The following is a 288,358-nucleotide window of genomic DNA, read 5'->3' on the forward strand; positions in this document are numbered from 1 at the left end:
TCTTGGCTGGGATGTTATTTTATCGACTTCTCTGCTTTTCCTCCACCAATACTCCAGCCGCTGCTTAGTAATACCTACTGCTGACCAGTTAATGCTTCCATCAACCGCGAAGCCCAGCGCCTCAGGAAGTGTGACCTTCCCCCCATTTCTATCCGGCTGAATCTTTTGGCATTCCATGACTATGTGGTCGATTGTTTCTTTATTTATGCCACATCCAACACATGTCTCATCCTGTGACGAATATTTGCTCCTGCAAGTTAGAGTTCTCAAGCAGCCAGCCCGCGCCTCAAAGAGCAACGCACTACCTTTATTGTTGTCATAAAAGTTCTCTTTCCGGATCTCTTGTTTGCTTGCCTTGTAGATTCCCAGCGATCCCTTCTTTTCCATCTTCTCTTTCCACATGAGCGTCTCTGTTTCCCTCACTTGCTTTTTAACTGGCCCCCTTTGCTTATCTGCCGCGGTCAAGTTATATTTAGTCGCCAGCTTTCGCGTCTTGGATGGATGGATGGATGGATATGGCTGTACCCTTTAGATCGGGCGGTGGCTAGCGCCACCAAGCCTTAACATCTAATGAACCAAAAACTATATTTATTTTTTTTTCCTTAAAAAGTGAGTTTGAGGATTCGTACTTTGCAGTGAAGAGTTTCATTTTCACTCGTGTCTTGACTTTAGCCACCAATCAGATAACCTCCTTCTGGTTAAGTCTACCCGCTTAAAGTTTATTTTGCCCTCCCGGTCCCTAAACCCCAGTGCTTTGAAAAACTCTGCGCCATCATCCTGAACTATAGGGTGAAGCCCTTTACAGAACATTATCAAGTGTTCGGCAGTTTCTTCTTCCTCTCCACACGCACTGCATACTGTGTCTACCCCTTCGTATTTGGCCCGATATGTCTTGGTTCGCAGTACTCCCGTCCTGGCCTCAAACAGTAGAGAACTACCCCGAGTATTATCATAGATCCTTTCCTTAGCAATTTCCTGCTTAAAAGTTCGATAGATCTCTAGTGCGGACTTCTTAATCATGCCCATTCTCCACATGTCAGTCTCCGTTTCCTTCACTTTCTTCTTAACCGATAGTTCTTTTTGGTTTGGCCACCTGCTGTTTTCTAAGTATTTACCAGTCAACTTCCTGGTTCGCTTCCTCCATTTTGTATCGACATTCTTCATGTACAAGTAGCTGAAAACCTTCCTAGCCCAACGCTCTTCCCCCATTTCTCTCGATCGTTTCTCAAATTTTATCTTGCTGCTAGCTTCCCTGCCCTCAAATGATGTCCATCCCATATCACCTTGTACTCCCTGATTTGGTGTATTCCCGTGAGCTCCTAAAGCAAGCCTACCTATTCCACGTTGCTTAATTTCTAATCTTGCTTGAACTTCTGATCTCATGCACAAGACCGCATTGCCGAACGTCAGCCCAGGAACCATGACCCCTTTCCATATTCCTCTCACAACATCATACCTATTGTAATTCCACAGTGCCCTATTTTTCATGACTGCTGCATTCCTATTACCTTTAGTCGTCATGTATATTTCGTGTTCCCTCAGATACTCGGTCCCATTGCTTATCCATACGCCCAGATATTTGTATTTATCTGTTATCTCTAGCGTGACCTCCTGTATTCTAAGCTCACTACCTTCGTTGTCATTGAAAATCATGACTGCTCATTTTTCCTTACTGAATCTAAAATCTAACCTATCTCCCTCATTACCGCAGATGTCCATCAATCTCTGCAAATCTTCCTTGTTGTTGGCCATTAGCACTATATCATCTGCGTACATTAATGCTGGTAGTGCCTGATCAATAAGTTTTCCTTGTTTGACTAAAGAGAGGTTGAAGCCCAGTCCACTTCCCTCTAATTTTGCCTCTAATCCTTGTAGGTACATCATGAATAATAAGGGTGACAGGGGGCACCCCTGCCTAAGCCCCCGTTTTACCTCTGCAGGCTTGGATACCTGTTTTTCCCACTTTGTAACTACCTTGTTACCTTTATAGGTACCCTTTAAAAGATTAGTGACTACATGTTCCACGCCTAGTGTGTCCAGTATTCCCTACAATTCCTTTTGAACCACGCTATCGTACGCTCCCTTGATATCCAAAAATGCTATCCACAGGGACCTGTGTTCCTTTTCTGCTATTTCGATGCACTGCGTCAGTGAGAACAGATTGTCTTCCAACCTCCTGTGTTTCCGAAACCCATTTTGCAGTTCCCCCAGCACCCCCTCATCCTCTATCCACGCCTGCAGTCTTTCTTTTATAATTTGCATCGCCAGCCTGTAGACCACTGATGTCACTGTTATAGGACGGTAGTTGTTTATGTCAGCTTTTTCCCCCTTTCCTTTATAGATCATGCTCATCCTGCTAAGTTTCCATCCATTGGGAACTTCACCATCGATTATTATTTTGCTCACTGCCTCTCTCAAAGCCTGCTTAGACTTCGGACCTAATGTCTTTATCAGCCTAATTGGAATGCCATCTGGGCCTGTTGATGTACTCCCAGGAACCCTTTTCTCAGCCCTTTCCCACTCTTGTTGTGAAAATGGAGCCATTGCACCACTTGATTCGTCCTTGTCTATTGTGGTGCATAAAGTACTTCTTTGTTGAAATTTTTCTGTCACCCTTGTTCTTATATATTCAATAGCTTCGTCCCCTTCTAGCCTAGCACCTTGGGCTGTAGTTATAAAACTCTGCTCTAGGCTCGTCTCATTTCTTAGGGAGTTTAGATGGTTCCAAAATTTCGCAGCTGCCTTTCTATCTTTTTTATGTACTTCTGCCAGCCACTGAGCTCCCTTCCTTCTAATCTTTTCATTGATCAGAAGGGATGCATCCCTTCTACAGCTTAGAAAGGTTGCCCATTTTCTTTCAACATCATCTGTCGGTTCACCCCGCTGCTTAGCATGTCTGTGTTCCCTAGAGGCTTCCTGACGTTTTGCTATGGCTCTCTTGACTTCCTCATCCCACCAATTTTTGGGTTTGTGTCTTCTTTTCCGGGGTGATTTGTCACGCGTCTTAGCAAGCTCTAGCTCAAAGAGTCTAATTAGATTCGTGTGTGTCCACACTGTCTTGTTATCCTCCGTGATTACTTTCTCAATTTGTTTAGTGGCTATTTCAATTTGCCTTTCTGGATAAAAATTTTTCTGTAGTTGCTCATCTTGTCTCCTTCCCACTTTCACTGCTCTTCCAAAACTTAGCTTGATACGTTTGTGATCGCTACCCAGACTTTTGGAGCCACCTTCATCTATGTGCATTCCCCTGAGCTTATCATACATCCTATGTGACATCAGTGCATAATCTATCGTCGACTGCAGCCTTCCTACCTCCCATGTTATTTGCCCTTCACATTTCTCGGTACTGTTGCAAATGATCAAATCAAGCCTTTCACACATATCCATGATCATTTTGCCTGTCGGGTCGGTATACCCATCTATATCTTTTATGTGCGCATTCATGTCTCCTAGTATAATTATCTCGCACTCTCTTCCTAACTCCTGAATGTCCTTTGATATACACTCTACCATTGCCTGGTTTTCCTCTCTGGCCTTTGCTCCCGTCCACAAGTACACGAAACCAAGGAGTGTCATTTGACCTGCCACTTTCCCTTTTAGCCATAAATGTTCCTTGCACTCCTGCTTGACCCTTTGCCAGTCTGTACTTTTATGAATGAATGCCCCAATACCACCACCCTTTCTGCTGCCTTCTGTTCTGTTACAATATTCCCACGCGTAGTCCGGATTGTTCGGAGGTTGTTCCGTGTCCCTGAGATGTGTTTCTACAAAACCGTATACCATCGGCCTCTCTTCCCTTAGCTGTTCTTCTATCTCTTCCCACTTCAGCCTGTTCGTACCAGCCTGCATGTTAATATACCCTAGCTATGTCTGAATTGGCTCGGCGCTCGTGGCTACGTCTATTTATGCCCCGGACTCTACCTATCTTAGATATTGGTGCCACTTTGGAATCGTGTCTGTCCATACCAGCTGTCGAAGAGTCTCCCTGGTTGTTTTCCTCGTTACTAGCTATCCTGCACCCCGAAGGGCTCGCTTGCCCCCCAAAAAAGCTACTGCGCGTCCTGCAAGTCGCCAACCCACCTCATGACCTAGCCGCCCATCGAAGTGAATTCTGTCTTGTTGAAACCCCCCCCCCCCCCATGCACCTCTCTGTTTATTTCCACCACCTCAAAGCCTTTCTCTCGACTCATCCGCCATATCTCTTGGTTTGCGTTGACCACCGCTCTTTGCAGGTTGCTATCACGCACCGGTACCTCCGGTATCGTGCATATAACTACCTGTACCTTAGGAGAAGTGGCGCGCATGTCATCGACGCCTTTCGCCAGTGTGGCTGCTAGTCCTTCTGCATCTTCATTGAGGACATCGTTTAAACCGCCTGAAATTATCACGAGGTTTCGTCTATCAGCTGTCGTTTTGAGCTTTGCGCTCGCTTGCCTCATGACTGCTTCCAGCTTGCGTCCTGGGAACGCCCCTACCGCAACCCTCTTGTCACCTCTTACCCTCTCTTTGATGGCTTCTGTGCATCGATTTAAATTCGAGTCCCCGGCTATTATCACATGCTGTGACTTTTCAGCTGGAGCGTTCTGCACCTGGGGGCTACTTGCACCTGTGACGCCGGCTGCTTTGTTCCCTTCCTGCCCCACCACTACCTCGCTGAAGCTGGGCCTTGCGACAGTTGAACCGGCTAAACCTGTTTTAGATGCGGAGCATCTTATACTCGCGCCTTGTAGTGCGCCGTCCGCGCCGTGCGCACCGCTTCTCGAACATTCGACAGCTGACGCGCGCGCATGCGCCGTCGCGCCGTCGCCCACTCTTCCACTATCTGTGCATCCCTTCCTCCTCTACACACCGCGCGCGCTTCACTCCTCCACCATCTGTGCACCCTTCCTCCTCTACACACCGCGTTCGACATCTACAATTCTCCTGATTCTCCAGTGGACGCGCATGTGGCGTCGCGCTTCGAGAACATTCAACAGCTGACAGTGCATGCGCCGTCGTGCTGTATATATACTCAAGGTCGGCGCTCGCTCGCTCAGTTGCCGCTCGTCGGTTGGTTTGTACGGCGCGTCGACGTCCAAGGTCGCGGTGAAATGAATTCCAACGAATCCACAAACACAATGATCGACGTCCCTTCGACCAGAGCCGCCCTTTCGCATACGTGTGTACGTGTTCACTCATTTAACACCCCCTCCTACAACCACGTTAACCAATTTAGCCATCGACCCAAGTAAGTCGCAATTTAACACCCCATTTCACAACCACGTTAACCAATTCAGCCATCGACCCAAGTAAGTCGCACTTTAACACCCCGTTAACCAATTATATGGTCCGCATCCTCCTCAGTGTTCCCCCGAGGGAAGCTGCGGGCAATTTTTTTTCCAAGCTTGCTTGCTTTTCCTTCTCCACCGTTCTCGTTGCCGGTTCCTTACTGTTCTCTCGGTAGGTCGCTTCTTTGTTCAGCTTCGCTAGCGCTTCCTCGGCGGACTTCAGTCTTTCTCCCATTGCCCTCGTTTTTTCTTGCTCTGTCGCCACCGCAGTCTCGAGCTCGGCGATTCTCCTGAGCAGTTCACTCTGGGCAACCATCATTTTCTCCATTTTTTCCTCGACCTCACATTGCCTACACTTCGCGCCAGCCTCTTCTCCATCCGCTTCTACGCTTGGGTCCACTTTCAAACCCACTCCACATCCTGAACACTTTACGGTCTTTTTAACCATACCTTTCTGACACCAATTGTCCCTATACTCAATAATTACTAAACTCAAGCCCTGCACTTCGAAGAAAAAAAAAGGAAAGTCTAAGCTCTACTACAAAAATTTGCGTGTTCAATGTACGCGCACCTCCCCCACGGGGTGGCAAAAAAAAAAACAAAAAAATTTCAAACACACACACCCGCACTAACTAATAAATACCTGGTGTCTGGCCCCCGAAAAAGCCGTACCATAAAATAAGTACTACGAAGATTTCAACCGCTGCCTTATAATTATAAAGACTAGCTCAAAACATGCAAAAACACTTATCTGCGCAGTCGATCCGGAGCGCTCAAAAAACACGTCCATCCACCTTGACAGCCTGAACTGAACTCTCTTGTTCAGTTCAGGAACGTCTGGATGGATGGATGGATGCTATGAGCGTCCCCTTTATAACGGGGTGGTGACAAGTATGCCACCAGGCTCGACAAAAAAAAAAAAACCTTTTTTCCCTTTTTTTTATGTTGGCCTAATGCCTCTACTTCGATAAATTCTATCTTAATGGAAAAAAGGTAAATTTTCAGCTTAAGTTCTCTGCCATTTACGGCACACTGTCCATATTTTATTTTTCCAATATTTATTTTTGTCCTTTCTCTCTAATTTTCTGCCACCAATACTCTAACCGTCTCTTACTTATTTCAATCGCGGGTGTGTTCAGCTTTCCATTGTTGTCCCTAAAACCCAAGGCTTCCTGTAGGCTCGTGCCCAAACGTACACCTGGGTGGATATCTCCACATTCAATCAGAACTTGCTCCGCCGTTTCCTTATCTTTCCCGCAGCATGTGCATTGTTCTTCTTCTTTACTGAATCTTGCTTTATAACTACGCGTTCTAAGGCAACCCGATCTCGCTTCAAACAGTAAAGCGCTTCCCCTTGAATTATCGTAAAATGCCTCCCTCCTTATTTCATTTTTGCCCTTTCGGTAGTTACTCAGAGCCGGTTTTTTCTCCATAGCTGCCATCCAGTAAATCCTCTCCGCCTCCCTGACTTTTCCCTTAACGCTCTTTGTTGACATATGGCTCACAATACCAGCCGTATATTTACTAGTGAGTCTTCTAGTTCTTTTTCTCCACTGTGTGTCCACGCTCTTCCTATACAAATAACGGAACACCTTCTCTGCCCATCTACTCTCCTTCATATTTCTTAGCCTTTCTTCGAACCTTATTTTGCTCTGCGCTTCCCTCGCCTCAAAACCTGCCCACCCCATATCGCCCTTTACAGCCTCGTTTGTCGTCTTCCCGTGAGCACCCAACGCGAGGCGTCCCACAGTCCTTTGATTTACATCCATTCCCGATTGCACCTCTGCCCTCATGCACACCACTGAGTTCCCAAAAGTAAGCCCTGGAACCATTACACCCTTCCACAGACCTCGAAGCACCTCATACCTATTGTATCCCCACAACGCTCTGTGCTTCATTATTGCCGCATTCCTCTTTCCTTTTGCTGCCGAGGCTTTTTCCTGTACCTCCATGTATCTATCACTCTCATTTACCCATACTCCAAGGTACTTGTATTCACTTACCCTCGGTATTTCTTGGCCTTGTATGGACACCGTCTGATCACAGGGATCATTAAATACCATCAAACCACACTTCGTTACACTGAATCCTAGTCCAAGAGCTTCACCTTCCCTGGTGTTTGGTCGCGAGCGCCACCGCGCGGCGTTTGCTCAAAACTGAAGGCAGGCCAACTCCGCTGGGAGTGCGAGCCATTCCCCAGGCATTGTTTAGAGGAGGCGTTGACACTGCAAACATCACGTCAGGTGGTCTCTGGTGACGTCATTAGCAAACGGAAGCTGTTGGTTTTGTTTTGCAGTCGCTGCAGCACGCAGTGGCCCGCCAAGCGCTTCTCAGCTGTTCAATTTGAGGCTGTTGTGCCCATGGAGTTTCGTATGGTTGTGCCATCAAATTGTGCAACAGTGGTAGGTGTTCTGTGGTGGTACCGCGAATGAGGGCCCTCGTTCCTGCACTGGTGGGTATCCCTGTTCACGTTGTGCAGTTGAGGCCGAGCGCCTGACTTCGCGTGAGCTCAGACTTCGGTTTTTCATACACCGGACGCGATTGTTTTGTAATCGATGCATAAGACATGTTGCCGTTCGTGGCTTGCTGCTCCGCAGTGGAGCCGTACAAGCGTGCACATCAACTGCTTCGTAGAGTTTGGTTGTATGAAAGTCTATGAACGAACTGCTTGTTCCGTATAATAAGAATAGATGTATCAGACATGGGATACAAAAGCAGTTGAGATGTGACGTTTTTTCCGAGTGGTGTGAAAGTTTTGAGGCTGCATGCCTTTGCTTCTCCACGGGAGCGTGTGGCAGCTTGGGCTAGTTGATATGGCATGACGATAGTTATAGCGCGAGAACAAAACGACGACACAGAGACTTCTTTCGTGTCCTTCTTGTCTCTGTGTCGTCGTTTTGTTCTCGCGCTATAACTATCGTCATCGCTATGGGAGCGTTCGTTCGCAAGAAGTTTCACGAGTGCACGCTACCGCTTAACTCCACCGACGCAAAATTTTGAACACAAAATGCGTGAGTAATACCAAAATTACGTAATAAGCTCCCTAGGTGAAACAAGGTAGCGTCACTCATTGTTCTCGAGCCGTCCTCCTCACTCTCTCGATTACTCCTCTTTTTCTCTGATATCCGCGTCTGTAATTGGTGCATTACTTGCACGTGATCTTGCAAATGGCTGGTGGTGTTATTTATTATTATGCAAAAGGTTCAAAACGAGTACGCATGCGCATATGGCTCCAGCCGGATTCTCGCCGTGACCAAAGACAAAATCGTAGCCAGAACATAAACTGAAGAGGAGGAGGGTTTCGGTGTGCGCCAAGTCGACCGAGATGGTTTCGCCATGCTCGTTCAATGCAACATCTGGGTTTTTCAGCAATGCTGCGTTGCCGTAAACAACAGAAAATGGTTTCGCTCTCTTCAACTTACCTCGTGCTTTCCGAGATGAAGCGCGCCATGAAGTGCAACTATGAACCATTTCACGCGAATGCTTTCGTGAAACTCCGTCAACGTATGTCGACGCGGATCTGCGAAGCGAGTTCACTTGTCGGTTTTTATTGAAACGCCAGGCGCGCGTCTAATGCGTGTCTAGTGCATGCCAGTTGGTACAAATACATGTGGGTATGCACGTATACAGAACAGCTGTAGGTTGTAACCAACGCACCTTCAGAAACATTTCACTCTTGACCAATTCCCGCTTGAGCCGAAACGCGCCTTGAGTCGAGACACCTCACCAGTCGAACTCTCACTTTTCAGGAAGTTCCCAGCACCGCAACAGAATCACTTGGCATCACGATTGTCCAAATGGGCACATTTAAACAAAAACGTCATCGCAGTGTTGCTGGACGAGTGTTCGTACCAGTCTGGTCGTAGTTTTTGTTTTCTTGCGTGTGCACAAGCCAGTTGTAATCAATCGTCACAACGTCACGCCCTGTGGCCACTTACAGGATCCAGCAAGAAGCACGTTCACTGTGTCACAGCACGAACAAAACACAATCGGAGAAGTGGACTAGTTAGAACTGGACGAAATACCGCGGCCATGGAACTAAAATGTACTACGCGAGACGCCATGGCTAGTGGTGTAAAGTATAGAACTGCCCAACGTTGCCGGTTGAGTAACGCACATCCCGCTTGCTCTTGTGTTGTGCCGTTTATGTTCATAAAGGTAACTGTTTATTCTACGTCTTATTTCCTTCCATTTTGTTTCATTTACATCTATTCACCGTAGCAACAGAACCCAAACATTCGCTTCTGGATGAAAGTTTTAAACCTTCTAGGGGGCGCTTCAGGCAAATAAGTGAGGAGGAAAAGGGAGGGTGTCGCTACCTTGGAAACATGTTTCATCTAGGGACCTTATTACATAAGACACAAAGGCAGAACCTCGCAGTGTTTCAATGACGTAGACAAATTGTACTGGCATTAATCAGTTTTAGATTTGTAACATCACACTTTTGTAACGCCATCTACACAATGCGTATTTTCGCGCATGCGTCTTATGTCCACCTTTTGCGGGCTCCCGTAGAGGGACGAACGCCCGTAGAACGCGTAGCGGTAGCTTTCCCAAAAAAACACAAGAAAAGTTGGAAAACTTCTAGTATACGTCCAAAGGATAGTCCAAAGGTATATTATAAGTTTTGGTGAGATGTTATTTAGACCTAAGCAAGTTGAAAACCTCCTGTAGCTGTGCTAACGCCACGTTATTAGACGTCTAGAGAACTGCTAGCGAGAACTCTAAAAATACTTCTTGCTAACTTTTTAAAATAACTTTTGCTAACGTTAATTTTAATTTTATTATTAGAAGCCTAGTAAACTTCTTGCCAGAATTCTGAAAAACTTTTTGATAGATATTTGTAATATCATTTCTAGACATTTATTTTTTCATGCAAACCAGTTTGTTGAGCCTGTTCCTTATTCAATTCGTTGCGTCATGCCAGGGTTTTGCAGTCAGTGCATTTAGCTGTTCACTGTCGATAGTGACAAATAGGAAGAACATCATGGTATCAAATTGATTGGTGGAGCTTTTCTAACTAGCAAAATTGGTGCCTTATTTGTTGAAAGAATGACCTAGTGACTGCCGTTTATCATTATGATAATCCATTTTGCTTGGAGACAAGATAGGCTTTTAAACGTCAACTCATTTTCGTTTCTGGTGTTGTCTGCAATGAATTATACCGCTCATCCAAAAGTAAATGCAAAATTTCAACAAATATTATGTTGTTGAACATTCGTAACCTTTATTATATTAGCGATAATTCCGATCGTGTGCTGACCACTTGGCACATAGAAAACAGAAAATAATGACATACTTTGTTCCAAACCCTGCATGCTTTATTGTAACTTTCATTATACAAAGCAATCACTGAGATGCTGGTCAGATGCTTTGTCCAGGATCCTGCACACATCCAAAAGGCACAGTTAAGTACAGACTGTTCTCTTAAAGTAGACATCTATTAGTGCAACAAAAATTAGCAGGCTAGCTTAGCAAACACATTATTGGCCCAGTAGCAAATATATGAAGGTAGAAAATTTGTTACAGCCGAAACGCAGCACTCGAACTATTGATTCTTTTCTCACCCGGTGTGCTGAAATTTAAGTAAGTTAAAACCTTGAGTAGTCAAAATTGATAGGTTTCACCACAAAGCCGTGTTTAACAAATTGTGGTTTTGGCAACACCCCAAATTCTAATTCCTTCCCCGTATACTAGCCCAAAAGACACAGTGAAGTGAAAAACGTTATCTCTCATGCACCAGCTTACCAAAATGATTTTGAGCTAGGTCAGTTATCCCCAGGAACTCTAGAGAAAACAATATGTTGAGCCATTTTATTCGCAAACACCACTAAGTTTTAGGATAGGTGATCCAAAGAAGGAAATGAAAAAAAAAACAACTAAGCCCACAGCATTACAAATTATTCGTAGCTTATGTTATGAGCATCTTATAATTGTTTTTTCACATTTCACATGGCTGTACTCTTATTGCTCTTATTAGCATTTGAGCGTAGCTTAAGGCGTCAATTTGATAGCTGGAACGTGTAGAAATTTCTCATCTTGGCAGATGAACTATATGCTTTATCAGCATTCATTGGCCAAAGGTACTATATTAAAATATATCATGTGTCACAAAGTTTAATAAAATTAATTACCCTTGAGATTGCCTATGCTTTGAACAGACAAGTTTTGTTCTGTAAGGCTGCCTTCCAACGCGGTCTGGCTTTGAAAAAGCGGCTTAACCACAGCCCTGCCTCGGTCATGTTTTTGTGGACGAGATAGGGAGTTTATATATCGTTTTATTTTTCTATTCATAAGAGACTCGAGCAGAGAACAAAAGATGACACTACTTGCATCTGTTGGGTACCACAGTTCTCACAGGTAAAAGCATATCCCTAGCGAAATCCCAAAACACACAAAGATATCCAAGATGAAACTACGCAGCGAGCGCAAAAGGTTACTGCCACGAGCTAACTGGGAGAATCTTGGCAGCTTCGCGGTGGAGAGTGAGTCAAAGCAGTGTCACGGTCAGCAAATGAGACGGTAAAACACGATGTAGTAAAATAACGAAGCGCTCACTACTGGTTGCGACGATGTCTTGGTGCCGGGAGGAGAGGCGAGGTAGAAGAGAGAAAGGGTGCTTTTCTGCCGCCCTCGCTAGGAGCACAGCTCAGCCCTCGTCTGCAGGGGAATTCGACGGAAAGGGAAAAGATGCATGCATGGCCAGGCAGGAAGCATGGTGCGGGGAACTGCGCATGGCTTTGTGCGTAGCTTGTCCCAGCTTGCCGAACGCTGAAAACAGAGCAGCGTATCTCTGCGTAGCCAAATGCTATCACGGCGGTCGTCTTCGTGCTTAAAGATCCGATCAGACTTGCCAAATGTAGGATATCGTATCTCGAAGCTGCCAACCACTGTTAGGAATTTGCTGTGTCGCGATGGTAGAGGTGGCAAAGAGCGGCGAGCAGTCGAGCGGACTTCGCTGAAGCCTTTGCCCGAAGGCGAAACAGGGAAGCAATCTGTTTTGAAAACAGCAACAAGAAGGAGCGCTTACTGTAGCAGGTTGTCATTGTACAGAGCCGGCCAGCACAACAACGTCGGCTGGGGCGAAATCCTCTAAACATGGGGCCGGTACGGCCTTAAATAACCTCTTTGGTCCCTTCTCTCAGACCAGTTCCTGGGGCTCGGCAGAGGAGATGCAGGCATACCTGGAACTGCAAGGTGGCTCAGAGAAAGAGGAGACGTTATCCCTGGAACAGCATGGTGCCGCCTTCTGCATGTAAGGTGGCGTTGGGAGGGGGGAGACAGTTCGCCGACACAGCGCTCTATCTTGTGAGAAGAATTGCTCCTGAACGAGGACCATGTCTGTGGCATAACAGCACCCCCGCCGCCAGACAATGCATCCGGAGTTTTGAGCCATCAGCGCGGCTCGGAAGGAGGGATGCTGGTTGACCGTCCGTAGCCGTTCCTCCGCCCGTGGAGACTTTCATAGGCCTGCAGAGGTTCACCGGAACGATAGAGTCGAACACAAAGCCGGACCACTCTGGCCAAAACAAGCACCCTCCAAATGCTGATCAAACCGCCAGACCAGCAGAAACCAAATGTTTCCTCGTGATTACGCTGAGCTAAGAAATAGCATCACGAGCAACGAATCTCTGGAGGAATACACAATGCCGACACTCCTTTACAGTGCATGACGCTGCTAAACCAAACAGAATTTTTTTTTTCGTGAGCGATTCTCGATTGCGACCGGGGCAGATTGGGGACGATCGAAGCTGCTGACGTTAACTCAATTTGGCCCCGAATCTACAATTTAGAATACCAAGAACTCCCAAATCACGCACATTTGCGTGACCTGCAAGCATGAGATTGTCAAACTTGACAAAGTTGGTCCTCCTACAAGCTCTCAATTCAATGAGCTCAGCCAATGATCATCAAAACAAGAGTAAACACGCTTGAAAAGTAAGAAACTAAGGATGAAAATCAAACTTGCGTGCGTTATACAAAACAAAGTTAAAAGTTAACCTACACTGACGTGCATAATAACACATAATGCTAAACACAGAAGGTATCTTAAACAGGGGCTTTTACTATGCCTTCTCTGTTAAAATAAAACACACTATCTGTTACCTTTCAAAATATTGTGAAAACAAAATTAATCAAACAAACAAATCAATGTCAGCTTCTTTGATGCAAAGGAAAGTAAAGCTTCCAAAAATTAAGACGCATTCCTTACTTAACGGCTTATGAGAAAACTAGAAAAACAATTTCCAAGGCTGATTACAATGTCGATTCATAGTAATGGCAAAACCCTCTCAGACGAACTCTGGGGAGTCGCGCACTCCATAGCTTTCGAGTAATACGGTCTTGACAAAGGCACAACGAACAAAGCTGTTTGCCGAACGCGGTAGCAGCAACTTTTGACCTGCAGCCGCTTAACTCGAACAAGGGGGCGTCTGTACTGCACCGTTTACGCCGCCCATTTGACCAACGAGCCTTTCGCCACAGTGGGGAACAAACGCTTGTGTTACAGCTCAAGCGCTCCCAACGTTTTCCACTTGCTTGCATCTACGCGGCGTCAAAATTGATGAGGCCAGGAGAAGATCTCGGCGTCCGAATTTCCCCGAAAGTCTGTTTTTCTCAACGCGCTTCCCGCCTAATCTTGAACTCGGTGACAGTCTGAGCTTCAAACGTTTCTCAGGGGGCCCTTTCGCAATCCTACGCCTAGCCCTCAAACTGGCGTCTCGACTGATGACGTCATGGCCCTTAATGGCTTAGCGTACTTGGCGCCTTTCCTCTTTTCCGTGTTACGCTTTCGCCGATGCCTCCTTTTGACGGAATGGCTAGGAATGCCGGCTGCTTTGACACACCTAATATCAAGTACGCTGCCTTTGATAGACACTGCTAAAACTCTAGACTGACTAGCCAGCCTTTCTTCGGGCCTATTGCTAGCTGTCTCTGCTTGCGACAGAATGAGATTCCCGATGCCTTCAAAGCCAACAAACACGCCTAGAGAGCTTTCGATCTGTGAGGCTCTATCACTGTCGGAGATAGCCCTGATTCTCTGGCCTTCGAAGTCTGCTTCATGCTCTCTGATGCGATTCATCCTTATCATTTGCGCTGCGAAGCGGCTTCATCTCCAGTACATTATGATGCACCTCGGCATCCTTAGCTATGCGATGGGCCTCGGCCTTTAACTCCTCGCGATGCACCTCAGCGTCACGCTCTCTCTGGCGCACTCCGGCGGCTTGTGCTTTGCGACAGGCCTCAGTCTCCATAGCTTTTCGGCATGCCTTACCTTTACGCGCTTTTCGGCGCGCCTCTACTTCTAGCGCTCTTCGGCGAGCCTCATTTTTACACTCTTCCACTTTTATCGCCTTACGCCGCGCCTCGTTTCGCCCTCTCTGACCCACGTTGGCGTTCTGCGCTTTGCAATGGGCCTCAATTTTGAGCACTTTGCTGCGCGCTTCAGTGCTGTACTTGTATTCTCGACTTTCGCATTCGGCAGGACTCAGGGCAGCAAAGTGGTGGAACAAAGCGTGTTTAACCCTATCAAAGTCATGCGCTTCCTCGGCAGATAAGCGCTCCAAAATGCTTGCGACTTTGCAGGGAAGTAACGTGGCAAGCTTCTCCGACCATAAGTCTCGTCCAACGCCAACATCGTCACAGACGTTTTCAAAATTAACGAGAAAAGACACGATGTTGTCCATTCCAAAGATTTCGAGTCAGTATTGGGCTCGCTGCCACTTAATGGCTTCAATTTTACGATCAAGCTCTTTCTTTCTGAGAGCCTGCTCTCGCCTTTTTCGGCACGCCTCGGCCTTCCATTGTTCGCGTCTTTGAGCTTCGAGCTCTTGATGGCTTTTTTAGGCCTTCTGCTTTTGCTCACAAATGAGCTCCCAAAACTCATCAGCCTCATCGGCAGTCACATTTTCTGCCCGCATCACCTCGAGAATCGCTTCCTTTGTTTTAGCGGACCCGGCGGTAATCCCCATGACTCCACAAATTTTGAGGTGGTCCTCCACAAGGTACTGCTCCATCGCGATCTTGTCCCTCATGATGCTCTGCTACTGATATTCACCGTACTCGGAAACTAATCTCATGGTTTAGAGCACATGAATACTAAATTATAATCAACAAAACAAAACACTCTCCTAACATCTGCTTGTGCTAGAGAGGTCTGGCAAAATGAACAGTAAACGCTGGGCACTCGCCTAATCAAAGTAGCCGATGATAGTCCAACTCGTGGCTGCCGTCGAACAGTGTCGTGGGTGTCCTCGGGCCGTCAGAGATCCGGTCCAACTTGCCAATGTTGAGATCCAGGGTAGCTTGTCCCAGCTTGACGAACGATGAAAACAGGGTAGCGTATCTCAGCGTAGCCAAATGCTATCACGACGGTCGTCTTCGTGCTTAGAGATCCGATCAGACTTGCCAAGCGTAGGATATCGTATCCCGAAGCTGCCAACCACTGTTAGGAATTTGCTGTGTCGCGATGGTAGAGGTGGTGAAGAGTGGTGAGCAGTCGAGCGGACTTCGCTGAAGCCTTTGCCGGAAGGCGAAACAGGGAAGCAATCCGTTTTGAAAACAGAAACAAGAAGGAGCGCTTACTGTAGCAGGTTCATTCATCACGCACAACCACAACTCAGTGTAACTCACCACATTTATCTGGGGGCGAGGAAAATTTTGCTCCGATATCCAGCAAGAAAGGAATCGCTTGCAGTGGGCTGCCATCTATCAACGAATGTAAAAAAAAACAAGCATAGCAGCGTAGACCAAGGTTTAGAAACACAAATTGTGCACCTGCGCTACTTTTTGTGACAATGAATGTTGTGGGGTTTATGTACTAAAAAAGCACTGACGAATGCTACACGCACGTAAAACAAGGTGAGTTTTGATTGGAAGTGTCAGACGATAATATTTAACTATCCAAAGTGGCTGCAGGAAATCTTGCAAAGCTGATATGTGTACTCTGCGGGTTATAATCCCAAAGCGGGCGTTGCCACGTAGTTATACGAAAACGTCACGTCTTGAAAGAACGAATCAGATTTATCGTGTCACAGACGGTCCGGTATATTCACTGATGCACGAAACATACGAAGTAGTTTGTGTTCGTTTCTTGGTAACGCGTTAGTACTCCGGCTAGCACCGCTTAACAACAGAGCATTTGGAGCGTTTGCCTACTGATCATCTTTGAGAGGACGCTCCTGAATTCCACTAGGTGGCGCGACATTCTATGAACATTGGAAATAGTGCTCTCGATAGTTCCGCATCACTACTAACCAGCCATTTGGGCGTACTGGCATGGATTTCTACGGGCCACATCCTGTGACATTGGTTGTTATCTTGTGAGCCATTATCGCTGTTGACTATCTCACGTGGTACATGGAAACTGCTGCACTCCCACCGGCTACAGCATGTGACATTGTGTCCTTCCTGCTCCATCAGTGCATGCAGAATCGTGGTCCACCCCAGGACCTGCTAAGTGATCAAGGTGGTGTCTTCTGTTTGGAAGTTATCAAGGAGTGTTTCAAGGAGTGCCACGCTGTTTTCTGCAAAAATACTTTTCGCCACCTGCAGCCGAATGGCCTCACCAAACGCTTCAACCATAAGCTCGATGACGTGCTCTCAATGTAAGTCGCCACCGATCACACTGCCATTCTGGCCTTCGCCACCTACTCCTACAAAAGTGTCCCTTAGAGCATTACTGGTTTTTGCCCTTCCTTTGTACAATGGTCAAAGCTAATTTCACTCCCAGGCACCCATACTACACAATCAACACGATCCTTCCATCTAGATCAATAGGATGTGGCAGCCGGATCGATTTGAGTGTGCGTCTATTTCTGCCACAGCCAGACTTGCCAAAGCGTGTTGCGAGCATGCCATAACCTTTACCGCGCATGAAAAAGAAGGGCAGAAGAACATTCAAGATGACACCACCAGTTCTCCACGCACGTTCCTTCATGAAACACTCGGTCCCCATCTCTGCTACTGTCTTCTATTTCAAACTCCAGCGCAAAATATAAACACCTCTGTTCGCTTCGATGACTCAGTAACTATAGTGCTCTGTTGCTGACACCAAGGTCATGGGCCGCGGGGGTCGCCTTTCAGTTTAAGTGAAACGCTATAGAGGCTCGCGCACTGTTTGATGTCAGTGCACGTTAAAGAACACCACATGGTCGAATTTTCCAGAGTCCTCCACTACAGCGCCTCTCATCATATCGTGGTTTTGGAACGTAAAAGCTCGCTTATTATCATTATAAACACCTGGATCTTGTTGTTGAATGCACATCCACTGTTAACTACCTGATCGAACACATTGAATAACTTCGGACATGCCCCATTGAAGATTCAACATTGTTAAGGTAGAGCACCTCAATACCTACGATGACATGCTCATTGTGGAAAGCTGTTAAATCACTAGGCAGCTCCCTTTTCATATCTGGGATAGTTGTAATAATACGATGGAACTCTGTGATGGGCCGTTCTTTCTAGCGACTTCTAGTCGAACGTCCTCTTCAACACCTATTTAAAATAATGCTGCTTGTGCTAAGAGACTGTTCTTCACTATGAGGAAGATCATCAAATAAACACTTTTACAGTACTATGAAATTATGCACATATCTAATGGGGCTCATGGTTTGAGTTCTTTGTAAATTCTGCTGGAGGATTCCGTATCGCAGAACAGGTTGAAAAAAATGATAGCAGGGGACGGGGGGGGGGGGGGGGGGGGGGCAGAGGACTTGTGCGATCATTGGTGCATGTTTCAAATCTTCCAAAAAAGGAAAGCGGGTGCTTGCTCAAGAATTCACAGTTATTTTTCATTTTGACTCTGTAGTTGTAACATTTTTTAGCATCTTGTAAGAAGTGTTAAGTAAAAGCTCGTTAACTCGAATCTCACGGGACCGGAGAAAATGTCTGAGTTAACTGAATTCCGTATTATTAAATAGACCATGAAAACAAAAAAAACAACATACACGGCACAGACAACCCTTTATTTCTTAAAAAAGTGCGTTATTTTTGCCTGCCTCACCGTCGGAATTTCTGACAGAACGATCTTATTTAATCCCATCACGTGGTGGTGCGCACGTTCACTGTCGCGAGAACAAATGCCGAACTCCTTGAGGAGAGCGAGGGCTTCGGCGGCCTCCTGCACGGTGCGGCGACGTAGCGTCAGCTCATCCTGGCCGTCATCATCGGAACAGTGATTTTGGTCCTCCTCAAGCACTTCCGATAATATATCATCGTCAGTCAGCGGACCAACAATGGCAACATGATAGTCTATAGCGACGTAGTAAAAAATCTGGACGCCACAGGAAGGAGAGAGTCAAAACACGTGTCATTCACCTTGTCCATATTTCCAGTGGACTCGCGGGTGTCCTCTGAAGTAGCCTCTGGAGGAATATCCGAGTCGTCAGGGCGGACAAAGCCGCTGTGCCGGAAAGAATTTGCAATGACCGCGGGTGGCATTTTGCTCCAGACATGAGCCAAAATGTGAATTGCTGTCAGGAGAGTCACGTCATATTCTCGCCCTGCTTCCTTGCACAGCAGGATCCATTCCAGCACATGCTTTCTGTACCTGCTTTTTACATGCTGAATTATCCCTTGATCCAGCGGTTGCAGAGCAGCCGTCGTGTTTGCAGGTAGGAATACAAGTTCGATGCACTCCAGCCCTGTCACTCTGGTATGACTACTGCAGTTGTCAACTAGAAGTAAAACCTTGCGCTTGTTAGCAGAGAAGCGGTGGTCGAGTTGGTGCTGCCAAGCTTGGAAAATATCTGAAGTCATCCAGGCCTTTCTGTTGGCGCTATATTGCACAGGAAAGGGGTGAATGTTCTTGAAACATTTTAGGTTACGTGCCTTCCCGATGACTAGCAATGGCAGGCGCTCTGTGCCCGATATATGCGAAGCGAAAAGTACAGTGATCCTTTCTTTGCTCCTTTTCCCTCCAACGTACGGGTCGCCCTTGAACATGATCGTTTTTTCCGGCAAGGCTTTAAAAAAGAGCCGCTTCATTCGCATTGAAAACGTTGGCAGGCTCATAACGAGCCAGGTACTGGGGAAGCTCAGTTGTCTTCCGGTCAGCAATACGCTGTTCATCCACTGCTGCTTTTTCCCCGCACACGTTTTGAAAGACCAACCCGTGCTTTTCTCTAAAGCGAGCAAATCAGCCTTCAGACGCACTGAAAGATCCGATCTTCATTCTCAGTGCATACCTTTCAGTTTGCTGACAGATCAACAGTCCACTCAAGGGAAGCTGGCTGTTCCACATGTCTGTTATCCACCGCAGCAATGCGTCTTCCAGCTTCGGGTGTGCTGCTGTTCTTAGTCGTTTTCGTTTTCCGGTGAATTCGCCACTGTCAAACGCCTCGAAAATTTTTTATTTGTTTTTCACGTAGTTGCTTAAGGGGCTTCTTTTAACATTGTGCTTTTTCATTATCTCCTGTCGAGAAACACCTGCGTTCACTTCTTTCAATATCATAACCTTTCGTTCAAGATCATTTGCTGGCTGCTGTGGCCGCTTAGCTCCTGTGACGGTCACCATGAAGCGCGACGGCGGCGGCAACACGCACAAACACAGCCGCAACACGCTAAGTCACAACACAAAGAACCAAGACACGAAGTACACCAGTAGGCGTAGCATGGGCGTAGCGAGCAGCTGTTAGTAGACACTGGATGCGCCAGTGGCCCAAGCGCTTCCGCCGAGTGGTGACTAACGCCACCTAGCCACTTCCCCCTCATTCACTATCATCATGGTCATATTCTGCTGCAGTTCGCTCGGTTTCGGTTTCTCCAAAACTCCGGTTCTGCCATTGGTTACGGCAAGCGTTGCTTGAGCCTCCTAGCCGCCGAGATCGCGCGACTCTGGAGTCCCGATAGCCCTCTCCGGAGCTGTGCGCGGCTAAATCTCTCTGAATTAATGAGCATTTGACCTCATTGAAATATACACACTTTTGCCAGAACCACGCCGCGAGTCCGAGTTAACCGAATTTCCGAATTAACGATGTCTGGATAAACGAGCTTTTACATAGATTTTTAATGAGTATATACTAAGCAGCAGATGCTTGCTTTCAAAAAATGAAATGTTGTGTAAGGTAGTCACTGTTTCCTCGAGCATTGTCCTTTCAATGGAGCAGCCAAAGCGGCAGCAGTTTTGTTGGCCCCTGCTGTACGCTAAAACATGACATGATTTTCAAATGTGCTCTGCGCTGCAGCAGTGACAATGGATCTGCTGCAACTGAGTGCTCCCCGTGAGTTCCCTGTGCCCAGCTCGTCGTCTGAGAGCAGCCGCAGCTCTAATGGTGCATCCATGGCCTGCCGAGTTTGCCTACAGCAGCGTTCAAACTTCTTCTGTGACGAGTGCATTCGCAATGGTGACTTCACCCGCAGCCAGGAACGCTGTCCTGAAAGGTTAGACACCAAATGAATTATTTTGCGCAGACATAAATTTTCACTGTAGAATGTACGCTTTAGTGTACTCAAACTTCAATAGCACTGCCACGGTGGTCTAGTGACTAAGGTACTCGGCTGCTAACCTGCAGGTCACGGGTTCAAATCCCGGCTGCAGCGGCTGCATTTCCGATAGAGGCAGAAATGTTGTAGGCCCGTGTGCTCAGATTTGGGTGCACGTTGAAGAACTCCAGGTGGTCGAAATCTCCAGAGCCCTCCACTAGGGCGTCTCTCGTAATCATATGGTGGCTTTGGGACGTTAAACCCCACAAATCAATCAACTCAAACCTCAATATAACGAACCAAGGTATAATGAAATGTTGGTTATGACGAAGTAAATGAAAAACAGTCTTGTAATAGTCTTGGCAATCTAGCTTTATAACAAATTTTCGAATATGACAAACTTAATTTCTCTAAGATGCAATTTTATTATAATGAAGTTAGAGAGTATTTCTTCATTTTTCACTAGGAGTGAAGTGTTCCTGTAATGTGCGTAGTTAAGTTCTTAGCTTTTGCAAACTGCGTTACAGTCTGTCCTTTAGTGCAAAAAGATTAGTTGGACATAAGTGCAGTACTTACGAAATGAAGCGTAAGAATTTAGAGCTTAATAGTGTACATGCTCTCATTACCACGGTCTCCAGCTTGTGGTTTATCGGCGTAATATTAACTCGTAGACTTGGGGTTCTCTATCAACGTTACTTTAGCTGCCAGTCTTGTAACAGCATAGTACGTTTGTGTCGCACAATTGCTCATAGCAGTCATTGCACTAAAGAAATCGATGTCACGTATCAGTCTGTGAGGACTGTACTCAACACAGAAAATCCACAAAATTGCCGCCAAGTCTCTCAAGAACTTCAACACGGCATCTCTTTCATTTTTGCACATTCTCTTTTTTAGCCTCTTCTCTTGGTTCATTGGGGAAGCATAAGTTTCTCCGTAACTTGTTCCTCGAACAAGTATGCTATGGAGAAGAAAGCCCTGTGTAAGATAAGAATGTTGATCAGAATCGTGTGCATAATAAATGAAGTGAGGCTTTGATATGTGGGGTTTAATGTCCCAAAACTACCATATGATTATGAGAGACGCCGTAGTGGAGGGCTAAAAAAATTTCGACCACCAGGAGTTCTTTAACGTGCACTAGAATCCGAGCACACGGGCCTACAACATTTCCGCCTCCATCGGAAATGCAGCGGCCGCAGCCAGAATTCGATCCCGCGACCTGCGGGTCAGCAGCCGAGTACCTTAAGCACTAGACCACCGCGCGGGGCAAATGAACTGAGGCTCTGCTTCATGAAATAAATAAAAATTAAATACTCGGTGCTCCTAATTCTGTTTAGGAAACCTTCCTGGACACATCACAAAGACCACAATGCATATGCACGCGACAGCGGGAAAGCGCTACCACTGAACCAGAGCATATTGCCATTCTGCATAAAATACTTCAGTAACTCAACCTAATGTTTAGAGCACTCGTCAGCAGGTCGGAACTTGTCGACATTTCCTGCACCTTTAGGCTGTGACTTTGTAACTATGTTTATCCTAAAAAGAAGTTACTTACTGATCTTGGTGGCTGGCTTTGTCGTTAGCAGCCTCCAGTAGCCACTAAGTAGTGCTGATTCACACACACAAATAAAGTGCGTAAGTTGGAAAGATGCAATAATTCATAAACAAGTTTGACATCCCTGAAATAATATTCAAAATTTGCAAAGTTGATGCTTGCGAAGCATTCTTTGATAACAGTAAAAAAAATTGTTGGTATTATTTTCTCACACATTCCTGTAAGGTGAAGCACAGGTGTTCTTAAAGCGAACTTATTGAACCTGAGTGTGTTGTGAATCTCTAAATTCACAGTATGCAAGTGTGACCCCAAGTGTTTCCCAACAGGTTTGCAGAAAAGAAGCTGCGTCTTCTTAGGCTCCAGCGGCATAAAGCCTCTCTCGAAAACAGGTGAGACAGCTGCCTTTGTTCTTATATTGCATAAAACCTTTACAAGCACTTCGAATAACGCTTGTGTAGGATGCTTATGCTTGGGGGAAGTATTATCCACAATTATTTGATCATGTGTGATGCTCATTGAAAGTAGAATGAACATGATGAGATCAGAGTCTTCAGTTAGTGCTGTTGCATATTACAGACACAAAAGCATGTATCAGGATTACCGTATTTACTCGATTCTACTGGGCCCTCGATTGTAACGCGCACCCGATTTCCACCGCGAAAAAAAAAAAAGTAAGACATCGATTGCAACGCGCACCCATCTTTCTTGCTGGCCTGCACGATCACACCACTCGGGAAAATGACTCCTTTTGCGAGCGTCTTCCATTTAAATGTGAGGTACGGGAGAAACTTGGGCCTATCTGACGTGCAACGGAGCATTGCCATCACTCTAGTTTTACCGTGGCCGATGTCAGCACGCGAACTTGCTTCGCCCCCTTCTTCTCGACGGTTCTGGTGCTAGGCATGTCGAAGTAAAGAGGCGTCTGATCGGCATTCCCGATTTGCCCAAGCAGGTGGCCGTTGCGCCGCTAGTTTAGGACGAACCTCTGAAAACTGTGAAGCTTTTCTTCGTACTCCTCCGACAACTTTTGGCATATGCCTGTTCGCCTTCGGAGGGAAAAGCCTTTCCTCTTCATAAAGTTAGTTAGCCAGCACCTGCTCACTTTAAACTGGCTCCGCATTAGCCCTTTTTCTAAGGCTAACTGTATAGCCTGCTCTTGGAGCAGTTCTGTCGTCACGGGCCGCTCACTGCTCAATCATATACTCGCCGAGCAGCTCTTCGATTTGCGGAGACCGACCCTGCTGTGGTCCACTGAAGCCTTTGCGTGAATGTTTGCTGTCGACAATATTCTGCTTTTGTTTCCGCTAGTCCAGCACGCACGTTTCGGGAACTCCGTACGACCGCGATGCGGCCCGATTTCCGCCTATTTCGGCACACGCGATGACATTTCTTTTAAAAGCGGCATCGTGGCGCACTCGTCGAGCTTTTGGAGTCGGCCCTGCCATGCCGTCGATGCTAATGCACTACAAGATGACGAACTCCTCAGAACACGTACAAAGTGCCGCACATGAGAAACACATAGGCAGAAATGGCCGACGCGCCATGCCGACGCACGTAGGGGGCGGCCATTTTGGAAATGTTGATGGCAATAGAATGACTGTATTCATTTTTTTTTCGTACTCGATTCTAACGCGCATGCGATTTATGAACTCGCTTAACCGGAAAAAAGGGGCGCGTTAGATTCGAGTAATTACGGTATATACTTATGGAAGTACATAGTTGCGTGCGCTTGGTGACCTGGTCAAAAAACCAAACAGCTTACAAGAAGCCGCATAGAAACTTACGCTCACTATCAAATGAGGAAATTGACGTGTCGCTAACACAAGCAAGGCCTTTTACAGAAATATAAAAGGCTTTGAACAGTTCGCGTACTGTTGTATTGCTACTCCTACCCAAAATCTTAATCTCTCTAAAAATCGGTGAGCACATGCAAGCTTGGCAAATGCGCGTTCCCATTATTTCTTAGTGAAAGCTCATGTTCCCGTGCACGGTCGTTGGCACAACCCCCCCGTATGGCCTACATAAGGATGCCCATAAGGCAGCGGTATTTCATAGACGATGCCAGTGGCACATTTAACATATGCAAAAGCGTGCTCCTTTCTGCAACCGCTGGATTTCTTCTCATGAGAGGAGATTCTAGGACAAAGCCCAGCCAGCTTATGCGGGGCGAAAAACACCATCAGCACATTATGCTTACTCACTATCTTTTTCAAGTTGCGGGAAGTTTGATACATATAAGGCATCACCTCTGGGCTGTACCTGCAATGCAGGCCAGGGTCCACGCCGAAATGGGCTGCTTTGGCATCAAGCAGAACCTCTGTGAATGTCGTCACGACTGCACAAAAATACCTAGCAGCAAATACACGCCAGACCTGATCATTAACGCTATCTTGCATGGCATGTGGACATGATTTCCTGAGAGCAGAATGTAGGCACAGTGTGGCAATCCTCCTCTTCACAAGCTTAGACTGTGCAGAATCATAAAGCAAAAGGGCCTTCTGCCCCCATGGACTGTAACGCCAACAAATATGATCAGCTAAAATGAGTGGTAGATCTAAAAACTGCAGCGAGTTATCAGTGGTAAATCCATAGGTATAGGTCAAGCCCTTTCCGTCCTGTTTAAAAACGTTTAAAATAGCCCTAACGGAGTTGTCTTAAAGTTATAAAACAGGGTCTTTTTAAGAGCGGGAACATGAGCATGTGCTAGGAAACAAGAGCTTTCTCTTAGAAATAACGGGAAGGCGTGTTTGCCTAGCTTGCAGGTTTTTAGAGAGATTAGGATTTTGGGTATGAGCAGTGATACAACAGCACTCGAACTGTTCGAAGCCTTTTATGTTTCTGCAAGAGGCATTGCTTGTGTTAGCGATACGCCAATTTCCTTGTTTGATAGCGAGCGTAAGTTTCTATGCAGCTTCTTGTAAGCTGTTTGGCTTTCTGACCATGTGACCATGCACACGTGACTATGTACTTCCGTAAGTATATATTTGAAGGTTAACGAACAATAAAATTCAGTTGAAAGTTCACGCTTGCCCTGTCTCATATTTTCTGTGTCCTTGTCTTCAATATTCGCACACTTGTTTTTCTTTGAACTAATGCACTCTTTCCTCGCCACGAGTGAACTTCAACCGCTGGGTGGTTTAGGGGCTGTTTGAGGCTAAAGCCTTAGATGCCTCATCAAATGCGAATGCGAAATCTATCATCGATGCAAGATACCGTCGTTGAGGGTGTTGACACGAGAGGTGCGAAAAACCATCACATAATGACATCACCATATGATGACATCACATAACCTATTGCGGGGCATGTAATAGAAGGTCACACAATGGGGTCATTGTGTGACACCATGATTTTGCTTTGCCCTCGTGATCATTGGGATGACCACAGATGTCAAGGTGCAGAAAACTTCCAATGAATCCAATCCTGGACATATTGTGAAACCAGCTGAGGTACAGACAGTTTTCGCAGGGTGCAGGGAAGCATCAGTACCCAAACTGAAACAACAACAGCGAAAAAAAAAAAAAACGTTTGCATTTGAGTTGTTTTAGGCAATTGCATAAGGGAGCCTGACAGTTGATTTTGCTTTTCAGTTGCAACTTTCTCTAAACGACTTTTCATTATTCCGAATCTTACCTAGATTTTGATCCGATGATACGATCTGCACTTATTGTGTTGGGAATTGATTTTTGCACAAGTGAATTCATACCCTATGAGACCGCAAGTTCTGGCAATTGATTTTATTTGGTTGATATGCTTGCACTTGTACACATGCACAGCACATACCTTGCGAGTACATTTTAAGTTCGCACTGTGTAGGCGGGTGAGCTTGTTGTTCTTGAAGTGGTTCATTCTTTGCATGACTGGTGCAGAAGCCTAGCTGCGATTCCAGCTGCACACAGTCAGGGCGTGCATGTTTAACGTCCTCTTCCCTTAACTCGAGTCATTCTAGCTACAACGTATTCGGGCAAATAAGGCAACAGGCTAGGTCAACAAACACCATTTGACAAGACTGTATTCAGCTGGCTTCCCAAGCTCCATCGTAGTGGCCATCTCAAGCCTTCTTCAGAAGGTGAAGAATGTTAAAAGGATGCATCCAGCCTGGTCCAAAAAGGAGGCAAGCCCGTCATGGTGCCCTACGTCCACCAGCTTCCCCACATCCTCAAGAAGGTTGCCAATGACTACGGTGTGCACGTTGTCTTCTTGACACCACGCAAGTTCGCCGGACTGTGTCCGTGAGTCAGCTGCATAGATAAAACGCTCAAATGCCAGTAGAAGCACACGAGACCTTGTGTGCAATGCCCGACAGGTGTCGTATATGAAATACCGCTGTCGTGTGGAAAGACGTACGTGGGTGAAGTGGAATGCTGTCTCCATGGACTGAGCTTGGGAGCATGAATTATCGTTGAAGAATAAAAGAAATGAGCACTTACCTGTGCACTGTATAGTCTGCAGATTTGAGCCTCAGCTTCATGAGATCAAGATAATAGGCACAAGCAACGATACATTAGCGCTAGAGGCATTGGAGGCAGTTCATATTTAGAAAAGAGGCACGGGTCGCATCAGTGATACGTCTGTTTAATTTTACCACAATGACCTTCAGCTTCTTGATAAGCAAGTGTGACTAGTGTTCACTGATATTGATGCATGCATTTGCAGAGACTTGTAATCTGGGGGCTTTTTCTTTTTAATAAACAGCTGAAATTCATCGCCTGACCTTTCTGTTCCCCCGTACTTCTTTCCTTGAATTTATCGGCGCTTTTATGTACCCCATCCCGCAAAGAACACTTTTTTGCTATATTAGCAATAAATGCATAAATGTTGCGTGGATGAATTGTTCGCACACGAAGAAACTCGACGCGCTGCGAACCACGGCATTACCAGTGACAACGTTGTCATAGCAACAGCACATGCGATACGTATCGGGTGCTGCAGCCAGGCCAATGGGCGCGTGCCTCTGATAATTTATCTAGTCAAATGCGCCTTGCAAGTGAGCCGAGAAATTGTGCCCTAAACATAACATCGTGAAAAAAAGGGGGGGGGGGGGGAGAGTGTAACTGTTCGAAAATTTCTTGGCCTTGCGAAATCCCGCTCAAGCCACAGTCACTGCAGTACACCGATAGCCTGTGAAAAAAAGAGTTTTGAGATTTGGAAGGGGTCGTGAGCACTAGTCATAGGACACGGCATAGTTTGTTCATACTCATGCATGTATGCGCTGCATAATTGTGAGTTTCTTCCCACAGAGAAGCCGCGTTGCACTGCTCGCGTGTAGTGGTCAATTGCACATTTATATCATTTGCAGTGACCGGGGAAACTATTCGTATACACACTGAATGGCTACGTATTTTGTAATATGCAGTAGTCTATCCAAAATAAACCTAAAATTTGTTTCACCACAAAATTCGCATCAACCCTAATCGTGTGATTGATATTCACCTGTACTGATATGATCGTTGATGTCCAAAAAGGTTACTGGCAATCATTTGGAGCACTCTAGGACGAGTCTGAAACCATAAAGTAAAATCAAACAAAACTGGGAAAATCTTTTTTTCACTCCCGCTACTCCTCAGTTTTACGAATCTCCTGAATTTCAATGTCACAGATGTGGCTCAATTTTACATGTATCAGTTTCATGCCTAGTCACCATAGGTTTTTCACGATGCTTGTTGCTAGAATGCTCAGTGTTGTTTGTGAAAATTACCTGTTGTCCCCTGGCTTCAGGGGCCTCCATGAGAAGAACTAAATGGAGTCACTTGTTTTGGGTTCCAGAAGCAAGAGACGTCTATTCATCATATAGTAAACTTGAAGCATTCTTTTAAACATTTAGCAGTGGATGATTCCACAATCATGAAATCAACCAGTCTTCATGTCGTTTCCTTCAATTGTGCAGTTTTCTAAGAGGAAAACAGGGGATTTCCAGCTTTCTGTGAAATGAAATTGAAATTTCCTGTTGTGTACAGTGCTCGATATTTGGCTAACATGTTATCAGACGCCTTGACAGCTTGTCGGCAGTGTTTTTCAAGTACATTCCAGTGCTATCGGGCCCCTTTGACTCGTTGAGGTTTTTCGCTATTGGGTACATTTTCAACCCATCGTTGGAAGCTTTGCTCCGTAGTGACCTTGCATGCTCACTGAGAGGTGCTGCCACCACTGGACTTTTACGAGTCCTAGGTAGTCCTGAGCGTTTGAAATTTCATTGTGCTCTCTTTTCGAGGAGATAGACATAACCTATTTCTAAATTGAGTGTTGCAGGATTTCCAACTTATTGCCCCAAGAGAGCAGACACCCGTTTTATGCATGCATGCAGACAATGATGAGGCATTGCATGTCGATCCATGATTCAAGAAACACGACTTTCTGAAATCTGTTGAGCAATTAACATATTTAAGGGATGCTAACACCAAAAGCTGTTCCTGATTTTGTTTTTACAATTCTTTACTGACTTTACAGATTTTTTAAATTGAAAATTTGCAGTTAAGTAATTTAACCTTCATAAAAATGGAAGCTTGAGCTAGTTGATATGCATTTATTTTGGTTGAACAGCGCAACTTTGTCGTCGTCTCATGTGCACTGTTCAACCAAGATAATTTACCTTCAGGGAAAGCTTAAAGAAAAACAAATTGACCCTTGAAAGGTTAATATGAATATTTAAAAAAAATTAAAGAAAAAAAACTATTTTGCCCCCAAAAAACTATTTTGCCCCACAGAAGAAACATAATTACATTCAGTGGCAAGTAATTGACAGTTGTCCTGTAATGTGCTTTCAAGCTGCTGTAGAAAGTTCTACTTGGACAAGGTCTTTTTATTGGAGCGCCCAATTTAGTAATCTTCTGAGTACGTGAAGAACGTCTCAGGCAATGAAACGGTGAATTGCTGTGCTGTTTGTCCCAAAATGTTCTCTGGGAACATTTCACGAATTTCCGATGTAATATCTTCTGTTTTCCATAACACAGCATCCTGGAAAAGTCTGGACCCATGCTTGAAAAGGAGGCACTGGTAAGCGGTTTTGATCATTAGCATATAATTTGATTTTGCTCTCTGCTGCACGAGTAGAACAGACAGGCTCTGGAAAGTTCTAATTATTGGAAAGAAGTTTTGGAAAGTATGAACTTAAAGGCCGTAGCGAAGCCTCGGAACATAGCAATAGGTTTCACTCTCGAGTGCTTTCTAGTAGGTTATCTTCAAAAAGGACGCCGCTCGCGCTTTGTTGCTGAGTGCCGCCTAGTAAACACCTTAACAGTGCTATTGTTCAGTTGAACTGCTTAAGTATTTTTATTTTCACAAGATCGGCTTAATTAACCTTGGTTGTTACGATTGTAAATTCAAGGTGATTATCTGGTCATCAACAATGTGCTATTACATGAAGTGGCAGTGAAGCCATTGCATGCCCACTTTTTTCCTCTTTTTCCTTATGTATCACTTTAATTCAGTTGATCTCTTCTGTGAAATGTCTTTGCTTTGTCCTGTCTAATCCTCTCTCCATGGCGCCTCGATAGTGCACAGCTGCATTAACTTTCGAACGCTAGTAGTATGCCCACTCACACGTTCTTGCAAGTTGCTCTTCAAGAAAAGCTTATTTCAATTTAGGGTCAACATCTAGTTCATTATGCAAAAGAAATTAAAAAAAGATGTCACGGCAGTTATAACGGTAGAAATTTCGCATGACAGTATTAAGAAACTCGTTGTCCAACCGATGCTGGCCTTCAATTCAGTGGCAGCCATATAGAGCCCCTATTTGAGAACTTTGCTCTCCACAAGAAAAGACTGTCCTTGTTTTAACTCACAGAATGTGTGAAGAACCTTTTTAGTAACCCGAAGCTGTTTTCTCCCTCAACAAGCACGCACGGATCGATGCCAAAGTGGCGTCCAGCCACTCGGTTCCCATGCTCCAGTGCATATTTGACCAACTTTAAGTTTAAAACTGGCTGATCGTGCCCTGCGCAACAGGTGTCCAACGGAGTTCACTACGACAAACACGACATAAAAAAAAAAAAACAGGCCTATGCGTTAGGCGCAGCACAGTCACAGTAAAAGCTAGAAAAGTGGCCTTTCAGAGCCTTTTCTAAACACTCATTCGGTAACTACTGCAAGCACACTTGCTTGATACCCACTGCAGCATTATTAACAAAATTTTTTGATAGAAGGCCGGCATTAGCGATGCTATTTTTTGTCATTCTTCTGAAAAGTGTGGTATCCGCTTAACACTTGCAAGGAATATTGTGCCAATTGTTCATGCAATGGCTAACGACGATGAGAAATCATGCCTGAAATGGATATGCACCACAGGTAATAGGTGAACAAGAACAAGCTTTTGTAATCAGTTGCAGCGTTGGACGACCCGCTCGTTACGCTATTCGCATTGTGCGATGACAGTGTGTTTTTTGGCTGTTTTAAAACACTTTATAAGTCGTATTAACGCGATTGCTTTTCTGACATCAAGCCTGCCTAAGGCAATGTTTGCCAATGAGTCCGAAGAACCAGCGTAGCTCAGTGGTAGAATACTAGGCTGGCACCCAGCGGAGCCTGGTTCAAGCCCCACTGTGTCATTGGTGCTAGGTTTTTTTTTCTAATTTTGTGCGACGTGGCTACAGACACCGGCAGTGGCGGTGGCAGACAATTACGGTGGTGCGTGACCCTAGTTGCGATCTCATAACAGCTTTCTATGTAAAACCTAGCATCGGATGTTGCTGCATGCATGCTGTGGTCTTGCAGGTGAACCGGATTGTTGCAACTGGTTGCGCATTGTTTCTCGATTGGTTTTCATGCCACTGTGCTTGCGTGGTGCTATAAGCTAAGAGGTTTCTTCTGCACTCAACAGATGGGGCTTTGCCGCAAATGGTGTGACTTTTAAACTTTTTTTTTATGTCGTGCACGCTTGTGCTGCTCGAAACTGTTTAGCATGGTTGTTCAACTATGTTTTTACCTTTATTGCATTAATAATTTATGATATAATGGCGTGGCTTATTGTTTCGATCATCAACAGCACCGGCTCTCTCACCGAAATAAAATGAACAGACACATGAAAAAGTAAATTTTTTTTTTTAAGACCAAGATGAGGGTTGGGTTCATTATGTGGAAGTTTTCATTACGCAAGTAAATACGGTACTCAACATACGATTCTGATTAAAGTTGTTTAGAATATTTGTATAATTGTTAATGATTTCAGAGAAGCAATTGTTTTTCTAGTACAATACACTACAGACCTTCCTGTTTGTAACTGATTTTGGTAAGTGTAGCAGCTTGTGATGAGGAAAGGGGCGTGAGACGTGTTTCATACGGCAATGGCATGCGAGCAGTGGGAAATTTCTTTACAGCATACACCTTTACACTTCCCTCCCCTTCTGCAATGAACCTTTTTGAGATCAACTTACCACATTTACTTGTGTAATGAACGCACTTTTTTCTTGGTAAATCGAAGCAAATATGGGGGGGTGCATTTATTGCGTCGAGGCTTAAGCTCCAAGATAGGAGAAATTAAAACCAAGCTTGAATACAACAAACTACATGTATGGGCACAACTTATTCATGAACGTAATAAGCTGTGCTCTCTGTATAACTTTAATGGGTATGATAACCTGTCCATTACATATAGGCGTGCTACGACTATGGGTTCAACTCCGGGAAAAGCCGCAGCGTATGTGTCATTGCGTATTCCTCATACAATGATTACTATGGAACCATGGTGCAGTGGAAATCAAGAAGTTGTCGCTGTTCTGACATGACCCTTGAAGACTCATGTCATACTAGTGTCTTTTAATGCCAGACCACAGCAAACACATCTTAACTTGGGATGGATAGCACGTCTGCGTTCTACGTATCCGGGGATTTCCATCCTCATAAGTGGAGATTTCAAAGCACCACACACAGATTGGGGATACAAGCACAACTCCCAACGAGGATGCCAGGTTAAAAACATCATGACTGATGCTACATTTACTCTGTTGAACCATCACGCCGTGTCTACCTGCTCTGTACGTACAACATCGGAAACGCACGCTCCAGATCTGACATGATGATTGGGTCCTGAGACGCTGCAATGGCGAGAGGAGTTGGATACCTGGGGTAGTGATCATATGCCAATAATTATTGGTTTACAAAGAAGATGCATAAGGAAAATTCGATGATGCGTAGCGATCACGCATTGGGATAACTTTCGGGAATCGTCAATTGATAAAGTTCCCACAGAAATTCTTCCCGCTTTGCAAGAGCTGCTCCACAGTAACACAGTCGTGACCACCATTGACAAAGAACAACCACAACCGGACCTCGCTCTTTTGAGACTCTGGGTGAAGCGACGTCAGGCGGAGCTGTATGCTTCGAAGAATCCAGATGCACCAGGTAGCCTTGCACATGCCAACCATATAGCACCAAAGGCGCGTTGGCTTGAAAAGCAGCTTTCTCGACAGGGGCTGCATGAGTGGTGTGGAAAACTTGGATCTGGCATGGGAAACAGAGCCCATTGGCGTACGTTTCGGTCGATGGAAGGCCGTTACAAGCAATCTGACCCTGCAGCGAACGTTAGGGTATCGATGCAAAGTACACCGTAAAAATTTGCAGAGCAGGCTGCAAGAGCATTTTTCCCGAAGTATGATAGCGCATCTTCTATAACCTGCCCCGAAATCGACGAGCTTGAGCCAAGTGCCAAATCCGATATATCTGGTCCTTTCGGCATGGCCGAACTAATAGTGGCGATTGAAACTTCTCACCAAGGAACAACACCTGGTCCAGGTGGTATTCCATATGTAGTTTTCAAGAACATGGAAGGTGAAGCTCTTGATGCACTTCTGTAGACTATTAATAAAGTTTGGAAAACTGGGGACCTCCCATCTGATTGGAAACACTCAGTTGTCGTCCCAATTCCAAAACCCAGAAATTCTCCAAATAGCCTGCAATTCTTACGCCCAATTTCATTGACTGCTACTGTCTGCAAACTTGCTGAAAAAATGCTGGCCACATGTTTTTCCTGGTGGCTTGAACGACACAAAAGTACCATCCCGCTCAAATCGGGTTCCGTTCTCATTTGGGGACTGAAGATGGCCTTTCTATCTTGTCGTATGACATTTTACAAGTTTCTCCACACAGCCATGCAGTACACACTGTAATAGCAATGGATGTAACGAAAGCTTACGACAACATAAACCATGACATTATTTTATCCAATCTCATTGAGCTCTGATTTTCACTGTGTGTAGTAAAATTTATTTACTCTTTTCTTCACTACCGCACATTTGCGATAAGAGTAGATGGAAAGCCTGAAGGTTGCTTCATGTCCAACAGAGGTGTCCCGCAAGGATTCGTTTTGGCTCCTCTCCTGTTCAACATTGCTCTAACAGCTCTAGCATGGCAACTACACCGAATTCCAGACGTGAGATTTCTAATATACACTGATAATGTCACTATGGTCTGCGCATAAAGACGTCTCAAGACAAGCACAACAGCTTCAGAAAGCCCTTGATGTTCTTCAGAGCTACACTCCGAACACAGGGTTAGACATGTCCGCCCAAAAATCATGCTATGTTCAGGTAGCTAACAAAGCAGGATGCCGAAAAATCAAGCAGTGCCCCTTTACATTTACACTAGGGGCAGTGACCATTCCTGAAGCTTCGGAGGTCCACATACTAGGTCTTGATATTCACCAGTCCGGCAATGGAGTGCACTGGCTTCGAAAAGTCAGACAGAGTTTCACAAAAACACTTCATCTGATTCGCCGCATTGCATGGAAACCAGCTGGAGCTCGTACACATGTAGCTCGACAGCTCATCTGCACAGTTCTGCAGCCAAGAATTTTATACCAGGCGCAATATCAACGGTTAACTTTGGCACAGTTGGAGACTATTAACCGTGATGCTATGCGCACAATAACAGCATTACCTCGCATCACTACCATACCAACTTTACAGGAGCTTTATCAGCTTAACACAATTGCAGAGCACGTTTCGCAAAGAGAAAAAGCTCGTGAAATCAAAAGGCAACTTGTACCGGTTGTTGCTGCGTTGCATGCTCACTTTCAATGTGGCTCTCACGTTGGCAACCGGCCCGAGTCTATGCCTCCCTCTAAATTCACCACCATCACATCCAATAGAACAGCAAAGTTACAACGCTCCGATACATCATCTACAATTGACGAACGCTCCATCATCGAGGTCCCATGCGCTAATACCTGCAAACTATATATAGATGCTGCTATCCTACAAGACGGCGGAAGGACATCATTCCTGAGTACTTCGCATAATTTCGTCAGAGGCCACCAGCGTTATCTATCTATCGAAGCCACTCCTCTTGTGATGGAGCTTCAGGCCATCTACGACGCAATCCAGGATGCTACTTCTAAGCTGCCCACAATTAAGCAGATTGACGTGTACACTGATTCCTTAGGAGCCATCAAGGAGCTCAAGAAAGTACGCGAGGCGATCGAGATCTGCGAGGCAATTCATAAGCTGAACCATAATACGGCTACTTGTGTAAAAGTTCATTGGATTCAAGGCCATGCTGCGAACCCACACAACATTGCTGCTGACCAGCAAGTGCACTGCCCGCCGCCAGATATAAACCTTCCAGCCATTCCCCTTCCACCTCAGCCCCTAAACTTACTCCATACCCGTAAAAAAGTTCTCCGGCAAGATCCACGTGCTCTCATTCCACTGTGTGTCTGCTCTCTCCCCCCTCACCTTACTAGGGTGGAAGAAGTTGTGCTTAGGAGGTATCGGGCAGGGGTAGCTTTTACACCGGCCGTTATATCATCATCGAACTGGTCGCATTTACAAGTTGGTGATACGTGTCTGTATTGTCCCACTCCTGCGATGCAAGCAGATACCTACCACCTTTTACGGACATGTAAAGGGTGGCAGCAAGAACACTCCCGTCACTTGCTCAAACCGGCCTTCGCTACAGCGACACAGCCAGTTACAACCGCTGGATACATAAAAACAGATTCCACAATACACAACACTGGCCTAACAGCACACATTTAACAAAAATATTATGCCTTAAAGGCAAGTCTTTGTCGCAAGGAAAAAAAAGTTATTTATACGTGGGGTAAATTTTATGAAAACTTTTTTGGGAGAACGAAAAAAATGCTGTAATGTAAAAAAAGTTGCTTCGCTTAGCCTTTTGTACTTTACATATGTGTACACTGTTTGAAAACAGCTTCTTTGATGCACTTTATTAATCTTCGGTGGTTGATGGCCCTATCTTCTTCTGCAAGCTGTCCCCAGGTCTCCCAGGCATGCCATAAAAACGTTTTGCCACTTTCTTTTCTGTTATTGGTTGAATTAAACAGTGGTATCTGCTTGTGATCTCGAGGGGTGCCCGTCCTAAAGTGTGCACTCAAGGGGGAATGAGGGAACCACGAATGAAGGGACAGTTGAAGTGAAGAAAAAAGAAACTAGGCTAAAAAAAGAAAAGTGGGGGAGGGGGGTTTCGCAGGAAGCCACCCGAGGCGGGCTGGCGGGAATAGTTTGGTGACTTTCGCTTGCTATGTGCTTATCAGCTGTGATGTCTCTACACTCCCACCCTCTCATGAACCCCCTTGTGGCACACAGAAAAGAAGGGGGGACGTGCCAGGCACAGATGGAGTGGGCAAAGAAATAAAAAACGGGAGAGAGCCAACGGGTGAGGAGGCACCAAGTGTGGGTTAGAGGTTCTGCAGCATATGTATGTAGGGGATGCGTTTATTACGCAAGGAAATAAAAAATCCAAATTTTGATGACTGAAGTTGGGGGTGAATGAAACTACATTCAGTACTATAATTTGAACACAAGTTAGGCTACAATGAACATTCAGATGTGGAATCCCATCTTGACATTGATTTACTTGCTACATTGCATATATTCATTCATCACCTCGCCTGTATTCTTTGTTGCGTATGTTCCGAAAATAGCATTCTCCCATGGTCAGTTTCATAGATGCCATTAAGAACAAGGACCCGTGGTCAGAGAACTAGAACACAATGTTTACTTCACCAGGGCTAGCTCCTTATTCCCTACCTTGTTCTTCTCTTTCTCTACACCTGGTAAATGGCCACCCAGTAAATGTAGGCACTGGATCCCGCATTCAGAATTGAGTCAAGGGCGTGTTTACTTGGCTTTCACTTGAGGGGAGATGCTGGTCTTAAAATTGAAATTTTTATTATTAGATATATTTTAATGAAATTAGGTGTGTATAAGTGTTTCTTTCTCTTGTTTTCAAAAATGTAATTAGTTTTATTATACTTTATGTAGTTCTCAGATAATGATAAAATAAGTGAAGTCTAATAGCATGATTCCTGACGAGTTAGTAAGACACTTTCCCTCAATATTTTTTGTTCAGTTTAAGTTGCAGCTGTAGCCAAGATCTGCCATGTAGAGCTATGCTATATATATTGATGCTGATATCCTTTATCATATAAAAATTTTCAATTGTATTGATGCTCCATAATTCCAAAGTGTCATTCGCTCATAATATTATTCAAAAAATGTTATATGTTCAACTTAGTTGTAAACAAATAGCATAGCTACACAGTTTGATTCTTTATGAGTTCAAGAGTATAACATTTATTAAAATTGGCTTACAAAAACATAAGGAAAAGTTTCGTAAGGCTAGTCAGGCTGGCAAAAAATGTGAAGCTGAGAAAAATTGCATTTGAAGTTGTGACACTAGCAGCCGAAGCTTCTAAGAAGAATCTTAAACAATAATTTTTACTTCAATGTTCCGCATCTGTTTTTCTAAACAAAACAAATAGTGTCTTATTTAATCCGAGCAATCATTTATAAAAATAAAAGCTTCCAATGTAGAGAGCAAGATCTGAGCCCCATCATGGCAGGTCGTTGAAGGGGAGGGGGCTCCTGAAAAGACCATGGGGTATGAAAATAAAGCCCCTGCTTTTTCGTAGATGAATGTGAACTCGATTTGCATCAATTAACAGCTTGCACATTACTCATTAATTAACTGCATGGATGTTAGGCAGCATGCTGACCTGTGTAATAGGCCGCTGTGAGCTGAGTGTCACTTATGCTTTGCTACGCGCAAATGTGGCATCCCAAAACAGTGCAGGTCGCGCAGTGATTTGCATAGATTTTGTGTTTCTGACAAGCGCATTTGCAAATTGGCAGCGAAGCCAAGCAAATGCACCTTCACCCTTCGCTCAATCGCCTCCTGCGAAGCGTGACATGTGCTCTTTGTTCCGCTGCTCGCGCGATCATTCTGCACACGCAGGGGATCGTAAACATAAAGGTGCCTAATGGGCACCAACTCCGCCAAACTCTCGCCCCGGCGGTGTACTTGTAGCTGGAGCCTTCCTGTTGTAAGTCCATTTTTGACCGCTTCCAAAAGCTTATAGCAAGGGCGGTTTCTCTCCGGACACATCGATTGCGGAAATAAAGTACCAGCGCAAAGCACAAACACTAAGCATCGAAAAACATCTGAACGCCCAAGGAAAAAAAAAATGTGTTTGTCACGCCAGTCAACGGGAAACTTGGAACGGCACTCTTGAAAACCGCACTGGTCACGTCAGCCAATGGGAGCCTCAATACTGCGACTCAAAATGCACGCCGAGTGAGAGCCAATCAGCGACCCGGGAACGACCTTCGGAAAACCCGCGACGGCACCAATTCCACTTGGATGATGCCATTTTGAGATGGCGCACATTACGCACTAAGGAAATAGCTTCAAATCTAGCTCAAGATAGCGGCGCTCAGCCCGCTGCAACGCTCAGGGTGAGCACGCGAAGTTCGAACAAATTTTGTTCGTGTGGGCGCGTTCTACTGTTGCTTTTTAAGCCCATTTTATCGCATTTTAGACCGAATTCAGTGTTAGTAATTTGAGAGTAGGTGCTAAGAGATACAAACGTCCCGAAAATAAGCTTTGCATAAAATCCTTTTTTCGGCTATTTTTGGTCGTTCAAAGACCCGCGTCGCCTCTTGATGAGCATCAGCGTCAACGTCGCCGCCAGTGTAAGCCTTAGTGCCCACTGCTTGCCTTCTACACATGGTCCCCTTTAGCGGGTGATGGTCCAATTTTGTGCTGAGCCGGAATATTTGTAGTATTTCTACAGCTTTCAGGAAGCTTAGAGTGCAGACAGCCTGTGTAAGATGAGCGTATGGCAAATGTCTCAGTGGTTCAAACTTTCTTTGTAGCTGCCATTTTTAATGACTTCGTTTTATCAATTCTGAAAACACGCAGTTCACTACCATGAGAAACTGGCTTTTTTTATATGTCTCGGGCAGAAAGCTATTGCCAGTTTGAAATATACTCCTGCACTCATTGCAGAATACGAAATTATGTATAATGAAATGCTTTTTTTTTAAATATAAGTTGTAAAGTAAAAACAACTTGTGGAATGGAAAAAATTTTGAAAAGTGTGCAATTTTTGTTTGCCAGCTGATAAACAGAGCTATAAAAAACTTTATAGTTCAAAAACTAAAAACAAAGAAAATTCAAAATATGCATTTTAGAGTCAAATGGCCCAGGAATAGCATAGAAAAAATGGTTGTTCTATACAACCTTTTTTTATATACCAATTTTTCTATTAACCTAGACAAAAGAAATTTGAACCAAGGTACTGCTTCATTGCTCGTGCCATTCGGTGAAGCATTTCCTGGTTTTTCCTGAGACACTCGTGCACTGTTCACTCAAGTTTTTCTTTGTTTCTTTCAATGACAAGAGCCTGCTGGTGTTCCAATATGGATGAATGCCTGCAATGTGAACAGTGCCTACATAAATCAAATTTCCAATGAACTTCACCAGTTCATCTGGCGTCACCTCTTTCCATTAAGCACTTCTCTGCATTTTGGTTGGTGTTTCAAAATATGCATTGAAGCACATTTATTTGTATTTTTACGGATCCTATGAAAAAATAAATAGTAGTTGGACACAGTCCAAAAACGTCTCGTGTCGCTTCGTAGTATGGGGCCGAGATATGCTATGAGCGGCTTTGTCGTGAGGAGAAGCTCGGCACCAGAGCATCACACCCCAGCGACATGTGGACCTCGCATATTACCAGAGTAACTTTAAGGTATCACACAAGGGCTAGCAGCTATGCATCAGGATGGGAGGAGACCACCTCATACCTGCCAAGTCTCCCGCATTTCGACCATTTCCTATGTTTGTATGGTTAGCAGGAAAATCTCCTAAAAAAGAAAATTTCTCTGTGTGGCCTGGCCATATTGACAAAAATTAAACTCTGATTCATCCGGGCTTTTTGCAAAACTATGAACACTGTCGCATTTGGAAAAGTTAATATAAACGTACACTAGAATCTTGGTGATACAGTTGAGCCCTCATATAACGGCCCCACTTAAGGGGAGATGCGGGTCGAAAAACGCGAGTTTTTTGCAAAATTACCAATTTTTTATTTTCAACTGTTTTGATAAGATTAGTACGTATTGTTATGAAAAAAAAAATACAGATCTAGACTTAAGTGGAAATGCTTTGAAATTTCATCTAAGGAGCACAAGGTGCCTGTTAAAAGGTCCAAAGTGTGCAGTCTTCGAGCACCTTGCCGCCGATAATGAGCCACCGCTCGCGACTGTTGATCGCATGAGTCAAAGAGTCTAGCCTCACTCTTCAAATAACAGCGGTTGCTCTCGCTGATGCAGCGCAAGAAATAATAAAAAGAAGCACGCTTCTGCGTGTTTTTCGAGCGCCGCGACTGGCTTATCACGTGGTACGAATCGGGGGACCGCCATTAGCTGCTGCGCGCCTGTATGTGTTGTGAAACGCATTTGCGGGGTCCATGTCTTGTTGAGCAGCGCAGCTGTACAATACTTTTCTCGTGTAATTATCTCCGTTATGGATGAAAAAAAAAAAAGAATCACTCCCCGCCCTTGTGCGGCGTGCTCTGTGCTACGAGCAGCTGGTCCGTTTGTGGCAGTCCATATGTTGCTTGCAAAAGCCAATGCGTCAAAAGTTATTCACACCCGTCAGCCGGAAAGTTCGTGATGCAGCAATAGATGACGTCAGCGCCAATCTTACGAGGTCGAAAAAGCTCGCAGTGAGAGAATTTCGCAGGGACGACATTGCCATTATGTACGATGTATGTGGCACAAACATGGCCGCAAAATGGCATGACACTGAACTTAGTTTGGATTTCGCTGTCCTGTCGAACTTCTTCCTAGCTTGCAGTTGGCACAAGGCTCTGCCAGATGGAGCAGAAGTTTGGCGTTTCATGGCCCTGTCTGTGAGCGAAATGTTTGTGAGGAGTCGGCTCGAGGAAGACGAGAGGGACAAACTCATGGTGCTTGCGTATTTTAGTCGCAATGGCCACTACAAGAAGGATTGTGCTTTTTGGCATGCAAATTTCATCAGATTTAATGATATCTTTCATGAATAAAAGCTCAATTTTAACTTTAAAACTCGTTTTTCTCAAAACATAAATTTTGCTATTTCTTCAATGTGCCCCACCTTTTTCGGGCACTTCTGGGGATTGAATCTGCATGAAATTTTGCTCAAATTTTTTCCAAAGTATGACAAATGCAATTATCTAGTTTAAATTCCAATATTTTATTGTATAATAAAAAATTGTATGTTAAACCTTTACTAGGGTAGTTGAAATGTGGACTTTTTAAGTCTATTGTTTTCACGCGTATTATATATTTTGTATGTGCTTCCTAATGAGTTATTTGCACTCTACACTTTATTTGAAACATTATCAACTATGAATAGTAAAAAATTACAGAAGTTTAAGGATGAAAAGAGGGGGGGCAAAAGGGTTAAAATTCTCACTTTGTCATGTTGCAGAGCTAAAAGTGTGCAGCTTGCAAGAAAACTAATTATATATTTGAAATCATAATAAAAAGTTCCATAAACAGCTCAAGTTTCATTGCTCTAGGGTGAATATTTAAAAAAAAGTGTCTTCGAGTAGCATCTTCCCTTAAAACGAACTTTCGCTTAAAACAAGCGATACCCGCATTACCATGGAAATATGCATTATCTCTATGGCATAAAATCACACTTACAACGAACATCTCTGAGCCCTCCTGATCGATTACAGCGAACAGAGTCGGTGCTCCGGCGACTTTCCGGGACACCACTCTCGACCACGGATAAGCCATTGGCGAGGTGCCCATAGATTCCTAATGTTAAACGCCAACCCTGTCTCGTAACCGTCTAGTTGTCGCTCTCTCCGACTGCTGTTTTGTAATGCACCCTTCCGTCCTTTGTCCCGCATCCCCACTCACTTCGATAATTAGCGATTCGTTGCATGTGCATGTTGACTGAGCTGACAGCCAGCACAGCCTACTCTCTCAAGCAAGCTACCCGAGCTTCCCACGCTCGCAGCTCCTTTGCCAGCCTCCACTGCGCCACTCTAGCTCATTCTTAACCCTCTTTCTCCCCAAGAATCTATTTCGCGACGCTGCCGCGTTCGTTCTTTTTTTTTTTTTGGCTAGAAACGAGCTCAGAGAAGTTACACGCGTGCTTGTTTGTCTTGTCACACGTGCGCTATGCACGCCATGCGTGCACTTCTTGCCCACTAGCTGTTAGTGTTCAGGTGTTCTGTGGTGGCGTGCGGTCACGATGGCAGACGGTGGCACGAAGCAAAAAGTGCTACACATTGCCACCAAGCGAGCCATTTTAACAGAGCTCTCTCAAGGTGTGAAAAACTGTGAGTTAGTTAAAAAGTACGACTTGAGCATGTCAACCATGTTCACGATTCTGAAAAATAAGGAAAAGATCATCAGTGCTGATGACAACACGACAGAGAGGAAGCACTTGCGGAGGGCTACCTACGCAGACGCGGAGGATGCGCTGCTGAAATGGTTCATTGACGCGCAGGCTCCGAACATTCCGGTAAGCGGTCCTATGATGCTGGCGAAAGCGAAAGACTTTGTATACCTTTCGAGCTTTCCCGACTTCTGCCCCAGAAATGGCTGGCTACATCGGTTTAAAGTGCGCCGTGGCATTGTGTTCAAATCAATAGTTGGTGAGGCGGCATGGGCAAGCGACCAAGACGTTGCCTCCTGGCTGGAAGCAAATTGATACACCATTTACAGCTATGGGAAGCGAGACGTTTATAACACAGATGAAACTGCGCTATTTTATCAGATGCTACTGGAGAAAACTCGTGCCATGAAAGGCAACACGTGCGCTGGCGGCAAACATAGCAAAGTGCGCGTCACAGCACTTTTGTGCACTAATATGAATGGCAGTGACCGGTGCGTGCCCTTTGTCATCGATAAATCGAAGAAGCCGCGCTGCTTTCGGGGATATGTGCCTGTCCGTTACATATATAATGCCAAAGTGTGGATGGCGCGGGATTTATTTGTAGAATTGATGCGCGAATTTGACCAAGACATGCTCAAGCAAGGCGGGCACGTACTGCTCGTGGTCGATAAGCGCTCCGCCTCACTGACGGCAGTAACCCTGCTTTTCCCTGCTTGAAACACATCATCTAAGGTGCAACCGCAGGACTTGGGCATCATTTGCGCATTCAAGAGTTATAGGCGCTGCGCTGTGGAGCGCTTGCTCATAGCTGTTGACCGCCCAGCAGCCAACCTGCCCCTTCGGGTGACCTTGTACTCAGCTTTGTAGGTGCCGAAGGCTTCGTAGACTGAGGTGATGGCTACATGCGTGCAAAACTGTTTCGGCAAGGTGGCTTCATCCACGCCGGACCCAATGCTTAGCCTGAAGCCCTCGAAGAGGGCCGATCCGCCGGTTTGGGGCAGCGCGTCACCGACTCCGACTTGCGAGAGCAGGGCATCTGCTGGGATGACTTCATTACAGCCGATGATGATGCTGACACTGCGGAGCCATGCACAGATGATGGCATAGTGAATGAAGTGCGCGGCAAGAGCGATGCGGAGGAATCAGATGACGACGACGAAACTTTGGAGTCAACGTCCACTAGCGTGCCTGTAGCGATTGGCTTCATGGAGAGCCTCAGGCAGCTTGTATATTTGGCCAAGGGCCTCAGCGAAGAACACGCTGCCACATTAAGTAAACTCGAGATGGTACTTATCACATCTGCGCTGTCGAAACAGATGTGCATTACAAACTTTTTTACACAAAAAAATAAATTTTTGGTTTTCACTTGCAACTTTTTAAAAGCGGTGTTTCATTTACAATGTACTTCAGGATATAGCGAACTGATGCCGCGTCACGCTCAGGTTCGTTATAAGCGGGCTCGACTGTATTCGAACTCACGTAATTCCACAGCCAAATTGCGTCGTGTGTGCTGAAACTAAGTCGTTCAACTAAACTCTCGAGCCATGATTGAGAGCAATGTGGTGAAAGCTTCGGAAGGACATGTGCAGCCATCCAAACCACCGTCACTTTTGACACGATCATGTATGGCAACGACGAAACTGACAGAACCCATTGCTTTGACGCTCACCCAGTCAAAGCGACGCTTATTTTTGCAAATGCTGCAGACAAAATCGCAACAGAAGCAATTGTACATAGCAACGAACGACTTAGTGTTGAAGGCACGTGCGCGGCCAGCGCAAGCGAAATTAGAATGAGACTATCACTTACTGCAAGCACTGTGAAGGAAACTGCGGTCACTGTGGCTTGATCATTGATAGTGACTACGATCTCCAAAGGTACGCAGCTAATGCAGCCCTAAATTAAAGGCTATAAAGGCATAAAAAGAAAAGGCACGTCGTGTTTCGGTGTTCATGTCGATCTTCGTTTATGACAACGGTGAAGCGAATTGAGCACTTTCCCGTTGGCCCCAAGGGAAACTGGGACGCTCAGTTTCATGGCAGCCAGCTGCGCAGTCGGTTAGTGTGTGTCTCACAAGAACGTACGCGAGTTCTTTTGACAGAACGAAACGTTTTGTGCATATAACGTGGTTTGAAAACCGCTTTCGCTAGTTTCTTAGGACCTTGCTTGGCAAGCTTTTTATGCTCGCGCTTTGTCCAGTGACAGCAGCAAACACAAGGGTGCAACAGCTGCGCCATTTGCGCTATTGTGCACTTGCTCATCTGTGCCATCTTGCGCCGAACCACCCCTGCTGTGCCAAGTTCGCCTATCAGCACCGTACTGCGCCGCAGCACCAGAATGTAGCTACAAAGCGCGAAAGCCATCAAGCGCCGTGCTTGGAAATATGGCTGAAACATCGCCTTGTTGGTTTCACTGACACCACTCGCCGAAATGTCTGTAGTTTTGGTTTCGTGAAGGCTGTGATCGCTTCACGAGCAGCCGTGAACATTTATCGTAAGGGTGTGGTCGTGATGGCTATGCGTTCGCTATCACACCAGGCATCACCGTAAATAGCTTATGAACTCTTCTACGTGCTGCGCTCTCAATGCGAAGGGACTGCGAGAAGAGCATCTCTCTTTGGCAAGGCTGTATTCTCTTAAATCAGCGTTTTGTAGAATTACGTGATATCGGATATAAAAGAGTTGGCTGCCAGCCTTACAATTTGTTGCTATCACGTGCATTGCTTCACCATACAGTGAAGCTGCTTTTATATCATGATGGCACCGTTTCGAAAAGGAATAAAGGATGGCAGTAACAGTGCTCAGAAAAAAGGGGGGGGGGGTCCGGTTCCCAGAACAGCACAGCAGAGACAGGTACAGATGATTGCTTATCGAGTGTATGTGCGTATTGTCGTTCATTTGGCTGTTGTGCTTGGACTCTGTGGTTGACGCTCACACGTTTAGGGAAAAAAACGTCAGCAGATCTAGATAACTAATCAAAAGTCACTGCTGCACCGCAAGGGTGAAACAATAAATGCAATAGCAGCAAATTGTAATGTTATATGAAGTTAGGCTGGCAGCTAACTCTTTCAGATCTCATCTCGCGTAACTGTATAAGAATAGGGTCACTTTAAGAAGAGCAACACTTTTCGCGCAGTCTCTTCGCGATGAGAGTGTAGCACGTAGAAGTGTATGAAAGTTGCCCGCTGATGGTCAACGAGCTAGCGTGCACACCAGGGATCGCGACCAGGCCATTAGAAGCAAAGTTCATAGTTGTTGCTCGAGCGACTCCTGCCCCCGCTCCCTCATTTTCTTCGTGACTTTACAAGACAGGCAGGCTTACTGGAATCAGGAAGGGGGAGTATTGGCTGTTATTACGTGCGCTCTGAGCGGCGGAGATGGGTCAGATCGTTTGAACCCTGCTTGAAATGTTTTTTTCACACCCGCTCCGGCACTTCTATTCGCGGATATAGAACATACAATGTGCGGAGGTATGTTATTAATACGGAATTTAAACAACACACGTCAGCGACGGCAACAGCCCGTCGGTAGTGTCCATATCATTCCTTTCACAATAATGGGGCTATTGCAAACTTTAGCTGAGTGTTTGAAAAATGCAGCATTAAACAAATGTTGCTTCACAATTGCTTTGAAAGTGGCTAAATTTGTTCTGAATATTTTTGCTGCTCTAAATTTGCTTGAAAGGGCCCTTTTGACTGCTTCAAACCTGCTCCAAAATGTCTTTCTGGCTGCTCCAAGCCTGGTACAAAAGCACTTTTGTCTGCTCCAAGGACTGTTCCCAAACCCATGTACCCTGTACGACCCCCGCGTATGGCATCTACACCAGTTTTGCCAATGTACGTTTCTCTGATCGCCGCTCAAGGCGCCCTCTTTGGTGATTCCAGCGCACTGCAGCCCAAGGCGTCGTCGGTTTTTATTGGCCCGTGCGCTCGCCTTCTTGTGACTATGACTACGTCTACTTCATTCTCGTCACTTTGTAGGCATGGCAGCACGTGACAAGTTCCTACGATGAGGGTTATGCATGGGTACTGGCATCCTCCCAGGCCCCCTCACCTGCCTGCTCTCAACCCCGTTGAAGTACGCCCGGTAGCTCACCTCTGCCATTCATGACCGTTCGGCATTTCACTCACGGCAGCGGCCAGTATGGCATAAAGGGGCAGGTGTTTAGCACGCCTGGCAATGCTCTCTTTTACGTACACATCATGCACCAGCTCGTTAACTAGCTTTCCCACAGAAATGGTCTCGCAAAGAAACACTACATAGTGTTGACTTTATAATTTACGGAACTTCGGGCGATAAGGATATTTTCCAATCCCGCCTGAAATTTGTACACATTGCCAAGATTCTACTGTTGTTTGGACACTCCGCCTGCATTGTTTATAAGTCATGATGAGACAGTAACGCCATTGTTTACGCTTATGGGGCTATTCAGAATCCCCCCCTCCCCTTTCCGCGATATGTGTGTGCATGCTTGTGTGGAAAAAGGTGCTGAGGGCGGCAAGACATGACCACCATCACCCACCCCTGGTTGCTAAATTTCCCGGATTCTGAATTCTTGAACTTGACAGGTATGCCATTTGAGGATGTAAAGGATGCCAACTCCTGAACAGCTGCATATGTCACAGACCGATGCAAAGCATTGTTGCAATCAGAGCTTTAAGTGAAGACCCTGTCATTTTTGGACTCGAAAGCTTGTCGTCACTCAATTCAGGGGTGGTATTTCGAATGGTATTTCGAATGGCATGCGTTGCTCCCAGCCCAGATGCTCATTCATGGGCACATGACGACAACACTGTAGATGCGACATTAGGCGCGGCCCTGTGTCTTATATGTCAATAAAAGAGAACCCAAAATTTTGGAAACTGGCTGAAAAGGCCTGTTCCCACACATTGTACATGTGGCAAAGCTTCAGGAATTATTTTTAATAAAATTAATCTTAAATAACAGACATTAATTTCAGGCAATTATTACTGCTCAACACTGTCAGATTGTGAAGTTGATATTATACTTTGATATTTGATTTTAAAAAGTTTTTTTAATTACAGAACTTTGATGTTACTGAAGCATAGCAATGAGTGGCACGCATTTCTCCCAAGTGCATCAGCCAAGTGCATTTTTTCTACAAAACATGCAGATTGGTTCGCGAAAAGGTCTGCCAAAATCACTCTGTTGCCGAAACTCCCAAATTCAAACCGATTCTGAATGTTCAATGGCTGGACTAACTGCTAGGAAGTTCTTAGTGCACGAGGAACAAAGAAAACATGCCAGACACGTCGATACAAAGCATCAATCACCGGTGGTCGATTTGAATAGGCATAGCAATCAGTGGTGTTACACTGGTTCCTCAAGCTCTACTTTTGGGTAATGAACAATGCTTTGCATCAGATGAACAAGCCAAACAGTAACCTTAGGTGACTGTAAATAAATTGCTCCTCTGTCATTTTAGGCTTATTTGTGAAGACTAAAACTGCTAGTTTTACAAGCTTCAAATCTAGATTTGCTCAGTTTGGAATGATTTAAAATGTTTGATTTTTGACAGTGGAGTCATAGCTAATACTGAACCAGAGGAATAGTTGCACAGCAAGCCTCGAGATTAATATGCCATTGGTGAAGAGGTTGACCGTGTCTTTGTAGGGGGACACCATGCAACGCACAAGGGACCAGATAACTTACCTCTGCATCGTCCTTGAGGACCTCAAGAGGAGGAAAGAAAAGGGTGAGTTTCTCCTTGGCAATTGTCGACAAAACGATTGCTGATGTTACCAAGAAGGTAGTATACAAATGCTGACTCATTGGGAGAAAAATAACTGCAGAAACATGTGACATACGCCACTGGATAGTGAACGCCACAGGAACCATGCCATGCCTCAGTCACTCTTTCTCATTTATTCTCTTATCCATTGCCTTGGTTATCTGTATGAGACAGAAAATGTTAACAAACATTGAGTTAAGCTCAGATTGATTGATATGTGGGGTTTAACATCCCAAAACCACCATATGATTATGAGAGATGTCGTAGTGAAGAACTACGGAAATTTCGACCTCCTGGGGTTCTTTAATGTGCACCCAAATCTGAGCACACTGGCCTACAGCATTTTCGCCTCCATCGAAAATGCAGCGGCTCCAGCCGGGATTCGATCCCACGACCTGCGGGTCAGCAGCCAAGTACCTTAGCCACTAGACCACCATCGCGGGGCGTAGGTTAAGCTCAGAAAAGAGGTCATGTACTTACACTGGTGCTACTTACAGTAGTGAATTCTTTCCCTTCACACAGCCAACTACTACAGAGGAACCTGTTACAGAGGAACCTACAGAGGAACTACTGCAGAGGAACCTACAGAGTGCCGAGATTATACGCCAGTCACACTGGAGGTGTTAATGTCGTTAGGTTCAAATGTAATTTAAAACAAGGAATGTCATTTAGTCCATGAAGGTGCTACTCAATAAAAAGTTATATCAGTCGTTCATGATATCGCTGTTGATAATTCAGAAAAAAAATGGCCAAAAAGTTGAGCAAGGTACATACAGAGTGATAAAAAAGTGAATTCATATTGAAATACATCTGGGAAGCTGCATAACTAAATAAATACGCATAGATATTGTATATCACAGAACATGTGGCCACCATAAGCCAAAACGATCCTCTTAGCCAGTAGCCACAGTCGACAAAATGAACACAAGCACCACGACATGCACGGTGTGACGAGAGAGAGAGAGAGAAAGAAAAATGCGTTAAAGAAATGTACCAGTTTGCCTACAGTAAAATATGAGTTGATGAGAAAATACATATGTTGTACCCTGCTTATAAGAGACAAATATATAAAAGACAAGAATTGCTGCCTGGAGCCTGCCTGTAATCAATCTGAAAAAGCTGTGTGCTGAACTGTTGCCTTTTTTATACTGTTCTTGGAGCAAGAACAAGCGTGCAAAAGCGGCCACGTAGCTTTCCTAAATAAACTTATCAACTGTGCTATATTCATTTCATGGAGAACTGATTAAGAAACAAATCTGTATGTAATTTTGCTGTTAGTTCAGCCCACTGCTCGAAAATGTGGTATTTCTTCTTTTTTTTTAGTATTCAAGGCCAGCATGCTTGAAGCAAATAGTGAAATCAGTTGCTCTAAAGCAGTGCGGGACACAAAGTGGGACACAAGCTCAACACTTGCAAATAAAAAAACAAGAAACGTGGCGTAGAGCGAAAACTGAGACAGTTGCCAAACATAAACATCTTTTTCACCAGCAGACAGTGTTTTCATCATAAGTAATTGCCATGTTTGGTCAGCTTGGCGCATCTATTTTGTAATAGACAACATACATATTACGAGTACGCTGCAGTTGACGCATTTTATTCGCCGAGAATTGGACTGCATGGCTCACAAAAAAATTTTCGCTGCATACATGTGTATGCACGCTGCTGGCCACCTATCCTCACTAGCGCAATCATGGTGCTGCCCCCTGTAGCCCGATCTCGGAGGGGGAATAGTGCCGTTTCTATAACTATTTTGCATTATGGCTTTGTTGGTGACCGGCAGGCGACCATTTTGTACGTTTTAGGGACGCAAAAATGGCCCTCTTGGAAGTTTTGGAAGTATAATTTGTACTGTAGCTTGACGTCAAGCTGATGTCAATGTTGCTAGGTGCATCACGGAAAAAATGACTTTAATATCAAAATAAAATATGAGCGTTTGCTGAGCTTCCCACTTGCCCGGAGCTGCCTCTTTATATGTGCAGGAGATATGTATGGCAGTCTGAGCTCACCTTTGAATAAATGTTTCAGCATCTCTTTAGAGGTCAATTGCCAGCGATTTTTTGAGATCAATGGATCTCAATGAAATTTGCTTGCTACGTTCTTTCGCGCCTTTCCACCATTTGTTCCCAGTTAGAGGCTGGAGAAATGCACTGAGTGTGATTCGGTAGAATGCAGGGGGTATCTGGTAAAATAAGTTACATTTTAAAGCTCACTATATCACAACATATAAGTCAGTAAACAAGTGTTCTAACTTGAACATTTATGAATTGATATGAGGGTAACATTGTGACTGGGTCACGATGTCGATGAAGGAAGCACGCTTGATGTTCAGATCAAACTGTTTATTTTGCCGAACTTGTGGCCAGGAAAGCGAAGGTCAGATTACAGCAACGCACGGTCACTGATAGCGGCGAACAGAGCGTCGGTCGGCTATCAACTGCCAAGCTGCGAAATGTGGCAGCATTTAGTATACATGTGTCGCCGAATATTCCAGCCTTACCACTGGTCTTCGCGCAAGCTCTGGAATAGTGGCGAGTGCTCGCGTCTAGCAGGCATTCTTAAAAGAACGATATACAACGACTGCGAACTTTCTCGAACAATGATGCACAGTTTGCGCTGAGCATTCCTGACCCAGAATTTGTGAGCGAAAACCGAATCAAATAAAAATAAAAATAATAATAAATGCACGTGGCATTTCATCCTCTCGAAAAAGCATCGCCCAGATCGATGGTTTTTCGAGAGAAATTGAGATGCTTTCGAGGTGCTTTTTCGAGAGACACAGAACATGGGCGAAAAATACATGAACACAAATAATAACAACAATGAAGAAAGCGCAATAACAAGCAGCAAAATATAGAGAAACAACAAATAGTACAGTTTGTAGGTTCGTTGAAATGGCTTGAAGCGCATGGCGTGAACAGTTTCAGGTCTTGCATGGTGCTGTTGAGAGTTTGTGATGCTGTCGGGGACGGTTTCGTAGTTGAGTAGACTGAGACGTTGACCTACCCTGTACAATCTGAAGTATAGTGGAAGAAGTCCACGTCGCCGCATCAATGTCCACACGAAAACACGGTCATGCGGTTGGTATTTCGGGAGGTGTCCTCGAAGATTGTGATGGCAGCTGTCGACTGTCTGTTGGTTCTCAATGCGAAGGTGGGCGAGTTGTCGTGTTTCTTGGAAGCGCTGACGGTAGACAGTCACGTCGAGGTTTTGCTCGTCAGTGACGTTGGGCAGCATGGTGTCGAGCGTCGGGGACAGGTCCCTTCCGTAGAGCAACTTATATGGCGACATTTGCATCGTTTGTTGCGTCGCTGTGTTGTATGCGAAGGTCACGTAGGGGGAGATGGTGTCCCTCATCTTGTGTTCGACGTCAACGTACATGGCCAGCTTGTCGGCAATTGTCTTGTTTAGCCGGTTGGTGAGACCCTTGGTCTGTGGGTGGTATGCTGTCACCGGCTGTGACTTGTCTGGCTGTGTGCCGAAATGGCCTGAGTTAATTTCATAGTGAAGGCCGCACCTCTGTTGGTAATGGTGACCTGTGGAGCTCCTTGATGCAGGATGATGTTCTCGACAAATAATTTTGCTACCTTGGCGGCACTTTTGTCTCTGTATAGTGGGTGATGTAGTCAGTAGCTATGACAATCCATTTGTTTCCGGAATTCAACGTCAGCAATGGTCCCAGTAGGTCCATTCCAATTTGCTGGAATGGCCGGTGAGGTGGTTCAATGGGCTGCAGAAGTCCAGCTGGCCTAGCTGGCGGTGCCTTCCATTGCTGACACTCTCGGTAGGTTTTCATGTAGTGCGTGACATCGGCAGTGAGGTGGGGCTAGTAATACTTTTCGTGTATCCTTTCTTGCACGCGGGAAAATCTAAGGTGTCCAGCCATGGGGTCGTCATGCGAAGAATCCAGACTTTCTGGACGTAACACTCAAAGTATTACGATGAGCTAGTTGGTCTGATGTGCGGAGAAGTTTTTCTTGATGAGGATGCCGTAACCCTAGAAAAACAATGCCAGTCCTTGCTTGAATACCGTTGGAAACACGGCAGCCTTGCCCTTGAGGTATTCCACAAGGTCCTTGATTTCAGGGTCGGCTCGCTGTCGCTCTGTAAAGTCATCGATGCTTAAGCTTCCCAAGAAGCAGTCGTCGTCCTCATTGACTTGCGGCAGTGGGTCAACGGGGGTGCAGGATAGGCAGTCTTTGTCAGAGTGCCTTCGCCCGAACTTGTAAATGATGGTGATGTTGAATTCTTGAAGTTGGAGACTCCACTGTGCAAGACAACCTGAAGGGTCCTTCAAGTTAGCTAGCCAACAGAGGGTGTGTTGGTCACTCACACCTTTGAAATGTCTGCTGAAGATGAAAGGGCAAAACTTGTAGGTAGCCCAGATGATGGCAAGACACTCCTTTTCTGTTGTGGAATAGTTGACTTCCGCCTTAGATAGCAACCGGCTGATGACCCTTTCAAGTCCGTCAATCTTCTGCTCCTGGACTGCTCCGAGCACTACACTGCTTTGCGGATGGCACAATGAGCATGCGTGTCCACATTGCCACGATGCAGCGGCACGGGCTCTTATCTCCCACGCGTACTTTGCCCCGCTGAGAGGAGGGAAGGGTCGCGCACCATGGGGAGGGTCATACGTCTTGGCTGGCTTTTGGGTTTCGTCAGAATGATTCTGTTGTAGTTACCGAACGCACAAAGGTCACTGCAATCATTACACAGTCTCCGTTTGTGAAAAGAGCACACTTTTCAGACACAGTGAAGTAACAACTGAGACCCTTATTCGCGTTCACCTGTACCTGTGAGTACATTTTTGTGTTATTTGTGCGTGAGAAACGCGGAGATTGTTTTGATCTGCTTGTCATTGTGCGCGTGATCTTCCAATTTGTTGCCATTGCATTCTTGCTTCGCCTTTGCGGCAAAGATGTGACGTTTTCTATAGTTGCGGCCTCGGTGAGAAATTCATTGACAGTCTTTAGCGGGTCTCGAAGAAGTCCCGCAAACACCTCTTGCTTGACCCCTCTCATCAGGAACCGGAGCTTCTTCTCCTCAGCCATGACGGAATCGGCGTGACGAAAGAGCTGGGTCATCTCTTCCACGAAGATAGTCACAATTTTGTTAGAGAGTGGCACCTGTGTTTCCAGTGAGGTGGCGGCTTTTTTCTTGTCTAGGAAGCTTGTGAAGGTGCTCAAGAACGTCATCTGAAAGAGATCCCAGGTTTGTAGTGTACATTCCTGGTTCTCTAACAACGTCTTCGCAGCATCTTCTAGGTAAAAGTAGACACAGCGTCTAGTTTTTCTTCGGGGTCCCTGCTGTTCAAGGCGGCGACTCGGTCATATATCTCGATCCAGCTTTTTGGGCACTCAAATAACGATCCACGAAACGTCGGAGGCTCCTTGGGCTGCCGGAGAACGATTGGGGCAGGCTGCACGGGGGCCGTCATCGTTGCTGCTGTCGATGTCTGGATCCGGGGCTGTGTAATAGTTTCAGAAAGGAGCCCGTACTCTTGTTGCAGTCCCCTCTGCCTGCGACTTGTTCAGTGTTTGTAGTTGGCTTCGGTGTCTTCTTTGTCACTTGGGCTGGGTTCATGGCTTGAAGGAGCTGTCCGGAACATGAAAGAAGCAGCACCTCCACCAGGTGTCGCAGGGTCCTGACGAGGACAAAGAGAACACACTCGATGTTCAGATGAAACTTTATTCAGTCAAACTTGTGGCCAGGAAACTGGAAATCAGATTACAGCAATGCGCAGGCACGGATAGCTGTGAGCACAGCGTCGGTCGGCGATCAACTGACAACCAGCGAAGCACATCGGGGATATTCTAACCTTATCACTGGTCTTCGTGCAACCTCCGGAATAATCTAGAGTGTTTGCATCTAGCGTGCAATCTTTAACGGAACGATCTACAATGATCGCGAATGTGGGAGCGGCGGCACTACAGCAGCAATGTCGCTGAAACATGCGTGGCTTATCTTGCAGATGGTGCCGCTCGTGCTGAGTGCTCCAACATCGACCGACAAAGTCCCGGCCCTGCCCAGATTATCCCCGACAGCATCCCGTGACGTCATCGGGGCCAACCTATGGAACTGGAAGACTTCGGTGACGCCACCACGCGAAGAAGACATAAAACCTCGTCCGCTTCAGCAGCACCTCAGTGGGAGCGGCGGCACTACAGCTGCAATGTCGCTGAAACATGCGTGGCTTATCTTGCAGATGGTGCCGCTCATGCTCAGTGCTCCAACATCGACCGACAAAGTCCCGGCCCTGCCCAGATTATCCCCGACAGCATCCCGTGACGTCATTGGGGCCAACCTATGGAACTGGAAGACTTCGGTGACGTCACCACGCGAAGAAGACATAAAACCTCGTCCGCTTCAGCGGCACCTCAGTGGGAGCGGCGGCACTACAGCAGCAATGTCGCTGAAACATGCGTGGCTTATCTTGCAGGTTGGTTATTATGCTCCTGCATCTTAGGTACTATCGCCTGCAATCTTTTTTTGATTGTGCTGCCGCTCCCAGCGAATTGTTTTGACATTTTGTTCAAGTTGTGGTCAGAATTGGTGCTAATGCTTTCCGGGGACATTGAACTCAATCCCGGACCAACTGTTGAGGAAATGCTAGATACAATCTTAAAGACACAAACTCAAATACAAGCTAGGCCAACTCAGATAGAAGAAAAATTGGAACCTTTGTCTGAATATGCTGCTAAGATAAATAACCTTGACATTGCTGTTGAAAGCCTCCAGCGCACGATTGAACAACAGCAAGAAAGGTTAAACGAATTGGAAGACAGGGCTAGAAGAAATAATCTTCTTGTTTTTGGTGTCACTGAAACTGATAAGGAAACACGACAGGACATTGAAGAGAAAGTAATAAAAAACATATTCTCAACGCGCCTTGGTGTTACAGTGTCCTCAGTAGAAAGAATTCACCGCATTGATCAGAAGAAAAGCAAACAGGACAGACCAGTAATTGTAAGATTTTATGACTACAATGAAAAGATGGCCATATTTAGGAGCTGCAAAAAATTGAGAGGTACTAATATTGGAGTCTCTGACGACTACTCAAAAGAAACATTAGAAAAAAGGAAGTCCCTTTGGCGCTCTGCTCTTGATGATAGGCGCAATGGTGCGAAGGTGAAGCTTGTCCGAGATAAGCTTTACATCGACAACGCTGCTTATACATGGGATTCCCGTTCCCATACACGTGTGAAAGTTAAGAACGCTCAAAGCGAAGCACGCAGCCCGGTCTGACAAAAGAAGCAGTGCGACATAAAGCTGATAAACGTGAACGCACGAAGCATTTTGAACAAAACAGAAGAACTAGAATCGTTGACACTAATTTATGACCCTGACTTCGTGGCTGTAACAGAAACTTGGCTAACAGAGGATGTTGCAGATACGGATGTTTTTCCCATTTCATTTCATGTACTGCGTAATGACGGACTAACCCGAGGCGGAGGCGTTGCTTTACTGATTAAGAAAACTCTTCGGTACGAATTATTGTCGCCCATTAAAGACTGTGAGAACGTGTGGTGCAAATTATTTATGGGAGATATCACGTTACTTATAGGGGTTCTCTATAGGCCCCCCGGAACTTCAGTTGATATTTTTGAGAAATTGGATGACTACTTGCTAACAATGACAAACAAACGAAGCAGAGTAATAATCACAGGCGATTTTAATTTACCAGGTGTTGACTAGAATGCACGAGTTGCTGGGCCGCTTAACAGGCCTCTTGCAGAAAATCTGCTTGACATCATGATCAAGTACGATTTGGTTCAGGTAGTTGATAAGCCCACTCGAGTTGAAGGACAAACCGAGACATTGTTGGACTTACTATTTTTGTCACAGGAAGTGTTTGATTATGAAATAAGTATTGAGGATGGAATCTCGGATCATAAGGTGGTTGCAGCAACTCTTAAACCAAATAAAAAATTAGAAAAAAATAACCAGAGTAAAGGTGTACAATTTTCAGGCCGCCGATGATACCTCAATTCTTGATTACTTAGAAATGGCTTTTGACGCTATCCCGCCTACAGATGATGTAAATGACCTCTGGGAATACTTTAAGAAGGTAGTAAACGACTGTTTGTCACGTTTTGTTCCCCAAAGAGAAAAGAGAACTGCAAAAGCTAACCCATGGATTACCAGAAGTATCATTCACCTAAAACGACGACTATGTCGCGCCCGTCAGAAAATACCAAGAAACTCGTCTGTTATTGCTCACATTAGTGCTCAGGTACGAAGAGAAGTCAAGCAATCTAAAAGTAATTTTCTAACTAATATATTGTCTGAATACATATCCAACTCTCCCCAGAAATTTTGGCGGTACCTGTCTAGTTCGCAGTCTGAAATAACTGGGCTTTCTATAGACGGGACCTCCTATAGCGAACCGATTCAGATTGCCGAAGCACTCAATCATTACTTCAGTACTGTTTTTTCTCCAAGTATTGATCATTCAAAAAAAGGCTGTACGTTCGATGATACTAGTTCCAATCTTCTTACCGTATCTAAAGAGGGTGTAATGGCATTACTGCTTGAATTGGATCATGAAAAATCACCTGGTCCGGATATGATTCCCAACGAATTTTCGAGGCGCTACTCTGATTGGGTTTCTAGTTTCTTAGTTAAAATTTTTAATTTATCTTTGTGTACTGCCGCTGTTCCGATTGATTGGTTATTAGCAAGAGTTGCGCCCATTTTCAAAGCTGGTGACCGCCTTAATGTTTGTAATTACCGTCCAATTTCTATCACATGCACGGCGTGCAAAGTAATAGAACATATAATTTCAAAATATATATTTCAATATATAGAAAACAATAATCTGTTTTATAATAAGCAACACGGTTTTAGAAAAGGCCTTTCAACCGTCACTCAGCTTTTTGAATCTGTTCATGCTTTCGCTACAGCGATAAACTCAAAAGAACAAGTCGATGTCATAGCAATTGATTTCTCTAAGGCCTTTGATAGAGTATGTCACCAGAAACTTATTAAAAAAATGTTAATACTTGGTATTGATCCCGCAATTGTAAGATGGGTTGAAGCGTACTTGCGCAATAGGTTGCAGTTTGTTGAAATAAGTGGCGCACATTCTTCTCTTTTACGCGTATCCTCAGGTGTGCCACAAGGCTCCGTGTTGGGACCTCTACTCTTTTTAATTTATGTGAATGATATTGCAACGGTTGTGCCTTCTTTTGTTGATGTAAGGTTATATGCAGATGATTGTTTCTTGTTTTGTCATGTGAAAAGTGTTTCTGATCAAATGCTCCTCAATGATGCTCTTCGATGTATTGACAACTGGTGTGAAAAATGGGACATGAAAATTAATTTTGATAAAACTGTTTGCATGACAATTTCAAACAAAAAATCCCCCCTTAACTATAAATACACAATAAACAATAGAGAAATTAAGAGTTCTAATGAGTTTAAATACTTAGGTGTTACTATATCCAGCAGTTTAAAGTGGGACGAGCATATTGACAATATTACAGGACTGGCGAAGCGAAAACTGGGTTTTCTGAGAAGGAAACTCCGTAATGCAGCGCCCTCTGTTAAATTGTTGGCGTATAAGACTATTGTTAGACCAACGCTGGAGTACGCAGCTATCATCTGGGATCCGCATACTAAAACTGAATTTAACAAACTTGAACGAGTACAAAGATTGGCCACGAGGTTTATTTATTCAAATTACATGAGAACACAGTCTGTATCACTTTTGCTTGCTAGGGCTGACTTTCAATCGTTAGCTACACGTAGAAAAATAGCTCGCTTAAAATTTATTTATGACCTGTATCATAAGAACTACAAGCTGGATCCCAGTGTATACCTGGGCCCCCCAGGACGAGTGTCCGCTTGTACCAATCACTCATTTTCTGTCCAAGCTTATGTACTGCGGGTGGATGTATTTAAGTTTTCGTTTCTGGTGCGATCTATTGTTGACTGGAATGCGCTTCCTCCCGAGGCACTTACAGGATGTAGATCCTCACAGGATTTTCAACGACGGCTGGACTTGTTTTTTGCCTAACATTGTTTGTGTATTGTTCACCTGTTCACCTCCCACCCCTGCTACAGCCCGCAAGGGCTAGCAGTATTGTAAATAAAGTAAATAAATGAATGATCTCGAACAGTGATGCACAATTTCTTCTGAGCATTCCTGACCCAGGCTTTGTCGGCGAAAACCGAATCAAACAAAAGTAAAAATAATAACTGCGCTTGGCAATACAGTCAAACCCTTTTATAAGAGACTGATATAAGAGACAAATGCTTATAAGAGACACCGGTGTGCCAACAGTAAAATACAGGTGTATAAGAAAATGCATACGAAGTACCGTGCTTATAAGACACATCTTATATAAAAGACAAGAATTGCTGCTTGGAGCATGCCTATTATAAAGGGGTTCAACTGTACGATATTTTAACGTGAAAGTGCAGCTTCACGGCTGTGGGGATTTTTAATGTATAGGTGCGAATTGAAGCGTATTTTAATACTGTAGTATTTGTTCGAGTATTCAAAGTGCTCGAATATTTGCACCTAGAAAAATTCAAAACATTAATGCAACTGGTTTTTATCTAAGCAGTATAATTCTGAGCTAGGACTAGGACAAAACAAGTGCCAGGAACAAAGGAATGGTATTCAACTTCTGTACCACAAACTATTTTGTGTGCTACAAGGGAATGAAATTGACATAGAAAGAATGACATTGAATAATGCAGGACAACCAACTGGCCCATACCCTGGCTCTTCTACCACTTTTGTAGGCATAGCTGTCTTCCTCACTGAATGTGCCATCCTAACATTCTGCTCACTCAGCATTTGTATCTATAACTTCAGGAGGTTATGTGAAAAAGTAAGAGCTCAAAGGGTAATATTACGCCACTTTCTTTATTAGCTGTCCAAAAAATGTTCTTTTTTATTCAATAATCTGATCTAAATTTGCCATGTTGCCCCGCCGCGGTTGTCTAGTGGATAAAGCTGACCCCGCAGGGCGCGGGATCGAACTCCGGCTGTGGCGGCTGCATTTTCGATGGAGGCCAAAATGCTGTAGGCCTATGTGCTCAGAATTGGGTGCACGTTAAAGAACCCCATGTGGTCGAAATTTCTGGAATCCTCCATTATGGCATCTCTCATAATCATAAGGTAGTTTTGGGGCATTAAACCCAACATATCGAACTGGTCACGTTCTTCCAAACCCCCGGCTAGAGCCGGGCACCTTTTCTGTCTGAGCAGAAGAGTTGGAGCTGCAGCAAGAGCGGGCCCAGTGTTGGATGGCCGACCGGGAGGTGCTGCATGTGCGGGAGCAGCTGCATCTACGGTCACAGCAGCTGGACAGTCTGCGGCAATCCTTGGAGGAGAAGCGCCAGCGGCTTGCAGGCTGCCAGCTACAGCGCCAGAAACTAGTGCGAGCTTACGTGGGCGACCTCGCTCGTGACATCTTCCCCATACACGAGGAAGAGCGCCCACTCGAAGCCAGGTCAGTGGTAGCACACTGCGTTAGCTGCTGATCTGGGGTTCTCTGTCCCATAAGCATGACATGATTGTGAGGCACACCCTAGTGGAAAGCTCCAGAGGTTTCGACCATCTTTAACAAGCACCGATATCGCGTAGCTCGCGAGCCTCTGGCATTTTGATACGGCGCATACACCGAGTAAGTCCAGCAAAGTTATGCACTGTCACTATCGCCAGCAGTTTGTGCTCAGGAACCAGGGGGGTTGCCTACACAACATGCAAGGCGGCTGACACAGCAGCATTTTTTTAAACGCAACCACCATGTTTGGGACCGAACCAGCAACCTTCAGACCAGTAGCTGGGCACCATAACCGCTACACCACCGTGGCAGACTAGATTAGCAACCTTCAGACCAGCAGCCGTGCACCAGAACGGCTACACCACCGTGGCAGAATTAGCTGCTTTGCACGTGGAAAGCCTGTGTTCAAAATAAGAAAACTTGACTCTTGCTATAGCATCTTCATTGCATATTTTACAGCATTCTAGATGTTTTTCTTTAACGCAGACCCCTTCTCTTACAATCCTCTTTTTTCATTGTTTATACCATTTCTACAAAGCTTCCTCAAACACAGTGTGGTGGTCCACTTTCCTGAATCTACTTTATGATTTGGGAATGGCATCTTTTCAAAGTTGTTTTAAGTTTGTGAAGAAGGAAAATGCTCTACAATCACCGACAGATTTTTGGTACTCTGAAAATTCAGACTTCACAAATGCACCGTCAAGGTTCCCATTGCACTAATGCATTTTCGCAACCGATTTTTTGGCGCGATTTATGTTCCAAAGTTCGATTTTCCGGACTGAATTGTTTGTTTTGAGCTATGCAGCTTGATTTTGAAAGCCGCCTTGTTGAATTTTTTTTTGTTAGCTTGGCCAAGCTTGGCTTGCAGTGGTGGCCTCCAAGATTGGCAGTGCACATAATCTTCCAGTTTTTAAGGCCATGTCTGATGTTCTTTAGCAAAATAGCAAAATAGCAAAACTTTTTTTTTTAAGTCAGCCTTCTCATCATCATTAGTATTCCAGTAGGTTGTTTTTATTTTCTGGGTGTTTGTTTTCTGGTCTTCATTGCATACATAATCGTGTTAACGGTGTGCAAAGTGTGTTTGAGTTATCGTGCGCATCACATGTGCGCTGCTGTTCGTGAGTGCTCAGTAGCGCTCCAGGGGGTAGGTGTCACGTTGCGTGGCTACTGACCTGGAACGTGCGGGTTTGATCGTGGCCACGACAATATCGTTTTGATGGTGGCGAAATGCTGAAGGCTCACGTACTGTGTGGTGTCGGTGCAAATAAAAGAAGCCCATACCGTGTTGGTAAATCCCACCAAACAGGCAAGCTGTTGCATGCATTTTTTTGCGACCGGCATCAAGTTTTGTTTGCTTGATTGTAAGGAGCCACCATCTTTGCCGCCCACAGCAGTCGGCAGCAGCGATTGCCAACATGCTTGCCAACAGTGTTGCCACAGCCTACATACCAAGTCTCCCGGATTGGCCGGGAGGCTCCCGTATATCGACCGTTTCTTCCGTTTGTACGGTTGTCATGAAAATCTCCCTGCTATCGAAATTTCTGTGCGTCATCTGGCCGCATTGACAAAAAAGCAGCTCAATCAGCTCTAGGCTTTTCGAACCTAGCTCATTTTATTATAAATGAGTTTGAAAGACGTTCATCTACACGTACAGTAGAATCTCAAGTGATGCAAAACTGCGGCAGATACGAATTTGTGAAAATACTCGGCCAAATTCCACTATCTCCATTGGGCTTAAATTCGAATGTTCCGAACACATTTCCTAATCGCTACGGGTGATACGGAACCGTCAAACAAAGACCGAGAGCAGCGTACTCGAAGCTTTGGAAGTACATGTGTGACTGGTGCACAAACTGTCTTCTACAGTGTGTGTGATTGTCGTTGCCACAATCCCTGTGGACCAAACCGTGGTCGCTTTTGACACGATCATGTATAGGCAGTGTTCACTCGAGTTTGACTGCAGCGCCAGAATACATAGCCTAGCGGATAAAAAAAGCAACCACGATATGGCTTCAATGAAAATGTGAAGTGACGCGCGCGTCTCGAGCCCTGCATTATTTATTGGCGAATTGTGACCGGGATCCATGGGAGACGCGTGCACGCATCTATTTTCTGCGTACCCCTAATGGTGAATGTCAAAGACTTTGAGACAAGGCAGTGTGAGCAACGCAGCTCCCTCTGATCAGTGTGCGATGCCTATGGTGATTATGTAACTGACAGAACCCCGAAAGTGTTTGCTGAACCAGTCAAAGCAACTCTGCTTTCCGCCAACTCTGCGGACAAAACTGCGGCAGATGCAATTGTAGATAGCATAATTCGATTTAATTTGAAGGCGCGTGCACAGCCAAGCCCGCGGGGATTGTAAAAGGAAATACTGTTGGCCACAAGTTCGCAACGGACGTGCTCAGAACTGCGGTCGTATCGACACGATAGGGATTACAAGCTCCGAGGGTACGCAGCGGTAGATGAAAGGCCGAAATACACACGCAAAAAAGTCACAGTTTCGCCGTAAGGGTGCAGTAATGAATGCGACAGCAACAAATTGGAGTGTCACGGTGACATTGGCAAGCAGATCTACATATGCAGCGCGCTGCTCACCCACAAATGATGCACGAAAACCGAACACACAGGACAAGAGCCACTTAACAACGTTTACCGCTCGACACGTAATTCACTGTTTAAACAAAAACTATGCTCGATACGTAATAACAGGTACAGATGAGTACAAACTAACAAGTGTCCCAGTTGTTAAACCTCGCTGTGTATGAAAAGCGCGCTCTTTTTGCAAATGGGGCCTGTGCAGAGACCAAAGTGACCTTTGTGGGCCCGGCAACTAACCCAATCATTCCAAAGGCACACGATTCTCCGCATGAAACGATAAACATGTGCACAAGCATTTTAGCTCCCCCCCCCCTCACCCGTAGAGCAAAATACGTGCGAGAGATAAGCGGGTGTCGGCGCATCGTGACAAGCTGGGCGCCAAGCGCGGGCTGCTGCTTTTCTTTCTTGGGTGTTTGTATATATATAGATAGGTATACATATATGGTGAATGACGGCTGCAAAGGCAAAAAACCAGCCTAGACTGTCCATATAATTTAGATACCCCCACCCCCTCTTGTTCTTCGCAATTTTTTTTGTTCTTGGTTTTTTTTTTTACCGAGATAAAAAAACTAGAGGCCAATAATTTAACGCTCCCCCCCCCCCCCCTTCTTCATTGTAGAAATCTCCCGGATTCAATATTCTTGAACTTGGCAGGTATGCCATAGCTCAAATAGAATGGAATTCGCTTGTCCCCAAGAACCTAATGAAACATGGCATTATTGGGGTTGGTATGTTAAACTTTTCTAATCCAAATAAATTTCATTTTCACGGCTTGATCATTTTTTTAGACCATTTCGTGGTCCTCGCCAGGCCCGGAAAATCGGTTGGTAACTGTATAAGGCCGGAGCATGCGTAACCATGCGGCAGGCTTAGTGGCGTGACACGTAGACCAAGCTTCGGCGAGAATGACAACAGACTCTCTTTCCACGTTTGTTGCACGTGTTTTTATGGAGGGGGAAAAGGGGTGATTGGCTGTTGTGACACATTTCACATGACGCGCATAGCCACACTGGGTCAGCTACAGAAAAACACACATGGTGGAGGCCTACTAGCTCCAGCCAGCAGCATGTACAGGAAACGTTACGAAACTGGTGTGTTTACATGACACCAGGGATCACATGACACAGCATTGTCTCCCCCTGGGAGGAATCGCATCCTGATACATTTGTAAATGGGACCTGAAAATGAAACCATGTGTCCTATAACATCAGAGAGAAATTCAGTCCTCCTGAATCACACAAGCGGGGGTGCAACAGCTGCACCGTTTGCACCAATTCGATACCATTTTCCATTTTTGTGCCGAGCAGCACCGAAACCAGGAAATTTGTCGAAATAGCGCCACACTGTGCCAAAGTGCCCGACATGCCTCAAAATTTTTTCACTTGCCCGAATTTCCATGTAAAATGGACACCACATTGGCCACCTGTAGTTCGCATCATCAATCAATCTAGGGATTCAGGCACCCAGACTAACCCCTAACTACGGTGTAACATGTATACTAATTATGCCAGGGCACTCTGGAAGGGCAATACCCCAGATAAAGTAACAATTCCATGTGGTCATCGGTCTGCTGACCGCGGCTTGTATGTGTGGGCAGGACGGCGCAAGTCAAGACGAAAATGCTTTGTCGTAGCCAGTGACACTACACGGGAAATATGAATTTCCTAGTCAGCAAACGTGGCTGTGGCGTGTTGGGAAGTAAAGCTAGAAGTGTGTGCCGCTGTTAATAGGCACGAACTCGATACCTGTGAACGCCGGCGTTGCCGACGACCACGTTATTTGCCATAAATATGTCATATCATAAATATATGGTGCCGTCGCTTGGCCAGCGGGCCCGAAAAGGGCACCGCGTTTTATCTAGTCAAAGGTGCCTGCCGAGCTAGCGAGAAGTTTTGCACTAAACCTTATTTTATCATAAAAAACAGAGGGGAGGAGGTCGCTATAGTGGTAGGAACATTTCTTGGCCTTGTTCAAACCCGTGTAGAATGCTGCTTAAGCTACCTTCACCGCAATGCATCAGTGGCCTGCGGAAAGTGTTTTAAAATATGGAATGGACTGTTAGCCCTAGTCACAGAATACAACACAGTTTGTTCAGTTACCGATGCATGTGTACGCCGCGTAATTGTTAGCACAGTATTATTGCTGACGTCTTACTGGCAATCATTTGGACTACTGTGTAACATTCGTGCAGCCCTATATAAAATCAAACAAAACTGTGTGTCATTTTTTTTTCGCCACCCCTACTTTCCTGTTTTACGAATCTCTCGAGTCTCAAGATCCCCAGCTTGGCAGATCCACACTTGAATCTTCAGAGTCTGTAAAACGATTTCACAGGCTTGGCAAATGCTAATGTGGACTTTATCACTGTTTGTCTCATGGAGTATTTCAAAATACTACTTGTAGTGAACGTATCCCGAAGGAGTACGGCCACTAGCGTGGGTCCAGTCTTAGCGAGCCGCAGGGCACGCGTTAACGGTCGCCGTGGCGAGAACACGATACTGCTCAAAGTCGCAACACTTTATTGTCTGTGGCAACACCAAACGTAGTACAGCCCGTTGCAAAGGCGCGGCGGGAAAGCAAATAGGCTTATCCACGCCTTGGGCATAAAAGTACTACACAGGGTGCCACGAGCACATCTACGCGGTAAAGGTGATCCACGAAGACACAGGGACCAAGGCCCGGTTGCTCGAGCGAGGGCAAAGGCGCTCGCGTTGGCTTCGGAGAGAGACGGGTCGGCGTAGCTAGGCCACACACTAGGACACCGTACCGCCCTTCGGCCGAGCGTACGCAGTGGGGGCAACAAAAGGTGAGCGTTCGCCTCGGGCGCGAGGCGTCGTCAGAGAAGTCCGACGAGCCCCGAGGAACGGGAGTCAACGGACGGAAAAGATTGCGTAGCTCACCGTCGGCAGTCCCGGAGAGTATCTATCCGCTTCCGATGCAGCGTGCGAAAACCTCTCGGGAGACTCCGCGCACGGCGCCACAGTCAACGTCCACTACCCGGTGAGGGGGTTAAACGTCACTCCGCTCTCCCAGCGCGGCAGACAGCAAAGGAGGGGATACATGTCGGAACATGAGAACGGCAAAAAAGGCGGAAAAAGCCCCCGCAAAGGCAGCGGGCTAGCCTCAATTCCCACATACTTTTATTGAAATAGCAGTGCTGTTGAATGGTGTGTACATAATTTATTTTCTAAACATAAGCCTTTTTTTCATACTGGTGCAAATTCAATCTTTTGTGACAAAAAATGAATGTTTTTATCCCCTCAAGCTGCTCCCAATTTGGATTTAATTGCTTTGAAAGTAACATTTTGCTGCTCCAAATATTTCTCCAAATTCTGTTTCGTCTGTTGCACCCCTGCACAAGTGTCGGTCGGCTTGCACTGTTCACACAAAACATGCATGTGCACAAACAGAGTTCTCTGAGGCTACACTTCCGGACCATTACCGCAGTACAGCACCAGAACACACATGCACCTTTTCAATCTGTAGCAAAGTCGGGCAGGGGTTTACGCGCCTTTTGTGGACGGTTCGACTGAAGCTGGGCAGAAAATCTTTGGGGAATGTGCTGTTGGTGCTGAACTTGAAGTCCTATCCCCAGCACTTCCCTCCCCCCGCGTTAGTAGATTTTTACTGGAATAGCAGTTATATGGACTCTTTTGGCTGATTTTAGCCCTCATTGGTATCATCATGTCCAGGATGTGCATGTGTGTGTGTGTGTGTGTGTGTATACATATATGTACATAACAATATACACACACACACACACATACACACATACATACATACATACATACATATAAGGGAAAGAAGTGTATACCTAAGGGCTAGTTTTCCCGTATTTTGACACAATATCAATGAGATCTAACATACATTTATGCCAAGGAATGTATATGGGAAGTTAATAGAACCAATGTAATGTAAATAATAAGAAAGAAAAGTGGGTGAAAAAATAACTGCCGTGAGCAGGAAGAGCACCAGAACACACGGCAAAGTTATTTTTTCACCCACTTTTCTTTCTTCCTATTTTCATTGCATTGGTTCTAATAACTTCCACTATACATTCCTTGGCATTATTGTCTGTTAGATCTCATATATATATATATATATATATATATATATATATATATATATATACATATATATATATACACATACATACAGTCGAGCCCGCTTATAACGAACCTGAGCGTGACGCGGCATCTGTTCGCTGTATCCCGAAGTTCGTAGTAAATGAAACACAGCTTTTAAAAAAGTTTTTTTTGCCCGAAAAAGTCGGTGATGCACGTGTTGTCAAAGAGCAGAAGCGATGAGGGCGGTCTGAAGTTGTTTCAAACGGCAGCATGCTCTTGGCCAAGGCCCGTGGCATAAGGTGCATGAGGCACTGGCTCCAAAGTTTCGTCGTTCTCGCAATCGGATTCCTTCAAATGGCTCTTGCCGCGCATTTCATTCACAATCCCCTAATCCGTGCACGGTTTTTTGGTGTCGGCATCATCATCGGCCGTAATGAAACCATCGCAACAGATCTCCCACCCGCTCTCCCATGTCAGAGTCGACGACTCGCTGCCACAAATCGCCGCCGCAGTGGTCCTGTTCAGAAGCGTCTGGCTCGACAAAGTCTGCCTCGCGAAAGCAGCTTTACGGGCATGTAGCCGTCACTGCCGCCCACAAAATATTCACCATCTCCACAGCTGAATACAGGGACGTTCGAAGAGGCAAGTTGGCTGCCATGTGGTCAACAGCTATGATCAAGCGCTCCGCAATGCGGCACCTAACGTGCGAATTACGACCAAGCCAAATGGTCACACTTTCGATGTTTTGTTGAGCGGCAGGAAAAAGCGTGCAAGGCTTCCCGTCCGCCATGCTGATCACACACTCGCACACCAAGAGCGAGCAAGACGCGCACATGCAACACAGATGCCAAAACATGTGGTACAGCTCTTGGCCTGTTTCTAGTCAGAAAATGAAACTTCTGAATTCGAGCCACCATGGCTGGCATCTCGGAGCTTTGGAAACGGAGGAAAGAGTTATCAAGAGAGGAGAGCAGATTTGCAAGAGAAGGGCAAGGACTTTTGATAGGGTGAAAAGAGGGCAGGAAGGCGACCTTGAACACCGGGGAAGGAGGCAGGTTGGGTAGCTCGCTTGAAAGGTTCGCGAAACGCGCACATAAAAAAACTTGAAAGAGTGCCTGTGCGCGCAAAGCACGGCCGCCTGGATTGACATGCGCGGTGGTGTGCAATGCATTGGCGGCCGTGGTCAGAGAATCACTCTGTTGCACCAGCGGCTTTGCGTGGCCTCACCGACTTCGATATTTGGTGATTTGTTTCGCGCAAACTAACAGCTGTTTTAACGCTTCCGCATGCGTACGAAGGACATGCTGAGCCTAGTGCTAAGTGAGTGAGAACAGGTCTTAAACACGAAACGAATCGCGAATTATCAGATTCGTTGGGGTAGTGCACGCGCGTGCACTAGGATGATACAATTAGACAAGAGGCAGACGATCGGATATAGTCGGTGGCCGACGATGTGGGCAAATGGTCTGGTCACTTCAGGCCGGCGACGCCAACGACAGTACCAGCGATCAAAAACAGGGGAGATGGCTGACCGGTTTTCAAAAGATCGGTGGCAGTGTGAAAACACGGGCCTCGTCTGGCAATGTGGGGTGCTCAGAGTAGCGGGGGGACAAAAGGCGGAGGGGTGCATAACAAACAGCGGTCGGAGAGAGCGGCAACTAGAGGGGCGCAGAAGCAGGGTCGGCGTTCAACAATAAGCGTCTATGGGCCCCTTGCTGATGCCTGATTGGTGGTTGAAAGTGGTTTCCCGGGAAGTCGGCAGAGCGCCGACTCCGTTCGTTGTAACGATCGGCGGCGCTCGAAGATGTTCGTTGTAAATGGGATTTTGTGCTATTGAAACAATGTATATTTTCACGGTCACGTGGATATTGTTCGTTTGAAGCGAAAGTTTGTTTTAAGTGGGGCCGTTATATGTAGGCTCGACTGTATATGTGTGTGTGTGTGTATATATATATATATATATATATATATATATATATATATATATATATATATATATATATATATGCATATACATACGCACACACATACACGCAGTCAACCCAGGATATATCAAACTCAGATATATCGGATTATTGGCTATATCGAACAGTTGCGAAATCCTCTTGAATTTTTCATGCAAAAGTATGGGGCCAGTGCACCCGTATATCGAACTCCCGCACAGGGGTACATCCACTATATCGAACGCTGCATCGCGCCGAATCCCAGAAAGTGCATTTTTTTAGCAAATATTGATCAATCTTAGGCTGCGTTTTAACAAGATTCTTTTCCGCGCGACGCGATCAAAAAATGGTGTTGTTTTATCGCACTGATCTGGTTCGTTGTGCAGCACTTGCGAGTACGTTTGTACATTGATACGCGATCTGCAGGTCTTAGCGCACAGGCAAAGTGTTTTCCAAAAGACCAATTGATGAGGGCAGTGATATGAAAAAAACGAAGTGGCTCGGCGATCTCAGTGCAATGTTCACATTCCCTTCCTTGTTTGTTGGTGCACAATAGCTTGCAAGCCTGAAAAGCATGGCCTTTGAGAAATGCAACCTTGTGACATTTTTTTACTTTTTTTAGTTTCAGAACGCGTGTCTCGGAGGTTGTGTTTTTTTTTTTTTCGCATCAAAGTTGCTAAAAGCAGCGGCTGCGAGCTACAAAGCCACAGTGACATTGATATTGTCACGGGGTTGTGACGTGGCCGAAGACAGGAGACTTCGTGTTGGGATTTAACTGTTTATTTGGGCGAACCTGTGCCCGGTAAACGGAAAGTCCAATTACAGCAGCACTCTTGCACAGATAGCAGTCTCGGACTGATAGCGGCGAACGGAGCGTCGGCTTTCGATCAACAACTGACAAGCGGCGAAGCGCGTCAGCATTTATACTCTTGCCGTCAAATGTTGTAGCGTTATCGCTGGCGATGGTGTAGGTTCCAGAACAATCTGTACCGTTCGCACAGTGGGCGTGATCTTATCGAAATGATCTACTACAGTCCGAAACCTTCTCGAAAACTGCAGGCGCGGTTTGCGCTGAGAATCGTGTGGTGTTTTGGGACGATAACAAAAACTTGGGAAATGGAACGTGGCATTGCCCCCCTCTGAAAAAAGGCATCGTCCCGATGCTTTAACTAAAGATGAAGGTACAACAATAATGCAAGAAAGTACAATGAATAAATTACGATACAACAATAATTTCAGTTTGTTAACGCGCATGAAACGGCTTGAGGCGCGCGACACGGACGACTTCAGGCCGCGATCAGCGTCGCTGAGAGTTCGTGATGCCGTCGGGGACAACCTCGTAATCAAGTGGGCCGAGACGTCGAACCACCCTGTACGGTCCGAAGTACCGTCGCAGAAGCTTTTCACTTAGTCCACGTCCGCGTATCGGAGTCCACACCCAAACACGTTCACCGGGCTGGTATTCCACGAAGCGTCGTCGAAGATTGTAACGGTGGCTGTCGGTCGTCTGTTGATTCTTGTTATGGAGACGTGCAAGTTGTCGGGCTTTTTGGGCGCGTTGAAGGTACTCGCTCACACCGAGGTTGTCTTCGTCGGTGACATTGGGTAACATGGCATCGAGCGTAGTTGCCGGGCTCCTTCCGTAGACCAATTTGTATGGAGATATCTGCGTCGTCTCCTGCACCGCCGTGTTCTATGCGAAGGTCACATACAAAAGAATGGCGTCCCACGTCTTGTGTTCGGCATCGACGTACATTGACAGCATGTCGGCGATCGTCTTGTTAAGCCGCTCGGTGAGGCCGTTGGTCTGTGGGTGGTACACTGTCGTCCAGCGGTGGTTTGTTTGGCTGTATGCCAAGATCGCTTGAGTTAAGTTGGCAGTGAATTCCGTTCCTCTGTCGGTGATAAGGACCTCCGGGGCGCCGTGACATAGGACGATATTTTGGACGAAGAACTTAGCTACCTCGGATGCACTGCCTTTTGGCAGGGCTTTTGTCTCGCCGTAGCGGGTGAGGTAGTCGGTAGCTACCACGATGCACTTGTTTCCGAAAGCCGACGTCGGGAACGGCCCCAGTAGGTCCATACCAATCTGCTGGAAAGGTCGACAAGGTGGATCAATTGGCTGCAGAAGTCCCGCTGGCCTTGTCCGCGGTGTCTTGCGTCGCTGACAGTCCCGGCATGTCCTCACATAACGAGTGACGTCGGTGGTAAGACGTGGCCAGTAGTACCTTTCTTGTATCCTCGCGAGCGTGCGAGAAACACCGAGGTGCCCTGCCGCCGGATCGTCGTGCAGCGCCTGCAGGAGTTCTGGTCGCAGAGCTGAAGGCACCACAAGGACGTACTTAGCTCGAAGCGGTGAAAAGTTTTTCTTTTGTAGAAGACCGTTTCGTAGAAAGAACGACGCAAGTGCGCGCTTGAATACCTTCGGGACTTCGGCGGTCCTGCCTTCGAGGTATTCTATTAGGGCCTTAAGTTCCGGGTCGGCCCGCTGTCGTTCAGCGAAGTCGTCGGTAGTTATCGTTCCTAAGAAGTAGTCGTCATCCGGGTCATCGGGTAGCGGTTGGTCGACAGGCGCACGAGAGAGACAGTCGGCGTCGGAGTGTTTTTTGTCGGATTTGTAAATGACAGTAATGTCATATTCTTGAAGTCTCAGGCTCCATCGTGCAAGGCGACCTGAAGGGTCCTTCAAGGTGGCTAGCCAACACAAGGTGTGGTGGTTGCTCACAACATTGAAGGGCCTGCCGTAGAGGTAGGGGTGAAATTTCGACGTAGCCCAGATGATGGCGAGGCACTCCTTTTCTGTTGTGGAATAATTTGCTTCTGCTTTGGATAGCCATCGGCTGGCGTAAGTAATAACCCTTTCAAGTCCGTCAGCCCTCTGCACAAGAACGGCGCCAAGACCTACGCTGCTTGCGTCAGTATGTATTTCTGTCTCGGCGAATTCGTCGAAATGGGCAAGTAACGGAGGCGTCTGGAGGCGATGTTTAAGCTCCTGGAAAGCGTGTTCCTGAGGGGTTTCCCACTTGAACTCCACGTCGGCCTTGGTAAGGTTAGTGAGAGGATCGGCGATGCAGGCGAAGTTTTTCACGAACCGCCTCTAATAGGCGCACAGGCCCAGAAATCGGCGCACGGCCTTCTTGTAAGTGGGCGGCGGGAAGTCGGCGATGGCGGCTGTTTTCCGTGGATCGGGACGAACTCCAGACTTGCTGATAACGTGCCCCAGAAACAAGAGCTCCTCATACGCAAATCTGCACTTTTCTGGCTTCAGTGTGAGTCCGGACGTCTTGATGGCTTGAAGTACAGCTTCAAGGCGCTGAAGATGCTCGTCGAAACTCGAGGAAAACACGGCGACGTCGTCCAAGTACACAAGGCAAGTCTGCCACTTCAATCCTGGCAGTACTGTATCTATAACGCGTTGAAAAGTGGCAGGCGCTGAGCAAAGGCCGAAGGACATCACCTTAAACTCGAAGAGGCCGTCCGGTGTTATAAACGCCGTCTTGTCTCGGTCTCTTTTGTCGACTTCGATTTGCCAATAGCCAGTCTTGAGGTCCATTGACGAAAAGTATTTGGCGTTATGGAGCTGATCAAGTGCGTCGTCTATTCGTGGGAGAGGATACACGTCCTTTTTTGTGATTTTGTTCAGGCGGCGATAATCGACGCAGAAACGTAGGGTCCCATCCTTTTTCTTCACTAACACCACGGGGGATGCCCATGGACTCTTGGACAGCTGGATAATGTCATCCCGCAGCATTTCATCAACTTGTCTCTTCATGGCCTCACGTTCTCGCGTCAAAACCCTGTACGGACTCTGACGGAGGGGTCTGGCATTTTCTTCGGTTATGATGCGATGTTTCGTGATTGGGGTCTGCCGAATTTTTGATGACGACGAAAAGCAATATTCGTATTGCAGGAGCAGGGCCTTGAGCTGACGAAAAGCAATCTTCGTATTGCAGGAGCAGGGCCTTGAGCTGTTCTTGCTTATCGTTTGGAAGTCTGGGATTGACGTCGAAAGCTATGGGAGGGGCTTGGTTCCTCTGAGCAGGTTCTGCAGAATCGGCGAGGGCGAAAGCACTGGTGGCTTCGACAATTTCTTCGATGTATGCGACCGTTGTTCCTTTGTTCACAGGTTTGTACTCATTGCTGAAATTCGTGAGCATAACCGTTGCTTTGCCTCCCCGCAGCTCTGCTATTCCTCTTGCGACGCAAATATTTCGGGTGACCAACAGATGCTGACTTCTTTCAACGACGCCTTCCAAGTCAGGTGATTTAGGAGCGCCGACTGAAATAATGACGCTTGAGCGAGGCAGAATGGTGACTTGTTCTTCCAGCACATTCAAGGCATGGTGTCCTGACAGCGTGCGCGGCGGTAGTGCTTCTTCTATGGATAACGTTATCGACTTTGTTTTTAGGTTGATTACAGCACCATGGAGGCATAAGAAGTCCATGCCAAGGATGACTTCTCTAGAGCAATGCTGTAGGACAACGAAGTCTGTAGGATAAATACGGCCGTTAATGGTGACTCTCGCTGTGCAGATTCCTGCAGGCGTTACGAGTTGAACTCCGGCTGTGCGGATTTCAGGGCCTTTCCAAGCTGTCCTAACTTTCTCTAACTTCGCGGCGAACGACCCACTGATGACAGAATAGTCGGCTCCAGTATCGACGAGAGCGGTCACACTGTGGCCGTCGATAAGAACGTCGAGGTCGCTAGTTCGCCGTCTCACATTACAGTGAGGGCGTGGCATCTGGTCACGGCTGCGTCGGCTTGTTCTGCTAGTTCCATGTTGCGTCGTCAGGCTACCTTCGGTAAGTCAGCTTTCGCCGTCAGGGCTTTGCCTGGTTGGCGCTGTGTTCCGAAAGCCCCGTCGCGTCGTCGTCGTCGGAGGATCTTCGGTAGTTCGTCGCACAGCAACCGCACCTCCACCGGTTGCTGCCCTTAGTTTCCCAGATACGGGCTAAGAGACCGGCCCCGCGTTGGGCCGGAGTACTGCCGGGGGTGCGGTGACATGCGGCGGCTGGGCGACGGCGAACGGGAAGGACTTCGTGGTGTCCATTGAGTTCCTGTCAGGTAGTCGGCGATGTCACGTGGCCGTTCCCCTGGCTGCAGACGTGGTGCATCGACGGCGAAGCCACGCAGTCCCATCTGTCGGTACTGGCAACGGTGGTAAGTGTGCCCGGCCTCGCCGCAGTGGTAGCACAGTGGGCGGTGGTCAGGGGTGCGTCAAATGTTTGTTTTCCTCGGCGCACTGCGCTGGGCTGCTGGCGAACGGTAGGTCGTCGGTGGGGGTGGTGGCGGCGGTGGTGTCTGGCGACGGAAGTGCGATGGGGCGGTGTTTTGGCGTGCGCATGGAGGAGGGGCGTGGCGGCGTGCTGCAGCAGCAGTGCTCATGACTTGCAGCTGCGGCTCTTGAGGCTGAGGAACGCCCAGCGACTGCTGGATCTCCTGGCGTACGACGTCCGCGATGGATTCCAGGTGAGGCTGCGCTGAAGGAAGTAATTTTCGCAGCTCCTCTTGCACGATCGCTCGGATCGTCTCACACAAGTCAGTGGTTCCGAGCGCTTGAATGTCGGCGTAGCTTGTAGCCGAGAAGCTACGGTTATATTGCAACGTGCGCGTCTTGAGCGTCTTCTCTATCGTAGATGCTTCTGAAATGAGTTCGGCGACCGTCTTAGGTGGGTTTCTGATCAGCCTGGCGAAGAGTTCCTGCTTTACTCCTCGCATAAGTAGACACACCTTCTTCTCCTCGGACATGTCGGAGTCAGCGTGGCAGAAGAGTTTAATCATATCTTCCGTGAATATCGCCACGTTTTCATTTGGCATCTGCATGCGGGTTTCGAGGAGAGCTGCGGCCTTCTCCTTGCCCACCACACTTGCGAAAGTGGTGAGGAACCTGGCGCGAAAGGCGTCCCACGTTGTGAGGCTTCGCTCTTGATTCTCGAACCAGGTCCGAGCAGCATCTTCCAAGGCGAAATACACATGCCGTAGCTTGTCTTCGTCTGTCCAGTCATTAAAGGCGGCGACGCGGTCGAACCTTTCGATCCAGCTTTCCGCGTCTTCCAGTGGCGAACCGCGGAAAGTTGGCGGCTCTTTGGGTTGCTGGAGCAGGAGTGGTGCAGGTAGAACCGGCGTTGACATGGTCGCCGTGGTCGACGTCAACGTCTTGGTTTTCTGAGCCTTGTCCAGTAAAAGCCCGTACTCCGGTGGGAGACCTTGTTGCCTGCGGCTAACTCGCTGCTCGTTGCTGGCGACGGTGTTTTCACGGCGTGGGCTGCGTTCACGGCTTGACGGAGGCGTCCGGTACATGGAAGAAACAGCACCTCCACCACATGTCACGGGGTTGTGACGTGGCCGAAGACAGGAGACTTCGTGTTGGGATTTAACTGTTTATTTGGGCGAACCTGTGCCCGGTAAACGGAAAGTCCAATTACAGCAGCAGTCTTGCACACATAGCAGTCTAGGACTGATAGCGGCAGAGGGAACGGAGCGTCGGCCTTCGATCCACAACTGACAAGCGGGGAAGTGGGTCGGCATTTATACTCTTGCCGTCGAATGTTCTAGCGTTATCGCTGGCGGTGGCGTAGGTTCCAGAACAATCTGTACCGTTCGCACAGTGAGCGTGATCTTATGGAAATGCTCTACTACAGTCCGGAACCTTCTCGAAAACTGCAGGTACGGTTTGCGCTGAGGATCGTGTGGTGTTTTGGGACGATAACAAAAACTTGGGAAATGGAACCTGGCAATATCGCCAGCATGTCGAGATGGGAACTCGGACGAACTCGGCATGGCGTATTTTGCACCTTGTGTTCTTGTGTACTTCTCGCCTCGTTCCCGATAAATCCTCATTGGGGAATCGAACTGAACGTTGCCCTGCATGTAGTGATAAAAATTATGACTGGCGCTTAGAGCTACGTCAAGTAAAACACTGTCGTGAACGTTCCTTGCGGGCCAGGTGACGACTTCGGGTGCGTCATGACCGCTGACAACGGATTAGGATGCTTCAGTGAATTTTGTGACTTATTAGCGTTTCGAGGCACCACCTCGGGCATTGAGCGACTTCATCAGTACAAATGACAACGTTGCTGTTTCTGACTGCATCGATGCTGAGATTTTGGCTGCGGTTGCCAGTGCCGCAGGAGTATAGCCGTGCAGTCACGAATGTGCCAACGATTTTGCTGCCGCAGCCAACCAAGCTTTTGCCGCGCTACTAAGCTTGCATCGGCGTTTTGCGTCAATCAACGCTTTGGCCGGAGGAGCTAAGTTCACTAATTCGAAAAGTTTCAGTGATATTAAGGATGACTGGAACTTGACGGCAAGCAAGAAGCAAGACAAGTTTACAGACTATTTTCATGCAAAGTAAAGTGCAGTAAGCTGCATTTCACAGCTTGTTTTTGAGCGAATATTTATGTTAGCTCTTGTATCGATTTCTGAAGCCTGAAATGCTTCAGTTTAGGTCTTAAATACGCATATTTTGTATGTCCGATTCTCAATGTGTTGAACTATTTCGCGATCCCCTTCGAGTTCAATATAGCCGGAATCAACTATACATATATATATATATGTATACACACACACACACATACACTCATAAAAAGCACAGATAAAAATAAATTGGGAGATAATTTGAGCCAGCGACACCTAGCTCTTCAGTGTTATGCTTTAATGCTTTAACCAACTAGACCACATTGCTCATACTGTCCACCTCTCTGATGGCGACCTATGTATACAGTGTGTTACAATAAATATGTTCAATCTTCTTGAAATCAGGAAGAGGTAATATTTGCTCACTGTCTTCACAGTTGCTTTTTTTATAGTGGCAGGCATCTTCAGAGCATTGAAGATATTATTTGGAACGGTAATTAGGAAAGTTGAAATAATTAACTTTTTAAATAGTGGAGTTTGGCAGTAATGTGAAAAGAGAGAATTGAAAGCCTTCATGCGAAGAACAGATTGCCACTTTGAGATTTCAAAAAAATGGCCTTTAGTAATAACTGCGAATTAATGGAATTCTCCCAAGTCTGCGGTGAAACCAAAATGCGAAAGAGCGCAACAGAAATTAGAGAGCATCGTTAAATCAACCATCAAGCGACTTTGTTGCCTGGGTGTGGTCAGCGCTCGCAGTTAGAGCACGCACGACGCACATCGTTGACGAACAGGGAAGAAGTGCACTTCTGTAACTGCTGTTTTTAATAGTGACGTCATTGTAGTTGTGTGCTTGTTGCACTCTTCGATTCTTTGGTTTCGATTTCACCGCAGCATTTAGGAGAACTTCATTAATTTGTAGTTGTAACTAGGGGCCACTTTTCTGAAATCTCAAAGCAGCAATGAGTTTCTTGCATCAGGGACTTTAATTCGCCATTTGATTTAACTGCTGAACTCCACTAATTAAAAAGTAAATTATTTAACCCTCCTAATTAACATTTCAGATCGTCTCTTCAACCTTCTTAAGATGCCTGCTGCTACAGAAAAAGCAACTGTGAAGACACCGAGCAAATAGCGTCTTTTGCTGATTTTTAAACAATATTGGACACATTTCTTGCAACACCCTGCATACATTGTTTACCACTGGTTTGCTGTCAGTGGGCTTAAAATAAACGTTCTTTGTTTTGACAAGCCATACATGCTTTCCCTAAACATTGATGTGTCTAATGGCGTGATCAGTGGAGGGGTGGGTTCACTGAAGCACAGACAGTTGGATGAAAGGGGCATTGTAAAACCTCTAAATGCGTGCCACCTCTTTCACTTTAGACGGACAAACTCAACTCGCGGCCCCACATGGGCTGTAGTGACGATTACGTCGCTCAAACACTGCACAGCTTCGTCTTCGCAACAGTGTGCATCTCACCAGGAACTCTGCGGGCTAATGTCATGAACTTCATGCTGCACAACTTTCGTGCGGTGTGCCTACAGGATGTGCTGGTGATAGCCTCTGGAGACTTCAACGTTAATGTACTTCAATGTGAAAACCTGTGGCTTGTCAAGTTTCTCGATGCCAAACTTGGACTTCGCAACCTTTTAGAGGTCACGCAGTAGACTATTTACAACACCTATTTAGACACTGCTTACTACATTAATGTCAATTCAAACACAATCGACCATGTTCACTATATTTCGTATGGTTCCTAAATCTTGTAGCCTTATTTCGTATAGCAGCCCGATGTGTTGCTATCGCATTCACTGCTTTTTTGTTGTGCTGGAAGGGTGACTTTTGTTAGAATCTGGCACATTTATTGATGGCGAGGAGGAATACACAGGCTTCTTCTCCTGAGGTCCCAACTGACCATTCTGGGCTGTTAGCAATTGAAGCTGTACTTCATCAGGGCCTCCGCGAATGGCCTGTGCAGGCAACACCTGGTTGCTGATGTGTAGTCTTTAATGCAGCTGTTAACCACAGCCATCGACGATGACATCCTTGTTCTAAAGCCGACGGGGCTTGCTGGTGACCTGTTGCTGTTGCGCCCTAGGCAGCTGATGCAAATTGGCAGACACTGGGATTGCATTTTGCGGCTTGTTGACGTGGTGGACATAGTTCTTGACATGTCCCATATCGCAGGGGCTCGGACCCTGGAAGTACACTTAGAGGAAGTGGTCAAAAAGTTGGTGTTGCCGCAAGACATGTTAATGTTGCACCATCAATCTGAAGTCGCAATCTCATGTCGAGGAAAGAAGGGAGGTTGGCTAACAGAGAAGCTATGCGTACAGATAGAAGGGCAGTAGGCCTTATGCCGAGTCAAAGCTGCTGTCTTGCAGGTAGCCATAGCAAGAACAGGGGAAATTCAGGTCGATGCCACTCTAGCATGCAGGGAAGCCACCGACATTGCTGCAGCAGAAAGTGACCCATAACATAACTTGTCCCTCATTGTGGGCTCTTCCTGGCATCGCCTATAGAACCATGTTCAATGCCTTGTTGCCACGTGTTGTGTATGCAAGGAGCGCGCATAACCTTGCGACAGGCCAACGAAGAGGTCGAAAAGCAGGAGGTGCGCAATGGTTTGAGGCGTAGACTGAGCTTTGGCGAGACTGATGACAGACTCTTCTCCCATGTTTATTGTGGCCATTTGTTTTTGTGGAAAATGAAAAAAAATTGGCAGCATATCCACAAAGTGAATGATGGAGAGTGGGGCGAAACATTCGTCCGTTCATTCGTTCTCGCTTCCGTCCGCCCATGCGTCCGTCTGTGTGACCGTCCATGCGTCCATCCGCCCGTCTGTGCGTGCATCTGTTCGTGCATCCGTTTCTGCGTTCGTCCAAGCATCCGCTCCTGCATCCGTTCATGCGTCCATCCATGCATCTGTCTGTGTGTCCATTCGTCCATCTATTCAACACTCCAAGTACCACCATCTCGCATCTTTTCATCATGTATTCCCCGTATAAAAGCACCGCCATCCAGCAGGCATTCCAAGGACTAAACGAGAGGTGGCACACGCACACTTTCTTACGGCTTGCGCTTCGGGTCTACGTCCCACCTTTAACCACCTCGAGTTCATGGTATATACTAGTTCACTGTATTCATGGCACTGCGGCCCAACGCTCGCTAAACCTTTCTAAAACCAAGGAGGTTACACACAGCAAGTATAATGTAGCAATCCTTTCTTGTCAGATAGTTGTCAGATAGTCGTCTGACACAGCGGAGAGCATGCGACGGACGCGAATCATATCGGCTCCGGCTCAGGTTCATTTTCAAGAAGAATTTCTTCCTGGCGACCTGTTGCAATGATAGGAACTTGTTCCTAGCATCACCACTGTCAAGCCTATACCGGACTTCAACCTGTGAGTGCACTCTTAAACATCCTAACGCTTTCGAAAGTTCTTAGGCGAGGTCCACCTCGCTAACCCTAACAAGCCGGAAACGCGGCTTGGACAGAACGCTGCCCCGCTCTACAGCTGATGGTGAGCGTCTCTGGGAGCGTCGCAGCCGACGAGAAGCACTCATTGCCCTCTCGCTCTACGGACCACATGATGGATACGCAGACCAGTCAAGACGTCGATACGCAGGCGAGCAATGAGCACAACGCACATCCACGGATCACTGTTACCAAGAGAGCGAACAAACGCCGACAGCTGCAACCCCATACCGTACCGACTCAACAGCTGCCCAGCACGCCGTCTGAGCCCGCTCGACGCCAGAGCCGGCCTAAGACGCATCTACCAAGACTCCCACCGCTCCCTGCCGAGGACTACAAACTAGCAATCCGTCCCCATGGTGGATTAAATCTGAGCAAGGTTAGTCCCAAGACGTTACTTCCCGTCGTAGTTCATGCAGCAAATATACGCAGTGAGAAGCCTGATATTAAGCTTCGTGTTGACGAAAATCAAAATGTGCTAACAATAAGCACCTCACCTGAACACATCGCCACTGCACTTAGACAAATCACCAAAATTACAGTGCACGCAGCAACCTACGACATCACCTCTTATGGTATTGCGCCTGATAATTCGTGCAAAGGTGTGGTCAACAGAATAGGCCATGAAATCACACCAGACGACTTCCTGACAGAAGTTGAAGTACTGGGCTACGAGGTCCTTACGTGCAGACGCCTCGGCAACTCCGGAGCAATGGTGCTCACATTTTGTGGCAAGCGAGTCCCTTTCTTCGTCAATGCGTACGGACAGGCTCTTCGCTGCTACCTCTACAAACGAACTATTCCCCACTGTAGAAAGTGCAACAAAACAGGACACTGCGAGGATGTGTGCCCACAGCCTCCTGACACACCGAAATGTCGAGTGTGCGGGGATTTACTATTACCTAACAACCACGAGTGCCGCTCTTCCTGCATGCTTTGTGGTGGTGACCACCCGACGGCTGCCAAACCATGCCCAAAGTGGTTTTTGCCACCAGTCAACTGACGCAAACCACCCCGGTCAGCTACTCCCACCAGGAAGGCCCAGTCACCATCTCCCAGCCCCGGACGGCACAGCAGTGCGTCCGCGAGTGCAGCCAGGCGAAGGAGCCGTTCCAGGGATAAGTCGGGGCCCAAACGAGGAAACTCGTCCTCGCTGAGCGGTTTCGCTGGCCAGCAGGGATCTCAAGGCTGGCACACGGATGGGACAACGCATCATCATGGCCAGCAAAGCGGTTCCCTCAAGAAAGCACAAACGGTAAGCTGGGCAGGGCAGTTCCCTCCTCTCCCTTCCTCTCCACACCAGTCCCACTCCCTCACACAAACATCAACGCAGTAAAGAACACCACAACCAACGCCACCTAGACTACCACAACCCATATCAGTGGACACTCAGCTTCACCCTGACATGCCGTCAACTACGGCACGATCCGACTATAGCACACGAGAGGCGGTGAACGAAATGGCTACTTTAAGAAACGAATTCGCAGCTATGATGCAGGTGGAAATGCAGAAAATGAAGGATAGCATTATGGCTGAACTAACAACTCCACTCCAACAATTGATCCAGGAGGCCCTGCAACCTGCTGTCCAGCAGATTGTAATGGATGTTAAACAGCAGATATCGGCTGCACTTGGCCAGCTTGATATTGCGCCATCTGCAGCAAAACGCACCACGTCTCCGTCACGTGAAACACAGCGACCGCATCCTTACATACGCCCCTCCCGTTTCCTATCACCGTCCCGAAAAACCGTCCCAACAGCCGCAGCTGCTGCCGTCCCGCTTCCCACCACCCTCCACCAAGATTTAGCACAGTCTGAAATGCCTCCGTGTACTACCGAGGCCCCGCTATTACATGATTATGGCGAGAAACCGTAGGTCAACGCTTGACACCCCTCAACTCCTACGTGTGTGACAGTGGAATATCAGGGGGTATCGTAGGAAACGCGGAGCTCTGATGCAATTCATTGCGACGCAGCGGATTACTCCCGATGTCATAGCGTTACAACAAGTACAATGTACCCCTAGGCTTCCGGGTTACACCACATACACAGACGTAACGAAGAATAGACCACATCGCACAGCTACGTTAGTTTCTAAGCATGTCACTGTTCCCTAGGCTTCCGGGTTACACCACATACACAGACGTAACGAAGAATAGACCACATCGCACAGCTACGTTAGTTTCTAAGCATGTCACTGTTATAGAACACACCCTTCAAAGCACCTCCATCTCACACGTACTTCTCGAATCAGTCCCGTGCTCTCGTTCCAGTAGCAGCCTGTACGTGCTTAATGTTTACAGTGCACCTGACGCCAGGAACGATGACTTCGGTCATCTATTTGCACAACTATGCAAGTTGGGTAAACACATAGTTATTGTAGGAGATTTCAATGCCCCCATCTGGCTTGGGGCTACGCAACAGAAACGCCTTAAGGCCGACGACTCACACAGGTTCTCGCGATTCATCGCATGACCCTGCTGACAGAACTTTATCAACCCACTCGCCTAGGTAATAGTGTGAGCAGGGACACATGCCCCGACCTCACGATAGTCAAGGGGGCTAGTCACCATTCCTGGTGCAACCTCATGGTGAATCTAGCCAGTGATCATCATATACTAACTATAAAGCTCCAAGTAGCAGCCACGCATGCCCCAGAGCGCATCATAAAACTTAATAAATCGGGATGTATTTAGGCGTAATCGCACAACTACCCATCAGGACTCTCCTTGCCTAGAGGCTTGGATATCACAACTTCAGTCCGATTTTCAAAGAGCTACCAAACTCATTGCTGCGACGACAGAAACGCCGGATGTGGACCGGCATCTGCTGCATCTATGGGATGCCCAAAGAGGCTTGACACGGGGGTGGCGGCAACAGAAACATAACCGAAAACTTCGTCTCCGAATCGCCCAACTAGCTACTGAGGCACATGACAATGCGAACATCCTCACTAGCAACAATTGGCATAACTTCTGCGATCGACTCAACGGCTCACTAAGTACACCTCGAACGTGGCGTATACTCCATGCTCTCTTAAATCCCACACAGACAAAATCACACTCTGCTAACGCAATCCGCACCATTCTCCACAAATCAGGGCTCGGCGATACCACTCTGCTGCACACCTCAAAGCAACACAATGTATCCACGGGCCCCCGTCCCGCCTACCGCGATTATCCACACGTACACAATACGCCTCTAGATGAGGACATTACAGAAGCAGAGGTTAGGGCAGCTTTGCAAAGCATTAAGCGTAACACAGCACCCGGTACAAACGGAATTACGTACACACTTTTGCGTAACTTAAATGACCAGTTCATCGAATATTTAACCGCTTTTTACAACGAACATTGGAACAACGGCACGCTACCACAGGAGTAGCGACACGCAGAAATCATACTTATTCCAAAGCCTGGCAAGCCACTATCCTCCAGAATCTTCGCCTTATATCCTTAACCTCATCTGTAGCTAAACTCTTTTGAACGCGTTGTCCTCTCTCGACTACAACCATTTCTCGAAGACAATCACTTTTTTCCTGATATACTATTCGGCTACCGTCCTGGTATCTCTACACAGGACATATTACTACACATGACTCCCCTGTCACTATTGTAACAGATCCACAAGCTGCTTGCCGTGCTTTCGCTGAAAGACTTGTGGCTGCACATACACACAATATCCTCTCTTCTGTCTCACCATCCGCATTACATTCTGTGCGTATCGTCTGGACTCCTGGACACACCTCTCTCCATGGTAATGAACGCGTTCATGCGGTTGCCCGAGAGCTGACCGGCCGGGCTCCATCGAAAGAACTGTCTAATCCAGACGACGCATCGATAGAACCACTAAACTACAACGCTACGCTGGAGTACTACCGACAGAGCCGTTATACGTATCCTACCCCTCATCCTTCACTCAACAGAGCAGATGCTGTCACTTGGCGGCAACTACAGACCAATTAATTTCCTTGCCTTTGTATGCTAAATCGCTTTCATCTGACTCTCTACCCCTCCTACTGCCCCTTCTGTGGATCCGTACCAATGGTGTACCACTCCACGTTGGATTGCTCTGCCCCACAGGGCGTTCCTCCCATTCCCAACCCCACCCCTTCTTCTTGGGAGTCTGCACTGCTCAGCTTACGCCGATAGGAACAGCAGCAGCTGGTCCAGCGGGCTCGCAGGGTAGCGCAAGGCAATGGAGCCCTGGACTGAGGGCCCCACCCAAAGAACGCTCAGTGTGCATTTGTTATTAATAAAAGTTTATTCTCTCTCTTGTCAGATAGTGCTCAATGTACATGCCAATGGATACTAATGGGGATCGCAGTGTGGGCGTTAACTAAAAGCCAAATGCTCCTGTTTCTCATTCCCCATTAGCAGCCATTGGCATGTACATTGAGCACTATTGTTTATTGTTGAACAATGCACAGAAGAAATCTCTCACCGGCACCACCTTGGAGGTCAAAATGTTATACTTGTTACATACTACAGCGGCTATGAGGGACGAACGGGTGCCGCTATAAGGAGCTTCGCCCCTAAAAGGGTTGATTGGCCGGCTGTGACACGGGTCACATGACTTGCTTGGCCACGCTAGGTCAGCTAGAGAAAAGCAGGCATGGTTTTTCTGTAGCCAGTGGCATGTACAGGAAACCTCTGCTGCGTCACAGGTCTGACTGCCACCTTGCACAGTTGCTTCGCAGCCGCTGGGGACTGAGGGTCAAGGGTTTAATTGCTGTACTCAATGGAGGTAGTGGTCAAGTACTCAACCAGGGTGGCCAATCCTGCTATGGTGAGGGAGTGCATTACTGGCAGCTACTCAGTCACCAGTGAGGCTGCACCCCAGACCTTTTTCTGCCTTCTTTCTTAAAGTGATTTCTTCGTCATGCGTTTTAAGTAAACAACGTACGATTGGGAATGGTCGGGCATAGGCAATTGAACCGAATTTTGTCGGTGTATGCTGGGCTGCTACACCATCTTCAGCTTCCAATCATTTTGTTTCAGCAGCTACGTCATTACGGGGAGAGCTGCTGACATCACTTACGCTCGAAAATTCAGATGCCGACAAAGCCGAACAGGTGGCAGTGGCCATCGCCATAGCCACTACGAACCGCTCTACTATTTACACGGACTTGCGAGCCGCCACCAGAACATATATGAAAGGCTCGGTGTGCAAAGAAGCCGCGCGCGTTCTCTCTGCTGCATCTTGGACAGGCAAAAAGCATATAATTTGGTTCCCTGGTCATGTGGGCAGTGATACTCATGAAACCATCCCAAACGCCAACGAACTTGCACACTCCCAGGCGCGAGGTTTTACACACCGCGCCGTAAGTGGGCACTCGGAGGCTGAGGGAGGCCAGTGGCAAAGGGACCCTCATCTCACTTTTAACGAGGTCTGTAAGCACTATCAGCTGGTGCGTCGGAAGTTTCCGCATCCACACCCACATCTAAATAGACCACAGGCAATCACCCTGGGAATTTTACAAACAAACACGTATTCATGTCAGTTTATTTGGTGGAAATTCATAGAGGGAATAGACCCACGCTGTCCGCGCTGTGGTCATCCGAGGTGCACCCTCCAGCACATGCTGTGGCAGTGTCACGACTTGCACAGGGGCTCAGGGTCTCCCTCCACTGAGGAAGACTGGCTCCAGCTTATCACCAGCTCCGCAAAGGACCAGCAGCTAAGGGCAGTTCAAAGAGCTCGCGAAGTCGCCGAGAGGTTTAACCTCCCGGCGCCATTGCGGGTGGGGCCCACAGACGGTACCCCCTGATGGGGGCATTCTCGTCTTCTCAGGACCAAATAAAGTTTCTTGACTGACTGACTGACTGACTGCACTATCTTCAAGTAGCGGGCTTTGGTGCACTTTCTTAGCACTGTCGAATACCACCTGGCCGCCTATCAGTTCTCAACTTCGCATAACTCATAGTTTGACTGTTTGGAACTCCATATTTGAATTTAAAAAAAGAATACACACACACATAGGCGAGATTCGAACTTGTGACCTTGCAAGCTTAGGCCACCTTAGTGCTCTGGATGACCCTCCTTCTCGCGTGTTTATCCTCTTCTAACTTCTTGTCTTGCTCAATTTGGGCATTGTTGGCTTCAAAGTGTCCACAGTGTCATAGTGTTGCTGATTTCGAGGGGCTGCATTGCTATGGCATTTCCTGTTGACTGATGAGTTGCGCGCTCCTGTTTTGGGAACTAATTGGCTACTTCTATATGATTGTTACATTGAGTGTATACGTCGGGGGCAGTTGGAGTGCATGAAAAGTAAAGGCGAAAAATTTCTAACTGCTAATGAATACTCTGGCACTGCCTTTAAGGCTGTCTCATATTATTTTGCATCTTGTTGTAGTTAATAAAACTCTGGTAAATAGATATAATAGTAGACAGTGGTTCTCAGTATGGAGTCAGATATTCGTACTGTACCGGTGCACATCGGCATCAGCTCTGTGCCAGTGAGAAAAAGGATGACGATGTTCGTGTCTTCTGTGCTGCAGCTGTCTTGCTTGCCTTCGCGCATCTCTTGCTGAAGCTCTTTCGATGAACATGCTTGTTACAGTACTAGTAATTACATCTATGGCTAGTCTAATAATATATAATTGTGGATGAAAAGGTAAGGAGAAAATTATTTCTAGTTAGAGAGAGCGGCGAAAGGCAAGGAACTCCGCACAAAAGTAATGACATACTTGCATCACTCACTGTAAGGGTCAGGTTGAATCGATAGACCCTGACGACTCTCAGCACAACACACATACACAATGATACGTCCACTTGACACATTCAGCTAAAGGTTCAGGTAAAGCTCGACAAAACGGGACCCAAAGGAAAAACAGAATGATCAAGGACCTTTGCATGTTATACCATACGTACATAAGGTATCTAACAATTCAAAGAAAATTGGAACCAGACATGATATCAGTTTGTTGTTTTCCACCCCTTGGAAGCTTTCAAAAGTTTGTGTGCTAGCAACAGGATTAGTCAATCATGCAATGCTTGTCACGAGATTAGGTTGACAGTATGCGATTCTGATGTTGTGTATGAGGTACCACCATTGACATGTGGAAAGATACACATGGGACAAACTGGGTAATGCTTCAATGACCTGGCAAGACAGCATGCTTGCAATGTTAAGGATAGCTATGGCAGCCGCATGGTTTTACACTGCAAAGATTGCAAGTGCAGTCCCCTGTTCCACAAAATATGGGTTTTGAAGATATCAAGAACAGAAAATGAAAGAGAGATTATAGAAGCATTGTTGATCAGGAAAGCCGCGGATCGATGCATCAGCAGTGCGCCTTCCTTTATTTTTTCCGAGAGAGAGTGTTCTTTTCTGTGTTAAAAATATTTTTGATGGTCACCCATGTGTTGTTTCGCATGAGCATTGTTTTTGCACTCTGTATAAAAGTGGTCGTAGCACCTTCAGTAAATTCAGTTGACAACCAGCGCTCTTTCTTGCCCATAATGTCTCTTCGTACTGTTGTTGCAATATTGCTAATATATAACTTACAACAAAGATGTTGTCATTTCTAGAGATAACAACTTGCTCAACAAGAAGTTTCCTTAATCAAAAGTTAGTGGGTGTTTTTTTTTCTTTAGAGAACTTTTTTCTGTATAAAGACTCTGTTGACATTGTTCCCCCCCCCCCCCTTCCAGCATGGAGCCCAGTGCGTCTGGTGGTCGAGAACTGCATGAACTGGAGGAAGCCCAGCAGACCGTGTACATGCGTGGCCGCTGGGTTCAACTGGCACCTACCGAGGGGTGCTATAACCTGGTCGGCGTGCGCCTGCCTACCAGTGGAGACTACTCGCAGTACTGCCACTGGTGTACGTTTGTCTGTCTTTTTGGCAGTGACAGAAAAAGATCTTAGCCCATTTACTCACGTAGTGATTTTGCTTCACTTTTTTTTTTTCTGGAAGGTGTCACAAACTTGAGGCTGCTATTTTTACAGGGGGTACAACTTTGGGAGCCCTTGCCTTATCAGAAGAATGGGGCCGCAAAACTTGGCATGCTGATTCCACCCAAAAACAATGTTTTAGGGATGGCCAATACCTATAATAAAACTAAATGCTTACGTGGAGGCTCAAAATTAATAGTGTGTGTAAAACTAAATGCTTAGAGAAAAAAGCATGGCGTAGTGCAACAGAACATAAAAGAAGCAGTATGTAATGCACACTCATGCCAAGCTTCGCTTGTCCCTATTACCAGGGTAGGGAAAGGGCTCCTGATTGTTTGGTTAATCTGAGCTCCCAGTGTGAAAAGACAGCACAAGGGATGAAATGGGACACAATGCTACTCAATTTTTTCAACTTTCAACTGATATCTTTATCACGTGGAAGGGCGTCCACAGTATTTCCAATTGTTTCATGAATATGGTAAAGTCTTGATAAGGGGAAATCGCGTAAAAGGAATCGCTGCTTAACTGCTTCTAATGTGGTTGATTTCACACTTGAACTCAGCATCCCTATTCACCCCTGAGTAAGTACAAGGAAGATATATTTTTGGTCACATTAGGTTTTGTCAAAAGTTAGGTGTAATCCTATAGACAGGATTCTAATGTATGAATTAATGTTTCCTTAGTGTACAAAGGCAATAGATGAAAGGAGGCAGGAGATTGCCCTACTCTTTCATGAACAATTCTTAGCATCATTATACGTGCATACTATTGCATTATGACACTTTTTTTCCACGATTTATCACGTGCTTGGTGGACCACTGTCGGGTGAAACTGCAGTGCAGGGGGTTCTCAAGTGTGTTGTGGTACAGCCTTTGCCCGCAGGCAGTGGATGTTGCACTGCATTGTATTCTAGTTTAATGAACCAGGGTTTCTTGACAGCTTGACGTTAGAGCCTTCTCGGCGCATTATTGGAAAATCAGTATGGCGCAGCACTCCTCGTGCTGAGTCGAGGAGCATCATTGTCTGGCCATTGTTTGTAACGTAAGCCTTACGCAGACCCACCTCTTTAACATGAGGGTGACTAATGTACAGTGCTCACAGATTGAGCCAGCACTGCTGCAGTGCTTTAGTGGGTAAGGTACTCGACTGCTGACCCGCAGGTCGCTGGATTGTATTCCAGCTGCGGCGACTGCATTTTCGATGGTGGCAAAATTGCCGTAGGCCCGTGTGGTCAGATATGCGTGCACGTTAAAGAACCCTAGGAGGTCGAAAGTTCCAGAGACATTCACTACGACGTCTCTCATGGTCATATAGTGGTCTTGGGACATGAAGCTCCACATATAAATCAATGAATCCCAGATAGAGCCATAAAACCAGAAGATTTAGTATTATAATGAATATCGTGTGTAAAGAAAAAAAGAGGGAATTTTCAAGTTCTCATTTTTCTTTTTTATGAACACAATATTAAAGATAGCTAACAGACAATGATAGTAAAGAAAATATACAGGATGGTATTTACAGTAAAAGATAACTTTCTATTGGCTGGGATTAAACCTGCACCCTTTTACATTTCATCATCATCATCACCACCCTTACTAAGCCCTCTGCAGGGCAAAGGTCTCTCCCATGTTCTGCCATTCAACGCTGTTCAATGCTTTCTGCTGCCACATTATACCTACAAACTTCTTAATCTCACATGTCCACCTAATATTCTGTCTCCCTCTTACGCATGAGGAGCGCGGGAGGGCGCCTACTAGTGTGGATGCACAAACATCGGCTCTTGCTTCAGTAGATGGTTTAAGCCCAAAAACACATAGCGTCTTCAGTGAATTCTTACACCATTTGACGCAGTTTGTCTAGAACACCACACCGATGGCAAGTTTGTGCCGGTGGGTGGCACTTGTGCCATTTTTCGGGACCTTTTCACTTCAAATCTGAGGCATGGTTGTTAGGCGCGTCGGGGTCTAGCTCTCGGACGTCGTCGTGTTGCTCCTAAGATTGTCCACGCATGTGATAGTCGAAAGGGAAGACATCACCACGAGGAGTGGCTGGAGTTGGAATAGACCCTGCCATTTCAAAGCGGAAGTCGCAAAGCCAGCGCGGCGTCAGCGGCTGAGAAAGTTTGGCAATGCAGCAGTGGACGCGGTGGGCCCCATTTCCCCGCCACCCGGGGTTGTCATGAAACGGCTTTCTGCTGCCTCTAGGCTCCTCCATCAACCAAGGGAGCACTTTAGAATCATAATTCGCTCCAGGGGCGGGGTGGGTGTCAGGAAGATCAGCCAGATCAAGGTGACACAGGCCCTCGTTATTGCAGCTCAACTTGCTCTGGCCAAGATTGAAGAAGTCTTTGTCTGTGCCACCATGGTTCAAAACATCTTTATTATTAGTACGCCAAGAGAAAAGGATACCCCGTGAAATTCGAAGCTTCTCTGTAGAGGGGGTTTGCCCAATTTGAAGTCAACTCATACCTCGAGGCGCCAGATAACACATGCAAAAAGATAATGCAGGGCGTTGGCTTCGGCTTTGACCACAATCAGCTATGGGACATAATCGTTAGCCAAGGAACCCCAAAGCCCTTGAAGTGAAACACAGCAGGGATACTACCATCATCATTGTTCTTTTTGATGGACTTGGAAGGCCAAACTATGCCATGTGCATCGCTAGCATACTTCGCTGTATGCCAGACAGATGTTTGCTGCACTTGCAGGAGGCTGGTCATCATGCCGACATGTGCCCAGCACCGGAGAGCACAATTTGCAGGGGATGCGGAACCACGTCTCACAAGAAGGCCACGAATGCTTGCCCAAGTGCGCTCTCTGCGAGGGGCCTCACCTCACTGCAGACAACGCTGTCAAGCAACGCTTTGAAGTGTTCTACGTGGGCCGCCGCAAGAGGAGGCAGTGGAAATGTGTCACAAAAAAACCTGCAACACCAGTGGCGTCCTGCTGCCAAGGTCATGATCCGAGCGTGCCGAGAGCTACTTCAAGAGGGCACTCGACCACGCTACAGTGGCTGGAACAGGAAAGTGTGATGAGCGGCAAGCAGGGCCTACGGAGCGCACTGAAGCCTCCGAGGAGGAGCCGCGTGGGGGCGCGCGCAATCGTTTATACGTTGTTTGCACGTTTCTGACAATTTCGTTGGGCGCATTTGTCCTAGTTTTTTTTAATTGCGGTGGCACTTTGACACCAATGCTTCTGTATGCACTCTCATGGCGCGAAAACAGTCATTGCTTCGTCCCGGGGTTCGCTACAAGCTACAAGTCAGCTAAAAAGAAGCATGCGTTGTTCGGCGTTTCAAAGGACGGAGCTCTGTTAGCGCAGTGGCGGAGAGTGATGCCACGTGCTGACAAGCTGCTTCAAAAAAACTCGGCTGTGTGTGAGCTGCACTTCAGCGAGAGGTACATCTCCCGGCACTTCGAGCACACTGTGAATGGCGAACTGGTCCGCATTTAAAGGGGTAGGCCCACAGGTGTGCTTGCCGTTAGGGGGTGGGGCGAAAATTTATTGCAGGGCGCCTCCTCTCTATTAAATCAGTGTATGAGGCAGATTTTATGCCCCCCTTTAGATGACTAAAAGAGTGCCCCACTGCCTAGTTAATGTATAGAACAGATTTACTGCCCCCCTCCCAGGTGGCCAGCCCCTTTTGCCCCTTCATGCGGACGCCTATGGGTAGACCTTTCGGAGAAGCTCTTAGCATTTGTAGACATCTTTAAAATCACTTTTTCAAATTGGTTTAGCTACAACGAGCTTCACAGTGACAGCTTGGAAGAGCTTGTTTCCTGCCTGGAAAAAACAAAAAAAAAGATGTCACACTGGGCTGCGCAAAACATGGTTCGAGCCTTACCAATCAAGTAAACAATTTTTTTCTGCTCACCCATTTGCATTTTTACACAAAGGTACTCCACAAGGAGCGAGCATCTTCCCATGAAAAGAGGAAGTACCTGAAGCTCAGGCGCATCACCTAGGCTTGCAGCCCAATGTCCTGTGGGCCGCTTGTGAACTATAAAACATTTTAAAAACAATAGACTTTCTTGGGGACCATCGACGCAAAAGTTTTGGTCTGTCTGGCTGTCTGTCCATCTGTACGTTTGTGTATTTGTCCACCCTTAACGGTTTCGGGTACTCTAAACGGCACCAGCGGATACCCCAAACGGCCGACCCTATTCGCAGCGCCCGCCAATGTTGGTCAAGATTCAGCGTTCATACTTGTCCGATTGTCAATTAAAAGCAATTGTAGTGCATATCTGAGGCATCATAACAACATGTATATATTCTGTATGTGCGTCTTTTACTAGAAAAGGCATACGTAAGTAATTCGAAGAACCGTAGCGTTTTATCACGCAGTGTTGACCATACAATGCTCGCACGAAAAAGTGAGTGTGTCCAACGCTTTGCTAAGACGACATGGGGGTGGCACCTACCCGTCGCCTTGCGTTATACACCTTATCACCTCTGAGACGGGCGCGCACGCCTGTCTCAGAGCCGCACATTTCGTTTTACAAAAAAAACGCCAGATAGCGCTCATGTCTCACGTGTGACGTGACTTGATGCACTAGTTCGCCTCCGCTGCACGCTCGAGGCACTCTAACGCAGCACCTCCATAATACTGTTCACCAATTTTCTTGCTTAGAACATCAAATAAATGTTTTGTTCAGTCTCTCCACACGCAAGGCTATCATCTTTCGACAACATTCGCAGATTAACATGCAGATATTGGGCCATTTTTTTTTCTTGAGAATGAAACAGGAAGTGTGAGAAATTATTAAGAATGGATTGTTGTAAACATATAGTGAGCCACTACTCGGAAATGCGCTGTATGACCTGTGTGCAGAAAATAAAAGGTTTTCATCCAGATATCGCTCGTGATTCTCGTCTCTGAGTATGACGTTTTGAATGATGGGGCTTTATTTACAGATTAGTGCTTGAGGAAATGATGGTTCGCCATGGAAACTGTTGCAAGCAATGGCTTACAATTGAGTTCATTGTTCCACTCTTCTACCACTTCACATCGATAAAATGTCTCAGTGCCATCACGCACTCACTTTCGACATCCTGTCGACCTGACAATATTTCAGTTCAGTCGCGTACCCACGTAGGCATCCTGTTTACAGAAGCTAATTAACATATTTTCTCGGTCGGCGTTTGAGGCCATGCACGAGAAAAAAAATATATAATAAATTTTTCACATTGCCCGCGCACGTGGTTGATCACCGTCTCTGCACAGCGCATCGCCGCCTTGGGTGGCGTGCAAACGTGTGCTAGCGCCATCTGGCGCTTTTCTCCCAAGGCGGTACGTGCTAGCCGGCGCGTTCATCACACTTTCTTATTCTAGCCACTGTAACCATGCCAGCCGGCCATTAGAGCCAGTCCAGTGGATGCTCCTGCTCCATTGGGTGCTCGTGCTCTAGCAGGCGCTCTCGCTTCGTAGTTCGGACCAAGAAGACCAGCCGGGGTGATTGAGTCAAGAAGAAGCCTCCTAAAGGAACGAAGAGTTCGCCGCCAGAGAAGACCGATCCTAGTATCACATACTTAGAGATGGAGAACCCGCAGCTCAGAGCTGTGTTAGAACAACTACGAGCACAGTTCGAGTCTTTTTGGGTATCGCATTTTTCAGTGTCAGGTTCCAGTAAGCTCCCAGGCAGGTGCATCGGCACTGATGCAGTCCCCTAAATAAATGCGCCCTTATCACCCCTGTTGAATGAGAATGGTACCTTGAGGAATTCCAGAGTGAGATGATGAACTCCATGAAAGACGTTGAAGAATCGGTAAATATCCTTGAAGGCAGAAACGGTCATGTCCTTGGTAAAAATGGGCACTACTCTCACGAGCAGGGTCGACAGCCTTGAAACTAGAGTTGTAATGTAATAGAATGGAAAGTTGGGCAAGTTGGTTTGACGACATTCTTGGTAACATTTCGGGGCGCAGACAGTGGGCAGAAGAACAGAAGGCTAGTAGACAAACAAGCGCGAACTCACTACTTAGTTTATTGAAAGAAATACATATATATATAGCCCAGAGTAGCTTAAAAGTGCATGTGCAAATAAAAGCAAAAGAAAGAACGATAACACACCATGACATTAATTTTTTTTACATAAGTGGTATCTGCAACATGCAGCAGATTGTAGAGGTCAAGTATGGCTCAAAAAGGTGAATTCCTTGTCAGTTAGTGCAATGGATGGGCTGCTTACGCATTTATCAGCACACCTTCTGATATGAAATGCTTCTACTAATTCCCGAGTTAGCTTGTCTTTGTGATTAAACAAAATGATCGTGTCACACAAAACAGGGTAACATTTGCAGCTGCTGCAATGCTCGGCTAGATGGGAGTGAATGCTATTTTCCAGAGATTTGAAATGTTCATTAAGGCAAGTGTTAATGCACCGGCCAGTTTGGCATATATATACATGAGCGCAAGTTAAGGGCAATAAATAAACTACGTCGATCCTGCACTTGACAAATTTTCCACATTCCTTTGCAAGGCAAACACATTTTTCCTTAACTTTGTCAAATTTTTTGTCCACTTCACGACAAATGCGTTGAACCTTATTAGGTGCTGCACGTTGTAGATACCACTTATGTAAAAAAGTTTGTGTCATAATGTGTTATCATTATTTCTTTTGCTTTTAATTCAAACATGCGCTCTCGAGCTACACTGGGGTATATATTTCGTGTATTTGCTGAGTTTTGAGTTCGCACTTGTTTGTCTCCTAGCCTTTGGTTCTTCCGTCCCGTTCACTGTGTGCGCGCCGAAATGTTACCAAAAAACTAGAGTTGGTCTCAGAGACTCAAACTCTGTGTTTTTAGGCACAGTCAGAAGTGGTCTATCCTCAAAAGCGAAAGATTTACCCGCAGATCACCGTATGAAAGGCTGAGCAAAAAAAAAAAAAAAACCATTACAGGTCGCGATAACAGATTCCTAATGTGGCAATGGCAATCTGCCGGGTTCATGCCAAAAACGCAGTCCTGCAGCAGTTTGTTCGTTCCCACGAGCATAAGCCGCACGTCATTCTACTGCAGGAAACTCTCAGGGGGCAGTTTCACTGCAGTGTTAGAAGTCTCACTCATTCTTTGGCGACAGAGGAAGAACATTTGCTTCTTTGTGTCTAGGCAATGTTCATTTGCTGCCAAAAAAATTTTAAAAAATGCGCAACTAGGAGGCTTTTCTTTCTCAGAAATCCGTAGGGATTTCCTTGTGACTTCGTGCTACAGGTGGGTGGTTGTCTTCTCTCCCTTCAATAACCCTTCCCCCCCTTGCGGGTTTCTACACAACTCATTTGCAATAACTCAGCACTTTTGGCCACGGCCATAGGTCGAAGAAACGTGTTATCCTCACTCAGTTTCGCTTATGAAATATATTTTGCTCTTGGGACTCACTCAGACTCGTCATATTCACCAAACATTTCTTCAATCGAACTCACTCACCAAAATTATTTCCAGGTGGACTCACTCGGACTCTCAGCTATATCTGAGTGAGCTGACTCACTAGTCGACTAGCCTACAATTTTACATTTAGTCTCATTTAGTCAATTTTACATTTAGTCTCATAACCACCCCTATTCCTTGCTTAAAATTATTGTTTCTCAGTTCTCGTTAATATTGCATTCAACAGAGAAAACGAGCCCCTAAATTAACAGTTCTTTCATTCATTCATGATGAGGGTCTCGTATCACAAAAGTTGACGCCTTCAGGTAGCATGTGAGGGATTTTCAGTGAGCTGCCAGCTTGTAATAAGACCATCTTCTACATGATTCCACCAGGCAGGAAAATGAGTGTTAAACAAGCACCACCATGGCTACAATCAGTGCGGACGGACACTTTACTTCTAATGCACAGGTATACCCTATGAAGTTGACTCAAAGATTGCAGGTATAGTCCTGCTGGCGGCAAGTCACCTTTTTGTTCATTTTTCTTCACATTTGCATCATAAATAGTACATGTGACATCCGCTGTACTTTCATTGCCATTCTTGTCTGTTCTCATGAATATTGTGCATAATTGATCAAGCTAACCATATTGCTACATATCTGGTCACTAGAAGTAACTTCAGCTCTTTTGTAAGCATTTGAGTCAGAATGGTGCCGACATGACATGAGCTCAAGACGAGGCAAAGAAAAGTATGTTATCCATAAAATGTTCCATTTCAGTCCACCTGCACTGTTGGCCTTTCTCATACAGCAAGAAATAAAAACATCACTTGGCAACTGTTTCTTTCTTCTCAGTGGCTGAGCAGCAGGAGCGTGCGTGGCCTGCCCCCGAAGAGCCATGCAATGCGGGTTACACACTCTCGGCTGGGCTCATGTATGCGGCCCAGATGCTGGCTGTCCTTGCATTCTACCTGGATGTACCTCTGCCCCACAGCCTTTGCTACAGGTTGGCTAGATGATTGAGTTAGAATATTTAGCTTTATTCAGGTCCTTTGTTATCCTCTTGAGCGGCAGTGTGTACAATAGCACACATCAACTACGGAAGCGTGTCACGCGCTGCGTGATTCTAGAAGTCATTTGGAATGCTGTGTGCACATTCGCGCGCTCTTCCTGAGGCAACTAGTCACGCTCATTTAACTTTATTGTGTCGCTTATTAGCTGCAGATGGTCACTATGGAGACACTACTTCGTTTGATGATTGTGTGAAATGCCCCGTTCCAGGACCAATACCAATACCATATTTTTCCTTGCTCAAAACAAGTTCAACTAAAAAAACATCCATTTTGCACCTATTTTCTTTTTTCATGCAAGAGTTGAAGGTTACTGATCGTAGAATAATGAGATATTTAATTACACAATAGTTACTGCCACTTGTTGAAGCTTGCACAAAGCACCACATATCCTCATTTTCTGTTCTGGAATATTATATAGAGTGCCTCGGAACCATCTTGTGTTATTTTGACACATTTTGAAACAGTCCATCATAGTTTGTGCATGAAGGACTTATGTACAGTTTTCTGCGGCGACCATTGGTCGGTGAACTCACACATGATTCGACTCACTCAGACTCACTCAGACTCGGATCAAGCCGTGAGTCGGAGTCTCAGTGAGTCCGGGTGAGTAATATTCCGTGAGTTTGAGTCCAAGTGAGTCCGGGGGAAGAAAATTTTCGTGGGTTTGAGTTCGAGTGTGTTCGGCTCAGGAAAATTTTGAAAAGTCTTAGTTCGAGTGAATCCAAAGAGCAAAATATATTTCTTGTGTGATTCCGAGTGAGTTACACTTCTTTTTGTAGACTTAAGGCGGCGAGACACAAGTGTGGCCACGTTTGATCACTTGAGTGTGACTAGCCTTGGGCCAACGAAACGGTTGTAACTGTTGGACACAAGCTGCTTGCAACATGGTGTAAGGAAAACATATGTCTATATTGCCACGAGCATGGAACGAGATCGGGCTATGCCACTATGTGGGTATGCTACTATTGTGGCATACCCTTGCCCAGATTTGTAGTCGCTACTACTGGCCAAAGCTCACCCACGATGTCAAGCATCACGTTAAAACATGTAGTGATTGCCAGCGCCGTAAAGCCCCTCCTGTGTGCCTCGCTGGTTTATTGAAGCCTGTTGCACCACCATCACAACCTTTCAAACAAATCGGCATGGACTTGCTCGGGCCGTTTTTGAAATCACATGATGGTAACTGTTGGATCATAGTGGCTACTGACTATTTGACTAGGTACTGTGAAACGAAAGCCTACAATGAGACACTGCAAATGATAAAATGATATGGCTTTAGTGCAGCTCGGTTTGAGCGTGAAGGAAAGATACTATACAGTCAAGAAAAGGAAAAAACAGACAACAGTGTGAGCGCTAAAGAGCTCACACTGTCGTTTACTTGAAGTTGTAAAAACCAAGAAAAATTTCAAGATGAGCGAATTTTCGAGATAAGCGAAGCTGCGCAAATCACCGGGAAAAATTGAGCGCTCTTTAGAAAAATCATTACTACTTAGCAGCTCTTCAGCAGCAGTTTCTAATGTTTCTTCTCATGAAAGTTTAAAAGAGAAAAAAATTTCACACAAGGGAAGTTGATTGATTGATTGATATGTGTGGTTTAACGTCTCAAAACCACTATATGATTATGAGAGATGCCGTAGTGGAGGGCTCTAGAAATTTCGACCAGCTGGGGTTCTTTAACGTTCACCCATATCTGAGCACACAAGCCTACAACATTTCCGCCTCCATCGGAAATGCAGCCACCGCAGCCGGGATTTCATCCCGCGACCGTCGAGTCAGCAGCCGAGTACCTTAGCCACTAGACCACCACAGCGGGGCGATACAAGAGAAGTTAACCAGCTAAATTTTGCAGCACTGCCATTTTATTTAGCAAAGAAAAACCCACAAATGCTCGTCTGCTTTGCGGTCGTGCTCGGGACTAAGAAGGGGTGCGTCCTCCAGCTGCTCTTGCATCGCATCAGACGATCTTCTCCGCCGCTGCACTCCACCTTATTTCAAAGCAAATGCAGCAAATTTCTTGTTTCTGCAGATGTCAGCACCTATTGAGGTGGTTCGTCATCGACGTCGTCTCCGCCGCGCCTTATATTATTGGCCCTTTGAACAATTTTGGCGTCTGTCATTTCTCCGGTCACTGGCACATCCTTGCTCGCACAGCGTATACTCGTTAAAAGTCACGTCATTTTCGGCGGCACCGTTACCGGCCTCCTTTCTGCACTTCCTTAACTAGGGCAACCTTCCTTTCTAGTGTTAGCGACTTGCAATGGTTTTGTGACGCCATGCTTGCCGCACTCACGCTTGGTCAGCACTCCTCAAGGTCAGCATTAAATCTGTACCGCGTGCATTGCGCAAATTATACTGAATGGAAATCACACCTTAGAAAAACAGCGAGCACTGCCAAACGAATGAGAAAAATGACGAGACCGCCAAGCGTGGGGCAAAGCGAGGCCTACTGCGGGTGAGTCACATAATCTGCCACAGGGTTGCTCGACAAAGTTGGTACGTCGCTAAGCCTAGACTTCACGTTCGCGGAAAGTATTGACGTAGCGGCAGGCGCAGCTAAATAAGAAATAAAAAGTAAAAATTTGAGGGATTTCAGGCGTAGCAGCATCGTGCGAATCTTGTGTAATGGCTCGGTGGCGGATTTTTTTTTCCACTTCCACTCAAGATTTCGAGATATTCGCAATCCGATTCAGAAATACTTTGAGATAAAGGGAAAAAAAATACATGGAATGTAATGGACAAGGTTCGGTGCTGCGGAAAATTTTCACTTAGCTGATTTTTCGAGATATGCGAGTTCGAGCTAACGAGGTATTACTGTACGTTAATCACGATCACAAGAACTGTGATAACATTCAACCATACGTTATGTTCGCCTACAACACTGCGATTAAAGAGACTTAAGGGTTCACCCCTTTGCGATTGCTTCACGGCCAAGAAGCAATCATGATGCTGGATGACATAAACGATGTTACAACTGATGCAAAAGATTTCATTTGGCTCACGAACGTGGCCTACAAGCTTGCAGTCTAGTGGATCCAAAAACAACAACGCATCGACTCACAGAGGGACAATTCTTGTCATCACCATGTGATTTACCAACCCGGTGATGTAATGTGGCTGTGGATTCCCTTGTATTAAAGGGGCCTCGTGGAAAAGTTACTTCACTGCTACTGTGGTCCTCATAGAATTTTACATCACCTGATTGACGTCAACTACAAAGCTCAGCTTGAAGTAACACCCAGGCGATCGCGCCGTTTTCAGAAGGCAGGCATTGTTCATGTATCGAGAATAAAGCCATATTATCCCCCAGCAACTTGACAATGCTGCACCATGTGTGTTTGTGTTTGTGGGCAAGTACTGTCTGTTCTAATAAGCATGGAGCATCGTGATGGTCTATTAACACTTTTTTTTGGGAAGGGGGTAATGCCACAGGCATGGAACAAGATTGGGCTATGCCACTATGTGTATATGTGCCTTGGTGAGAAATAAGGGAGGCCAAAGAAGAAGACTAGATGATGAGCTCGTGTCTCTGGTGATCGGATGGACAGAAAAGATTATCAAAAAAAAAAACAACCCTGCAAGGCCACCAGCCCAGGCTCGGGCCACCCAGGCGTTTTGTGCGGTGAGGCATAGCCTTTCCACCGCTGTCCGGGCCCACTGGACTGCCGACAGTTGGTCGTGCAGATCTGAGCTAGTCAGCGCACTTAGCCAATGCTCCTCGAGAATGTCCGGTTCTGTACTGTCCTCTTGGTATATTGCCGTGAGCTGTGTGCATTGCCATAGAATATGTGCCATATCTGTGTGTTCGTGCCTACAGAGGGTACAGCTTGCTTGTGGGTATCGTCTGGAATTTACTCTGTTCAAGTGTACTGGATTTGGAAAGGTTCTGGCTTGCATTCTTTGCCAATACGTTTCTTGAGATCAGTCGAGCTGTTTGTGTGGTGGGGGATATTCTTTTTGTTGTTGCTTATAGGGTGCCAATATGTCGTGGTACGTTACCAGTTTGTCTCTGTTGTCTCGTATCGCATATAAATCATTGTCATCACCTCCATCGTCTTCATCGCCTCCACTGGAGTCGTCCCCCATTCTGTCGTGGGTGCGGGGTGCCGGGCCATCGCTGTACAAGCCGTGGTGGGTCAATTCTCGCACGGTTCGGTGGGCCTTCTTGTTGAGGTTTGGAGGGATGGTTGTGTCTTCAATCTTTCATTCCCCTATATGCGCCGGGATCCACTTGAGGTATTTGGGTATAATTTTGCCGTTCCAGAAGTCTGCTCTGGGGTTCAGGATTTTGTCTGCTTCGGTAGAGACCCATCCCTTTGTGAAATTCCTAATGGCCATCTTGGAGTCACTGATTATTAATCTGTTGTGTTTTTCGACCATTGATTACGGCCAGTGCAATGGCAATTTCTTCCGTTGCCTTCGACGATCTGGTCTTTACAGAGCCCGCGATCACGGTCTTCTCTTTTGTGTCTATGATTGCTATTGCGAAGAAAGAGCCACGCACAACCCTATTACTGATGTCATTAGTTTGGGAATACCGGGCGGCGTCAACAAAAAGCACTTCCTCCTGCGTGCCGTGATTTTTATGGATCATTTTCGTGCGGAATTTTCGTCTCAACGTTGTGTACAGGGTGCATATTTTTTGGGATGTTTTCCGTAGTTATCATGGACCTGACGTCCGGGTGAATCTGCATCTTGGGACCTTTCATTCCGTGGTAATTAATAGAGATCTTTTCCATAATTGTTCTACCTGTCATGGTTCCAGACAATTGTTCGAGTTGCGCTATCCTCTGTGCTTCAGCGATCTCTTCCAGCATGTTATGTACTCAGAGTTGTAGCAGCCTTTCGTTCTTTGTGTATTGCGGTAGACCCAGCGCAGCTCTGTACGCTTTTCTAATCAGCGCGCCGACTTTGTCCTTCTCGGCCTTGCTTCAGTGGACGAACGCCACTACGTACACAACGTGGCTGATCGCGAAGGCCATGACGAGCCGTACAACGTTCCTTTCTTTAATGCCCCTTCGTTTATTGGATACTCTTTATATTAGCCAAACAGTTGCCATGACTTTCTTTTCCAGGCGCATTACGGTTTTCACATTGTTTCCCCTGGCTTTGATACAGAGACCCAGGACGACCCTGATCTTCTGAACCAAGGGTATCTCCGTGCCATTTCTAGTAGTTATTTTGATTCCTCTTTGGTGTAATTCTGCTATGTTTCTGCAATGTATGCCTAGTCTCTTGGGGTGGTACTGTAGCACTTCTGATTCCTGTGCCATCCAGATGACTCTCGACTGCATCCACCGCGGTGCCATCCAGATGACTCTCGACTGCATCCGCCGCGTCTTGAAGTCTATTCTACATCCCGCCTTCACTGGTGTCTTGCGTCGTCTAAATTGTAATATCGTCTGCATAAATTGTGTGATTAATGCCTTCAATTTTTTTGATAATCCGATCATGACAAGGTTGAAGAGCATCGGTAACACGACGGACCCTTGCGGTGTGCCAGTGCTGCCCATGTCCACCTGGATGCCCTCCTCCTCGTCCAATTTAATCGTGGAAGTTCTTCCCATAAAAAAATTCCTGATGTAATTTGATTTGGCTCGGCGTTTGGCACTCCTGTGAACAGGCGTTGTGTTTTATTTGTAATCACGTGACAAAATGTAACGGCCTAAATGTTGACAAGGCCGAGACACTTGGTTCGGCCCGACGTTCAGCGCTCCTGTGAACAGGTGTTGTGTTTTATTTGTAATCACGTGACAAAATGTAACGGCCTGAATGTTGACAAGACTGAGACACTTGCATTTGTTTCGCATGTGTGTATTATGCCACATCGATACATCATATCTTTATTTTGCTTTGCATTGAAGTTGTATGCCTTTAATTGCATCAGCAGCCGCCGGTAACCCTGTTTAAGGGCAGCAGGGCTGCACTCTTGTTGATGCGACATCCTGCTTCGACACGAACTCACGCTTACCAATTGTCCACTGCCCTGAAGGCTATAAATAAATGGCGACGTCAGCTGTCACTTTGTGCAGGCGTGCAACAGATGCACCAATTTGAAACAATTCCCAGTTTTTGGGCTCAGCTGAGCCAGAAGCATGAAATTTGCAAATATTGCACCATCCTGCACTAAAACGCCTGACCAGCTTCAAAATTTTCTCAGTTGCGCTAATTTCAGCTACAAATGGAGAACACGTTGTTTGCCTACAGTTTATGTCATCAGCCAATCTAATCCAGGCATACAGACCCTAATCCTTAACCGCGGTGTAAGACATATGCTCATTCGATAAGGACACTTGCAAGACACAATAGATACAGTAACAACGCTGTGCACCCATCAGTCCGCTAAACGCAGTGGATACCTATTGCCAGAACGACACAACTTCAAAACAAAAGTGCGTTGCCGGAGCACTAACACTTGGCAGGAAATATGAATTTCCTATTCTCTATGCTCATAGACTCTCGCAAGTGTTGCCAACCAGTTTTTAGAAGATACCCTACACCAAGGATAAAGTTACTCTACATTACCCTACACATTGTTTTATTACCATATTTACTCGAATATAGGCTGGCCCCGATTCAAAGCTGACACCCAAAAGTCCGAAGCTTGGCAAAAAAATTTTTAAAAACTTACTTCAAATGTGCTTTCTTGCTTTCTTAATATTATCCTGAACTTTGATGACTATTTCTGTTATCAGGCCCATGACAGGAGCGTCTCGAAGCACAATAAAAGCACAATAAAAGCACAATAACCTACATGGTCACAAAACTGCCGGAATTGGCCTTTAATGAAAAACCAAATTGAAGCACTGAACCGCTTTGGATTGATAAATTTTGCTCTGAGAACTAGAGCTGTGTGAATATAAAAATTTCGCATGCCGAGCAAGTTCAAATAATAAAGTGTGAGTGTGAATCAAATACGATATTTTTCAAATATTTCTCAATTATTTCTACCATATTTTTCTAATATTGCCGTATTTACTCGCGTAATGAACCCATATTGTTTTTTTTTAGGAAAGTTGACGCCGATTTACGGGGAGGGTTCATTACGCTGGAGAAAAAAAAGTCACGGGAGTTATAACAGCGAAAATTTTGGGTGACAACTTTGCTTGTTCTGACCCGTGAAATGCGTGACAAATCTTTTTTGTAGCCTGAAGCTCCTTTTGTTTCGTCCCGTAATGAAGGTTCGTGGATCGACGCCGAAGTGTCGTTTAGCCGTTCAGTTCCAATGCTTCAGCGCATCCAGCCGTGTATGTAGCGTACCGGCCGAATGCGCCCTGCGCAGAAGGTGTCCCAACTAAATTTGCAACTACAAACTCAACAACAAAAACACAGCGTCGGATGGCGGCGCACAAACGTCTTGGTAGACGTTGTGGGTGCACAACGGGCCGTCGACGCAGTGGGTGCGGTTGCGCTTTGCATAGGTCCGAGATGGCAAGCGCGCGGCGTGTTTCATGACGCAGTGCGAGAGCCATTTCGGGCGCCACGTGCTTTGTTTTTGTGCCGCTGTGCTTGCGTGGCGCTATCTGCAAAGAGGTTTTTCCTGCATTCGACAGATAGCGCTTTGCCCTACAAGGCGCAATTTTTTAATTTTAATTGACGTCGTCTGCACTCGCGCTGCTCGCAACTGTTTAGCATGTTGTTATAGCATGGTTGCAAAACTATCTTTGGCTTTCACTGCGTTGTTACTTTGTGAAATAATGGCTTGATTTAACATTCTTGCAATCCTTAACGGCCCTGGCTATCATAACGAAATACAATGCACAGATACATTAAAAAAAACTTTCTTTTCTTTTTTCAAAGATCAAGGTTGGGGGTGGGTTCATTATGCTAGTAAATACGATACTTCAAAGCGAAACTGCAGAAAATAGTTGCAGAAGACGTGGACGAAGGCATCAGTCGGCGTCTTCTTAAGATGGTGCTTTCATACCTGCCAAGTCTCCCGAATTGGCCGGGAGACTCCCAAGTTTCGACAGTTTCTTCCGTTTGTGCAGTCGTCATGAAAACCTGGAAATCGAAATTTCTATGTGTGTTCTGGCTGCATTGACATAAAAAAAGCTCTAGGCTTTTCGAACCTAGCCCATTTTATTATAAATGAGTTTGAAAGATGTTCATCTACACCTACAGTAGAATCTCATGTGATGCAAAACTGCGGCAGATAGGAATTTGTGAAAATACCCGGCCAAATTCCACTATCTCCATTGGGCCTAAATTCGAATGTTTCGAACACATTTCCTAATCGCTACGGGTGATACGGAACCGTCAAACAAAGATCGAGAGCAGCGTACTCGAAGCTTTGGAAGTACACATGTGACCAGTGCACGCACTGTCTTCTACAGTGCGTGTGATTGTCATTGCCACAACCGCTGTGGACGAAACCGCAGTCACTTTGGACACGATCATGTATCGGCACTGTTCAGTCATGTGTGCCAGTCTGACTGCAGCGGCAGAATACATAGCCTAGCAGATAAAAAAGCAACCTTGAGACGGCTTCAATAAAAATGGAACGCGACCCGCGCGTCACGTGCCCTGCATTTGTTGGCGAATTGTGGCCGGGATACATGGGAGACGCGGGCACGCGTATATTTTCTGCGTGCCCCTAATGAAGAATGTCAAAGACTTTGAGACGAGGTAGTGTGAGCAATGCAGCTCCCTCTAGTCAGTGTGCGATGCCTATAGCAACGACGTCACTGACAGAGCCCCGAAAGTGTGCGCTCAACCAATCAGAACAACGCTGCGTTGCACAAGCTCTGTGGACAAAACTGCGGCAGATGCGATTGTAGATGGCATAATTTGATGTAGTTTTGAAGGCGTGTACGCAGCCAAGCGCACGGGGATTGTAAAAGGAACTATCGTTTGCCGCATGTCCGCAACCGACACGCACAAAATTGCGATTGTGGCGATGCGATAGCAATCTACAAGCTTCGAGGGCATGCAGCAGTAGATGAAGAGCGGTAAATACACACACACAAAAAAAGTCGCAGTTTCGCCATAAGGGCGCACGAATGAATGCGACAGCAACAAGTTGAGTGTCACGCTGAGAACGGCAAGCAGTTCTAAAGGTGCAATGCGCTGCTCATGCACAAATGATGCAAAAAAAAAAAAAACGATACACACTGAACGAGAGCCAAATAACGTGTCGAGCGCCAAACGTTGTTATTTGGCTCTCAACACGTAACGCACTGTTTAAACAAAAAGGATGCACGATACATAGTCACAGGTACAGATGAGTACCAACTAACAAGTGTCCCAGTTGTTACACCCCGCTGTGTATGAAAAGCATGCTCTTTTTGCAAACGGGGCCTGTGCAGAGACCGAAGTGACCTTTGCGAGCCCGGCTACTAAACCATTCTTTCCGAAGGCACACAATTCTCCCCACGAAAGGATAAACGTGCCCAGAAGCATCTTATACCCCCCTCCCCCTCATATCCACGGGGCAAGGTACGCGCGAGAGATAAGCGCGTCGGCGTCGGTGCATCGCGACAAGGTGGGCACCGAGCGCAAGCGGTTTTTTTTTTTTAGTGTTCATACAGTCGAGCCCACATATAACGGCCCCACTTAAAACAAACTTTCGCTTAAAACGAACAATATCCGCGTGACCGTCAAGATATAGGTTGGTTCAATGGCATAAAATCGCACTTACAACGAACGTCTCCGAGCGCCGCTGATCGGTTATAGTGAATGGAGTCAGCGGTCTGCCGACTTCCCAAGAAACCAATTTCGACCACCCATCAGACATCCGCGAGGATGTCTGATCCTCGCGGATGTCTGATCTTATTGTTAAACGCCGATTCTGCCTCCGCGCCCCTCTAGTTGCTGCTCTCCCCGACCGCTTTTTGTTACGCTCCTCTCCATCATTTGTCCCCCCGCTACCCTGAGCACCCCGCATCGCCAGACGAGGCCCATGTTTTCACACTGCCACCGATCTTTCGAAGACCGGTCGGCCACGTACCCCGCCGACTCTGATAAATTGCGATTCGTTTCTTGTTTAGGACTTGTTCTCGCTCACTTCGCACTCGGCTCAGCATGTCCTTCGCACGCATGCGGAAGTGTTAAAACAGCTGTTAATTTGCGCGGAATGAATAGCGAAATATCGAAGTTTGTGAGGCCACGCAAATCTGCCGGCGCAACAAAACGATATTTTGATCATGGCCGCCGATTCTTCGAACGCCGCCGCGCGCACCGAACAAGGCGGCCATGCTTTGACTTCTGCGCGCGCTGGTACTCTTTCAAGTTTTTCTACGAGCGAGTTCGCAGACCTTTAAAGCAAGCTAGCCAACCGGCTTCCTTCCCGGGTGTTTTGGTTTTTAAGGTTGCCCTCCCGCTGCATCCTCCCCTCACTTTATCGCAACTCCTTGCTCTTCTCTCGCAAATCTGCTCTCTTCTCTTGATCACAACACCTTTGCCCGTCTTCACCGCTACGCGACGCCCGCCACGCTGGCTCAAATTAGTTTTGTTTTCCGACTGGAAACGCGCCCAGAGCTGTTCCACGCATGTGCGCGTCTTGCTCGCTCTTGGTCGCGTGTGTGATCATAATGGCCGATGGGAGGACTAGCACGCTTTTTCGTGCCGCTCAACAAAACGTCGAAAGAGTGACCGCTTCGATTGAGCGTAATCCGCGTGTTAGGTGTCGCATTGCGGAGCGCTTGCTCATAGCTGTTGACCACCTGGCAGCCAACTTGCCGCTTCGGGCGTCCCGGTATTCAGCTGTGGAGATGGTTAATATTTTGTGGGCGGCGGTGACGGCTACATGTGCGCGAAACTATTTTCGCGAGGCCGACTTCGTCGATCGTCAGGCTCGATAACCAGCTTGAAGCTTCCTAACAGGACCACTGCGGCGGCGATTTGTGGCAGCGCTTCATCAACTCAGACCTGGGAAAGCGGGTGGGACATCTGTTGCGATGATTTAATTACGGTCGATGATGATGCCGACACTGCGGAACCGTGCACGGATTGGGGCATTGTGAATGTAGTATGTGGCGAGAACGATTTTGAGGAATCGGATTGCGAGAACGACGAAACTTTGGAGCCAGCGCCTCATGCAGCTTATGCCACGGACCTCGGTGAACGAGCAGCCTGCCGTTTTAAATGAACTCGAGACCGCCCTTGTCGTTTCTGCTCTTTGAAACACGTGCATCACTGTCTTTTTGGGGCAAAAAAAGTTTGTGTTTTCACTCGCAACTTTTTTAAAAGCTGTGGTTCATTTACTACGAACCTCGGGATGCACCGAGCGGATGCCGCGTCACGCTCAGGTTCCTTATAAGCGGGCTCGACTGTATATGTATAGATACGTATACATATACGGTGAATGACAGTGGCGACAACAAAAAAACAGCCTAGACTGACAATGTAATTGAGATCCCCCCCCGACCCCCTCTTGTTCTTCACGATGTTTTTTTTTGTTTGTCCTTGCTTTGTCCTTGCTTTTGTTTGTCCTCCACCAAATTGGAGGACAAACAACAAAGATAACTTAAGGGGGGTTTTTAATGAACACTGAATCTGCGATCACAGTAGAAGTAACGTCTTCTTCCTTTTTTACACGCGCTTTCCTTGTTTTTTCTGGTAGTGACACTTCATATCAATATTAAATTCATGGGTAAACTACACCTTAGCGTTTACAGATAGAACACAATTTCAGATTATCTTACCTTTGTGCGCAAAACAACGTAGTCATAGCGACTTTTCAGCAAAGATTTGTGGACAAACCCTCTATATTTAAGCATTCAACGATTTATTGGCTTAAAGACGTTTGCGCGTCACAAAACTGGTCGTATATGCCCCAAGCAGTTTTTTATGTCTGGTCCTTCAAATGTGGCCTCTTCACTCATCAAATGTGGCCTCTTCACTCATCAGATTTGAGTGGGTCAACGCACACTGCAGAGATCCACTTTTTTCGTGTATCGTTGTTTAGCATCGATGTCTAATTTCTCAGCATACATGCTGAAGCGAGCTGAGCACGCATCGCCCATGGCTACAGTAGCTTCACAAATGGTAAATCTTGTACCTTCTAAAGCCAAATAAAATTGAAACAAGAGCAACGTGCCCGCAGTAACTTGTATGCACCTGTTGGATCCACTGGACTGTATTGCCGCTATGCCCCCAGCCGCCCGTATGGTGGCCTTCATAATAGTGGCCACGTGGTTGCCAGCACAGCTGGCGTGCTTTTCCCTGTCGCACCCACCAAGCTGACGTCACGTGAATACAATCTATATAGTTAAAACGAGTTTTCTTGAACTACTTTCTTAAAGGGACACTATAGTCAAATGACAATTTTCATGAGAGTGAAAGCTCAATGTACGGCAGCCTCCTAAACGACAATATTATCAACAGCAGTGCCCTATTAACCAAGAAATTAAGGTAAATGCACGTGAACACATGCACTACGATAGGACATTCTCAAAATGATCCTGATGACGTCAGACGATCTGTCTGCAGTTAATCACTAGTAATTGAACTAGCTCCACTAAATAAAGAACCTTCCATACGTAGGAGACGTAATAAAATGCTGCTTGTTCATTTCTGTTTGATTCATAGAAAAAAACCGCCAGACTGGCACGAGTGGTTAAACAATTCAATTTTTGCCTATTAAATTGAACAGGTTGTGCCATCTAGCAGGGCTCTGCTGAACCAAAGTATGTCAGCCATCTCAGAGCCAACGGCAGCCGTTGTTTCTGCTGTGGCTCGCGCTGCTTTCGTTCTGTTGCTACTAGTGTCGTCAGCCGCGCCATAAAGCCGGGCAATGTTGCGCATAACAACAGTAACGTGAGACGGTCCGGCGGGTAATTGAAGTGCGCTAACCCGATGGGGACCACTAAAACGTGATTTTATTTCAAAATAACCACTTCTGGCTCCACAAAAGTAGCACTATGAGGTTTCCAGACCGCTATTTCAACAATCAACGTCGACTTAATAGTTGCCTTAAGTGTCCCTTTAAGTAGGCTGAATTGGCAACAACGACGTTGCTGTGACCTAATATCTCCGGCTTATACTTGCTGCGGTAGTAATGGGTTTTTAAAGTGGCGTGTCTCCAAATTATGCCTTAAATAGCTTGTACTACAACATTGTTGTGTCTGCCCAATGCATTTTATTGATCTAACAGCTGCATGAAATCTTGGAGATGAGGACGAACTATGTCACATAAAACCTTGCTCTCATCTTAGCACTTGTGTGACATGCAACTTCTTCATCTTCAAACCCACCTGTACCTTTCGATGCATTGGGTCTTCAGTGTTCTTGCACAATAAACTAAATCGTCTTGGTTTGACAGCAGTCGCTTCATTGCTCCCTGCAGCCAGTTTGGTGCCCGAGATGAAAGCGAGGATGACTTCCGAAACCTGGTGGCTCGCCTCAACAGCAACGTGTTGCATCTGTGCGCATCCCAAGGCTTGGAACCGCCCCTGCTACGACCCAGGACCACGCTGCGCAATCTTGCACTCCTGGTACAGCACCAGGGCAATATCAGGTATTGACTGCTTTCATCAGCTTCTTCACATTGTCATTCTACAAATCTCACTGACTAGTGCAGTGGAAACGTAATCATACTTACATTATGATCATTCTGTTGAATTCTGCCCCCAAAATCTCATTCTTCTCAACTTATTGATCACACTCAGAGCTTACCGTCGCAGTGCCAGCAGTCACGACGTCACATCTTCATTGTTTTGCAAGGCTGATCTGTAGCACTTTGCTTTGTGCAAGCTATGTGCCTGCTGTTAAGGGGGGACATGGTTCTTAGGGCTCTCTCATTTATATTTGAACCAAGTGTGACAGAAGTTGGCATGCTTACTTAGTTTGTCCTCCGGATTCTAAAAATGTAGTGATTTGTTCTGTAGCATCATTAATTAATTAAGTAATCAAGATAATAATTTCTATTGTTCTTACCAAAATAGAAAAATAATCACCTGTCAAAAATTTATAAATAACATAGGGATTGACAGTAGAAAGCATAGTACATGCAACATAAGAAGCACTTTTTTGAATGGGTCATTATTTCTTACTTTACAGTACACTAAACTTCACAGCTCTGAATGTGGCCATTGTGTGGTCACACAAAAGACTAGTTTGAAAAACTTGCATCAACAGAAATCAAAATCTACTTCCTATATTGTGTGCTCCAAACATATAGCTTCATGCTGCAAAATAAAATATTCTGCTATCTCTAATAGTTTCAGATATATTGCCGTTATTTTTTATGCAGGGTGTACATTTTGAGAAAATGAAGAAAACAAAGAATTCTAACATTTTTAACTGTAAAAATGTATGCACTTATAATTACATAGCCATTGACATATAAATGAATGCTAGAAAGCCTAAGGAGTGCAATGCTTGCAAGCTGATCGAAAATTGAACGAGTACTTCTTGAATTACAGCACAGTAAAGTTCATTGCATGTAACCAAATAAAGAAATTTTTATATTAAAATAAAGAAAATGAAGCTGCCCATTAAAAATAGGCTCCCAGCATTGTTTTTCGTTCACATTTAGCTACATTGTGCAAAAACAATTACAGCTCTAGCTGTCCTAGGTCCACTTTTACCGAAGAAGCAAAAGAAAGAGGTCAAAATCTGTGCTTCGAGAATAATGCTGTTAAAACTTAGTCTCGCCGTTCCGAGGGAAAAATATCATCGCACACATACTTTTAGTCAGTTAATATGCACCGGGAATGTAATAGAACTGATTGTTTGTACGAGCGTGTCTTTTCTTCTAGTCCTGTAGCAAGTTGTGTAGCAAGTTGTCGCCGTGTGCTCGTCTGCCGCGAGGCCGCTTATCAGTTCGGTGACTGTACTGACGGCGATGTGCGACAAATGTGCGTGCGTCATCCAGGATCCATCGAATAACGCGGCGATGTTTTCCGGCTTTTCCAGAGTAAGTTACCGTAAGTGCGCTAACCAAAGTTGTTCCCTCACTCATCAATTTCGAGGCTACACGAGTGCCGAGGTGTTAGTTTCCTTTTTACGTAAGACGGACGCATTTTCGAGCGGAGATCGCGACAACGTTGCGAACACGTCGTTAAAAGCAGTCTACTTGTTGCCTGTAGCCTCCATTGCGAGGGCCGCGAGCATGTTCACTGCGAACAGATTGACTTTCTGTTGTTGGTGGACGCGTGGCGTACTCCACTCTGACGTCCCATTGGGCAGTTCAAGGTCCCTTCGTCAGGCGGGGGGAACCACAACATCGGCGGGTTTAGCAATAAGACTGCACTTCCGTTCCGTCACTACAAAGATTGATATCTCTGGTAGCTTCACTTCTGCTTTTTACTTGCCGTCCACTGATGAGGCTGCAAAACACAGCCGTTCTCAGTAACGTTGTCAGCAACCAACGTGCTCTTACGTGAGTTAGGCCTACACCGGTGACTCGGCGACCGCCGTTGACCGCGTTGAGTTCGTTATCCTCGTTGTCCTGAGCCATTGCGGGGATCTTCCTGAAGTTCACAGCGAACGAACCACCGCCAAACCCGCTTCACAAATTACTGTAGCATGGAACTTCTTTACTGCCGCAAGCAGTCAGTAGCACCATGGCGAAATGGCGCATGTCCGTGCGTGTCACGATGGTGAAGCAGACGCCGAAAGCACCCCTTGGCCAATCGGATGCCTAAATTCGGTCACGTGCCCCAAGCAGCCAATTGAATCGCGTGCTAGTGCTTCTCGATGACGCGTTCTTGCTAAAGAACCAATGAGCAAGGTGAGCCAGCGGTGGGGGGAAATTGAAGATGGAGAACAACCTTTCCAAACGAGACCAAGATGAACACGAAAGCTCGTGTGTAAAGGCAACAGTTTGGCGCGGAAAAAGCGCGATTTTAGTGCCAATTTGCGCACACATTCATCTCACAGGGATGTTATAAATTGATTTTGCGCCAGAAATAATGACGCGAAAAGCTAGAAACTTCTCAGATAAGTGCAAAAATAGGCGCAGATTTCAAAAATGTCAGCTTCAAAAAGTCGATTTTTTTGCGATTTTTGGCCTTCTAAGACCCGTGTCCCCCCCTAAGGACCGTTGAGTATGCATTGAGCACATCATGTCCTGTATCGTCTCCCTCACAGCAACCACATTGGATGCACTGTATTTTAAAAGAGTCAGTAGCTACTTGAGGACATGTGGAGAGGTGTAGAGACAAGCCCAGGAGCATGATCAGGGCCCTCATCAGCACAACCTTTCCATCAAGGCACTTAATGTGCAACTTGACAATACATTTGCTTTGCTACCGCAAGATTGCTGACGTCATATGGAATGACACAATGCATGTTCTAATGAGGTTGTGACAATGAGCAAAACAATCCCAGCCGGTAAAAATCAGACTCTTTATTAAGCAGGCATATGCCCATAAAAAAGAACGACGCTCAAAGGGAAACAAAGTTAGCACACACTATCTGCTGAATAATCTGCTCATCTGTGACGTGGGCCTGCTTTTTAGAGCACAGCTCTGAAGACCCGTTGCTGCGTGTAGCAGCGTTTCCACTGGTGGCTGGTGTCGGCGTAACCGATAAAGCGAACAAGACACTGAACACTAACCTCACTTTCCCTCCTCGACACACGCACAAGCTCCCCCCCCCCCCCCCCCTAGTCCGAGCTCGTGCACATGCAGGGCACTGTGGCTGGCTTTACTTGTTACGACGCCCCTGCCACCCCTCTATGCTTAGCTTACAGTGCTTTCGTGGGGACGAGAGAACAGATAATGCAATCGCAGCATGCGACAAAGCTTTGTAACTCCACTCGCACTGGACGCATTCTTAAAATTTTTGTGGCGCTGCATTTGTGAGGCAATTAGCTCCTCTAGTTTATTCATTCCATGGTTACTTGAAAAAGTGTTTCAGGGCCCCCCTAACGCATTTTGTTCAACAGGTGTCGCAACGAAAATGAGCCCATTCGGCAATTTGTAGGCGCATTTGGGAAACCTCAAACTTCGTTGAAAAAAGGCCGGGATAGTGCAGCCATGGTCGCTAAAAACACCCAGGAACTTTCAAACTGCTCTAGAAATGGACAACTATGTCCATCTAGCGGAAAACATATCATGCCTTTCCAAAGGCATTGATCAAGCAAGCAACAAACGCTACATAATGTGCTGCTATTTGTGAGTCATTGTGAGAACCTTTATGTCTCCGAGATGGTGAGCATGCGGCGTGGATCTTGGAGGCCATGCGACTCTTGCTTTAGATAAAAAACCTGTATGTACCATTTGTGCGCGCGCTGGTATGATATATTGTCTGTGTGTATGTGTGTGTGTGTGTGTGTGTATAATAAAACATATTAATAAGTATGCACTTAGCTGTTGAAGGGTGCACTAGAGCCGGATTTTCCTATCGCTTCAACTCTTAAAGGCGAAACTTGAGAGTCCTTCAATTTTTTTTTGCTTTATCAGTGCAATTCTATTGAACATACTCAAGTAATCTAGAACATTCCAAGACATCCTGGTGCAACCTGCACAAGGCAGTAACAGAATGGTTACATAAAATGGAAAAGCTTGCGCAACATTGCCCTCTCCTAAGAAGCATTGTCCCAATGCTTAGGGGGAAAAAAAATACAGTCTCAAAAAAAAAAGACAATAACAAATTAATTAAATATAGAGTCCTCAGGTACTGCGATATGTGTAAAATGGCTTAACTCTTTCGTTATCACGCAAAAATGGTTATTTTTCATATGTCCCGAAAGATTGTTTTTGCCAGTTTGAAAAGAACTAAAGCACCCATTGCGGCATACCAAATTTTGCACAATAAAATGCTTTTTCCAAGAAATATATTTTCTAGAGCAACAAAAATATTTTGGAATAAATAAAATTGTTAAAAGTGTGTGATTTATGGTTGCCAGCTTGTAAACAATACAATAAAAATACTACAAATGCGAAAATATTCAAAACGAAGAAAATGCAAAATATTTGTTTTGAAGACAAATCACGCAAGAACAGTATAAAATTTAACAAATGTTGTACAAAATGTATCTATTCAGATAGACAAAGAAAATCAGAACAGAGGTGCTGCTTTGTTGCTCGTGCCATGGGGTGAAGCATTGCTTGATTTTTCATGAGACACTAGTGAACTTGTACACTCTTCTCAAGGATTATTATTATTTCTTTTTTTGCAATTAAAGCCTCCAGGTCTTCTAATATAGACGGGCCCGTGATGGGAATAATTCCTCTATAAATAAAATGTCCAATAAACTTCAGTATTTCATCTAGCATCACTTTCTTCCATGAGCCAGCTCACTCCGCATAGGTTGGCATATGCATCTATATAAATATGCATCCAAGCATATTTCTTAACATTTTGCACGTTGTCGTGAAAAAAGAACATTATGGCGCTCAGTTCTAAAACGTTTCGCACTGCTCCATAGTCAGGGCCAAGATAGGCTCCGGTGGCCTTGTTGTAGTTTGGAGAAGCTCTGTAGCTGGTGCTAGCACACCGCGCCCCAGTGAAGTGTGGACAATGCACGGAACCGTAGTATACTCAAACTTCGTTATAACGTAACGGTATATAACAAAATAATGCATATAAAGAAGTAACTGAAATTCCCCTTGAAAGCTCTATTGAGAACCATGAATTTTAAACCTCGTTGTAACGAACTAAAATTGACTGTTAAATAAATATAACGAAATAAATTAGTCTGTCAAATAGTCTACAAAAAAAAAAAAAAATCGACCGTAGTGTGTTAAGCATAGCGTTTTCTGCGAGTTTGACGCTCGTTCGGCTCGGCTTTTTCGAAACTCCCGCGCCGACCTTACAGCCACGCCCCACACGGCTGAGAGAGCCGTCCTCCTCGCACAGCCAGCGGAGAGGATTGAGGAAGAGCTCAACGGGTCACATGACGGAGAAGCGGCGCCGTGGGGCAAAGTGATTTCCCTCTCACTTACAAGAACACACGATGGGGAAGCTTCAGAAGACTTACATTTATTCACAAATCAGAGGACATCCGTCATTAATTGAAGTAATCGGTGATGCATGTCTGCACATGTTTGCCTTGCAGCAAGTCAACCAATTTTGTACATAGTTTGCAAAGCATAGTAGTAGCGCGGCTAAGTCCAGTGCCAACACTCTCTGAGGACGACGGCAACGACTGCGTCTCCGCTGCTACCATGGCTGCTTACTCTGTACCGAGAAAGGAGGACTCTCTGTGATAGCTTTCTTTTTTTTCTCCTCTCTCTGCACACGCGGCCTTCAAAAGAGAAGGGTCTCTACGTGCAGAGACGGAAAAGGGAGAAGCGTAGAACAGGCGCGTCGCAGATTGGCATTTGAGAGAGAGCTAACAATTCGCCACAGCCTTTTCTTCCTTTTTTTCTTTCCTTTCTTCGCACGCAGCGTTGAGAGGTGCCGTTGGGGGATTGGGCATGGCGCTGAGAGTATGTTCAGAGTGCGGTATGTTCGAATTAATCATAGCAAGTGCTTGTGTATTCGAATTACAGGGCGTTTTCGCCCATTGGAATACACATAGCTTTGACGGGACCTTAGCGCGAGTTCTAATTACCCAAAAATTCGAATTAATGAGATTCGACTGAGCTTATTTTTCGTGGCACGCGTGGTCACGCAGTGGTACATCGGGCCGCAAGGCAGTTTCCTTCTTTGCACGCTTATAGGTGTGCGCCCATCTCAGCGTACATTGCCACAAACTGTTACAATCTGTTGCAATCTGTTACAATCTGTTACAAAATAATTGTGGCTCCCCTTCAACTTCATTATAGTGAGGTTTGAGTGTAGCTATAAGATTGTGCACAAGGGTCAGAAGCTATACGCACTTGCGGCAGAGGAGAAACTTGAGGATGTAAACAAAACAAACCCATGAATGGCGGCGGCTGACGCAAAACATAGTCGCCATAAAACTTGAAGCTTTGGTGCTGTCATCCTTGAACTCCAAGCTCGTCGTCACTCAATTCAAGTTGGGTTGCAAGACAGTTTCGAGCAGCGCATGTGTTTTTCAGCGCTTCCATGTGCACCTGACGACGACACATAGGAGCGACTACTGACACTCAATGCGACCCTGTGTCTTATATAAAGACGCATGCAAAACCTCAAGCTGCTGAAAACTTTCAAAGAAGGACACCTCAACAGTTTAAACACGTGACGGACCTTCATAAATATTTTCTGTAGAACAAATAATCTCTGGCTCCTAGGAACACCTCTCTATTGAATAGCTGGCATAAATTTCTGGCAATTAGCATAATCACGAGGGGCGTGCACTTCTGTCATGTTCACCAACCTAGGGCACATTTCTAACAATACATGCTCATTGGTTCGTGCAAAGGTCTGTCAAAAAACACTATGTTGCCAAAACGGGCAAATTAAAATTGATTCAGAAAGTTGAGTGGCTGGACTAACTACCAGAAAATGCTGGGTGCACGCGAAACAAATATAACATGCCAAAATCGACGATTCAAGACGTCGATCAGCAGTGCTCAATTTGAATAGGCGTGTAACGAAAGAGTTGAAGGTGCACGAGAAGGAATACTTCAGGTCAAGCAAGGCGTCGCTAAGGGTTTGCCATCCGGTACTACCTCATAGTCTAGAGTTCCGAGACCTTGAAGCACCTTGTATGGCCTGAAAAGGGCACTGAAACACTTTTTTGAGTAACCATAGAATTAATTCACTAGAAAAGTGTATTACTTCAAAAAATTAACGGCACGAAAATTTTGAGAATCTGTCCAGTACGAGCGGAGTTACGAATATTTGTCAGACGCTGCGATCGTATTCTGTCTTCTCTCATCCCGACAAAAGCGCTGGAAGCTAAACAGGGAGGGATGGGAGAGGCAAACAAAAAACATCACGTGGGCCTCCTGAGCTTGAGCACTTTTTTCTTTTTTTGTGTGTTAGAATGCACAAGTTTTTCAGTGTGACCACGTGCGCACGCATGGACAAGTAGTGGCTTCCCGCGACGACCTCTGTAACAACCGAGCGCGCCATGTTGAAATCAGTCAATGGCTAATAGATGGGCTTACTACGAGTGACTTTCGGGCTTATTCCGTGATTTGTCGAGAGAAGAAAATGCAATTTTTAGCTGACTTTGATAATTTATTGGGAATTGCAAGTTGCGTTCCTCACTATAATATTTGGCTCGCATGTTGTCGGTAGCCTCTACTACCAATCGGCAGCATTTTCTGACAATGCTCAAAAAGTGTTGCTGGGCCCCTTGAAGTATTGCTGAAGAAGTTTCTGTGTCCACGTCAGCGTATCAACATACAGAGCCAAGCGCAGTCGCCTCGCTGATATTCTAAGTGATGTTGTCGAATGCTGTAACAAGAGTCCTTTGAGTGCTCTTGATTAAAGATGAATAAATATTCATGTACTTCAAATATTTCAATAAGTACAGTACGTATAATCTCGTTACAATGGATCTGTTTACAAAACACATTCGGTTACTACATACCGATTGGTGGCATTATGCCGACCTCCCTATTTGTTCCATTAGTTGAATTTTGTTTACTATGAATTTTGGTACAACGAACATTTGATATGATTAACTAAAATGTGAGGCCTGCAAAGTGGTCAGGAATTGTTTGCAGTGGACTTTTCTGCCATGGACAATCTAAATTCTGTAACTTCTGGCTTAAATAAGCATGGCATGACTGTCACAGAACGAGCGCTAAACAAGAGCGCGCCGCCAAATCCTTGCGACAACGGGCGGCAGATACGCCGCGAGGTAAAAAGAAAAAAAAAAGAAAGCAAACATCCAGGGCTCCCGGGCGCGCGCTCTCCCCGCAGAAGCACGGCTTCGCAGACGATCCTCCTCACCCCACATCGGCGGCCCAGCAAGACCGCGGTTTTTCTAGAACGAAGGAGGCGGGGTCAGACCGAGTGAATCATCCTCGGGAGAGGGCAGTCGAACTGTCTCGTGCCTCTCCCCAGCCTTCGCTGCGCATCGCGCCGACGAAATGACGAGAAACATCTGGAAAGTCGCGCGCAAGGTATTTAACCGAGCAGCCGAGACGAGAAATCAGGAGAAGACGGAACGTTAGCGCCGGAGCGCGTAGGAATTCCGCCATGTAGTCGGCGAAGGTTCTGCCCGTAGTGACAGAACAGGAGGAGACGGAAGTGAGCGCCAGAGTGCGTAGAGAGTCCGCCGTGTAGTCGGCGAAGTTTTGGTCCGTAGGGACGGCTCGAGCTACAGGCAAGAGCGTGGGTTTACCGCTATCGAGCGAAGACGCGGGGCAACAGCTGCGTGTGTGAAGCCGACGGATTTCCGGCGAAGAAGTTGAAGTTTAAGGAGTGGCCAATTGAAGACGGGAGGTTTCCTGGGAGAGAACTTCGAGAGCTGCGGAACGACAACAGCGCTGGACTTTGAGTGAGTGATTCTCGGAAGAGTATCATTCAGACTTTTGTTCCAAGGACTTTGGACTGAATAGGTTTTATAACTCTTTAGTCTTTAAGTGTCTTGGTTGTTCAATGCATGCGACTGCATTGTAGTGCGTATTGTTGTCTGTGTCCGTTGTTTCAAGTGTGGTTGATTGTACTGTGTAGTACATTGTCTGTTTGGTGACGTATTGTATGTAACTATTGTGGAGTGTGCATACGTGTGTATTGTTTTTGATCTGCCGTTAATGAGAATATAATTTTGTTTGTTTATCAACTCTCGGCTCTGTCTTGTTCTTTGGGCCACAGCCGGCGTCCGCTGGCGCACCAATAAGGACCACTTCTAAATTGTCCACGCTTTCGTGGTGCGGTTCGGGGGGCCGATACTTCGGCTCTTGGAATTAGCCCGGCGATCGCCTCCCTAATAAACGGGACAGGTGTGACAATTAATCTGGCGTCCGCGATACAGGACCTTTTGGTGCACAGTGTGTCCAAAGTAGTGAGAAAGAGCCTCGAGTTGTTGATAGTGCTATCGGAAGGATTTTGTGTGTTGTTCAGTGTTCTCGTTAACGAGTGCAGGGGAGTGCTCCGAAAGACTTATCTAGGCAGATACTTTTTGCACGCGGCAAGGTTTATTTGCGAGACACCATGGATCTCGAAAAGTTAGTTGCTCTTGGTGAAAAGATGGGTCTTTCTGGCGCCGAACTACGGAAGTGGGTCACCCAGAAGGAAAAAGAAGAAAAAGAGAGAGCCAAAGAAGAAAAAGCAGCCGAGCTGGAAAAAGAGAGGTTGGCGGCAGAGAGGGCGAAGGAAGAAAGAGAGCAGCAGTTGAAGTTGGAGTTGGAGAGAGAAAAGCTTGCAGCTGAAAGGGCGAAAGAAGAAAGAGAGCAGCAATTGAAGTTGGAGCTGGAGAGAGAAAAGTTGGCAGCCGAAAGGGCGAGAGAAGAAAGAGAAGCGGAGATGGCTGAAAGGGAGCGGCAGCGGCAGCACGAGATGGAACTCGAGCGGCTCCGTTTGCAACAGCGAAGTGAAACTCCCGTCCAAGCTAGAGTTGAAGCAGCGAACGGGAAGATCACGGCTTCCGCTTGAACCCAAGCAAGCTGCTTGTAGCGTTCGATGAAAGGAAGGACGACCTTGACGCGTACCTTCACCGATTTGAGACGATCGCGAAGAGCCAGAATTGGCCGGAACATCAATGGGCAACTGCTTTGAGCACTTGCTTGAGTGGTGAAGCGCTCAGTGTGTACGGTAGGCTGACGCCGACCGATGCAGCCAACTATGCAAAGGTGAAAGCTGCTTTGTTGAAGCGATTTAGATTCACTGTGGAAGGATTCCGGGACAGATTTCGGACAGGAAAGCCGGCTGATGGTGAGACGGCTACGCAGTATGCCGCCCGACTTAGTCATTATTTCGACAGGTGGATTGAACTTTCAGGGACAGCGCAGGAGTACGATGAACTTAGAGAGCTGCTAATTAGAGAACAATTCCTTACTAGTTGCCACCCAAGCCTGTCGCTGTATTTGAAAGAGAGGAAGGCGGAGTCATTTGAAGGAATGCTTGAATTGGCTGATCAATTCTTAGAAGCGCAAGGAGGAACTAATTTGGCCAAGGTCAAGAAGGATTGTCCCGATGATTCGAAGAAATTGGCTCCCGAAGAAAAGAAGCGTGCACCAGAGAGCATTCCGCGATGTTTTCTGTGCAACCGAGTGGGTCATCGCGCGAAAAACTGTCGAACGATCTTTGCGAGCCCTACGGCAGTAAAATGTTTCAAGTGTGGTCAGACTGGGCACAAAGCAGATGCATGTCGGAACGTAGTGAGTCAAACTCACCAGGTATCTTGTGTGCAAGCGGCACCGAAATCTGATAATAATGCCGTCACCGATGGATTCGTAGAGTTGAAGAATGGGGAGAAAATTCCTATTGTGGGGGCTGTAATGTCAAAACAGCCAACCGGTGTTACGAAAGGAATGCCAACGCTTCCTGGAAAGATTGCAGGCAAGAAGATTACGGTTCTAAGAGACACCGGTAGCTCCACGGTTATCGTGAGGAGAAATTTGGTACGGGAAAGAGAGTTGACAGGCAGAACGAAACCGGTTTGCCTAATTGACCGTACGGTCCGGATGCTTCCCGAAGCAGAAATTGAGGTTGAAACCCCGTACTTCAGCGGGAAGGTTACTGCGTTATGCATGACGACCCCCCTGTATGACCTTGTCATCGGAAACATCGACGGGGCGCGAGGGCCAAGTGATCCAGAATGTTTGGGAGAAGACCCGAAGATAGAGCCCTCGCCAACACAGCGGCCGCGAGATACAGTGGAGGAGCATCCCGTGACGGATCTCACTAGAGCCCAAGGTGAAGCCGCGGCGCAAGAGACAGCGAAGGAGAAGACGATCGTGTCCAATAAGTTCACGGGCCGAGCAACTGGACTTACGTCTGCACGACCTCAACCGACCGACAGTGTAAAGGAGACGGAGTTGGCCCGCCGGGCAAAAAGTAGAGGCATTATCAAGCGGGTAAATAAACAGACAGGACCCGTCGAATGTAATGACGCGTTAACGGTGTCGGAAGAGACAACGATGGCTGAGACGACGCCTCAGATATCGTCGTTGGAAAGGGCTCGCCGAAAAAGAACGTGGAAGCACAAGAAGAGATCGAGCGAGCACCGCAAAAAGGGGCGCAAGCGCTGTTCGAAGTACTCAAGATGGGTGCTGAGGTGGAATCAGAATGTGTTTGGCAGGGCTGAGTGACATATGTTGTGTTAATGTTCTTGTTATCCTGTGTCTCAAGTGTATGTCGAGTGAGTCAGTGTTCTGTGCGATGGTGTGATGTATAGTGTTGTATAATTGTTGGATAGACAGAACTTTGTACGTTTGTATTGTTTAGAATGTGTGATGAAGTGTTGTAGGCATGTACCTGTGGCTATATTTCATGTGTTGTGGAATTGAACTACAATGTACGATTGTATTGAGTGATATATTGTGAATGGGAAGTGTCATGAGCGACGGATTGTGTTACAGTCTGTGAGAATGTGTGGGGACTGTTCGCGCTCGTTTGTGTGGTTTTGAATATTATGAGATAATATTCTTAAAGTGGGGGGCAGTGTCACAGAACGAGCGCTAAACAAGAGCGCGCCGCCAAATCCTTGCGACAACGGGCGGCAGATACGCCGCGAGGTAAAAAGAAAAAAAAAAGAAAGCAAACATCCAGGGCTCCCGGGCGCGCGCTCTCCCCGCAGAAGCACGGCTTCGCAGACGATCCTCCTCACCCCACATCGGCGGCCCAGCAAGACCGCGGTTTTTCTAGAACGAAGGAGGCGGGGTCAGACCGAGTGAATCATCCTCGGGAGAGGGCAGTCGAACTGTCTCGTGCCTCTCCCCAGCCTTCGCTGCGCATCGCGCCGACGAAATGACGAGAAACATCTGGAAAGTCGCGCGCAAGGTATTTAACCGAGCAGCCGAGACGAGAAATCAGGAGAAGACGGAACGTTAGCGCCGAAGCGCGTAGGAATTCCGCCGTGTAGTCGGCGAAGGTTCTGCCCGTAGTGACAGAACAGGAGGAGACGGAAGTGAGCGCCAGAGTGCGTAGAGAGTCCGCCGTGTAGTCGGCGAAGTTTTGGTCCGTAGGGACGGCTCGAGCTACAGGCAAGAGCGTGGGTTTACCGCTATCGAGCGAAGACGCGGGGCAACAGCTGCGTGTGTGAAGCCGACGGATTTCCGGCGAAGAAGTTGAAGTTTAAGGAGTGGCCAATTGAAGACGGGAGGTTTCCTGGGAGAGAACTTCGAGAGCTGCGGAACGACAACAACGCTGGACTTTGAGTGAGTGATTCTCGGAAGAGTATCATTCAGACTTTTGTTCCAAGGACTTTGGACTGAATAGGTTTTATATCTCTTTAGTCTTTAAGTGTCTTGGTTGTTCAATGCATGCGACTGCATTGTAGTGCGTATTGTTGTCTGTGTCCGTTGTTTCAAGTGTGGTTGATTGTACTGTGTAGTACATTGTCTGTTTGGTGACGTATTGTATGTAACTATTGTGGAGTGTGCATACGTGTGTATTGTTTTTGATCTGCCGTTAATGAGAATATAATTTTGTTTGTTTATCAACTCTCGGCTCTGTCTTGTTCTTTGGGCCACAGCCGGCGTCCGCTGGTGCACCAATAAGGACCACTTCTAAATTGTCCACGCTTTCGTGGTGCGGTTCGGGGGGCCGATACTTCGGCTCTTGGAATTAGCCCGGCGATCGCCTCCCTAATAAACGGGACAGGTGTGACAATGACATACTTTCAGAACGGGAATAGCGTTGAGATTATTGACGTAACCATTTAAGAATGAAGACCGCGAATATTCAGTTTGTTAATGATTAATTACGCCAAGCTTCAGCGATGAAAAATCGGCGCGCAGCGTGCTTGACTTTTTATGTTGGGGCGCTGGAGCACGAAATTGCTGGCCGCTGCCGCCGCTGTTCCAGTGGTTGGTGCGTGGCGAGCATGGCTGGGCTCCGCTACCGATGTGCAAGATTCACAGTTCTGAGGAGCCAGCGGTCGATGTGATTTGTTGGTTGTGACGAAACACATTACAGCTTCTTCGTTTTCATATGTCTGCTAGCGCGATGGTCTTGCCCGCCAAGTTCGGGGCAAAGTTAAGCCTAGCCATCTCTTTCAGGGAAAATCGCCGCTGCGATGTGCATGACTGAAGTGCCCAATGTTTCAAAGTACGACATGCTCGATCGCGAGTAGAAAGATCTGTCCCGCGGTAGTCTTTGTCACAAGGCCCAAAGCGGTGATAGGAAGAACCTTCTTGCCAACGAGTCAACGCTATGAATATTGGTTTGTGACAAATGCGGCATGCCATCGTTATCTTAAGACTGAACTTCATCTTGCAGCTGCCTTAACAACCTGTGAACACGGAACGAGCGCGAAAACGTCACTAAGTAGTGCAATTTTAGACAGCCGCAGCCGCACATCGTACAAGAAGCAGACAGCACTATTCCGGAGGCATATCTGGAACGAGCATCAGACTAGCGAGGTATATAGAGCAATATGACAAAAGCAGCCAATCGGAATCCCCCAAGCGAATTTCAAACATCCGCTTTTTGAACACAGAATGCTCTTTAAAAAATACATTTACGGCAAGCCCAAAATGGTAGTGGGTAGCTGTGCCATCGCGAAGCTATAAATGTTTGAAAAACGACATTTTTTTTATGACTTCCATGATGATTTTCATTACTTCGGCAAGCGCAAAAAACTTTCTACAGCACTTCTATGTATTTTTCAGCGAAGATATTTTGGAATCAGAAAAAAGGCTAAGGAGAAAAAGGTGCCGCCTAAAATACATGGCTGGTATGTTCCCTCAAAAGAGCGGTGACGTCAATTTGATCCATGTTGCGTTTCTTGCTTCAACGTGTAGTTACTGACCCCTATTTACGATTAACTACGAATAATGTAATACAGGGACAAAATAATACATGTATTATCGATCAGTACGACCAATATCTAATCCATTAAAAATGGATTCAAAGCTCGTCAATTTTCAGTGCTGCCAAGTGGTCAACTCCCACGGTCCCGCCTCGTCTGATCACCTGGCTATACGAAATGGGGATGCGACCTTTAGTTGACATTTCATGTGCTCGGCACGCACGTGTATAGGCATGTCTTTGCCACCGCCATTGTCGTTGTTGCCGTGATCAGCGTCCACAAGCGACAATGAAAATACTGAGGAATATGGAATCGTGGCAATTCGCGGCATGGCAACTAAATTTCGGTTCAATCCTTCTGTGAGCAGTTATTCTAAAATCTATGCTCAACTGAGCAGCGACGAGACAACTGGAGAGGCACACTTGTGCCATGCTAGCTTGTAAGGCATATGAACGCTGCCTGCGTGGTACTTATTGGTGGTGACCATAGCTTCAAATTATCACATTCGGGATCACGACAAATCACTCGAAGCGGCGCAATGAAGGTGCAGCATTCAGACGAACGTTCTGCACGAACCAAGCAAGACAAAGCAAGTGAAGCCAATGCCAGGCATGCAGCTAGGCGTCGCCGCCAGATGGTACCACTTGTAGACACCGTCATGACAATTCTAAAATTGTTGATGTCATTGCTGCTCACTCATCGTCACCGGGCCCCAGAGGAGTCACCTTGGAGCTTGTCGAACTCGTCATAATAATGTCAATGTCTCATGACTGAGAACGCGCCGATGATCCTTGGATGCTCTTTTCGCTCGAAATAGAATAACTTCTACGCAATGTACACAATTCATACTTCGCTAAAAAAACTCATGCATACCAAGCTGTTGAATGAACGCCACATCTCGAGTTTGAAATGTGGTGTCACTGCTCCTTTAACCACAAAGTTTTACTAAACTGTTTAACCTCTCTATCTTCCCTTTAAAAATATTGCTTACAATTAGAAATACTATGTGTTGTGGTGTTTACTTATTAGTACTTATCACCATTACTATAATTTTCAAAATTCACTTCTCTTCTTTTGTAGCAGTGTGCCACCAAAGTGGCGCTTCGTGGGAAATGTTCACACGCTCAAAGTGACATTGAACTTGCCAGTGTGGCAGAGGTATAACCTGCCACTCATGTGCACTATACTCACTGAAAAAAGTACTTCGCTCACATTGAATTAACACTGTTGTGACTCTCACAGCTGCAGGTCTTTTGCTCGTGTGTAAAACCTTGACCATGTGCTTGCAGGCTAGGTCCATTCGAGATGAGTAATGACTTGTGGGCATCACTTGAGGAGAGCTTGGGGCCCGAGTTACAACCCAGTGACCCTGACAGTGACGACAACGATGACTGGGAAGATGTCACAGAAGACTCGCCCAAGGCTGACACGCAGGTGGGCTTGGTCGCATAACAGTTCAATTGCAATGCATTTCTTAGCGAACTTTGGCAACTTTGAGTGCATCTGCCTGCCTGCCTGCCTGCCTGCCTGCCCGCCCGCCCGCCCGCCCGCCTGCCTGCCTGCCTGCCTGCCTGTTTATTTATTTATTTATTTATTTGTCTGTCTGTGTCTGTCTGTCTATATCTATCTATCTATCTATCCATCCATCTATCTATCTATCTAGCCGCCTATGACCTTTAGCTCTTCTGGCCGTTTCAATAATGGTATTGATACCAAAATTGGTATGGCATAACATGACTGTTTGACAAGCATAAGGGACTAGTCATAACATGATAATCATGACATGTATGTCATGAATGTCTTGAATTATATTTTACGGTTTTTCTTCTCTTATGGTAGTTTCCTTCACATGACATATTGTAAAACTGGTATTGTATGACATGACTGCAGGACAAACATAAGTGACAGAGCCTAACATAGAAATCATGACATGCTGTCATGCAAGTCATGACTTAGCACCATGCCCATGGTGCGCTTGCGGTCATTTCGCTAGTTTCACATATACTAAATATGATATTACGAGACGTGAATGAATGATGAAGCTAATTGACTTGTCAAAACATGATAATCTTGAGATGCGTGTTATGTAATAACATGACCACATGCCACGCTCACGATACGCTCACGGCCGTTTCGCTAGATGCACATATTTCAAATTTGGTATTACGTGACAGGAACGGATTATGAAGGTAAATGACACGTCCAAACATGATAATCATGACATGCGTGTAATTAAAGACATGACCACATGCTACGCTCATAGCACGCTTGTGGCCTTTTACTAGTTCTACATATACCAAATTTAGTATTGCGTGACGTGAGTGGACGACGAATGTGAGATGTCCAAACATGATAACCATGATATGTGTGTTATGTAAAACATGACTGCATGATACGCTCATAGTTCGCTCACGGCCGTTTCGCTCGCTCGACATATACCAAATTTGGTATTACGCGACGTGAATAGACGACGAAGGTAATTAACACGTTTGGATATGATAATCATGACATGGCTGTCATGTAAACCTGATTACATGTACACTCATAGTGCACTCGCCGCCATTTTACATGCTTCACATATTCCAAATTTGGCTTTACGTGACGTGATTGAATGACAAAAGTAAAGGACACATTTGAACATGATAATTATAACATGCGTGTCATTTGAAACATGACTACATGCTATGCTCATCGCACGCTAGCGTCCGTTTTGCTAGCTTTACATATACCAAATTTGGTGTGACGTCAATGGATGTGTAAGGTATATGACTAGAGCAAGCATGATAATCATGACATGTGCTGTATGGAAGAACATGACAACATACCATGCTCATGATGCGCTCGCGGCCGTTTCACTAACTTCACATTTACCAAATTTGGTATCACGTGATGTGAGCAGACGACGAAGGTAAATGACACGCCTAAACATAATAATCATGACGTGGAAGTCATGTACGGCATAATTTACGTCTGCCTCGTACCATTGTGCTGATTTCAGAGTGACATATCAACCTTCTTCATTTGTGCTTCGCATATCGTCGGTTCCTACTGTACATGGAAAGTGCCAATTTTTCTATTCATCAACACTCTCTGCTGTGCTAATTGCACCAAAGAGTTCAAACCTGCTACATTTTGGTATATATCTTGTAGTTTGCACTAAGCATGTGCGAAGACATCATTTTTGTGGCTTTTTAGAGAAAAGCATTATGACAGGCACTCGATGTAACTATCTGATCGATCTAAAGTTTTAGTATCGTGGTCAATATTTTCCGGCAGTCTTCACTTCATGCTTATGCTCAGCTACAATTAAAGAAAGCAAAAGAGACAGCCCATGTGACATAAGTGTGGCAGCAGAATGCCTCTGCAACTGAGCAAATTGTCTCGCTCATGCCCCCCCAAGACAAAATTTTGCAGACGCTTATACCTTGCCACTGGTGTTCAAAGTAAGCTCACACTAAAGCCAAAGCCTGGAACGTAGTCTGCCCAGTCGCACTTCCACACTTAGTACCTCACATTGCCCGAACAGTGTGAATGACACGTCTAAATTCATTGCATTATTAGCAGCGAGGCAGGCCGCTATGTTGACCTGAAAGCTAACTGTGACTTGAGACCTGACCGGAGACTGTGAGATACTGTCAAAGCAGTGCCAAGTATAAATCCTCCTGTAGTCGAGCTGATGGGTTTCTTGTGGCTGAGACGGTGCTAGGAGATATGGCCTTGTAGTAGAAGCGGGCAGTCTGTGCAGCTGGTTCCTGTAGTTGGATGGCTGTATCCTCATGAGCAGCAGCGGCCAGTAGGATGCCGCTGATAAATATTGGAATGGCAGCAATTGCCACCATAACTCTGGGCAGTGTTTCAGGCAGCTAAACTGAATTTCTAGTAGTTGTCTAGAAGGCAAGGTTTCTCGCTGGTTGTTAGGTTGAAGCTGGCCGTATCTTGTACCGCCTCCGTGAAACTCTGTGTCCTTTCCTGACATCTTGGGAGTTGTGGGTGCCTTTAACGTAAGACGCTGCTAAGCTTTATTTATTTATTTATTTGATACTGTCAACCTCATGCTTGGGGTCATTAGAGAGAGGGTGTCGCATGATGCATATCATTCACACAAAACAAAGAGAAAAAAGCAGTCCATAGCATATGGGAATAACATCAACAACCAGCATCAGAAAATGAGAAACAAACTGCAGTCATTATGTAGACAAAAATCGACAAATAATTGCTCGTGCTGGTAGTTAGCTTGCATCACTACACAGAAAATAGTCCAAGGCATCTTCAAAATCGGCTGATGTTGCATGTTGTACAACACTTGGTAAACTACACTCAAGCCTCCTTATAACGTAACAGGATATAACGAAATGATGGATATAACAGTGTTAATGAAATTCCCCTTGAAAGCTCCATTGAGAACCGTGCATTTTAAACCTCGTTGTAACGAAGTAAAATTGACCGGGAAATGGGTGTAACAAACTAAATTAGTCTACCAAATATTCTATAAAAAAAAAACCGACCGTAATGTGTTAAGTATATCGTTTTCTGCAGACTTTGACGCTCGTTCGGCGCGGCTCTTTCGAAACCCCCCCCCAACCTTACAGCCACACCCCGCATGGTTGAGAGAGCCGTCCTCCTCGCACAGTCAGCGGAGAGGATTGAGGAAGCGCTCAGTGGGTCACATGACCGAAAAGCGGCGCCGCCGTGCAAAGCGATTTCTCTCTCACCTATAAGAACACACGATGGGGAAGCTTCAGAAGACTTACATTTATTCACAAATCAGAGGACATCCGTCATTAATTGAAGTAATCTGTGATGCGTGTCTGCACACGTTTGCCTTGCAGCAAGTCAATCAATTTTGCACGTCAATCAAGTCAATCGATTGTGGCTCCCCTTCTAACAAGGTTTAAGTGTATTCCACATTATTAATGGGTAAGGAAAAAAGGAGTGTCAGAAACCATTCATACATGTAAAATAAGGCCAAACAGACTTAGTGCTATTAGGATGACCACATCGCCTTCCTGGAGGCTCAAGATATTGCCACAACATAGTGCCTGCATTCAAACAACGCGCCCATCACCACGCGCACAGGGACATACATGCGCGCCGTCTAGTGTTGCGCAGAGACGATGATGATAGCACGAGAACCCAGCTGGCCCCTGCTGATGTGCGCTACGTGCTTGGGAGTCTTCTTGAAGAAGTAGAAGAAGAAGACATCTTGGCGTTCTGCTGTAACGTGCTACGACCATAGTCCCTTCGAGTTGTGGGCACAGGTTCGCCCTTTAACAAATACGTTTTATTATACCCCTAGTCCTTCAACATCGTTACAATATAAGTCCTTGTTTTTTTTTTTTTGTATGTCCATTTATGATCTTAAAAAGAAACTTGAGTCGATGTTTGCGCCTGCGATACCTCGATAACTCAAGCTCACAAGATTTTAACAAAGCCGGGACAGAATGTGTGTGTCGTTATTCACTGCGTATGAAATGGACTGCTAATTTTTGAATTATTTCAATTTTGGCACTCAAGACTTTCAGATAAGGTGATTACACACTACTAGTGTACTCTAAGACTGGTTGTATGAATGTTTTGTAAGCCATTAGCTTTACATATGGCGTGGCATGTTCAAGTTTCTCTCTTAATGAAATACAGTTTTGTGTTTGCCTTTAAACAGATGCCATCTGGTTCAAAAGTACGGCTCAGGCGAGTTTGTTATTCATGAACTTAGCTTGTATTAGCACAGCACATATGAAAAGGAAAAGGGAAAGATAACACAGAAGTCAAGAACCGTAGATGCTACCTTTGTTGACATCTGTGTCGTTTTTTCTTTTTTCTTTTTCATACCCGCACTTACCCTGGGAACCGAACTTCTTTGTTTTTAAGATATCATGATGATACTTTCAGGGTATGTTTACTATAATAAATGTTGTTGTCTTACTATAGTTTATTTCCATGTCCCATTTTTTACACCACGTATCTAAAGCCTCTAGATGGTTGTTCAGATTAATTTGGTCACTTTCACAAGTTACTTGGGAATAAATTAAGCAGTCATCTCCAAAAAGTTTCATAATAATAGGAGTCTTAAATATTGAAGTGATATCATTAATAAACATAAAAAAAAATCAGTCCTACAACCGACCCTTCGGGAACACCTGCAAACACTGGTAGTGGTTCTGAAGTGAAGCTTTCAATTCTTAGAGCCTGTTGTCGCGCATATAAATACAGTTAAACCTCGTTATAATGAAATTGGAGGGCTGCCGCTATTTGCTCGTTATAACCAATATTTCATTATAGCTGTAGCGGGCATTTACCGCAAATATTATGCACTGTTATTACCCCAAAAAAATAGCGGGCGAAATAGCATCCCGCCGCACAGTGGTATGCAACAAAATAACCGCATTCCCAAATAACAAGGAAAAAGTCATGCACCTGTTTTAATGCACTTCAAAATACACAGCTTGCATTTCAGGCAGACTTAGCTGCAAAGAAGTCCGTAATTGGACGTTGATGCATCTTCCTGATGCGAACGATGGCTCGCGCAGCTGCGGCCACAATGTTCAAGCCATCTTCGCCGTCCTCGTGAGCGCTGAAGTAGCGGTGCAGTACTCCACCGCGTCTAGTGCCTCCGACGCCGTGGGCACGTTTGTCTCCTGTTCGTCGACAGAGTCATCGTCACTGGTTTCATTACGATCACTGACAGCGTGCACAATATCGTCATCCAGGAGCTGCTTTGTTGCCACCACTTCCGAGTCCGCACTCACATAGTCGCAAAACGACTCGCTGTCAGGCAGGACACCGGCGTCACGAAGTGCCGTCCATGATGCAGCGACTTCGTCAGATGTGGCAAAACCGTCCGGCTTAGTGGGCTCGTCTGATTGTTCATCGCTGGCGTCTGGTGTGGCGGCAAATGAGGCGTGTCGAAAGCAGTTTGCGATCGTGGTTGCCGTCACACTCATCCACGCCGCCTGAAGCATTTCGAGTGCAGCGTACAAGTCAAGATCGGTGTCTCGCTTCATCCTCATGTTGAGCAGGGGCTTGTCTATCACACGCTTGCGTAACGGTCTATCACACGCTTGCGGTAACCTGCCTTCAGCGACATAATCACGCCTTGGTCAAGCGGCTGTATTTTTGCTGTGCAGTTGGCAGGAAGAAACAGCAGCTCGATGTTTTGAAACATGGCAGCGGTATGGTGGGCAGTGCAGTTATCTAAAACAAGGCACACCTTGCGGTTCGCCTTTGCCAGCTTCCCGTCCCATTCGCAAAGACATTTTGAAAAAAATCTCCCTGGTCATCCAGGCTTTGCGATTGGCTACGTACTTGACTGGGAGCTGCCTCTTCCCCTTAAAGCAGCGCGGGGATGCACTTTTGCCAATTAGGAAAATTGGCAGCTTCTCAGAGCCGGTCATGTTTGCACAAAGTAGCGCAGTGATCCGCAGCTTACCTTATTTGCCGCCATGGCACGGCTCGCCTTTGAGGGCTAACGTCTTGTGCGGCAACATCTTGAAAAAGAGAGCGGTTTCATCCGCGTTAAAAATATCCTCCGCGCTGTATTTTTCTAGCAGCCACACGATGTTTTCTTTCGCCCACTTGGTAGCCTCTGCTTCGTTCACAGATTGCGATTCACCGCAGACCGCTCTCCCGATAATGTCGTGGCGCTGCTTGAAGCGTTGGAGCCAACCCGAACTTGCTACGAAGTTGTCATAGCCCATGATGCAGGCAAAGTCTCTCGCTTTTCTTTGCAGCAAGGCGCCGCTCACCTGCAGATTCACGGCCCGCGTGTCCAAGAACCATTTAAAAATGGCCCTTTCGACCGCTTCAAAGGCAGGTGCCCTCATCCTCTTAGCGCTTCCTTTCACGCCACGTGCAACAGTGTCGATGGTGGACTCCTGCTTGCTCAGGATGGTTGACAGTGTGCTCGTCGATACGCCAAAGCCTCTTGCCACGTTGCCTTTCTTGGTCCCCGATTCGACGGCTCTTATCATAGCCGCCTTGTGATCTAGCGTTATGCGCTTTCACTTCCCGCCTGGCGCATTCATGTTGCTGGAATCACGAGCGCAGCATGATAAAAGATAAGGCGGAAGCGGTCGAAAAAGAGAAGAAACACGCGCGCAAGAGCAACGCGGCTCACGTCGGCGAGCGACAACACTTGCAGAGAAAGTGACTGTGAAGAGGAAGGGGCAGAAGGGATGCTCTTTTGCGCTGCCCTCTAGGAACCGGTTACTCAAGGGGAAGGAGGTATGTAAGATTAGGAAGCGCGCCTCAGCGCCATGAGAAAGGGGAGAGGGAGAATATAAAGAAGACACAAAAGAAAAGAAAAGGGCAAGACGTTCGCGGAGCTGCGGAGCGCTCCGCTGTTGGTGGTAGCCAAGCGGCGCACGTGCAGCGACCTCTCCTCTGGAAACAGCGCGTGCCGTCTGCTTTGCGCGTGTTGCTGGAGGGCGCATGGCGGGAGTTTTGAACTGTTAAATACAACTCTCGCGTTGCGGGCCGTCTCAAATTCGCGTTGTGCACTGTCGTGACATCGTCTCAAAATTTTACTTCCTAACAAAATTTGTTCGTTATATCCCATAACAGGCAAATTTTGCCTCATTAAAATGAGGTTTTGAATACATTGGTTTGTATGGGGACTTTCTAGGGGAATTAGGATTTGCTCGTTATATCCATTATTTCGTTATAGCCCATTTCATTATAATGAGGTTTAACTGTAAACCTCTGTTGAATATTCATTCAAGAAAGAGGACAACGAAGTGTAGGCACGAGAGGAGAGCTTGCGCCTGGTGTGCGCCGAACGAACGTTTGCCAAACACTGGATGCATTTGTAATCTCTTTGATCCATTAAACCTTTGTTTTCACACCCCCCTACCGTTGAAGACACTTTCTTTTTCTACATTTTATGGTGCCGAAAAACCCATGACTGCGATCCAAGCGATCTGACAAAAGGACTTCGCCCGCAATGAAAATGGAGCGCATCAAAGGCAAGTGAAGGGCTCAGCAAGCTCTGCACTCGCGCTTACGAAGTGAAGCATGGCAACAATGACTCCCACCAATTCGCCTCATCGAATCTTCGTGTGGTGCACAACAGGCTAAAAGCATGCAACGAGGACCTGCGGATGCTCAACTTGGAGCTAGAAGCACACCTAACCAATGACCAAGCCGCAGAAGATTATGCCTCCATAGCAGACTATAAAGACAACGCTGCCGCTACACTGTCATTGCTGAGCCACTACATGAAGAAGCTCAAGGCGTCGACGTCAAGGATTCCCGACAGTGCGGCAACCAACATCGAGATTGAAAGTACTGCCACTGCAGGGAGCCGTGTCCTTGGCAATCAGATGAGACTCGGGCTCGTCAGCTCTCGTCTACCTAAAATTGAGCTGCTTCATTTCAACGGAAGCCTAACGCAGTGGCAACCTTTTTGGGATATGTCCAGGCACGCTGTTCACGAAAACCCTACTCTATCGAACATGCAGCGGTTCCACCATTTGAAAGGCCTAGTGACTAGACAGGCATCGAAAGCCATTGACAGCATTCAAGCCATGGAGCCTTCATACAAAGAGGCCATCACTCTTCTAAAAGACTGCTTTGTAAACAAGATCATTCCGCAGCAATACTTGGCTAACCTGCGATCGCGCAAGCCAGTAAAGTCCTGCAGTGATGTGGCTTTGTTGCGAAACCTATTGGACATCATCCACATTAATATCAGAGGACTTAAGGCACTTAGATGCCTGGAGCTCTCCTATGCCGCCATGCTCATCGAGGTCCTCACCAAAGTTATCCCCGGAGATATCTTGGTAGAGTACTTCAAGCAACAGAGCTGACTGACAAACGTCGAGGCGGTTGCAAGGTCGGAGACGGAACTTCGGGAGCTGCTCAAGTATGTGCGCACGAAGGTGGAGGCTCGTGAGAAAATTGCCTTTGTGGACATTGGCGGTCATGGTGTTTGAGATCACTGACAAGGCACATTTCACAACGCTTCACTTATTGCATCTGCTCTGAGTAGCTACGCAACTAACCTTTCTTCACCACACTCGACAGAGGCATGTCTTTCCGACATAATTATAGACGAGAAAAAGAGCCGCTTAGCCAAGGACGGCAGATGTTTCAAGTGTACCAGCAAAGGACATCGCTCTGAAGAATGCCGTCGCTATCTGAGGTGTTCTAAGTGCACTTGAAGACATGCAATGGTTCTTTGCGACCCCGAATACTCTCACAAGCAGCGCTCAAAGGAATCAAGGAGCCCTAGCTTGCATGCCAAATCAAAGAAGTCATCATCGCAACATAAAGAAATTTCGGCGCTATTACATACATTTCGTGCATGGTTGATAACCGAAAGTGACTCACGCTTTATTTCAGGTGTCTTTGACAATAAAAGCCAACGGACATTCATTAGAGAGGACATCTGTAAGAAGCTAAGATTACCCACAGTGCACACCATCGAAATGCATGTCATAGCATTTGGAGAAGCGAGTGGAGCGCCGGAAAGACGGGTAAACATTGCGAGAATGACGCTATTGAATCACTTTGACCATACCACGCATGATGTCGAAGCTATAGAAGTACCATTCATCTGTAAGCAGCTGATAGAGCTTCCACCCACGAACACATTTGCGCAACAGCTGCTACACGAAGAGAACTTTATTGCTGACATGGCTGCGATTCCTGGATTGAAAACTAAGGACGGCATATGCTTGCTCGTTGGAGCAGACCAAATGTGGAAGTTTTTGTTAAACGAAGTTTTCCTTGACGAGCAACAACAAGGCCTGGTGTCCATCAACGCAAAGCTTGGTTGGACCTTTCAAGGTCCTATACAGTGCGAAGAACAGCATTTTGAGTGTGCTGCCACTACTACCATCTGTATACTTGACACGAGCTGCGTGGACATAGACATCCCTCGCTCTCTGCAGCAACTCTCGTATGTCCATATCGAGAACGAGACAATGTGGTCATTTAACGAGGAAATGCGTCACAGCGATCGGCAACTTGAAGTTAGACTTCCTTTTAGGGCATTGAGCTCAACCCAAGCAAAGAAACAAGCAGCAGCCAAGCAAAAGCTTCACAGATCGACACGACACATTGCCGCAGGATGAAAGCTGAAAGAAAATCAGGCAGCACCACTCCTACGGACGTTCTGAAAACCATTTTTTAGAAGACGAGAACACGTGAACAACAGGCGTACCATCAGGATACGAAAACGCCTTATTAAGGAAGCTCACATTATGTGCGGCAAGAAAACACCAATGGTACTGCCGAACCGGTAACTCAGCACATCAATATGCCTGCTCATCGAGAAGTACATCATGGTGGTGTTTGTGCAACATTAGCCAAAATTTGTGCTTGTTTTGGGCGGGAGATCTGTACACGCAGTTAAAAGTGAAATTGGAAAGTGTTCGACGGGTGCTCGGTTTCAAGCGAACGTGACAAGTGCACTGGGAGCAACTCGTCAGTGCGATAATGTGCAGCAGGTAATCAGAAATGACAAAAGTGGATTTTGTCAGGCCGGTTGTTGTGGCACTATTCATGCGTGAATACAGTCGCCGACCGATTTTCCGGACTCCAAAAATTCGGACTTGTTGGATATTCCGGACTTCATAAATGCACCGTCAGGGATTCCATAGAGCTAATGCATTGTTTCGACCGATTTTTCGGGCGAATTTGCCCCTGAAAGTTCGATTTTTCGGACTAAATCGCTCGTTTTGATCCACGCTCCAAGCCATTGTGAACGCCGCCATGTTGGATTTTCTGTCGGCTTGGCTAAGCTTGGTCTTCAAATGCCTTTCCTGCCTCCGAGATTGGAATGCGCACGCCATGTTTTAAGTTTCGGAGGCCGTGTTTGCTTTTTAAAAGACGCGGTAATGGACGCCGTTTTTTCGTCTTCGGTCAGCACTATCGTCATCACATCGCACGGGGAGGAGGCGAAAGAAGGATTCTTTTATTGTCGTTGCAGCTTTTTTCAGTCGCCATTCTGCACGTGTTGTGTCGCGTAGTGTCGAGACGTTGTGTGCTTCGCAGCGGCTACCTGCGGCATCGAATTTTGTGTTCTCGGTGCCATGGCTCCGCTATCTGTGCCATCGCGGGAGCCAGGTGGTGTGAAGAAGCGTGGGAAGTATACGACCCTGACGATGGAGAAGAAAGCTGCCATAATCAAGCTAATAGAGAGTGGACGTTCGCAGCTAGATATCGCTGGATGACGGTCGACGCCGGATGGCGGTCGTCGTTGTCGTCGGATGACAACGACGACCGCCCGCAGCCGTCAGAGATCGCCAACGCGGTGACAATTTTGTCGAGCGTTTACGGCGACGATGTCACCTTGGCGCAAATACGGGCAAACCAAATTGCCTCTAAGCGTAGTTTGAGGCAAGGCAGCATCAAGGACTTTTTTAAACCTGCCTGATGCAATAAACTTAAGATTTTTGGCGAAAACGAATTTTTCGGACTGTTCGATTTTTCGTACTTTTTTTCGGTCCCCGCCAGGTCCGAAAAATCGGTCGGCGACTGTAGTGCTTTAAGCAAGTGCAGCTTAGTTTCTTAAATATATGCTTGTGAGCAGTTCTTATAAATTTGTATATCCCTTTCATAATGGTATTCCATCGAACTACTCACCTCACCTTTGTTCTCTATTTTACCGGCAAAGACAACTTTTCATATTCAGCCTCTATTCATCTTAATACTTCTTCGCTTATTTTTAATTGTTCGAGCTTGAAAAGTAGTTTACAGTGAAAAACTATATCAAAGGCCTTTCTAAAATCAACGCAAATTACATTTGTCTGCAAGAGGGCATAGATGTTATTATAGAAGTCGTGGAGCATTTCAGTTAATTGTGTAACCATAAAAAACTATGCCTAAGTCTGTGTTGTTTATGCAAAGTAACTTATTAGAATCGAGAAAGCAAAGAATATGCTTTGCTCGTAAATGCTCAAGAACTTTGCAGCAAATTAACGTCAAAGCTATGGGCCAGTAATTGTTTACTGACGTATGTTTACTATTTTTAAAAATCGGTATTACAATCGCATTGCTCCAATCTTCTGGAAGTGATCGCCTTTCAATCGGTTTTATGTATGTTATTTTTAAATGAATCGATACCCATTCAGCTTATCGCTTGAGAAACTCTATTGGTAGATTATGTTTACCGCTTTCTTTCTTTTCGTCTAGCTCAAGCAATAACTGAAAAACACCTTCACGGTTGATAATGATGGGTTTTACAGAGGTTGTTACATGGCTACTGATTAATGCCCCTATCTTATCGCCTTTGTTGGGTTTGGGGATTGCGAGAATTATGCAAGGAAAGTCTTCTGCTCAACATACGGGACAAGAACAAAAAAGTGCCGTGGCTGCAAGTTTGGATTCTCACACTAGCAACTTACTACAAGCTTTCGGAAGTACTAATCAAGATTTACCTTAACAATGAAACCACAGGCTCCACACAAGGCAAGATTTATTTGAGACACAAAAGCTGCAGGCGAATAGCAGAGAGCTTTAGAATACCGTACGCAAAGCTTGCAGGCATAGCATTAGCGTCGTCACTCAACGGGAGCCCACATAAGATTAGCTTATGATGTCAAACTTGGGCTAATGGCCATCTAACACAGAATCGTTCGCATTTACCTTTGGATGAAGATTTACCACACATCCCAGTCTTAGGCACACGGAAGACCCAGCGCATCTTGGTGGCATTCAGCTGTCCATGCTGTTGTCGCCAGCAGTGAACACAAAACTCGTTCGCTCCAAGGTGCCTGCTGGTGGCTCTGTTGCCATTGTTTAGTGCATGATGAATCACTTTCAACTTGAAAGGAGCCGTGTAGCTTTCTCATCGCCCGATAGTACCACTTCAGAACGGACACAATGTATGCTAACAAGCCAAACAAACCGCAATACATACTTGCCACTTTTGCTTGGCATGAATTATGGATACAGTTTGTTGAGTACGATACTTAGTCGCAGAAAAAAAAAATAGTATTTTGGGGGGCAAAGGGGGGGTGCGAGAAGTATGCAAGCGCGAGGATTGTGCCAGTAAGTACGGTAATTGGGCATTCTTTGGGAATGCCTAATTGTTGTTTCGTCTTTATTATTCAATTTTTTTAATGAAGGAGAAGCGTTGCCTTCAACAAGCGGTGGGTTGCTCATGTGCGATCCAGTGCCTACATATACAGGGTGGCCAGTGAACAGTTATGCAGCTCGAGTAGTCGGTTTTTGCTAGCATACGCTGCCTGCGTCAGCCTTGCGAGGTGAGAGAGGTGAGGGGAGGGGGGTACAGTTGGCACAAGACATGATCCTGCTCAGTAACGGTGTAGACAGTGCCACCGCCGATGCCAAAGTGCGACTTCCTGTGAATAAAAAATGCTCCGCATTTAAAATGCACACTCTCTCCTGATGGCAATCTAGAGGCATGTGTCAAAGAACCTGCCTGTTCTTTTTTGTTTCTCTTTTGACCCATCTATGCATGCATGTTGCATGTATTTTGTGATGACATTGTGAAATCAAAAGTTGAGAGTGGCATTTATCTCATGACCATGACTTTTTTTTTTGCACTAAGTGCCTTGAATGCTGCCTGCCTTTCTGATGCAGTGGCAGCCCAGCAGCCCCCAGCCCTGCAGCAGTCTTCTCTCGTCAGCTGCAGCTCTAGTCAGCAATTTTTGGAAGCCGAAGTGATAAAAGCTGCTCTCCTCAACACATGCACCTACTTGGAACTTATGTCTCCTGTGCTGGGTATGTTGAAAAATGCCCCAGCCAGTTGACTTGTTTTATTTCACGTGTAGAATTTATTTATAATGTGACACAAAATATTGTATAAATCGAAAAGCATGGAATCGTCATCGGTTTCCTGGGTGGGTTCCTTTCTTGGTGCACAATCCATCTAGTGCCACAATTTAGCAAACTAGTACTTAACTGTCGTGACTGTAGCAGATTAAGCGAACTTGCCCTTGCCACTTTCAGCCAGCACAAGAAAAGAAAGGACCTGCACTGCTGTTGAATGCGGGTGCCATTTGTCATTGTTGACACAAGATACCAGTAGTGCACATGGGCTTTTCCGTTGCTGTTTTACAGGATCTACTTTTCTACACACAATTTATAGCTTCATTCACTGTGGACAGGGTATTCAACACCTTTCTGGCCACAAAACTGCCACCTCAGTTTCACATAGATCTCGCACCCATCGCCAGGGCCGGAACTCGGCACTTTAAAGACCATTCAGGCACTGTTGTTGATCTAGTTGTGTGTGGGGTAGCCTCGGTATTCAAGCCTCGTGAACTTCTGCTTCCGTCACTTCACTTTCACGTGTTATCTAACATTCAACATGCATAAATACCATTTAGACTTGTATAAAAGCCACACTTCTCTTTCACGACTTTGATGGGGTGTGGCCCTCACACAAGATCGGGCCCTTTGGCGTATGCCGGTATGATGTTCGAAATAATTCGCTGTAGCCTTCTATCATCTCAAAGGCTAATGCTGTTTTTTAATAATCACTTTGTTGGATCAGTGAAACATGCCGCATAGTAGTGCTTAGTTATCCACTCTCACTGCCACTGGTGCTCTTGCTTGGCTTTGGAGTAATTGTGTATACACATAGCTGAAACTTCCAGTCTCTTCATAAAGTACAGGCACTAAAGTGTTGCATCTTGTCTTTCTTTTTGTTGCCGTAAGTAACTAACGGCCTACTTATCACTGCTGGAAACCTTGCTTGTTGCAGCATGCAATGGTCAACTACTGCCACACCCACTTCTTTTTGTGCTTTTGAGTAACTGGTCCAATAAACATATAACCAATCTTTTGTGCCAACTGCGCCCAAGTGTCTGAAAACCCTCCATAGATTACTTATAAGTCTTCTGATGAGTGCCTAATCTTCTGACAACCTTGAATGTGCAACTAGAACAATAGAGCTGAAAATATCGTGGCCAATGCCACATGGCATAAATGTTAATGTGTAAATAAAATGCATGGATAAATTCATATTTAATTGCATGTATAAATGTACAACCTTCAGTGCGGCATGTGTAAATGCTGACACACCTTAGCGCTGATCAGATTATTTGACAGTGAATGACTCTCTGGGCCGGCATCATTGCACCCTGAGGGACGTTCTTTTTCCGGAGCACAATAAATCCATGCTTAATTGCACGTATAAATGTACGATCTTCAATGCGACATGTATAAATCCTGACACTCCTTAGCGCTGGTCAGATTATTTGAGTACGGATGACTCTCTGGGCTGATATCATTGCACCCTGAGGGACGTTCTTTTTCCGGAGCACAATAAATTCATGTTTAAATGCATGTATAAATGTACGATCTTCAGTGCGACATGTATAAATGCTGACACACCTTAGTGCTGATCAGAATATTTGACAACCGATGACTTCCTGAGCTGATACCCTTGCACCCCAAGTGACATTCTCTTTCTGGAGCACAAGTTCGCCGAAATAAAAAATTTCATCTTAAGTTGCTTCGATGAACATCATAACCACGAAACACTATGTAAGAGGAAACACGGTTCCTTGAAAAAACATTCTTAAATAAATTTTTGGAAAATAGCATTTTTGAAATTCTTGTCTATCACTCTCCTTATCTGTTTCTTAAGTCAATATTTTAGGTGTAACATCAAAATAAAAATATTTATAGTGCCTGATTTTGTGCCTTTGTTTTTAAAGCAATATATTCGATGGCACCACGCTTACCGCAATTTCACTGGCCAACAATGTAGTAGTGTACCCCACTAATGTTTTGGAAGTATGCATGTGCACAAATATATGTGACTCTCCGCAAGAAAGTCTTACAGTTCGCTTTCTCGATTTTCTCGAAATAGTAATTTTGCACTCCAAGTAAGACATTTACTGTGATAAATCAGTGGCTTTCACAGATAGATTCTTTTTGCAGCGTGAAACTAAAGGCTGGTGCACACCGGCGACTAGCAGTGGTCGCGCGACCATTTGCAACTGGCGACCAAAAAGCAACTGATGTTCACACCGACAGAGGCTGCATGCGAGTGACCGAAAGTCGCAAAAGCAGAGAGTCACGTCCGGATCTCGTTATCAGTGAGAACTCTAGAGACCGGCGCCGATGAGTTGATCACCGCCAGCTGAGTGAGCGGAGCAAACCGGTTGCGTCGCAGTTATTATTTTTTTCGTCTGTTCTCGCACAGCGTTCCCAAAAGCGTCAAGTTCGATTCAAGCAAAGAACGAGACATTGTCATGGCGCTGATGCGCTGTGCCGTGGTGTCAGCGCTGGCATCATAGATGCCTCCAAAGAAAAAAAAGCTGGTAGTGGGTGTGACCATCTTTTTGATTGCGGGAGTTGGCTGGCCATGCAAGCCGTCTTCCTCCCGAGCTGCGCTGAAACGATGAGGAGTATTTCCGAGAGTTGTACGTATTCAGAAACGGTCCTTGAACTTAAATTGACTTGCCACAGCCTACAATACAGCACAAACGCATCTCGAACGCGGTGTGTTTAGTCGTTGCCAAGGCATGAATCACAAACGCGTTCCAAGCGCGCTGCATTGAAGGCGGTGACAAATCAAGTTCAAGTCAATGAAGCGGTCCTGAACACGGGGAAAAGATAGTGCACAATTTATTTTCTCTTTACTTTGACGGTGTTTACCTTCTTGCGAATACCGCCACGTAAATTCGACACTTTGCTTGAGCTGCTGCGCCCCGTTATCTCCAAGCCAAGTATTCCCTGGTGGCCATGGTGCCACAGACCCAAAGGAACGCATTCGTTTGTATCTGGCGGCAGGCGTGGAGTTTCCTAATATACACTAAAGGGAACTCTGGCGCTAGTGTCTATGGGAGCTACAATGCACGGCGCTTCAGTGAGCATGGGAATGATGGGTAGTACACACATTTGTCTAAACTTCGTACTTCTGGCCTGCTTTTGGCTCCGTGTGTGTTCGCGTGGCTTGAAACTGTTTTCTTACGAAACAAAAATCAGCAAATGTTCAGCGATTGAGCTTCACCACTTTATTTTTTTCGAATTACTTTTCCGAATTGGGTCACAAAGTTCAAAATCGTTGAATCTTTCTTTCAAAACAAAATCGAAACACAGCAATAAACGAAGCCGCAAGTACGATTCGCCGCCCTCAAGTACGAAGACTAGGCAAATGTGTGTACTATCCATCATTCTCATGGTCGCTGAACAATCGCAGTGCCAGAGTCCCCTCTAGTTAATTTTGAGAAACTCTATGGGGGCAGGAAGCCAGCGCGATGAGTATATAAATATATACTTTGCAATAATAAACAGACAACAATATAAATGATAAAATATGCACATACTATATTTCAACACATGAGATGAACACTATGCATAAAAAAGTGAACGTGAGAATCAACTGCAATAAAGCTGTTCAGCATAAACAGTCCTTTACATATCAAATGAAAGGTTATTTAAAATTTGAACAAATGATTCAGCTGTGTTAGCGTTTACTACTTCTTCGGGTAATTTATTCCATTGTGATGTAGCATGTGGAAAAAGGGAATACTGATGTATATTAAGATTACTAAATGGCTGCTTGACTGTTCTGTTATGGTTTGTACGACCAGACCGCATGGGGGACTCAGTTATGTAGTTTTCACGTGGTATTTTGTAGTGACCGTGGTATAGCTGATATAAAAATTTCAAGCAAGATACAGTTCTGCGATGAGCTAGTTTTTTCAATTCGGCCCGGTCACGAAGAACTGACACACTGGAAAAACGCGAGTATGTAGTGTATATAAACCTCAAGGCCAAGTTTTGCACTCCTTCTAATTTCTTGATCAAGGTGCGGGCTCTAGATCAGATCTACATATTCTAATTTTGGTCTGGCAAGAGCTTTGTATGCAGTCAACTTTACGGCAGATAAAGTAGTAATAATGGCACATTCATTATATGATTCCGTTGTTGTGAGCCTTGTGCTTCCTGATATTGACTTCATTTGCATACTTCTGCACATTGATGATTTGGCTATTGTAAAAATGAGATATTTCTGCTCAATTATATGTCTAAATGACTTACCTAAAGAAAAAAGTTACATATTTAGAATCTGGAGAAGCAACTAAGTAATTTTGGGAAAAGGAAGCGGCATGTTAAAAAAAGTTGAGACGCAAGGAATGAGCGAGACACCACTGTGATGAGAAGTGGCTTCACTGTGACGATGCTGTGTTCTTGGTGTTGTGTTGTGGTCTACAGCGGCATCATGCAACAGACATGTGCAGTGCATAGAAAACGAAGAAATTAGTGGGTGATTGCGCGTGTGAACATAGGACGGCAAGAAGGGCCACGATTAATCAGAAGGCGGCACCGCAGTGGCAGAGGAGAAAACGAAAAAAACTAATTGGTAGGTGGCTTGGCAGCGGGAGGGTGAAGAGGACGACGGCACTCAAGATCGGCCTGATCTCGCTCACTGCCCACTTGCTCTTGGGGTTGGCCTAGGATTAAGTAGCTGTCTTTGGTTTGATTTGTCTATTATTCTTTCTCATGATGTAATAGTTGTTTGATAAGTGTTTTTTGTGCAGTTCATACCAGACAAGATGCCCTTTTTTTGCCTGTACAAGAAACTTCCCTCTGGTCTGTTTTTATAGATCCGAAAGAGTTGCGAGTGAATCTTTTCTAGCCGAACGGCATATCATCCATTCCAGTGGCTCTATTCCCGAGCTATGACAGCATCATTCGGATAAAAAACCCAAAAGCCATTCAGGCAGAATTATGGTTGGCAATTGCCCATTTTCAGTCGATATGCATGGTCCGCAAGTTCGGCAGAGGGGGCATACCCTGCTTTTTGCCAGACCGGTCCTGTGTGCAAGACTTTAAATTGCTTGATGTTCATTTCTATCAAATGAGTGTGTTCACACCGCCAAATTTAGCATGCACACGAGGTCAAGTCAGTGGCATTAGCACGAACGTGACAGCCTCCTAAGTAGTAGAATTGTTGTCACCAGTCGGCGTTATATCAGTCTACCGGTGTGAATGGGTGGCTGACAAGAGCAAAGTACAAATTGTGTCTGTCATAGTGACATTTGCAGAGTCAGTGGGGCTATTAAAAATTAAGCTTTGGCCTCTAATTTACAGAGTCAAAACTCTCTTCCTAGCTGGTTTCTCTGTATAAAGTGCTGGCAATATGGGCACACCAAAAATGTTATAGGTGTGCAGTCACGTGTAGAGTGTGGGGAAGATCACAATTGTAGCGAGTGTCAGAGTAATGGAGAAAAATGTTCCTTATGGAATGGAGCTCATGCTGCATATTGCTCAAGTTGTTCTGCAAAGGCAGGTGAAGTGGAAATTCAAGAGGTTGTTGAACGTAGATGATGTGCTTGGAAGAAAGCAGTAATTGAAGCAGAAGCACAAACACAAAGCTATGTCTTGTTACAGCCTGTAATATAACATCAATGGAAGGGGCTCTCTATGTTCCTATTGCAGAAGCAATTGAGAAGGCAGTGGAGTGCATCACTGGGAATCTTTGTGAGTCATCTGCCTTAATTCTCTGGAGTTCAAAGAAGTCTGGCGCGGATGTACCGTTGCAGGGTGCACAGTCTGCAGGTGCATTATAGCAGAAGTTAGATTGTCTCAAAGTGAGTGAGGTTGTCGGGTATGAAGTGCAGGACTCAAGACGAGATGGAGACAGATTCTCGGACGCTAAGGGAGAGCAGCGCTGGATAGGTGCAGCGCCAAAAAAGAGCACCTGATGGAGAGTCGTGACACAACTCAACCGCTTGCGCCCAGGCGACCGGAAGCAGTGTACTGCTGTGAGAGCACGCCTTGTGTCGCTGCTGGGCTTCATTTTGGAACAAACAGCGCGAATATTCATTGCGTCAGTAATGCTGCACTGTGGTTTAGAAAAAACACTTTGTCAGAAGGCTACTCTCATATAAAAAGCACTAAAAAATGAAGGGAAGCCCTGCTAAACGATCTGTGTCTATGCATATGGTATCAAAAGGACAGTGCTGTGCTGTGATGGCAACTCTCTCGTCCTCGTTTTCTGGTAGTGTGCCGGGTTTTGGGCTAATGCTAGTGCTGGCTGACATGCTTCCATTGATAATTCCGTGCTGCAACAATACCACGCTGCCAACATCTGCAGTGAAGCAATTTAACAAAAGACAGAGTAAGTGGTAGCTGTGTTAATCATAGCACGTGCCTGTGGTGTCACGCTGCTATTCTTGAGGGCGCAGGATATATTAACGACAATAGCAGCTGTACTTCAATAAGGGTGAAATATAAAAAGAACACCCTTGAACCAATATATATGTGCACATTGCAGAACCCCGGGCGGTTAAAATCCTCATATGCACACTACAGCGTACCTCAAAATGAGTACATGAAAGCCTAGCAAATATCGATGTTGCGCGTACAGACACTGTTCTTTTAAGTCGGCACGAGCAAGCGGAAAAACAAACTATGTCTTGGGCAAAATAATTGACAAGTAAATATCTAAGACAATTCATAATTTCCTAGCAAGCCGTAAATACTGATGGTACTTAGCCACTGCAAAAAACTCACCGCATCGGTTGACTCCAGAAAGCTAAGCTTCGAGTACCCAAGCAAATTCATCCTTGGCAAAACGTCGACCGTCGTCACTCGCCAACTACTCCGAGGTTGGCCCAACCTTGGTAACCGACGTAGGGCCAGTCTTGGGGCCGGTGTTACGCCATCCGACGTCGAGCAAAACCTAGTGACAAAAATGACATCCCCAGAAAATCCACGGGACAACCCTGACTGGATATTAGATATCCACTGCATTTCCGAAACCACAGCGGCAAACATCCCTTGCAGGTCGATTTGGCCGCACTTTCCATAACCCAAGATTATCCCTTGCAAGTCCCAAACAAGTCCCGAAGGACACACTGTTTACATGACAGGGAGATTAAGGAATGCATTTTATTCAGGGTGTTTTCTAAAAGTAGTCTCTCATAGTCTTTTTTTTTTTTCGCTGCCTGAAGTTGAAATTTCGGAAGCTCAAATCATGAATAAGTTTTCCTGTGCTTTCAGCTGCTAATTTAATTCTACTTGACACGCACTAAAATTACTGAAATTAGACTAAAGCACACAATTTTTTTACCAAGGCACGTTTTTGAAAATAACTAATCATATGAGCACCTGTAAGCATAAGAAAACATGCATGATTTGAACTTCTGAAATCGCAAAACTTTTATTATTAAATTAAATTTGACAGATGGCAACATATAATGCTAAATGTCTGCTTGTGCTAGAGAAACACTGAGCCAAGTGTATTGCATTATGCACTGTTGCTTACATAAGCATGTCTAAGTTTACATATAAATCGGAATTGAATGTTGAAGAAATATGAATAGACAAGTCCGGCAGATACTACAAACGAGAGAAAAAGAAGCTATGATATAATAAAACAGTACATGACATGCCCAATAGATATGTGAATGTCAAATAATTATCATATTCAGTAGGGTCATGCTCATCCATATCTTCAACTGATGCCCTGACATCTTCATGTTGCCTTGGAGGTGACCTGTTAAATTAAGAGGTTTCCTTTAAGCAAATGCAAAGGAAGCAAACACCTGTATAAAATGCTATTTTCCCACTACATGCATCCCATTCACAGGAAAACTGTCAGAGAAAGCAAAAATTATAAAAGTAACTGAGAAAAAATCCAAGCTTGCTGTAAATCGTACACATTGAGAAAGTGATGGGAAGAACACAACAACTTATTCCCACATGGCGTTCTGGCTCAGACAGCCAAGGTGTTCTGGCATTGATCTTGACAAGGCGGGATTAAATCAGAGCAGATGGAGCCACATTTTGATGGAGGCTCAAATGTCAAAACTACTGAGTTGAAAAGCACTCTTGTTTCTATGCCTGATTGCAGCTCACATAAGCCACCATAATCAGATCTCAACATTCAGTTGTTGAGCAGCTGAATATGCTGTCCAAATATGCCAGCAACAATGCAATGGGTGATATAGAGATTTGCTTGAAGAAATAAAGAAGTGCAGAAAGAATCATACCAACTACAATAATATTATTCATATGCCTTAATATGATTAGGAGGTTGTCATAGTAGAGGGCTCTGGCAATTTTTACCATTTGGTGGTGTTTTAGGTGCACAGATATTGCACATGTGCCTTTATTATTTTACCTCCACCTGAATGGGGCAGCCTCTGTGAGGATTGCACTCAAGACCTTGAGGTTAGCAGCAAAGTGCTGTAGCCGCTACACCATCGAAGCAAATATGCATAGTACCATTGTGCCTACGTGCTTTTGTTGTAAAGCATAGCATACTACCCCAGGGGGTAAAAGTTAATATAAAGTCCTCCACTATGGCATCTAATTCATTATAGTTTTTGAAAGTGAAACTCCAGAATATAATGTTCAAGATTATGTTCTTTGACAAAAGGTGAAGAGCAGTGAGTAATGTGGCTCTGGACAGTCGGGGCTGTCAGCAGCAATTTCTGCACTAAATTTAAGAAGCTTACTAAGAATGGCACAAAAGCAGAATATTTGTGCTGTTAACAAAAAAAAATACAAAGATGACCCTCTCTTATTAGTGGTAGTACACGTAGTTGGTCACATAAGGCAGGTTTTGCTCACTGAAAGGTGGTAACAATGTAAACGTATTACCAATATTATATATCTGTGAAACAACCGATCTGGTTTTGTGCAACTGTAAGAGGAGCAGGTTGATAGTTCAGCACTCTGTTCTCGTCTCTTCTATACCCTGCTGTCGTTTGCGCTGTTAAGCACTTTCTTCGTCTACCATGCAGTACCAACCAGATCAGTCAAGCACTTTGTTAAATAGAAAACCAATTGGAACACATAAAAACATTTAACAATGTCATAGGCAATTGCAAAGGGTTAGGGAACACATCTTTCTGCACAGAGCAGAAGGAAAACCCCAACACAACACTAAAATCCTGGCATGCTGCAAAGGTGAGATATAGATTAATTTGCACCACTTATGTTTCTTTACATACAAAGGTGAAGTACACCATTACGACTCTCTCTCTCTCTATATATATATATATATATATATACGTATATTAAAGGAATAAACGACAGAGACAGCGCACAGCGCCCGATCCTGGGCCAGCTATTCTATTTTCTATCTTCTTCCTCCTTTTCTTCTACTTCGCTCACTATGCCCCCAAAACACACCTATGCCCGAGCTCCTTCACATCTACATTACACTCGGCCACGCCGCGAAATCGCCTGTGGAGGGCGGGATTGACTGTTGCGCGCCGGTCTGTCAGGCCCCTCAGGAAGTTGGTCTGATGAAGTTGAAACGATGTTTTGGGTGGGCGGTACTGGCTGTGCCTGGGTAGTCTCTCTTTGGCACGCCACGACAGGTCGTGTCGGGGTGTCCATGTCTGAGGTGGGCGGCATTGGCAGTATCTTTTCAGCCACAGGTCTTGGCCACGATTCGGCTTTGCTGGCATATGGCATGTGAAACTGCCGATGTTGACTCAGGAGGGCGCATCGGTAGGCGAACGTGTCTCTGCAGCTTTGAAGAAGTGCATTTACCTCACGTCGATGCAGAACCACGACGCGAAGAAGTCGTAATGTACGGCACTGCTGAAACAGGGGCGTATAAACAGCGTGCGTTATACATATGTGAGGACGCATGCAAGGGGTCCAATAGTTGTGGTCTTGTCGCAAAGAGCACAATAGAATGCATGGACATGTCTTCCATGTGTTTAGTTGCGTTGGTTGAATTAGATTCCTCGATCTCAGCCAAAGCGTGGTAGTATACCTGCCAAGTGTCCCGAATTGGCCGGGAGACTCCGGGATTTGAACCGTTTCTTTCGTTTGTACGGTTGTCATGAAAATCTCCCGGAAATCGAAATTTTTGTGCGTGATCCGGCCACCTTGACAAAAAAAGCAGCTCAATCCGCTCCAGGCTTTTCGAACCTACCCCATTTTATTATGAATAAGTTTTAGAGGCGTTCATCTAAACGTACAGTAAAATCTAGGCAATACGGCAGAGACAAATTCGTAAAGTTCCTCAGCGAAATTCCACTATATTAGGCCTAAATTCGAATGTTCCGAACATATTTCCTAATCGCGGCGGGTGATACGAACTTTAGTACGGAAATCGTCGAACGAAGGCCGAGAGCAGCGTACTCGAAGCTTCGGAAGTACGCGTGCGACCGGCGCACGCACTGTCTTCTGCAGTGTGCGTGATTGTCGATGTATAACTGACAGAGAGTCCCGAAAGTAAGCAAGCGTCCGACGCTCAACCAGTCAAAGCAATGCTGCTTCTGCAAACCATGCGGACAAAACTGCGGCAGATGCGATCGTATACGGCACAAAATGACTTTGTTTTGAAGGCACGTGCGCACTCAAGTGCACGGGGGTTGAAAAAGGAACTACCATTTGCCGCAACCACCGTGCACAACATCGTGCTCGCGGTGGCGCGATAGCGATGTACGAGCTCCGAGGGCACGCAGTGGTAGACTAAAGGCTGTAAATGCGTAAAAAAAAAGTCACAGTTTCGCCGCAGTGGCGAAAAAATGAATGCGACAGCAACAACTTGGAATGTCACACCGAGACCGGCAAGCAGATCTAAACGCGCAGCGCGCTGCTCACGCACAAATGACGCACGAAAACAATACACACAAGACGAAAGCGAACTAACAACGTTTACCGCTCGACTTGTAACACGCTGTCTAAAGGGGGAAAAAAAGCGATGCTCGATACATAATTGAAGGTACGGATGAGTACAAACTAGCAAGTGTCCCAGTTATTCCTCGCTGTGCATGAAAAGCGCGCTCTTTTCGCAAAGTGGCCTGTGCATTGACCGAAGATACATTTGTGGGCCCGGCAACTAACCCAATTGTTCAAGTGAAAGCCGAAGGCACACGATTCTCCCCACTGAAAAATAAGCGCGCGCAAGCATCACCCCCCCCCCCTCCCCTGCCCCATTCGCCATTCGCGGGGCAAAGTACGCGTAAGAGATAAGCGCGCATCGGCACATTGCGACGAGCTGGGCACCGAGTACGGGCGGCTTTTTTTGTTTTCCTTTCTAGAGTGTCAATATATATAGATAAGTATACATATACTGTGAATGACGGCGGTGGCGGAGACGCAAAAAACCAGCCTAGACTGTCAATAACAAAGGGCCAGATGCGTTTTGCCCTTCCTGTCAAAAGTAGGGAGCAAAGCTTTCACCTGCGCTTTTGCAGCAGCCATGGCTGTGCCATCTCGTTCGTTCACGTGTGCCCCAGTAAGACATACACGAGCTGTTTTGAAGGAGATAAATTCTGCAAGTTGTGTTGATCCTTTGAGATTCTCGCGTTAGTGGGAAACCCTACCTTCGTGTGTTGGGCCACTCTAAGCCGACCGCAACTCCGATGTTTGCACTTGCGATTGAGACTCCCCACCCCTCTTGTTGTTCGCGATGTTTTTTGATTGTTTGTTTCTCTTGAGGAGTTTTTTTTGGGGGGGTGCTGAAAAAAAAAATAGGAGCAAATAATTCAGCACCCCGCCCCCTCCCGCTGCGGAAATTTCCTGGATTCAGAATCCTTGAACTTGGCAGGTATGGCACTGGTAGCCATCCACACATACGGGCGCAGCCTGTGAGCACTTTGACGGCTGTGGTGAACTTGTTCTGTTCCTTGACTTGGAGCGCATTAGGCACTAGAATAACTGGAATCTGCATATCCTCAAGCACTGGTGAACATGGAGATCGCATCGCGAACAGCTGGGGCTTCTGAGTGGCACTTTTGTCAAGTGGGGCGCGAGTTTCCGAATCCGAAAGGTGTGACGTGAAGTCCTGCTCGCGGCCAGTATCGGTGTCGAGCACGTCTCCTTCCATGCCCGCGATTCTGTCTGCACAGGTGCTCCGGGGAACAGATGAACAATGGAAGTACTTTCCCTCACCATCTAGCTCTCTGAAAGTGGCCTGCTTGGGGTCGGGTAAATCTGCGCCGTCGGGACAATGTCTTTTCCGAGCTTGGATGCCAAGAGGTGCACTGTCGAGTTGTCGAATTGCAGAGCTGTGATCCGTGGTAGAGCCTGGGTCGTAGCTAATGCGCCCGAAGGCTGCAATGAGCTTGGTGCTCCAGTTCGCCAAAAACTGCTGCCGCACGCCTTAATATTTGTGGCACGCCGCGGCACCATCTTGAAGGCTGTCAATGGCAACGCACCATTTATGTTGATCCGTCCAATTCTCGAAAGCTCCGAGGGCGTTGACGGTCGCCACCCAGCCGATGGCGTCGTCCTGGAACCCGTCAAATTCCGGTGGTTCGCTGACGACCGGTGACGGTGGGTGGGCACGTGCAAATGCTGAGATTACTGAGTCGAAGCAACCGACCTGGTTTAAGAGCTGCAGCAGGGCGCAGCTCTCAAAGAGCTGCATCAGCTCTCTGCGTTGCTCAGATGAGCAGGCCTCAAGGTCTTGTGAGGTGACTGCATCCAACATGCGTTTGCTTGCACTCAGAACTGGTAAGATGGCAGGGAACAGCGCAGGGCTCATCGTTGTAACAGCGTTGACCGTGACGTGGAGTTGCGCGATGGTACGCCGCAGCTCCATGGTACTGTCGCATGAGGTCTCTGAGCCGCTTTGGTTCGCGCCCGTGGAGTACGCAATTCTAATAGTACTCACAGCGGTGACACGCACGCTCATTGAAGCATGAACAGCGTTTCTTGGCGGCTTGTATGTTGGAAGAGTACCGGCAACGGAATGCAGGCTGTGGGAAGCTTGAACAGCATTACCAAAGGACAGGAGCGTGCGTAATAGGGTCGCGAAGTGGTAGCATAGTGTTCATTGGCTGATGCCCTGGTACCGCAAGGGAGGCATGGACGCCGTCCACTGATGGTCCGATAGGCAGCTGAAGCGGCGGCCGTGTTGATGACTTCATCGCCAAAGAAGCGTGAACGATGTTCCTGGATGGCGAAGCCCGCGCTGCCGACGACCCACGAGGCTACATACAGATGGCTTGAGCCGCGAAGTTAAATTGTCGAGCTGCGCCATGATAAGGGAATAAACGACAAAGAGCACCCGATCCTGGGCCAGCTGTTCTTGATTGCTTGATGAATGACGTGGCTCTCACCACTAAGGTGAGAGCCACAAAAGAAAGGACCACTAAGGGGGATTGGCCAAGAAGCCGGTGGTAAATTCACGTCAATACCTTCAGGTTTTCTTGACTAGGAGAATAGGATTACTTTGTTTTTACTGGGAAATTAATTTGGCGCAATGTAAAAAAAGGGGGGGAGGAGATAAATAATAGAATTTGTTGAATATCTGAGGAGTAATCGTTATATAAAATTCTTCTGGAGGTTAAATCATTGCAGTGTAACAGCTAAATCATAAATGGTAGATTGGCTAGCAAAATTCGAGAGCTGATAAATGTCTCAGCAAGGTAATCTTCTTGTTTTATATAGGAATTCGCAGAGAGCCCCGCGGATGTCCCTGTCGCTGTGTCCCAACGAAGCGGCCCCAAAAGACAAACTATTAGGAGTAGTAAGTGATATTCCTAGTTTTTAAAATAAAAATTCAAAGCAATTTTTTCTTTGATTTTTGACACGGTGACATGTGATAAGAAAGTGGTCGATATGTTCAGATTCGTTACAGCTTGAGCACAGAGGGGATGGCACCAGACCAGACCTGTTTAAGTAGACATTAAGAGGTTGTACACGGCAACGTAATTTTGTTATAGAGACTTCTAATTTATGCCTGGGACACCATTTATTATTCCATGCGAAGTGCAGGTGCGAGAAATCTAGATTCGCTATCATAATTTTCGATGAGTCTTAAAGAAGAGAAAGTTTTGAAAACCTCGCTGCTGTTACATAAGCTGTAGGAGGCATGATTCGCACGATCGGAAGATCAAGAGATGTTCGTGCGAGTGTGTCAGCCATCTCATTTATAAATATACTACGATGGCCTGGCACCCATATCATTTGCGCTAGACGAATGTTTGCTGGGATGAATGATTTAAAAGTTTCTAGTACTGCTGATGCCGACGATGATGATAAAAATGAACTCACGAAATACGAGTCAGTCACTATCACAGCTGTCGAATGAGTCGCAAAAAGTTTACGAATAGCTACTATAACGGCCGTTAGTTCTGCTTTAAATATTGATGTATAATCTGGGAGGCGTAATGAAAATGACCAGCATAACGAGAGAGAAAAAATACCCACACCTGCCTTCTCGCCACTCATATATGCATCCGTTGCAATTACTATATTAGAACCTAATTGTGACAGGTGTTGTTTTAATAAATCAATCAAATATTTAGAGGGCAAGTGTTTAGCACTCATGGGGAAGATATCGTCAATTTCTATTTGCACTTGGCCGATTAGTTTATCAGACGGTGTGACCTCGAATATATTAACATTTAAAGCATCTAGAAGTGTTTGAACAAATAGCACTTGGGGTTTATATACACGGGACCAATGCTCATTAAAAAAGACAGCAGGCTCGGCAAAGAATACAAACTGTCGCCTTCTTAAAGTGGATTCAGAACATTTTAAATAGGTTTTAACTGTTAAAATACGGAATCTGCAAGCAAGAGTGGGTATCCGAGCTTCTTGATACAAAACATTGTTAGCTGTGAATTTTGGCACACCTAAACAACTTCGAAGAGCTTTTTAAGAGAATCAAGGGGTTTATTTTGTATGCTGGTCCACCAGAGAATAGTACACATCCGAATTGAAGAATCGGACATGTGATAAATCATGATCAGCGTATCTCTGCGAAGACCGGAACGGAGGCGGCCAAGCCTGCCTATCATCCCAACAGCGCGTGTAGTCTTAATTTTAGTATGTTCAATGTGGTCACGCTAGCTGAGTTTTTGATCGTACAATACACCCATATATTTAATACAGTTAAGCTGGGGAATTATTTCTTGATGGTACTGAAAAGAAATAGTAACTGGTACGTCCAATGAAAAAACTAATATAGCACTTTTAGTTACGTTCAGATTCATATGAATTTTCTGAGACCAGGTTTCCCATGTTACCAAATAATACTGTAAAGTCGAATGTAGTAAGTGAATATCACAGTCAGATGCAAAAAATGCAATATCATCTGCGTATACATATACTTGTACCTTATCACTCAGTGGTATTGAACTTAACGAAATGTTAAATAGCACAGGCGATAGAACAAAGCCTTACGGAACACCTCTAGTTTGGCTATACTTCGGTGTGGAAACACCTCGTTGGGAGCAATAAAATTTTCTGTCTTTTAAAAATTCGTATATCCAATTTGTTATTTGCCAGCTGTTCTATTCTCTATCTTCTTTCTCCTCTTCTTCTAGTTCCCTCACTATGCCCCCCAAACGCACCCATGCCCGAGCTCAATTACATCTACATTACAATATATATAATATATATATATATATATATATATATATATATATATATATATATATATATATATATATATATATATATATATATATATACATACATATATACATATATTGTAGTGGGGAATTCGCAAGGCACTGACTAGTGGGACCATCTCTCTCGGAGTGCGAAGCGCGAGTGTGTGCACGAGCTGTAGACGCTGGACTGCTCGAGCATTTCTGTCCTGCCTACTACCTGCTGCCTGCCTACTACCTGGCGTCGCTATTAAACTCCCTTGCAAAGTGGTGGAAGTGTGCTGGGTACGCAAACCTGGAAATTCGAAGCCGGAAGCTGCCCATTGCATCAGCAATGCCTGATCAGACGACCGAGCAAGGCACCCCCCTGCAGAGCACGGCCCAATCTCAACTGGTCATCGTACCTACCACCCTGTGCCAGCGGGATCCCCCCATCTTCAGCGGCACCGAGGACCAAGATGTGGAAGACTGGTTGCAGCTGTTTGAAAAGGTGAGCGCCGCCAACAAGTGGGACGACCCCTTGAAATTGGAGTACGTCCCATTTTATCTCAAAGACGTCGCCAGCCTGTGGTTCACGAACCACCGTACTGAATTTACCACTTGGGCCGCTTTCAAGACCACCCTTGCAGCTGTGTTTGGTCGCCCTGCAGTGCGCAAGCTGCTTGCTGAACAGCGCCTACGCGAACGAGCGCAAAGGCAGGGCGAAAACTTCACTAGCTACATTGAAGATGTTATCGATTTATGCCGGCGCTTTAACCCTGAGATGACCGAACAAGACAAGATCCGGCATATCCTGAAAGGAATAGACGATGATGCCTTTCAAATGTTGCTGGCAAAAGGCCCAAGTATCGTATCCGAACTTGGGACCTTGTGCCAGAACTTGGAAGAGATTCGCAAGCAATGTGCATTAGTTCGGAGGTCAACGACAGCAGACGACTCTCTCGCTTCCCTGGCCGTCGGTGGTGACAGCACCCTGCTGGAGCAGATAAAAGTATATGTATGTGAAGAGGTCGCACGACAGCTTCCGTGTCTCTCGTATCTGCCGACCACCGAAGCACCAACGAACTGTCTAACGCCGACAATCAGACAGGCTATTCAGGAGCAGGTCTCCGAGGCGTTGCCATTACCTGCGCCTGCCTCTCCATGAACACCTGTTGCCGCGCCACTGACTTATGCGGCCGTCGCGGCAATGCCTCCGCCTCGTCTGCCATTGTATACGCCACAACCTGTGCGACCTTCCACCGCGCCGTTTCCAGCCACACAGCAGCACGCTGGAAATCCTTGGCGCAATGCTGACAACCGGCCGATATGTTACTTTTGCGGGTTTCCAGGTCACGTTGCGCGTCTATGTCGTCGGCGCTTCGCAGCTAATACACCAAGATACCCTGATTACTCGTTTCGGCCTCCATGCCACGCGCCTGACGTGCCACCTGAAGTTCACGAACGCGATGCGCAAGCTGCTTCCGGCACCCGAACCTCCGCTTCTCGACGTTCTACTTCCCGCTCGCCTTCCCCTTCACCAAGTCGTCCCGTGTCGCCTATGCGTCGACGACCCACATCCATTGAGACGGAAAACTAACTGCCGCAGCTCCGGAGGCACGAGCTGCGTCATCTTCTAATCGTTTAAGTCCTCGCCTGTCTCCCGCCAATCTTATCGATGTAATCGTCGAAGGTGTACGAACACTTGCACTCATTGATACCGGTGCCGCGATATCTGTGATTAGTCAAAGACTCTGCCGCTCTCTTCGTAAAGTGACGATGCTTTCTCCCGTAGTTTCTCTTAGCACTGCGAGCGCCCAACAAATTGAGCCCGTCGCGACATGTACGGCAAAAGTGGTTATTCGAGACGTGTTGTACATCATTGAATTTCACGTGTTGGCTTCATGTTCCCACGATGTCATCCTAGGATGGGATTTCCTATCACGTCATCACGCCGTCGTGGACTGCGCTCGGGCCGAAGTGGAGCTGTTACCGTTTCGTGATGCGCCTTCTGTTGATGCGGTCGTATCTTGTGTGGCTAATCTTGTCGTCGCGACGGACATAGACCTTCCTCCTTTCAGCGCCCAGTTTGTCCTGGCCTGCTGCACTTCACTTTATGACGCTACCGTCCTATTCACGCCATCTCACATCTTCGGTAGCCGCCATCACATATCGCTGCCATTCGCCGTTCTTGCGCTTTGTCAAGACACTACCGGAATATTTATTTCCAATCAGAACTCGTCAGCTTATCGATGAAGATACTATCGTGCCTGCCAATTTCTTCGACACCAAGCCGAATATGGAGCTGAACGTGTTGGTTCCTCACTTTGCCTCGAACAGTGTGTCGTCCGATGCATTTCATCGTTCTATTGACTCCCATCTAGCCCCGGCTCAACGAGAGCAGCTTGTTACCCTGTTGCACGAATTCAGGCGTTCGTTCGACTTTCCCGAAGCGGTTCTAGGAAGAACGAACGCCGTTGTGCACACAATTGACACAGGAAAGAGTACTCTAGCGCCAGCGCCTCTATCGTGTGTCTCCGGCGGAGCGTCGCGTAATTGCAGAACAAGTAGACGACATGCTACAGCGTGGAGTCATCAAGCCTTCTTGTAGTCCTTGGTCTTCACCAGTTGTACTCGTCAAAAAAAAAAAAAGGATGGTTCGATCCGGTTCTGCATAGACTACAGGCGCCTAAACAACATTACGAGAAAAGATGTTTACCCTCTTCCCCGCATAGACGACGCTCTCGATTGTCTCCAAAGTGCAGAATTCTTTTCCTCGCTTGACCTTCGCTCAGGTTATTGGCAGGTCCCGATTGCTGAGTCTGATCGTCCAAAAACGGCGTTCGTCACACCAGATGGTCTCTATGAATTCACCGTAATGCCATTCGGACTCTGCAATGCGCCCGCCACATTCGAGCGAATGATGGACAGCATTTTACGTGGTCTCAAATGGAATGTCTGCTTGTGCTATCTTGATGACGTTGTGGTCTTTTCACCTGATTTCACTTCGCATCTCACTCGTCTGCGCAAAATTCTACAGTGCCTTACAAACGCCAGGCTTCAGCTCAACCTGAAGAAATGTCATTTCGGGGCTAAACAACTCACCATACTTGGTCATGTCGTCTCGAAAGCCGGCATCCTTCCCGACCCTGACAAGCTTCGTGCTGTTGCCGAATTTCCTAAGCCTACTACAGTTAAAGAACTACGGAGCTTTGTGGGCCTGTGCTCCTATTTTCGTCGGTTTGTCCGGAACTTTCTTCCATCATCGCTCCGCTCACCAAACTCCTTGCTGGCCCTGCAGATCTTTCGAATTGGACAGAAGCCTGTGACGAATCCTTCACAACACTGCGCCAACTCCTTACCTCACCACCCGTACTGCGTCATTACGACCCTACTGCGCCGACCGAAGTACACACGGATGCAAGTAGCGTCGGCCTTGGTGCAGTACTCGCACGACGCAAACCAGGTTTTACGGAGTATGTGGTCGCCTATGCCAGCCGCGCCCTCACTAAGGCAGAAGCCAACGATTCTGTTACGGAAAAAGAGTGCCTGGCAATTGTGTGAGCATGAAACAAGTTTCGCCCCTATTTGTACGGCCAAGCTTTTGACGTGGTAACAGACCATCACGCACTCTGTTGGTTGGCTTCATTGAAAGATCCTTCTGGTCGCCTCGGACGTTGGGCACTACGCCTCCAGGAATTCGACATACGCGTCGTCTGCCGATCGGGGCGAAAGCACTCTCACGCAGATGAGCTTTCACGATCACCCGTGAAATCTGATGATACGGAAATATCAGTCCTTGACCTTCCCCTCTCTGCCGTCAGCGTCACAGACATGTCATCCAAACAGCGGAAAGACCCTTGGATTGTCTCGCTCTTGAATATGCTTTCTGACGCATCAACTTCCAGTTACCCGCGTGCTCTTCGCCGCCAAGCAACGCATTTCGCCATACGAGATGGCCTGTTATACCGTCGCAACTATCAAGTGGTGGTTCGTAAATGGCTGCTAGTCATACCCAGCCATATGCGCTCTGATATCTGCGAATAATTTTATGCTGAGCCGCAACACGCACACGCCGGTGCGCTAAAGACGTATAAACGGATCCGCCAACGTTACTACTGGCGGGGTATGTACACGTTTGTATGCAAACACATTCGCTCATGTTCCCTGTGTCAGCAGCGCAAGACATTTCCCCATTGTCCCCGTCAACTGCAGCCTTTACCATGTCCTACATGCCAATTTGACCGTGTTGGGATTGACCTATATGGCCCGCTACCGTGCTCTGTTGGTGGTAATCGATGGGTGATTGTGGCTGCCGACCATCTGACAAGGTACGCTGAAACGGCAGCGCTACCTTCGGCTGGTACTCGTGACGTTGCAACCTTCACCTTGCATCGGTTTGTTCTTCGTCATGGTGCACCACGGGAGCTCCTGAGTGACAGGGGCCACGTATTTTTGTCCGAAGTTCTGCAGCAGCTCTTACATTCATGCCGTACGGTACACCGCACATCAACAGCTACCACCCTCAGACGAACGGCCTAACCGAACGTTTCAATAGAACCCTCGGAGACACGCTCGCTATGTATATTGATTCCGACCACTCCAACTGGGACGTTGTCCTTCCTTTTGTGACGTATGCCTACGATACGGCGATTCAATCAACAACGGGCTTTTATCCATTTTTTCTTTTATATGGTCGTGACCCATGCAGCACACTCGACACAATTCTGCCATACAATCGTGATGCCTCCGAGCTCAGCCCAGTTTCTGAAATGGCAGAACATGCCGAAGAGTGTCGTCAGCTTGCACGGTCCTTCACAGCCGATAATCAAGCCCTCCAAAAAGATCGCCACGACCGTGATCTTGTTCAGGACACTTTCCCCGTCGGTTCTCTCGTGTGGTTCCGACTGCCTTTCCACTCTCGTGGACTGACTCCCAAGTTTGCACCAAAGTATACGGGTCCTTACCGCGTCATACAGCACCCTTCTTCTGTCACCTATGTGATTGAACCGCTCAAGCCGTCCACGGACAAGCGCCGCCTTGGTCGTGAGACGGTCCACGTCAGTCGCCTCAAGCCCTGCTACGACCCTCCTGTTCTCTCGTCACCTTGAGTCGCCAGGATGGCTCGTCTTCGTCGCCGGGGTATTGTAGTGGGGAATTCGCAAGGCACTGACCAGTGGGACCATCTCTCTCGGAGTGCGAAGCGCGAGTGTGTGCATGAGCTGTAGACGCTGGACTGCTCGAGCATTTCTGTCCATACCGGCTGCCTGCCTACTACCTGGCGTCGCTATTGAACTCCCTTGCAATATATATATATATATATATATATATATATATATATATATATATATATATATATATATATATATATATATATATATATATATATATATATATATATATATAAATAAAAGTGTTTCCTCGTTAGTCGTGCCTTTTTGCTTCCGTTGTTACTACGGAGCCAGTGCGCTTCCTTTCTCACAACGTATATATATATATATATATATATATATATATATATATATTGGACTGAAAGAGCGAGGAAGAAGAAGAGATCGGACGCTCTCGAGGGACGGTGATTCGGCAGTGACAGTAGAGCGCTAACATTTTTCAGTTTAAATAAACCCATCACATCCGTAACAGCTTTGGTGGAGTGGTGCTGGGTAACTTGCCATCCAGGACTCCGCAGCAGAACTTCTTCTAAGAAGCAGACGCTTAGCTGGCCTACCCCCGGGCAACATCAGCAGGAACGACGACACAACAATCCCATTGACATACCACGCTGCTGCATCCACCAGTGACCCCGACACGGCACAAGGTGGCCGTCGACCTCGACAACCAGACTACTGGTCACCTGAGCCACGAATATTCTCAGGTAAAACTGACGAAGACGTGGACGCTTGGCTAAGACACTTCGACAGAGTGAGCCGCTACTACGAATGGGGCGCATCGGCGAAGCTCGTGAACGTAGTATTCTTCCTTGCCGGGACAGGCTTGCTTTGGTTTGAGAACCATGAACATGTCCTCCCCACTTGGGATATATTTGTTAAGGAACTGAAGGCCTGCTTTGGGGACACGAGTTCCATGAAAAAGAAAGCTGAGCAAACGCTGTCACGTAGGGCTCAGTTGCCCGGTGAGACGTGCGCAACCTACATTGAAGAAGTATTGAAGCTTTGCGGGATTGTCAACGCAAATATGTCTGACGAAGACAAAGTCGGTCATTTGTTAAAAGGCATCGCCGAGGACATGTATAAGTTTTTGATAACGAAAGAAAACTTGAGCACTTCTTCGATTTTCAGGCAGCAGTGTCGCGCATTCGAGGCGTTGAAGACCCGAAGAATTTCACCCAAGTTCGGGCTCTTGGACAATGTTCCCACTGTCGCAAGTATGGACGTCGCCACCTGCGAAGACATTCCCTTCCTCGTACGTCGGGTAGTTCGAGAAGAACTCGTACGACTACAAGCAGGTGACGTTCACCACCAATGCTCGTTCGCCGCGTGCCCCGAACCACCTCCCTACTGAATGCGAGAGCGCCACGTCGAAAACCGACCACGCACAGAAACTGCACATTTTACCCCGGGGCTTCCGTTTTCCCCGACTGGTCGCGGCCATCACCGCATGTCATCATCTCGACGTGCCGCTGTGGACCTCCGACTGTCGTCAACCAGACCTCTGCCAGAAGATTACTATGCGTCATCAGAAAATGTTCCTGCGGAGCACGACCCGTCTCCGCGTAGTTCTGCCACCTCTGCTCCTGCTAATGTAAGCCGACAAGTCCCCATTTGCTGCACATGTGGTCTCCCAGGGCATATTTCGCGCTTCTGTCCCACACGGCCGCCTGCACCGCCACGTTTTTCGATGTAATCCGGCTCGTATGTACGAAACGCCTGTGCCGCCACGTTTTTCGATGCACCCGCCTCGTATGCACGAAACCTGGACCTCTCACCCGGCCGACCACCGTCCCCGACAGCAATGGCCTAACGAATTTCACAGCGAGTCCCCCGCCTCCGAGCGAAGCCTGATGCCGCCTCCGACACGGTCCCGCCAATCGCCGTCTCCGCGTCGTCGGTCACCTTCCCCGCATCAGCTGGGAAACTAACTGGTGCGACCGATAGAGGTGCGGTTGCGGGATGGTCAGTTTCGCCAATTACTCCTTCTGCTGTGATGTTGATGAACAAAGTGCGTGTTTGTATAGACGGTGTAGATACTCTTGCTCTTGTAGACACTGGTGCTGCTGTTTCGATTATGAGCCTTCGTTTCAAACATCGTTTCTTGGGTCGCAAAGTTATGTTCGCGTGGAATCGTAGAGAAACTTTTCGTGGAGTTGGAGGCGAAGTGTTATGCCCTGTTGGTATTTGTTCAGTTGTACTCACGATTGGTGGACAAAATTTCCGAGTTGAATTCACTGTACTGGCTCCAGGGGCGGTGCCAGAGGGGGCAAGGGTGGGCTGGAGCCCCCCCAAAATTCTCGCCTGCCCCCCCTATGCCCACCCAAGTGCCCGGAAGCATATATTGAAAACCTAGTAGGAGCAGAGGTGGCTTGCCCCCCCCGGAGGAACTCACTTTTCGTGGTTGCCCCACCCAGTAAAAACATCCTGGCGCCGCCCCTGAAGTCTGGCTCGCGGAACTCATGACGTCATTTTAGGGATAGACCTTCTTCATGAATGTGGCGCTACGCTTGACTGTGGAACTGGAGAGATTCTTTTACAAAGTACGTTGCCCGCTGCTATAGTTGAGGATTTTCCGACTCTGCCCATCGATGCGCTTTCGTTGTCTAAAGATGTGACGATCCCTGGTCGGACAGCAGTGTTTGTACCCATATGCTCTTCTCATGTGCGCTGACGACCCTGCACTGGACTTGTGGAGCCTGAGCATGCAAACGCCATCAAAAAGAATGTGCTGGTCCCACGGTCTGTCCTTACAGCCATCAACGGACATGCTTGCTTGTGGGCGCTCAACGCAGCCCCAGAGCCTGTTGTTCTACCAGCCGGATTCAAACTGGGAACGTTCGAGGAGCAGGCCACAATTGACGTCAGAATGGTCTCAGAGTCTCCAGCCACCAGTCAGATTGCGCCCAACTACTCAGCTGAGATTAAACGTATGATTAATAAGTCGTTACCTTCTTCTGAGCAGAATGTCCTTGAGGAGATGCTACGTGGGAGTCTTTGATTTCGCTCAAAACAAGCGTTGTTCCATGTTGCCCGAATCCCGTATGCACCACCGCATCAACCCGGGAGATGCTACACCGATACGCCAGAAACCCTATCGCGTATCCGTGTCAGAGAGGCAAGTGATCGCCGATCAGGTCAACGACATGCTGCAGAAAGGCGTTATTCAAGAGTCAAGTAGTCCCTGGGCAGCTCCTGCTATATTGGTAAAAAAGAAAGACAACTCTTGGCGTTTTTGTGTAGACTACCGCCGTCTCAACGCCGTCACAAAGAAAGACGTGTATTCGCTACTACGCTTCAACTATGCTGTTGATTGTCTGCATTCGACCGCGTACTTTTCGTCCGTCGACCTAACGTCTGGATACTGACAAATACCAATGCATCCGTCTGACAAAGAGAAGACTGCTTTTGTCACGCCTGATGGGTTATTTGAATTCAACGCGATGCCGTTTGGCTTATGCAACGCCCCAGCTACCTTCAAACGATCCATGGACTCCGTCCTTCGTGGTCTCAAATGGGAGATATGTATGTGTTATCCTGATGATGTAATTAGTTTTGGCAAGACATTCCACGAGCTCAACCATCGGCTTAGCGTTGTTCTAGATTCTGTCAAAAGTGCTGGTCTCGTTTTAAACGCAAAGAAGTGTCATTTTGGTGAGCGTCAAGCCCTTGTGCTTGGATATCTAGTCGACAGGGAGGGTATACGACCAGACCCGCACAAAATCAGTGCTGTCCGGGACTTCAAGCATCCGACGTCTGTGAAGGATCTCCGTAGCTTCGTAGGCCTGTGTTCTTATTTTCGTCGGTTTATCAAAGACTTCGCCCAGCTTGCTCATCCGCTGACAGAGTTGCTGCGCAAAAACACCCCATTCCGATGGACCGTTGAGTGTGAGGCTGCTTTCGAGCAGCTGAAGTATTTGCTTACTTCCGGGCCCCTCTTGCGCTATTTCGACCCGGAGGCACTCACGGAACTGCATACAGATGCTAGTGGTATCGGTGTTGGTGCCGTGCTAGTTCAATATTACGACAGCCGCCAGCATGTCGTGGCGTATGCAAGTCGTACTTTGACTAAGGCGGAGAGGAATTATACGGTCACCGAACTGGAATGTCTTGCAGTTGTTTTCGCCCTCCAAAAGTTCAGACCTTATTTGTACGGCCGGCAGTTCAAGATCGTCACAGATCATAATTTGCTTTGTCGGCTTTTTGGACTACGTGACCCAGCGGGTCGGTTGGCTCGCTGGGCCTTACGGCTTCAAGAATATAATTATTTTGTGACCTACAAGAGCGGTCGATGTCACGCAGATGCCGACTGCTTATCTCGTCTTCCATCTCCGACTGTGGATGCTGATGATGATGATTTCGACAACTACCTGGCCGCAATATCATCCAACTTCCCAAATTTGGACGCTTCCGTCACGAGCAACGGCGTGACTCTTCGCTGAAACCAATGATTGCTTTGGCGCGTAGCTCTAAACCCGCCACGCCATTCGTGGTTCATGACGCCCTACTATATCGCAAGAATTACTCCAGCCATGGTTCCACATTACTCCTCGTCGTGCCAGAATGCCTGCGTCTTGCGGTATTACAAGCCATGCACGATGACATCAAGTCGGGGCACCTTGGATTTGCCCGTACGCTTCACCGTATCCGACAACGTTTTTACTGGCCTCGACTCTGGAAGACCACCAAGCACTACGTCGCAAGTTGTGATGTCTGCCAACGCCACAAACAACCTACCACACCATTGGCCGGCCCACTGCAGCCGGTTAAGCCACCGACATCATCATTCTAAAAAGTCGGCATAGATTTACTGGGCCCTTTCCCCAAGTCTACCACCGGCCGCTGCTCGATTATTGTGTGCGTAGATTACCTGACGCGGTATACTGAAACGATGGCGTTTGCTTCAGCCACATCATCTGATGTGTCATGGTTTCTTCTACACTTGATCATACTTCCTCACGGGGCCCCTCGTGTGGTGATAAGTGATCGCGGCCGACAGTTTACCGCTGACGTTGTAGAAGAGTTGCTTTGGCTTTGTGGGTGTCAGTATCGCCATTCCACGCCATACCATCCTCAGACCAACGGCCTCACTGAGCGCACCAATCGTACCATCATCAACATGCTATCAATGTATGTCGCAGTGGATCACGAGAACTGGTATGCCGTATTACCTTTTGTTACATACGCCTTTAATACCGCGAAACACGAAGTCACGGGTTATACGCCTTTCTTTCTTCTGTATGCTCGTCATCCCCAAAGTTTCCTTGACACCATACTTCCTTTTTCGACGAACCAAAACGCCAGTGTCGCGCAGACTTTGTGTCGCGCCGAAGAAGCTCGTCGACTTGCTCGGCTCCGAACTCTTTCCGCCCACGCTCGCGTGAAAGACCGTTACGACGCATAACACCCGCCCGTGACTTTCGCTACAGGTGATTTGGTCTGGCTGTGGACACCTATTCGAAAGAAGGGACTTTGCCAGAAGTTTCTTTCTAAGTACTCAGGACCATTCGTCATTACTCAGTGCGTAAGTGACATCACTTACGCTGTTGCGAAAGTGACAGCTCAGAACCGGCGTTCGCGCAAGATGCAAATTGTGCACATTGCCCGATTGAAGCCCTACAACAACCGATCGCTTCTACTCGCTCGATGAGCTTCGTCTGGCCCGGAGGAAAATGTAACGCGGACTGAAAGAGCGAGGAAGAAGAAGAGATCGGACGCTCTCGAGGGACGGTGATTCGGCAGTGACGGTGGAGCGCTGACATTTTTCAGTTTAAATAAACCCATCAGATTTGTAACAATATATATATATATATATATATATATATATATATATATATATATATATATATATATATATATATATATATATATATATATATATATATATATATATATATATATAGAGAGAGAGAGAGAGAGAGAGAGAGAAAGAGAGGGAGAGAATTATGTGTCTCATGCATCCTATTTTGCTTGAAATTTCTGCTGTACTTTCTCTCGATCATAAAAACAGTGCAAGAACAGCAACTGAACAAGCATTTGTCTCAACAACCAACTTGTACGACTTACTAACGTTATGAGCTTTCTCTGCAAGTGAAATGTCGAAACTACTGAGTTGAAAAGCACTCTTGTTTCTATGCCTGATTGCAGCTCACATGAGCCACCATAATCAGATCTCAACATTCAGTTGTTGAGCAGCTAAATATGCTGTCAAATATGCCAGCAACAATGCAATGGGTGGTAGAGAGATTTGCTTGAAGAAATAAAGAAGTACAGCAAAAATCTTACCAAGCAGGTTTTGGCAGCATGCTGTCTTCCGAAGTGCAATTTTCCTTTGACACCTAGCCAAATGTAATTTGTAGCCAGATTATCTGAAAGCACGTCTCTTTTCATTCTCCTGACCGTGTCTGGCAAGCTAACCTCGCCAAATTTTTTCCAACGTGTTTACAAAACACACTTACGAAGAGAGGTGACATGCTAGTACATAAATTGATCCAGCCAGAAAATTACACAAATGAAATTCAGAGCTAAAAATTTGAAATGAGTTAGACTCACACGACTGTTTGTAATTATAGGATTGTGCTGTGAAAGACGCAGCATTTTGAGACTTAATTTGTGCAACTTTATCCACTACTTGACCGAAACAGTCCCCTACCCCTACTTTCCTTAACTGGCAAAAAGTGATATTAGGCTTTCTTTCTTTTTTTAAAACTCTTCTCCACACCATTCTCAATGCTAGTCATTAAAAACATTAAAGTAAAGGCCTGCTAATTGGACTGTCATGGTACGAGCAAAATTATTCAAATTAAACGAATACTGAATTACCCATAGTACCAAGAACTCAACTCTATCACAGATTGCATTTTCATTTCCTCGGTGCACACGTAAATCGAGTGCCTACGTTGCATATGAACATTGTAAAAGCTGCCACTTTCGTCATTCACAACATTCATCAAGTGAGCGCGTCTGAAGACGGCAAGGTTTTGTTTGGCGTTGCATAAACTGTTGCCAGGCTTTAGGGGTCAGCGTTGCCAGACTGCCGCTAAATTTGGCAGAGAAATTTGCTTTTGTAGCAGTGGCTTCTCCGTGAGGGTTTGGTGGCGTCCGCGGTGCATTTCGGGAGAGCATGAGCGACGCTGGGCGTTTTAATTAACGAAATGAACCGCGCCTTGCGACGTTTCGAAGCGTTCTCTTGCTGTGTGTGCTGCTGTGCAATTAAGAGGCCGTTTTAATGAACGGAATGATCCACGCCTTGCAGAAGTCTCGGCACGTTTTCTTGCTGTGCGCAGCTGTATCGCGTATTGTATCACGTCTCAGTATTAGGGACGATGGGGAAAACTAAATAGAGTCGCAGCAGGTAGTGCGCGTCCCCCCCCCCCCCCCCTATAGCTAGGGGAAGCGTAGCGTCCCCGTTATGGCGCGTGGTCGACGCTACACGATCAACATGCACGTCACCAACACACACTTGAATTTCCTTAAGCTCTCCCCACCGATTTGTCGTAAACTTCAAAGGAAGGCAAGTTGCCAGCGGATTACACCGATGGGTGAAATACAGAAACGGTGGTCAAAATGTCCTCTTGGATGAAGGGTGCCATGGGTGCTCGGGAGGTATTGTTGACAAAGATGGCATAGCTAATTTACGTTCGCCTTTGTTGAGTTCCTGTTCCTTCTTAATCCCACCATGTCCCTCTTGCTTCTTTCTAACGTTTATCCCTCCTTTTTTCTTCTTTCTTGTTAACATTTTTCTTCTGCCCCCTTCCCTCCTGTCTCGAGAAGCAATAAGAAGACACGAAAATGTGTAAATATTATCATGCCTTGAGAAAGACGGAGCTCCCGTCGAAATGTCGGCTGAATAAACAGGTTCTTATGTGAAAGCGCATCTACTTTTATATATATTGTAACGAGCTAGTAAAAGACAGAGAAGAGAAAGAAAGGAAGACGAAGAGTCTTGCAAGATCGCAGTGCGCTGCCGCGAACGACCAACGCTCACCTCTTGTAAATAAAGCCATTTCATCACAGCTCGCTGTAACAGTTGTGGTGGAGGTGCTGGGTAATCGACACCCGAAGACGGAGGCTGAACCGCAAGTTCTTCGACGGAGCCGTCGCCTTGCTGGACTTTTACCGAATCCATCTGGGCTGGACATGTCCCACAACGCAGATGAACACCGACCCCTCTCGACTTCTGCGCCGACCAGTTTGGCTCCACAGCTGAGAGATGCTCCTCCCTTCGCCGGCAGACCAGATGAAGACGTCGAGGCTTGGCTCATCCATTACAAACGGGTGAGCGCCGCCAACAAATGGGATGCTGCGTCTCAGCTTTTGTACGTCGCGTTCTTTCTGACGGATACTGCATTAACGTGGTACAAGAATCGGGAGGAAACGCTAACGACGTGGGACGGATTTGTTTCTGAGATTTAGGGCCAAACCTCACTAGCGCGAAAATGCACGCGACAGCGACGAGCGACACGACGTAGATCGTCTTCGCGCGATCAGGTGCTAGCGCAGCCAAACCTCATTCACGCGACGGCTTCGGCGAGCGAATTCCACTGTTGCTGTCATGAGGCCGTCCACTCGCACCAAGAAAACCGCGTAGCGAGCGGTATGCAATTTAAAAATAACATATATTGTTGTTTAATGGAACGGAAAGTGTTTATGAATGCCTTGCAGCACTTTTTTTATATGCACATGCGTAAACATTGCGTTATTTCTTGTTGCACATACATGACTCGGGCAGGGTCACGTGGGCCTATGTAGTTTTTGTCTTTTTCCGGTTTTTTGCTATTGGCTGCTTGAGCCGAGCACTTCCGGGCGATGAGCGACGGTTTCCAAATCTGGAGAACCGAGCGATCGCGCGAAAACGAGCACGTGACACGTCGCGCGAACGCCCTTTTTCGTCGCGCATAGCATCGCTCGTCGCTGTCGCGTGCATTTTCGCGCTTATGAGGTTTGCTCTTAAAGAGCGTTTCGGTGACCCAACAACGAAAAAGAAAAGAGCAGAACAGACACTAATGCAACGCGCTCAAGTGCCAGGTGAAACTTGCACGACCTACACTGAGGAAGTAATAAAGCTATGTAGGATCATTGACTCCAGAATGCCTGAGGAAGACAAAGTGTGGCACATTCTAAAAGGAATCGCCGAGGATGTTTACAGTTTCCTCATCGCGAAAGACACCATGACATCTGTCGCCGATGTCATTCGCCATTGCCGCACTTTTGAGCAACTACAGACGAGGCGCGTCAAGCCGAAGTTCGGCACGCTAGCCAATGTGACGACTATCGCGAGTATAGACAGCAACCAAGCGCTTGATCTTGCATCAACAATCCGACAAATAGTACGCGAAGAACTCGGCCTGTACGCGCAAGTGGCACACCACCGAAGCAATCATACCCCTCCTACCTGCCCACAGAGTTCGAGCGAAACATTGCTTCATTCTCCTCACACCGAGTGACGGAGGGCATTGAGGATTCTAACACCACACCTCAGTATCAGCCGCATCTCTACGATAGAGGCCATGTCTATGACGCTCGATCACGACGAGGACAGCCGCGTTCTTATACTCAGGACTCTCAGCTGGACTACGTCCCGCTGCGGCAAGGACAGTACCGACCCTACTACCAAGATGCGACTTACGGCGAATACAGTAGATTCCAGAAAATGGCAGAAACCCGTTCTTCGCCTGATAACGAACTTCCTCGCTGACAGCAGCGGCCCAGGATTCGTTCCGATGAATACAGTATAAACCGTGACCCCACCGTGTGCTACAACTGTGGTTTCACAGGGCATATTGCTCGGTATTGCCGCCACCAACGCCGCCAATCACGAAGGACACCAGCCATGTCTTCGCCACCAAGACCCGGTGCTTCATATGACATGCGGACAACCGACTTGTTTCCGAGGGAACGTTTTTCGAGCGAGACTAGACGCAGCGATTCGCCAGCATCCGAGTGGAGTTTGACACCACCATCCAACCGTTCTCGTCGCTCGCCGTCTCCTCTGCGTCGTTCTTCTCCGCCGCCGCCGCCGGGAAACTAGCATCCGCGGCCAATGGAGGTGAGGTCGCCGGACGGTCTTTTCAAGATATACCTCTGCCTATTGTGATGCTGAAAAACAGAGTGAATGTGTTGATTGATGGAATACCGACTATGGCGTTAGTCGACACTGGGGCTACTGTGTCTCTGATGAGCCTCGCTTTCAGAAACCCCTTAGGTCGCAAAGTTATGTTTTCATGGAACGATACAATCATCTTTCGTGGTGTAGGGGGCGAGTGTCTTAATCCTCTTGGTGTATGTGTTGTCAATGTTTCATTGGCTGGAAAAGTATTTGTATCCAAATTTATGGTTCTATCTCGTTATTCGCACGATGTAATTCTTGGTATCGATTTTCTGGAGCAATGCGGTGCTTCCGTCGACTGTGGTAGTGGGGAAATATCATTAAACAATTTGTATCTACCGTCGCTTTCCGAAGAAGATTATCGTGGCGAAGACAGGAACACACTTAGTGTGATTGATGAAGTGATAGCACCATCTTGGTGCCTGACACCCGTTCGAGTCTCTTCCACAACGGTTGATGCTGCTTGTGTTGACCTCGTAGTGGGGCCTCTACGCAAGAACTGCTCTAAGAAGGACATACTTGTACCCTGTTCTGTTGTGTGCATGACAAAAGGAGTAGCAACATTGTGGGCGCTGAACTGTTCTGCCATGCCCGTTGTGCTTCCTCGCGGGATGAAGATAGCTCTCTTCGATGAAGCCTCATGCACCTCAATAGCAGCACTAGTTACGGACCTCACCACCTCTTCCTCTCCTTGTGATATTCGCAATAATGAAGATCTAATGCTTGGTATGATCAGCAAGACTCTCAGTACAATGGAACGGCAAGCGCTTGTGCAGGTCCTTTCCCGGCATGTTGCTGCTTTCGACTTCAAACACAGATGCACCCCTTCAGTTACCCTCGTCTCGCGCTCGTCACAGAATAGACACCGGCTCTGTACACCCCATCCGCCAAAAGCCATTTCGAGTGTCATCCTCTGAGCGCAAAGTTATCGCCGAACAAGTAAAGGACATGCTAAACATGTGTGTCGTGCAAGAGTCGTCCAGCCCGTGGGCAGCCCCGGTAATTCTTGTCAGGAAAAAGGATGGTTCCTGGAGATTCTGTGTAGATTACAGGCGTCTAAACACTGTGACGAAGAAAGATGTATATCCCTTACCGCGGATTGATGACGTCATAGATTGCTTGCATGCCGCTTCCTATTTTTCAACGCTTGATTTGCGGTACGGTTATTGGCAAATACCTATGGAACTCGCCGACAAAGAAAAGACTGCTTTCGTAACTCCGGATGGCCTATTTGAATTTAACGTCATGCCTTTTGGCGTTTGTAATGCTCCAGCCACCTTTGAAAGATTTATGGACACAGTATTACGTGGTCTAAAATGGGAGATATGCATGTGCTATCTTGACGATGTTGTGATCTTTGGCCGTACGTTTGAGGAACATAACAGCCGTCTTAGTCTTGTTCTCGACTGCATCGAAAAAGCTGGGCTGGTTCTGAATTAAAAAAAAATGTCGCTTTGGTGAACGTCAAACTCTGGTGCTGGGGCACTTGGTCGACAAGGATGGCGTCAGACCCGATCCTCGCAAGGTAGAAGCAGTGAGCTCTTTTAAACCACCACAATCCGCACGAGAACTTCACTCATTTGTCGGCGCATGCACATATTTTCGTCGTTTTGTTCCACGATTTGCGGAGATCGTGTACCCGCTGACAAGCATCCTGCGACAGGATGCAACCTTCAACTGGACACCAGAATGTGACACCGCATTCTCGCAACTTAAGTTTGTACTAACGTCAGCTCCACTGTTGCGTCACTTCGATCCATCTTGCCCGACTGAGGTCCACACGGACGCTAGGGGTATCGGTATAGGAGCGGTGCTTGTACAGCGTCACAATGGCGCAGAGCATGTCGTGACATATGCCAGCCGTTGCCTGAGCAAATCTGAACGCAATTACACAGTTACGGAACAGGAATGTCTGGCAGCTGTTTTCGCCGTACAAAAGTTTCGTTGTTAACTTTACGGGAGGCCATTTAAGATAATTACCGATCACCATTCGTTATGCTGGCTGGTTGGTTTGCGTGACCCCTCTGGCCGCCTCACACGTTGGGCGCTGCGACTTCAGGAATACGACTTTACGGTGTCGTACAGGAGTGGCCGTCGTCACGCTGACACAGACTGCCTCTCCAAAATTCCTCTTGCGACTACCGACTGCGATGCTGAGAATTTTGACGACTGCCTTGCCGCTGTTACAAGCACGTTCCCCAACGCGGCTGACTTCCAGAGAGAACAACGTAACGATCTCAACCTGGATCCTTTTTTTGCCGCCGCACGTGCCTCCCAACACAGCGGCCGCTTTACGGTCTGAGACAAGTTGCTCTATAAAACTAACTACTCCAGACATGGAGCACGTTTTCTTCTAGTTGTTCCCAAGAGCCTTCGCTCCGATGTTCTACGTGCCATGCATGACGATGCGACATCCGGTCATTTCGGCTTCATACGAACGCTGATCCGCACGCAGGAACGCTTTTACTGGCCCAAGATGTACGAAACAACGAAACGTTACGTCGCTAGCTGCGAGACGTGCCAACGTCACAAGCGCCCGGCCACCGCTACACCAGGTCCCCTTCAGCCAATAACACCACACAGCACGCCTTTTGAACAAGTAGGAATTGACATTATGGGTCCATTTCTGTTATCTAACAATAAGAACCGTTGTATAATCGTCTGCGTAGATCATCTTACGCGGTATGCCGAAACCGCAGTCATTCCCTCTTCTACCGCTGCATCCGTGGCAGTCTTCCTGCTCCACTCCGTGGTCCTGCGCCATGGCCCACCGCGGGTTATTATTAGCGACCGTGGCCGTCAGTTCACTGCTGATGCCATTGAAGAATTACTACGCATGTGCACGACACAGTTCCGTCATTCCACACCGTATCATCCGCAGACCAATGGCCTCGTCGAACGGACAAACAGAACGCTGACCAACATGCTTGCCATGTACGTTTCTTCCAATCACAGGAACTGGGATAAAGTGCTGCCTTTTATCACGTACGCCTACAACACGGACAAGCATGAAACAACAAACTTCAGCCCATTTTATCTGTTGTACGCCAGGTTGCCACTAAGCCCTGTAGACACTTTCTTACCCTTCATTGTACACAATGACGACTCTGTATCGAACAACCTGTGCCTTGCGGAGGAAGCCCGTCGAATCGCTCGTCTTTGAACTCTGGCCTCTCAACGTCGCTCGAAGGAACGTTACGACGACCCCCACGAACCGGTATTATTCGAAAAAGGTGACTTGGTGTTGCCTTGGACACCGAAACGCAAGCATAGATTGTGTCAAAAGCTTCTGTCACAATATTCAGGCCCATTTGTAGTTTTGGAGCGTCTCAGCCAGCTCACTTACGTAATAGCTCGTCTTTTGTCCAATGGTCGACGATCGAGCAGAACGCAGCTCACTCACATTGCTCGTCTGAAACCGTTCTACCCTCCGTGTGCATCATTACTCGCCCTACTGGCTTCGTCTGCTTGCGGGGGAATGTAACGGGATAGTAAAAGGCAGAGAAGAGAAGGAGAGGAAGACGAAGAGTCTTGCAAGATCGCAATGCGCTGCCGCGAACGACCATCGCTCACCAAATAAAGCCATTTCATCACAGCTTGCTGTGACAATATATATATATATATATATATATATATATATATATATATATATATATATATATATATATATATATATATATATATATATATATATATATATATATATATATATATATATATATGCTGATGCCTTTTTTAGAGGGGGTCAGTGCCACTTAAAATAAGAAGCTGTGCCACCTCATGTGTGGGGTGAAGCAAGAGCTACTCACTGTTCTCGTCAGCAAACCACCACGAACAATTGCGGAGTTTCATACGGAAGCGACAGCCATCGAGAAAACGCTAGAACAGCGGCCTCGAGAGTACAATCGGGACAAACTACGCACCTGCCAATGTATTCTCTGGAGGCCAGCGAAGTGACATGGACGCCCTGCGAGAATTTGTCAGGTCGGTGATCAGGGAAGGGCTCAGCAAGTTGCAAGCACCTAACACTACAGCAACACTGTCTGTCGTCGACGTAGTACGAGATGAACTGAGGCAGATAATACGTGAGCCGGAGCGTGAGCCACAGCCGATCAAACGCATCACAACGTACTCTGAAATACTTAGACAACCCGCGGCGCACACCAATGCAGCCGTTGCGATGGCCGCTCCTTACCCACTGACGGTATGCAGCGTACCTGTTCCACTGGAACTGACGGCTACCTACCTGCCACGAGCCCGTAGTGTAGCTCGCTACGTGGATCAAAGGCCCCGGAAAAGTGACATCTGGCGCGACCATGGGCGCAGGCTTTTGTGTTTTCATTGCGGGGAAGCAGGTCACCTGTATAGGTTCTCCCCTTACCGACAGGCAGGATTAAGGGGCTTTTCGTTGTACGCACCATGCCCTCGAAACGGTGAACGGCACGCGGATCAACGTTACTAGATCCTGCCAGTTCTCAAACTGCAGAGCGCCGCCTGACGCCATTCCGTTGCGCTCCACGTGGGGGCGCGCGCGATGACGTTTGCCCGTCGCGCACGCTTGTACATCACGCGCGCTACTTATACATGAAGAATGTCAATACGAAATGGAATCAGCGAACCAGGAAATTAACTGGTAAATACTTAGAAAACAGCAGGTGGCCAAGTCAAAATAACTACTGCTTAAGAAGAAGGTGAAGGAAGCTGAGACCGATATGTGGAGAATTGGCATGACTAAGAATTCCGCACTAGACATCTATCGAACTTTTAAGCAGGAAATTGCCAAGTAAAGGATCTATGATAATACTCAGAGTAGTTCTCTACTCTTCGAGGCAAGGACGGGAGTATTGTGAACCAAGACATATTGGGTCAAATACGGGGGGGGGGGGGGGTAGGAACGGTATGCAGTGCGTGCGGAGAGGAAGAAGAAACTGCCGAACACTTGATAATTTTCTGTAAAGGGCTTCACCCTGTAGTTCAGGATGTTGACGCAGAGTTTTTCAAAGCACTGGGGTTTAGGGACAAGGAGGGCAAAATAGACTTTAGGCGGGTTGAATTAACTAGAAGGGGGTTATCTTATTGGTGGCTAAAGTCAAGGCATGAGCGAAAATTTAACCCTTCACTGCAAAGTGCGAGTCCACAACCTCGCTACTTGAAGAAAAAAATAAATGTAGTTATTGGTTCAATAAGTATTAGGCTTTGTGGCGTTAGCCACCACCCGATCTAATGGGTACAACCGTATAAATCCATATATTTATATAATGGGTACAACCATTTAAATTCATTCCTCCATTGTGGGAAGCCGTGACAGACACGGACGGCCGGACGACCACTGTGAACGGCCCGCTGCAGAGTGCTTGGTAACGTTTGCGCGAGTACCCGCAGTCGTGTTTGGACGTGCTGGAAATTGTATGAACCATGCCACGCTGTTTCGCGCCTGGGTGTAAAAGCGGGTACGATTCCATTCTGCCCTTCGGAAACCAAAGGTCGTGCTCGTTTCTGTGGAAGACACTATAAAGACCGTTAGGGAATCTCACAGGTTAAAAAAAGTTAGATTGAACATGGAGATTGAAGCTGGGCTACTGGAAATGAGATTATTGCCATATGTATTACTCTTTACTAAATGAGTGATGAGCACAGCTACTTCAAAGGTTCACCAGATGACAGTGTTGTGTACTAAATCTGGATATGTTGTACACAAAATGACCAAGCGTAAAGAGTGCCACTTGTGTCTACAGGACGTCAGTTGAGAAGCTCCTGTCATTGGCTCTGATGCATAACTAGCTGTATACTGGAGCTTCCAGTAAGGAAGCATTAGGCTCCCCAGCATCAAGATGCTACACTTCATTCAAGTTGTATAGGAATCTACTTAGTTTTCTCTTGATAAGGAAGGTCTCTAGCTGTGAGGACCTGTTTTGGAAGGTCTTGGACGAGTCGGATGAGTGCGATGTGACGAGGCTGGGTTGTGACCAGCACAAGCCCACGTTCACGTGTCAGGTCCTCTATTTTTTCATCGTGACACGATTGCATTTTTACGCCAGAGATGTCAACCGACGCCTTCAAACCAGCGAGAAAGTTTCCATCGCCACCAAGAAAGCTTGCCTATTGTGAAGCCATTGAACATTTGCATTGTGTGCGTGTGTCTTCGGCCACTGCAGTAAAACGCATTTTGTGGCACTGAGAATAAAAGGTGCTCCTTTTGCTCAGTTTTTGTTTGCAATAACGAATGTCTGCAAACATTGGCCGCACGTTTGTGGGCAGCTTCGCCGCTGTAGTTTTGCTTCTCACTCACTGTTACTCTCTCTCTCTCTTTATATATATATATATATATATATATATATATATATATATATATATATATATATATATATATATATATATATATATATATATATATTGTAGTGGGGAAGAGGCAGAGAGACAGTATCTAGTTGGATCACCTGAAAGACGACTCCGATGAAGAGATGAGCTCGTGACAGTGATTGACGCCTCTTGAACCAGGCAGTTGGTTTTATTCAATGAACCCTTTTATAATCTGCTGGAGGTGCGGGGTAGTCTTCGAAGCTGAAACTACGAAGTCGCACCTTACCTGCAGTGCCAGCAATGCCGGAAGAACCCTCCACCCAAGGTACCTCGCAAGTTCCTGCCTCTACATGTCCCGGCGTGTGGCCACTGCGTCACCCACCGATCTTCAGCGGCACTGACGGCCAAGACGTTGAGGAGTGGCTGGCTACTTACCACAAGGCAAGCGCAGCGAACAAGTGGGACGATGTGGTTAAGCTGACCTATGTAAGCTTTTACTTGTCCGGCGTCGCTAGTCTCTGGTTGCGCAATCACGAAGCCGACATTGCCAGCTGAGATTCATTCAAGGCCTCCTTTTCGCAAGTCTTCGACCACACTGCTGTGCGAAAACTCCGCGCAGAACAACGACTTCGTGAGCGCGCTCAACAGCCAGGAGAGACCTTTACCAGCTACATTGAAGACGTTGACTTGTGCAAGCGGGTAAACCCAGCGATGCTTGAAGCCGACAAAATCAAACAAATCATCAAGGGCATATGCGATGACGCATTTCAAATGTTGTTAGCCAAGGACCCACAAACCATTGCCGAACTCGTCAGCTTGTGCCAGAGTTTTGACGAATTGCGCAAGCAACGCGCCCAAACACGGCGCTCTCTGGAACAACGTGATTTGATCGCGGCCTTGACTCTCGGAGACCAGAACGACATGTTGGCTCGCATAAAGCAGTTCGTGCGTGAGGAGGTCGCTCGGCAGCTCTCCATTTTATCGAGCGCGCCCGAGCCAGCAGAAACGCATCCTTTTGCCCCAGATCATCTGGCCCCGGCCATAAGGCACGTCATACAAGATGAGGTAGCGGCCGCTTTGCCTTTCGCTCGTTCACCACCTCTGGAGGCCGCACCCTTGACGTATGCGCAAGTCGTGGCAGCCAGAGCACTTCGACAGTCCACTTATGCTACCTCACCGATCCCTGTTCGGCCATCACCAGTTCCGTTCAGCCGGCCGATTGCAGCTTTTCCGAATCCGTGGCGCACCGCAGACAAACGCCTGATTTGCTATTCTTGCGGCTACGCAGGACATGTGGCTCACTTGTGCCGCCACCGCCCTCTCGTTCAGAGCGACAACATGCAAAGATCGTCGCACGACTCTCGGCGCTTTAACAACACGGCACGTCAACAAGGATCCTCTTCACCCGACCGCCCTCCCTCAGTGAGTCACCGATCTCCATCTCCCCGACGTCGCTCCCTGTCGCCTATGCGCCGTCGACCCTGCCCTTCAGACGCGGAAAACTAGATGCCGCAGTTCCGGAGGTACGAACTGCGTCGTCATCGAAAGAATCAAGACCTCGCATTTCTCCGACAAACCTCATCGACGTTTTTGTGGATGGTTACCGTACGGTTGCGCTTGTGGACACTGGTGCTGCCGTTTCAGTAATTGATTTAAAACTTTGCCGCCTGCTTCGGAAGGTTACCACGACGCCAAAGGGGTTGTCCCTCCGTACTGCCAGTGCTCACAATATTCGACCATCAGCTGCCTGTACCGCCCACGTTCTCATCCAAGATGTTTTGTATACCGTTGAATTTCTTGTGCTACAGGCGTGTTCTCATGATGTGATCCTCGGCTGGGATTTTCTGTCTCGTAATCATGCGGTTATCGACTGTGCTCGTGCGGAAGTGGCCTTCTCTGCGTTGTGTGTCTCGTCTCCGGAATTTCCGTTGAACAAGCTGTTTGTCGCTGACGACATCGACATACCACCGACTAGCGCAGCCTTTGTTCCCGTATCTTGTGCCGATGTGTCTAAGCCTGCAGTGTTGTTTACGCCTTCCCAAACATTCCAAAGTCGCAAGAGCCTCGCGTTGCCGTTTGCAGTTCTAGATATTTCGGCGGGCGCTACCAATTTGTTTGTCACAAATCCCTTGCCGTCTCCCAGAACCTTGCGTCGCCGAGAATGTACTGGAACATTCCAAGACTTAGACGTTTCCTCCATCTTCGACCTTGAAGGTGAAAGTGATTTGCAGCTTAATGCATTGGCGCCATCTGCCCATTCAATTGTCCACGAAAATAATAAATTATTTGGCCCCTCAACTGATGGCGAACTTGAAGAACCACACCGCGAAAAGCTTCTAGAACTTCTTCACCATTTTCGCGGCTTGTTCGATTGCCAGCAGACGTCCTTAGGCCGAACGCACACCGTTGTGCATCAGATTAACATCGGCCTCCAAGCGCCTCTGCGACAGCGTCTTTACCGTGTATCTCCTGTGGAGCGTCGTGTAATCACCGAGCAAGTGGCCGACATGCTTCAACGTGGCGTCATTCGGCCGTCCAGCAGTCCCTGGTCTTCACCTGTGGTACTTGTGAAGAAAAAAGACGGCTCGATTCGCTTTTGCGTCCATTACCGCCGTTTAAACAAAGTCACGATTAAAGACGTATACCCTTTGCCGCGCATCGATGATGCCCTGGACTGCTTGCAAGGCGCTGAATTCTTCTCATCACTAGACCTACGGTCCGGTTAATGGTAGGCCCCCATGGCACCATCAGATCGTCCAAAAACTGCTTTTGTGACGCCCGATGGGCTATACGAATTTAATGTAATGCCCTTCGGCCTTTGGTATGTGCCAGCCACATTCAAAAGGATGAGTGATAGCGTCTTGCGCGGGCTAAAATGGAAGACATGCCTATGCTACTTGGATGCTGTCGTTGTTTTCTCCCCTGATTTCGACAGCCATCTCCAACGTCTCAGCGAAGTCTTGAGCTGCCTCACGAGCGCAGGTCTTCAACTAAACATAAAGAAGTGCCACTTTGGAGCTCGGAAGCTCACGATACTTGGTCACGTTGTCTCAAAACAGGGCGTCCTGCCAGACCCAGAGAAGCTTCGTGCTGTCGCTGAGTTCCCGAAGCCTACGACTGTGAAAGCGCTTCGCAGCTTTGTCGAACTATGCTCTTACTTTCGCCGCTTTGTGAAGAACTTTGCTTCGATAATCGCACCACTGACACAGCTGATCTCTGGCGATGGACACCTCTCTGATTGGTCGCCAGCATGCGATGATGCTTTTGCAACATTACGACGTCTCCTTACTTCACAACCTATCTTACACCACTTCGACCCTACTGCTCCAACCGAGGTGCACACGAATGCCAGTGGCATAGGACTTGGCGCTGTCCTTGCTCAACGCAAACCTGGCTTCTCGGAGTATGTAGTTGCGTATGCAAGTCGCACCCTAGCCAAGGCAGAGCACAAATACTCGGTTTCCGAAAAGAAATGTTTGCCATTGTTTGGGCATCACAAAAATTTCGTCCTTACTTATATGGACGCCGATTCGATGTAGTTACAGATCACCATTCAATCTGTTGGCTCGCTTCATTGAAGGATCCTTCGGGCCGGCTTGAACGTTGGGCGCTACGTTTACAGGAATTTGATATTCACGTCATTTACCACTCAGGCCGCAAGCACACCGACGCAGATGCTCTTTCTCGTTTGCCTCTTCCTTCAGCCGCTGCACCTGTTTCCTTCGCTGAAGCTACCATCGGCAGCATCGATATCGCTGACATGCCTTCGGAACAACGCAAGGACCCTTGGATAGCCTCGCTCATCGACGTCCTCTCCTCGTCTTCGGTGACACCATGCCAGCGTCTACCTCGTGCACTACGTCGGCAAATTCCCCATTATGCAATACGGGATGCCATGTTGTACCGTCGCAACTATCAGCTGGATGGTAGGAAATGGCTTCTTGTTATACCTCACCATTTGCGCTTCAACATGTGCGCGTACTTCCACGCAGACACTCAAAACGCGCACGCTGGCGTTTTGAAAACATACGACCGGCTTCATCAGCGATTTTTCTGGCGTGGAATGTACTCCTACGTTCGCAAGTACATACGCTCCTGCACTGAGTGTCAGCGACGAAAAACAACTTGTCATGCCTCTGGCGAATTACAACCATTGCCGTGTCCAGCTCAGCCGTTTGATAGAATCGGCATCGACCTCTACGGCCCACTACCTTGTACTCCTGTGGGAAATCGTTGGATTATTGTGGCCGTTGACCACCTAACTCGTTACGCTGAAACCGCCGCTTTGCCAGCCGCTGCTACTCGTGATGTCACCTTGTTCATCTTGCGTAGCTTTGTCCTTCGCCATGGCGCGCCACGTGAGCTGCTTAGCGACCGTTGGCGTGCGTTTCTATCGCAAATCGTCCAGGGGATTCTCAGTGAGTGCAATATTATTCATCGCACCACTACAAGCTATCACCCACAGACAAACGGTTTGACAGAGCGCTTTAACCACACGCTCGGTGATATGCTTTCTATGTACATATCCTCCGACCATTCTAATTGGGACTTGGTGCTCCCTTTCGTGACGTATGCGTATAATATGGCCACGCAAGCAACTACTGGTTTTTCACTTTTTTTTCTGTTGTACCGACGTGAGCCCTCTTCTACGCTTGACACGACACTTACTTACCGCCCAGATGCTTCAGAATACCGCCCAGCCTCCGAACTTGATCAGTCTGCTGAAAAGTGCCGCCAATTAGCGCGTTCATTTACGTACGTCGCACAAGCTCTCCAAAAAGAACGACTCGACCAAGACAAGCCTGCTCACAGCTTCCCTGTAGGCTCATTTGTATGGCTTTCGGTTCCATTCCAGTCCCCCGGCCTCTCCAGAAAGTTTGCACCCAAGTACAATGGTCCGTATCACATCGTTTAATGCACTTCACCGGTCAACTACGTCGTCGAACCAGTGACACCTGCAGAGGACAGACGATGCCGTGGTGGTGAGACAGTCCACATCAGCCGCTTAAAACCTTACTGTGATCCCCTTGTGCTTGCTTCGCCGTGAGTCGCCAGGATGGCTCCTTTTCACCACCGGGTAAAATGTAGTGGGGAAGAGGGAGAGAGACAGTATCTAGTTGGAGCTCCTGAAAGACGACTACGATGAAGAGCTGAGCTCGTGACAGTGACTGACGCCTCTTGAACCAGACAGTTGGTTTTACTCAATGAACCCCCTTATATATATATATATATATATATATATATATATATATATATATATATATATATATATATATATATATATATATATATATATATATATATATATATATATATATTGTCGCGAGAGGAAACGATAGGCAGGAACTCGAAGTGCAGGACTGTTTACTCAGCCACAGCTGCCATTCACTTCTTCGCTCTCGTCTTCTGCCACCAACACAGCGTGGCATTACCTTCTCCCCAAAGAAAAAAAAAGAAGCATCGCATGAATGCCACAGCTCCGAAAAACAACGAAAGTTAGTTAGAAACGTCTGTGTCCTTTGAAAATAAAAAGGACGAGATGAAAAATAAAGAAGCAAGAAAGTAATGCACAATTGTCCTGAAGGCTTTTGCCACATCGCAAAGTTCTTGACTTGCAGTCAACGCGAATAGTACGGCTTCATCCTGGAAACGTGAACCACATCCGAGGAGCGTGGTCTGCGAGAACGGTGTTACGTGTCTGCCTGGACAACTTCGTAGTTCACTTCGCCGAGGCGATGAAGAACTCGGTAGGGTTCGAAGTACCGACACAACAATTTTTCTGAGCGTCCCCGTTGACGTATAGGAGTCCAAACCCAGACTAGGTCACCGGTTTCGTATATTACTGCTCTGTGGTGGGTGTTGTATCGGTGAGCATCTTGATTTTGCCGTGATAAAATGCGAAAGCGCGCCAGCTGCTGGGTGTCTTCGGCACGCTGAACAAATACATCTGTGTCCGGGGTAATCGTGTCCAGCAGAGTTGGCTGCAGCATGGCGTCAAGCATTGTGGTGACGTCGCGGCCGTAAACCAGACGAAAAGGAGTAAAGCCGGTGGTTTCCTGCAAAGCCGTATTGTAGGCAAATGTTATATACGGGAGGATTTCATCCCAATTCTTCTGATCCTTGGCGACATACATCGAAAGCATATCTGCAATTGTTTTGTTAAGGCGTTCGGTTAACCCGTTAGTCTGCGGGTGGTACGCAATTGCTGTTCGGTGCGTCGTGCCGCTCAGCAACAGGATCTGTCGGAGCAACTGTGCCGTAAAAGCAGTACCACGATCTGTGATGACGACAGCGGGAGCACCGTGGCGGAGAACGATGTTCTTGATGAAAAAGTCAGCCACCTCGGAAGCAGTTGCTCGCTGGGCGGCTTGTGTTTCGCAGTATCTGGTCAAGTAGCCGGTGCCAACCACAATCCAGCGGTTACCAGCCGTAGACTTCGAAAATGAGCCGAGTAAATCCATTCCGACCTTTTCAAAAGGTGCGTGAGGGGGTCGCAAAAGCTGAAGCAGACCGGCTGGTTTCGTCGTTGGAGTTTTGCGGCGCTGACTGGCTGTGCATGTCTTGACGTACTGCCGGACGGTTTTCGTAAGTTTCCGCCAGTAAAATTTGTCTTTGATCCGCGCCAGAGTACGCGCGAAGCCAAGATGCCCTGACGATGGCTCGTCGTGACAAGCACGCAAAATATCATCGCGGACAGCAGCAGGAACGTTGAGGAGGTAAACAGTTTTCGTTGAATGAAAGTTGCGCTTGTAGGGGATGCCTTGGCGTAGACAGAAAGATGACAAATCACGCACGAACTGACGTGGGGGTTGTGGGCGACGTCCCTCAAGGTATTCGTTCAGTGGTTGTAATTCTAAGTCTTCGCGTTGTTGCTCAGCCATGTTTAATGATGCGAGAAGAACAACGCAGCTGAAGTCTTCATCATTGTCTTCTTCAGCGACCTCGACGGGTGCGCGGGAAAGACAATCAGCGTCGGTGTGTTTCTGAACCGACTTGTAAACTATCGTTATATCGAATTCTTGTAACCGAAGGCTCCATCTTGCGAGACGGCCCGAAGGATCTTTCAGATTCGCTAGCCAGCAGAGAGAGTGGTGGTCACTGACGATTCGGAAGGGGCGTCCGTACAAGTAGGGCCTGAATTTCGTTATGGCCCATACAACCACCAGACACTCTTTTTCAGTCGTCGAGTAGTTCTTCTTCGCAGATGACCACGTGCGGCTAGCGTAGGCGATGACGCGTTCCACGCCATCTTGATATTGCACGAGAATAGCTCCGAGGCAAAGGTTGCTCGCGTCAGTGCGGACTTCTGTGTCTGCTTCGGTGTCGAAGTGACCTAGGATCGGTGGCGTTTGTAGGCGTTGTTGAGGGTCGCGGATAGCGCCGGATTGTTTGGGGCCCCAGACGAAGGTGACGTCATCCTTAATAAGTTGTTGTAGAAGGTCGGTGATTTTCGAAAAGTTCGGCATGAAGCGGCGGTAATAAGCACAAAGTCCCAGAAAGCGGCGCCCATCATGCTTTGTTTTCGGTATCGGGAACAAAGCAACTGCCATAGCCTTGTCAGGATCGGGGCGAACACCACTGATGCTGACAATGTGGCCAAGGAAATTCAGTTCCTCATATCCAAAATAACACTTTTCCGGTTTCAGAGAGAGGCCGGCAGTGCGAATAGCCAGAAGAACCGCCTCAAGCCGCTCAATGTGCTGTTCAAAAGTCGTAGAAAAAAAAATTCCGCCATATCCACGAAGTGAATGATGATGAGTGGGCGAAGCTCCGGAGGTAAACCTGGTAAACCATGAATCCTCTGTACATTTTGCCCACTCGATTTTATTACATCGCTCCCCCTAGCGTACGTCGCCGCACTAAATCGAACGATTGCCTTCAACCAACGACACGCGCCATATGTGACATCATTCCTATTTTATAAGATCTCGCGTCTTTCATCAACTACAAGTACCGCTTTCTAGTTTATAACATCTTGCATCTTTTCATCATCAGCTACAAGTACCACCATCTAGTAAACACTACAAGAACTAAACGAGAGGTGGCTACATACAGAAGACGGTACCGCCATCTAGTGAACACTGCAAGAACTAAACTAGAGGTGGCTACATACAGGGGACGGTACCGCCATCTAGTGAACACTGCAAGAACCAAACTAGAGGTGGGTACATACAGGCTACAGGGGACGCACAGCCCACGCCCTAAGGAGCTTCGCCCCTAAAACGACTACGTAGTCTAAATACACTAAACGAGAGTACCACTTCAAGCCACATAAAACTATGTCCATCATTCGTTGGAGCGTGGCTGGAGCGGAGCACAGGCCAAAAGGGAGAACTATAAATTCGTAGAGACCGTCCGGTGTAATAAACGCTGTTTTTTCTCGGTACCGTTCATCTACTTCAATCTGCCAATATCCGCTACGGAGATCCATGGAAGAGAAGTAACGGGCTTGTCGCAGGCGATCAAAGGAGGCGTCAATACGAGGAAGAGGATATACGTCTTTTTTCGTTATCTTGTTCAGTTTGCGGTAGTCGACACAGAGTCGTAATGAACCATCTTTCTTTTTAACCAGAACAACTGGTGCCGCCCTAGGACTAGTCGATGGTTGAATTACGTCGTCGTCGAGCATTAGTTTCACTTGATGACGGATAGCATTTTGCTCCTTCTGCGACACGCGGTAAGCATGTTGGCGCACGGGTTGAACGTTGGGCTCAGTGATAATTCTGTGCTTCATTAGAGGAGTCTGCCGGACTTTCGAAGTAGTGGCAAAACAGTCACTAAAAGATGAGAGCAGACTGAGGAGCCTTGCCCTCTTAGGTTCTTCTAACTGGCGATTGACGTTGAGGTGACTAGTCACGTCAGTATCGCAGCTGTTCTCAGTCGAGATCGTCGCAATCAAAGGGAAGGCGTCCAAATCATCCAATGCCTTCAAGTAAGCTATGGTTGTGCGTTTCGCAAAATGCCTGTGTTCGCCACCGATGTTCGTAACTAAAACCGTAGTCTGGCCATTTCGCAGTTGAACGAAGCTTCAAGCAATTGCCACTTCCTGATCAAGCAATAACGTCAGGTTACTTTCGGCGATGCCCGTAATCGACTGCTCCCGTGGACACTCAACAAGCAGGAAGATACTACTGCGAGGTGGCAACGTGACGCAATCATCGACTACGCGTAAGGCCACGCCACGATGTTCGTTCTCGATGTCAGAATCTGGAAAAACACAGTTAAGAAAACTGACGAACAAATCACGCAGAATTATTATCGCTTCATACTCTTGCAGAAAATTCATGCCCAAAATGACCGGCCGAGAACAACTGGGCAGTACAAGGAATGATGCTACAAAAGCCGACGCACATATCTCAAGCCTGGCGGTGCACCTTCCTATAGGGGATACAAGGTGTCCTCCAGCGGTGATTAGTTGAGGGCCGTCCCACGTTGTCAGCACCTTGTGTAGACGGGTGGCCAATGAAGCACTCATCACCGAGTAATCAGCTCCCGTGTCGACAAGCGCAGTCACCGGATAACAGTCGATGGAAACGGTAATGACAGCGGACGCTCTGTTGGCGGTTTCACAAACAGGCTTTAACGGCGCGTCGTAAGGCAGCTGCGGAGGGTATTTGTCGGTTAGCGTGACAGCGGCCTTACATCCGGAGGTCAACGTTTTCAGTTTCCCCGGCGTGGGCTTGCGCCACTGACACCAGGGGACCCAAAGTCGGGTCGGGCGCGGTGCGTTGATGTGGACGCACGGGGTGATGGTGACCGTGACTGTCGTCGTGGCGAAACAGGAGTGTGATGACTACCTTCCAAGTAATCCGCAATTTCTTGTGGGCGCTCACCATAGCGTGGACAACGTGCATCTGGGTGGAAACCGCGTAGGCCTATTCGTCTGTAGTAACAGTCACGGTACATGAGTCAAACTTCGCCACAATGGTAGCACAAAGGACGATTGTCGAGGGTACGCCAGACAGTGGACTTCCGCGGGCCAGGACGAAAATCAGCCTGAGAAGGCAGGCGATGGGCTGGACTTGGAAAGCGTCTGGGGGTCCCAGTAGGTGGATGAACAAAATGTGCCGTCGACGGCGTAAAGACGCGTAGGGCATCCGCGTAGGAAAGCGTAGGGGGTTCAACTTCCGATGGTGGGGCGGAGTGAACGAACTGCCTGATTTTGTTACGAACGACGTCCGTAAGAGCTGCGCTACTAGGAGGGGACGCTGCATGAAATTTCCGAAGTTCTTCGCGTAGAACTTGCCGTATGAGTTCTGTGAGGACCTCCCTGCTATCACCTCCTGGTACAAGCGAGCACGCAACGGACGTGGCCGTCTGACGCTCATACTGCGACACCCGCTGCCGAAGCAGGCGCTCCATAATTGCGGTCTCACGTATGAACTCGGACACGGTCGTAGGAGGGTTGCGCACAAGGCCCGCGAAAAGTTGCTCCTTTACGCTTCACATTAGCAGGCGCACTTTCTTGTCTTCTGGCATGTGTGGGTCAGCCCGTCGAAACAATCTCGACATTTCTTCGACAAACATGGCGACGCTCTCGTGCGGCATTTGAAATCGCGAAGAATGTGCCTGCTCCGCTCTCTCTTTGCGTTCGGGGTTACTGAACGCCTCGCGAAGCTGCCGATGGAATTCCTGCCAACTTGTGAATGAAGTTTCGTGGTTCTCATACTACACTCTTGCTGCGTCTAAGAGGGAGATATACACGTTCTTCAACTTACGGTGATTGTCCCAGTCGTTGATGGCAGCGACCCGGTCGAAATGGTCAAGCCAGTCTTCGACATCCTCACCGGCATCACCGTGGAATGGGTTGCAAACATTGTCCTCACGGAACTTGCCAAGGGGCCGTACTGTGGTGGTAGTCCTTGAAGGCGGTGGCTGCTTCGATAGATATCAGCAGATCCTGGTACACTGGCGGTTATTGCTTCTGGTTCAGGTCCAGCAGGCATAAGACGTTGCAGTACAGTAACCAGCACTTCCACCAGTCTGTCGCGAGAGGAAACGATAGGCAGGAACTCGAAGTGGAGGACTGTTTACTCAGCCACAGCTGCCAATCACTTCTTCGCTCTCGTCTTCTGCTACCGACACAGCGTGGCATTATATATATATATATATATATATATATATATATATATATATATATATATATATATATATATATATATATATATATATATATATATATATATATATATATGGGATCTAACAGACAGTAATGCAAGGAATGTACAGGGGAAGTTATTTATTAGAACCAATGGAATGTAAATAAGAATAAAGAAGAAAGAAAAGTGGATGAAAAAATAACCAGCCGTGGGCAGGAATCGAACCTACGACCTTCGAATAACGCGTTCACTGCTCTAACCACTGAGCTACCACAGCGGCCTTCCCTCCATCCACTTTTTTGGGTGTATATGGGAATTTAGAAGTAGGAGTGACAGTCAGCGCCATCTATAGGCCAATTGACGAGTGTGAAAACTCTTTTGCGCATATTTGGCGTCACGTAGCACGTGAACTTATTATGAGCGGGCAGCTGATTAATTGTCTCTCTTATACAACCTAAACACACCAAGTCTGCCAGTACGAGACCCTCGTTCAATGAAATAAGGGAAAGAAGTGTACACCTAAGGGCTCGTTTTTCCGTGTTTTAACACAATATTAATGAGATCTAACAGACACTAATGCAAGGAATGTACAGGGGAAGTTATTAGAACCAATGGAATGTAAATAAGAAGAAAGAAGAAAGAAAAGTGGATGAAAGAATAACCAGCCGTGGGCAGGAATCGAACCTACGACCTTCGAATAACGCGTTCGATGCTCTAACCACTGAGCTACCACAGCTTTTTTTTATTACCTGTTTTTCTTTACAGCTGTTCAGACAGAAACATGAATGATAAAATACACTTGGACCAATATTTGATCCGAAGTGCTCACATTAAAATTTTTTCACGTTGCACAATTCTTCTAGCATTGTTAGCCAGCTGGGAGGTTCTTCTTCTTGTTTATACACCTCAGTGATATACCGCATATTTGCAATGAAGTTCTCCCGGACAGGACGTATGTTCTGGTCAAGATGTCTGTAAGCCATAGTGGTCTACCAGATGCTGTGAAGGCTAATTAACATAACTAGTCGTATGGTATGCCGTCGTCCTCATCCACACAGAGAAAACGAATGCCATGGCTTGTAATGGGGAGATCTTTTTTCAATGTTCTTTGAAGGATGTCCCAATGAAAGACAGCGTCCCAGCAATGAATATAAACACATGGTCTATTGTCTCAGGTGTTTTACAAAGTAAACAATTGGTTGTCCATGGTACATCGATTCCCTTGTGCGCTAGCCACTGCTTTACGGGGAGAGTCCCGGAATGCAATTTAAAAAAGAAAGTTTTTGCCCTTGCTTTTACTTTCATCCTTTTGACCCTTTTCAAAACGTCCTGTCCAGGTCCCTCCATTGAACATAGATCTGTACAAAGGTGTTGGGAACAAGACATCACGAAGATCCCTGTACAGATTCATTCGCTTAACAGTAGCAAGATATTCCAGCGAAAAGCGCACTTTCAAAAACTCAAAAGACTGTATAACTTCTCTCAAAAAACCAGACACATATCGGCACATATCACTGTTTGTAGACACAACGAAATCTGGGATGCGTGATGACAGCCTTACTTTTATCACTGTTTGCAGAAATTTGTTTCTTTGATCGCGAAGGAAAATAAACCGAGAGACAACTTGTCTAATAAATAAATGACATAAACCGAGTCCGCCATTGCTAACGGACTGGAATAAATTAGACCGGCTTGTACGTTTCCACGGCGATTTCCACACAAACACAGCAAAAATCCTGTGAAACTTCTGTACATTGACGCGTGACATACAGATAACTTGCATGACATACCAGATTTTTGATATCAAAAACATGTTGCACACAGTTGCACGTGCGAATAAAGACAGATCCCGACCACCCCAGGCATTTGTTTTTTGCCTGAGGGTTTCTGCTTCACCTTTCCAGTAATCCGCGTTGTCGCGATAGCTGTCCAATGGTACACCGAGGTACTTTAGGGGTTTGCTTTCCCATTTTACGTTAAGGTATACGTCAGGCCTCACATCCCGATTGCCGTACCAAAAGGCAGTTGTTTTATGCCAGTTAATTACACTGCCCGTCATGTCACAAAATTTATTTGCCATGTAAACGACTTCACATATACTTTGTCTATCTTGGCAGAGTACTGCCACATCGTCAGCATATGCGAGTAATTTTATCTCCGTGTTCTGTAACCGAAAGCCTTGCACACTTGAGTTTTGAATGATTGATAAGCAAAAGGGTTCTAGGTAGATAGCGAATAACAGTGCTGAGGCCGGGCATCCCTGTCTGATAGAACTTAGTATTTCAATTTCTTCACTGAGCTGCTTATTCACTATCAACTGCGTTACACACTGTGAATATGCCATCTTCAAACCATCAAAAATTACGTCACCAACTCCCACATGCTTCAACACACTGAAAAATACTTCATGGGAGACACGGTAAAAAGCTTTCTGTAGATCTATCTGCATGATTGCTATTCGTTCTTCAAAGGCGTCACAAATCTCTAGTACACTTCTTACTATATGTATGTTCGTTGTGATGCTGCGACCTTTTATGCCGCATGTCTGGTGTGTCCCTACAATCTTTTCAATGATGTTCTGAATTCTCCTGGCTAAAACCTTCATGAATATTTTATAATCAGTGTTCAAAAGACTGATAGGTCGATATGATGTTACAGATTGAAGTTTGCTGCTATCATCTGTCTTCGTAATCAAGGCAGTATTCGTCTGCGTGTACGAGCGTGGCAGTTTTTCCTTTTCGTATGCTTCTGCGATAACTTCGTATAGCGCAACTGCCACGTCTTCTTTATAAACTTTATAAAACTCCGCCCCAATTCCATCTGGGCCGGGCGTCTTGCCTGTACTTAGGTCATCAATACCTTTTTTTATTTCCTGTACGCTGACAGGAGCCCCTAATTTTTCTCGTGTATCGGCGTCAAGCTTGGGCATCATGTCAAGAAAGACATCACAAAAACCCGTGGCCATCGGTATTCGTTTTCCGAGCAGATTGCGATAATGGTCCACAAACGCCTCCATTATCTGATCTTTTTCATTCGTCAGTATGTCAATGCGTACCATTTCTTTGATTTCATTTCTTTGTACGTATTTTTTTTTCATCACCCAAAGCTCGTTTTGTGGGTGCCTCACCTATCCAAAGTTTTTCACTTCTAGCTCTTATTATAGCGCCTTTATACTTCTCTTTATCTAAAATCTCCAGTTTGTTTTTAGTATCTGTTATTTCATTGGTAAAGGAGCCGGGTTTCACAGCTTCTTCCTGCAAGAGCACTTGTAATTGTTTTCGCAGGTTCCTTTCCGCCTGTTTCTTCTCGAATTTATTTTTTGTAGATCGTTCTATTGCATTCATTTTAACCTCTTGTTTGAAAAACTCCCACTTTGTTTCCCAGTCATCTTTTTGATTACCGTAGAGTTTCGTGAGGGCTTTGGTTACATCTTTACCATAAGATTCATCTTTCAAGATTTGGCTGTTTAGTTTCCACAAGTGCCAGTTAAATTTAGGAGTCCTGTCTCTAGCGCCAAGTGTGAAACTAATCATACAGTGGTCGCTGAAAGACACTGGTGTAACAACATATTCATCACAGCACATAATAAGGTCCAGTGATATGTACGCTCTGTCTAAACGTGCGTGGCTTAGACCCTGAAAGTGCGTAAACTGAACACTGCAATTAGACATACATAAACCAACATCTTCCAGGCCATTTTCTGCAATCAACTCATTTAAGAACACTGCGCTTTTATCAAATGACTGGGCCAGATTGGCACGGTCCTCCTTTCTACAAACACAGTTAAAATCACCAAAAAGGACTACATATTTGTCACATTCCAGTAAGTTACTTATTTCTTCAAAGAAAACTTTCCTTTCACTGTCTCGGTTCGGAGCATAAACGCATATGACACGCCATTCGAAATTCAAGAAAGAAAAATCACACACTACGAAGCGTCCTTTATCACTGCTTGCTACACTTCTTTCAACAACGCCTATCGATCGTCGTATGAAGAGCGCACACTTTCCTGATAAGCCATCAGCATGGGATACACAGATGCTATACATTGAGCGAAAAGGCAACGTCATATGATCGGTATATTTCTCTGCCGCTATCTTAGTTTCCTGCACAGCAATCACATCCAAGTCATGCTCCGAAAACAGCCTACTCAACTGGTACTGCCGCCTTCTTGAAGCTAATCCGCGTACATTTAAGCTGGCAAAACGCATTGCTCTTTTAAGCTTCAGGCGCATTTTTTTTAAACAAGTAGCTGCTCACCATACCGTCTTAGCCGAACTCCGCCTGTTCAGTCGTCCGGTGCACCTTCTTGGTAGAAGGCGACACATAATGTGTTGTCAAGAGGCCGGTTTTCCCGTCCTCTTTTCCCCTTCTGTTATATTATGTTTGACCGCCAGTCGTTGCCTCCGAAGGAGAGCTGCTTTCGGTGGCGGTTCTTGATTGCTCATGTCACTTGATTCTGTTGGGGTTGTGTCTGGTGGTCGTTTCCCTCCCGTACCTGGTTCCTCGGCGTCGTGCCACTCCATGGCACCCCCCCTCGGCAGGTTCCTGGACAGTTTGAGTAGATGTCTCACTCTCGTCTGTAGCAGCGGTTGCGTCGTTTAAAACATCAGTCTCCTTTGCGCTCGTCAATGATTCTGCGGCCGCTTGCATACACGCAGGTTCACTTGTTTGTCCTGACACTTTCACATCCATCACGCCTCCTGTACTGAATGTTTTTCCGCAGGAGTCACCTGTGATTTCGCCAATGCATCCGCGATAGGTTGCACTCCCCCATTGTCAGTTGACCTTGGCGGTTCTTTCTGCAATCGCGTCATGCCTTCTGCACTAGGTGTTTTTCCTTCACAAGCCGCTTTCGATTTCACCGATTCTGCTTCGGTCTCGTCCATAGTAAGCTCGGATTTATCCATGCTCCCGGTGTTCAGTGCAGCAGCTGCATACGTCTTCGTGCAGTTCCTAGGGGCGTGTCCAAAACGCTTGCAAGTGTCACACCGCGGGACTCGACAGTCCCTCCTAATGTGGCCAATCTGCTGGCAGCGCAAACACCACGGCGCTCTTCCGGTTGCCACAATAAGTGCGAGCTCTCCTCCAACTCGTAACTGGTGAGGTACATCGTCCAGCGTAACGTTAGCCTTAAGCCATAGCGTCACGGTTCTCGTCATGGTATTCTGCTGGGTGTAGCCGTCAATTCGCCACTTATCCATTCCTACGTCAAGCACCGTCCCGTAGGGGGTCAGTGCATTTCGTACGTCCTCTTCTCATACGTGGCAGAGCAACCAATGCAGCTTCAGACACACAGTCAATTGCGGATCAGCTAAAAGTTTCTTTACACCTTCAGTGCTTCTGCACGTCACTGCCCACACGTGGTTCATTTGATAAGCGCCAAGCGCAAGAACCTCGGTGGGCTGAACACGTCAAAAAAGTGGCTCGCGAAAGTCTTCCGCCTGATAAGGTCTTCCTTTTACATCCGCATGCAGAAAAACGGTGTTCTGAACCACGTACCCATTCGGCAGAGGGGAAAAAATAACAGCATAATCCTGGGGCATTTCAATCCTGGAACCGCGGCTAAGCTGAGCCGCCGATGCCGCGCCAACGGAGCTCATGATACACACGTCCGCACGCTTTCGCAACCGGAAGTGGAATCCACTGAGCTACCACAGCGGCCTTCCCTCCATCCACATTTTTGGGTGTATATGGGAATTTAGAAGTAGGAGTGACAGTCAGCGCCATCTTTAGGCCAAACGACGAGTGTGAAAACACTCTTATGCGCATGTTTGGCGTCACGTAGCACGTGAACTTATTATGAGCGGGCAGCTGATTAATTGTCCCTTTTATACAACCTAAGCACACCAAGTGTGCCAGTACGAGACCCTCGTTCAATGAAATAAGGGAAAGAAGTGTACACCTAAGCGTTCGTTTTTCCGTGTTTTAACACAATATTAATGACATCTAACAGACAGTAATGCAAGGAATGTACAGGGGAAGTTATTAGAACCAATGGAATGTAAATAAGAAGAAAGAAAAAAGAAAAGTGGGTGAAAAAATAACCAGCCGTGGGCAGGAATCGAACCTACGATTTTCATCCACTTGTTTTTCTTCTTTCTTCTTATTTACATTCCATTGGTTCTAATAACTTCCCCTGTACTGTCCTTGCAATAATTTCTGTTAGATCTCATTAATATTGTGTTAAAACACGGAAAAACGAGCCCTTAGGTGTACACTTCTTTCCCTTATTTCATTGAACGAGGGTCTCGTACTGGCAGACTTGGTGTGTTTAGGTTGTATAAGAGGGACAATTAATCAGCTGCCCGCTCATAATAAGTTCACGTGCTACGTGACGCCAAACATGCGCATAAGAGTGTTTTCACACTCGTCGTTTGGCCTATAGATGGCGCTGACTGTCACTCCTACTTCTAAATTCCCATATACACCCAAAAAAGTGGATGGAGGCAAGGCCGCTGTGGTAGCTCAGTGGTTAGAGCATCGAACGCGTTATTCGAAGGTCGTAGGACGATTCCTGCCCACGGCTGGTTATTTTTTCATCCACTTTTCTTTCTTCTTATTTACATTTCATTGGTTCTAATATTTTCCCCTGTACATTCCTTGCATTACTGTCTGTTAGATCTCATTAATATTGTGTTAAAAAACGGAAAAACAAGCCCTTAGGTGTACACTTCTTTCCCATATACATATATATATATATATGTATATATATATATATATATATATATATATATATATATATATATATATATATATATATATATATATATATATATATATATATATATATATATATTGTGTAGAAAAAGATGTGCCTGTAGCAAGCAGCATCGCCAACAGCCGGCTCTCTCGGCTCATGCTTCGGTTCGTTGCTGTGCCGATCGCTGGATGGTTCTTCACGCTGTCTCGTCACTGTCCTTAATGGCTAATAAATCTCGTCACATTTGGTGTACGGTGCTGTTTATCCTCGTCGCTACACCCTGGAGCTGAGAAGCCGCACGCTATTGCCCGTCAGGACTGACCACGCCACTCCATCGGTGCCTTCACCCCAGTTCAACTGCCCTGGCCATCGTAGGCTACGGGACCCGAAGGTCTTCAGCGGTGCGAATGGGACCGACGTCGAAGACTGGCTCGAGCACTACGAACTGGTGAGCGCCAATAATAAGTGGAATGAAGCCGACAAGCTGGGCGACGTCATATTTTATATCACTGGCATCGCCGAATTGTGGTTTAACAACCATAAACACAATATCCACACATGGAGCGTCTTCAAGACGTCATGTGCTGAAGTGTTTGGTCGGCCGGCTGTTCGCAAGTAGCGGGCAGAACAGCGCTTGCGTGTCCCCTCTCAGCAGACTGGCGAAAGCTTGACGACGTCGCCGACATTGAGGACGTCTTCAACTTTTGTCGACGTGTGAATGACATGATGCCTGAATCGGACAAGGTCAAACACATCCTGAAAGGCATCGACGACGGCGCATTTCAAATGCTCTTGGCTAGGAATCCGAGCACAGTTTCCGAAGTCGTCAGCTTGTGTCAGAGCCACGACGAGTTGAAGAAGCCACGCATTCTGACTCGGCAGCCTCAGCGCGGTGGTGAGTCACTGTCCAGTTTCGACACCCTGCCTGACAATTCACCGTTGCTTCAGCAAGTCCGAGCCTTCGTCCGTGAAGAAGTCGCCCGCCAACTTTCTCTAGTGCCTTTCACTCACGAGACCGTCACCCGTCTCCCTGCTCCGCTTCACACTGCTATTTCGGAAGAGGTTCCTTAAGCTGTTCCCCTTGCGCACCACGAGCCGCGTATATCTAGCCGTGGTCACTGTCCGGGTGTCGCACAGCCGGTAGGCACTCCTGTCGCCTATCCGCCAGCCGTGCAGCCTGTGGCCGCGCCCCTATCGTATGCAGCGCAGCCTTTGGCTCTGCCTGTCACCTGTTCACAAGGAATGCAGCCTGCAGCAGCGCCGTTCACATATGCAGACGCTGTGCGTAGCCTTCCACAACCGCCCTACACCACACGCTCACAGCCTGCACACCCGGCTGCTTATGCTGCACCTTAGGTGGCACCACCAGTCACCAATTCTTGGAGGACGCCCGATAACCGACTGATATGCTACGCCTGCTTCACTCCCGGACACGTTGCCCGCTACTGCCGCCGTCGACCTCAGACGTTCGGCGACTATGCCCGATCGTCACAACCAGGCAGCCAACCCTTCGCCCAATATGGGCCGGTCTTGTCACCTCGCTATGCGCCTCTTAACAACCCCGGCTTCGTGACGCTGCGCGCATCCTCTCCTCGTCGGTGATTGCCCACCCCTATGCGTCGCCGGCCCGGACCCTCTGACCAGGAAAACTAAGCACCGCAGTTCAAGAGGCAAGAACTGCGCCATTTTTGAACTGTCTAAGCCCTCGCCCTTCTCCTGCTAACGTGGTCACAGTAACTGTTGAAGGTTATTGTACTTTAGCCCTAGTGGACACCGGCGCAGCTGTTTCTGTTATTGCCACTAATGTCTGCCGTTTATTACGCAAAGTCACGACACCGCTTTTGGGTCTGTCGCTCCACACCGCAAGCGCACAGCAAGTAACACCTCTCGCAGCCTGCACTGCAAGAGCGTCCATCGAAGGCATTCTTTACATCGTGGAGTTTATTGTCCTCGCTGTCTGTTCGCATGACGTCATCCTCGGGTGGAACTTCCTATCCCGCCATAATGCCGTCATCGACGGCGCACGCGCTGAAGTTGAGTTTTCACTCTTTTGTGATGTCCCATTACTTGACGCTCTTCATCACCCGCCGAAGTTGATGGTGCATGAAGATACCAATATTCCACCTGAAAATTTCGCACTTTTTGCCGTTTCATGCAATGCCTACACTGACGCTACAGTCTTTTTAGGCCTTCCGGTCTCTTCCCGAGTCGTCGAGCTCTGCCGCTGCCTTTCGCAATGGTTGACCTTGCTGCCGGAAGAAGCAATATGTTCATACTCAATCCGCTTTCCACACCTGTCACTTTGCTTGCGGGGTCTCGGCCGCGTGCAGGATCTCGACCCTTCGTCGTTGGTTGATGTCCCGGATGACTACAGCAACCACCCAAGATCACTGTCAGTACTCAAAAAGTCGTCGAAGGATACGTTTTCCAGCGCCATCGCTGACACCCTCACTCCCACCGAACATGCCGACCTGGTTGATCTTCTGCATTAGTTCCGAAAGTCTTTCAATGTGTCGCAACCTCAACTAGGCCACGCGTCGCAAGTCAAACATCATGTTGACACCGGCCTACACCAGCCACTGCGTGAAAGACCATACCATGTCTCCACTGAAGAGCGCCGTGTCATCAACGATCAAGTCGAAGATATGCTCCGTAGAGACGTCATTCGACCATCTCACAGTCTCTGGGCGTCTACTGTCGTCCTGGTTCGTAAGAAAGACGGATCTATTAGATTTTGTGTGTGCTATCGTCGTTTGAATAAGATAACTCGCAAGGGCGTATATCCTTTGCCGCGCATTGATGATGCCATTGACACCCTTCACGGAGCGGAATTCTTCTTGTCGCTATATTTGCGGTCTGGCTGGCAAGTTCCAATGGCTGAAGCCGATTGCCCCAAAACTGCATTTATTACAACTGACGGACTATACGAGTTTAACGCCATGCCCTTTGGGCTTTGTGACGCGCCTGCCATGTTTGAACGATTATAAATAATACACCACGTGTCCTCAAGTCAAATATGTGCCGCTGCTACCTCGACGATGTCGTGGTTTTCTCGCACGACATTCCTACGCACCACCTTCGCCTCAGGCACGTTTTGACTTGTCTGACCAACGCTGGCCTGCAGCTTAACCTGAAAAAATGCCGCTTCACTGCACGCGAGCTCGTCATCCTAGGCCACATCGTGTCCAAGCACGGCGTATTACCTGACCCAGCAAAACTTAGAGCAGTCTCAGAACTTCCCAAGCCGACGACCATGAAAGAACTTCGTAGTTTTGTAGGCCTATGCTCTTATTTCCGGCGCTTTGTTCGGAATTTTGCATCCATCATGGCACCATTAACCCAGCTTCTTCACGGTGACGTGAAGCTCTCCTCCTGTTCCCCTGCATGTGACGTTGCTTTTTCTATTCTGCGCCGTCTGCTCACCTCCCCACCTATTCTTCGCCACTTCGACCCGATGGCTCCTACCGAAGTGCACACCGACGCCAGCGGCGTCGGGCTATGCGCTGTCCTCACTGAACGAAAGCCCGGCTATCCAGAATGCATTGTAGTTTACGCTAGCCGCACTCTGACGGAAGCCGAAAGTAATTAAAGCGTGACAGAAAAAGAGTGTTTGGCTCTGGTGTCAGCGCTTGGAAAGTTCCAGCCGTACTTATACGGCCGCCCGTTCGATCTAGTGACTGGTCACCAGGTGCTTTGCTGGCTCTTCACGCTAAAAGACCTTTCTGGCCGCCTTGCACGATGGGCACTCCACATCCAGGAGTATGAAATTCCCGTCGTATACCGCTGCGGATGCAAACACTCTGACGCTGACGTCCTGTCCCGCTCACCTTTGCCACCAGATCCGACGTGCGGAAAAACTTGCCTCCGGACCTTGTCATCGTTAAATCTTGACTCGATTGCCACCGAACAACGTCGTGACCCGTGAATCACATCTCTTCTCGAATATCTATCCAGCACGCCCAACCTTGCGGTATCTCGATCCCTGCGACGTGAAGCTTTCCACTTTGCCATCCGCGATCAACTTCTTCATCGACGCAACTACGCTCCGCTCCCGATGGCCGCCGGTGGATACTAATCATATATATATATATATATATATATATATATATATATATATATATATATATATATATATATATATATATATATATATATATATATATATATATATATATATATATATATATATATATATATTTGTATATATAAGAGAAACAAGTCAGGTTTTTGGTCGAGTTTTTCCATGGCTGCATTTTCGACTGAGGCGAAATTGCTGTAGGCCCGTGTTCTCAGATTTGGAGCACGGTATTGAACCCCAGGTGGTAAAATTTCCGGAGCCTTCCACTAAGACACCTCTCATAATATTATGATGGTTTTTGGACGCAAAATTTCAATTATAAATCAATAAACTCACGAACATTCAGTCGGCATGCGCGTACACTAGCGACTACATCACACCAAGCTACAGAACCATCCGAAATGAAACAGGCTTGCGTAGGCACCGATGAGTCATTTGCACACGGCGAGAACATTCTTGCAGTTATCCCAAAAAACGGGGGCTTCACTACAGAAGAAGGAAAGTGTCCCTCCTTGCAGTGCCGGGTGTGATCTTTTGCGCACATTTCGTGTTTTGAAGGAACAGCTCTTTCGTGGAGAATGCGCAGTTACTCCGATAAAATTTTTACATCGAATGTGCGCGTGCACATCTCTTTGAACTCATCTTTGATGAGAGAGAGAACTAAGCAGCGCTGCACGTGTGTGCTCCTTTTCAGTCAAAGTTATAATTTGAGCTGTTAAAGCAATTCAAATTGAATGAAAACTAATGAGGCTGACTCCTAATCAGTTCTTCGTGCAAAAACCTACGGTCTTTCAGCTTCTCCCTGGTCAGGTGGGTCAGGCTGCGAGGTAATCTTAGAATCTGAGCTTCCCACTGTACTTGAGTCCACTGCTTTATTTCTCACCATTTAGCAGACTGCTGCCATCGCTCCTATAGTTACCGTAAGCAAGGCTGCTCAGATCTATCAGAGACTAAAGCGCAAACCTTTTTGTGGCGCTCTAATACGGCATAACTAAAGAATTTAAAAAGATTTGTCAGAATCATCGGCTCACAGCCGCTTCAATAAAGCAGCGATGACACTGTTTATTTTTGATGAAAGAAAACAATTTTCTTGAAGCAGCAAATGCTCTGACTGTCCTATAAAATGATTTCTTGTTCCCATTCATAAAAAAGCAAGCACAAGACGCTTGCGCGCCTTGTACTGTAGCCCGCTTTGCAATGCTACAGTACAAGGCGCGAAAGAGTCGCATAAATGGCCCGCACCGCAAATAACATTCAAGAACAATCGTCTCAGCAGATGTTTAGGAAAAAATTACTTCATTAAAACATTCCTTGCTAACATTTTTTCCTCGTAACTATATAAACGAGTGATTACTGTGCTAAAAAAACTTCACCTCAGTTCTTGGTTTCCACAGCGTGCAGCTGACAGTGACCACTGTCAAAACTAGGAAGGGGGGGGCAGCCTCTTCTACTTTTCTCAGTGGGAGGGGGAGGGTCTAGTGCCTACTGTGCACCCCGCCCCCCAAGCTGATACACCTATGCCAGCTGGATATTTTCACTCAACGAAAGTCCCCTCTAAACCATTTTATCGCAGCGTACTTGACCTCCTCGGCATAATTGCGACGAATACCCTGGAAAGCAAATGGATTGCCGTCGCCACAGATTATGCGACCCGTTAGGCGATAACGAAGGCCTTGCCAGCTAGCTGCGTCACTGACGTCACGGATTTTCTTCTTCAAGACACCAAGCCCATAACAATATAATGCTCGAATTTTCAGCATGTTTTCCGGTATATAGGATGGTAATGTGTATCTAGCAGCAAACCAGAATGTGCTACACAGTCAGAACTAATAAAAGCGTGCGTGGTATGCTCAGACGCACCGCGAACTTCAGCTTTTTGACCACTGGCTTTACTCAGGAAGAAAACAACAGAACAGACGCTTCGTAACCTGTACGAGTGCAACGTCAGTACACAAATTGCATCATATGAGAGAATACAGAGAAGCACGAGCTGCTATCGCACGCAAATCTTGCGATAGCGGCTCAGTGCTGAGTTTCGACTCACACCACCCTGTGGAACGAAATATGCTGCTGTTGGTACACTTATGTAACGCTGCAACCCGCTATCGTCAATGCAAGCCCTTAGCAAGCGCGAAGACGCAAATGTTCCTAATATTTTAAATAAACGGAGCTACCCTCAGGGGTTTGTTGACAATACGTGACGCCGCATGCAAAGACCTCGCGAGAGTAGGACAGATTCTCGCTAAACATAAATTACTCCGCAGTTAAATAAACTTCGCCCCACAGTCAACGACGAGAAGCTACCACAACCTAAATTTGAGGCCTTAGTACGCTTGAACTAATATGTTCAGATTCAGTTCTCGCCTCGTTTCATCAAAGACAAGAATTCATTACTTGGTTCAGTTCGTTCATGCCTATCGCAGAGTTTTGTAGCCGAAAACCACAACACATGTATGTTAAATAGGTTGATTTATTTGCAAGTGATGTTTTTTTTTCTTTTTCCCCATATTTTGATATTTCTTCCTTAATGTTCACACGACGTTATTATGTTACCTGTTCACCTTATTATTATTGTCGTTAGTATGATTTTTGTGTATCCTTGTGTAATCACTCCTGCCATAGCGCGATCAGTGCTGCAGCATGTGTAACTAAATAAATAAATAAATAAATAAATAAATAAATAAATAAATAAATAAATAAATAAATAAATAAATAAATAAATAAATAAATAAGACAACATCCTTTGGGGCATGCCGTATGTTCGCGGTGTGTCAGAAGCAGTGCGTAGAGCCTTGCGGTCTTTGGGTGTTCGTATTGTTTTCAAGCTCCTGTGCCCCCTGAGAAGTGTGTTTCTAAACACAAAAGGACCGCCCCTTGCACCCGCAAAATTAAACGGAGTTAAGTTTGACTGCATGAACTGTGATGCCAACTACATCAGCTAGACCGGGCGATGACATCATGCCCTTTTCAAGGAACACACAAGAGACTTTACAAAAGCCACACAAGCAACAATAGCTAAGACAGAAGTAGTTGACCACTTCCTGACGAAAGGAGACGTTTTCAGTCTTGATAATGCAACGGCGCTGGCGCGCGAGAACAATGATGGAGCGCAAGAATATTTGTAGACTCATTGGTTCATTCATCGTAATTACTCTGCATGCAGTAGTAATCGTGGCCCTCTGCCGCATGTTTATGGAGGAATTTAAGTGGGAGGTATTTTATATTCCGGTGCCATTTGTGCAGTGGCGATGTCACCCGTACAGGTGCCGAAACATCTATCTTTGTTTTTGATTTGATTAATATGTGGGGTTTAACGTCCCAAAACCACCATATGATTATGAGAGACGCCGTAGTGGAGAGCTCCGGAAATTTCGACCACCTGGGGTTCTTTAACGTGCACCCAAATCTGAGAACACGGGCCTCAGCATTTTCGCCTCCATCGAAAATGCAGCTGCCGCAGCTTGGATTTGATTCCGCGACCTGTGGGTTAGCAGCCGAGTACCTTAGCCACTAGACCACCATATTTTCTTGTTTTTTCTTTGGAGTAAAACTTCTGATTAAAAGTTGAAGGTGAACTCCCCTGGCTTTTAGAACAGTTTTTTGTGCAGCTTGAAGAACGCTGATGGAGATGCTGTGTTATTATGTTTATAAACCAAGAAAGTGGCGCAATACCGGACGAAGATGGAGGAGAGGGAACCATTACCAGTGCAAGACCAACTGATTTATTTTCGTAAGAACAGTCAACAAGCAACATCACGCACATGCACGAAGGGCTAACAGATAAAGCAATCTTGTGAAAAAAATATCATTGTCCTGCGAAACAGTTCATGGTACGCTGACAAATGTACTAACGAAAAATTTTATAAGATAAGCCTCATCTGACCTTCTCGCTACATCATCAAGTGAACTTTCGAAAATCAATTGGTTGATAGTATTTTCCCGAGCTTGTTCTCTCGTCTTCGTCTTTGCATGGCGAATGCCATTTTTCTGTATTGTAACTTAGTACTAACTAGCCCAGCAACAAGTTTTATTAGTGTGAGTAACAGCTGTGTATGTTTGCCATCTTCACTTATGTGCGTGTGCGCTTGAAACAAATTTACCTGATTTTACACACCAGGTCAGTTAACTTGCTGGCACGGTGCAAGAATACTTTAGGTGAGTGAACGACGCGAAGCAAGCGCTTTGCGGAAAGGGACCGATTATATTCTCGTTTGCGGTGCGCCGATAGATGGTTCGCCATACTGGGGACCGTGGCGGGCTGCTGGCAAATTCCGCAAAGCACATCCGGCACGTGGGTGACGGTTTCCTATTCCGAAAAAACAGGGTAACCTGCGATATCACGGAGGAAGGAAAAAGGTAAGGAGAGGGCATGCCCAGCTGGCGCAGGGCGTAAAAAATGTGGCGGAAATGACATCATGGCGGCCATAGTCAGTAGGCACAATGGCGGCGTTGTTCTGGTTACGTGTTGCGCAGTGAAGCTGGTCTAGCAGTGAGCGGCTGCGGCTGGCGGCGGAATGTGTGCCTCCCCAGGTCTCGTGCTGAGCCGTGGCGGACAATATCTGTGCTCTGCGCCGCGTTATTGGTTACGCAGTGTTCTCCTGGCAGTTACATTACTCTTAGCAACGTTTACAAATCCTCGTCCATCACGGGGTTTCAGCAGTGCGTAGAACAAGTGCATATCCATGTGTCGTGCGGCGGATGACGCGGATGAAGCAGTTAGTGTTCAGCGAAATTTCGTTGGGCACCATGACGAAGCTGAATGACGACGAACGCCTTGCAGGTCAGTGACGGTTGAGTACTGCTCCTGCTTGTGACAACAGACGACGCTGTTGAGCCCAGCAAGACGCCGTGAGGACCATGTGCACATACGTAGTTTCGTGTTGTGTGTGTGTACAGTAACAACTTGCATGTGCGTATTAAAACACATTTTCTGTTCCGCTTGGTACACTCTCCACCAGCATTGCATGTAATCTCAACGTAACAGCAACCACGTTCAACTGTCACTAGCACCGTGCTCAAAGTCACCACGGTCGCAGAATGCTGACGCAGGTGAGTTTCACGTGGAACACGGACACAGTGGCAGGACGCTGCGTCAGTCGCGTGGCGGAATGCAACCGTAGAAGGCGCACGACCGATTGTGTTGTCTGTACAGTTGCTGAATTAATGACGTGAAAGCACTCGCCGTTGTCAGTGCATCTAGCGCACGTTCTTTCGTAGTTGCTTCGTTGTCAGCGAGCTGTTACTCTTTGTTATTACTCGGACGAAGCGATTTCGCTGAAGGTGTCCCGCTGGCTCTGAGTGATGAGCCCAGTTCCATTAGTTTCGGATCGTCACGACACACGCGCTGCACAGCCCACGTGCTTTCCGAGCCAGAGAGGGAGTCGCGCCTTCTGCTTCGCATTCATATGTAAACAAGAGAGGAGAATTTGCCTACTCAATATGGCCGACTTCCGGCTTCATCGTGGCTTCACAACGAGTGACGTCAGGCCCTCTTCTTACCTTTTCCTTCCTCCGTGTGCGATATCAACCACGCGACACGCATAGAGCGGCGACGCGAAAGAAAGCGTGATTAGGAAGGAGGTTGGCGATGCGGCGAGGGTGTTTGGGCGACGATAAATGAGCACCGCTACACTCCTACACCACGGGGCTTTCCTACACCAAAAAGAGGGAGTGGAAGCCGGGGCAAAGTTTGTAGCGCCATCTTCAGGCTACTAGCGAAGGAGAACATTATCGTGCAGCGAATTGTCCCGGCGTTCGCTCACCTAAAGTATTCTTGCACCGTGCTTGCTGGTAAGATTTGATAGTATAAAAAAGCACACATGACAATGACATCTTTCTGAAGGCTGTTCTTTTTATTCGTCTTGTTCACTTTTGGTTCTGCCTTCAACAAATTATAGACACCAAAACAGGACGTTAAACCGGCTACACCAAGAGCTTTGCATGAATGCCAGAAATTTTGTGGCAGACTTGGCCAGAGTAAAGACAACTTGAACGTAATTGATTTGGATTCTGAAGTTTAAAAACGAATGTGGCTCTTTAGAGGTGAAGATCCTTAAGCTGTGCGTCGTGCCTCCCCGGTGTGGCGGTGGTGGTGGTGGTGGTAGTAGTAGTACTAGAAGTAGTAGTAGTAGGAAGCCACCAACTGTTCAGTCCTCGGAATGTCCGCTGAATGGTGGTACTTGTATATGATGAATATATAATGAAAAGATGCGAAATGGCGGTACTTCGTGTGTTTACTAGATGGACGGATGGGCAGACATACAGAGAGTTGAACGGACGGATAGACGCATGGACGTACGCACTGATGGATGGACGGATGAATGGAGACAGACGGATGGATGGATGGATGGACGCACGGTTTAATTAGCGGACGCATGAACGAAAGCATGGATGCACGGACAGAATAACGCATTCCGGGATTGACGTGATAAGACAGATGCTTGGGCTAGTTGGTGATTGGGAATCAACATATTTGAACAGCGCAAGGCAACGAGTACGGGTACGGACTACGAGTACGGACTGACAGAAGCATAGACGGATGGACCGATGGAAGCACGCACGGACGAACGAACACAGGAACAGATGGACAGACGAATGGCAGCACGGATGGACGGATGCACGCTTCGCCCCACTCATCACCATTCACTCTGTGCATATGCTGTAATTGTTTTCTTTACTTTTCACAATAACTATAAGCGAAAACGTAAATCTTCAAAAGATATGCCGTTGTAGATGCGTGCGGCAAGTATAATGATGACACCATCAGAGCAAAGAGAAAACCAAGAACAGCCTTTACTTGGCCGTGCCGCGCGGGAGCTCGTCGTTAGTGCCACGTGGAAGCTCGTGGTCGCATTTGTCCAAAGGCGATCAATACAAAACTGCCGCTGGACACAGCTGCTTGTTTCCGTGGCAACCTAAGCCAACGCGCGAAGCGCATGAGTTTGCAGACGTCCACACTTTGGTAGCCACTAGGTCACTCGATAGTTTCTTTTTCACCTCATAGAGGGAATTGTCCAAACCTTGAGATGAGCAACGTAAATTGTGTAATATTGAATTCTTGGGGACACTATTATGTACTTGCTGCAGGTTTCAAGGTTTCATGTAAACGGCGTTCCACGTAAATGAATCAGTTGTTATAGAGGGTTTTATTGACTACAATGCTTCAATAAATGGTTCAAAAACATATCTCTGCTCTTCTTGTGAAGCAACAGCGTGAATTTAAAAATAAGACAAACGGGGGAGGGAATGGGCAAGAGGAGCATCGCATTAGTATCAACTGAAATTGTACCGAGGCCACAACATGTTAGCCATGAAGTTTCTAGCAACTGCCCATGAGCGTGCGTGAAGATGTGTCCAGAACATATTCAGAAGACGTGTTCGTGCTGCTCCTTACAAACTTTAAAAGAAAAAGTAGCAAAGGGACGTTGGAGTCTTGCGAGGTAAAAAACCGTAAACAGCGGTAGTGTAGACAAGCGGACTTGTCGGTCTCAGGGCTAGAACAGAGATGATTTCTTCATTGGTAGCGTGTCTACGCTTTGTGCCCTTTCCTTCATCCTAAGAAAGGAAAGGAATGCGCAACGTTGGTTACGCGGGTACCAGTAAGAAAAGGAGGGGGGGGGGCGCTATGACGTATTCCATGAGTAAACAGGGAACGAGTGTTCATTTGGACTGATTTATCAGCGTAAAAAAGACGGAACATTTAGAAAAGACACACACACAGCGCTATGCCCGCAACTGATTTATTATTTCATACGCTGGTCCTTTTTGTAGGCACGCATCGAAACAATAGAAGATAACATGATGGAAAGGGGCGATGAAAACCCCGTGACAACTGCTTACCAAAAAGACAAACAACCAAAAACAATCAAGCCACAAGGTACACTCCCAATATGAAAGGAGAAAAAGAAAAAAAAGAAAGAAGAAAAAATATGTACTTGATGCCAAAACCTGTGGGCCGAACACGTTAAAGCATGAGAAGCCCAGGCAGCTACACACGTAAGGCAAACAAGATCTAAAACGTTAAAAACTCAAAAGAATTATAAGAATATCTCTAATAATTTGTTCGCCATGTCTGGCTATGACGATTGTACCCTCAAAGTGAGGAGAGCAACCGCAGTCTCGGCAATGTATCGCTAAATGGCTGCTGGTGATCGCCGAGAGGCTCAGCAGATGCTCTCTGAGACGGACATCAAGACACCTGCCTGTCTGTCTAACATAGTACATGCCGCATGTGAGTGGCGTGGAATACACTATTCCTTGCTCGCGCGGCACAAAGGGACGGCGGTGCTTAGTTTAGCACATGTCCTTGTTTCTAGGGGTAGCGTTCACCGCTCGGCACAACCTGGTGAGCTTTTCAGAGGCCCGAAATGCCACCCTGATGTCGCAACGCTGGGCAATCTTTTTAAGTTTGTGTGACAACCTGTGCATGTAAGGTACCACAACAGTTCTTTTTTTCTTCTTTCTTTTTTTCTTTTTCTCCTTCGAATTGGTGTTGTACCTTGTGGCGTGATTGCTTTCGGTTGTTTGTCTTTTTGGCAAATGGTTGTGACGTGGTTTTTATCGCCTCTTTTCATCATGTTATCTTGTGTTGTTTTGATGCGTGCTTACAAAAAAGGCCCTGCGTTTGAAATAATGAATCAGTTTTGAGCACAACGCTGTCTGTATGTGTCTTTTCTAAAAATTCCGTCTTTTTTGCGCTGATAAATCAGTCTGAATAATCATGAACCAACTCGCCCAAGCAACAGTTTTAGAAAGAAAACTTCTGCCACAAAAATAAAATAAAAAGCGTTGAGGATGTACATGTTCCGCTGAATCATGGTTGTCGGAAGTTCTCAATGGTGCGCTTGAAATTCCTAGACCGATGGGCTTGACTCACATTAGTTTTTTTTGTTTACGTACCGTACCGACTCAGTTCAAGAGTCCCTTCATAAACGTTTATACCTAACTGCTGGAGTATATAGAACTTGTGAATATAAGGTATGTCTTCGTATACTGTCTGGCTCTTCTGGACTGCAAGTTTGATTGAAGTATGTAGAGATTGAGGTCTTCTAGAGATCAGTGTGCCCGAAGTCGCGAAAGAAATTTGTTGTCGGCTCTCTTCTCCGTCGGGCGGAAAGGATATGCACTATAGGGGATCACCGTGCTGGTGACATTGCACTTGGGCGGCAAGAACTCATGGCGTGTGGTTACCCAGTGCACTTAATTGACTCGGTAGGGCACCAGTTGGCTCCTGATGTCGACCCACACATAGATGGGCTGCGATTCCGTATGTTCCGGGGATAAGTGAGCCCCGGGCATTACTTCAGCGGTCTTATGATGTGCAGGCAGCGCACGTTCCACCCAAGAAGCATCGGCACGAACTCGTACCTGTGAAGGACCCTCATTACAAGGAAAAGTAATCGGGTGTTGTTCAAGTCATACCCTGTGCGGACTGCCCTTATGTCTACGTGGAAGAAACCACCAAGTGCTTCAAGAAGAATTTCATCAGAAGAAGAATGACGTCAAGAATAAACATGTTGCGTCCAATGCCGTGGCCGAATACTTGGCAACCACATCTCACGATGTAAGAATGGCGCTCTGTGTGTGTGTATTGTTTCCTCTCTTCGTCCGTGTAACATTCGCGCCTAAACCCAAAGTACATCCCACGCGATCAGCTGGAGAGACGCCCAAATGATTGCCAGGGAGAGAAATCATGCTACACGCATTTATAAGGCGTTGAAGGGCGAGAGAAAGAGAGAATTAAAGCTTTTATATAGTCATTTATTTATTTTAGTTTATTTATTTTAGTCAATGCCAGTGCAAACACGCGTTTCTCAATGGGAGTCGTCGGTCAGTCTTAATTCAGACAGGGGTTGTGGCGTGGAGCTATGTCAGGGGTGGCGCTGCTCGCGTCACACATGCTTCCGTGCGCATTTTACCGGAGATGCAGTAGATGTGTTTCCCAAGTCCAATATCTTACGTCTGCCAAATTTGTTTCTTCGGGATCCTTCTTTGTAGCTGAAAGCGATGCCACCGCTGCATCACACCGCTATTAAAGTCGGCGCATGCAGTTGTGTTGCAGGGACGCCCGCACAACGCCACGAACGGAGATACGCTATCTCAAAGTACCGTATCGTTTACAGAGCCAGCGTGACAGCCAACATTATCAACAGGACGAATGCAAGACGTCGCCCCACAGAACTGTAGACAACTGAAGAAAAAATTACTTCATGTGTTTTTTGTCATAAGGCACCGGATCAGAGGCTCTCCAGCACCGCAAAGCACTCAAGAAGGCTAGGTGACGGGCGAGAGCAGGAAAAGGCTAAAGGAGAGGGTGCAAGCTGAACGGCTGAGTCGCGCGCATCTAGCTGTTATTGATAAAGTAGAGGAGGCGCTTCCTCTTCGCTCACACAATTCGTCACAGCACCGCCCCCTTTCTCTCTCCCACACCTGCGTAACGAATGCCGCCTATTCCACTCCTTTGTTAGGATAGAGGAGAGGGTACGGAAGCGTAGACACACCTAGCGCTACAGATAAGGTCTGTTCTAGCCTCCAGGAAAACAAGTTCATTACTCGAAACGTTGGCTGAGCAAAACTTGTTAACGGATTTTTTCATTCATCACAGGATGTACAATCACCAATTCAATGCAATTATGAATGATTTTACAATTCATATCTGTGCTAGTTAGTTTGTTGAAAAAGAAGCTATTCTTAAGTGAAACAGAGATTGTAGATGGCGATATAATACACACAACGACAACTTTATCGACATCTAAGTTGTCCTTTATTCTCATGATGACTTCTGTGAACCCCATGGCTCCTGTCTTAACGGTGACACTGTTCTTAGTGAAACAGAGACTATAGATGATGATATCATACTTACAACAACCACTTTATCGACGTCGAAGTTCTCCTCTATTCTTAGGATGACTTCTGTGAACCCCATGGCTCCTGTCTTAATGGTGACACTTGCTCCTCCCGCTTCCGCAACGGCACCATAGCACAACATCTTGAATCCTATAACGTTTACGTCCTGCGTAGTTGGAGCTAATGCGTATGTCTGTTTCGTCGAATTGCTGCCGTATTCTTGAACAGAGAATCGTATTCTGGAAGAAACATGTACACCATACTAATTTTATAAAAGAAATTATCTCGAAGCAAAATTGTCCCTTGCATATAGCTTGTATATAACTAGCAAGATGGTTGCAGAGGCAAAATGAAACATGGAGTATATTTAAGAGATACGTATAAACACTTTTTCAGGTACATTACCATTCCCTGTCTCATCCACGCTCACAAGTCTGCAAACTCACTCGTGGGTTGACTACCTCGGACTCGCTCAAACCCAGATCGAGCTGTGAGTCTGAGCCTGAGTGAGTACTGGTGAGTAAAATTATAAGGGCTTTGAGTCAGAGTGAGTTCGGCAGAAGAAAATTTTCGTGAGCGTTATTCCAAGTGTGCCCGCCTCAGCAAAATTTTAATGAGTCTGAGAGTTAAGTTTTCTTTCTCGTTCGTTGATCTCCTTGATATGGATCGAAGTCCCGTCAAGGAGATGATCGGCGTCGATGAAGCAGGAGGCAGGTTGGAGGTAATGAAAACTTGAAGGTATATTACAGCGAAATATTTACAGTCATATGTACATCTTGCCGAAGCACACTCATGATAACACAGACATCAACAGCGTCTTACTCTTCTACTTAACTTTTCTTGAGTTAGAGCCTAGAACACTGTTACTACATACAACGTACTTAGTCTCACTGTTCGACCACCAAGTGGTTACGGCCCAGACAAAAGTTGCATCGTACGGAGTCGTACTAATCTATCAGTTAAGTGATTGCAGCCTCGACTGAAGAGAAACGGATTTCATCCAGTCTTAAGTATCTTGCGGTAACAAAGAAAAAGGGGAGGGGGCCACTGCTGGTCCGCCTCAACATTCTCTCATCCAATCTGTTTCCACTCAGATTAAGTCACTCCCTACTGGGCTGACCTTACTCTCGACAGCAGCACTTCTAAAGTTTAAACAGGCGTTTTGGTACTCTTTCCCATCATGTCTCTCTCTCTCCACCACCCGCGCGCTCAGGAATTCTAACGCTCGGGAGATATCGGCATTGTAGACCCGGTACATTCATGCCCTTTTCCCACACCCAGCGAGCCGAGACGAACCTCCAAAGCCGGAAATTGAATGATTGCGCGCGGAACGTAATTGCCCCCGCAGGTAGCAAGCGGCCTTTGACTTTCTCCGCTTTTCTTGTGTTCGGGTCGTGCATCACTGCGACTTTGAGCCGATCGCCAGGGCAAAGGGTGTCGCCTACTTCCACTGAGCTCGCGCCCGGCTGCGGAGGCAGGACGGGGTCGCTTAATCCCATTGTGCGTTTGCCCCAGGCAGCGGCGACTTGTCTCTAAACCACAAACATTCCAAGCCGGTTAGGAGAGCGGGTTCGTTTCACATTATGTGTTTGTCCCCAGCAGCGGAGGAGACGGACGTAGTTTGCATTCCAGAGGATAAGTGGTGTACAGTTAAACGGGCATACCGAGAGAGAGTCGAGAAAGAAGCTTTGTACAACGTAGCTTCCCGCGCTGTCGTTCCATGCTCAAAGGAAGCAATTTGCGACCTTGCCGAGAGAGACCCGAGAAAGAAGCTTTGAATAACATAGCTTCTGGTGCTGTCCCATCCGCACGATCAACTTATGAGCGGCAAAACACAACACTGAGGTCGAGTGAGTCAAAAGCGTGAGCACTGTATCTTGAGTTAGTCTTAGTGAGTTAAACTTTTTTTCCCGGAATATGGTCCTATCTACTAATCTTCTCTATTACTATCAGTCGAACCTGAACTCACGTCTATATACTCTCGTCTACTCACACGTACTCTAAAGCAGTATCGTCTGTACGTTATTTCAGTATAAATGCGAAGTATTTGTTAGCGAACTTCGTTCGGCGAGTTCGAGCGTATCTAAGAAATGCCAAGCATTTCTTAGATACGCTCTTCGCGTTCCACTACGGCGTCTCTTATAATCATATGATGGTTTTGGGACGTCAAACCCCACATATCAATCAAGCATGAAAATAATGACATGTATGTCATAAAAGTTGTTATTTATATTTCATGGTATTGCTGCTCTTGTGGTGGTTTCGTTCCCATGACATGTTGCAAAACTGGCGTGGTATGACATGACTGCATGGCAAACACAGGTGGCAGACCCTAACTTAGAAATAATAACGTGCATTGATTAATTGATATGTGGTGTTTAACGTCCCAAAAGCACCATATGCTTATGAGAGACGCCGTACTGAAGGGCTTCGGAATTTTCGACCACATAGTGTCCTTTAACATGCACCCAAATCTGAGCACACGGGTCTACAACATTTCCGCCTCCATCGGAAATGCAGCCACCACAGCCGGGATTTTTTCCCGCGACCTACGGGTCAGCAGCCGAGTGCCTTACCCCCGTATTCACAAACACTTCTTCACTTAAGGGCTCTCCTAGACTTGAAAAAGTCGATGGGAGCGTTGTCTCTTGGCAGACCAAGTCACTGCATATCGGCAATATTCTGCACCGATTCCTCAGAAGCGCAGCGTCAATTTCAGTCGAGCAGCGGCGCAGTGTTCATTTCAGTCAAGCGAAGGATGAAATTCGAGTCTAGGAGTGTTTCTAAATGCGAAGGTTAGCCACTACACCACGATCGCGGAGACAACACGTCATGAAAGGACGCTGAATATATGTGCTAATGTTGTACGCACAGACACATCTTGAGGAGTCGGAGATGTTTATATAACCAGTTGTTTACACTTGCGCAAGGATGCGAACTGGAACATGCGTATTAGCCACACCAGAAGCTGATATGAAGCGCTGATGCTCGCGAGGATGCTGGCCTTGGACACTGCTAATAAATCAGTTAAGCGCATGGCAACTAACCACAACTGACGTTAACCCGACGTGACAGCTGTATCAAAGAAGTACATATATAATTTTTACAAAGTTAGGAAGGCATCACTGCAACCAATATATTGACATTTCATTAAGATAGCGTTTATTTGAAAAGTAGTTCCGAGACCTGGCGTAGCTCTGTGGTTAAATGCTTCATTGCCACGCAGAATGCTTGGGTGCGATTTCAGCTGGGACCCTGACATTTATTATTTGCATTCGTTGGGTCGACGCTACCGATTTCAAGTATTTCTTATTGCTCGCGCGTTAAAATGGACCAGGTGAGCTCTCGTCGTTCCTGGGTAGATGCTAACTGTCAATCCCCTGTGGCACATACCCGCTTACCAGCGGAACATACCCGCCCATGGGTATGTGCCACTGTCAGGCGGAAAGTGTTTGACGACGTACGTGACAAGATTGTGACATTATTCATGTCTTGACTAGCGCGTCATACTTGTCAAAGCATCTTACCCTCTCATGCTTATTTATGTTCATGCGAAGTTAAGGGGGTGACCACGAGAGCACCCAAGAGTAAGCGGCCAGATATATAGCTATATAAATAGATCATTAGATAGATAGATACGCTTAAAGTCTCCAAAGTTTGCTAAGAAAAGCTTCGCATTAGAACTACGTTTCACGCGAGTGGCAAAGGCGGTGGTAATAGCCATAGCCATATTTCATGCAGAAAGCAGGGGAGTGGGGTTGCTCTCTGATTTACAGTCAACATGCGGAATGTTTCTGTGAGGTGCGCTACCTAAACTAGTCCGCAAAAGTTTAAATAAGCCCATAACAGGAGATCACCACATTATATGGTGTCCAGCTCACGAAGGTCTGCAGAGAACGTCATGGCAGACCATATAGCACGGGGCTTCACCAACGTAACGATCGCAGATACAAACGTCGAACTCTTTTCTAGTTCACGTGACACTCTTCTCTAAGAAAGAGAGAAACGAAGAGAGTATTACTTTCCACATAAAGGCTTGGATAGCCGACAAACCAGGAATTGGAGACGCATACAAACCGATAGCTTTCCAATTTTGTACCACATATGTAGATTATGTTCTGACACACGACACTGTTCCGACACACGACATTCCTGTCGACCACGACACTCAGCCACTTAACAATGGAGTGAACCAAACGGCTCACATGTATCGACAGTGCACACGTTACTAACCAATGTTGTGTTTGGCGGGCAACCCTGTTGCCACGGCCACCAGAAAGGAAGAAGAGAAGCCGCCTCATTTTGTGGAGATAAGGAGCAGCGCCAAAACACCCTGCTGTTTCCATGTGCTGGGTGCGGCGTGGCCGAAATCACTCTACAGAGCACCGCTATTCTTCGAGTCCGCGCAGAGATGTGACACGTGGCGTCTTCGTGCCCCGGTAAAAGCCACAATGCTGAGCTTCCACCAATTTCTGACATCGGAGCACCACACTGTGCGTCTTTGACTGATAAGCCGCCAACGCTCAAATTAGCACCAGATGTCCAGGGGACTTCCGCTAGGGGGCCAGGCAAGGCTGGTGTGCCTCGCATGAGCTCCGTATTCTACGAAGTTTTCCTTGAACCAAGACAGCTTTTTTTGTGCCAACAGTGGTCTCTCTTGAACGTTAGCTAGTTGCTGACGCTGCTGGTAAGTGCCTCAAACTCTTCGTTTTTGAAGAGCTTTTGAAACTTCAACTCTTGCTGAGCGGGGGAACACCGCCTCGTAAGCCCTAACGCCACGGGCACCGGCATCGGGCACGCGATTCGACGCGCGTGCACAAGTTTATTCGGCAACGCAATAGCATACAAGGTGAGTGGCACGGATCTACATACCGCAGAATTCAACCCAGAAGAATGGAGCGTCGTCCTTAATAACCGACAACGCTCACCTCGACAGCAGTCAAAAGAAACTGAAGGAACGCAGTCAAGTAAAGCGGCGTCAGCTGACGAAACGCCAGTGTGCAAAACGGAAAACGGAATCAGCACCCAGCATTTCCTCAAACCTCGATTACACAGCTGTGGTGAGTCCTCGCTTAAAACGACTGCCATGGTTGCCAGTTGATGATTTTGAGATCGTCTTTCGTCCGAGTGAGGGCGTAGATCTGGCCCAATAGAACGATGAAGAGTTACGAGTGGCTGTAGTCGCCAACAGCGGACTATACTCCGTGGTTGCCGACGAAGATCTTTTGTGCACCAATCTGGCCGAGAATATTTTCACCGTGTCTATTTCTTGCGCTGACCGAGTTGCCAACTATGCAAAAATACGAGAACTCACACTACGCGGTGAAAAACGAGGATTTCATGCGTACATATACAGCTCCCCCGGACGGAGCACCGGCAGGAATCATCTACCGCGCTTGGAATGGTGAATCGCCTCAGGACTTGCTTTAAGAATTACGTCGGGCTAATCCCCTTCTACCAATAGTCCAAGCAAGGGACATGGGACGTACCTCATGCTCAGTGCTAATTCACTGCATGGCTGAGGAGTTTCCTCCATCACTCAAAATGTTTGGCATCCTCTACGTCGTTTTCAACTTTCGACCGAAGGTGGAAGCGTGCTTAAACTGCAGACAAGTCGGCTACCGATAAGATGTATGTCCTTTGCAAAATCGCCTCACTTGCTCAAGCTGCGGACAGAAACACCTGGAGGACTATCCCTGCACTCCGCAGTGCGTCATCTGTGGGGGCGCTCACAAGACGGGTAACAGGACATGCAAGCAACGCTTTCAGCGTGGCTTCAGCCGTCTCTCTTGGCCACGACAAAGGTCGCAACAAGAGCACCAGCAGGAGCAGCCCGAGCTCCAGCTCGAGAAGGAGTTTTTTCCAAGCATCGATGATAGAAATCGTAGCAGCAGAAGCAATAGTTATGGACAAAACCGCAGCAGCAGAAGCAAGAGTCCTGGACGAAACCGTGGCAGCGAAAGCAAAAGCCCTGGACGAAGTGCATCACAAAGCCGCGACTTCGGCACCAAACCCGAAAAGGTGAGCTGGGCAAAGCAAGCCTCCTGCTCCTGTTGTATGCTCTCTGACTCAAAGGAAAATTCTAAAACTCAGGAGACTATCGAACGTCTAATGCGAGAGAATCAAGAGTTAAAGCATCAATTGGCTATGGTGCTGGAACGTTTAAGTACACTTACAGCTGCCCCAACTACGTTTTCTCCACCCCTATCCATTTCCCCCTCTATCATAGAGCCTGATATGGCAGCCGATTCAGGGACCGATAATATAGATTCCTCCCCACAGCCAGCAAAAAAAGAAAAGGACAGAGCAGCCCAAGTCATCAGAGGATTATTTTAAATGCATCAGTCAAAAAATTTGAGAATTACACCGGGAACTCAAACAAAAGGGCAAATTGCTCAACGCTTCACTAAGATAGAGAGTATTCAAGACGTGTTAGTTGCTTGGTTCGAATCGCTCCCACAATCTCAACCCTCTCCAGCGTCTTCGCAGCCATAACCCCTTCCTGCACCGTTGCCTCATCCTCACCCTCTTCACTCTGCATGTGGCAATGGAATTGCCGTGGATTAAGAAAAAAGAGAGACGACCTCTCACTTTACATGCAGTGGTCTACACGGGCCCTTGATGTCATCGCCGTACAGGAGCCTTTGAAAGCTTGCAAACTCCTCGGATATCAAGCTGTACATTCGCAGAAGAACGGCGATTTGGGCTAGTTGGTTGGAATTCATGGTAATAAGGGCTGCAGCGCGAGCACGAAGGTGCTAGAAAAACCGTGAAACTTGTGTTGTCCTCTTTGCTTTCCTTGCCTCGCCTTCCGTTTAACGTTTCTTCTAGCACCTTCGTGCTCGCGCTGAAGCCCTTATTACCATGTACATTCGCATCCTAGATCCCCATGGGCTACCACAAATATACATATGAATATCTCGTTTATAGCGCACGATCTCTCCGATCTTTACAGTGACTGCCTTCTTCTTGAACTTCTGCCCCGTCGTACAGGACAAGGCACATACTATATTTTGAATATTTATTCTCATCCTAGAGATGGCCTCACTGCTGTTTTTGAAGCAATCGACAGGGCCATCCAAATAGCAAACTCGGCTGCCGTAGTTGTAACTGGTGACTTTGATGACCCACACGTAGATTGGAGTTACAGGAGAAACACTCGGAAGGCCACCAGCCTTTTTCAATACATTCAGAGAAACAGGTGCACTCTAGTCACTGACTGCGTGCTACCAGCACGAATTGGCAACAGTGTGAGCAGAGATACCACCCCAGACCTTACTTTCACTAAAAAACGTGCGACAAGCTAACTTGACACACAGTGGGGTCAATCTCGGCAGTGATCATTACATCCTAACAATTACACTGTCCCATGCCCATTTTCGTGCACAGTTTCATTTAAAACGTACTGTTGACTGGGACAAATCTCGAGAAATCCAAGACTGAAACCCGAAAAAAGAAATTCAAGACTACAAAGACCGGGCGTCTCAGCCTAAACAGGATGTAGCTTGTAGTGAAAAAAATTCCGCCATATCCACGAAGTGAATGATGATGAGTGGGCGAAGCTCCGGAGGTAAACCTGGTAAACCATGAATCCTCTGTACATTTTGCCCACTCGATTTTATTACATCGCTCCCCCTAGCGTACGTCGCCGCACTAAATCGAACGATTGCCTTCAACCAATGACATGCGCCATATGTGACATCATTCCTATTTTATAAGATCTCGCGTCTTTCATCAACTACAAGTACCGCTTTCTAGTTTATAAAATCTTGCATCTTTTCATCATCAGCTACAAGTACCACCATCTAGTAAACACTACAAGAACTAAACGAGAGGTGGCTACATACAGGAGACGGTACCGCCATCTAGTGAACACTGCAAGAACTAAACTAAAGGTGGCTACATACAGGGGACGGTACCGCCATCTAGTGAACACTGCAAGAACTAAACTAGAGGTGGCTACATACAGGCTACAGGGGACGCACAGCCCACGCCCTAAGGAGCTTCGCTTCTAAAAGTAGTCGCAGCAGCACATATCCGCGATCCAGTAGACAGCAGGCTACTACACCTACGGGGGCCTATCAGAGCTTGCAGAAACGATGACTCAAGCCAAAAATATAATCGCAAACTAAAACGCAAAATGGCACAAACAGTCCAGCTTGTAACTGAGCACGCGGCCGAACTTTCACCGCAGCAATGGAACCAGATATGTAACTGACTCGACGGCACTGATGAAGAACTCTTGGTCCCTGCTTCGCCATATGTTACACTCATGCTCCTCGCGGTCTGAAAGTAATAAGCGAATTATGAAACTCTTGTTTGAAGTAGAAAAACAAAAGCAAGACGTTGAAACTGCTCTTAAATCTACGTAATTCCCTGACCCAAGGCGAGAGTCGTTACCTACCTACAATGAAGCTCCCAATGCAGACTTGGATGCACCGATTGCAAAGGCGGTAGTTTGGGCTGCACTTAGCAAACTTCGCACCACAACCGCTCCCGAACTAGATGGAGTTATTAACAAGACACTCCGAAATTTAGACTCCAAGTCAGTGGGTGCTCTTACCGATTACATGAATAATCAACAATGGGAGCAAGGCCCAGGAATGGAAATCAGCTAAGGTGACTTTCATACCCGAACATAATAAGCCATTAGACCTTAATAATTTGAGACCGATCTCTCTTACCTCATGTACAGGAAAACTGATGAAGCATGTAATTCTCAATCGTTTTAATCGCTACATAGAACAAGAAAAACTGTTTGCCTCCACCATGTACGGCTTCCGAGCGGGACTCCCCACTCAGGATGTCATGCTGCAGCTTAAGGAAGACGTGCTAAATCCTACTTTTCCACACATCACCAGAGCCATCCTTGCATTGGACCTGACTAAGGCTTTCGATAATGTTTCTCACTCCTTGATTTTACGATCTCTTAGCGAACTAAACGTAGGCTCTCACACGCACAGGTATGTCACTGACTTTCTCAGCAACAGGTCTGTCCGCCTACAGTTAGGCACTTTCAAAACCGATACCTTCACGCTAGGTAGCAAGGAAACGCCCCAAGGATCGGTTTTGTCCCCGTTCTTTTTTAACGTTACTCTCACACCGCTAGCGCGGGAACTTACCAAACTTTTTTCCATCAATCACTCCTTGTACGTGGATGACATCGCCATCTGGGTCAATGCTGGCAACCATGGCTAAATTTAATTGAAGCTTCAGTTGGCCGCTGACATTGTTTTTAAACACGCCAACAGTATTGGGCTCACCTGCTCGGCGGCTAAATCGGAACTCCTAGTAATTGTTTTTAAAAAGCAAGCTACACGTCACATTCAAGTCATACTTGATGACAGCCCTATTCTCAGGGTCAATAAAATCAAAACTTTAGGCCTTAATATTTCCGACAATGGTTCGAATGCTGACACCATAAAGTTAATCCACACTTCAGTTCATAATACAGCTTTCCTCATTAAGTGCATATTCAATCGTCATCGCGGCACGAGGGAAGCAGACACACGCCGCCTAATTCAGGCCTTTTGCCTAAGCAGAATTACCTATTTCATCCCCTAACTCTTTCTCTCACCCACGGAGACCGAGCAACTTAATATACTCATTCGTACTGCCTATAAAACTGTGCTCCATCTCCCTAAATCAACAGCCACAAATAATTACTTCAAATAGGGGTGCACAACACTGTGGAAGAGCTTATAGGGGCGCATCTTCTCAGCCAATATCAAAGAGTATCACTCACAGAAACGAGACAGGTACTCCTGCGCCGACTTAGAATCAACGTTCCTGGTCACACCATGGCCACGCACGAAGTTCCCGTCACTGTTAGCAGCAACCTATTATTCCCGCCACTCCCCAAAGATACTCACCCAGAACATAATCGGGCGTGATGGGAAGCTCGAGCCAAGTCCCTTCAGAAGCACTTCCTTCCTAATTCTCCCGCAGTCTATGTAGACGCAGCCGAATATGTAGATCATTGACCTATCGCGGTAGCCGTTGTAGACATATTTCAAAAACTGGTCGCTAGTGAGTCCCTTCCAAATTCGACAGAATCCCTGGAAGCAGAGGAGGTGGCAATTGCTTTAGCCATTGTTGACTCCTCCGCTGAGTATATTTTTTCCGATTCAAAAAATGCAATTCGTAATTTCGCCACTTTCTGAATTCATTCTCCGGCTGCTAAAATTCTTGAATCATCTCCTCCGCCTGATCACCTCAACACCCTCCTCTGGGTCCTTGCGCACTGTCGACACCCAGGCAACACGGCCGCTCACACCCAAGCCCGGGCACTCGCCAACAGGGCTCACAGAGACCTGCCTTCGCTTCGAGGTTCCAGGGATCGACTCCTCAGCTATCACTTTATTACACTATTTTACCGAAATTCCCGCCTAACGTATTCTCCGCCACATAAATATCTTCCCAGAAGTGACCAGGCTTTCTGACGCAGATTTCAAACGGCCACAGTGACGGCTCCTTTTCTTCTCTCCCTTTTTACACATGGCGAAACCTCGCCTCATGGCAACTTATGTCCTAGCACTAGAGCCGACTTCCAGCACATATTTCTGAATTGTCCAACAAACCCAAGCCCCCGTGGCAAGGCTCAGAACACCAGGAGCGATGGGAGGTGGCTCAGCGCAGCTCGCAACTGGGGTTACAGCTCCGGACAGTGGGCTGGGCCAGAAGGGTCGCCGAAGCACAGCAGTGTCCGGCCACCTAGAGTGGCCCGAGGGCCCGTCGTCATCCTGCTTCCACTTCCCCTGCCACAACCCCTCAAATGATTCCTTCGTGAATCAATAAAGTTGCTTACCTACCTACCTGTTCAGGTATGGCCCCTCAAAGGCGCCTAGACCACCATCACCGTTCGACAAAGCTTGAGTGGTCGGCTCGAGTGGCGAGATGACAGACTCGTTTCACCCCGCTCAAGCAAGATTCGCTGAAGGAGGCAGCATCACCGGGAACATACACGTGTTTGGTTTGTGTATGTGTGTTTGTTAAGGGCGGTGCCGGCATAATGACACTCTTGTGTGCTGCGGGACATGTTATTGGACAGTGCCGTATGGACATATTCCCGGATCTAGGGATCTGGCGAGATGAGACTGTATTTTTTCAGCCCTCGTGGGCTGCTTAGGTGGTTCACGGAGCTTTCTTAATGGACAACGTTTTCAAATGTAGAGCTTTCAAGTTAGAGCTCCGAGCCAGAGAGCCCGGGCCGTGTTATTATTGTAAATAAACCCGCTCTACGAAGTTCAACCTCCTCCTACCTCGACATCTTGATCCCGCATCTACAGTGCCAGCGGGCCGTGTTATTATTGTAAATAAACCCTCTCTACGAAGTTCAACCTCCTTGTGCCTTGACGGCTTGATCTCGGATCGCCAGTGCCGCAAACCCCTATCGCAACACTATCCGCACATGTTACAAAGTAAGTGAGAGGCATGGCTTGAGGACGAAGCCAAGCAGAACCAAATACCTTTATTTGACCAAGCCCAGGGAGCCGTTTGTGCCAGCGGAGCCCTGTACTGAGGGCCAGACAATAACTGCCTTCATTTACGTCGTTTTTCCCCCGTTTGAAGTCTCTTCCTCCTCCTCCCTAAAGTCCACCAAACGCAGGCCTAAGAAATTACAGCAGCTCCAAGATCATTTGATGAAGGTTTAAATAACCAGCCAAAGAAATACGTGTGAGAACACTTGAGAAAACTTGAGTCGACCTAAACAAGCTCCCCTCCAAGTGAATAGAAAAAGATAAGCTTCGCAGATCCCACGTACCTTAGAATCGATCTTGTGCAGAGCGTGCGGATGCTAGAAGAATGTGTTTTATTTTTTTTTGAATGAGACATTATGAAATGGCGCTAAATGGTACAAATCTAAGCGCACACATGTTAAGTAGGCACATATGTTTTATATGAGCAGTTCTTTGAAGTTGCGTAACGACTCCGGTAGCAACATGTATACTAGCAACACCAGAAGCGGTAAGCTGATAAGAAGCGCTGGTGCTTGCTCTGGGGCTCACAAGGATGGTAGCCCTCAGCACTACAACACAAATTAGCCTGAGTGAATGGCACCTAACTGCTATACATTAGCCCACAAGACGGCTGTATTGCCCGAGTACATATGTAATGTTTATAAAATTTGGTAGCCAGTACTGCAACTACAATTGACGTTTCACGAACGTTATATTAGAGGGTATATTTTCTAAGTATTTCAGAAAAATGGCGTGGGTCTATGGCAGAATACATGATCGTCACAAAGAATGCTATAGGGTTCGATTTCTGCAGAGACACGTTCATTCTTTGCATTTGTCCGTTCAACGCTGCCTATGTCAGGTTTTTCTTAACGCTCGAGCATTAAAATCACCCATGGGCCTTCTCGCTATTCTTGCGTAGATATAAATGTATATACCCTGTGGCACATACCCGCACACCAGTGGCACATAACCGCTTCCGGTTATGTGCTACGGAAAGTGTTCGACGGCGTACGCGACGAGGTTGTGAGAACATTCGATCATGTCATGACCAGCGCGTCATATTCGTCTACCATTTCCCTCTTGTACTAATTATCATGTACCCCAAATTATGAGGGTGATCATGAGAGTATCCGGACGTAGACGGCTAGATAGATAGATAGGTAAAAATATAAATACATATGCAGATAGACGCCAAAAGTACTTGCAGTACGCAAAGAAATGCTTTCCACTTCATAACAAACGTTTTCAGACTAGCTTTCAAGACCACAAAGACCATTCAAATGATCATGATGATGATCAAAGTTTTGTCGGGGTCCAGGGAAGACGCAAGGGAGACCCTGCGCCACCCGGTTCGAGAAGAAATTCGAGAAGACAATTCGAAGACAAATTCGAAGACAAATTCGAGAAGACAATGAACTAAGGTTACAAAAACATTAAAACAAAATATTCAGTCAATATTACCGTGAAAATAAAACCAGTGATCTGCTACAGCCTTATTGCAATGCAAAAACTTCAATTTTATTTGACTAACTACAGATTACACAAAAATTAAACATGACAAAAACCTTAGGAAGCAGCACTTACACATTCAGAGCCGTGTTTTGTGCTTGCAATAAAATTAAGCCCGAAGACCAGAAAACTGCCTTTGCAGAGAAGTTATGTGTCCAGGGGGACACAAAGTAAGACAATAATGGTGTCAGCTGCCCAATCGACTAAAAATACCAAAATTTTTATGGCTACATTAAGTGGGTATATTTGCATAGAAAAGTTTGAGGCAGTCGTGTTTCTACAGACTTCCACTTAGAAAAATTCTTTGAACATGTCTATGCTCTAAGATATTCCACTCGAAAGTTTAATGTGCTTTTCATGATTACGCATGCAAGGCTATGAGGATCAGCAAAACATTACTCTCTCGTTGGACGAGCAGTCAATGCTTGCTATCACCAGCCTGTAGTAAAAAGGTAACCATTATAATGCCTTTATGGCTTTGACCTATGGTCAGGGTGACTGCGGCACCTCAGGGAGTAGTAGCTGTGTGCTAGTGCTCACTGCCCTGCATGCGAAATGATGCCAGTCACATTTAAACTTTCCAGCGGGATAACTGAGCACAGGCATGCCAGAATTCTTTGGACCTATGAAAAAATGTGACTGGCTGAAATTTTTAATACATGCGTGGCTGCCTGATGCAGTCACTAATTAGCTAACTATTGAATCTTATTCGAGGGCGCGGTTAACAGTGATACACATTGTTGCACATTGTGTTCCCCTGAACACTCAGCTATCTGCAAAGGTGGCTTTTACACACACAACTTACAGCACTGAATTTTTTCAAGGAAAACAAAAGGTTTAATAGTGAACATCCTGAATATGCGAGCTAAATGAATACAGCAACCAGGTGGCTCAATGAAGTTCCCTTTTCATAGAAAACAGAAGCCATGTGCAGGTGCTGTACATTCAGTTGTCAACTTTTCTATGAGCCACTATTGATGACGGGCTTGTCCGGAATTTGGTCACGCTCAGTTCGTAGGGAGTGCATACATAGGCTGCAATGGAAACACCGAAAAAACAATTTAGTGACATGAGTGACATATGTCGCTTAGCATAACTAGATTCGTCAGTATATTTAAAATGATTTTGAACAATATGTCTTAAAACAAGCAAGATGTACACAAACTAGAGATGTTACCAGCAAAACTTTCTTGGTGTTCTTGGCGAACACAGTTGCAACCTTATGAAAGAAAATGCAATTTCCACATTGCAGATGTGTTAAAACCATCATTGGATTGCGCTCGTGCATAGTGCGTCGAAATCAAACTCAATGATACCACAACACATACATGATGGTATGCACTTCCATCAAGTATCCATTGCAGGTAACCTATATTGATAAATATAAATTTGATTTTGATTACAACTAATTTAGCCTTTTTTAGGCTGCTGACACTGGAACAATTATACCTAGAATGACAGAACTTTGTGTCACTAAATTACTACTGTGTGCTGCCATATTATGGTCATCAGTTTCAATGATTGTGGTTGCCTAAATAGGCAGCGCTCCACACTCAAGGATCACGGGCTGTCTAATGAAAAAAGTGGAAATACTAAGACATATGAGGCACCCACCTTGAATCATTCACCATCCCAATAAAGCATGCAATCTTCCGGAACGATTCGGGAACCAGAAATTCGGGATTCAGGAACCTAAATGTTGGAAGCTATTGACCGTGATTTAGCAATAAGGTTTGATGGAACTGATTTCCGATTTTGTATAATTCCTTCAGTGCTAATACCTTAAAAACTTTCAGTCTATATTAATTATTCTAAACTAAATATGGTGTCCAGTTTTACATATTAACAACAATACGTGCATGAACTGTGCATGCTTACCATAACTTATAACATTATAACGTGTTTTGAGTGATAAATAAAATATTCATTCTGCACATACCACAGATTCCATTACCATCTGTAGCGCATGCCAAGAAAGTTTACTTTATCCAATATACTGTTAGGCTTGCTATTAATCAGAAAATTTTATTGGAGGTGGATCTCTAAACTATTCTTAATGTTCGTACACGTAAAGGTGTTTAGCAAAGTTTCAACACCAAGGTGGCGCAAGGTGCATGAAATATTCATTAAACCAAAACAAAATAAATCGAAACATAGAGAAAACAAGCAGAGTAAAAACTATGGTGCTAGAATGCGTGAACTAATGACTGAATTAGTGCTCATACAGTAAGGTACAGCAATTCGGCCACATTTGGCCGTAAAATACTCGTCCTAAAATAGAGTTCAGGGTAAACGAATGGATTTTAATGCACGGATTCAGGCTGCATGAGGCAATCTATGTTGCAGGTGCATACCACAAATTCAAATTTTGCTAAACGAGCTGCACGAACACCTAAGCGTGAGTTCCACCTTTGCAAGCTATACCTATAACAATGCAACACGCTGCACACGAACACGCATTAACTCGAGTATCACGGTAGTTTATACAGACGCGTGCCGGCGCGGATGCACACACCGGCACACATTCGGCCACTCGCAAGGAAAAAACTTCTCTGATAGTAGTCATAACGTATAAGGATACTGTAGTAGTTTAAAATAGAACATACAGCAGATGAAACTGCTTTAGACACGTTCACTTCAGTAGCGCACAATATGACCAGGCTTACGTGCCCTAGGCATGATCCACGTCTACAGTTAACAAACACCCTAGAAATAATTAACTAAAATTGTGGTCACTCGTGAGTAGGGCCCCCCTCCAACACCACTGCCGACAGAGGCGGACAGCCGCCACAACTCTGCTCGAATCTGCAGCTGAATCCCCACTGCACGTGCATGCTTCACACTCCACACACAGAAAAATTGTCCGCGCTTAACTTCACACAACTTTGCCTTTACACAGCTGAAATACTACAAAAAAAAACTGGGTCCTCAAGTAAAAAAAAAGCTCGCGTATTGTGCACATGGTAGGAAAAATGTGGTGAACGCTGCGATAAGTTTATAACAAAGCGACGAAAGCAGCAATGTGGTACATACCTGGTGTTGGACTTCAGAGCCTTTCTGCTGCGGCGTGGCTCACATCAAGCAAAAACACGTCTTGCCAGATGAAAGGAATAATGGAACTAAAGAAGAAAGAAACAGACAAGGGTGAGCCGGCGCTGCCACGAGGCCAAGCGTCAGCTCGTGAGGAGGTTCAATAATGATGACGACTGCTATTCTGCTGCGAGGGATGAATAAAGGAAGTCCCAACAGTCTCCCACACCGATATATGACGCTAGGTGACTTCCAACGGGTAAAGTAGCTGCACAGGACGCTTCACAACAGTGGCGTCGGGCAAGCGTAGAAAGCCAGTCCTCACGATGCCGTCACGTCCACCGATCAGTTCTTCTATGCGAACCAAGGCCCACAGTTGCCTGGGACAATGTTTTTCTCCGAGGAGAACTACATTGCCTTGCTTCAATATGTGATTTCTTTTTGCTTCGTTGAATGTTCAATTCCCGAGTTCATTGAGGTACTCCTTTAACCAACGAGACCAGAAATTTTGTAGCTCCTCTTGTCTCTTGCTCCAAAGTTTTTTCAGTTGATCGTTGGTCGACTCGGTTTTGATTTTGAGGTCGTAAGGTGGCAGCGTTGTCAGTCTTCTTCATACGAGAAAATCCACTTGATATAGGGGGCATGGCTCATCCACGTCATCGTACACGTATGTTAAAGACCGAGAATTTATTACTGCTTTCGCTTCCGTTAGGTCCTCACAGAACGTACGAGTCTCTCGTAAGTCCGCCCCACCAAGAGCACTCGGGCAAATAAATTTCCTCTGAATCTTCGGGGAAAGAGAAATATGCAAGTACATCGGGATGCCGAATTGTTCGCCAGAGCTTCTGTAGACCTTTGGACGTTGGGACGAAGGTTCGGGCATTGTCGCTGTACATTGTGTGACAGAGGCCTTGACGTGATACGAATCTCCGAAGGGCACAAAGGAAAGCCACCGTCGTCAAGTCTTCAACAAGTTTCAAGTGAACAGCTCTTTTTACAGCACAAGTAAAAAGAGCGATGTGAGAACGCTGGTGAAGATGCCCTTTGATGTAAAGTGGACCCGCGAAATCTACTCCACCTACGAAAAAACGGAGGGGTTTGATTACACCGATCCTGCGGCATACAATGCGAAACTTGCTCAACTGGTTTAGGCTGTAGGCGTTGGCAGATGACACACCGTCGTATTGTTTTTTTTTCACCAGCTGCCGTAATTGTGGAATCCAGTATTGTTCCCTTATTTGAGTCAGTGTGTCTCGTACTCCTCCATGGAAGACGTTTTCGTGAGCATGATTGATGATTAAAGTAATGAGGTGACAGTCTTTCGGTAGGAGGATTGGATGGCGAGAAATGTACGAGTCGTCCGTAATCTGAACTTTTCCTTGTACCCGAAAGAGCCCGTTGTTGTCGAGGAATAATCCTAATTGTCCAATTGGACTTTGGGAAGGAATCGGATTCTCGTTTGCGACGCAGTTGCCTTCGTTATCAAAGTGAGCTCTCTGTTCTACGTGAATCCAGTGCCACTCCACCTGTTGAATTTCTTCAGCAGACAGCTCCTCGAACCTATCGCTTTCCTTCTTCAACTTTTTAACATAACGAAAAACCCATGACGTGACTCATGTTAACAGCGAGGATATTTTGTTTTCTGGCCCCGTCTCAGCTGCCTCGAGTTTTACGTTTTCAACGTCAAGGTTTTCTCTGAATTCAGGCCAGAATGTATGAGACATGGCAAGTCATCTGGGTCCATACCACCACAACTGTGATTTACTCAGTTTGTGTACAGTCAAGCCTCGAGTGAGCAATTCTGCAGGGTTTTCTTTTCTGGGACAAAATCTGCATCGAGAATATTCTGTCAAATTTCTGATCTCCTGCGTCCTGTTCCGTCCAAAGGCTTCCAAGAGACGGGGTCCTTGTAACTCCAGCAAAAGGTAATCTGGGAATCTGACCATAATGTTACTTCACCAATGCCCAGGTCGCAGTTCTTGATGATGTAGGCATATAAGCGGGCTGCAAGCAAAGCTGACATAAATTTCAGCCTCACCAAGGTGACCGTCTTTCACGGCGCAACTCTTGTCTTTGCCATTAATAGTATAGTGTGGACGGTACCACTTGAGTCGACGATACAAAGGTAAGCTACAGCATCATATGCTGACTCACTAGCGTCGGAAAACATGTGCAGTTCTGCCTTTTGATAAGCGCCTTCGCTGCCCGCTGCGAGGAACCTGCGAATACTGATCTCATGTAGCAAGGCTACCTCCTAGCTTCATTATTTCCAGACAGCTGACAGCTTCATTGGCATGGTGTCATCTCAGCCAAGGTTTTCCCTCCCGAGATCTTGTAGGAAAATGTTCGCCCTTACTATAAAGGGTGACAGAAACCCCAAAGGGTCGTAGATCCTTGCAACAGCCTGAAGCACAAAGCGTTTGGTAATTCGATGCTCCTCCATAAACTGTATAATATCCTGAGGCCTAAACGAAAAGGTATTCGTCTGTTTGTTCCAATAATGTCCCTGGACTTTCAGAGGTCCGGGAGGTGAGCAAAATGATTTTTCGGAAGAAGTGATTCCTTGTACGAATACGGCAGATACGACGGGGTCGTTGTAGGCCCATTTACAAACGTTCATTAAAACATCTTTGAAGGTTTCAATTATTTCTTTATGCATTGGAATAGCTTGTTCAATGGTGTCAGCGCCAATAAGAAGATCATCCACATATATGGAGCCTTGCAATAGCCAAGCTGTCGAAGGAAAGCGATTTTATTTGGACCTGAAGTGATGCCTTAAGGTAGCAGTCAATAGGAAAGGACTTGAAGTAGCTCCAAAGGGCACTCTCGTCATTCTCCAAACTTCTGTTTCTGGCAGTGGGCTGTCTATTTGAGGTGAAGTCTTGAGCTACAAGAAGCGAAGCTCATCTCTATCATGTTCTTGCAGGCCAATTTGAAGGAACGCCTTCGCAACATCAGCAATCATTGCTGTCTTGTAGCATCGAAAACGAAGCAGTAGCGTTACTACGTCAGGATTTAGATTTGGGCCGGCTTCTAGATTGTTGTTTAAGGACTTCATCCCGGATTCTTGAGACGAAGCGTCGAACATAATGCGTACCTTGGTAGTAGATCGGCCCTCACGTATGACCGCTTGGTGTGGCATATAATACCGGGGTACAATGTGCAATCTTTTGCCACGTGGCCCTGCTTTAGGCAACAAAAGCTTCGTCCAGCTTTAATGAGAATCTCCCTTTTGTTTGAGAAGTCGACATCGTTGGTATCACAGTCTTCGGCAGAATGCTTTTCAGACCGGCAGAACAGGCATTGTTGTGGACATTTTGTTGAGCTTTGTAGAGCAGCTGTCGTGTAAACGTCACGTGGATGACTGTGTTTTAGTCCTCCCTTATCTGGGGCTCGACGAGTTTCCATTACGTCTGGTTCAGGAAGAGCTTCCCGACAAGTGAGTTGAAGTTCGAAGAATTCCAGAAGCATTCGAAGATTGTTATCCTCTGAAACCGTTACACGGCTTGAATTGCCTTGCGTATTCGAAGAGGGTGCAGCCGACGAGGATGCCTCGTGCACCTCGTGGAAACGCAGCAGCATGTCCGTCGGTAGAACTCTTAGCAGGATTGCCCGAAGTATGGAGCAATAAGTTGTCGAGTTTGTGCCAAGTGCCTTGAGGCTTAGAATATGAACATGTACCTTGTCGTAAAGTTGCCGCAGCTTACGAACGTCTGCTGACGACGACACCGGCTTTAGATCCAGCAAACCTTGCAAATGGTCGTGCACAATGATCTGTTCTTCTACGAAATGCTTCTTTAAAATTTCAATAGCATCTTTAGAGCACTCTTCGGTAGCTTGTAATCCGGATATGGCCGACGCGGCCGCTCCGGTAACCAAACTGTTCAAGTAGTAGAACTTGGCAGCTGTGCTTAGCTCGCTGATGTTGTGGACTGCTTATGTAAACTGGGTTCAAAATCTCGTTCATAGTTTGCAGTTACCATCAAATTTTACGAGCTCCAGTTTGGGAAGCTTGCTTTTGCCAAATGATAACGGGTGAACGTTCGTAAGGAGTGGGGCTGGAGGAGCCAGACATTCATTCAGCTTGACTCGTAGATTTGATGTGAGAGTAACAACCTTGTCACGGTATTCTCCAGCGTCTAACGTCTCACTGTCCAACAGGTCGTCTGGCGTCTCCTCGAAAATTGCCACATTCACTTTCTCTATCTCACAATAAAATGAGCTCATTCGGTTGAGGATTACACTTACTGCTGGTGCCGTGACGCCTTGATTTCCTCGCAAGTGGTCTTCCGCCTCGGACAACAGGACATCCAGTTGAGACCGCTGGCTGCGGCGTCGTCTAAAATATCGTTCCGTTCTGCCGCCCGCAGACGTTGTATCTCACCAAGATCGCAGGCGCCGTCTTCTGAGGTGTTGCGGCTTCTAACGTCGATGATGTTGGCGTCATCAAAGTTCCCGGGTTTTGGGCACCATGTGTTGGACCTCTGAGCCTTTCTGCTGCGGCGCGGCTCACATCAAGTAAAAACACGTCTTGCCAGATGAAAGGCTTTTATGAAACTAAAGAAGAAAGAAAAAGATAAGGGTGAGCCGGCGCTGCCACGAGATCAAGCGTCAGCTCGTGAGGAGGCTCAATAATGATGATGACTGCTATTCTGCTGCGAGAGATGAATAAACGACGTCACAACACCTGGCGAGTGCTCCTTGATACGAAGCAACACGTCTTCACTTGAGTATAGCGCATCTTCGTAATCAGCAGCACTGGCAGCTGATTACGAAGATGCCACTACTACTAGAACTACTACACAACACGAACACAAAGCGCCAGCACACTTTTAAAACACGAAAGAAATCTACGCACACCCATTGCTTCGAGAGGCGACTGAGTGGCGGGTAAACACGTCCGGACAAGTAAAATTGTTCTAGTCACGCAGGCTCACGCCGCATTTGCGCATGTTAATTTCCTAATGCGGACTAGAGAGCTTAGTTATTATAATAAGGTATGTAAAAATATGTAAAGATATATACTACCTAAATATGTAAAGCGAATAATATTTTGATTAGGAAAAGAAAGAAACGTAGAAAATACCCTGCATATACTACATAGACAACTGAGACCTCATCCCCGAATTTTACGAAACTTCTTGAAAATATCTTTTTGTAAACGTTTTGAAAAAGACATCTGGTAAAAAACGTTTTCTCAACGTCTTTTAAAAAGCTTCCTTTGGAAAACGTTTTTTTTCAACGTCAAATGATATACCTAGATTTCCGCATACCTTTCTAGTCATTTCGAGAAGTTTATACGACGTTTCATGTTTCTTGGGTAGTCAGGCTCATGATGATGATGATGATGATGAATAGCAGCATCCTTAAGTACACTTCAAGATATAAGAATGCGCAGTGTATTTGTGTGACAGGCTTTAATTATTTATTTATTTTGCTACATAAATTAAAACATAGCTGTTGCAAGACACAATAGCAACAATACCTAAGTATTAACAGACAAAAAGTGGTCCTTACTGTTTGCTTACAGAGTGAGTGCTTGCATGACAGTGCTTTATAATAAAGTGTTTCAATAAACTTAAGCGAATTAAAACAGCAGCGTATTGGCAGGCAGTGCCCCAGCGGTGTAATTATAAAATATACGCATCATCAACAATGGTCACAAAACGTCAGCGAGTGGGCTAGTGCCCTTAGATCAGCGTACATGATGGTTACCAAAGAATGTGTCAGCCGATACCATAAACTTGATAACTTAATTAAGGTCCAATTTGAACAAGTTGTGAAATAGAACAAATTTATAATTATTCTTGTTGTATTTTCAGTAGATTGGGAGTAAAGTGTGAGCCTGGGTTTTGTGCAAAACAATTTGCTCCGGCTAGTAATGAGTAATGACTGTACAGTAGATAGAAAACAACTTACACTTTTTAAGGGTCTGCCTTGGGCTGTCTGTTATATTCTGCGATGGCTTTATCCATTTGCCTAATTAGCTCGGAACGGTCCTCTGAAATGGGTACTAGAAGTATGAGTTTCATGGGAAACAAGCCTACCGATAGCTCTACCACTAAACATACATCGGGGTATTAAAGCTACTGAGTTTGACTGCACTCCCGCCAAACTAGTGTCTAACCTGCAGGGTTCGGTAAATAGAATAAATGCAGCAAGGTCATAAAAAAGCTAGTTTCTTTTACCAAGTTCGCATGTATACCTTTTGCAACTCAATCTTCAGTGGAGTAGTTAAAGCATCCGCAATACTTTTTGACAAATGCACACAACACCTACACGTGTAATACATTACCAGCAACAAGTACACATGCTAACACAGTTTTTTTTACAGCAGAGCTGTTTAAGAGAGAGGTTGAGCCAGCCGTCATTTCTGAAAGCTCATCAGGTATGAAGCACAGAAAGCAAGATTGTGCCAAGCAGCTTCTAGCATGGCATGACCACTATCCGGCGTAAATGTCTACATCGGCTACATGGGGTGCTGCTTCAATGACCGACGCATAGAACATGAAAGAAATCGGAATAAGGAGATAAGTCATCTCACTGACCACTGCACTGCACGTTCGCAATATTAACTATGATTTCAATTTGAAAATATTGTAGGCAAAAGCGGGAAAAAACGGCTCACGAAATATTAGAAACTGTTATTAGGAAAGCAAGTGAGCAGTGCGTAAGCGACCTTTTCACTGTGCCGTGCATTGCTGAAATTCGATTACTTTTGTGCCTTGTTTTTTTATCTAAATTGTATATCGTGACAATATGCATGCGCAGCTTGTTGGATGTATAAAAGTGTGGATCTGCCTTCAATAAAATCAGTAATTAGTATGCGCCTGTGCTTCTTTGTTTCTTACTGCATACCTTGTTTATTTGTGCTACTCAGGATGGTTTCCTGTCAAAACACCAACCCTTATAACAGTAAACTTTTTTACAGCAAAGCATAGCCATGCATATAATATTGTAGGAATGGTGTGAGAAAGAAGTGAGTAAGGAACATTCTAAGGGCGAAGAGGAAAGAAGGAAGGGGAGAGGGTACAGCACGATTTAGCCATGTATAATGAAGTTTAGCGAAAGGGTAGGAGAGGGAAGCGACGATGAGGAGTAGTGATGTAGAAGTGAGAGTGTAAACCATAGCATAGACATGTACAGTGTAGTATAACCAGATGTGGTCAAGGAAAGTGAGGGTGAACAGGAATGGAGAAAGGAAAAAAAGGAGAGAAGGTATACAGAGATAAAATAAAGAGAAATTATGAAAGAAAGAATACGAAGTTGAAAGAGATGAAGAAAACAGAAAAAGATTATAAAAGAACTCAATGTGTGATGGCAGGGTGGTGGCACATGCTCCGTTGTTTATTCAGAATTCACAGGTGGGAGTAGGCTCTAATATTTCTAGATAGCAAGAAGGAAACGATTTCAGGTGGCAAACCAACCCTTATATGAACACTAATGGGATCGCTGCACTCATTGAAAGCGATTAGGTAATAAATTATATAAACACCAGACATAATGCATGCCTCTTGGACAAAAGGGCAAAGCACATGCCGTATGAAGGCAACACCATTCAAGTCCTGGTTATTGATTCATTGTGGGCAAGAAAGAGCCAAGGCACAAGTCGATAGGCCAGTCTGGCATAGCGACCAGTTGCAAATAATTATTCTACACAGCCCAAGTAACATTCACAAATTTACGCATTATGTTGCTTAACAATTTTTCGGCCAAACTTCCACACATCTAATTTAACCATTTAATGCCTAAATTATGAAAATGCTGAGGAAAGTGAAAGATGTTTTTATTTTGAGATTTAAATAGCAACCTTTATATGATGTCACAGTAAAGGTATCTAAAATCCACCTTTCTTGCATGCTTTCACGTATGCGGCCAATTCTCTACATGCCGACGAAGCGAGGACCTCGTGATAAAAACGTACTTAGGAACTACGCAACATTTCGTGTGCCATGCCTTGAGTGCGTTCACACCAAATTAACAAAGTATTTGAAAATAAAACTCCCGTCAGCCAAGTGAGAAAGAATTGAGTGAGCGCTCTTGTACGGGCTTCCCACTCTCCAGCACAAGCTAAAAACAATTGCTTCTAGCATACAATATTTTGCACAAGATAGAGCTAGATTTTTCATGCTAAAACTAAAACCTACATTCCTTATGAGTACTCGACAGTCGGCATTAAAGACAGCACGCATTTCGTGATCTGCTTGCTCAAAGTTTTTTGTTATGTCGTGAATTCGCGACGTGAGGCAGTAAAGGGTTACTAACATTTCAGCTGTTGCTGTAAACAACAGTGTTTTTTGAAAAGAAAAATCTGAGGTTTTTAATAAAATAAACGTGCATCATACCAACTCTAATCTGCTTTCAGGTATAGTGAAATGTGGAAGCAAGCACATTGTGGTGCCATTAACTTGACTTTGTATCTTTTACAACATTGGAACATATATCACAGCAACTCCAGCCATTGCCCTCACATTCAATATGTTGCAATTACGAAGTGAATTTCACTGGAGTGCAGCAAGAACCACTGGGGATTTGTTAAAAGTTATGTATAAAATATGTCTGAACAAATAGATGCTATTTTTAATGTTACATTTGTAGTAAAGTAAGCATTTTTTTGTCGAAAGTACGTATTTATAAGTTATAAGTTCCAGCAAAGGGTGACGAATGGCAATAAAATGAAAGCCGTTTGATTAGCCCGTGAGCCACGATGCATATGACGATAAATCATAAGGCCTTGGAAAGTTAACGCCATTTTCAGTGCCCACGGGGCACGTCTTGGTATTGATTGATTTGATTGATTGATATGTGGGGTTCAACGTCCCAAACCACCATATGAATATGAGAGACGCCGTAGTGCAGGACTCCGAAAATTTCGACCACATGGGGTTCTTTAACGTGCACCCTAATCTGAGCACACGGGCCTACAACATTTCCGCCTCCATTGGAAATGCAGCCGCCGCAACCGCGATTCGATCCCGCGACCTGTGGGTCAGCAGCCGAGTACCTTAGCCACTAGACCACCACGGCGGGGCCACGTCTCGGTATGGCAAAAAGTAGCACCTAACAGCTACGAGCTTACGTAAATTCACATTCCTCAGTTAACAGGAGAGTATTAATGTGAAAACGGCCATGTTTGGTTGTGATCAGGACCAATAAAGGTCGTATTTTTTTGGTCACAATTAACAAAAGTCACTGCTGCACTGTGCACACCAATCAAGAACAGTTTTGCCACAGAAGTCAGCCAGACCGCGATGCACAGGTGTTTATCATTTTCTCCATTTCGAGCTTGATCGCGATGAAAAGTGCCCATATGACACCTTAAATACACAGAAATGTAAAGCATGAAGGCCTGACGCAATGAAAAAAAAAATCTAGCAACAGGAAATATCGCAGGGGCGAACGTGGTGCGGGGCCGACATTGTAGAAATGCAACCAGTTATACGGAGGTCACACGGTCACTTTCAGTCATGACGATTGCCGATACACATCAGGCACTGCTACAAGGTCACTCTCAATCACAGTCTGGCCCGACAGTGATCTGTGTATCCGGATTTGGCTTCCAGGTCGCAACTGGGCTGACGTGAGAGCCAAGCTCGATCCGGATTAGATTTGTTCGAGCAGGAGCGACCATCGAAATCTGGTCTAGATCGTGATCTAAACGGCCCGTGTGACATCGGCAATTGTATGTTAAAAACCAAAATTTAAGCTTACCTGATATGGCAATCAGCGTAGCCCTAATCAACCCTTTGTCCCGCCACCAAACTTGCACCTGTGATTCTTCCCATGAACCATCTTCTTGTTCACTCACGACGCGAGTCATTTTAACAACGTCGAAAGTTGTTCTCTTATCTGCGTGGCCACGAAAACGTACTAAGAATAACTGCACCATTTCTAATATATAACTAAGTGCAGCAATGCAACAAAACACGTAGGGAGCTAAAATGCTCTTAACCACTCAGAAAGAGGATAGGATTCATCCCGGCTTGGCCTATGTAAAGTATGCTCAGGAAATAAAGTAAAATAATGCATATGCGAAAATTACACAAAAATGTATTTTCTGCCTTTTTTTTAAATTCAGAAGTTAATTGCAATAAATGTTAAAAAAAAAACGTGGGACGAGAATTGACTTTTGCGCCAATCTCTAAGCAGGCTTTCCTGCTGTGTTGTCTTCCGACCAAAAGGTCTCGTTCCCAGACTGCTTTTCGCACTCCGTGTGTTTTTGCCTTGCCCCAATCCTTTCTTTTTACGAGCGACAGCTACCTATTGCCCGCCATGCAATCTGCGGTTACATCTTCTAGAACACTGCTGCGGTTTCGTTCGAGGTAAGGCAATCCCCCGAAACAACCACACAGTAGAAGTCGTTTTGTCGCACCAATGCACTGGTCGCACTCACGTGCCTGCACTGGAATCGGAGTCGTAAAAGCACAGTGAGCAAGAAAATGAGTCTGAAAACGACAGCTTGTTTTATTTTTTTGTTTTTCTTATGGCTGGAAACAACCTTGCAAGAAAGCCTTCCTGCAGATTTCGGCAAATGGTCCATAAGGTAAAACAATGTTCTCTCTTCGTTTTTCGAAAGTGGGGAGTTGAAACTGCTGTTCACAGATAACCGGTAAAAAAAAAAACACTAGCACAGATTATGATGACATAAACGCAGGTTAAAAAGCGCAGAACTTGCGGCGTACTGGCACACCGGGAATGCCCCCCCCCCCCCACCCATTTCCGTTTGGTTTCCATTTTTAAAGACGATAGCCTTTCTTGGGGACCTTCGACGCAAAAATTTTGGTCTGTCTGTCTGTCTGTCTGTCTGTCTGTCTGTCTGTCTGTACATTTGTCTGTCCACTCTTAACGGCATCGTGTACTTGAAACAGCCGACCCCGTCCGCAGCGCCCACCAATGTTGCTCAAGGTTGAGCGTCTATATTTGCAAAATTGTCAATTAAAAACAATTATCGCGCATGTCTAGGGTACCATAACAACACATATATTCTGCGTGTGCGTTTTTTACAAGGAAAGGCATACATAAGTGATTTCAAGGACAGTAGCGCTTATCAAGCTGTGCTGACCATGCAACGCTTGCACAGAAAGGCGAGTGTTCCCAACGCTTTGCTAAAACGAAATGGTGGTGGCATCTACCCGTTGCGTTGCGTTGTACACCTTCTCACCTCTGAGATGAGCGCGTACGCCCGTCTCGGAGCCAAGCGCTTTGTTTTCTAAGACAACTGCCAGATGGCGCTTATGTTTCACGTGTTACGTGACTTGATGCGTTCGTTCGCCTCCGCTGCGCCCTCGAGGCACTCTAATGCAGTGCCTCCATAATACCATTCACCGATTTTCTTGCGCAGAACATCAAATAAATGTCTTGTTCACTCTCTTCACAAGCAAGACTATCGTTTTTCGATGACATTTGCAGATTACATGCTGATATGGGGCCATTTTGTTTTCAAAATTGTAAACGTCACCACTCCCGCCAAACCGCGATTCCATGTATTGTGTTGTTGGCGATCGATACGACATGTGCATGTCAAGCATTTTCCTTATAAACATTCATGAAGACGATGAGCAGTGACCGAATCCATGAAACACTGCAGTGCTATATAAGAATTGTACGTGAAAGATGAAGCTTCGTTTATTTATACGATATCCCATATAGTAAATATTTTACAACTACTATTGTCACGTTAGATGCAATGAGGTTATGAATCGATAGCTATAAACGTGGACCATTTTTTTAGTGAATCACCTGCATTTAATTTGATCGTTTTTATCTACGCGTCGGGATGCTATTATGATCGTCTCTTAAGTAGATCAAAATTGAGCTGGAAGGGTAAGAAGGTTTGACGAATATGACTGTCAGGTCGTGACATGAACAACGAGAAAATCCTGTCGCTTACGGCGCCAAACCCTTTTCAACAGACTCGTGTATGCGGTACACACCCGCTTACCGTAGACCACCGTAGGTGGCTATGCGCTACATCTAGGTGATTAGCAGTTTGTATGGCATACAAAGCGCGCAAGAACTGACATTGGTAATTGAAATATAGGAGCGTTGAGAATCCCACATCAGCAAGGTTGACCCGGTGAATACAAAGAATAAAAATCAGGATCCAACATGAACCAAACCTAATCTGCGTGACAGGTGTATTCTAACGAATAGCACATTCTTGAACTGCTTACGAAACAGGCCGTGTGTCGTACGTTGCGACTACATTGCTGGTTATCTCAATTTATTGATTGATATGTGGGGTTTTTATCGCCGCGGTGGTCTAGTGGCTAAGGTACTCCGCTGCTGACCCGCAGGTCGCGGGATCGAATCCCGGCTTCGGCGGCTGCATTTCTGATGGAAGCGGAAATGTTGTAGGCCCGTGTGCTCAGATTTGGGCGCACGTTAAAGAACCTCTGGTGGTAAAAATTTCTGGAGCACTCCACTACGGCGTCTCTCATAATCGTACGGTGGTTGTGGGACGTTAAACCTCACATATGATTGATTGAACCCGCGATTTGCGGGTCAGCAGCCAAGTTTCTTAGCCACTAGACCACCACGGCGTTGCTATCTCAATTTATAAGAATAGCATAAAACATTATATACGATAGTTATATGATAGAGGCGTCATGTACGATTTGCGACAATTGTGGTTATAGTGTTACCTTTGCTTTTATATAGCAGTCTAATAAACAATGCCTTTTTGTTCCTATGATTCCGCAACCTATATTGAAGCATTGCTCGACCCCGGAGGATCACGCTAACGAATGCTATACGTATGATACATATCTATTTCACAGCGCAAAGAGAACATAGATTGGATAAAAACTACGTTAGTGCTGACTTTGAGGTAAGTTACATCACACCATAAGTCACCCTATAAATGGCAGTGCAGAGAATGTTCCTGGTAATTATAGAACACGTGAAAACCAATTTCCACAAGGCGAAAAGTCAGGCAATTTGCATCAGACATGCATATTGCCATAATTACAACGAGTGAAGTATTATATTACACTAACGACGACGAACAAAAAGAAAATCCTCATCGTATAGCACAATACAGTAGATTGCGCGTGAATAATATTTGTAGAGGCTGCGGTTGCACGTACATGCTGCAGATTTGTGCAGTTGCTATCATTCACTTTAAAGGCAGAGTGTGCGTGCTGCATCTCAGAATTTTCCTTTCTTTTCAACCTATAAGAACACTGTTTCTTTTTAGTTTGAGTATTCCGTTTGAGTATACTTTGCACAGTCATGCATTTTTGTGTGTCATCGGCGAAGCTGTGAACAGAGGGGAATAAACTTAGGCCAAACTGTCATTACTGCACGAAGTAGTGTTCCTACCTGAGAAAGACTGCATTTCCTTAGTTTAAACCAACACGAATAATCATTACACAAAATATATTTGACACTGGTTGCATGCTTTCCTACAAATTGTGGTCTCTGTGCTCTATTTATTTCTCATGCCACCCGCTTTTCTGTTTGATGAGAGTAAGCCGAACGCTTTTACAATCCTGAGAAACATAAAATATTGTAACATATAGATTTTCAGAGTTCAGATTCCTACACAATAGCGAATTCACTGCGCGAAATAAAGTCACGTTCTTTACGCTGCATGTTTACCCATAAACGATGAATTTGCAGCTTATATTAATTGGTATTATTTTTGCTCTGCTTTACTATACATCATCACATGACTCTTATTCTGATCAGTACAATACCCGTGCATATTGTCACGTGATTACAGAACGACCACAACGTCTGTTCACAGGAGCAGCACTGGACGTCGAGCCGAACCGAACGTTAGAGCACGAGTACACCAACAGTCTTCTTTTTTCACACTATGGCACATACTCGCTTTGTCATGGCTAAACCTCAATCCATGCCTGGGGCATCACCCTCCCCCCCCCCTTCCAAAAAAGTACCACCCTGATGATCATTGTGGATTAAAAGTTAAAGTAATCGCGTACACGCACACAGACGACTGATGAAGCAGTGTCAGGTGGCTCGGGGGTAGTGTGGCTTCTCCGTGACACATGAACAATGTCGGCCTGCTGGAAACATCGAGATCGTCGAGCTGTGTCTTCAAGCAGAATTTCGTAGTTGACATCTATGAGGCGACGTAGTACTCTATAAGGACTGAGGTTGTGGTGAAGTAACTTTTCTGAGCGGTCCCTTTGGCGAACGGGGATCGACAGCCACAACAGATCACCGAGTTGGTAAATTACATGGCGATGACAGGAGTTGTACCTCTGCCATTCGATGCGTTGTTGTTTTCGGATCCGCTCGAGTGCAAGCTGGCGGGCCGCGTCGGCGAGCCGGATAAAGTCATTCGCATCAGTAGGAATATCGGTCATGTCAAGCAAGAGCATGGCATTCAGCATCGTAGTTGCTTCTCGGCCGTGAATCAACCAGAAGGGAGTGAAACCCGTAGTCTCTTGAACCGTATTGTTGTAAGCGAACGTTACGTATGGCAAAATTTTATCCCAGTTTTTGTGATCGCGGTCGACGTACATAGATAGCATGTCAGCGAGCGTCTTGCTTAATCTCTCCGTCAGACTATTGGTTTGTGGATGGTATGCGGTCGTTTTGCGATGAGCTGTTCCACTAAGTCTCGTCACGTCTTGCATCAATTGGGCTGTAAAGGCTGTTCCACGATCAGTGATAAGAACTGTTGGCGCTCCAGGCGGAGGACGATGTTGTTGATGAAAAAATACGCAACCTCATTGGCGGTGCCTCGCTGTAGGGCTTTCGTTTCGCAGTACCTCGTGAAATAGTCAGTAGCGACTACGATTCAGTGGTTGCCATCATGTGACTTCGGGAAGGGCCCAAGCAAGTCCATGCCGATTTGTTCAAACGGTGTTGACGGGGTGCAACAGGCTGCAATAAACTAGCAGGGCGCACAGTTGGGGCCTTACGGCGCTGGTGATGATTGCACGTTTTAACGTAATGCTTGACATCCTGGGTGAGCTTTGGCCAGTAGTAGTGAGTCTAAATCCAGGCAAGGGTACGTGCGAATCCTAGGTGGCCGGAGGAAGGCTCGTCGTGGCAGGCAGATAAAGTGTCAGCACGTAGCCCTGGTGGAACGACGAGGAGGAATTAAGTTGCATAAGGTTCGAAGTTCTTTTTGTAGACGATGTCGTTGCGGAGACAAAATGACCGTGAAAGTGCGAATGCCGATGGTCGACTTGAGCAGTGACCTTGAAGGTATTTGATAAGTTTTCGGATCTCTGAATCATTCTACTGTTGTTGGGCCAAGTTAGATTCACTGACTGCACAAAGAAAATGGCCATCGGTATCATCGTCACTCAATGTCATCGCGAGGGGAGCGCGCAAAAGGCAATCAGCATCAGTGTGCCTGCGGCCCGACTTGTAGACGAGTGGAACCTCAAATTCTCGAAGGCGCAAGCTCCACCTCGCGAGGCGCCCTGAAGGGTCCTTGAGATTGGCCAGCCAACAGAGGGCATGATGGTCCGTAACTACTCTGAATGGACGGCCATACAGATATGGTGGGAACTTTGTTATCGCCCAAATAACAGCAAGCCATTCCTTCTCCGTGGTCGAGTAGTTAGTTTCCACAGATGACAGAATGCGACTAGCCAAAGCGATGGGACGTTCAGCGCCGTCTTGCCACTGGACAAGCACTGCACCAAGACCGATGTTGCTTGTGTCAGTGTGAAGTTCGGTGGCGGCATCTTCATCAAAGTGCCCTAGTAAGGATTCTCTCTGAAGGCACTGTTGACGCTTGCAAAAAGCGGCTCTCTGCTCTGGACCCCACACAAAAGGAATATCCTCCTTCGTTAAGCGAATAAGGGGTTCAGCGATTTTGGCAAAGCTCTGAACAAAGCACCTGTAGAAGGCGCAGAGACCCAAAAACCGGCACAAATCCCGTTTGTTCAAAGGTGGAGGAAATGCAGCAACGGCTATAGTCTTTTCTTGGTCTGGTAAAATGCCATCGTGACTGACATTGTGGCCCAGGAACTTTAGTTCTTCGTAGCCGAAATGACACTTCTCCGGTTTTAGCGAAAGGCCTGCGGATCGAATAGCAACGAAGACGGACTAAAGTCGTTGTACATGTTGCTCAAATGTTTTGGAAAAGAACAACGACGTCATCTAAATGCACGAGGCAGAATTCCCACTTCAGACCGGACAGGACGGTGTCCATCATCTTTTGGAACGTTGCTGGTGCAGAGCACAATCCAAATGGTCACACTTTGAATTCGCCATCGGGAATTAGGAATGCTGTTTTTTCCCTGTCGCGTTCATCGACCTCAATCTGCCAGGAGCCGTTGCGTAAATCCATTGATGTAAAATATCGGGCATGTGGAAGTCCATCCAGAGAATCATCTATGCTTGGGAGAGGGTGGATGTCTCTCTTCGTCACTTTGTTGAGCTTCCGGTAATCGACGCAAAATCGAAAAGTGCCGTGTTTCTTTTGAACGAGCATGACGCGTGACGCCCATGGACTGTTTGAGGGTTGAATGACGTCGTCGTCGAGCATCTGTTTCACTTGAAAACGTATTGTCTCTTGTTCTTTTTGCGACACATGGTGGGCGTGCTGTCGTATAGACCGTTTGGTAGGGTGCGTTTTATGCGGTGCTTCATGATTAGGGTCTGCTTGATTTTGGAGGTGGACGCAAGGCAGTCACTATACGTACGTAAAATCATGCGCATCTGCTGCTGCTGTGCGGAGGATAGCTGGTAATTCACGTCAACTGTACTGGCTAATGCAGTGTCACCTTCGGCAGCAGTGACAATCGGAGTGGAACATTCTACGTCATCAATGGCTTCGAAATTCGCGATCGCTTTTCGCTTTGCCAAGTGTTGGTACTGGCCGCCGAAATTCGTGATCAGAAGCTGAGTCTTCCGATGCTTCAGTTGGACGATAGCGCACGTGACACAAATCTGGCGAGCCAAGAGCATCGAGAAGTTAGTTTCCACGATGCCACTACTCTTGTTGTCACAGTCGCTCTCCACAGTTACCAACATACAGGCTCGCGGGGGAAGTGCGATGGTGTCGTCAGCGATTCGAAGTGTTGTGGTCTGCGCAACTGCATCCTTTTGGTTGGGCTGTATGGTCGTTAGATAACGTTATGAGCAGGTCGCGATGGTTAATAATGGCTCCATACTCGCGGAGAAAATCCATTCCAAGAATGAGGTTTTGGGAGCATTTGCGCAATACGGCGAAGGAAACAATGTATGTCGACTCACGAATTCGGAGGTGGGCAGTGCATATTCCCAGCTGTGTCAATAGGTGACCTCCCGCAGTCCGGATGTAGGTTCCATGTCCCCAAGGTGTCGTTACCTTTCTTAGCTGTGCAGCGAGGTCAGCGCTTATAACGGAATAATCGGCACGCGTATCTGCCAGAGCGGTCAGCGGGTAGTTGCCGAGAAAGACGGAGATGCGAGCAGAGGCACGTTTGTCGTCGATGGCACGCGTCGGTGAAAGGATGTCGTCGGATGTCGGCGGGCAGATCGGGGGAGGGTTTTGTAACGGTCGACCAACAGCGGCCTCACCGCCAGAGATTGCTGTTCTTAGTTTCCCCGGCGCGGGCTTGTGGATCTAGGCGATCTTCCTGCAAGGACGTTCGCAAAGGTCGATTGTTGGCCAGGTGACGTGGAACGCCGTGGAGATGGTGAGAGGGATTGGCGACGTGGAAGGGTTGAGGATCACTGGCTTGCCAAGTATACGGCGATAGCACAGGGTCGCTCACCATCTCTGAGTCGACAAGCATGCGGACGAAAGCCAGGAAGACCCATGTGCCTGTGTTCGCACTCACGGTAGATGTGACCTGGTTCACCACAGTGATAACATAGAGGCCGGTTGTCGGGAGCACGCCATACACTTGATTTCCGTGTAAGGGGTGGGTTGCCGTACTGCGGTGGCCCTGAGTAGAATGACGGCGCCGTCTGCAGGGTGGACGGACGGGATGGATAGCCAACAGCCGGTGCAGGAGTACGTAGTGCTTCCGCGTACGTTAATAGCGGAGCTTCGGCTGGACGCGGGGCCGTCATGGGTTGGACCTCGGCTGCACGCAGAGTCGTCATAGGGTGCACCAGCTGCCGGACCTCTTTGCGAACGACATCCGTTAGAGCAGCAACATGGGACGGAGAAGACACCACGTGCAGCTTTTGCAGCTCCTTGTGCAAAATACTGCGCACAAGCTCCGTCAGGTCTCTCACAGTCGTGACGTCAGGTGTTGGCAGGGTCGACGACACTGACGAAAGACTGCCAGGGCGTTCAGACTGGTACGAACGCTGCCTTAGCATTCTCTCCATTGTCGTGGCTTCGCGGAGGAAATCCTCTACAGTGCTGGGACGGTTCCGCACTAGTCCAGCGAACAGCTGCTCTTTCACTCCCCGCATTAGGAGGCGCACCTTCTTCTCTTTCGTTATTGAGGAGTCAGCTCACCTGAACAGCCATGACATGTCCTCAACGAACATGGCAACACTCTCGTTCGGACGCTGGTTTCGGGAATTGAGGAGCCGTTCCACTGGCTTCTTTCGGTCAGAGCTTGGGAAGGTATTCCGCAACTGGTTGCAAAACTCTGGCCAGGTTGTCATAGTGGCTTCATAATTTTCGAACCAAGTGCGCGCAGAGTCCTCGAGATAAAAGTAGTCATACCGAAGCTTTCGCTGCTCGTTCCACTTGTTGACGCTGCCGCAACGGTTGTAGTCGTCAAACCAGTCGTCGACGTCCTTGTAAGGGTCACCGCGGAATGGCTTCGGGGTTCGCGGGGCGTTGAGGAACCATGGAAGAGGCAGCATTGATGTCTCTTGGGTTTGCGCTCCCGCACTAGCCATAGTACTGTCGAGTTGTGTAAATGGTCCGAATTCAAGAGGTAGGCCTAGTTGTCACCTGCTACGCCGTAGGTCAGCTGGTTCTTCCAAGTCGCGACTAGTGTCGGGACCTTGCTGCTGATTTCAGTGCATACAACGCTACCCAGCACCTCTACCAGAAAGTTTCACGTGATTACAGAATGACCACACGTCTGTTCACAGGAGCAGCACTGGACGTCGAGCCGAACCGAACGTTAGAGCACGAGCACACCAACAGTCCTCCTCTTTTTTCACACCATGGCACATACTCGCATTGGCATGGCTAAACCTCGTTTCATGCCTGTGGCAATATTTTAGCATACAATACACCGCTGATCGTCAGCACGGTTCGGAACAAAACCATTCTTTACTTGTTCCTGCATGCTTTTGTGCATGCGTTAATGGAACTCGCTTAATCCACTTGATTTAGCGGTAAACTTGGTTGCGAATTAGTGAATCTAAATATAGCTCAACATAATACTTACTCATTTTGATTCATTTTTAGGCGTTGAAGGCCTTTCTTCTTTTTTTCTTTTTTCTTAGTATCATGCACATTCGGGTTCAAGTGAAGACCTGCAGAAGCTTGAGCACAAAATATCTTGCGCAAAGGTCGAGTTGAGACCGTTTCAATGAAAAGACGGAATATCTACACGTAAAACATATTTGACAGTGATCCGTCTGGCTGGGTAAAATATTGGCACCGGTCTCCAAACTACAGAATAAAGTGGATGGATAGTTCGATTGATTGATATGTAGGGTTCAACCTCACAAAACCACCATATGAATATGAGGGACACCGTAGTGGAGGGCTCCGGAAATTTCGATCACCTAGGGTTCTTCAGCTTGCACCCAAATCTGAGCACATGGGCCTACAACATTTCCACCTCCATCGGAAATGCAGCCACCGCAGCCGGGATTCGAACCCGCAACGTGTGGTTCAGCAGCCAAGAACCTTAGCCACTAGACCACCACGGCGGGGCGTGGATGGATAGTTTGTGTCATTCGTATAGAGCCAGAATGTCCTCAGACTGCTCAAGTGACCTAGTTCCATGGGAACGTTTAGGTTATTTATACCTTTGTAAAGAATGAATTTCTGTCCGCGGGGGGGGGGGGGGGAGCGCGAAACGTGACGCCTCCTTGAAGAGACAATGGCCGGTCATGCATATTAGTGTCTTTCCTTCCTCAAACTACACATACAAACCAGAAGAGGAGGTATCTTCGTTGGTCACGTATGTAGTGGCACAATCGCACCTGTAGAGGTGTGGCGCACTACGTCGTCACTTCAGTTTGCTAGACCGCCGGCGCCAAGAAACAACGTGTTGGTCTTGTCAGGGTGAAGGCATCGTGGTTAACGTCAACGTGTGCTTGAGCAAGCTTCTGAACGAAGACACTGTTCAACGTAAGTATTTTTGCGCACTCTGTCACTTCACTTAGAAAGTGCTAGATTATTGAGGCCTTAATTACCGCTTTGAAACAATAGCCAAACACATTCCGCGCTGCGAAAATAGCAATCCTGTAACCACTCACGATTTCAGTTAGGTCCAGAGAGAGGGAACAGTGCTTTCGTCTGAGAGTATCGAATTGTGGCACAAGGCCACGGACAGCTGCACGACCGGTCTGTGGCGAAGCTTGGGGTCGTATTCATTCCCGATAAGCGGGACCGCTAGGTGGCGTCGAGGAGCACGGACGTGAAAACGTCGGCTCCTGCTTTCCTAAATGTTTTAGTTCAATCTGTCCTCCATCTTTTAGCAGATCTGATGTTACCTGATCCTCGCCAGCAGCTTTGCCTCTTTGCATGCTCTCCAAAGCTTTTCTGTCTTCTCTTATCATTACTGGGGGGGGGGGGTGTCATCTGGGTTACTGCTAGTTCTTATAGTACTAATGTCGTGGTTGTCCCGGCTACTGTACAGATCTCTGTAAAACTCCTCCGCTATTTTAACTATCCTACACCACACAACTATTGCTAGCCTGTAAAAACAGCCACATATAATATTGGTACGGGAATGTGGAGAAAGCAAAACTGCTTAAAGCATTGGCATACAAGGGTACACTGTAGCCAGGCCAACCCTGCACCCCGACCAGAACAAGACGCAAGGAGTGGCTACCTTCATTCGTAAGGACAATGTTCGCCGAAAGGGATGCCCCGCATACGAAAAAGGCCTGGGAGCGGTCCTGGTAGAAATCTTACCACACATGGCTGTTAAAAGAACCATACTTGGGCTCAACCTTTATATTCCTCCACCAGATAAGAAAAGAGATTTCAACCTCCGCGGTAAAAATTGTGGGTGACAATCCGTTCATAGTAGCCGGTGCTTTTAACGCCAAGATCACCGAATGGAGATACTTAAAAAGCGATGACAAAGGCACCAAGTCAGCGGAAAGCGCAAATGTGCTAGACCTGCAGCTTTTAAACAATCTTGCCCTCCCTTTAAATAGAGGTAATTTGGTACAGCGGGACACAATAACTGACTTAACCTTCACGAAGAACGTCCGAGCTACCTGGGATAACCTTGGCTAGGACCTATGTAGCGAGCACGGCATCCTGAAAATTACCCTTGAGAATGAAGTCAAAGTGTCAAGAAAATTCAATATCACAGACTTGGAGGAGTTCCATAAAATAAGGGGCAAAAGAGCAATGCAAAACTATCGCACGAAGCCCCCGTAAATGAATAAAAATTGGCAGCGAATGAGGCCACCAAAGAAGTCAAGATTGATGAATCCATCCAAATCATGGACTCTCACCTGGCAAGTTTGCTGCAGCAAAAGCTAAAAGAAGCGTGGCGTGAAAACAAGCTCAACAGACACGCAAAAAATTGCAGAGTTTGGCTGAGAAATCTAATTTCACGTCAAAACGTTCTGCGCCCAGCAGTGGAATAACACATGTGACGAAGCAGGTGGTAAAGTGTGGAGGGAAGCAAATGGGGGCTGCTCAAACGCCTTATGAAGAACAGCGACAAACCCGCCAGAGGCACAACCAAGCTGCGAATTGAACGATTGGTGCACAAGCACGCCCAGGAGAGTAGTGGATCCCAAGCTCTCCTCAAAACACTAGGCCGAAAATATCTCCCACTGGAAAGCAAAGCAGTAGCCTGGAAAAACAAAAATCCCTGATATGGAGGACGACCGCAAGAAAAGCTAGACGAACCATTGAGCGAAGCTGCAATGCGGTACGCACTACAGCAGCTCAATGGCAGATTGGTGCCAGGGCCAGATGGCATCGACAATAAACTGCTACGGAATTTAGATGAAAACGCAATCATAATCATTACCAAGAAAACAAATGAGGCATGGGAAACGGGTACCGTGCCACGAAAATGGCATAGTGCCAAAGTTTCGCTCATCCCGAAACTGGAGAACCGCTGAGCACCGTTGTCTTAAGGCCCATATCACTCACATCTTGCGTTGCGAAAGTAGCTGAGCATGTGACACTCAATCATATCACGGACCACAATGAGAGGAATGGGCTCTTTCTACACAACATTATTGGCTTCCGCAGGGCTCTGTCCACACAGGACGCCATGTTGATTTTAAGAGAGCACATATGTTACGGGCTTCTTCACACGGCCAAGGCCATAATAGGCCTGCACCTGGCCAAGACCTTTGACACCGTAAAGCATGAATACTTACTGGGAGAAATATCGCACATGAACATACAGAAAAATTCTACAACTACAATAAAGCCTTTCTGGCGAACAGAACCACCACCATACGCATAGGAGAGAAATGCGGCGAACCTGAACGACTCGGAAATATCGACACCCGACAAGGGTCAGTGCTCTCGCCATTGATTTTTAATGTGTCGATGCACAGGTTCTAGGAGAAGCTCGATCAAACTCCATCCGTGCACCATGTCATGTACATGGATGATATTACCATATGGGTTTCATGTGGTCACTCACAAAGTGCCTTGGAAAAAATCCTTCAACAAGCATTGTCTACAACCGAAGAATTTCTTAGGCCAACAGGACTCGCACTCTCCCCCACCAAATATACTTTAACGCTCTTTCGCCCTCGACTGAATTCGGACAAAGAGGAGCAGCAAGTATTGCTCAAAGCTACGAAGAAGCAAACGATACCGCAAGTATATGTGGTTAAGGTACTAGGGCTAACGTTAAGCGCCAAAGAGGGCCACAACAAGGAAGCACTCAAGCGCCTTGAAAAAAGCACGAAGAATTTTACATGAGGCATTGCTAGAATCACCAACAAGAGAGCAGGCCTCCTAGAAAACAACGTCATGAAGGCGCAACACGCCTTTCTCGTAAGTCACGTAGCGTACGCTTTCCCGTTTCTGAAACTTACGAAAAACAAAATCAAAAAGGTCAATTACATGCTCCTCAAGAGGCCGAAAACGACACTCGGCTTGCCCAGTAGCCCGTGTAATGAGACACTTGCGCAACTCGGTCTGCGAAACATGGCCGAAGAAAATGTTTGAGGCTCAGAGAGTGGTCCAGATCACACGCCTGCCGTTGACGAAGGCAGGCCATCTCATCCTACGAGACGTGGGCATTTGCCAAATTTTTAAACCAGAGAAGAGAACCAAACTTAGCAATGACGTGAGGAAACACATTAGGATTGAGGCAATCTCACGCAACCTTCACCCAGCGTTCAACAAAGGCCAAAGGAAGGACAGAGCGAGGGCACTGATAAACAAGGCACAAAAAAGCACTACACACACGCGTTATTCGTAGATGCCGCCCGCTACTACAGCAGGGAGGCGTTTGCCATAGCGGTCGTTGATATACACGGAAACCTCATAAACGCGGCAACCATCCAAAGAAGCCATGTCCACGAAGCAGAGGAAATGGCAATTGCGCTAGCCTTGCAGAGCTACCCAGTCCATTCTACAATATACACATACTCAAATACGGCGGCACGAACGTTCGCGGCTGGCCTAGTCGCTAGAAGCACTGGAAAACTCACCGTCAACGCAATAAGAGAGTACAGGAGCAAAAAAACCTTTATACCTTTATAAAGATAAAGGTTAGATCTACGCATTCTCGTTCCCAGCTCACATGGGACAGTTATCGGGATTCGATCATTGCAATCCGAACGAAGAGGTTCACCACCTGGCACGTGAGCTCACACGCAGCGCCGCGGACAATGACCCCTCGAGGATTGGGTGGTACGAGAATCTCTGCAGCCAGGAGAAAGCACTCGCATACCACGAGATCATTTCACAATACCGGGACGAAGACGTCCCTTCCCAGCACCACACCCAAAACTTAACAAAGCACAAGCTCTAACCATAGGAACATTGCAAACACGTACGTACACAATGCCATCCACCTTACACATAGTCGACCCCGACACACATGTTCCCTTTGCAACCATCCTTATTGCAATTTCGAACACATGCTTTTGCTGTGGCCTATTCACAGCGCAGCACAAGCAAATACCCAAAAAGCTTGGCAGGAAGCCCTCAAGAGCAACGAATACAAGCAGCAGCTACAGTCGGTCGAGAGGGCCTGGGACACCGCTACAAGCCTTCGACTGCCAGTGCCAGCCTGGGCGAAGCCTCGAGGCTGAATTAGGTGTCAGAATGGCCACTTCTCAGCCTCCTCAGAATATGTTTAATAAAGTCAATCTTACTCACTCACTCTCAAGATAAGGGCGCCTATAAACTGATCCCTCTTGACAAGCGCTTCGTGTCTTCGTATGGCACTTTCTTTCAACTTAGCACAGCTGGCATAAAATTGCTCGAGAATTCATAAAATAAACAAAGCCCGTACAGTTAAGGCTTTCATGCTTGTCGTGCGGGATCGCCACAACATGAACGCCATGCGACACCAAGAGCGTGGGCTGACAAAAAGGTAACCAAAGTGAAAGCGAAACTTTGAGAAGCAAACAAGGAGAGCCGGAGAGGACCGCTAATGTAGCCATGACAACCACTGCTCCTCCGTCACTTTGCGCGTCTGCCCGATAACGTCGCGAGTTGTACGTGCATAAAGAAAACCGCTTGTGCATGGCAGCCTGAGAATGAAGAGACCTATGTGTAGGAAAAATTGTTTTTAAGACACCATGGAAGAGACGTAGACGCTTGGCAACGTGTTGGTCGAACAAAAAGAAAGACTGTCTGAAAGAACATGCATGTATGCAATAGGCGAGTACTCGTTCTGTGAAAGGACGCGTGTTCTGTACGTCTTTGTGTTCGATCAGCGCGTTTAAAGTGTCAACTACATGTGCAAATAACGAGCTCCTAGTCCGGCTCTTTCATAGCTGCCAATGTCAAACGGCGCAAGGACAAACGCCGTGCCGATAGCGTGGCTGGGTATACCTGAACTTTTCTGGTGAAGTTTTACTGCAGCGTAACAAATCGTGGTAGAGTGTTTGCTTGCGCTTTTCATAATAAGAAACAAATTTATTTTTTTAGTAGGGTGTAGGCAGGATGCGGTCAAATGCTCGAGAAAAATAAAACTGACGCCTGCGATTAGTCAGAGAAATATTCAAATAAAGTAGGTGCATTCTTGCATGAAATTTAACATGGGCAACCATGTGCATGTGAAATTTAATATTTTTTTCTGTAATTTCACAGTGTAGTGATGAATTTGATAAGTGGTCAAAAGTTTTGCATAACCTATGCACTTATACCAGATATATTACAGTCTTGTCATGGAAACGAATGCATCAAAAGAGTGCCAGATGTCACATTCCCTTCCAGAGCCAGGACACCAACAGAATTCTGTTAGTAGGCATTACAGCAACAGACCAGATGCAATCTAATGTTGCCACTGTGCTTCCTGAATGCTGAAGATATTCAATAGCTCTGCCATAAGAAAGTGTGAAAACTGATACACGTGATGTTTCACTTTTAGTGAACAAGCAAACACACCCTGTCATCGCTCGACAGAAAGATGAATCAAAGCCGGAGACGAGGCCCATACAAGCAGTACCTGTCAGATGGATCAAAGTTGGTAAGTAGACCTGTAAAGCAAGCTTGCATATTGATGTTAATGTGCCTATTTACAAGAAAGACCAGTATGAAAAAAATGATGCTTTAACCAGAGATTACTTTCCACAGAAACACCAGGTACGAAATAGCAGTATGTCAAAGGGTGTTTTCAAACAAACTCCACATATGTCTCAAACCCGTGCACAGAGTGCCTCACAGAATTCGTTAGGTATGTAGCACTGGTGGTTGCTTCTTGAAGGCCGCAGCTCCCTCTCCATACTTGGTGCTCGTTTCCACTGACCTGGCAAAAAATATGGCAAAACCAAAACAGTATGTTTTTAAGCACAACACGACAAAGTAGCATTTTTACTTTTTCTGTTTTTGTTTTTTATTTGCAGTGAGTATGTCAAGCTGTGAATAGGGAAGTTCTTCTGTAATGTTTATTCGTTGCACACATAACCCTGCACTACTAGATCTTTTGTCCTCGCCTTTATCCCCAGTAGACGGGTACCGTTGCCGTGGTTAGAACCAGTATGCTGGTTACAAACTCCTCAGTAACGGTCATGCCGAGGCTGCTTGTAGTCAGTCTCCTGCTATTGAAACTAAAAATTTAATTATCGAATGATGTGTGAGGCTAACCATTTCAACACCACCGCATAATAATGAGAGATGCCGTAGTGGAGGGCTGCGGAAATTTTGACCTTTTGGGGTTCTTTAACGGGTGCCGAAATCTTGGGCATACAGCATTTTCGCCTCTACTGATAATGCAGCTGTCGCAGCCGGCATTTCATTCCACAAAGTGCAGGTTGGAAGCAGAGTACCTTAGCCACTAGACCACCGCGGTGGGGAACATTATACTATCCCCTGAAGAAGGGTTATATTAAATTTTTTGAAAGATTATCGGTTGGCGATAGCTAAGAAAATTTCTTTTTGTGTTGAAGTCAAACCAAGGCATAAAACTTGTAATGTTTTCGTGCAGTACGAGTGAGGCAGCTTTGCATTTTCTTTTCTAATGACATAAAAAAGAGGTGGATTGGGCATATGTAATGTCAATGTTTTCGCAGTTAAAATATTGCATTTGAGTGTGCATCGGTACGGAAAGAGTAGCTCAATTTTTAGGGACAAAAGCTTTTAATAGGACGTTGAGCAAGTGGTAGCCACAATAGAATCAAAAGAGGGTGTTGCAACATACATTTCTGATAAAGTAGGAAGGAAAAGAACTTGGCACTTTGTGTCAAAATACCTGCGATAACTGGAAAGGAGAAAACTCTTTTGAAAAGATGTCTTGCATTTACATAACGCACATTGGAAGGAGAACAATCATGACATAGCACTGCCTGCTGCCTCCCATCACGTATGCTTGAAAGGAGTAAACATTTCCAAAGAATATGTCTTGCACTCACATAAAGTTCGCAAAGACACACAGGGACACAGAATAGACACAAAAAGAGGTCTGTTTATGTGTACCTTATCTACGTCTCTGTGTGGCTGCGGAACTATTTCAAGATGAATGTGTTCCAACTAGGCCGAATCGGAGGTTTACACAGAAAGTTTGCAGCGAAAAAAATCAACATGTTGTAGAACTGCTTTTAGCCTTCCGTCATCTACGCTTAAAAGGGGTAAAACAAAAAATCTGGCGAAGCTTGAGGCTAATTACTAGAAAAACAAATAAACCCTTCAACACCCTGTAGTTTTCATTGCTGATTACTGAATAAACCAACATTTCAAAAATATTTTAGACCACGCTTTTTAAATATCTATAGAATGTTCTAACCATGCACAAAAACCAAGTGGCAGCAATTATAAATGTCTGATCCTCATGAAGAAAAGCGGAAGAGAGAAATAGTCAATCGATTCTTATTTAAAATGCACACTGAAAACAAGCATGCCAACTGTAACATGCTTGTATGCAGCAGCACTTTCATGACAGTGAAAGATTATTTAAAAAGACGTTATTTTCAATGAAAGAGATAAGCTCATAATCAAGTAGGCCCAGACATGGATTTGACCCACACTGCTTAGTCGTCTTGTTCTCCCTGAAGTGATGTGTTCTGTCATTTTGATTGATTGATTGATTGATTCATTGATTGATATGTATGGTTTAACGTCCCAAAACCACCATATGATTATTCATTTTTTTCCTTTTGTTCGTAAAGGGGGCCTAATGCCTAATTGTATATTTCAGCTAAACCTCTCTTAATGTGAGAGAAAAAAATGCAAATTCATCGCCAAGTTCTTACGACAGAATGTGCTTAGTTTTCCCATTTCTTATTTTTGTCCTTTCAAGTTTTCTGCCACCAATACTCTAACCGTCCCTTACTTCTATCGCGGGTATGTTCAGCTTTCTATTGCCATCCCTAAAACGCAAGTAGGCTCTTGCCCCAGCATACACTTCACTGTATATCTCCACAATAAAACAGAACATGCTCCATATTTTCTTTTTTTTTGCCCAAACCTTATAAATTGTTGTTCTTTACTAAATCTCACTCTTTAAGGAAACTCGGTCTCACTTAAAACAGTAAGTGCTTCCCCTTGAATTTTTTTTAAAATTTCTCCATCCTTAATACAGTTTTGCGCTTTAGGTATAGACTCAGAGCCGCTTTTTTCTCCACTGCTGTCATCCAGTAAATCTTCTCAGTCTCTCTGACTTTTTATTTATAGATAATTGTTGTCGTACCACTTACCCTGCCAGCGGTATATTTACTGGTGAGCCTCATAGTTTATTTTGCCCACTGTGTGTCAGCGCTCTTTCTATACAAATAATGGAGCACCTTCACAGCCTTTCATATTCTTTGGCCTCTTTTCAAACATTTTTTTCTCTCACCTCAAAACTTTCAGCCTTCGAGTGTTACTTTCAGTTCAAAACGATCACGCACACAGCGCCTCGTACACAATCCGCAAATCTGTCGTTGTGTTTTGCGTCAACACTGGGTTCCTGCTTTGAAAGTCACATTGTTCGATTCTCCTGCGTTGTGCTCTGACTTATAAACGATCACAATCCACTGCACGTGTTCACCAATTGGCTTCAGGTTGTTTAGGCTCCCAATCAAGGGCAATGCCGAAATTCACACGGGTTTCGTTCGCTGCCTCAGCCACCGTATACTGCTGTCGGTCGCGGCCATCTTGCCTGTTTTGGTCTCGTCGAGATCTCACGAGAGATCGAGCGCCGAAGGGCACGCAATGTAAGCACCGAGATCACGCATCCTTTGCGTGCAAACGCGCGCGTCTCTCTTACGTTCAGCACACGCACAGTCCTCTTCACTCTCGCCTGTTGCGTGCGCATGGCCGTTGCGCACATTATGCTAAAAAGTTCTCTAATTAAACATGCGCTGTCATACAAAATTGCAGTGGGACCTTCTTTTCTAATAAATTTCGCAAATATTTCGGCTATATTTACACTTTCAGTCTCAGTGTGTTCTCACACCAGTATCAGTGGCTGATTAAATTATTATTTGTCTTGGATATGAGAACTGTGCCATTTACAGAACTGTGCCATTTGCAGGCCACATCCCATCTCATGCTATATATGTTTTCATGAATTCTTGCAAGCAAAGCTAAAACAATGTCACTGCTAAAATTCAAAAAGGCAATGTATATTCGATGCTGAATGCATTTTTTTCTTTCTTACATCCAAGGTTCCGCGAGAGACCCTTCGTCGCTGCTATTTCAATATCTGACGCAGCCTCCACTGGAAGAGCTGATGGAGCTCCGGCTGCCACATCACCGAACCATACCTCTGCGTGAGATTTGGAAGAATTGTCATGTTCGAGCGCAACATCAGATGTCGACCGAACAAATGAGGTAGACATGCCGATGTTCTCAGACTCCAACAGCAACAGTGGACCAGCTAGTTGCACAACTTTCTGGCAAGAATGGCATCCCAATGAGAACGAACTTCATAAAAGCAGCAATTTTAGTAATGTTGAGGCTTGCCTTGTCCTTCTCGTGCTTTTCTTCAAGTTTCGCCTTACAAGAGAGTGCTTAGGGCAAATATTATCAGCCGTCTCATGATTCTTGTCAACATCAAACACACTCCCGGACATGACATACAAAATAATAAAGCATCTGTAAAATTTTCAAAGGGCTCACTGGTGTACACAGTAAATTTTTTGTTTGAATTGTCATCGATACTTAGAAGAAGTGGTAACTCCGTGTCCGAGCTGTGGTCAGGGCTGCCAGAAAAAGGGTATTTTTGCAGATGAGGCTGATAGATACATTGCGGTTTCCTAGAAGACGATCAGATTTGCAAGTTTTCTTCCAAAGCATCTAACAAATAAGGAGAGCGATCGTTGAAGGATACATCAGATAATGCAAAATACATGAAACATCCTAGTCATTGTACATACGATTTCTCCCTTTTTAGAATACTCAAGGTGTCCTGGTATTCGACAGTGCAGCGAAATCTCTTTGGGGACTTTACTGCATCATACCAGAGCTGCCATCCCTCATGTGCAAGAAATTCCAGATTTTAACTCTCTTGTGGTTCGGAACAAAACCCACGAAAAATAAACACATTCCTAAAGCATTTCTGTGCAGAAGTATTAGAACTCACAACAAAGGGGCACACCTGGTGGCATCCGGAGACAGAAAAGAGCGTAATTTCTTGCTGCACTTCTCCGCTGTCATCTGTAGATGCCGTTGCAAGAGCAATGCTGCAAGGCGTTGTTGCGAAGCGCGCCTCCGACGACATGACGAAGGGCGCTACGCATCTCGCCGCTGCAACCACTTTTACGAAAGACGGCGACGCCAACACTGTCCCGAAGGCGCCAATGCTTCGAACTCCACCGGGAAGGTCACCAGCCGTTTGGTAGCGTAGGTTTCTCAGCTCGCGACTGCTTCTGCGCAGAGCTGATAGATGAGCGGACGAGACGACGGTGAGTTAAACAAGGTTTATGTACAGCATATATACAGAGGCGTTACAAATTCGGCACTGGGGCTGACAGAGACGCGAAGAGCCGAGCTCTTCTCTCTAACACATAGCTCTACTCTCAAAAGGGTCCTCTAACACATAGCTCAACTACCACATAGCTCTCTTCTCTGACCCACAGCTCAACTGCGACACACATGTCTGCTCTCACATAGGACTGCTGCTCGCGACGCGCCCACAGGGCTTTTTTTATATGCACCGGGTCCAACCCAAATGTCCAACCAGAAGCGCCGCTGGTCGTGAGGTTAGACTCCTCTAATGGGGTCGCCGCTGGGCCGCGTCATTCTTTCTCATCGAATCTGGAGAGGCTGCGCTGCAGGTGGCTACACCCAAGGACGAGTGACGTCGCAAGGCATTGCGTCAGACCCACCAGACAGGAAGACGCCGGTTGTTTACTCGACGGGCTCGCGGGCTGATGTGACTCACTGCACGTGCGCGCCAGAAAGGCGCCGCCGCGTGTTGACGCCGTTGAGTTGTTAATCGCGTCAGGCGGGCTCGCGTGCTGGCCTTGACACAGATTTCCTTTTTCCGAGGCACGGACGTTCGCTGCGGACTCACAGGCATAACAGCTTTCAGCAATTCAATAGACATTATGGCTGCTCTTTTCGTGAGCAACCTGGTATGCTTCATTCGCTGGGGAAACAAGGACGTGTATGGGTTTATCCGCTAAGGAAAAGATATTTTTCTAGAATAGTTGGCGAATTAGGCAACACGCCACACTCGGGCTTTTAACAGGGTGCCCTGTAAAACCGTGACAGGGCCCACAATTTGGCATCATTTGCCACATTTCGATTATGCAGCTGAATTTGTGGTAGACTATAAGCATTGGTGTTTCTTCGGGTGGGGCGAATGTCGATTTCTTCGTGGTTTGAGAGAAAACATCTCAAGATTTCATGGTACCTAGGTAGAAAAGTTAAGTTGATTGATAGCCAGCTTCTTTTCATTAGACCTCCAGATTGTGTCACCAGATCACCATGGTCAAATAAGCAATGGCATTATTAGAAATCAAGCAAGCTGCGTGCATGGTTTTTTATTTTATTCATTTCTAACTGTATTAATTGTTCTTCCCAATGTATACCCTCATCAGTTGAGCCTCCTTAATAGTGCTATCTACATGCTGCACTCTGAGTCAATTATTCAAGAGGAAGTGGATGTTTCTGAGCAGCTTTTGAAAAAATTTGTGCATGAGCAAAAGGGGGGCGGGGAGATTTTGCTCCTTTAACGTGCACCACTTGACACACATGCCTGATTCTGTGAGAAACTGGAGTCCCCTCGGGGCCACTTCGGCAGTTATGTTTTAAGATAAATGGCCAGCTGGTCTGCCTTATAAAGGGTACACAAGCAATTGAAAGTCAGCTTGCTAAGTTGATTGGAGTTAGCATTGCTATGAGTGCACTTTACAAACGAGTCAGACCTCTCTCTCCTGTTGAGTTTGTATTGAGCAAGCTGGACAGTGTTCATTTTAGCAAAGTTTCAGTACCCAATAGCACTGTGTTTCAAGAACAATCTTGTGAAACAAATTCAGCAGTGAAAGCAGCCCTTACGCACTTTTTTCTAAACTACCAACAACGTAACTGCTTACAAAAAGTCACCATGAACTGTGAAACTTTCTTTTCTACTTTATTTATGCACCAACGAGCTTCGAAGGAACAACTTTACAATACTGTGGATCATTAGTGAACAACAAATTTTGCCTCAGTTCATTGATTCGTCAATTGGGAAGGTCAGTTGTTTCTTGTGGTCAACAAGGTTCATAAGCATGGCGATGACCAGGCAGAAATCGCATGATGGTACATTATAAAAGTTCGTACGAGTGAGTGCCTAGATGTAGTCCCGGCTTCATCCAAAATGACCAAGTGCGTAAGAGTTTTGAACTTTGCGGGAATTTCTTCAAACACTTATGACATGGATTCGTAGAAGCTCGAGCCTAAGTATCCTATGCTTTTTAACCTATTTCGCGTCCAAAGCATGAAAAAAGACTCCCAATGCTTTTTGATTTATGCTACCTTGTGGGAGCTGGTTCCATTTTACGCCTGTGACTTCCTGATTTAGTGACGTTATTCAGGTCTCTGCTATTCTCAGTTTTGTATCTCATGGTATTTGTTCCGTCACTAGCGGACCTTCCGTTATCTGTTCTTTGTGTTATGTGCTCTGCCCAAGTGCATTTTTTTCGCACTGTCAGGTCAAGCACAGGCTTCCCCTGTTCACTCTCCAATAAACTCTGTCTTTCTTTTCATGCCCCACCGCGGTGGTCTAGTGGCTAAGGTACTCGGCTGCAGACCCGTAGGTCGCGGGTTTGAATGCCGGCTGCGGCGGCTGCATTTCCGATGGATGCGGAATCGGTGTAGGCCCGTGTGCTCAGATTTGGGTGCACGTTAAAGAACCCCAGGTGGTCGAAATTTCCGGAGCCCTCCACTACGGCGTCTCTCATAATCATATGGTGGTTTTGGGACGTTAAACCCCACATATCAATCAATCAATCTTTCTTTTCATATATCAAAATGTTGTGCCTATCAGTTTTCATTACATTGCTTGACAAATGATTGCTAGCTTGTGATTACTTATGAAGCATCGCACGACGACAGACACAAAAGGAATAATAGGGACACCACTGCACTCTCAACTAGTTTTTTCACAGAATAACATGATTATTACACAACAATACGGTGTACCACTTGTTACAATGATGTTCAGACTACAGCATATTTTCCAAAAAGCACGCTTCGCAATTGCTTAAAGTAATCGGTGCTTGGCTAATGCAGTAATATTTTCTTTTTGCGGTGTGGAAGGCCTCGCTAATTCCCTGGTCACCTGATCTCTGTGAATGGATCTCTGTGTGTGTATTTCAGTCTCAGAGATCACCGGAGAGCAGCCACACTCTAAGAAATGCCACCTTATGTGTCAGCGTGCAGTGCTTCATAAAGTAATCATGAACCTACTCACCCAGTTTTCTACATTACTGATTACTAGCTTGTTCAGTGTCGTTTTTCGTATGGCCTAATGTGCCACCAGTGGCAGAACACAAACATTGGGCACCTAGTTGTCACTTTAGGAACAGAGATAAACTGTTTGTCACAAATAGGGTACGTCCGCCGTAATCCCACCAGCCCATAATTATTCTCTCGTGAACTTTTTCTCATGAGGGGGCCCTTGTGAGTAATTTAGCTACGTATACATACTCTTTTAGAGACATCACAAATTGGCAGCCAGTCACGAAATCTTTCACTCTGGCGTTCAGCATTATTTTTATCATCTACATAATAACATTTATTTCTACCTTAATACTTTCACTGTTTGTGTATTTGATCAGTTTTTGCAATTCACCACAATAATTGCTTAGGCCATTCACAATGCTTGTGCCTGGGAGAGTAGAAAAGAGTGATGACACTTGCAATGCAGCCCCATGCTACACCTTTTTTGTATCACATTCATTAATACTGGTGCCTTCACCTGTCTTCAAGCTCCTGTAAGGTTGAGACCAATTTGTTGAACTAATGCTGATTTCCTCATTGTTTGTCGCGCTGGCTGTGGGAGAGTCTATTTCCTCTGGCCAACAAGGTGGGCATGATTGACCAGGGCAAGCGCAGCCCTTTGCCTTCCAAAGAGGCTTTGGTAAGTCTCATGACATGTCTCTTCTGACATTTCTCTGACTCTCTTCGCAATCAGAGACTTTGGGCCTCTTATTGAGACGTACTGAGACCGCTGACCCAATATCAGGGTCGTGCAGTCAGACAAAGAATCCTTCTTTGAATACAAGAGCTGCTGCTGCGTGAGTGTCTGCACACGCCTTTTGCTTCCGGCCTCCGCAGTGTTTTGAGCTTTCATGTTACATCGCTGATGATTACAAATTTAGAAGTTCTGCATTGACTTGTAGCATTGTCTTGGTTCAACAAATAAAAACCTTTAAGCTGGTGACCTGAGCTCCTCGTTTCTTGGCTCAATGTGCATGTTTTATTATGCCTTATTTATGTTTGCTCTGTCACTCAGCTTTTTGCAATATTTCGAGACACAAAAACTCCTCTTAGAGCTAGTTCATTCAATTATGCGCACATGGAACTCAATGTTTGGTGTTAAATCCCTAATCTTTCTTGAACTCCTTGATTTGTTTGCTGAAAAGAAAATATCATTGTTAGATTAGAGCAGCGCCATGCACCATGTTTTGCGAATGAGTGTTTTAGTGTGTTTGTGATGTTAGCTGAAGTTTTCCTTATTAGTGTTTTGGTGTTCTGAACTAAAACAAACCTTCTCTCGGAGTGATCACATGTTTTTATTGTACCTGATTTATCACTGGCTTTGTTATCGCTGAAGGATACATTTCATATAGCGCACTTTTCTGAAACTTCTCTTGGAGGAATAATATATATGTTGTTTTTTCATTTTAGCCGATGAAACAGTACGGTTGTGTTTGAAGTTTACACTAGGTAGGGTGTTATGAACACAATTAGCGCCATCTTAGAGTGACCGCACGAATGTTTTTTTTCATTATACTTGATGTAACCAGCTTTGTGTTTGCCAAAGTGTGTGTCTGTGCCGCATCCTTTGTTTTTAAACGGTATTATTTTGTTTTATAACCCGCTTCCTCTCATGCTATGAATGCTGCTTTGGTAGGCACTCCTGGCGACCGGCCAGGAGTGCCTGATAAGGATTGTAAAGGACAGCGGCTAATGGCATCGGCATCGTTGTGTTTCTTGCCGGATTTGTAGATAACGTCAAACTCCTATTCATGGAGACGAAGTATTCAGCGACCGAGACGTCCAGACAAATTCTTCAACGTCGACAACCAGCACAAAGCGTGGTGGTCAGTGACGACGGTAAAGTGGCGGCCGTGAAGATATGGTCGAAACTTCTGGATGACCCAAACAACGGCGAGACACGAATCAGCGCCTCGAATCACCATCTTCCAGTCAGTCCCATGAATCATTCGTGCTCCACGATGGTGTATTATACCGCTAAAATTTTGAGCCGGATGGACCAGCTCTACTGCTTGTCATTCAGAAACACCTTCGGTCGGAAGTTTTACATGAACTTCGTGACCTTCCGACCGCTGGTCACCTTGGTGTGTCACGCACTTATGACCAAATACGCCCACGCTTCTTCTGGCCAGGGCTTGCACGCTCAGTCACAAGATACGTTGTGGCTTGTGAGAAATGTCAGCGCCGCAAAATACCAACGACACTTCCCGCCGGACGCCTTTAACCACTTGATATTCCGTCAGAACTGTTTTTCCGCGTTGGCTTGGACCTACTTGGCTCTTTCCCCTTGTCTTCCTCGGGTAACAAGTGGATAGCCGTGGCCACCGACTACACCACGCGTTATGCCATCACACGAGCTCTCCCAACAAGCTGCGCTACAGATGTAGCTGACTTCCTCCTCTAGGACATTATTTTGCAACACGGAGCCCCAGGGCAGCTACTCACAGACCATGGCGACACCTTTTTGTCGAAGGTCATAGCCGACATCTTGCAGTCCTATAAAACGAGACACAAGCTGACTACGTCATACCACCCGCAAACCAATGGACTCACCAATGGAGCGTCTAAATCGAACTCTTACAGACATGCTCGCAAAGTATGTTTCTACCAACCACACCAACTGGGATTTCCCGTTGCCGTACGTCACATTAGCCTACAATTCTTCCCGCCATGACACTGCCGGTAACTCTCTATTTTTTCTGCTGTTTGGCCGGGAACCAACACTGCCTCTAGACAGCGTCATACCGTCCCCTGGAGTACTGACCAGTGAATGTGCCATGGACGCTATCATTCGGGCCGCTCACGCACGCTAAATCACCTGTACTCGCCTTCTGACCTCCCAAGAGAAGCAACGGCGCTTGTATGACCAACGACACCGTGACGTACACTTTGCGCCCGGTTCTTTAGTCCTGCTCTGGTCTCCGACCCGTCAAGTTGGCTTGTCAGAAAAATAGCTTACTCGCTACACAGGCCCATATCGAGTCCTTCGTGTGGTTACTCCTGTAACATATCAAATTGGTCCTGTCACCCCGTCGCCTTCATGTCCCCAACAGGCTACCGATATTGTACATGTTGCGCGCTTGAAGCCCTACAAGTCTCCTAGTGACGTTGACATTTAGGTGCGCCGAGGTAGCGCTTCTGCCACCGGTGGTTATGATACATGCATGTATATTGATATTTTAGGGGACGACGTGCGTGTGTGCCTGACGAGGAAGACGAAGAGTTGTCTCCGCTCGGTCGCTGGTGAATCGGTTACGCCATTACCGCTGGTTTTGAATATATCTAATTCCCATCCTCGTCGTTACGGCGCGTCTCTTCTTTTCCGTAACAATATATATATATATATATATATATACATATATATATATATATATATATTGCATTTATTATACTCACAAGCCTAAAATGCACAAATATATCTAGTCAATGAGGCATTTGCATACTGAATAAAACTGTTATGTAGCCATTGCATACACAGTTTATTGCAATAGGACATATTACATTGGGCCAATAAATGTGTCATGTTGCCAACAGATAAGTTAGAAATTGTGTGAGTACTCTCTCTTACAAATTGAAGGCCTTGCCTTCACTGAGGTGGGTCAGTGTACCAAAATTTGCAGGGTCGAGCCAGCAACGCTGAGAACAAGAACCGCCTTTAATGCGTGACTCAAAATAATCACGAACAGCCTTCCTCACCAGCTCAACAAGGCACTAACACACATCGGAAGAGCGAAAGCCCGAAGGTAACAATCGCCGCGGACTGGCGGTGAATCGAACATATGCACCGAAAGAACGGCAGGAAAGCCAGCACAAAACATCACAGCAAGAAATAAAACTCACACGCAACTCGCAGTAGAATACGGGCCATTGAATATACGCCCCCAAAACCGGCGAGGCCTCGCCTCTGTAGACGCACGGAGGAAACCCCTCGCGCCTAGTGCGACCGACGCCGCCTCCCATCGCTACCCTGCCACCAAAAAACCACTGGGCTTGTCTTGCACCTCTTCTTATTTGCCATCCGCCTTTGCGCCCCCTTGCGGCTTCTTCGACGCTGACGCTCGTACCACGCATGTCAATGCGCCTGTGATTTCCTCGCCTTGCTTTCAGCGTGCGTGGTACAGATAAGGGCCCATCGACCCGACACTCCACCCACACAAGAATGGACACGCCCCTGAGTGTCATAGTCCACCGAATACTAAAAAATATTGAACCCTATAAAAATACAAGATAGTTAAATAAGGAGCAGTGCCTGATTAGTGTACACAGCTCCATCGGCCACAATAACACTCCTTTATAAGCCGCGTGTCCGTGTCGACGCAGTTTCTCAGGCACCACAACACCTCAACACTCGTCGCATGTCTTTGTCATGAGTTGCATAGAACGGAGCTTGCGCACACATTACATAACTCTTGGTGACCTGTGTTTGTCCCGCGAGTAGCACAGAATCGAAAGCGCACGTATTGCGTGTGGCGGTGTTCACAGTGGACTGGGCTGGCGTTCCATGACTTGTCAGCCTTGTGCTTTGCCGCTGGCTGGGTAGGAAGTACTAAAGACGCTGAGGGTGATCTGCGAAAGGCAACATTACTACAGCAGGACAAGAACAACAGAAAAAAAAGGCACCGCATCCTGATTGGCAAACAACTCATACGCCGGGCAGCATTGTGGAAGATGGTGGGAAAATCAGTTTACGCGTTTGGCGGGTGCTCGTAATAAGCTTTGAGGTCAAACACGTTTACATGGCCGGTTACTCGACCACCGCGTTTGTTTTTGAGAAGGCATGCTAACCTAGAACTTCGCTTTGCCATCAAGTAGAGACCGTCCCATCGTGGTGCGAGAGAGGCAGCAAACTCTTTTGCTGCATCACTTACTGGATGCGTGTGGCGGAGCACCTCATCGCCGACCGCAAACTCGAGAGGTTGCCTGCCCTTGTTATATTGATGGCAATGTTCCAGACGGGCCAGTTTCAAGTTCTCCCTGGCTTCCCGCAAAGTTTCGCTCAAGCGACTGGAAATATTCTGTGCAAATGCCATGATGTTGCAGCGCGGTGATTCGGAGTCATAAATGAGCGCATGCTCGATGGGAAATTTGAGCTCGAGTAAAGTCAGTTGCACGATTCACTGTTTGCGTGGCGGATGTCAGTTTCTTTACGCGGGCATTCCAGTCCCTGTGCTGGTCAGTGAAAGTCACCAACATTTTCTTGAGGTTTCTGTTGACGTGCTCAGTAATGCTGGCCTGAAGGTGGTAAGGTGTCGTTCTTTTGCGGTGTACATCGAGAACTTTCCAAGTTTACTAAAATATTCTACCTGTCAAATATGTTGCATTATATGTTATTTGCTTCTTTGGAGCACCGAAGCGAGTGAATGTCTGCAGGAGACAATCCCAAATTACCTTTAAATTGAACCGGCGTAACGGATACAGCTCTAACCATTTTGAAAAATGGTAAGTGACTACTAGCAAGTACCGACACCCCTTAGCTGATCTGGAGTACGGGCCCATTGCGTCACAGGCAACAATTTCTCATGGGTACTTGCTTGCTACAGATTGCAAGAAGCCCAGTGGTTTGCCTCCCCTAGGTTTTGTGGTCTGGCAGGTAGCGCAAGTGCGAACGTAAGATGTGACGTCTTTTCTCATATGCGGCCATGTGGCGACGTGACGCAGCTTTTTAGAAGTTATCTTGTCATCACTGGGACCAGCAAGGCGTGTGTCAAGAAAATATGCTAAGAAACTTTTGCGTAAAGTCTGAGGAATGAAAACTCGAAACGGGGGCTCGCGATCACGTGTATCGATCGAGGGTACTTGAGGCACAAGCAGGCCGTCCTCGGCTCGTTAGTAGCTGTGATATGTGTTTGTGGACTGTGTGTTCCCCATGGCACTGGCCAGGCCACTGCATATTTGCCTGCACTGGGCGTCGCTTCTTTGAGCATCAACAAGCTGCTGTCATGAGACGAGTGTTCCCCACGCATCTTCAGGCATTGTCACAGCCAAGACCTCGGCAGCGGGTTAACCATCTCGGGACAGTGGCGCTCTGAAAGCGCATCAACCACTTTGTTGCCGGTGTCTTTCTTGTACTCAACTCTGTAATTGTATTTATGAAGAAAAAGAGCCCACCGGCCCAGATGACCGGATGGGTTTTTCATCTTCGACAGCTATAACAGCGTCTGCTTATCGGTTCGAATCGTAAATGAGGCTCCATCTAGGTACATGTCAAATTGATTCAGTGCGAATACGATTGCGAGGCACTGTTTCTGTTTTACGGTGTTGTTCTTTTCCGCGCCCGAAAGCGTGGTGCTCGCAAATGCTAGTGGGTAAAGCATCTCTTGACATTCCTGGAGCAAAACTGCTCCAAGGCCACATTCACTAGCATTGGTATGCACAAAGAAAGGCAAGTTTAACCCTGCTGTGGTGGTCTACTGGCTAAGGTACGCGGCTGCTGACCCGCATGTCATGGGATCAATTCCCGGCTGCGGCGGCTGCATTTTCGATGGAGGAGAAAATTTTGTAGGCCCCTGTGCTCAGATTTGGGTGCACGGTAAAGATCCCTAGATGGTCGAAATTTCCGAAGCCCTCCACAACAGTGCCTCTCATAATCATACAGGGGTTTTGAAACGTTAAACCTCACATATCAATCAATCAAGGGAAGTTTAGGTCACGGACGCACAACCGTGATGTATCAGCAATAGCCTTCGAAAGAGCCTGATCCCCGTTAATCCTAGACCAATGAGCACCCTTGTGCAAAAGCTTGTGAAGTGGTCTGGCCAGATCAGCACAGTGAGGAATAATGGGGCCGTAGAAGCCTACCATATAAAAAACCGTCACAAGCTCTTGATACCTGTAGGTGGTGGATAATGCAGGGTTGCGTGAAGCTTCTGTTCATCTGGTCGTATTGTGCTTTGCTCAACAACCAAACCTACGAGGTTGATTTTGTTTGAGACCAGCTGAACTTTCTCAGGGTTGATGGCGAGCCCTGCTTCCTGCATTCTTTTCAATACTGCGGTTAGGTGGATCAGGTGTTCATCGAAGGTTTGCCAAAATACTACCACGTCATTCATGTAGGCCATTGCATAGTTGAAGTTTGCGTCTCGAAGCAAAATGTTCATGCCGCGCCGAAATCTGGCGAGTGAATTGCACAATCTGAAGGGTAACTTCGTAAGCTCGAAACGAACCCCTGTGACAAGTAAATGCCGTTTTCTCAGCATTGCACTCTGCTAATGCGATTTGCAACAAGCCTCTGCTGCACTCAAGGGTAGTGAATAATTTGGCAGCGCCAAAGAAGTACACAACAGAGTCGATTTATGGGAACGGGTACTAGTCTCGAACCGCAACGGCATTTAACCACCGGAAGTCTACGCACAAGCGCATAAAGCCATCCTTCTTTGGAGCTAGATAAACAACTGGAAATGCCCATGGACTGTTGGATGCTCTTACGGCACCAGCGGCAGGCATTTCTTTGAGGACAGCGTTCGGAAGTGCACGCTTGTGCATGCTCACGGGGTGCGGATATAAACGATTAGGCTGGGCGTCACCTGTGTCAATTATGCGTTCTGATACATTCACGTTGCAATGAGCCTCTGTGAACATCACTGAAAAAGGCTTCAGGTCTGTTTCAATTTTAGCTTTTAGCTCAGATGGCGCTTTGAAATATTCCATACCCGTCAAAGAGTCATTAGTGATTTTCAAGAACGGATGCACATTTGTTGCAAGCAGATTATACAGGGGTTCTGGTGAAGTATAATCACGAACGTGAATGGTTTTGCGTTGATGCCGTGGCTGTAGGTGCACGTACGCATATTGAGCACGATTCCTGACCTGGCTATAAAATTGTGTCCCAAGATCAAGGGGCAAGAAAATCCGGGTAAATGTAGAAAACGTTGACGAAATTTTCACCCGTCGAGTGTAACCGCTAAACGAGCTGCAAGTGTAAAAGGGACGACCTGAGCAGAAGCCACGCGCAAATCAGTGTTTACCCTTCGCAAACATAAGCCGTTATACCTCGCAGGCATTCTTAACGCGATCCCCAAAAACAGAAACAGCTGAGCCAGTATCTAAAAGAGCCGCGACTTTTACTCCTGTCATGGAAACCATCACGAATGGTGCTATATCAGCGTGGGGAACAAGAGACGGCTGATCGGTCACTGTATTGTAGGGTAGACCGTTGCTGCCGGGTGGGGGCACTCTGTAGGAGCATTGGTTCCTTGGTTCTCTGGTAGTTGTCCGAGCGGGAAAGAAAGCGGCGTTATCTTTTTGGGTCTGTTCTTCTTTGCCGAAGGTTTCCCGTGGCCAGCCGTGGTTCCTGGAGACTGGATAATGCGAAGACCAAAACACCCGGCGTCGGGGCCTCTGCGGCACACCTGGCTTCTCTTGAAGACGAACCATAGCTGACGGAGGAGCCCTACTAGGTTTCGCAGTACCTGCCTAAAGTAAGAAAACCCTGGGGGACAGTAGAATACTGGCGGGCTATTGGCGTGCGCTGACCGCCTGCCCCAGTCGTTTTGCTAGTGGCCAGGGCGTGGTCTGTTTGGGCACTGGCTTCTGTAGTGGCCCCTACTGCCACTCTAGAAGCGTGCCAGAGGATTCCTGCTTGTGCCCCCTGCACCATAATGGGTGGCGGCCTCTACGAGCTGACTTTGGGTAGAGGCGCCCGGTGTGGGTGTCGCCCGTTCCTGGGTCATTGAAGTAAAGGCGGACGAAGCAGACGTATTGTACTGACTGAATGGATCAAGAGCCTTTGGTGGGGCCGTCGGTGAGGCCGTTCGGGTTGGACCGACCATGCCCCGCACAGGACGGCTGGAGAGTGGATTCGGGTAGCGGCGGTGGTTGGTATGCGAGCTCCACCAATACCACTGCCTGAATATCACCCGCTGCTCTAGCGAGAACGTCGAGTGAAGAAAACGAACGACCCCTCAAGTACGCCAGAAAATGCGGATGCGATTGCCTACTACCCGCGTCACTCTTTCCGCTTCAGATGCTGAAGGGTCTGCGTGGTTGTAAAGCTTCTGTAAGGACCGTATGTATTCTTGGAGGCTTTCATCCTCACCCTGTGTACGCCTGCAAAGTTCATCTTTCATGCGAATGACGTAGGCGGGGTGAAGAAATTCGGCACTGAATAACTGCTAAAAGTGGGACCAACAGTCAAAAGATTGTCGACGACGCCAGCGTGCGGCAGAGCCAGACAGGGTGCATGCGTAGCAGGATTGTCATTTGTTAGGGCTCGCGTGCCGTGATAATCTTGTAACTCTTGCAAGAAGTCAGCTACTGATTTCTTGTCCCTGTGTCTCTCGTAGGTAGGCACGGCCAGCGGTAAGCGAAAACTGTCGTATGGTGTAGTCTGGCGTTCTAGCGGTGCGGTCAGCTGCTCGACAATACGAGGCGTATCTTGCACAGGCGCGTCGTCTGTCACCTTATCGGGCATTGTATTGTGCGTGTTGACTTAGGATCGTAGGTTTATCACAAGAAAGAATGAAACCTAAGAAAATCCCGTTAAATGGAACAAAAAGAAGGCCAACTACATGAGAAAACCGTGTTGGGCACGAGATGAAGGCCCCGCCTTCACTCACTGGGGTCAGCGAGCGAAAATTTGCAGGGTCAAGCCAGCAACGCTGAGAACAAGAACCGCCTTTAATGCGTGGCTTAAAATAATCACGAACAGCCTTCCTCACCTGCTCAACACGGCACTAACGCACACAGTAGGACCAAAAGCCCGGAGGGAAAAATTGCCTCAGACTGGCGGTGAATCAGAAATACGCAACGAAAGAACGGCAAGAAAGCCAGCGCAAACCATAACAGCAAGAAATAACTCACACCCAACTCGCCGTAGAATACGGGCCGTAGACTATACACCTTCAAAATTTGCGAGGCCTCGCCTCTGTAGCACGCACAGAGGAAACCCCTCGCACCTAGCGCGACCGATGCCGCATTCAATCATTCCCCTGCCACTGAAAAACCACTGGGCTTTTCTGGCATCCCTTCTTATCACCATCTGCCTTTCCGCCCCCTGTGGCTATTTGGACGCTGACGCGCGTCCCGCGCACGTGCATTGCACCTGTGTTCCCCTCGCCCTGCCTTCCCCGTGCGTGTGGCAGATAAGGGCCCATCGGCCCGACAGGTTTTATTGCTACAGAACTGTTATATTCCTTTAATTATAAATATGTCACTTAAACATGCCAATTTGCATGTCTAATTGCTTATAAATGGTTAATACATCATCACCAAATTTTACCCAGCCCTAATGATTCACATCGAGTTAAGAAAAATTCCCAATTGCCTAATGATTTATATCTCTAGCATACCAAGCATGCAAAAATGTGCTCGCTTATGTTCTTATTAGTTCATACCTATACGTGGTAAAATATCAATAGTGATCAATAATTTGAATAATGATTGATATAGGTGTGTAAGATTCTCACATTTCTGCTTCTGAAACTATGCAGTGCGCACTTAGAGTTTTATCGTGACAGCTGATCTATACTGCTTTTTAATGAAACCTGCAAAATATATCACAATACTCTTTTATCAGAAACCAAGGTTACCAGAGTAAACGTTCAAAAGTTGCATTTTATTGGCCACATTCCTTCAACCACATGTTTTACTGTAATCAACTGAGGTCGAATATGATCACGATGAATTGATCTATATATCACCGGGTAGCCAATGTAGTTTGGGATCACGCATTGTTTACCTGTCGCGAGTCAATCACACTTGTGTGAAAACTTGTTTCATTTCGTATATATTAAATATAGAATTTAGTCCTTTAATAAATATATTTTCCTATACAAAAGTACCTACCATATATGATAAACGATTCATATATGAGCTGTTCCTCCTATATATGAACCTTCATGACGCCTTATAAGGCATGGTGGTTCCACATATAGGCAACTTTCCACTTTATATATAGGACCTTCCTTATAAAGCCAGATATACACCCTTATATGGGAAACCGATGTCATATATAGCAGTATATGACTCCATATATTGCGAATGCTAGCCACATATGCAGTCGTATATACCTATGTATAGCAGTATATAATCCATATTGGTGCCATATATTCATATTTTGTAAGAGTTAGTACAAAGCGAGTACACTGGCTAAATGAACGAGAATACGTGCACGAACGCAATGAACACTCCACTGCAGCTTTCTTGTGCTTGGCTGGTGTAAAAGATGCTAATGAACTCGGCAGTCGATGCTGGCGCGTTCAGATTAAAAAAAAGGAGAAAAAAACGGGGCAACTGTAGAACAACAATCTGCCTTGAGAGGCGCAGTCAGTTATTACTGCTTGGACGAAGCTCCAGCTTTCTAGTTTTTACAAAATGCACACTCACCTTTTTTTCATAGATGTCATTGGTGCACGACGCGAGATAGTTGATGGGTTCTTCAGAAAATGCGACCCTGAATGTGTTGGACAGCAAAACAGAGAAGATCACGTTAAGCGTAAGTGGCTGTTTAGTGCATCTATTTGGGCATGCAAATGTGTGTTGTATGATGCGAATGAACAGACTACGTCGGCAGACTGTATTCAATATTCACCGAACTCGGATGATATTCTTATCGCGTCATAACTTCTATTACAGCTGCCGCTGCGTCGATCGCTTGCTTCGCGGAGCTTGCCTTCGCCGCGGTGTACACACATTTCCCACACTGCACTGCGTGCTCGCAGTGGCTTTTAAGATAGCTTGAAAAAGATCTATTACCATAGCATGAATCCTGATCAACACGCTAAGACATCCTTACAGAATATTAAGCCACATCCAACAGTATGACAAACAAGGCGGTGTCGCTAACGCCTGACTCACCACGTTGGCATACCACAGACGGCCCGCAGTGCCGTTCAGCGCAGACCCACCGCTAAGACATCTTGACACAGTATTAGCCAACATTCAACATGACAAACAAGGTGGTGTCGCTAACGCCTGACTCACCAAGTGGGCCTACCGTAGACAGCCCATCGTGCCGTCCTTGGTAGACTTACTGCTGGAGGCAACCGTCCGTGCTGCCGCCCACGCCAGAAGAGGCAAGTTTATTTTTTGCGCGCCGCCACCAAGGCGTGCCGCCAGGCGTTGCCGCCAGCGCTACCAATCTATCCATGATGATGGTGGCGATGGATGGATGGATGGATGGATGGACGAATGAATATATTCGGCTGTGCCCTTTAAACCGGGCAGTGGCTCATGCCGCCTAGCCAGAAGATAAGTAGTACTATCACCACGTCTTTAAGGGTTGAATTTCAATCGCGCCTCGATTGTAGCCACCAATCAGCTAGCCTCCTCCTGGTTATGTCTACCCTTTAAAGTATATTTTGCCTTCGCTACCCATAAACCCCAAGACTTTGAAAAATTCAGTGCCATCCTCTTCGACTATAGGGCGGAGCCCTTTACGATAATTGCTCACGAGCCCGCCACCTACCACCCGGTAGTTGTAACCCGAAATGCGGCATCTGCGCGAGACATGTGCACCACGCGGCGCAAATAGCTTTACAGGGGGTGTCACAACCCCCAAAAGTTTAACGTCCCAAAACGACCATTTGATTATGAGAGACATCGTAGTGGTGGGCTCCAGAAATTGCGACCACCTGGTGTTTTTCAACGTGCACCGAATGCATAATTTGCAAACCATTGTGCACTAAATGAACACTAGAGAAGGCACAACAAGGGACATGAAATAGGAAGAAACCCAGACGAGCGCTGGACTAACAAAGGAGGCTTGTTTTCTAAACAAAGGTGAATGTAAAAAAACGCCACTTGATCAAAAGGTTACAAACCACTATTTACACAAAAACAAACAAAACGAGGAAGGGCTCAACGGTAATTTTGGTGCTTATGCGCACCGACTAAATAGTGCACTTTTTTGTCAAGGCTATAGATGGGATGCTCAAACAAAAACCGCTACACAGAATGTCGAGGGGATGTGGTCTTCAGCTTACCACTGACACGCAGAAAATAGTATGTCGGTGAGACCAGCTGATGCGTGAATAACTGGTTGCGCGAACACACTAATAATGTTAGCCAAATGAACAGTGCGTACTTAGTCTTTCTTGGTAATGTAAGTCTAGTAAATTTGATAATGTAGTAACGTTCCAAAACCACAATATGATTATGAGATATGTCGTTGCAGAGGGCTCCACAAATTTAGACAACCTGGGGTTCCTTAACGTGCACCCAAATCTGAGCACACGGGCCTACAAAACTTTCGCCTCCATCGAAAATGCAGCCACCACAGCCGGGATTCAATCCCGCAACCTGCGAATCATCAGCCGAGTGCCCTAGCCACTAGGCCACCGTGGCGGGGCCCTTTTCAATCAAGGCGAAAGTGTTGCAGGCCCATGCGCTCAGCCTTCGGTGCACGTTAAAGGAACCCCTGGGGGTCTAAATTTCTGGAGCCCTTCACTATCACGTCTCTATTATGGTGGATTTCGAACATTAAATTTGTTGTGACTCGAGCCGCTGTCGCGTCTGTGGCGTAGTGCGTCGAGGTCACAGGCCACCAAGGTCACGGTGAGTTAAGGAACCATTTATTACAACATAAATAGAGGTGTTACACATTCGTCCCCTGGGCTAACAGCTTAGGAGCTCGAAGAGCCCATATGTCTTCGTACGCTCTGAAGCTGTCGTCTTCTCTCTGACACATAGGTCCACTGCTTAGCATCATGCCGCTTGTTTCTTTATAGGTCCCGGGTAATCCCTACGTCATCAACGTTCAATCAAAACCGTCACTGTCCTGCCATCAGCATCCTCCAATCAGGAACCACCGCGCTGGATTGCATTCATAGGCGAGTGGTATTGCCACGCGTTGTGTAAGACTCGCCAGACTGGATGGCTCGATTGCATCATCGGGCGAGCATTGGGCCTGTGGGTTGAGGGAGGTCACCATGCGTTGCGTAAGATACCATGGCGCCGCCGGGCTTGATGACGTGTTGAGGTAATGGCGTCAGGTGGCCTTGCTTGCTGGCCTAGACACAGGTCGCCTTTGCAGAAGCAATGAAGTTTTGTCTGGACTCCCAGGCATAACAGCACCCCTACACCCAGACAATGCACCGGAAAGACAAGCTGCTTCGACGTGGCTCGGATGTCGGGCGTGCTCGTTCACCCGGTCCCTCTAGGTTCACCTCCAGGCTCATGGGGAGGCTTTGGCTCCAGGCTCAGTTTCGTAAACAGATCCCATTCTTGAGGATGAACCACAGCTCCACTGGCTTGTTGCCAAAACTTGTCGACTAGCTTTGCTCGTCTCTTCTGATGATTTTCGGTTTCAGTAGTTGTTGATGGTTCTGCAACTTCTCAAGAACAGTTCGACAGCAGGCAACGTGCCACGCAAGCAAGTGCCCTTGGTTAGCCAACAGAACACCAGACACAATACAGTACAAAATATACCTAGCTATGAGTCTATCAGAATTTTGTTCTCTATATATCAAAGGCACATGATAAACACAAAACAATTAAGATGAGGACTCAAAAGGTTGCACGTACAACAACGCAATGAAGTAGTATAATACATATAAAGTTAGCCCCTTGAGGTCACGCTGGATGGCAGCTCTGAACTAAGGCTGTGGGGGGGGGGGACAAAACTTTGCCCCGACTAGCAGCGAAACTACAAAATATGGAGGGTACTAATTAAAACAAACGAACGGCTCAATGCATCTGCATTAGCGTTTAGCTTTCCTTTCTTGTAGCGAACGTCTAAGTTGTGCTGTTCAAGTATCATGCTCGACGTCGGTAACTGGCCACTTTTAGGCGATGATGCTTATGCGGTACCAAGAGCTGCTCATACTTGTGACGTTGCACGCTTGTGTAACTACGACAGAGGAGCCTTGATTTTTCTTAAAAGAAACCATTCTTTTCCTTTGTTTTTAATTTTTATATTTGGATTAGCGCTTTCATCGAAAGGGTCTCATGCTGCTCAATCAACCCTCGACAGCTCCCTCTCACTTTCAGCTGCAGGCGAGACAGCAGTGTCTTTTTCGCACAATGGCGCCAGTTTGTCTCCTCCGCCGACAGGAACGGCACCGCTTGCTTTAGCGACGGAATGCACGATTGACTCACATGGAGATTTTTTTGTCCAAGGCTCGCTCGACCACTTGCTGCCAAGGTCATGCAGATCAGCCGCTTTTGCAGGTGGTGATTCACTATATTGAACGATATCAACTTCCTGCGAAAGCTTACGCGCTTGTGATCGCGTGAGATAAATGTACGCTAAGTTGAAAAAGAGCAATTTATCCTGGTCTTTGAAAAGCTGCTCAGAGTTATTTGAAAAAAAGAAAAGAAAAAGGATCAGGAAGCGCGGCAGACGCTGCCGCTTTGGTGCGAAATTTACCGAACTGTTCTTCAATGATAACAATAGCGATTGGTAAGTAAGCACTCTGTTCTCAGCCACTCGCATGATCCACGCGCACTCTCCTGTAAAGTCGTCCCAATACGAAAGCGAAGGTTAGACAACGCACATAGTTGCCCCTGAGTCTCGAAGTGCTCGACACGTGTTTAGATTACACTGATTTTCTGGAAATGTGGCTCTAAAAACCGCGTGTTTTTTCAGACAACGGAATGTGCCCCTCTTTTTTGCCGTTATAGCACATTAGCGGCTTCGGTGTCTTAAACGGCCATGTGGTATCTGTGCGCTGTTTATGAAACTCGCTTGATTTGGCGCTTACGTCTTTTCTTCCCCTTCAGTGTCCTTTGTAAGAGACGGGTTTTTTTTTTTTAAATGAGGGTGCGTAGTGGGTTTCGGTTCTTAAGGCTTCTTTTAAAAGCCCTCTTGTCTTTCGCCGTTTTCAACGCGCACTGCCCTACTATGCCACTTTCGGCGAAATTAACTCCTCAGCTAACCCTCCTGCCTTGTTTAGCTGCACTTCGCCAAGCTTGTCCTGCAGCTTGAGCTTAACGGCATCTTCAATGCAGCGGTATCCCTGTTCCAATGCTATGCATTCTACCACCTTACGCGATCGTCATTAACATGTTAGCCCTTGAGCCATTCAATTAAATCGGCCAAAGTCAGCGTGTGAGTCATTGCACTTTTTGCGTATGGGTACTTTTGCCGAAAAGCCTTGGGTAACAACTTACAACGTCTCAAGAGCACTTTCTTAACCTTTTCATAGCTCTTAAACGGTTCCCTCGACAACCACCATCATCGCGTCGGACACTTCGCCGTGAAGTAGACCTAACAGGTTCTGCACCCAAAAATATCGCTCCAAGGCATTCGTTCACAGACGTCTACGAACTTCACGAGATACTTCGGCATGTCCTCACCTACTATGAACGCTGCCAGTTGGTCCTGCATTCTCCGACCGCTGACCTGAACTGTCGCAGAAGCTAGTCTAGCCGCCTGCGAGCAATATAGAATTGTCAATTCTATTTGTTTCAACTTGAGGCGCTCCTCTCTCTCTGCCTCTTCACAGTCCCAACGTTCTAGTCTTTCAGCCTTCTCGCGGCATGCTTTGATAGACGCCCAGGTGTCATCGACTTCCTCAGTCGTCCCTCCTTCGTCCTTCATAACCTTAAGCATCGCTTGCTTTCATTTTGACCAGCCCAAAGTAAGGCCAAGTTCTTCACAAATTTTGATGAGTTCCTTCATTTCAGGTATACACTCTATCGCTTGCACTAGCCCTTTGCGGTTTGCTCTTGTTAATAATATACTTGCCGTAACCTTAAATGTGTACTAGCAAGACGCGCAAGCAAATTTTAATACTACCATGTTTACTCCCTTCGCATTAACTTTGGTTGAAAGAGCTCTGACTTGACTTGAGACAATGAAAGCTCACTTCAATGCTTCACACAGCCCGTTTCTAAGCTACTATAACCTGTGCTAGAGCAGGCTCGAGAAGTGAGGGGAAAACATCAGGCGCTCACCGCATCTAGGTAGCTGACACCAGCCGATCCTGCAGCTGCCATCCACTGCTATAAAGCGCGCCACCGCCGAGGTTACGAAGGGCGCCACGAAACTCACCGCCACTAAGGTCACCGGCCGGGCTGACAGCGCAGACACTCGTAGAAGCGAGATGTCTTCGGACGCTCTGACGCAGTCGTCTTCTTTCTGGCGCATACGTCGGCTGCTTGGCATAGCACCACTTTGTTGTTTATACGCTCCGAGTGAACCCTTACGTGGGCGACGTCCAATCAGAAACGCCGCTACCCGGCCGTCAGCATCCTCCAATCAGGAACCGCTGCGCTGGATTGCATTCATGAGCGAATGCTATTGCCACGCGCAGCATTATACCACCAGACTGAATGGTGTCGATTGCATCATCGGGTGGGAATCGGGCCTGTGGGTTGAGGGAGCTCGGCGTGCGTTGTGTAAGACACAACGGCACCACCGGGCTAGATGATGTCGTTGAGTTGATGGCGTTAGGCGGGCTCGCTCGCTGGCCTTGACACTGGTGGTCTTTGCAGAAGCAATAAGGTTTGGTCTGGGCATTCTGGCATAATGAATATCACATAAGAATCAATTTTATTAAAGCAAAATATCCACTGCATTGAAGGCAGCGCGATAGTTGACGATTGAATGTTACCGTGATGAAGCTCTCTAAGTATCGAGAGCGAATAGCCCGTCGCGTGCGTTTTGTCTTGCTGTTTTATTTCTGTAGGCTCCTCCAAACTATGAACTGGACACTCGAAGGGTGCCTTGTGTTTTAGGCGGATTATTGCCGTGGTTATGAACATTTTGACTTCGATATATGGAGTGTTATTGCTGTGAACATGTGCTGAAGGGTACCCGGCACGATCTTCCACTTTCCGCGTGAGATCAAAACTTCTCCGGAAAAACATGACGATAGTGCAGTACAGGCACAAAGCTAAGGGAGGGCCCTCACACTCTCTCCCCCCTCCTCGTAATTCAGAGGTGACACTTCTATTTCTCGAGTGCTTCGAAACTTGTGCGGCGTTGTTGCTCTGTGGCGTGTTCTGTGGAAAGGGTAAAAGGCGCACTTTCGGCGCACTTTTGGCGCACTTTGATACCTTTTATACTTTTTTTCGAGGCACGCGCTCAGTCACACGCGAATCGTCGGCTTGTCTGCACTTGGTTATTGTGCTGTCGTTTGAAATTGGAGACGGACGCTTAGCCAAGGTATCGTTAGTGACAAACACTGTGCACAAGTACACTTTCGTAGAGCCCCGCGCCTTTTTTGCAGCTGCCAGTGCCGAATCACCTAGCACCCAAACGAAGGGGAAATCAATGCCTCCTGCGACTGTCCCGAACAGGGGAAAACAACAGGCATTCAGCCCAAACGTTCGGCGCTGCGACAGGCCAAGCAAGATTCTGTCGAAGGTTTCTTTTGACAACAGCACGCACACACAAACTCGAAATGTTTGTTCGCTATGTGGGCGATTTCTTCTCTGGGGTGAAATCTAAAGAGGTCCACAACTTGCTCGCATGCCTGAATTCTCTTGTGCTTGACATAAAGCTCACAGAGGAAAGAAAGAACCATTTGTCTTTTCTTTTATAGTTGTACTAGTGAGACGGCAACAACAGAAACTATCATTTTGGTGTTCAGTAACCCACCCACACAGGACGCTACCTCTATTTAGGTTCAAACCAACCCACTGGCTACAAGATTTTTGTAGTACGAGACCTTTTTCGCAGGGTCGAAAGAATTCCCTCGTCACCACAGCTGTGGATAGAGAAAAGGGGTAGAATCAACAGTGACCCCGGCACCAACACCTACACAAAAGCATTTGTTCGTTGAGCCCTCCGCAAAAGTGAAAATCACAGAGTATCTACCGAGTGAATGATGATGAATGGGGCGAAGCGTTCGTCCATGTGCACGTGTCTGCAGCCGTTCGTGCATTCGTCCACTCACCCGTTTATCCATTCGTCTGTGCTACCAACCATTCGTCTAAACGTACTTCCGTCCGTCTGTGCTTCTGTCCGTCCGTCCACCCGTATGTCGGTCCGTCCATGCTTCCATTCGTGAGTCCGTCCATCCGTTCCTGCTTCTGTCAGTCCTTCCATCCTTTAGTGCGCGAATCCGTCTTTCTCTGCGAGCGTCCGTCCCTTTTTCTGTCCGTCCATCCATGCGTCAGTTCGTGCGTCCCTCAGTTCATCCGTGTCTGTCCATCCTTGCGGCTGTCCGTCTGTCGGTCAGCCCATCCATCCATCTGTCTGTCTGTCTGTCTGTCTGTCTGTCTGTCTGTCTGTCTGTCTGTCTGTCTGTCTGTCTGTCTGTCTGTCTGTCTGTCTGTCTGTACATCTGTTCGTCTGTCTGTCTGTCCCTCGGTCCGTTCGTTCTTCAATCCACCTAGTGATCACTCTATGTACCGCCATCTCGCATATTTTCATCATATATTTTCATTTACAAGTACTGCCATCAAGCGAACATTCCAAAAAAGGTAGCTTCCTACTACTACTACTTACATCGAGGACGCAAAACCCACAGCCTAAAGAGCTTCGCCCCTAAAAGGAGGCAATACACTCCGACGTAGCGCGCGCGCGCGCGCGCGCGCGTCATGGCGACGTTACGTTGGCGAAAACGCGACCCTCTATAGTCCGGCGGCACCTGGCGCCGACGCGAACGGCGGCATCTAGCGCGCTCTGGCGTCGTCCGGCGCCGAATGCAACCGAGTGCATTTCGCGCCGACCACGCCAAGAAAGTTAGCGCCTAGCGCCCTCTCTCGTCGAAGTAGAGACTCGCTACTCGGCGAGCTGTCAGAAGAAGATGGCGTCTTCGCAAGCAAGCGTACCGGACCTGTGCGGCTCTCAAATCGAGAGGTTTTTGGACGCCGTCCAGCAACATCCTTGTGTCTACGACACCAAAAGAATGGATTACCGGGATGCGGAGCGAAAAAGCAACGCGTGGGAGCAGATACGTGTGTACTCCGGCCTCTCAAAAGGTACGTCGGTGCAACACACGTGTGTGTATTGTCAGTGCCTCCTCTGGCATTGTATACGTGTCCGGACATGCTGTGCATTCAGCGCCTGTTTGTTGTCTTGTTTTCCCTGTTTCAGTCGATGAGTGCCTGAAACTGTGGAAGCGGCTGAGGGATCGGTACACTCGCGAACTCAAAGCTATTGAAGAGACGAAAAGGAGTGGCAGCGGCTACGTGTCTCGACGGGCCTGGGAATTCACAGAGTCCATGGCCTTTTACAAACACTGCGGCCGTCAGAGGAAGTAAGTTAAGCATTTTTGAAGTTGTGTGATCACATTCATACCTGCTTATATTGCGTACACTTAGACGACTATGTTTTTATGACTGGGTTTCTTGCTTTCTTGTATAAAGGTTTCCGCACACCACAATCGTGTCATGCAGTGAAGCAGAGGGAGTTTTCTGTGCCCTTTACGCGATCGTGATTCGTTTTGCGTTTTCAGAGTGCACATCAGTAACATTTTTTGTGTGTTCACTTAAGATATACGAGTTTGTTGTACTTGCCTCGGCCCGCGCCCACTTATTTCATCCTCCATAGAATGTTCAGGGTACTATACAACTGTCCCTTTAATCCTTGCACGAAATAGCAAACACTGAGTACTTCGACAAAATTTTTGCTCTCATTTGAGTTTCTTATTGCACACATATAAGAAACTCAAACCACCTGTCTGATCGCTCCCAGTTTGTGTGCATTAATAATCAGAACTCATTTCTTCTGCCGGTTACTTCAGGTGTCCCACAGGGCAGTGTACTCGGTCCCCTACTATTTTTGATACACTGTAACGATGTAGTAAATTGTGTAAACCCACCTGTTAACGTTCGACTTTTTGCAGATGATTGTATTCTGTTCAACTCGATAAATAGTTCTAATGACCAAGCAGCTCTCCAGTCCACTCTAAACAATATATGTTTATGGTGCAATCAATGGGGGATGAAACTAAACTTGGATAAATCAGTTCTGCTCCGTGTCACTAACAAGAAAAAGCCAGTACTAACTGACTACACGCTCTCTAACCAACCTCTTAAAGAAGTTAAGGAATACAAGTATCTTGGTGTCACTCTAACGAATAATTTAAGTTGGAATTCCCACATTAAACAAGTTTCTTCCGCAGCTTTCCGCAAATTATGCATGCTAAGGCACAAACTTAAGGATGCTCCTACGAAAGTGAAATTTTTAGCTTACAAATCCTTGATCCTCCCTAAATTAGAATATGCATGCATTGCCTGGGATCCTTATACTAAAACTAACATTGATGCATTAGAAAAAATTCAGCGGAGGGCAGTTCGTTTCATTTATTCTCTTTACAAGCCTGGTAGTTCTGTAACTAGTGTAATGCTTTCAAATGGTATCATATCTTTGCAGTCGAGACGCAGATTCTTACGTCTCAAATTTTTGTACCAACTTTTTAACCGCAAATTTGCTCTAAACCCTGACCCCTACCTCACACCACTAAGAACACTCCAGACTCGGCATTCACACGCACTTTCTTTAACACCATATTTTGCTCGTACTAACTTGTTCAAATTTTCCTTCTTTCCTCGTATCATTGAAGAGTGGAACGATTTGCCTGCAAGCAGTTTACACTCTCCCGATCTTATTTACGCTGAAATTTGAAGTTGTTTTTCTAAACTATTCCAACTATTTCCTCTTTTCTCTCCCCCCTCTTTCCTTTTGTTGCTTTTATATAAATATGTCACGCTTTCCACTTTCTTTATTGTTGATGTTGTTTTGAAATGTGTATGAAGACTGTATTATCTTGCCCTTCCTGCTTTGGCCTCTGGCCAGCAGTATTTATAAATAAATAAAAATAAACATATGTTATACAAAATAGGCACAAACTGTACGGTCCCATAGCCAAAAGCTAGTGCCGATTCCCTTGGAAGTATACATAGCTGAGTTATCCACGTGTGGATGGCTCCGCGATTGGCACGCCACTTATGAAACCCGTTTTTTTTTTTTTAAGTGAGTAGAGCGGTATTGTAGTTTACACTTGATACTATTGGTCCGAATAATCGTTCGGCATTCTGAGCGAGCGATGCATCCAAATTTAAAGGGGACAGAAGTATGCTTTTAGTTGACAGTCGTGCACCTGTTTCCCTTTACAACAATGTATGCATTTTCTCTGCAGAATGACATGCAGTCTGGAGCTAGCCACTTATGGTGATGATGGCGAGACGGCCGAGAGCATCTTTGCAACCATGGGAAATACGCCGCCATCACCCTCAGGTGTTGAAAGTCCCATGGATTCCCTACAGGAGCTATCGATGCCAGCAACGTCGCCACCATTGGCAGAACGGCCACCGGAAACCGGTAAAGAAGAGGCTGCAGCAAAGCATAAAAAAGGAAAAAAGAACGACAACTTTGAAGAGCAGCTGTTGAGCAAACTCGACAGCAAAATGGGAGAAAATGAGGCCTTTGGAATATCCATTGGCCTCAGCTTAGACAACATGCCACGTAAGGTGGCACTGAAATGCAAAGCACGAATAATGACATTGATTGCAGAAATGGAGGAAGAAAACGATGTGCACACCATCAACATTAGTTAAACTTTGGTTATGATAATTCTTGAATATGTTTTTTTCTCTTTAAGTACTGCTGCACTTTAAAAATTATAAGTTTTCTAGAGGTAACAGGATAGCGTAAATGTACTATGTTCGCATCAGAAATCATGTAAGGTCTACTTGCTTTCTTGTTTGTTATGCTTCTCTTTTTGCTCGTGGGCGATGCCGACACCGAATATTCTGCGAAACAATTTCCTAAATGCTATCGCATTAAAAAGTAGCAAATCGATACAAATGCAATTTATGGTTTCCTACATGCCAAAACCATGATCTCATTATGAGGCACACTCTAAATGGAGTTAATTTTGACTGCCTGTGATACACTATGAAGCTGCTAAATTCAAGTACATGGGTGTTCTGCCATTTCGCCCCTATCCATATGCGGCCACAAGGTTCAGAAACAAACCATCGTTATTCGCAGAGCTACACTTCGCCTGCTAAGCTTCCATGCCGGGTTATCAATACAGAGAATACAAATGTGATATAATGCAAGTGTGATACGCTGTTTACCAATGCTGTGAAAAAATATATTAAGTGCCAGTACACGGACAATATGTATACAACATTATGTATCTTGAACGCCACATAGTATGTTACTGTGAGCATTTCTTTCTTGGTGATGTGTGTTCCATTACTATCCAAGATCTCTTTCTGGCATTAAATTAAGAGTGGTATTCTGTTTATTGCGCAAATTTCCAGCATGACATGCTTTAAAAAGTGCACTTGTTTTGCATGTCTAGTCTGTCTTTCCAATGTGGCAATGTCTTAGAATATGTGACAGATATTTTTGCCTATTTTTCATGTTATTGTGCACCTTATCAAACGTTTAACTTTTGCCACATGCAATGTATTTGAGCATTGTATATAGTAGTACAAAAGTTTCACAATATGTCTAATACATAGGGAACAGACTTCATGCAGCATCAAACAAAGGGCTCCATTCCACCGTGACAATGAATGTTTTATTCTCAGGTGTTTTTTCTACACATTTCAGAGGTTTGTTCATATTCTTCCAATGCAACATCCCAGAACAAGCAGACAACGCAGGCTGGCAGTTGAGATAACACGCATACGTACGCCTTGTGTGTGTGTGTGTGTGTAAAATTATCTGAATATCTCCATTTTTGTTTTTCACTTGCTGCATTTTTATCTCTGTGTTGCACACAAGTATATCATGTTATTAACACATCATCATCATCATCAGCCTGACTACGTCCACTGCAGGACAAAGGCCTCTCCCATGTTCCGCCAGTTAACCCGGTCCTGTGCTTGCTGCTTCCAATTTATACCCGCAAACTTCTTAATCTCATCTGCCCACCTAACCTTCTGTCTCCCCCTAACCCGCTTCCCTTCTCTGGGAATCCAGTCAGTTACCCTTAATGACCAGCGGTTATCCTGTCTACGCGCTACATGCCCTGCCCATGTCCATTTCCTCTTCTTGATTTCAGCTATGATATCCTTAACCCCCGTTTGTTCCCTAATCCACTCTGCTCTCATCTTGTCTCTTAAGGTTACACCTACCATTTTCCTTTCCATTGCTCGCTGCGTCGTCCTCAATTTAAGCTGAACCCTCTTTGTAAGTCTCCAGGTTTCTGCTCCGTAGCTAAGTACCGGCAAGATACAGCTGTTATATACCTTCCTCTTGAGGGATAGTGGCAATCTACCTGTCATAATTTGAGAGTGCTTGCCGAATGTGCTCCACCCCATTCTTATTCTTCTAGTTACTTCAATCTCGTGGTTCGGCTCTGCGGTTATTACCTGCCCTAAGTAGACATAGTCTTTTACAACTTCAAGTGCACTATTACCTATCTTGAAGCGCTGCTCTTTGCCGAGGTGGTTGTACATTACTTTCGTTTTCTGCAGATTAATTTTAAGACCCACTTTTCTGCTCTCCTTGTCTAACTCCGTAATCATGAGTTGCAATTCGTCCCCCGAGTTACTCAGCAATGCAATGTCATCGGCGAAGCGCAGGTTACTAAGGTATTCTCCATTGACTCTTATCCCTAACTGTTCCCATTCTAGGCTTCTGAAAACCTCCTGTAAGCACGCGGTAAACAGCATTGGGGAAATTGTGTCCCCCTGCCTTACACCCTTCTTGATTGGTATTCTGTTGCTTTCTCTATGAAGCACTATGGTAGCAGTTGATCCCCTGTAGATTTCTTCCAGAATGTTTATATATACTTCATCTACGCCCTGATTCCGCAGTGTTTGCATGACGGCTGATATTTCTACTGAATCAAACGCCTTCTCGTAATCTATGAAGGCTATGTATAGTGGTTGGTTATACTCTGAGCATTTCTCTATTACCTGATTGATAGTATGAATGTGGTCAATTGTTGAGTAGCCTGTTCGAAATCCTGCTTGTTCCTTTGGTTGATTGAATTCTAATGTTTTCTTTACTCTGTTAGCAATTACCTTTGTAAATAGCTTGTATGCTACAGAGAGCAAGCTGATCGGCCTGTAATTCTTCAAGTCCTTGTCATCTCCTTTCTTATGTATTAAGATGATGTTAGCGTTCTTCCAAGACTCTGGTACTCTTCCCGCCAGGAGACACCTCGTAAACAGGGTGGCTAGTTTTTCTAACACAATCTGTCCTCCATCTTTCAGCAGATCTGATGTTACCTGATCCTCACCAGCAGCTTTGCCCCTTTGCATGCTCTCCAAAGCTTTTCTGACTTCTTCTATCATTACTGGTGGGGTGTAATCTGGGTTACTGCTAGTTCTTATAGTATTAAGGTCGTGGTTGTCTCGGCTACTGTACAGATCCCTGTAAAACTCCTCCGCTATCTTAACTATCCTATCCATATTGGTAGTTATTTTGCCTTCTTTGTCCCTTAGTGCATACATCCGACTTTTGCCTATCCCAAGTTTCCTCTTCAATGCTTTGACGCTTCCTCCGTTTTTCAGAGCGTGTTGAATTCTCTCCATGTTATACCTTCTTACATCGCGTACTTTACGTCTATTAATCAACTTCGAAAGCTCTGCCAGTTCTATTTTGTCTGTTGTACTTGACACTTTCATGATTTGACGCTTCTTAATTAGGTTCTTCGTTTCCTGTGAAAGCTTGCCAGTGTCCTGTCTAACTACCCTGCCTCCAACTTCCACTGCACACTCCATAATGATACTCGTCAGATTATCATTCATTGTATCTACGCTAAGGTTGGTTTCCTCACTGAGAGCCGAGTACCTGTTCTGCAGTGACACTCTGAATTCCTGTACTTTCCCTCTCACTGCTAGCTGATTGATTGGCTTCTTGCGTATCAAGTTCTGTCGTTCCTTCTTCAAGTCTAGGCGAATTCGAGACCGTACCATTCTATGGTCACTGCATCGTACCTTGCCAATCACTTCCACATCCTGCACGATTCCAGGGTGTGCACTCATTATAAAGTCTATTTCGTTCTTATTTTCGCCATTAGGGCTCCTCCATGTCCACTTGCGGTTTTCTCGTTTTCGGTAGAAGGTATTCAAAATCCGTAAATTATTGCGTTCTGCGAATTCTACTAGTAGCTCTCCTCTGGCGTTTCTAGTACCGATGCCATAATCTCCTACTGCCTGGTCTCCAGCCTGCTTCTTCCCTACCTTTGCATTAAAGTCGCCCATCACTATAGTATACTGTGTTTTTACCTTACTCATTGCCGATACCACGTCTTCATAGAAGCTTTCAACTGAAGCGTCATCATGGCTGGATGTAGGCGCGTAAGCCTGTACTACCTTCATCTTGTATCTTTTATTCAGTTTAATTACGATACCTACCACCCTTTCATTAATGCTATAGTATTCTTCTATGTTGCCAGCTATGTTTCTGTGAATGAGGAACCCCACTCCCAGTTCTCTTCTGTCTGCCAAGCCCCTGTAGCAAAGGACGTGCCCATTGTGTAGCACCGTATAGGCCTCATCTGTCCTCCTAACCTCACTGAGCCCTATTATATCCCATTTAACACCCTCTAGCATAGGTAAGTGTAACTGCTCTTGATTTATTGTGCACTTCATTCAAAAGTTATCATTAAATTCCATTTTTTCTACGTGATGCTCTCTATGTTATCTATGCATGCGGTAAATGTTTTAAAAACAACGAGCTCACAGACCTCTGCCATGCACACTTGATATAAAAAGACACACAAATGCCTTGCGGTTCAAAACATTCGCTACAGTGTGCTTTTAGCTTACATATAACAAAATAACAGCTTGTTGGTCATCGATTTTCACTTACTGGCGTACATTGCTAACAAACCCGATGCAAGAAGGGTTTGAAATTAACCTGTCAGGGTGACATTTCCGAAATCACATTGTATTAGTTGAAAGACTAAAAAAAAAAACGTGAATGCTTTATTTGTTTATTTCAAGGTACCTTAGGAAAGGGGGCACCACAGAAAAATGGCAGAAAAAACACATAAGAGCCAAAAATGCTTAAAATAATGTGCTTGAAAAACAGTGTTACAAATATAACTGAATGCGGAAATAATCAGATTACTCAGAAAAAGAATGAAAACTACAATTCTTGGTAACATAAAAAGCGGTGGATTGCCTGCGTATAAAACCAGCAAAATATGCACATAGTTCAAGCACATAAACAAACAGCAATGAAAAATCCACAAAAAATCTGTTTGTAAGGCAGTGCTAAACTTAAGAGAAATGCGGCAAAAATACTTAAAGTATTACATATAATACAGTCTTACGAAACACAGTACTTAAATGCACTGTATTCTGCTAGGAATAAAGGAAGAGAACATTAAGGGTACAAACTATGCATGTATGTTTACAGGAGATTTTAGCATCGCCTGACAACCTTCAGCTGCCACGGCAATGAACCTTCTGGAGACATAAAATAGTCTGCTACTTCGTCCCTCATTGCCATGGCAGCTGAGGTGGGGCGGTTGTTTGACGGCACTGTCTTTGTGCCAATTTCAGTGACAGTGTGGCGCCATTCTCCGTCATGCACCGTCTCGCCGCACAGCGTGTCGCTGTACTCGTCAGGGCAGTAGGCAGTGTCCTCCATAAGAAAATTGTGCAAACATACGGCAGCCTGAATCATGTTGTGGAGGAGCTCTGGCGCGCCTTGCACCGTTCCAAGAAACACCCGCCACCGGGAGACCAGAATGCCGAAAGCATTTTCAATGCACCTGCGTGCCCTCGACAAGCGGTAATTGAAGACCTTTTTCCTATCATCCAGCTTTCTCCCAGGGTAGGGCCGCATCAAGTAGGTCCGCAAAGGGAAGGCTGCATCACCAACCAAACAAAGTGGCCACTGCGAAATATTTGAAGGCAGCCCCAAAGCACCCTTTTCAAAAACTGCCTGGAGGGGACTTCCCTTGAATAAAGAACCGTCTGAATATCGACCTTGGGCTCCGATGTCCACCATTAGAAATCTATATTTGGCGTCTGCTATAGCCAGCATAATTAGTGAATAGAAACCTTTATAATTGTAAAAGTCGGAGCCACTCTTGTTAGGACATTTGATCGCAAAATGCTTGCCATCAATGCTCCCTATTGTGTTTGGAAAATCCCATTTGTCATGGTATTCCTTAGCTATGTCGCGCCACCTCTGTGTGCTTGGGCGTGCGAGTACCAGGGGCCTCAAGCAGTCCCAGATTGCTGGTAATGTCTCCTTCAGTATCCTAGCTACAGTAGAAGCATGCATTCGGAAGCTCAATGCAATGTCCTCCATGGACCCTCCTGTGGCCAGAAATCTGCAAAGTTGTTAAAAGAACAGTCCATATAATTACGGTTCAAATATTTTGACATACATGTTTACACTAAACGAAAGTGTTATCAGCATACATATATCCTTTAATGTCTGCATCGCGTTTCACAGACGCCATAGGGCCACAGACAGTAGCGAGAATAGTTCGTCGGTGACTCTATATAGGCTGGATAGGAAGAACTATTATACGCGGTGAAACTTTTCGGAAATATAACCGATCAAGAAAAAAAAAAGTTAACGCGAACCAGTGTTTACTTTAATGTCATGCACGGGGAAGTTTAGGGAGGTGAATACGTGGGTTCCGTATCTTCGAAATTACGAAAAGTAGGGACCACGAAAAAAAAAGCATATTACGGGAACGAATTCTTGCGACATGTCAGCAAAAAGCGTAATTTTCTAGAACAACAGTACACATGCATGCACGTCGGCTCGTGGCCGCATTGGCTAACTGCTAGCAAATATGATCAGCATATCTTTTACCTCAATGTCACCGCGAGCCTCTCTGCCGGTGAAATGGGTCTCCTGTGAGTTGGAGGATGAACAAGCCTGTGGTAAACAAGGCTCAGCAGCTTGTCGAATGATGCCTTTGTCATCCTGCGTGCGACAAATGCATGACAGTTACGTATAACATACTTATCCGAGCTGAAGCTACACAATTCCGAAAGGAGCAACGTTTTCACTTACCTGAAATACTTGAAATGATATTCAGGATCACTGTGCCGAAGCTCCTGTACTAGGTGGTGGTATTCTCCATACTCTGGACGCTTCTCAAATATATCCCTTATGTAGAGAGACCTGTTTCTCTTGCGACGCAGACGACGCACCAACAACGCGAGAATAATCTTTCGTCTTGCCGCATGTGTCTGTGTCCGTGCCATCGCCGAGAAAACAGTCCGGTCCGCGGTGGTGATCGCTACCGACAGAGATAGCGCGCGAAAAGATTTGTTTCGATGTTCCACCACAGGCGGCGCGGTTTTCTGCGCATGCGCTACTCCGGCTGCGGCAGCTGCGCGACGTTGAACTGTAGGGGGACGGACATACGCCTGGCGCGGCGTAGCCAACCTGGCGTGACGCAGCGCAACCACCGCGCGCGCGCGCGCCGGGTCACGTCGAAGTGTATTGTCGCCTTAAGAATACGTTACCTGCGTCGCCACAACAACTGCGGGTGTCAATACCATACTTCGCCAGCGCCAGCGAGTGTATAGCACGCCTACCGGAAAGTGTAGGGATCAACGTCACACACAAGCTATTCGACACTATAAGCAGCTTCATCTCTCGCCCCAAAGACTACGCAGCTGCGGAGAAATCTCGAGGTGTACACTGCCCCGCCTCCTATATTAAGGAAACAAAGAACTTCCTCGAAAGGATACGACAGCACCAAACTGATCTCGATCAACTTAAGAGCCAACGTAGTGCATTAGCAGAACACTGAAAGCGGTTTGACTACCACATCCACTCGCACGACGCAGTGATTCTGGAAAAAGAGAGGAACCTATGCTGACAACTCCTCCTCGAAACCTGGCACATTCAGCAGACAGCGGGGAGCAGAAGTTGCCTTCCCTCTACTGTCAGGGTTTGCGACTGGTCAAGGCGAATTTTTCTCGCAAGAAGAGCAAGCGTATATAAGCGCCACACATCCCTGGCTTTATCACTCCTGAGGAAAAAGTCGGTGTGGCTTCGAAACGTTGGGTTCTGTGAATACAATGTTTCGGTGGCGTTTTTAAATGTCTCTTCTCAGCCATTGTTCTGATCAGCCTCCATGTCTTGCTGCCTCTTGAATGGGTGAAATGGGTTCGGCTAATTATAACCTGAGTCGTTCCGGCGTTGCAATGTTCCCCGAGACGTCCGGGAACTTCTACAACGCGACAGTCATACTGCAAATTCTTCAGGCTCGGCGGCCTCTGTGGACACGCCTGACCGACTGATGGCGTAAGAAGGGCTATTTGCAGTCGGATCTGCTAAGGAGGGGCTGTCACGAGGCAATTTATTGAGCAAGCTCTCATCTTAGTTTGTGTAAACCGAACACCGATGACCTAACTATAATCAAGAAATAAGCAGACGAAACCATTTGTTTCAACCAAATTTTCAACACTCATTATATTACAGAAATCCTGAAAAATACACAACAAAGAACACAGCAAGCAAAACTAGAAGGCGGTTAACAGGAAGAAGAAATCGCTAAATACACGAACAGTGCGTGGAAAGAAATTTTAAGAGCAAAAGAGCCCATATCTCCACAGAGCGCGTCGCGGTGCTTGCAGCAGCGGCTCTGCTACCGACGTATAGACGCTCTCACGCAAACGGTGATAGTGGTGATGCAGCTGAGACACTCACATTGTTGTTTGGGAAGGAAGGAAGTGTCGAGATAGTTGAGGTCAGTAACCTTTCGGCGTTCAGCAGCCGCAGCTCAAACACGAAGCCGGAGAAGTTTTTTGGTCAACGCCAGAAGACCAGAACAAGCCTTACCCACGCCAGAGGACGAAAGCTCTGTGTGCAGGTGGGAACTCGCAGTGATCTTGATGCTGGAGAACTGCTGGCCGCCAGCTAGCTTCTTCGCTTGGTCCCGACTCAGCCACGCCTGCCAACTTCGTGGTACTTCTTCCATCGCTCTCTTAAGCCTGCGTGGAGGCACCTTATTGGTTTCAAGTGTTCACGCTTACACGAGCCGCACAAAAGCGTCGTCTTCGTCATCTTTTTCGTTCAGGCTGGTGGCGTTGCGCACTTTTCAAACGCACACTCACATTACAAAAGCTGCCTTTCGAAAAGTTTTTCCCTCGTTAAAAAAGTGCAGATAAGTGCGCATTTCGCCACACGCAACACACATCCTGCCCAACGTTCACCACAATCTTTCGATCGATCCACTTAATGAACCTTGAATGTTGACACAAAATCTTCTGAAAGTACACTACACACTTCACAGCAGCGCTGCAGTGTCCTTTAAAAAACTAAGAAAATTACAGTTCTCGAAAAATGGTTGTTTTAAACCCAGTATACATAATCAAATTGAATGAAATCCAAGTTTAATTACATCTTGAATGATTTGGGCAAGCTTGTGCGAAAAGCGAAACGATTCGCGTGAAGAAAGACCAGAACCCCATGTACAAGGCATAGAGTTGAGAAAACAAGCATGTGCATATACTAGTAAAAACCGATCATTCGCGTGACACACATGACAGAAGAAAAATCACAAATCTTGTCATGAAAAACAATTCACATACTATCGCTAAAAATCAAAAGTATCGCGTTGTATACACAACAAGAACAAGAAAAAGAAAGTAATGTGACAATTGACACCATTGTTTCCGTAATATCGCCGACAAAAATGTACAGAATATGTGTAAATAAGTACCACGAGGCAATCGTAAAGCAAAATGGTTTAACATTTATTATTACAATTGTAACATTTCTCAGTACAGTATTCATTCTTGAATGAGATTACTTACAAAATTGTTCCTTTATACTTCATGGTGTATGTTTTCTATTTCTATTTCACAACTCCGCAGAAGCTGAGCAAGTGAGGCCTTCCACATTCAGT

General features: G+C 46.4%; 2 protein-coding genes across 3 annotated transcripts; both read left to right on the top strand.

Moving 5' to 3' along the window:
* The first annotated feature begins 7,518 nt into the window (after positions 1-7,518).
* Atg14 (autophagy related protein 14) lies at positions 7,519-139,120 on the top strand. Of its 2 annotated transcripts, XM_037419201.2 has the most exons (12): positions 7,519-7,719; positions 16,689-16,873; positions 20,456-20,651; positions 22,575-22,637; positions 29,196-29,238; positions 47,514-47,595; positions 58,853-59,096; positions 86,257-86,426; positions 94,716-94,866; positions 108,219-108,389; positions 123,893-124,037; positions 137,151-139,120. In XM_037419201.2, exons 2-12 carry the CDS (start codon positions 16,825-16,827, stop codon positions 137,232-137,234), a joined length of 1,398 nt encoding a protein of 465 aa, XP_037275098.2. In that variant the 5' UTR covers positions 7,519-7,719; positions 16,689-16,824; the 3' UTR covers positions 137,235-139,120. The 2 variants fall into 2 exon arrangements, with proteins under 2 accessions (XP_037275098.2, XP_075722021.1); XM_075865906.1 differs by lacking the exon at positions 16,689-16,873 and having other exon boundaries at positions 7,520-7,719.
* Positions 139,121-276,115: 136,995 nt separating this feature from the next.
* On the top strand, positions 276,116-283,144 carry LOC119178212 (uncharacterized). Its single transcript, XM_037429405.2, has 3 exons — positions 276,116-276,527; positions 276,643-276,805; positions 278,690-283,144. The coding sequence occupies exons 1-3, from the start codon at positions 276,353-276,355 to the stop codon at positions 279,105-279,107; spliced, it is 756 nt and encodes a 251-aa protein (XP_037285302.1). The 5' UTR covers positions 276,116-276,352; the 3' UTR covers positions 279,108-283,144.
* Positions 283,145-288,358: the final 5,214 nt, after the last annotated feature.

The sequence above is a fragment of the Rhipicephalus microplus genome, chromosome 6, assembly GCF_043290135.1.
Source record: "Rhipicephalus microplus isolate Deutch F79 chromosome 6, USDA_Rmic, whole genome shotgun sequence".
In the NCBI taxonomy this organism is placed as follows: domain Eukaryota; kingdom Metazoa; phylum Arthropoda; class Arachnida; order Ixodida; family Ixodidae; genus Rhipicephalus; species Rhipicephalus microplus.

What these genes read in the sequence shown, in the direction of transcription:
- LOC119178212 (XM_037429405.2), top strand. Translation starts at nt 276,353, where the DNA reads ATGGCGTCTTCGCAAGCAAGCGTACCGGACCTGTGCGGCTCTCAAATC. An exon ending in GTACTCCGGCCTCTCAAAAG is followed by an intron (nt 276,528 to 276,642) that starts GTACGTCGGTGC and finishes TCCCTGTTTCAG; the next exon opens with TCGATGAGTGCCTGAAACTG. An exon ending in CACTGCGGCCGTCAGAGGAA is followed by an intron (nt 276,806 to 278,689) that starts GTAAGTTAAGCA and finishes TTTTCTCTGCAG; the next exon opens with AATGACATGCAGTCTGGAGC.
- Atg14 (XM_037419201.2), top strand. Translation starts at nt 16,825, where the DNA reads ATGGCCTCACCAAACGCTTCAACCATAAGCTCGATGACGTGCTCTCAA. An exon ending in AAAGCCTCTCTCGAAAACAG is followed by an intron (nt 22,638 to 29,195) that starts GTGAGACAGCTG and finishes TCCATAACACAG; the next exon opens with CATCCTGGAAAAGTCTGGAC. An exon ending in GAGCGCCCACTCGAAGCCAG is followed by an intron (nt 59,097 to 86,256) that starts GTCAGTGGTAGC and finishes CCCCCCTTCCAG; the next exon opens with CATGGAGCCCAGTGCGTCTG.